This window comes from Vulpes vulpes, chromosome 4 (assembly GCF_048418805.1).
Source record: "Vulpes vulpes isolate BD-2025 chromosome 4, VulVul3, whole genome shotgun sequence".
In the NCBI taxonomy this organism is placed as follows: domain Eukaryota; kingdom Metazoa; phylum Chordata; class Mammalia; order Carnivora; family Canidae; genus Vulpes; species Vulpes vulpes.
In genome coordinates this window covers 68,405,606-68,693,963 of record NC_132783.1, presented here as the reverse complement: position 1 = coordinate 68,693,963, position 288,358 = coordinate 68,405,606, and the positions used below count along the sequence as shown (strand labels likewise).

The 288,358-nt window shown below is 46.4% G+C and overlaps 1 protein-coding gene and 1 long non-coding RNA gene across 3 annotated transcripts; both read left to right on the top strand.

The window, feature by feature from the left end:
* The first annotated feature begins 21,869 nt into the window (after positions 1-21,869).
* Positions 21,870-31,765, top strand: LOC140598450 (uncharacterized). Of its 2 annotated transcripts, XR_012000880.1 has the most exons (3): positions 21,870-22,310; positions 28,255-28,399; positions 29,040-31,765. It is a non-coding gene; the product is annotated as an uncharacterized lncRNA (long non-coding RNA). The 2 variants fall into 2 exon arrangements; XR_012000881.1 differs by lacking the exon at positions 21,870-22,310 and having other exon boundaries at positions 28,188-28,399; positions 29,003-30,016.
* A 52,335-nt stretch (positions 31,766-84,100) lies between these two features.
* On the top strand, positions 84,101-274,143 carry GALNT2 (polypeptide N-acetylgalactosaminyltransferase 2). The gene is made up of 16 exons (XM_072756007.1): positions 84,101-84,392; positions 183,875-183,968; positions 205,402-205,555; positions 238,101-238,199; positions 238,419-238,486; positions 238,725-238,790; positions 242,190-242,311; positions 244,550-244,637; positions 248,064-248,151; positions 249,247-249,350; positions 253,716-253,842; positions 258,598-258,690; positions 259,024-259,107; positions 261,322-261,448; positions 267,280-267,399; positions 271,534-274,143. The coding sequence occupies exons 1-16, from the start codon at positions 84,267-84,269 to the stop codon at positions 271,687-271,689; spliced, it is 1,716 nt and encodes a 571-aa protein (XP_072612108.1). The 5' UTR covers positions 84,101-84,266; the 3' UTR covers positions 271,690-274,143.
* The last annotated feature ends 14,215 nt before the right edge of the window (positions 274,144-288,358 follow it).

Here is a 288,358-nt window from a genome sequence, read left to right as displayed (position 1 = left end):
ATTCAACCTAGGAAGAAAGAAATAAACTCGTATTTTTTTTTACATATTTAATGATTGTCCACGTAGAAAATCCAAAAAAATAAACAACCAAAAAAACGGAACTATAGTAAGTTTCCACATCATCACATTAATTTATAAGTCAATTGTTTTCTTATCCATCAGCAAAGAACAATTAAAACTTAAAACAAAAAAAAAAAAAAAAAACTTAAAACACAGAAGCATTTAATTAACATCACAAAAGAGACATACTTAAGCATAAGTCTATCTTGTTAGACTTTATCTTGTTAACAAGATATTATAGTACATATATGAGGAAAACTACAAAACTCTGACGAATGAAATGAAAGAATTAAAAGGGGAGATAGTCCATGTTCATGGATAATAAGACTCAATATTATCAAGATGTCATTGCTTCCCAAATTAATCTATGGATTCAAAGCAGCCCCAATCAAAACCCAAGCAAATTATTTTGTATCAACAAACTGATTCTGAAGGTTATATACAAAGGGAAAAGACCCAGAATACTCAACACAATATTGAAGAAGAACAAAATTGGAGGGCTGACCCTACTTGACTTTAAGACTTACAGTAAAGGTCCTGTAACCAAGACAGTGTGGTATTGGGGAAAGAGGAGACAAATACATCAGTGGGATAGAATAGAGAGCCTGGAAATAGACCCACATAAATATAGTCAACTGATCTTTGGCAGGAGCAAAGGCATTCCAACAGAGAAATGATAGTCTTTTCTTCAAATGGTGCTGAAATAACTAGACATTTACACAGAAAAAATAAATCTAGACATAGAACTAACACCTTTTACAAAAATTAACTCTAAAATGAATCACAACCTATATGTAAAATGCAAAAGCATAAAACTTCTAGAAGATAAAATAGGAGAAAATCTGGGTCATCTTGGGTTTGGTGATGACTTTTTAGATACCATACTGAAAGCATGACTCATGAAGAAAGACTTGATAAGCTGGACTTCATTAAAATTAAAAATTACTACTCTGCAAATAAAACTGTTCAGAGAATGAACATTCAAACCACAAATTAAGAAAATCTCTGCAAAATGCACATTTGATATTCAAAATATAAACTGGTATTCAAAATATATAAAGAATTCTTCAACTCAGCAATAAGAAAACAACTCCATTTATTTATTTATTTGAAAGGTTTTATTTATTTATTTTATAAAGAGAGAGAGAGCACGCAAGCAGGAGGAGGGGCAGGAGGAGAGGAAGAGAGAGTATCTCAAGCAGGTGCCATGCTAAGCATGGAGCCCAATGAGGAGCTTGATCTCAGAATCCTGAGGTCATGACCTGAGCTGAAATCAAGAGTCAGATGCTTAACCCACTGAACCACCCAGTTACCCCAATGACCCCATTTAAAAATAGGCAAAATACCTAAACAGACACCTCACCGAAGAGATATACAGCTAGCCAATCATCATGTGAGAAGATGTTCAACATCATATGTCACTAGGAAAATGCAAATTAAAATGAGATGCCACTATATACTTATTAGAATGCCTAAAATTCAAAACTCTAAGAACACAGAATACTTCAAGGATGTAAATTCTCGGGGCAGCCCTGATGGCTCAGCAGTTTAACGCTGCCTACAGCCCAGGGCGGGATCCTGAGAAACAGACCCTTGGAACTGTCTCCTGTGTATCTCCCTCACTGGAATGTAAGTTTTGAGTGGGCAAGAATCACCTGACCGGTTCCCCAAGGTATGGCCAGTACTCAGACCGGGGTTAAGTGGTAAGAGGTGTTCACTGTACATTTGCTGAATAAGTCTAAGGAGGAAGAGAGATACGAGAAAGATACCTGGTGTTAGGAAACTTAGCAGGAGGGCATCTGAACTACCAATGGGAGGACAAAGCAAAGATTTATTAAGAAGATGGTATGTAGGGGCAGCCCCGGTGGCTCAGTTTAGCGCTGCCTTCAGTCCGGGGTGTAATCCTGGAGACCCAGGATCGAGTCCTACATCAGGCTCCCGGTACGGAGCCTGCTTCTCCCTCTGCCTGTGTCTCTGATTCCCTCTCTCTGCGCGTGCCTCTCATGAATAAATAAAAAACTTTTTTTAAAAAAAGAACCAACATTATAAAAATTAAAAAATAATAATAATAAAAGATGGTATGTAGGGGATTCCCGGGTGGCTCAGCGGTTTAGCACCTGCCTTGGCCCAGGGCGTGGTCCTGGAGACCCAGAATCGAGTCCCACATCGGGTTCCCTGCATGGAGCCTGCTTCTCCCTCTGCCTGTGTCTCTGCCTCTCTCTCTCTCCTCTCTGTGTATTCTCATGAATAAATAAATAAAATCTTAAGAAAAAAAAGGATATGAATTCTCATTCACTGCTATTGGGTTCAGCCGCCTTGGAACATGGTCTGGAGGTTTCTTACAAAACTAAACATGCTCTTACCATGCAATCAAGCAGTCATGCTCCTTAGTATTTACCCAAAGGAGTTGAAAACTTATGTCCACACAAAAACCTACATGTAGATGTTCATATCAGTTTTATTCATAATTGCCAAAACTTAGAAGCAACCAAGATGTCTTTCAGCAGGTGAATGGATAAACAAATTGTGGTATATGCATACAAGGGATTATTATTCATCAATAAAAAAAAAAAAAAAGAGCTACTCCTTCCAGAAAGGAAGGGAGGGATCTTAAATGCACATTGCTAAGGGAAAGAAGCCAATCTTAAAAGGCTACATATTGTATGACTCCAACTATCAGACATTCTGGAAAAGGCAAAACTCTAGAGATAGTGAAAAGGTCAGTGGCTGCCAGGAGTTTGGAGGAGAAAAAGACCGAGAGGTAGAGCACAGACTGTGTTTAAGGTAATAAAACGGGCAGCCCGGGTGGCGCAGCATTTTAGCGCCACCTTCGACCCAGGGTGTGATCCTGGAGACTTGAGATCGAGTCCTACGTCGGGCTCCCTGCATGGAGCCTGCTTCTCCCTCTGCCTGTGGGTGTGTGTGTGCTTCATGAATAAATAAATAAAATATTTTTTAAAAAAGGTAGTAAAAAGGGGATCCCTGGGCGGCTCAGCGGTTTGGCGCCTGCCTTTGGCCCAGGGCGCGATCCTGGAGTCCGGGGATCGAGTCCCGCGTCGGGCTCCCGACATGGAGCCTGCTTCTCCCTCCTTCTGTGTCTCTGCCTCTCTTTCTCTCTATGTCTATCATAAATAAATAAACAAATCTTTAAAAAAAAAAAAAAGGTAGTAAAAAGGATCCCCGAGTGGCTTAGCGGGTTTAGCGCCTGCCTTCGGCCGGGGGGCATGATCCTGGACTCCCAGGATGGGGTTCCAAGTCAGGCTCCCTGCATGGAGCCTGCTTCTCCCTCTGCCTGTGTCTCTGCCTCTCTCACTCTCTCTCTGTGTCTCTATGAATAAATAAATAAAATCTTTATAAAAAAAAAAAAAAGGTAGTAAAACTATTGTGTCTGACTGTAATGGCAGGTACATAGAAACCCAAAACTGAAACTGCCTTAAAAAATGAAGGCTATTAATTTAAAAAAAACAAAACAAAACAGAATGGCCTATTTAAACAAATGCTCTTAAAAGAGAAACCCCTCCTGGGGTGCTTGGCTGGCTCAGTCGAAGGAGCATGAAACACTCGGTCTAGTCACATGAGTTTGAGCCCCACATTGGGTGTAGATATTGCTTAAATAAATACAAACTTTAAGAGAGAGAGAGAGAGAGAGAGAGAGAAACCACTCCCTGACTGTGTTTAGCCATAAAGATCTCAAGTAGTATCTAATTCAACACCTTTGTTTTATCTATGAAAAACAGGTGTTTTTATGAATAAGTGAATTGTTTTGCCCCAAATTTCACAATTGGTTAGAGGCCAGAATCCAAGTTTTCTGGCTCTTAGCTCAATTATTTTTTTCCTGAAACATTTGAAGTTGCACATTTAATTTTTGCAGGTTTTTTTTTTTTTTTAAGATCTACACCTGCACTTGGGATTCCAAGTTGCAAGAAACAATGACTGAGTCCACAGGTTCAACCTCCTTTGCTTCTTTTCACTCCAAAAGCCACTGAATGCCGCCTGAACAGTGGAAGCCCTGGTCTGGACCACTCAGCCAGAGGCCCTCCCTGTACCAAGGATGCCAACATTTTCTAAATACACTGCTGTCTGTGTCTGGCACTGCAGGCCAAAGGCAGGGTCCCTGCCGACTTGTGAGCCTACATGAAATGGGACTTGTCAAACAAAAAACAGAAATAACTCCTGACATTTTCAAGGAGCTCCCAAAATGAATTCAGAGAAGTCACGGAGAGGGTCCTGGACCAGGGCAGAGAACACTCCATTTCTAATCTTGGCTCAGCCACTGTCTAGCTGCTTTGGGGTTTGACGTCAGGATATAATTGAAGGATTCCATATGTGCTCACCAAAGAGCCATGTTCCTCTCTCCAGGAAGTCATCTTCTTCAACCAATGTACCTGGACATGAAGCAGAGAGGTATCAGTAGGAAAGTGAGACCTGGGCATGTTACCCTCCATTTCAGTTTGAAGATTTGTTCAAATATTCATTCTGTTGTTTTCTAAGTATTTCTAGAGATCGGGGAATATACATTCTGAGTCTATGGGAAGTTCTAAATAGTTCTCAGACATGTATAATCTAGATTAAAGATCCTTGGTAATCACCCACAGTGCTAGTCAAGAAGCAGGTTGTTGAAGGTTGGACTCCTCAGCGAGCAGACGCTGAGTGGGAGTTCAGCATGTGGGATGTGTTTGAAGGAGTGCCCCTGGTATCAGCACTATGGCTGAGAGGGGAGGAAGCAGGGGTGGGCAGAGGGAACATCAGACTGGGATTTGAGCCCAACAACAGACTCAGCCAACCACACAGGGAACCCTAGAGCTAAAGTGACCCCTCAGATCTGTCCCACACTCTATATCCCCAAAACTCATCGGTCACTGTACGTGGGCTGCCCTGGGAAGGAGTAGGATTTGGGGTGAAGGGTCTCTGTAGCTGAGGCTGACAGGTGAAGGTGGCTTCCACCATAACCCCAGCATCTGGAGGACAGATCCATCATGGAAGGGGGCTGGGCACACATCTTACTGCCCACCACTCTGGCACTCAGTCAATATATGCTGAAGGAATGATGATTGCTTTGAAAATCCTATTATTTTAACTAGAACTTCTATTTTCCAAAATAATTTAAAAACTTAGTCTCCGTCTAAAACCGAAGTCCTTCCCAAACCTGAGATTTCTCTAGCCTTCCTTAACAGGGCCTATCAAGGTTCATAAAATCTCCCAACAAGATCCATACTTCGCTCTGTGTGTGCTTTTTGCCTAGAGTCCAGTGAGCCAACCCATTACATCCACTGTGTTACGAAACCTGCTGCTAAAGTTAAACATTCTCTCTGCTTTTGACTTATTTGCCATAAAAACTGTTCCCCAGTGGTCATTTGGCAACATCTCGTTGATCTCTAGGTCTTTTTTTAAAGACTTGTTTGTTTGTTTGTTTGTTTGTTTGTGAATGTATGTGCACAAGCAGGTGGAGGAATAGAAGAAGAGGGAGCAAGGGAGAAGGACAAGCAGACTCCCCACTGAGCTAGAGCCCAACGGGACTGGGGGGCTTGATCCCAGAATCCTGAGAACATGACCTGAGCTGAAGCCACACGCTTACCCAACTGAGCTGAGCCACCCAGGCACACCTGATCTCTAGGTCTTACTTGCTTGGTCTCCAAGCCAAAACCACTGTCAAGTCCATCCCCTGGGTTCCCATGGGGACTCCAAAAGAGGAAGAAGCTCAAACCCAGCATCTGCAGTCAGAAACAGTTGGTCCCCAGGCCCCTATACCTCCATTCCTCTCCTGGCTGGTGATTCAGGACTGTAGGGGATCAGGGGAGCTCTTTGAAAGATTCTGAATGTTTGCACAAATAAAGTGGCTTTTGAATGGGTTTGGGGGCTTATAGACCTAGTAATGGGGCTGGGGCATTCCAAGCAGAGGCAGAGCATGAGCAAAGTTGGGAGAACAGAAAATACAGGACGGGTTAGTCGTGCCTAAGCAGTCCAGCTTAGTCAAGGTATGCGTAGGGTGGGGAATTATAGAGAGAGGATTTCGAGTGCCATACTGAGAACATTTATTCTGGAGGCGATAGCACACATATGCCAGATAGCTGACCAGAGTAAAGAGTGCCCCTTTGTCATGCACCCCACAAATGACTGGTTGCCCAGAGAACTCTTGGCAATGAACCCCAAGGATAGCAAAAGTGAGGCGTCCCTCTGGAAAAATGAGGGCAAAGGATCAACAAGAAGACAAGCAGATGTATTTTCTTTCTTCTTTCTTTCTTTCTTTTTTTTTTTTTTTTGCAGGTGTATTTTCTAAGCAAAATTATCAGTAGCAGAATAGATCAATATAAAGCCACAAAGCCAGCTCTGAAGTCTAGACAAGCCTCTCCTTCTGCTGGCCTCTATTTATATCTCTACCCCAGGAGGACTGTCTACTCTCTAATACCTCTGTGTTGACATGAGCCTCCCGCTTTGGGACTCCATCCAAAAAGCCTGTGGCAGTGTGGATCCGCCCCAGCCAACTAGGGCCGCTGCTACCAAGACCTCTTCCCCAGGGCAAACCCATCACATACGTGCTACGTGGCAGCTTTTCCGGAACGGTCTCTGATCATCTTTTCCGTAGCTGGAAAGCATAGTGCCAAGCTGACCTCTAAACTGCACAGGGAGGGCTGCTTATTCCTGTGAATTTATTCAGAGTCTCACCTTAGGATGCTTTGCTCCCATTTCTATCCATGATTTGGAGAGCTAATGCTTGACAGCTCTTTTCCCCACTCCCCTCTGCGCAGGAGCCAGCCAAGAGCCAAGAGCCAGCCACTGCCCGGGAACCTGCCCTGTGCTTTCTGCCTCCTGCCTTTGCTTGCTCCTCCTGCCTCCGCACTGGCCCATTCTTCATGTCCTCCAGCCTGCTCTCCTCCAACCCAGCGGCACGCTAGCAACTCGGAGCACATGTCTGGCCTTTGCAGAGACCTGCCTGGAGCCTGATCCTTAGCACAGCCCTCTGGACCTGGGGAAGGATCAGGGTGGAAGCCCAGCTCTCTCATATTGGCCCGGAGGAGGGTGGGACCACAGTGGATTCAGAACACCTGGATGCCCCAAGTTGCTAACCATCCATATCCTGCTCACAGGTAGGGAGAGCCAGGTGTTTGGAAGGCCTAAGGCTAATATAATTTGAGAGTCTACATCAGGAAAAAGAATACACAAAGATCACAAACCCATATGACTGCACGCACACACTGCTAGGCTCCCTCCGTGGCCAGTGAGGCACCGGAAGCTCTGGCTGTGCTAGCTTCACAGCCAAGTCACCTCTCCTTGTGGCGCCGGGCTCCGACCAGTGCGGTGGCGGTAGCAGAGGTCCGGGCAAGGGAGGAGCAGAGTCAGTCTCCATCATTGCACCCAGAGCCCATTCACTCGCTTGTTCACTTGCTCCCTTGCACCCCACAAAGCCAGGTGGTGCCTCTCTCCCATACTGTTGCTTCCTGCCAGGCATCCTGCACACACAGTGCCTGCAGTGAAGTAGACCCCAGTGTGTGCCCTCAGTGCAGCTTATACCGCTTGGCACTTGAAGCCTGGCCTGGATTTCTGCCCCAACTCATCCCCAACCAGATGCAAGCTCAGCCATACCTGGTACCCTCCTAATTTACCCAAGCTGTCATCTCCCTGCCTGGAATGCCCCCCGTGCCCACTGGCAAACTCTTTCAAGACTGAGGCCAAACCCTATTCTAGAAGGCTTTCTCTGCCCTGCGAGGGTGGTTCCTACCCTGACTTCTGTGTGTCCTATGCATGCCCATTATCCTGCCTCCTGGGTGCATCCAAAAGCCCCTTGTTGAAGCGCCTGGGTGGGTTGGTCAGTTAAGTGGCTGCCTTGGGCTCAGGTCATGATCCCAGGGTCTTGGGATAGAGCTGGGGCCCATGTCAGGCTTCCTGCTCAGTGGAGAGTCTGCTTCTCTCTCTCCCCTACCCCCCCACTGGAACTCTCTCTCTTTCTTTCTTTCTCTCGCTGCTCTCTCTCTCTTTTTTTTTTTTAAATTTCTATTTATTTATGATAGTCACACAGAGAGAGAGAGAGAGAGAGGCAGAGACATAGGCAGAAGGAGAAGCAGGCTCCATGCACCGGGAGCCCGACGTGGGATTCGATCCTGGGTCTGCAGGATCGTGCCCTGGGCCAAAGGTAGGCGCCAAACCGCTGGGCCACCCAGGGATCCCTGCTCTCTCTCTCTTAAATCAATAAAACCTATTTTTAAAAAGCCCCTTGTTGGGACACCTGTGTGGCTCAGCAGTTGAGCATCTGCCTTCGGTTCAGGGTATGATCCCGGGTTCCCAGGATTGAGTCCCACATTGGGCTCCTTGCGTGGAGTCGGCTTCTCCTCCCTTTTTGCCTGCCTGTGTGTCTCTGCCTCTCTTTCTGTGTCTCTCATGAATAAATAAATAAATAATCTGTAAAAAAATAAAAAGCCCCTTGTTGAGCATGTACTATGTCAGACACTTCTAGGGCTTTGTACAACATCCCACACATACTGGAACTGAATGGGTCTAGGGCTCTTGATACATTTCCTATCAGAATTGGTTTGGCTTTGGGGTGGAACTGAGGGGTGGCAGAGAACTGGGGAGGGCAGAACCAGGACAGTGGGTAGAAACCAACATATTCTTGGCACTTCTCACTGCTTCATATGTTCTGTCCTTCATATGATGGGTTCCTGTGGAGCATGAGCTCCTTACCGGCACTGACCATTTCTCATAACTCATTGTATATATACTCTTTTAATAAACAGCACAGGCCTTGTGCACAACGGTCAGTAAATAAATATCTGCGGCATGTCAGTTGTCATGATTCAAAACTGGGAGGCATCATATTGAGAATTCACCTCGCCCATCGCCTCACCTTCCAGCAGCCACACAAAGATGATTCACAACAGCCTTCAACAAAGACGCCCTGTCATTCATCAGAGCTCCATCTCCCCACACGATATTCACCCACAGACCTTCCTGAATGAATGATCAATGCAGCCCAGCATGCTGCAACCTTCTGTTTCTAAATCAAGCATCCAGCCTCATGTTCTAACTTGCCGATAACTGTGGAACAGGTAACCCTTGAAACATATGCCACTCCAACCATTCAACCCATGAACGGCAAGCACAAAATAAAAGTACCTGGAATTGAATATTAAAGGAAATGTACATGCATTTTATAAAATGTGCTTTCAGAGAGATTATGCTTTTAAATTAAAACAAAATACTGGGGTGAGTTTTAGTATGGGTTTCGTTGTTAATTGTGAACTTCACATCTGGCAGGTTGATGAACTACTGCTCAGTTAACTTGGTAACAAAACACTACATACCATCTTCTTTTTTAAGGTTTTATTTATTTTTTCACGAGAGACACAGACAGGGGGCGGGCAGAGACACAGACAGAGACAGAAGCAGGCTCCATGCAGGGAGCCCGATGTGGGACTCGATCCCGGGTCTCCAGGACCACGTCCTGGGCCAAGGCAGGTGCTAAACCACTGAGCCACCTGGAAATCCCCTATGTACCATCTTCTTCTTCTTCTTTTTTTTATAATGTTGGTTCTTTTTTTTTTTTAAGATTTTTATTTATTCATGAGAGGCACAGAGAGAGAGAGAAAGAGAGAGAAAGAAAGAGGGAGGCAGAGACACAGGCAGGCTCCATGTCAGGAGCCCGATGTGGGACTCCATCCTGGGTCTCCAGGATCACATCCCGGCTGAAGGCAGTGCTAAACCATTGAGCCACCGGGGCTGCCCCTACATACCATCTTCTTAATAAATCTTTGCTTTGTCCTCCCATTGGTAGTTCAGATGCCCTCCTGCTAAGTTTCCTAACACCAGGTATCTTTCTCCTATCTCTCTTCCTCCTTAGATTTATTCAGCAAATGTACAGTGAACACCTGTTACCACTTAACCCCGGTCTGAGTACTGGCCATACCTTGGGGAACCGGTCAGGTGATTCTTGCCCACTCAAAATTTACATTCCAGTGAGGGAGATACACAGGAGACCGTTCCAAGGGTCTGTTTCCTCTGCCCCAAGGGACTACAAGCTCCTTGAGTGTGGGAAACACTTCTGTAGAAGCCAAAAATGACCAAATAATAGAAAAGTCTTTGAAAGTTTGGCTCCTACCATACAGAGAGCTTTCCTGGTGAAATTTGCAAGTTCCAAAGGGTAAGGAGATCTTGTGCCCACGTCACATTACTCATCCCAGGACTCAAACTTCACAGGCACCAGACAGCCGGAGCTGTTCCCAGCACTTGAGCGGCTCTCCTTGCTCTAAGATGGGAACATCAAAGGCTGAGATAAGAGGTCATAGAGCACGGAGTTCTGGAATGTAAGATTAATTTGGTTCCTTGACCTATTCTTATCTAAAATCTTCCTGTGATTTACATCAAGATAATGAAGGCTCGGGGTGAATACCAATGAGCTTAAACCTGCTGAAGGCTGGTTACCTTCTCTCTTAGACACCTAGAATAAGATGGGCCCTCCTTCCACTCCACTCCCATCTTTGTCAATTTCCACTCTTTAAGTTATTCACCAATAATGGACCTGGTCTCAGCTTTGTGCAAGTCTGGCAGAGTGACCCCAAGATGGATGACAACTACAACCCCATGATTAAGATGGGAGGCCAAATGCCACCGTGGGATCAGGCTTTGCATCCTAAATATTTGCCCTTTTATACTTTGTTGGGGGTCCTTTCAGCCCCTAGCCCCTTCTCTCCAGAGAAGGAAAAAGACAGACTTTGGGCAATTTCTGCTGACCAGGGCCCCTCAGGAGCAATGAAAGGCCTGGTGAGTCCCCTCCGAGAGTCTTCTAGCCCTTCTGTCTATGGAAATCATAGAGCACTCACCATCACCACAGACCCTACCAGATTGTCCTTGGCATACGTTGTTCAAAAAACTCTCAGAGGTTTTATCCATGGATTCCCCACCCCCATCCCAGGCAACCGCTGGTGGTGAGGTCATCAGAACCTGAATTCTCTATTCCCCAATTTATGTATTGGGGTGGGGTGGGAATGGAATTTCTTGTTTTGTGACATTTTAATGGAAAGTTTAGCATCCTTGAGCATCATGAAAGTGGTAGGAGTGAGCTGCTAAGTCTGTTTAAGTATTCTATCACAGAAAAGGGTTCCATAAGTGCTTCGCCTTGTGATCACCTAGGGGGATAGTAATTAAGAGTTATTTAACCTTCTGAATTTCTCTGTGCTGTCTTCCATTTCCTATAAACTTTGAGCAACTGTTCCTGAAGACAGGCTCCTCAGTAGCAACTCTAGTTTTTCAAATGTCTTCCTTTTTAGCCAATCAAAACCCTTGAGGCCTCAGGACAGTGTGATGTATGTTTTCATACACGTGAAGTATTTTCTCTTGTCTCAACTGGCATTGAGTTTGGGGGCCTCAGACTTCTTTGGGGGTCTTAGGTTTCCCCTCTTGGACAGCATAAAATGTGAGCCCTCTTCCATTCAGGTCTTCCTCCAGAAACTACCAGAGTGAAATCCCTGCACAGAAGGCAGAATGCCCCCGTCAAGACTTTGCAGTGTCCACCTCCCTAACCTAAGGAAACCCTTAGTTGCCTCAGTTGGCCTATCTATAGAGTAGGGCTACTTAGCTTCCCATACCTCCTCACTTCCGGATCTTGAGGGGATTAACTGAGGTAATGCAAGTGAAGCTCTTAGCCAGTCTGACTTAAGTTTTCAATAAATGTTCACTATTATTGCTGTTGTTGTTATTATTTGCTTATAATTGGTGTTGGCTAGGGACATGCCACCCATTTAGGTTTGTTTCTGTTAAGCAAGGGAAGCTAACAAAGGTTACTAAGGTGCTCAGTATTCCCTGAAGAATATTCTTTTTTTTTAAAGATTTTTTATTTATTTATTCATGAGAGACACAGGCAGAGGGAGAAGCAGGCTCCATGCAGGGAACCTGACGTGGGACTCAATCCCGGGTCCCCAGGATCACGTCCTGGGCCAAAGGCGGTGCTAAACCGCTGAGCCACCCAGGGATTCCCCTGAAGAATATTCTTGACTGCAACTTAGGAAACAGCACTATTTGTACTTTATAAATGGATGGTGTCTACTTTCCTGGCTACTTTTCCATACATCTTTTTTTTTTTTTTTTAGGTTGTTTATTTTATTTCCCCTTTTACATTCTAGAAGAGTTAGATGTACAAAATATATTTTTGAAGCTCACATATTTAAAGAAAATCCATCATAACAAAGCATCCGTTTTCCTATTATTAATACAGATGTTAATAAATAATGAAATAGCGCTTGGCACTTATGTAACTGTGCTTTCCATCTTCAGAAGGATTTGCAAACATTAACTAGCTCTTGCAAGCATTGCTTCTATGAAGTAGGAAAGCATTACCTCTCCTCCATTTGTCAAAATATCACAAACACCCAGTAAGTGAACCCCATGTTTTCTTAGTGTCCTCTTCTGTTGTTATTTATTTTTAACAAGCAAGAGAGAGAATTACATCTTGGCTTTGCATATACTCAATTTTCAAAATTTGATTATTTTTAACCATCGTGTCTCCCTACTCAGGGAAACATGAGCTAACACTGAGTTGGAAAGTCCTGAACTCAAGCAGTTTTGCCCCTTTGCGAGATGAGGGGGGTAGGCATGCTTTGTTCTGTTTGTTTTCACATGGAACCAGTCAAAACTTGAAACCAGAGCTGCCTAATAGAACCTTCCGGACTCTGGAATGGTCTTGAGGCCAACAGATACCAGTCACCTGTGGCTACCTGAGCACTTGAAATGTGGCTAGTGTGATTAAAGTACTGATTTTTTAAACTTAGATTAATATGAATTACTTTGAATTTATTTTTTTAAAGATTTTATTTATTCATGAGAGACAGAGACACAGGCAGAGGGAGAAGTAGGCCCCATGCAGAGAGCCCGACATGGGACTCCATCCCAGGTCCCCAGGATCACACCCCAGGCCGAAGGTGGCACTAAGCTGCTGAGCCAACCAGGCTGCCCTGAATTTAGATTAAAATAGCTGCACATGGCCAGTGGCTACCATACTGGTCAGCACACCTTGACATCTCCGGAAGAAGTCGCCTCTACATGGAAGAGGGACTGTAGCTACAAGGAAAGTATTCGTATATCCCTATTTCAAAACTTGTCTTTTAAAGTGAGTTCTTAGATCTTTAAAATAGACAGATCTGACCACTCTGAATAGTCTCTGGAAAAGCCAGGCTTGGAACTACTGGAACCCTGGCAGGGCAATTCATGCACAATCTTTAATGCTCTGTGCAAAGTAACCTCTGCATCAAGGCTGTGTCCAAGTGAAGGGAGTATATTTATTGACAAGCAGGCTGCCTCAGGTTCATAAGGAAACCCTCCGTGAATGTTGCCTTTCTTCACCAGGCTCTTCTATAACCAAGTTGTTTTTAAAGTATAGAATGTGGCTGTAATTTAATAGCTTTCCTGACAAAAGTGCCTGCCAGTGCCAACTACTGATTTTCTGGTCGCTATCAATTTATTGTTAAGCTATCTGTGTAAATGCAAAATACAGATGATGGCTCAGTGAAAAGGAATCTAGAAAGAGCAGGTCTTGGGCTGGAGAAGTGGGTCAGGTAGAAACAAAACAAAACAAAATCACTGTCCCATTTGAAAAGGAAACAATCCAGCAATTTTGACCACTGCCAGAACACATGTCCAGAAACACCTGTACTAGAAACCTAGTACCATGGAACAGACAATAGGAACCTTCAGGGAAAAAAAAGAAAGGAAAAGAAAGAAAAGAAAAGAAAAGAAAAGAAAAGAAAAGAAAAGAAAAGAAAAGAAAAAGAGTTTTTGAAGGAGTTAATAGTTTTGACCCAAAACACCTGGGAAGCCTTGCTAAGTTGAGCTGGGCTGGGATGGATAGTTCAGGAACCACAAATGAGATGAGGCACCCTGTGTCTCTTTAAATTTTTTTTTAAGAGAACTAGGGAGGAGCAGAAGGAGAAGGAAAGAGAGACTCTTAAGCAGGCTCCACGCTCTGCATAGAGCCTGACACTTGGCTCCATCTCACGACCCTGAGACCATGACCTGAGCTAAAATCAAGATGAGATGCTTAACTGACTGAACCATGCAGGCACCCCTAATATTTTCTCTTTAAAACAGAATATAGGAGCAAGCAGTCATCAATAACAATTAAAGCTGAGATTAAAAAGTACTTGATTTACATTAAGGTATGTGAATTTATAACTCGTTCCATATTGTCATCTTTTAAAACATGCTAAGAGTTAGCAGTTCTTCTCTGCACATTCATTGAATATAGTGGTTATCTATCACCATATAATAAATCACTCTAGAGGCTTAAGACAACAAATACCATTTATTATCTCTCCTGCTTCTGAAAGCAGGGATTCAGGAGTGGCTCAGTTGGATGGTTCTGGCTCAAGACTTTTCCTGAGGTAGCAGTGAATTGCCAGCTGGGGCCACAGTTATCTGGAGGTTTAATCAGGGTTAAAGAATTGCTCTGAAGCTGGCTCACTCACATGGCTGGCAAGCTGGTGCTGGCTAGTAGGTTTTTTGCAGGCTCTTGACAGTGTGCCCTCACTATACTGCAGCTGTCTTCCCCTAGAGCATGCAAGCCAAGAGGCAGGTGAAGGGGCATTTTATGACCTGGCCAGAGAAGTCACACACCTTGCTCCTGCCACATTCTCTGAGGTATATGGGTCAGCCCTGATCTACTGTGGGAAGAGAATGTATAAGGCAGGCTAAGATCACTTGGAGCCATCTTGGAGGCTGGCTACCAGAACAGAAAGTATATTTTTAGAATGAAACTATAATAGATGACTAATGGAAACCACAATGAGACGTCATTTTTTACTCTTCAGATAGTAAAAATTTTAAAGAATAATAATGTTCCACACTGGCCTGTGGGGGCAGTGGAGGGTATCAAGGAGGAATGACCGTCTCCCTCATGGTCTATGCTAAAGTAGTACAATCAACCTGAGGAACAAGTAGTCGCCAGAATTCCAGATGGACACACCTTCAGTCCTGCTGAGCCTCTACTCCGAGCCATTTATCCTAGAGAAGTACCCATGAATTGCACAAAGAGCTGTAAACTAGAATGCTCCTTGTATCTTTTTTTTTTTTTAATAGTAACAGATTAGAAATAACCCAAGTTGTTTCTTCATAGGTGACTGGCTGAAATACTACAGTAGTGTTTAAAGGTTGTACATCTCTGAATATACTAAAAACTGAATTATATACCCTAAATAAATAAAAATTATGGTATGTGACTTTAATCTCAATCAAACTGTTAGAAGGTACTCTGGTAAATCCATACGAAGGACTGCATGAAATGCTGCTATAAAAAATTATGATGGAGCACGTGAGTGGCTCAGTCAGTCTGCTTTGGGCTCATGTCATGATCCCAAGATCCTGGGATTGAGTTCCTCATTGGGCTTCCTGCTCAATGAGAAGTCTGTCACTCTCTTTCCTGTTCCCCTTGCTTATAATCTCTCTCTCTCTCTCTCTCTCTCTCCTTTCTCTCTCTCTCATATTCTCTCTCAAATAAATACAATTTTAAGAAAATTATGATGATTATAAGCTGTCCAGGATTTCCCAAGTGAAAAAACAAAATAAAGTAGCATATTCCATATGCAACCTTTGGGCAAAAAAAAAGGGTAGAAAAATAATCATATGCACTTATATTTGCTGATATCTGCATAAAGAAATACTACAAAAGAAAGTTACATTGGAGTAGGTGGGAGAAGAAGAAGGTAGGGTTGGAATATGCATCTCAGTATATATCATGTTACATCATTTTTATTTTTGAACCACTGATGTGTGTTAACTAATGAAAAATATGATAAAATAATAAAATGCCACATAACTTTTACAAGTTCTATTTCTTTTACAACTAACTGCAGTCTAAGAAATGTCATTTTATTTTTCTGAGTTTCCATTTTGTCTTCTGTTAAGTGGATTTATTGGTCTTTGATCCCTTGGCCGTCACTGGAAGTGTTTCCTCAGCTACATATGCTGTTCCCCACAGCCACACTCCACTTGTCACCTGAATTATAGGTCTGGTGTCTGAGAACACAGAAGCTTCTGGAGAACTTGATCTGTAACCCACATCTCCATGGAACATTCCCACATGTAACTGTGGGGTGGAGAGGGACATCGGTAGCTAAGATCAAAAGCCATGTCTGGTCCTACAGATAAAATGAGTAAAAATAGAAATGAGAGGAAATGCAATTTTGCAATAGCAAAAACTGGCCAGAACAGGGCAGGAAACAAGACAACTGGAATATTCAAAAGACAAGACAGTGACATATAGATGTCTCATTGTCTCATGCCATCATCTCAGATTTAGAGTTTATTGTAGACATAGATGATACAACAGAGATGCTGAGACTCTCCCTGGCCCTGTGCCCCTCCACCTGCAGATTGCTCACATTCCTACACCATAGCAATCACTGGATCAAGCCTTTGTCTACAGGAGATTCCTGTTAATACACATGGAACCAGAGTGACACATTGAGCTTCTGGCACTCTTGAGCACACGAGGATGGTGACAGCAGAACCCCTAGTTAACTCCAGCATAGAAGGAAGCAAGTCCTTTGAATGAAAAGAGCACCGTGCTGTAGAAGGAGACCTCAGTGGGCAGCACTGTGAGGGCAGCGGAAAGATGGAAAGAGGCCCCAGTATCCCAGGAGGAGTCTGGCGAGCAGCAAAGACTAGACTTGCTCACTTGACACTGAACACTTGAAGGCTGTCATGTTGATGAAAGGGTCGAGTTTGACTTTTCTGGAAAGCATGTTGAACTGGTGGCAGTTAGAGGAAGGAGTATGGCTCCGGGAAAGAAGCTTTCTACTCAGGCTGTGTGCCACCAGCAGAGCAGGCTGGCTCTGGTGTAGGGGGGGCCCGTCACTCAGGGAAGCAGTCTGGAGGACTGCCTTCTCTCAAGGATCCCGACAGCAGCGTCCACCCCCAAATACAAATCAGAATCACCCAGAAGAGCTTGACAAACATCAGTGTCCCAAACCTCATACCTTGAGATTCAGTTTAGCAGGTCAAGGAGGGATCCCTGATTTTGTAGTCTCAATCGGCACCCAGGTGACTCTGTGACAATAGTGTGTGAACTGACGTTTGGGAGACACTTAGATAAATAATCTAAAAATGATTCCTTTCAAAGTTTCATTTTCTCTAGCATTCACTCTGTCCAAAGGAGAGGTCAATTATACTAATCCTTTCTATTTCTTCCCAAGAAAGAAAATGACTTGGTTCTGCAACTTTTGTTTGCCATGGTGACATATCCCTTGGAGTTCTGTATTTCATCGCCCAAATCCTAACTCCACAGGGGAACACAGGACTACAGGGGGAGCATCATAACCACCAGCATAGGCTCTGATACTGAACTAATGGGGCCCAGTGGTGTAGTGCTCTCCCTAGAAAGGAGGCCTCCCTGAAAAGGATGCCTCCTCAAAGGGGGCTTATCATTGTTCCTAGGTATTTGGACAAGAGGTAGTCAGGGTGAAAATGCACCATGCTGGGGCTTAGGGGGAGATCAGTGTTCATGTCTTTTGTGGCCTGGCTCTGGGCGTATCATCAGATTTTCCTGAGCCTTGATTTCCCATCTGTAAATAGACTAGGTGATTTTCAGATAACTTTATTATTTTTTACAAGATTTTATTCTTAAGTAATCTCTACACCCAATGTGGGGCTTGAACTCACAACCCTGAGCTCAAGAGTCACATGATCCACCAACTGAGCCAGCCAGGTGCCCCTCAGACACACTTTTATTAATTCTGAAACTATAGTGACTAGCATTTACTGAGTACTTACCATGTACACAACTGCTCACTTTCTGTCATACATGTGTGCGTACATAAGTATGTATGGCACATGCATAGGTACTGTGTGCGTATACATGCCACATAGGTGTATACTCACATATGCATATATGTCTCTGTGTATGTATATAAATATATGTGCGTGTATGTGTATACACACATGCATATAAGTGTATACACACAAATACTCAAATATGTATACATATATTGTGTTTCTATGTATGTTTATTTCTCATCCTTACAACAGCCCCAAAGGTTTCCATTTTCTGGTACAGACAGTGAAGCTCTAGGACTGTGGCATCTTCAGGCAGGTCTCATAGCTGGTGAGTGAGCCAGGATGAAATTCAGTTCCACTGTAATGGATCCTCTGGAAAGACTGACTGGATGGTGTCAAGCTAGTGGACTCCCTCTGATTTTCTCACAGGCTTGTAGCATCGGCCCATAGGGGGCGCTCTATGTGTTAAGGCTGCTTGGCTGGGTTTCCCCACAGCTGTCTCTGCTAGCGAGGCCTTCGGACATTCACCAGCCTTCTCACTCTCCCAGCCTTGCCATCTGCTTCTTGCTCTAGGTGAGGCCAGACAAGAAGGGACTGAGGCTTCTGATGCCCACCTTCAACGGACCCCACAGTGTCTGGGGCTGAGCTCCTGTTTCTAAGTCAGCCAGATTCTCTGCCCTCCCAGTTCCCTTGCAGAGGACACCATCCTTTGACTGCTGAGTCCAAACCCAGCCGGGCCTTTGGGCTCTTCCGAAAGCTCCGTATTTTCCATAACACTGTCCTATGCACTCCATCTTTTGCAACTGGCTTCAGACTGCCTTTGTCCTGCCCTTACTCCCAAGGAGACAACATGTGGACTCCTCCTTTGTGGCCAGCTGCACTTGGGTCACTAACTTTAGTCTTCCTTGGCTTGACACTCCATGGCCAGAAGCTCCACCCAAGCTGGGGCCGATCTCAAGACCTTCCCTAACTGCTTCTCATTGCAGAGGACAGATAATTGAGCTGTATCTTTAAGGCTGTTTGACAGTGGCACGCCCCAAGAGAACCCTAGCATTTTCTATTAGGAATCTATCTGCACCCAAAACAACTCCAAGTGGATGTAGAATCTAAATTGAAGCAGTGTTCTTGCTGTCTAAGTGCAAGTTCAGGACAATCTCCTCTATCTAACCAGCAAAGTTCTGAAAGTTTGATTACATACTAAGTGAGTGAAGACGTGGGGCAACAGCCCCTCCTATATAACTGGTGAAACTGTAAATTGGTCATACTTCCAAGGACAGCAGTTTGACAGTATCTACCAAAATGCTAAATGCATATACTCTTCGACCCAGCTCTTCTACTATTCCACAGGGTGTTTTTCTCTTGCTTCTGTCATAGATTACCACAAATTTAGTGCTCAAAATAACACAGGTTTATTATCTCATGGTTGTGTAGCTTAGAGAGTTAAAAGGCTCATCTAGTTTCTTGCTTCCAGGACCCACAAGGCTGAAACCAAGGAGTTGATGGCCTGACTCTTCTGGAGAGTCTTGGGGAAGAATACATTACCAGGCTCATTCTGATTGTTGGTAGAATTCAGTCCGCTCAGTCATAGCATTGAAGTCCCCCTTCCTTTGTTGGCTGTTGGCCAGGGCTTCTAGAAGCTGCCAGATTCCCTGGCTCTTGGTTCCCTCCGTCTTTAAAGCCAATAATGGTGGACTGAGTCCTTCTCAAGATTCAAATCTTTCTGTCAACCTCTCATCTCTCCTGCCTCTAGGTGGAAATAGTTCTGTGCTTTTAATGGCTCATATGATTAAACGGTATGCCTAGGATAACCTTTCTTTCTTAAGGTTCACAATCATAATCACATCTGCAAAGTCCCTTTCACCAGGGGACGTAGCATTTTCACCAGCTCAAGGAATTAGAGCATGAACAACTTGAGGGAGAGCCAGTCTGCTTGCCACAGCCTCACTTGCACAAAATGATGTAGCTACAAGAAGTTCATTGCAGCATTGTTATAATAGTAAAATAATGGAAACAGCCTAAATGTGAGTCAGTAGGCAGTAGGTTATAAATTATGGCTGATACAATGAACTATGCTCTGCAGTTGTTTAAAAGAATAAACTGATATGGAAAGATCACATTCTTGTCTTTGGTGCAAAAAAGGTGAGTATAAATGTTACTATTTGAAGAAAGAAAAAATATATATCTATGTTCTGTATGTGTATGATATATGTGCATGTGTGTATATAAATGTATAAATGCCCTGCAGTATTTTTTTTAAAGATACATAAGTCTATTGACAGTCGTAGCCTCCAGAGGAGTCTGGAGAGTAGAGCAGGGTGAGGGCACTGGGCTGGGCGGAGGCTGTCTACATTCCCAACCCAGCTCTGTCCCTTGTCGTCTAACTCAGAGAAGATAATCTCTCCTGGCTTTATCTCTTCATCTGTTCATTTTTTTAACCGTAATCTCTCTGTGCCTCACATCCTCCTCTGTAAATGGGAATGGTCATAGTAGCATCTCTCTCTTGAGTTGTAAGGATCAAATGAATTAGTATATGTAATGGTTTAGAGCAGGGTCCAGTACAGAGTAAATGCCATGTCAGTATTTGCTATCATGACCTGGTCAAAAACAAGTAAATTGTAATAATAAATTATATAAAGTATAAGAAATTGTATTGTACATTATAATATAGAAATATGAAATATAATTAAGTTGTATTATAAAAAATAATAAATATATTATATATTATAATAAATGATGATAAATAGAGGATGGGGGGACCCTGCACCACATTACTAACCTGGCAACTCCCATGTGGAACTTCCAGGCCATCCCTGCTAGTGCACCTCTCAGAGCAAGGGTCTGGAGAGGGCAGGGACTTGCCTCAGTCACTCTGGGAGTGGAAGGGGTGGTGGGCGGCTCCAGCTCTGGTGGTCCATCCCATGCCCTGTCGGTGGCAGGTGCAGGCACCCAAGAGGCAGTGAGTCCTACTCTGTCGCTTCCCATCCATGAGGGCTTTCCTGGGGCTTCAGGAGCTGTAATAACAATTTTTTTTTAATTTTTTTATTTATTTATGATAGTCACAGAGAGAGAGAGAGAGAGGCAGAGACACAGGCGGAGGGAGAAGCAGGCTGGGAGCCCGATGTGGGATTCGATCCCGGGTCTCCAGGATCGCGCCCTGAGCCAAAGGCAGGCGCCAAACCGCTGCGCCACCCAGGGATCCCTGTAATAACAATTTTTAGAGGAGGACATGTCAAGCCAGCATCTTTTCTGCTTTTCTTCAAGTGTTCCCCTTGCAGGGCTCCAGATCTCTGGGCGTGCAGGCCAGACCTATCTGAAGTGGGCCTGCAACCTCTCTCTCTGTCTTCTTTTGAGCTGTGAAATGGGTAAATTAAGACAGAGCAGTTTCACTGGAAGAACCTGAGTCACTCGGGCCATGTGCTATTTTCTGAAGCTCTGGGAAGTAGTGTCAGAGAAACACCAGAACGTCTTCAGAAGCAGCTCTCACCGACTGCCAGGGGAAGTCCTGCACCACTGACGAGTTACGGGAAAATCCAGACATTCCCATGATGGACCAAAAGGGAAGGCAGGGGAAAGGAAATAGGGAATTTGTACTAAATGGCCTCACTTGGAGCGGACACTTGAATCCTGGCGATTCTTTCTCAGCCCTCCTCCTGCCAAAGGGAAAAAAGGAAAGAAGCAGTGAAAATCCCCTTCTCCTCTCTCTTTGTCCTGATTTCTTATTTTTCCTTCTAAACATCCAGCATATGGGTCGGGCTGCCCCCAGAAGTCCCCACCTTCCTCTCAGGAGCTGAAACCCTTTTGGGGCAATGAGGCAATGGAGTAAAAGTGGAAGGACCTCAGGCGGCGGGTGGTCCAGGGACCAGCCTGGCGAGGATGCCCGTGCCGCAGAGGCTGTGACTGTCCTCACAAAAGTAGACGTGCCCATCCAGCGTGCAGGATTGCCGCTCCCTGGTTTTCTCTCTCTCTCCTTCTCTCTTGGCTACATCTTCGATTTCGGCCTGTGGTGAATTATTTACTCGGAGCAGAGCTAGGAGAGCGCAAGTTGTAGAGAGCCCAGCGGGAGCAATGAGGAAGCCAGGGCATGAGCCGTGTGGGGTGCTTCGGCAGCTGGCAGGCAGAGCACGAGGGGCTTCAGAGATCGCTCCCAGGTAGCACCTAAGTCAACAGGTATTTGCCCAAATGAGGCTCTTATAACGCAGCCAGCGCGGAGCCCGACATGCCAGGATGTGCCCCGGGCCAAATCCTGGGGAGCCACGTGCCAGTCAGGCCAGCAGGAGCTCTGTCTCCCCATCTGGACGCTCACTCCCGCTTGGTGACACCTGCCCCTGCCGGGAGAGGGAGGAGAGAGCCGCCGGTCCCCTGGTTTCTCAATTGCTCACAAGGCCTTGCTCCGGCTTCTCCGGCTTCTCCGGGGCGAGGTGGGAAACCCTGGAGCCTGTGCTAAGAGCCCAGTGGGTTCCTGAGGACATCGACCTACACCTGTCCCAGCACCTGCACAGGTAACAAGCCTTGGCCCGCGGGCCGCCCCCAGCGCCTTCTGAAAGAGTCAAGGCGACTTCCAAAACCTCTCCTGCCTTATGGGCCACAAGAGAGACTGCTGCTTCCTTTGAGGAATCAGCCACGGCCTATGCTATTTTTGGTCCCATTTTCAGGGTCTGCCTAACATGAGGTAAAGCACTACTGTTTATCCTGGGGTTTTCAGCTGTTTTCCCTGGAAGCCGTGCACTGTGCACGAGCTGGAAGCAGGAAGCGGAGTGAGCCAGGGGAGAGGGCAGGCCCCTGGCCACACAGACCCCGCCGCTCTGGCTCCAGGCAAGTGGGGGGGGGGGGGGGGTCCGGCCTGGGAGCTGACACTCAGAGAGCTGTTTTACTTTTGTGTTTGCATTTCACAACCGGTCACTTTTGATGGACTAGAGAGATACAGTTTATGAAAAAGAACACAGACTTGCCCTGGAGTGACTCTGGTTACAGTTGTCGTGGAACCGGACGAGCTGTGCGCAAATCCCAGCTGGCCCGTTTGCTCTGTGTCTGCTTCACTTAACGCACACAGACTCTTCGGACTTCCCAGCGGCCCTGCAAGGCAGGCGCTGTATGCGTCCTCCTCCTATGGGCTGAACGCCAGGCTTAGGGAGCTGACTTGCTCAGGATCACACGGTTGGGAAGGGCCTGAGCAGGAATTTGATACCAGACAGTCTGATTCCAGAATGAAGTGATCGTAACTGGAACGGGTCCAGTAGAGGTACAGTTATGAACACACCCCTGCCTTCGTCTGCTGGGGCGGCCAGAACAAAGTAGCACAGACTGAGAGGCTTAAACAAACATTTATTTTCTCACAGTTCTGGAGGCTGTTGGTCTAAGATCAAGGTGTTGGTAGGGTTGGTTTCTCCAGAGGCCAATCCGCTCGGCATGCAGACGGCCACTCTCTTGATGTGTCCTCACATGGCCTCTCCTCTGTGTACACACATCCCCAGGGTCTCTCTGCATGTCCTGATTTCCCCTCCTTGTAAGGACACCAGTCAGACTAGATCAGGACCCACTGTAAGGGCCTCCTTTTACCTTAATTACCTCTTTCAAGACCCTATCTCTGAATAGAGTCTCATTCTGAGGCACTGGGGGGTTAGGACTTCAACATAGGAATGTGGGTGGATATGACTCAGCCCATAGCACCCAGACATCTCAAATGAGGAGACTGAGGCACAGAGGGGTTAAATCGTACAGAAAGTAGGACCAGCATTTGGACCTGGGCAGACCAGTTGCAAGGTCCCACTGTCAACCTCTACTCCACTCTATTTGCCAGCCTCTTGTGCTGGGTCACTCCATCCCTCTATGTTTTGAGGCCATGATACTGGATGTTAGAAAATGAAGGTGCTGGACTTCCAAGAACTGGTAGAGGCTAACATCAGACCCCATATCCAAGGCAAGAACAAAAAGGTACATCAGGAGAAATGTCTGATGAAAGGTCTTAGAATAAGTCCGCAGGAAAAAAAGAGGTTTCCAGAAAGCAAACTCTCTGGGTTACACCCTCCAATGGGACCAGTGTATCCAGACCCTGAGACCTGGTCCCATTAAGAGCTCAGGCCTGGAGTCAGACAGTGTGGGTTTATAGGTGGTTCAGACAAGCACCTCGAATACTCTGAGCCTTCATCCCCTCAGTGAGGGAGATGCACAAGGCTGATGGTGAGTATGATGGGAGATAACGCGCATTCCAAGCACTTTGCACAACACTGGGCACAGGGTGAGCTGTCAACAACCCAGCCCAGGCTGTCCTGAGTATGAGGGCACCTCGCAGTGGTGCAGCAGGAGGAGCTGTGAGAGAGCCCAGAGAGCCCTGTCGGCAAGGAAGCGACCTCAGGCAGCAGCCCGGGGGCCCTAATCTGAACCACGTCTCTCCCCCACCCCAGGAGCAAGGAGACTGGAGGGCGATTCTATCCCTGCTTCTCTCCTCCCCCGGTTTGCAGGCAGAGCCAACTATGCTGAGAGGCTTAAAATTCCAGACTGATTTCTTCTCTCCAGCGGTTTGCAAAAGCTGTGAGCCTGAAAAGAAAGTCAAACTTTGACCGGGGAGGGGGCGGGTAAGTAGGCCATGGAAGTGGGGGGGGGGGGGGGGCGTCCATGTAAGTTTCTAGACAAAGCCCCAGGTGGCATAGGCTGTGTCAAGGCTTTACTGCTGCTCTGAGGGGACAACAAGATTGCCTTGGCCTGGAGCCAAACTAATCCTGGTTTCCTGCCTCAGGATCTCAGGGGCAAGAACAAGCCTCTGTTCCATGGGAGAGAAGGAGGCAACCCCAGGAATCCTTTCACCAAGAATTGGGAAGCCTGATGGGAACTCGCTCTCCCCCAGATGGGGCAAGAAGCATCCTGGGCTCTGGGCACAGCCAGGTCTTTACCCAATGATATCTGTGGCCCAGGGTGGGCCCTTTATCTCCTTAAAAGTGCCTTTCCTTGGGGTGCCTGGGTGGCTCAGTCAGTTAAGCATCTGCCTTTGGCTCAGGTCAAGATCCCAGGGTCCTGGGATTGAGCCCCACATCGGGCTCCCTCCTCAGTGGGGATCTGTTTCTCCCTCTGCCCTCCCCTACTCCTACTGGTGCTCTCTCTCTCTTTAATAAATAAATAATTTTTTTTAAAGTGCCTCTCCTCATCTAGAAAGCCAGTCTGCCATGGTCAATATTGCCTACACCTCCAATGTCCAGAGGACTAGATCAAGTATGTGCATAACTATGTGCAAAAGTAACCGAAAGGTACTCCACAGAACCCAAGATGCTCTTGAGCATCCTCCAAGAAAGCAGCCTTGCTGGCTGGACTCCCCCATGGAGCCCAGTGCAGGTTAGAGAGACCCAAATGATTGATGCTGCCTGGAATAATCAGAAAATATATTTGTAGTAAGCTCTGGGCATTTCCCTTCATCCTCCCCATAGGAGGTGGGTAAAAAATCATGACATGAGATAAGATGATTATAATCGTAAGCTCCATGAAATGAACACATTAGCTGTTTGTGGAGAAGCAATGAGATCTAAGACCATGCTGGTTACTGCAGAGGGGTCCAGGTAAAGGCAGCTTTCGCTATACCCACTTGCTCATTCTTGCCTTTATTCAGTTCAACAAGCATCTACTTAGTACCTGTGGCCGAACACTGGTAATCTCAGTCATGGTCTTTCTCAAGATTCATCTCTGCCCTGGTTCTACCATAAGCACAAGGTGAAGAAGAGAATCATTAACCTCAACTGTTACTACTATCCCCTGCCTAGCATCACCCCTGACACGTGGTGGACCTGAGACACGGTGCCCTTTTTGCTGGAGTCTCATTATAGGCTCAGACTGACTTGGCATCAATACTGACCCAGAAACTGAAAGGCACATGGGTGCCCCAGCTCTCTCCTCACCTCTGCCATGGCCTGCCTGGGCCCACTTTGCTTCTCCCTCTGTCCTGTTCCTTCAGGTGTCTCAGAGTGGAACAGGTGCAAGACCATGTATGCTTTCCTTAGAGCATAATTCCAGGGAAGTGTTATCATAATGGACTAGCATTTTCTTTCTTCTCTTTTGCTAACTGTTCCCCTACCAGTTCCCTGACAAGGGGCAAGTAGGGGGAAAGCTCTCTGCTCACCACACACACCATGCTGAATTTCCTGCCCCCTGCGCCCCCCACCCCCGCTCCCCAGGTTGCAGAGCATCTCAAATACAACAGTGAGGAGCCATTGAAAGGATCCGGGCTGGGCAGCTGTATTTTGTGAAGGTGACTCTGCGGTTCAGGACAGATGGATCAGGGTGGGGAAGGTTGGAGGCGGGTGATAGTGACATCTGGAGGCTGCTGCTTTGTCTAAGGGAGACACGGTGAAGACTTGAACTCTGGAAAAACCAAATGGAATGAAAAGACAGGAAGACATGTGGGAGGTAGACTACCAGGGATCGCCAATGGCCTGCACTTGGCAGGTTCAGGTGAGGCAAGATTACAGATGATGCTACGGTTTTGGGGCTGGGTGAGCAAGAGGATGTTCGTGCTATTAGCTGAGTAAGGAAGGAAAGGGGAGGAACATGTGTGCACGCGTGTGTGTGTGTGTGTGTGTGTGTGTGTGTGTGTGTGTGTTGGGGAGGTGGCTGCTGAGGCAGACACGTTCAGCTGGGTACCTTGAGTTAGAACAGTTCCCTGCTACTGCTGTAGCAGATAGACAGGTTGGACAGTCAACCTGGGGCCTCTGGTTCACAACACTCGGCAAGAGGTCAAGCCACAGACTGAGATGGGAAAGATGGGGGAGGCCAACATCACGGAGCCTCAGAAATGGCCATGGAAAGTTCTGCGCCTGGCCTGGCAAGCCCCTCCCTCGGCCGACCACCCATGAGGGAAACTCACGGGGAGGTCCTAGTGTCAGTAAAGGGTGCTCTGATGTGCTGTGTTCTCAGACTAAAATCATTTCTGCTCCCCATGGATATTTGTCCTCCAGATAGTCATGCTCAGTGTTCTGGGGTTTTCCTCCGTACTCCAGTGTGAAACTGTAACTCTAGATCATGAAACCTCTTTCAGGGAGACTCTTTGGAAGAATAATGAATTATCATGAGGGTTTTTCCACATGGCAGGGAACCAAGATCCATCAGCAAATCCTAAAAGGAGGCAGGTAGGAGGCAGATAGAATACTGAGCTTTGCCAGAAGTGGCCAAGGCATGCTGGGAGTTCCTATTTCTTTCCAGTGGCTGGTGATCACCCAGAGCGTTTGTCTACATCCGGCCTCAGATAACAATATGAATCATCTTCTCTTCCTCCTCTGTGGTGTGAGCAGATTGCTGGAGGGAGATTGCAGGGGCTTTGCTTTCTTTTCTGCAGGTGTGCGGAGAAGTGAAGGTCACCCCTCCCTTGGAGAAGCCAGTGCTGGCTCCCAACCCGCCCTCAGGACTGCTCGTTGTCATTGGCTGCCAGCCCCTGGGCTGCCACCCCTTCCTCGGGGTGGCCTGTGTCCTCCCACGCTTCCCCACAGCAGCCCCCATTGTATCCATCTGTGCACACTGCGGGGAGAAGCAGCCCAGCCTGGGTGACTTACAGCACAGGTTCATAGTGTCCCACCTGAGCCGTAGGTGCGGGCAGGGCTGGTTCCACCCCCAGGGCCGAGCAGCAGACCCCCTGCCAGCCTCGGGGACTTGCAGGAGGCTTCAGTGCTCCTTGGCTGTGGAAGCATCATCCCATCCCTGCCTCATTTCACGTGGCGCTCTCCAAGTGTGCCTGTCTGTGTCCCAGTTCCCCTGTTATAAGGACACCAGGCCTGCTGGATTAGGGCCCAGTTTCCTCCAGTGTGACCTCGTCATAATTACATCCTCTCTCACCCTATTTCCAGAAAGGGTCACACTCTGACACTCCAAGGTACTGATGGCTATGCCTTCAGCATATGAATTTGGGGGTGACACAGTTTAACCCAAAGCATCCCTCCTCTCTCTCTATCAAAACCTTTTCAGAAAGCCCTAGTTCCCAGAGGAATAAGTGGCTGCTAAGTCATAATGCCTGGCCCCCACGTCCTGGCCTCACAAAAGAGCATCAGAACCCTCAGCTTCTCGAGGAAGCTCCCAGTGGGAAAGTTAGGCACCCATCAGGGCCTATCTGAGCTCTGGGCTCCCTGGAGCACCAGAGACCTACGGCACCAGATCATTGCCAGCTGACCTCGCTGAGCCAAAGACCACCGGATTCATTCTCCTTCCCTTCTCTGAAGACAGTAGATACAGGACCCCTGAGAATCAATGGTTTTTGTGTCCAGGATGTTTTCCCTGGAGAGAATTCAGTCAATCCTGGGTTCAGGTGTTTACTTCTCTACCCACCTAAAACACTCCTTTGATTAAATATTACTCAAAGAACACTAGGAGCTTTGGTCCGTGTAGAAGAACAAATATTCTGGTTTTGGCACTCTGCTAATAAAATTCTTTTCCTTTGTCTTTCTGAATTGCCTTCTTGCTTGACACCCTTCTCAGACCCCTCATCCATGACATTTTGGAAGGACACCCTGCTGGTTCAGGGCAAGGAGCTGGTGTGTCTCAGACTCCCAGAGGCCTATCTGTGGAGACATGCCACACGTGATGCCCTGTGGAGGCCTCCACCAAGGGGAGTCATGACCAGGTGCGTATGATAACCAATACCATGTTTGGCCCAGGCCCCACAGGGTTTGCCACCTGGGCCTTGTTGGAAATTTCTAAGCAGGGTGAGACCAGTTTCCTGGTGCCCCCTTCCCTCTAGCTCACCTTCTCCAAAGAGAGTTCTGAATTATCACTGGGGAAGGAGGATTTCGGGGTGGGACCAGCCTGGATGGGAAGAGCTGGGGATTCATCTTGAAGCCGCATTTGCATCCAAACACAGTGGTGTTTGTTTAAAGAATATTCTCTTCTGGATGATAGGTGATCAGGAGCCCTTGCCCACAAGAACTTTGGTGGAGTTTCAGACCACTCCTCAAATGAGGGACCCAGTCTCATTCTCCAGCTCTTCCTAGAGGAGTCACACCTGTTTCCCACAGTCAGGCTGGTCACTTGTACCCCCCTCCCCGACATTTGTGTGCCACACCCAGGCTATGCCTAAGGCTATGGACTTGCCGTAGAAGGATAATTCCCCGGATCCTAGCTGAAGGAACTCCTCCCTTCCAAGAGGAAATGCCTTCTACATCTTTACTTCTCAGCTCCCAAAGTGCTTGACTCTTGCATCATAATCTCTTGGTCTGGTTTTGTCCAGTTTAGATTTGTCATTGGCCTCTTACTTCTGCTGCCAGGGACCCTGCAGGATGTGGTCTGTGAGCACCATACTCCACACACAAGAGCCAAAGGAGCACGAGCTGGCCTGTTGAAAGCTGGGGGACTGCTGACCCATCCACCACAGCTCTCTGAGACTCACACTCAGGGACCCCAGGCACCCCCCATCTTCTTGAGTGTCGAAAGGGGATCAGAAAAATTTCCACTTCACATCACTGGGACGATGCGACAGGGCTGTCCACACAGCAGGCAGCCTGCCATGTCACCGAATCTTGGTCATTGCTAATGTGACCACCACAGTTTGTGCAGCTCACACCATAAATGCAACGTGCCACAGCCTCAGAGAATAGTGGCTTCCAAGAACCTGCAATTCTGGTGGGAGTGACTTCATCAGAGTTCCCTGCAAGGCAGATCCTGAGGCAAGTATGTGAGTGAGGTGGCTTATTTGGGTGTTGACCCAAAGAGAGGGAGATGGAAAGGAAGGATGGGCTGACTCTGTGGCTTCAATCTGTCAGACTCTGTCAAAAGAATGCCTCCTGGAGCTTTCGTTCTGAAGGACGTAGGACGGGAACTTTACCCACTAATCCACTTCCCCATCAAAGGTGGCTCCTTGGGGCTTCGAATCCCCTGGACCTCTCAGGTGTCAGACTCAGAGCATTAGTAAAGGTCCTGGGGTAGAAAGCAGAAGGACTTGGCAATGGGCCTGTAGCAATGCTAATTGCTGGAAGTAAGTCTAAACTCATGGCCGCAAAATTCGGGGGTAAGCCGGGAGATGTGGGGGGCCTTCCAGTGGCATCTGCTATGGGGAACAAGACTGGAAAATGGGGCCAGCAGACCCACAGAGGCTATGCAGGTGTATGTGCACATGTTTTCACTTCTTTATTTCGGTTTCTTTCCTTGTGTTGCTTTGCAAAAGTAATATATGCTCATGGTAAGATTCAAATAATTTATAAAGTTGTCAAATGAAAAGTAAATAAAAGCACCTGTCTTACCTAAACCTTGATTCCCACTCTCTAGAAGTAATGTCATGTTAAGTTTTCTCATGTTCCTCTATTAGTATTCTTTTTTTTTTGTCTCTTAGTATTCTATACACATTTAAACACAAATACCCATTTTACCCAATTTCACTTTCCCCAAAATGAATCCCAAGCATGCATACTGCTTTTTCATGAAAGAGATTGTTCCATAATCCACAGTATAGATCTAGCTCATTCTTCTTAATATTTGAACAGGAATCCATTGTGTGGTGGTGCCTTAATGTACATACTGTCTTCTACTAATAGATTTTAGGTTGTTTCCAGAATTTGCTATGATAAACAAGGCTGTAGGGATCATTCTTACGTGTTTTGCTTGCTTCTTCAAACATACCTGTAGAGTAAGATCTTTGAAATTGTTTCATGAAAGTCATATGTATTTAAAACTATAACATTTACTTATAATTTTGGTGGAGATTGCTAACTGGCTCTGCAAACACAGTATATCAATTCACATTCCCACCAACAGGGTGCAAAAATGTGGGTTTCCTCACACCCTGCCATGCTAAGAATTATCCAGTGTTTTCAGTGTTGCCAATTTGTTGTATAAAAACAATCACATCTGGTTGCTTCAATGGTGTAGTAGTAAGGATGAACATCTTTCCATGTGACTATTGATGATCTGTATTTTTTAATCTGTATTTTTTTAAAGTAAAACTGCCTTTGCCTTAATTTCCCCAGTACTGTTCATATTTTTCTTACTGATTTTAGAAGAGTTCTTTGCATGTTAATAGGGTTTCAAGGATTGAATCACCAATGTGAGAATTCTATTTAGATTCTTTATGTCAGATTTTCCCTGACCTGGTTTATAATCTGAGTCACCCAGGAAGTTTGATAAAGTACACACTCCTGGACTCCACCCCAGAATTCTGGATCCAGTGTGTCTGGGTTGCGGTCCAAATATCTGCATGCTTTTTTTTTAAGCTCCCCAGGTGATGCTGATGATCAGATTACTCAGCATCTGGCTTAAAGACAGCTGAATTTATTACCCTCGGGTTTACCTTTTTGTAAGGCAGGTTCCCACCTCCCTGAAACAGAGGTAAGCGACTTCAAGTTTCAGGTCCCTGGATCCATTAACGATGGCCCTTTCCAAGTGTGTTCTCACAAAGGCTCAGAGGATAGGAGAACAGAGACTCGGCACAGCTGACCCTGACTCCCAATTGACCTTAGGAGAGCATTGCCCGAGGCCAGGAGAGGCAGCAGGCACCCCGGCTCCCAACTCATGGCCAGGCAGGTCAGGTGCTGAACTCTGCCAGCGCTAAGCCTCTCCCCAGAGGGTAGTGATCCGATTGCTTGCTTTGGGTGGAATTAGGGTGTGGCACACTTTTTCTGTTTGGTTAGCTGGTTTCCTTAAGGTACCCTTTGCTTGCCCTCCTCCCAAGCAGTGGAAGGCTGACTCATTCTCCTGAGCTTGATTGACATGAGCTTCTTCCCACCCACTATCCAGAGCCAAGGTCAGCTCTCCCTGATTAGACCAAGTATTCTGGGGCTTGAGAGCAAAGCGAGTTCCCTCAATGAAGCAGGGAATCTTTCTTCTTGTTTTTATGTCATTGTTATCAGGCTTTGCATGCCTCCCATGTGAGTGTGAGTTGCAAAAATTGATTAAATTCAGCTGTTTGTAACTCAGAATTCATTTTCCCATGGAGACCCTACTTGGATGAAAGTTAACTGCCAGCATAGTGTTTATTTAATAAAGTCCATTTTGTCAGTGGTGGAAGTCTGTATTATGTGAATGGAGGGCTCAGTCCTTGGAATTCCCCCTGAGATTTAGGTGGGGATCCATGCTCTAATAAAGACAGCCAGAAAGAAAATAGCAAGCACAACACAGTTTATCAGAGCGAAAATACACTCTCAAGGTGGAAGAGTGAGAATGTTCCTCTAGGTGGAACCAGCCCCTATGTTGTTCTGGGATTGGATATTACTGAGTCTCTCTAGGCTGAGAGGAGCTGTGAATGTAGAGTGCGTGATATCTAACGGAGGATGTTTCCAGTCTTTGGGAAACTCCTCCCACAGGTTGGGAGAGGGGGTTTTGACCCTTCAAAGTTTGGTACCCGACTGATTGGGAGGGAGCTGTACCCACAAAGCAAATGCATTATAATGAGTCTAGGGGTTCCCCTGGGGCAGAGGTGGAAGAGGAGAGCTGATGTTCTGCACCTATGACTTTTCATCTATCAGGCCCAAGGGCTTGGAAGCCACAGGGTCAGAATATTGTGCTCCCAGCCACCAGCCCCACTGCAGAGCTATTTTATCACCATCCTTGCCTCTAGCTCCTGTCTGTTATCATTCTCCCCTCAAGGACTTGGGACTCTGCCTCCAGGGCATTCCTTCCCCTGCTCAGGTCTAGCTTCTACCTAACAATTTCACCCACGGAGTAGATGAATGTCCAATTCCAAGGGGCCAGGTGAGCAGGGCAGCAGTATCCTCCCTCATGACCCTGGCTCTTGTATCACTATGGAGCACCAGAGGCGCTCCCCACGTGGCTCAACACAGCAAGACCTGGGCAGGGAGGGCAGTTCCCAGAAGTGGCCAGGTAGAGGAGAGAAACTCCCATCCTAGAAATCGTTCATAAATGTGGTTTATAAATTAGACATATTCAGGTTTCATAAGTTGAGGACCTCTGATATTTCACACTTGTGCTGGCTGCTTCACAATCCAAGTAACATGAGGCTGGCTTAGCCTATTTTATGCAAAGTAACAGAAAATAGATCAAGTTTAAGTTCATAAATAAAGCTGATTTATAGATTGTAAAATCCACTTTTTAAAAACTCTGGCACTGAAACAGATTTACGACTGGCCACAACCCACAAAATCTGTTTCTTACTTTCCCTCAAAAAGGGTTTGATTTAAGCATACTTCTTCCCAAACCCTTTCAAATGCTGAATTCTAATAACACTTCACACTTCCCTCTTAGTCCCATGAGTTCCGGATCAATTAGGTTGTTACTTTTTCTCTAAAGCTGGGACATATAGGATTGGCTACCAACAGTCACCCGCAAATTGCTGAATGGCGAGTCCCCTCACTGCCCATGACTGCACTGATCTTCACAGATTGTCCCTTTAAAAGGTCAGGGATGGCTGTTCACAATGTTCTGTTTTTTCCTTTTCTTTTCTTTTCCGTCCCTTTGGGTAGGTGTGTGGGGCAGGCAGGAGGCAGTCCGGCTCCTAAGATGGTGAAGGCAGAGATAGAACCAAAAGTTCTTACACTTGCTAAAAAAAAAAAAAAAAAAATCAACCAAGTACTTTGGAAGATCTAATTGGCTTTACTAATGATCCAAGAATCGGGTGGCCTCCCCATAGAGGGCTGCTCCAAGGAGTACAAAATAGAAGGCTTTTATAGGGAAAAGGATGGGGCAAGGAGTTACCAGCAAGAGAAAAGAAAGGATTGTTTTCAGGCAAATTCACCTTCCCTGAGGGAGACAGACAGGGGGGCTTGTTTGGAGGATGGCCTCATCTTCCTTTGGCAGAGAGGGCACAGCTCATTGGTCCCGATCAGGAAATTCCTGACTGACCGGTTAAGACTTCCATTTCTGGGGTAGGTTGAAACCGCAGTGGGGCTTGGTGACTTGGCCTAAGTGATACCATTTGGGGCTTGTGGGATTTTTTTCCTTACAGACATGTGTGCACTAGCCTCCGTCGTGAGGATGGAGTTTAATTTATCCTTGCCCTTCTTTCCAACATTCCTCATCCCCTGCCCCTGCTTGATTTTTCTCCTTTACATATATCCTCCTGCAGCATGCTAAATATTTTACTTATTTATTTATAACCTTCATAAGGGCAGGCATTCGGTCTGTTTTATTCACTATTATCTTACCAACCCCTAAAACAATTGCTGGCACATTTTATATGCTCAATAAATATTTGTTGAAGGAATGAATGTTGAAAATGTTGTTCAAGGTCTATCTGTTTTACATCAGATGTGTCTCTAGATTTATTCCTTTGTTTACGAATTTCCTTCTTTGCCTTCTTCCTCCTTTCATCCTACTCCTTCCTTCCGCGTTCAGGTTCCTTACTCCTGAAACACATACTTATTAATTCCTTCAGTGAGGCTCTCTTAGCAGAAAATTATTTTAATCCTTGTTTGTCTGAAAATACCTTTGTTTTCCCCTCTTAAATAATGTTTATATTGACATAGATTTCCAGAATATCCCTTATTTTCTCCTAGTACTTTAAAATGAAATCCAGTGTGGTCTACATTCTGTTGTTGCTATTGAGAATTGTACTGCCAATCTCACAATATTTACTTTTTAAACTGCCTTCTTTTCTGTGATTGTTTTTAAGATCTTTATGTTGGGTATTCTGTAGGTTCACTCTGATGAGTCAACATAAGGATTCACTTTTCTTGATCTTGCTTGGGATTCCTCTGGCCCACTCTGGACCACTATCCCCATGCCCTCATCACCCAACTAGGGTACAAGACAATTACAGGTACCAGAGCTCTCGAAATAGCCAACCCTGAGCCTTTTTTCCCTACCTGTTCTTTCCCATGGGGACTATGGTAAAGGCTCTGCCCACATTTCCCCCTCCTCTGTCTGCCTCCTAACCAACCCAATGCTTCCCCCGCCTCTTGAAAGCTGTGTGTATAACTCTTAGCTTACCTATCTTGAGCCACTGTAACAAAATTCCAGAGACTAAGTGGTTCATAAATAATAAACATTTATCCCTCACAGTTCTGGAGGCTGGAAGCCCAACATCATGGTGCCAGCAGATTCAACATCTGGTGAGGTCCTGCTTCCCGGTTCATAGAAGGCCATCTTCTTACTGTGTCCTCACAGAGCAGAAGAGGCAAGGGAGCTCTTGGTAGAGTAGGTGGTTAGACATGAGCTGGAGGCAAGGGTGGAGATACACAGGTGACACATTCAAAGGGGTCTAACAGACTAAGTGCAGAACATGCTCTCTCTTCTTCTACCTCTGCCCCAGGGTGACCCCTAGACTCATTTTATCTCACTGGCATTGAGGTTTTGCCCCCCTGATGGGACAAGGATGCCATGAGGGTCTGGTACCAACCTTGTAGGCCCAACAACTCCCCCTCCTGACCTGTGGGAGGGGTCCCCCAAATGACTGTGAGCAGCCTCCATCAGAGAACACTCTACAATGCAAGACCCTGCTTACATAACAAGAAAATACCCTGCAGCCTCAGGGCAGTTGCCACCTCTGGGCCTCTGTATTCTCTGTTCTTGTGGGTGTAGTGTCCTTAGTACACTGTGTTATGCTTGCTGCTTTCCTTCTGGATGGCTTCATCTGAGCATGGATCCTCATGTAAATCTTTCATGGGGAATCCAAGAACTGAGACCTTCATTCACACAGCACAGAATCTCCCACCGGTAACTCTCCCTGGGCCTCTTTTACAGGGGCACTGGTCCCATTCAGGAGGGCTCTGAAAAAACCAACACATTGGGCATCAAGTTTCCAATACAGGAATGGAGTTGGGGGAGCACCCAAACATTTATTCCATAGCTGTAACAAACCCTCTTTTCTATGTATCGTCTCCTGATCTGTTGGCCTCACCATACTTAAAGAGTAATAGGATCGGTATTTTAAAATAAAAAGAGAAGGGCACTTCTGATTCCAGGAGCACTAAGATCAAAGAATTTAGTAGGTTCCAGAAACTATCAAGGCCAGTGTGGCTAAAGCAGAAAGAGAAGGTCTTGTGGCCCTTTCCCGGGTAACTAGCAAGGACCCGCATGAGATGAGACCACAGAGGGCCTAGTTCCCTTTTCTTATATTTCCACATCAGCTGTACCACACACCACTACTCCTCAGACACCTTGCGACTTGGCGCTTTCCAAAAGCCCTTCAGTATGGAACCTCACTGGGCCTGTCCCAACATATTCCCTGGAACCATTCTGTTATAGATCTTCCTCCTCTTTCCCTGAAACTACTCCTCTTCATTCCTCCCCATAAATGTTCTATGATCTTTGTCCTACCACTTGACAACTGATTTTTAGGGTAGATTTATCCTGGCCAATTTATTGTCGGGTACGAGTGGGTTACTATAATTTCCTTCATCTAGGAGACATGTTCATCCATTTATTCAGAGCGTATGTAACATACTTATTGGACACATGTTATGGGAGAGCTGGATTACACAGTTAGAGGACAACAGAGGACACTCCAGGGGGGAAAGAAAGCAGTTGAATTCAAAGGAGCAGGGGAGAATGGTAACCACATACTGCCAGAAGCAGTTGGAGCAGACCATCGGGAGGGGGGAGGGAGTGTTCCTAAGTAGCTGAGGGTCTGCCCTGCAGGCCACTGTGTCTTGCTCACTCTGGCATTCCTATTAGCCCAGGTTTGTACTCTGGTTTTTATGAAGCTTCTGTGTCTCTATGAGTCTCCTTTCTTTAAAAAACAAAACCAAGTTCTTTAGACTTGATTTTGCTCTCAGACAGCTTAGAGCAGAGGGTGAATATTTAGTTTATGTATCATTGGGTCTCCTGGCTTTTCATCCTATTCAGATCGAGAACAGCCTCTTGACCTTGACATGAGATTTGGATTTTGTTTTGACATAAGTCAATAGAGAGCCATAGAGAAGTCTAAATCCCAGGAGTGATTTTAAAAAGATTTTCTCGGCAGCACCATGGAGAGTGTCGGGAGGAGTGTGTGTTATTGGGAGAGATGATAAGGCCTCACAGAAGTCAGGCATGGATGAAGAGAAAGTGACCAGACAAATGAGAGGTGACTTTGCGTGACATCAGGAATGACAGTGGCCTTCAAAGAGAAAAAACATGAGACAAATATTTAGAAAAAGGGGCAGCAAGTTCTATCTGGGGCTTGATAGAGCTTGGGGAAGATGGAGCCTGAAGTGCCTGTGGGACATTTGATAGGACATTTAATAGGTATTGAGCTTTGGGGATCTGGAGTTCCGTGGGGAGGTTCTGAGTCACACCCTGAGGTTTGAAAATTGTAAGGACAGAGATAGCAGATGAGAGTCATGAGAACAGACAGAGATATTTGCATCTAAGAGCCAGAGAATTCTGGGAAGGATCAGCTTACAGATGAGAGGGAACAGGAGTCACTATGGCCTGGGCACCGGAAGTGGGGATGTTTCTGGAAGAGTCAAACAAAGAGAAGAATTGAGAACTCTGCCTTGAATCAAACAATTGGAGGGCACTAGGAAACTTAGGGAAGTTTTAGAAGAACATTGAAAGCCCCCAGGTGTTGGGGGCTGACAAGCAGCTGGTGGTGAGCAAGAGGCCACACACAGCCTGCTGATGTGTCCACTTTTTCAAGAGACAGGTGCTTTTGGTGGGAGGAAGGCAAGCGGGCAAGTGGGCTGTGGGCAGCAGAAGATCAGGTTGTGATCCTCCACACACCCAGCAAGGATAATGAAAAGGATAAAGCAGAGAGAAAGATGGTCTAGAGGAACAAAATTCCACCATGAATACTAAAGCAAGAAAGCTTGGTCTTTCTTGTAGTTATTTGGGGGCTGGACCACGATGGGCCATTTTCCTCTGTCCCCTTCTTCCACTCTCAAGATCCAGAGTCCCTGAAACCTCCTTCATCCCAGCAGAAAACCAGATGGCACCCATGAAACCAGCACCCCAGCCCCAGGCCCAGAGGAAGAGCCACACAACCTGAGGTCTGGGCAGGGTGCGAGGCCAGGGAAGGGCATAAAGAGGGAGGGGGCCAGAGGGCCGCATCCCTGGAGCTGAGCTCTATGTGGCCCAAATGACTACAAGGAGGGCAGAAACATAAGGCCATTTGCCCCATCCTCTGGTCAAGGATCACCTGATGGCCAAGAAGGGAGTTTTGATTCTCTTTCTGTTGAGGTACAGCCTTCCCTCTGAATGCTACATATGGATGGGGTGCTTGTGATGTGGGGCAGGAGAGGGCGAGGTAGGTGGTTCCCAGGTGGAGGTGGCTGTGGGAGAGGAGCCAGGGCGCGGCCCCGTTAGGCCACAGGAGGGTGTCTAGGACAGCAGAGGGACAGGAGCTTGATGCTTCCAGATGGGCTCTATTTCCTCTGTGGACTAAGAGGCAAGGTCATTCTATGAAGAAGGCTTGGGGAGGTTTGAAGAAAGTGACAAAGCCTGGAAATAAATACTCACTGACAGGAAGGTGAGCGAAGTGGCTGTGACATGAAGAACCGGGCCCTCAGAACCTGACAGGTGCCCATTTCACCCTGGCATGGGAGCCCCGTGAGGGCCGAAAGGACAGGTGGCCCCATGAGGGACCGCGTGGGGACAGAGGAGGAGGAGGCAGCTGAGGATAGCCCACACATCACTGAGAGGGTGGCAAGAGATCAAAGCCAGAGAGGAGACCAGAGTTGAAAATTCCCCCTCTGACTCATTTCCACTTAAGGCTTGGGCGATGTAACGCCCCAGGGAAATTTTCAGTTCAGTGCCAGGCCAATCGATTTCGTTTTAATTACAGCTTGGTTGCAATGCTCTGAAATTTGGGGATTCATGGTTTGCATTTCTGTGTCCTCGAAGACTGAAGATTCAGCTGTTTCCTGTAAAGTGTCACTCTTTTGTTGATTTCCTCTTTATAGACAGGCAGATCGATTCCGCTTCACAGAGGTGACATGATCCTGGAGTTGAAAAAGTCCACATGGGATCTTGGGTATCAGAGTGAGGGGACAGGTTCCAGGGGAACCCCAATCTCCTCACCTTTGTCTAGCCCACAAGCATCGGCAGTGGCACTTACGTCCAGCCTTGGGTGGGCAGTTAGAAACTGTGCATGGGAGCGTGGCAGGAAGGGTGAAGCCGGTGTTACTAAAATTCCTGCGTGGGTGTCTTAATTTGCATACACCTGCCCCGCCCTCCTCTAAGAAGCTGATTTCCCCATCCCTTTATCAGGCACCTTCCAGGTGAGGACTACAGCTCTAATGCCAATATCTGTTTCAAAGGGAGTAAACAGACACCCAGAAAGACAAGGTGTCTCCCCAAGGTCATAAGACCACCCACCTGTAGGGGAGCAGCAACAGAATCCAGGCCTCCTGACCCCCCAGCCAGTCTCTGGCCAGCTCTACAACTGCACCAATCCAACCGACAGTGGCAACCTTCTTTTGCTTCTATCCAGTGGTTCATGTGGGGGATGAAGCAGTGAGGACTGATTGTACCCATCTTATTTCCAAACTAAGGACACGCTGGAAGTGAGCACGCTTACGCCTCTCTGCCGGCCCCCTGCACTTGCGAGCCAATCTGGGCTCCTGGGGCTACTCACAAGGGCCTTGGGTTTGGTCTGGTGTAGGCTCTCCCCAGATCGGTGCATTTGGTTCCCTGGATTCCTCTCCATCCTAAGAGGCCTTGAAAAGTCAGAGGCTTCGCGGAGAAGAGACCAGGACTTCCACCATGAAAAGGAACCGGGATCACAGAATCACCTTAGGCTCGAGCCGGCTGCCTACTCCAGCTGGGTTCCCTCCAGCAACTCGAAGCGGCGCCTCTGAGCTGGCTGCTGTGTGTTCACGTGCCTCTTAGCTGCTCTCCACGTGCACCTGTTAGTGGGGGGACATCCGCCAACTCAGGGAGACTCTTCCTCACTCCCCTTGGGTGGGCTTCAAGGGCAGCGCCCTGCACCCACCGAATCAAGCCGTGCACTCCTGCAGACTCCTGGATCCCGCTGCTCTTCCATTCTCTCCCCTTCCCCTCCTCTCCCCTCTCTGCTCCTGCGCTCCTCCCAATGCTCGCCTGGAAGCTTCCAGTATGCTCTGCACATTCTCGCCTTGGGGCATGTGCTCCTCTGCCTGATACAGATCAAACACACAATAGACATTTGTTGAGCAAATAATTTTTTGAATGAGCAAATGAATACTGTGATTGTGTCAGCCTAGAAAAGAGCTCCTTCCCTGTCCTCATAGATTTAAAACCCTTATGCTCCGCAGACTTTACCCATTTTTCAGAACGAATCCAAGAGCCCCTGCCCAAACCTATTCGTTGATCTCTTTCCCACACGGGGCGGGGGGGGGGGGGGGGCACACGCTGTGGATCAGCCCCTGGGTGTCCCAATGTCCCCCACGCTCTGCCGTCACAAGGGTTCCCTACGTGCTGTTGATCAGTTTAGTCAACTGCTTCCTGTGCCTGTTTATTATATAACCAGTCTCATTTAATAAACATATGGAATATCTTGGTAGCACTTTACAGCTTTCCACAGGCTTGGACATATGTCACCCCAGGCAGCGGCTATGTCAACAAGGATGGGTAGGGACTCGGTCCCCATTGGCCAGATAAGAAAACTGAGGCTCCTGCCCAGAATTGTGGAGATTGAGACAGACTTTCCAGAGGCAAAACTCACCTCCCCGCCCCCTGGACCAAGGACTGACTCTCAGAACTGAAGCCTGTTAGGAACTGAGGGTCGACCTAGCCCATTCTCAATATCCATGTGTCCTTTGTTTCCTTTATTTTGTCCTTCATGTCCTTGCCCTTTTACTGGCTTTCCTGGTCTGCCTGGACCAGGCGTTCTGCTCAGGTGGATGCTGCATTATTCCCCAACAACCAGGTGTTAAATAGAAAACTATAAGCCCCAAATGGTGGCACTTAAGACAAGTTTTGGCTTCCCCTGGAAATGTAATTTTAACTGGTCAGTCGGAAACTTTCTGCCCAGCATAGGGAGGTAGTCTCACCAGGGCCCTCTCCATCCTCTCCCCTAAAATGTGAGGAACTCACTCTGCATGGTGAGATCCTCTAGTCTTCCCCCTAAGGGAAAGTGACATTGCCTGAAACAATCCTTAGTTTTTTTCTTTTGCTGATAAACAATCCTGTCTTTCCTTTTGCTGATAACTCCTTGGCTCTTCCTCCTTCCTATAAAAACCTTCCATTTTGTACAACTCCACAGACAGAGCTCCTCTCTATTTGCTCGATGGGCTGCTGCCCAATTCATTAATCGATTTATAAAGACAATTAGGTCTTCAAATTTATTCAGTTGATTTTGTTTTTTAAAACAGGTAACCCACAACACATTCTTGATCAGCCCCCTAAATTAATTCTACCTTCCCTCCTCTCCGAGAGTTTGGTCCCAGCAGGTAATAATTATTAGACACTTTGAAACTACTATTTCTTCAGGTAAATATGTTTTTTTCTTATTTGCACATTATGCAAAGGGTAGAAATCCTGGATTTCCATATTGTGTTGATTGCTTCACCTGATTAAGTTTTTAATTAGATTAAATTTTGCACCAGTTAGAAGGAATGCAGAAATAAATTGGCTGTTGCATGAAAGCTTAGGTTGTTCGGGCTTGAGGACAGCTGGGAGGAGGAATAAAAGGACATAAAAGTGGTGTTCACTTATACTGGCTTCGATTGAGCAAAAAGGGCACCCAATCATTTTTATCCAGAATCATCCTGGGTCACAGGAAAGCCAGGTGAAGGCTCCCAGTCTTGGTGCCTCAGAGAGATCTTTCTCTCAGTCAAGTCCTTCAGTTTGATGAGTTTGGTTCATTTAAATGCAAATGTCCTTGGGAATGGCTCACACCTCGGGGTATTATCAGCAATCTTTGTTTTTCTTTGAGAGAACCACAGGTTGGGGGGGTTGAGGGCGAGCCCTAGAGAAAACCTTCATTTTGCCTGTCAGTCCAGTTAGACACCGATTCTCAGTGGTTCCCAGCTTGCACCTAGAAAGATTAAGCACTAGACACCAATTAAGCTGAATATTTTTTCAGGTCAAGCTTCTCCTTCAGTGTGTTCATTTTATGCCTCAGGAGGCGGGGGTTGGAGGGGGACCAATGTCATCTTGTGGTTACTTCTCTTCCAAAAGCAATTTGAAGAAGGGCCTGGCTTTCTCGGTTTGTATTTACACAGTGGCTTCCTAGAGTTGATTTGCAAGTCTCAGCAGGCAGGATCTGTCTCTGGAGAAAGACTGCTTCTCTAGATTTCATGTTGATTTACCCCATTCTACTTAACGATCTTTAGTCTCTGCAGTTTCAAAGTCCCCCCCCCCCCCCCCCCCCACTCCCCAGACTCTGGTTCTTCCGTCCTTGGGTTTCCCAAGGGCTGATTTTCCTAGGAGCAGAGGAACTGAATGGAGGAGGGATTCCCTGGGAACCCCCAGGTGCTCCCTAGCAGGGTTTAGAAACCTGGGATCTCAGGTTTCACAGGCTCCCGTCCAACAGGGGATTTATCTTTTTCTCCATGTTGCTACACAACACACATGACTAACACTGTTATCTCTCCGCTAGCCTAACACCACAGTGATTTAAGGAAATCTGTGACCTATTCACCAGTGGAAGAAACATGAACCAGTCCTCTAAAGGCCACCTCAAGGCTGAGCCCCACTCCCACTCCTGGTGGCTCAAAGAGTGCCCCACATTTTATACATAGAAGGAAGCACCACAGAGGATGAACAGCCTTCTTTCTTGTCCAGAAAGGTATTTTTGGTGACTTTTCTGTTTGTTAACTTCTTGTAGTGCATGTTAATTTCCCCAGTGTGGTGGCAATCATCCTGATTACGTCACTCGCAGGTCTCTATTTACATGTTGACCCCTCTGACAGTGACTGGCCCCTCCCCTAGAGAGCAATGCTTTTACATTGAACCCAGCCACCAGTAATCCAGGAAACTCAAACACAACCCCAGGGGAAGCCTTTGGGCTGCTAAGGTCTTTCATTAGGCAGATCTTTTGCCCCCAGTTTTGTTGAGATGTAATTGACGTGAAACATTGTATGAGTCCCAGGCGTACAACATAGTGATTTGATATACATGTAGATGTTGTGAAATGATCACCACAGTCATCACCGGCTTTAATATCAGTCACCTAGTTATAATTTTTTTCTTGTGATGAGAACTTTTCAGATCTACTCCATTAGCTACTTTCAAATATACCAGACAGTACTGTTAACTGTACTCTCCATGCTGTACATTACACTCCTTGACTTATTTATCTTACACTGGAAGTTCGTACCTTTCATCACCTTCACATATTCCCACTCTGCCTCTTACAACCGTCAATCTGTTCTCTGTATCTATTGATATGAGAAAAAAGGCAGAAGAAAAACTATTAAATTTCCTTATTACTTATAGCCCACTGACATGTCCTTTTTTTTTTTTTTTAAGATTTTATTTATTCATGAGAGACACAGAGAGAGGCAGAGACACAGGCAGAGGGAGAAGCAGGCTCCATGCAGGGAGCTGGATGTAGGACTCGATCCTGAGACTCCAGGATGGCGCCCTGGGCCAAAGGCAGGCGCTAAACCGCTGAGCCACCCAGGGATCCCCATGACCTTAAAACAGGCAAAATCTTGCTTCCAAAAGTCCTTAGAGACTTGCGCTCTCCCTAACCCCCTCCCGACTGGAGAGTACATAATGGGCCTCTTCTTATGACCTCAGTGCAGCTTTTTCTGCCCACAGTTCCCATCCCCATGCTTTATATAATAAAACTACCTTTTTGCACCAAAGATGTCTCAAGAATTCTTTCTTGGTGATTGGCTTCGAACCCTAACATCTTTCTTACATCATCTATGAATTTGTTTTGTTTTTAAGATTCCACGTGTAAGTGGAATATCCTCCACTACTTGTCTTTCTCTGACTTATTTCACTATACACACACACACACACACGTTGTTTCTGTGTTTTGGCTAGTGTAAATAAAGTTTCAATGAATATAGGTGCAGATATCTTTTCAAGATAGTGATTTCATTTCCTTCATTCAAATACCCAGAAGTGGAATTACTAGTGGGTAGTTAGTTCTATTTTCAGTTTTTGGAGGAGCCTCCATACTATCTTCCACAGTGACTACACCAGCTTCCATTCCCACCAACAGTACACAAGGGTTCCCCTCTCTCCACAGTCTGGCCAATGCTAATTGTCCCATCTTTTTGATGGCAGCCATTCTAACAACTGTGAGGGGATATCTCATTGTGGTTTTGATTTGCATGTCCCTAATGATTAGTGATGCAGAGCATCTTTATTGTACCTGTATGTCTGGGAAAATGTCCACTTAGTTTCTCTGCCCATTTTTAAAATCAGATTGCTTTTGCTATTGATTTGTATGAGCTCTTTATACTTGGGGAGTATTAACACCTTATCAGATATATGATTTGTGGAAATATTCTCCCATTCTGTAAATTGTCTTTTCAGTTTGTTTATGATTTCCTTTGCTATACAGTAAGCTGAGACACAGTCTGATTTTGGCTAATAAAAAGAAAAACAAGTGTGGGATTTTGGCTTATAAAATGAATTTATAAGTGTTCCCTCTTCTTTTGGTTTTTGGAAGAGTTTGGGAAGGATTGGAATTAATTTTTCTTTAAATGTTTGGGAGAGGGGATCCCTGGGTGGCTCAGCGGTTTAGCGCCTGCCTTCAGCCCAGGGCGTGATCCTGGAGTCCCAGGATCCAGTCCCAGGAACAAGTCCCATATTGGGCTCCCTGCATGGAGCTGCTTCTCTGCCTTTCTCTCTCTGTGTGTCTCTCATGAATAAATAAATAAAATCTTTAAAAAAAAAAATGTTTGGTAGTATTCACCACTAAAGCCATCTGGCCCTGCACTTTTATTTGTTGGAAATTTTTTGGATTACTGATTCAAACATCAGTTATTAATCCTTATTAATAACTGGTTAGCTCAGACTTTCAATCTTCAATTTTTATGATTCAATCTTAGTAGGTTATATTTTTCTAGCAAGATCTGATTTCTTATTACTCTCTTATCTAATCTCTGATTTCTACTGGGCTCCTCCTAGGCTCCTAAAACTTCAAAGCTTGGTTTCCCCTCTGACCTTGAAGATTGCTTCAGTACTCTGGCTCTTACTAACTGATGTTGGCATGAAAACTGAAACCTAATCTTCTTCCTTGACATAACCCGTTTTAATGGTAGAAGGGCTTGTCACTAGACTAGAGAAATGGACTTAGTGCCATGTGATATAATACAATAATTTTGGCAGAGAGGCAATATGTTATTCAGAAGGAGGGTAAAGGTATAGATTAACATTAGCTTGTGATAAATTAAGAACATATGTTGCAATTCCTAAGGTAACCACTAAAAGTGTAGAAATATACTGCATAACTCTCCAGCCAAGAGAGGGAAGGTGCAAAATTCTGTGACCTGGAGACTGATCTCAAATTGGGCAGTAGATCAAAAGTGAGAAGTCAGAGCACCAGCAGGTAAATGGGACTATGGGATGTGGTGGCCGTGTTGCTCTTTCAGGTGGGAGCAAAAAGTTCTAGGGAAACATAAAATGTACTGGACAACTGCAGCTTCTCCCATACCTACTTATATTTGGTCACCTTTTTGTATGTAGCACTATGAGCCAAACAATGCTATTGCTATGGCCCCAAGATGCCCTCAGCAGGGGAGGTGTTCAAAGTTGGCATCAGAGGGGGCCTGTTCTCTCAGAAAGAGTTTGAATTCTGGAGAAATTTTAAAAATCATCTGCCAAAGATTATTTTCTTCCTTATTTCTCCATGCTTTACCTATACCTTCACCTTTTGACCCAGAGATTAGAGTTCAACAATCACCACTACTATCCTCAATCCCATTAGCACCCCAAAGACAAGACTAATTCTAGGAAATAATTAGAAATAATCAGAGAGAGTGCACAGCTCAGACAAATGTCTAGTGACTAATTATGATTCATGAATGCCTCTATTCATTAAACTAAGACCTACTTAGTGCTTACTATGTAAAATTATATTAAAACTAGCATTTATTGACCACTTACTATGCCCCAGACATTTTCCAAAGCATATTACTTATATTTATGCATTTAATTCTCCCCAAAACTCCACAAGTCCTATTATCATGTTCATTTTACAGATAAAAAACTAAGACATGGAGAAGTAAATAATGTGCAAGATAGTAAAGGGGAGACTTGGAAATTAAACATGGACTGTCTGGCTCTACCTCATGCTCTTCTCCACACCGTGTATATGATGGTTCCCAGAATGATCCTTGCCCTCAGCAAACCTTTTGTATAGTAAGAAAGTAAACAGGTACATGTATATCTCTAAAAGCAGACAAACAGGATGAAAAATAAAAAAGTGTTGTAGGTGGCATAAGAAAAAGGAAGAGAAAAAAAAAGAAAAAGGAAGAGATCATGTAACAATAAGAAAGAGAATGTCTTTGAAAAGATAAGAAGGATTTATTTCTACTAGCCTCATCAATAAATATTAGCTATCAAGTTAGTATTAGGAAGAGATGGGACAAGCATGCCAAGAGCAGAAAACAGTGTGAGCAAAGGCATTAGATCAAGTAACCAAGTTATGTTTAGAAATGGCCAGCAAGGCTGATTTGCCTGGAATGTAATAGTAAGAACACCATTTTTCACAGTGAAAGAAGCCATCAACAAAACAAAAAGGGAACTACCTAAATGGGAGGAGATATTTGCAAATATTATATCCAGTAAGGGGTTAATATCCAAAGTATGTAAAGAACTTATACAATTCTACACCAGAACCCCCCAAAATCCAAGTTAAAAATGGACAGAGGATCTGAATAGATATTTTTCCAAAGAAGACATATTAGATGGCCAACAGATACATGAAAAGATGCTCAGCATCACTAATCATCAGGACAATGCAAATCAAAACCACAAGGAGAGGCACCTGGGTGGCTCATTTGGTTGAGCATCTTGATCTCAGCTCAGGTCTTGATCTCAGGGTTGTGTTGTGAGTTCAAGCCCCACGTTGGGCTCCACTGGGCATGAAGTCTACTTAAACAAAACAAAAACAAAAACAAACAACAACAAAACCACAATGAGATGTCACCTTACATCTGTTAGAATGGCTAAAATCAAAATGACAGGAAATAAAAAGTATTGGTGAGGAGGTGGAGAAAAAGGAACCCTCATGCATTGCCGTTGAAAATGCAAACTGGTGCAGCCACTGTGGAAAACAGTATGGAGGTTACTCAAAAATTAAAAATAGAAATATTGTAGGATCCAATAATTCTGCTATTTACCCAAAGAAATGAAAACACTAATTCAAAAATATATATGCACCTCTATGTTTATTACACCATGATTTACAGCGGCTGAAATATGTAAGCAACACAAGTGCTTCCATAACTGGAAGTGTGTATCTCCCACTCCCTTTCATCCATTTTGCCCAGCCCCCAGCCCTCTTCTCACATGCCAACTCTCAGTCTAACTGAGAAATACAAATACCATATGATTTCACTCATCTATGGAATTAAAAAAAAAGTAAACAAACAAAAAAGCAGAATCAGACCTGTAAACACAGAGAACAAACTGGTGGTTGCCATTAGGGAAGGATGTGGGGGGATGGGCAAAATGGGTGAAGGGGAGTGGGAAATACAGGCTTCTAGTTATGGCATGAATAAGTCATGGGGATAAAAGGCACAGCATAAGGAATACAGTCAATGATATTGTAAGACCCTTGTATAATGACTACACATGTGGTGAGCATAACATAACATATAAACTTGTCAAATCACTATGTTGTACACCTGAGACTAATGTAACATTGTGTGTCAACTACATTCAAATAAAAAAGAATTTTTTAAATAACAATTTAAAATAATCATCTCACATATGTTGAAAACTGCCTTTAAGAACTTTGTGCCAGGGGATCTCTGGGTGGCTCAGCAGTTTGGCACCTGCCTTCGGCCCAGGGTGTGATCCTGGAGTCCCGGGATCGAGTCCCACATCGGACTCCTTGCATGGAGCCTGCTTCTCCCTCTGCCTGTGTCCCTGCCTCTCTCTCTCTCTCTCTCTCTCTCTCTCTCTCTATCTCTCATGAATAAATGAATAAAATCTTTTAAAAAAACAGCTTTGTGCCAATTTACACCTTCAGCAATAGAATAAAATATACCTGTCCTGCTGTCCCCTCATCAGCACTGAGTATTAGAGTGGTTTGAATGATCTGTTGTATTAATTTGTGAAGAAAAAATACTAATATATTGTTTAATTTGCATTTCTCTAGCTTACCTGTGAGATTAGACATTTTTCACGTATTTAAAACAAAACAGTAAGAACAACAATGATGGGACGCTGGGTGGCTCAGTGGTTGAGCATCTGCCTTCAGCTCAGGGTGTGATCCTAGGATCCAGGATCGAGTCCCACATTGCGCTCCTTGCAGGGAGCCTGCTTCTCCCCCTGCCTGTATCGCTGCCTCTCTCTGTGTCTCTCATGAATAAATAAATAAGATCTTAAAAAAAAAGAACAACAATGATGATGGTGATGATAATAAAAGTAATTAATATTCCAATGCACTGGGCACAAGCCTAAGCACTTTATGTATAGTAAATAATTTAATCTTTACCACACACCTATGAGGTGGCTACTATTATTATCCACATCTTAGAGATGAGGAAATAAGAATAGACAAAGAATGTATCTCACATGAGGTCACAAGGCTAGATGTAAACCTGGTGTACAAATTCTGGAAGACTGGCTCCTGCATGTGTAGCAGGTTGCCTCTCTCCTGTAAGGCTGGACTGGAGCATTAGGAAGAGTCACCCAGGGAAAGAACACAGGCTTTACAGACCTGGATTCAAATACCCATTAATTAGTGATGTGACCTTGGGCAAGTTATCAAACTTCTCTTAATATCGATTTCCATGCCATAAAATGAGACAAAACTACCTGCCTCAGGCCACTGTGAGGATTAGAGATAATGTGTGTAAAGTGCCTGGCACATAACTAGAAAAAAGGTCTGGGAATGTCAGGTTAAGGAATAAATATCTAATTCAGTACCAGCTCTTAAAGAACTACAAGTCGCAGGATTGCAGCTGAGTTCTAAGAAGAATCATTTGAAAGAGTTTATTAGAGGCATAGGCTCTTAACTGGAATATTCTAGACCTTGAAGGGAATTTCAGACTCCTAAGTTTACCTCAACAAAAATTATAGGTATATCATCCAGGAATTCATCCTATGGAAATACACGTGTACTAAAGAAAACTAGAAAAGGATGTGATATTTATAAACAAATAGAAATAGCTGAAACATCTTTTATTTAAATATAGGATCCCCGTTATATAAATGATACAAGGTATATGATGGAACGTTATCAAGGGCATTAAAAATATGATTGTGGGGGAGTATGTGAAGACTAAATGCTCATAGTGGATTATTAAAAGAAGCAGGTTATAAAACAGTATATGTATAGTATGACCACACAAACCCTCGTAAATCAGTTGTACATATCCATAAAAAAACTGAAAAGCTATAAAATAATTCTAACAGTAATCTTTCACCACTGGAATTATGAGTCATTTTAGTTTTCTTCTTTGTATATTCTCTATTTTCCAAATTTAGGAAATTGGCCGGATATTTATTTCTTTTTATATTTTTATTTTATTTTTTAAGATTTTATTTATTTATTCATGATAGTCACACAGAGAGAGACCGAGAGGCAGAGACACAGGCAGAGGGAGATGCAGGCTCCATGCAGGGAGCCCAACATGGGATTTGATCCTGGGTCTCCAGGATCGCGCCCTGGGCCAAAGGCAGGTGCCAAACCGCTGCGCCACCCAGGGATCCCTCTTTTTATATTTTTAAAATATTATATATATGTATTTATGTATTCTACATATGTTTATTTTTTTATATATTCTACATACGTTTAAAGCTTTAATTAGGAAATTTTTAATAACTATAATAAACCCATATGAGGGAAAGTGATTCTGAAGCATTTGTCTGGTTAATATGGTGAGTTAGCAAGTGCTTTGTTTTGTTTTTATATTGTTATATGTTAATTGCTTTTGCTTTTAGGGTAAAGATTTAGAATTTGAAATAATTTAAAATAAGCTTGACCAAATGCAAGCCCTGGGAGTTTTTTTCTTTACTAAACATTTTGAGAACTGAGGCTTTCATGCCAATGAGTCAGGGAGGCAACAGCGTCCCAAATCAGTGCATTGGTGTGAAGAGACTTTCCACATAGGCAGGGTGAAAGGTGGCAGAAGAGGCATTAGTTCTGCCGCCATCAAAGTGGGGGAAGATGTAGGCTTGATCTTACTGGTGACTTTCTGTCTCAGAAAAATCTTAGTGTCATGGTAGAAAAAACATTAAATTATTAAAGTCTATGCTTAAGAAGCTGAGGAGAGGTGTTTTATGAACACCACTGTGGCCATTAAATCTATTTTACTGTGGACTCTGATTTTATTTTCTTAAATTCATGGTGACATGCTCCTTTGACTCAATGTGCTCCTTTGGCACATTGCTTTATGAGGTAGTTCCTTGGTATGAAAAGTGCCCTGGAACCAAAAGGAGAATGAACAACAAAGGGAAGTTCGCTTGTCTGGAAAATACTCCCAGTGGGCAGGCCAACTTGCAGTTAGCTGTGCCCATGTGCTGAGGACTCAGCCTAAGAAGGAATAGAATTGACATGATGAATGCGGGGGTGGGGTGAGGGGATGGGGGGATGGGGAGGTGGGAAGGGGGGGCACAAAAGGAGTTGGGGGGAGGGGAGTTCCAGGGGGAGTTAGTGCTATCATATAATGCAGGGTAGACGTCTCATCTGTGTGCTATACATCAAACTCCAATTAGATTGAGGGCGGTGATTATAAACTTTCACTGGAGTTATAACATTAATGTCCATTTGTTCATTTTTTCTACCTATCTTTTCCAGTTGTGGGTATATACTGGGTTTAATTAAAGCAAATGTGGATTCATTTCTTTTTAAGGCTTTCTTTACATCCTTTGACGTGATTTAAGACACTTTGCTTGCCAAGACTGGGTTGGTCTCAGTTGTTATATTTGGAAGTGGTGAGTGAGGTCATGTGGGGATGAGATCAGTCATGCCCAGCATTTTGAGGAGAGCAGAGGACTGAAAACACAAGCATCTTAGTGAAGACCAACCTCTAAGGGCCAGACAGAAAAACTTGAAAAGAAAACCAAAATGAAGCAAGAGGTGAGGGCAACACAGGAGACAGGGAGATTAAGAAAGCCAGCAGAGAAAACACTGAAGGAAAAGGAATGACCAAAACATGAAATGTGGAAGACAGAGTAGCTGGAGACTGAAGTAACTGGCAGCTCATGGACCTAGAGATGAGCTGGGAGGAAGGTGAGGACAGAACAAATGACTGTATGTCCTGAGCTGTGATGAGGGTGGAGGGGGGACATGAAATGAGTGTTACTCACTCTATGTGTTTTTAAATTAGCTTTATTGAGATATAAGTTTACAATCAATAATGCCCATTTTAAGCATATATATTGATGATCTTTGGCAAATGTATATAGTTGTGTAACTGCCGTGCTACGGAACAATTTCATTATACCAAACATTCCCTGTGTTCTTTACAGTCAACCCTGTTTCCAGCCCCCTAGCAAACACTGATCTACTACTACTTCCTGTCACTATAGTTTTGGCTTTTTGTAAGAATTTTATATAAATGGCAGTATACATTATGCAGTGTTCTGTTTCTGGTTTTCTCTGCTTAGTGTATGCTGTTGAGATACATCCATGTTACTGTGTGTCTCAGCAGTTTGCCCATTTATTTGTGCTGAATACTATTCCCTCCTATACCAAATAATATATTATATTTCTAAGATCCAAAAAAGTGCTGATCCATTCACCAGTTGATGGACATTTGGTTATCAGTTTGGAACTATTATGAATAAACCTGCTAGAAACAAATGAGAACATGTGGACATATATCTTCATTTCTCTTCTGCAAACACCTAGGAAAAACAAAAGATTTCTAGGCATAAGGTAAGTTTACACTTAACTTTATAAGAAATTGGTAAACTGCTTATATCAAAGTGGCTATCATTTTGCATTCCGACCAGCAATGGGTGAGAGTTCCACCAAAGTTGCCATGCATCTTTGCCAAAACTTGATACCAACAAGCTCTTTATATTTAGCTATCTTAATGGATGTGTGATAGAATATCACTGGGATAGCAATTTTTGTTTCTCTGATGACAAATAATGTTGAACATCTTTTATAGGCTTATTTATATATATAATTTAGTGAAGTGTCTATTTAAAACATTGCCTATTTTTTAATTGAGTTATCTTCTTGTTATTGAGTTGTAAAAGTTCTTTATATGTTCCAGATTTAAATTCTTTATTAGATATATATATATATTTTTTTAAGATTTTATTTATTCATGAAAGACACAGAGAGAGGCAGAGACACAGGCAGAGGGAGAAACAGGCTCCCTGCTGGGAACCTGATGTGGGATTTGATCCCAGGACAGGGATCACACCCTGGGTGGAAGGGAGGCGCTCAACCACTGAGCCGCCCAGGCGTCCCTAGATACATTTTCTACAAATATTATTTCCCTGGCTGTGGTTTCCCTTTTCATTTTCTTATCAGCATGTTTTGAATAGTAAAATCTTTAATTTTGATGATGTCCAACCTATTGGTTTTTTCATGTTGATGATTTTTGTGTCATACCTAAGAAATTTTTACTCAACACAAGAAAAAATATATTCCTATTTTATCTAGGAGTTTCCTCTATAATTTTATATCTTAATTTAGGTTTACTATCCAATAAGAATTAATATTGAACATGATCTAAGATTCATTTTTATATGGTGCTCTAATATTTGTCAAACAGATAATCTACCCCCCATTGAGTTATTTTTCCCCCCATTGAATTATCCTGATAACTTTGCCCCAAATTAATTCAACATATGCATGTGGGTCTCTTTCTGGTCTCTATTTTTCCCTTTTAATCTAATTATTGATTTCTACAATTGTACTTTAAATCAGTCAAGAGAAAAAAACAGTGAGAAATTAAAAAATACAGGGCCATTTGGATGGCTCAGTTGGTAAAGCATCTGCCTTCATCTCAGGTCATGATCCCAGGTAGAGCCCCACATTGGGCTTCCTACTCAGTGGAGAACCTGCTTCTCCCTTTCCCTCTGCCCCTCCCCCCACTCATTTGCTCTCTCTCTATCTCAAATAAATAAATAAAATCTTTTTTAAGATAAAAAAAATTAAAAATACATTTATACTGTATTTGTATTTTATACTTATATTTACCCATGTAGTTATCTGTACTAGAGCTCTTTATTTTTTCAGGTGGATTTAAACTACTGTTTGTCTTTTCATTTCAGCTGAGAATACTCCCATCAGTATTTCTTGTAGAGCTTGTTGGCTAGAAACCAATTCTCCCAGTTTTGGTTTATGTGGGAATGTCATAATTTCTCCTTCATTTTTGAAAGATTGTCTTGCTGGATATAGAATTCTTGATTAACTTTCTTTTTCTTTCAGCACTTTGAATAAGTTGTCCCACTGCCATCTGGCTTCTATGGTTTCCTTTTTTTTTTTTTTTTTTTTGCTTCTATGGTTTCCGATGAGAAGTCAGTGCACTGTTGATCTTCTTGAGATTCCATTGCATTGTTTGTTTCTTGCTGCTTTCGTGGCTCTCTCTTTGTCTTTGACTTTCAGCAATATGATTATGATGTGTCTAGGTATGGATTTTTTAAAAATTTATCCTACTTGAAGTTCATTGAGCTTCTTGACTATGTAGATTAATGTTTTGCATCAAATTTGGGAAGTTTTCAACCATTATTTCTTCAAATATTCTTTCTGCCTGTTTCTTCTTTCCTGTCTTTCTAGAATTCCTATTATGCATATGTTGATGTGTTTGATAGAATTTCAGAGTTCTCTGAAGCTCTGTTTACATTTCTTCATTTTTCTTTCTCTTCCCCAACTGAATAACCTCAATGGGCTTATTTTCAAGTTTTCTGATTCTTTTACCAGTTCAAATTTGCTGTTGAGCTCCTCTTGCCCCTCATGTCAGGCATTGTACCCTTTGATTCCAGAATTTCTAATTTCCTTTTGTGCATACATGCATATATAATTTATATTAGATACATACATATAGACACATACATAATTTTTGTCTCTATTATTATTTTCTTTGTTGAGACATTGTTTTCAATATTCTTATACTCTCAATTGTTCTCATGCTTTCCTTTAGTTCTTTAGACATGATCTCCTTTAGTTCTTTGAATACATTCAAACTAGCTGACCTAAAGTCTTGTCTAATAAGCCTAATGTCTATAAAGATAGTTTCATTCACTGTTTTTTCCCTGTCCATGGGCCATATGTACTTGTGTCTTTGCATCTCTCGTACTTTTTATTAATAGAATGAGGCAATTCTGAAAGTCAGAATCTACCCCTCTCTAGGGTTTATAGTTATTGTTGTTGTTGCTGTTTGTGTAATGACCCTTCTGAATTAATTCAATTGAGCCTATACTTTTTGTCATGTTTGGCCTCTGAAGTCTCTGCATGAATAGCTTAGTAGTCAGCTCATTGGAAATTCCCTTAAATGCTTGAAACCAATAAGACTCCCAATCTTTATTGTGGAACTCTGTGTATATATTGAGGAATACATTCAACCCTTAGCCAAGCAGTCTACATTTCTGCCCTGGCCTTCACTTATTGCTTGTACGTAGCCTCAAGGTCAGGGTGAGAATATAGACCTTCTCAGATCCTTCCTGAGGATCCTCATAGCTCTGAGCATGCACATAGCCCTACATGAACATGTGAACTTCTAGATTGCCAGGAATATCTCAGAGCTTTCAAAGCTTTCTGTAGACATCTCATTCCTCAGCACTTGCTTTTAAACTTTTGGGTAACTTTTGTTCTCCCAAAATGTTAACCTACTGCTTCAGACAGCTGCAAGGTTAAGCAATTGCCCCTGACTATTTCTAACAAATACTCCTTGAGAAAAGGCTTTTCACATTTGGCAAGCTCCTAGTCAAGTCAAATAAAGAGAAGTCTTGGAAGTGGTCTCTTTTAAAGAACCACCAAATGGATCAAATAATGACAATTCTCTGGGAAAGGGCTTCAAAGAGTTCCAACCTGCTTCTGCCTCCTCTAGTGGCTAACAATAGGCTGCTGGTTCTCATGTGACTGTAAGCTGTTTGTTTTCAAAGCCACTGCAGAGCTGGGAAAAGGGGATGAGAATAGGGCAAGTTAAAACACCACAAAAGGGATGCCTGGGTGGCTCAGTGGTTGGGTGTCTACCTTTGGCGCAGGATGTGATCCTAGAGTTCCAGGATCGAGTCCCACATTGGGCTCCCTGCATGGAGCCTGCTTCTCCCTTTGCCTCTCTCTGTGTGTTTCTCATGAATAAATAAAGAAAACCTTTTTAAAAACCCTACAAAAGTCAACATTCTTACTGAGATTCTGCTGTTTTTCTTGACTAAAGACTCCCAGTTTGCTTCAAGCTTTGAGTAATTTCTAGAGATCAGAAAAAGCTGAACTTGACTGATTTTTTCCAGTGGTCTTATGGCCCTAATGGAAGAGGTGATTTTCAGGGTCTTTACTCTGCCCTTCTTGCTGAAACCCTGTCTCTTGCTCTCCTATCTAAATACAAATGCCACACTATCTCTAATATTGTGTCTTTATAGTAAATCTTAAAATTAGGTAGTCTGAATATTCCAACTTGGATCTTATTTTTCAAAATTATTTTGGCTTTTCTAGGTCATTTGCATTTACATATAAATTTTAGATAATGGCTTACCAATGTTTACCCAATGAACCTGCTGGGATTTTGATTGGAATTCTCTAAATCTATAAATCAATTTAGGTGGAAGTGACACTAAAAATATTAAATCTTCCAATTCATGAACATGATATATCACCCCATTTCTTTAGGTCTTATCTAATTTTTCTCAACACTAGTTTTTCAGTGTACAGGTCTTGTGCATATTTTGTAAAATATATCCCTAAATATTTTTTGATATAAGTATAAATGGTATTAAATTTTAAAATTTAATTGTTCATTGCTAGTATATAGAAATACAGTTGACTTTTGTATGTTGATATTGTTAAACTCACCTAATATGTAGCCACCGTTTTTGTAAATTCATTAATATTTTGTACACGTACATGTCACAATACCTGGGAATATAATCAGTTTTATATTTTTGCTTTTGAATTCTGTGCATTTGGATTCTTTTTCTAGACTTACTGAATCAGTAAACTTCTCCAGTACAAAGTGAAATGGAAAAATCAAGAGCAAACATTCTTGTCTTGCTCTAGATCTAAGGGATAAAATATCTGTCTTTCATCACAAAGCATGATGTATCAGATTAAGAAAATTCCCTTCCATTTCTAGTTTGGTGAGTTTTTTTATTTTAATTTTTAAAAAAGATTTTATTTATTTATTTGAGAAAGAGTGAGAGTGAGAGGGATCATGGAGGGAGAAGAAGAAGCATATTTTCCACTGAGCAGAAACCCCAATGTGGGACTTGATCCCAGGACCCTGGGATCATGCCCTGAGCCAAAGGCAAACACTTAACTGACTGAGCCACCCAGGCACCCCAAGTATTGAGTTTTTTAAAATCATAAATAAGTATTAAATTTTGTCAATTACTATTTTTGCATTTGTTGAGCTCATTATATGGCTTTTCTTTTTAAAACCTATTTACATGGTGAATTTCATTGACTTTTCACATGTTAAACCAAACTTGCATTCCTGATGTAAATTCTATTTGGTAATGATATATTCTAGATTATGTCACTAGATTATATTTACTAAACTTTTTTTTAAGATTTTTTTATTTACTAAACTTATGCTAAGACTTTTTTTTCTCTGTTCTGAAGAATTTTAGTCTACATTTTTCTTTTATTGTATTGTCTTTTTATGTTTTTGTTATCAGGACAACATTGGTTTCACAGAAAAAGTTGGAAAATGTTCTCCCTTCTTATTTTCTTGAAGAGTTGCTATAAAATTGATATTATTCCTTTAATGTTTCGTTGAATTCACCAGTGAACTGGGCCTGGGGTTTTCTTTATAAGCAGTTTTCTGTGTGTGTGGTTTTTTAAATACACTTTCTATTTTAGGAGGGTTCTAGACTTACAGAGAAACTATGAAGATAGTACAGAGAGCTTCCATGTACTCTACTAATATTTTGCATTTATATGGCAACTTTGTCACAACTATTAGCTGATATTGGTGTTTTTTGTTTTCATTCATGTGTTTGTTTTTGGTTCCAGAATCCCATCTAAGGTACCACATTAGCTCTGGTCATCATGTCACTTTAGGATTTTCTGGGTTGTGACAGTTTCAGACTTTCCTTGTTTTGTTGACCTTGATGGTTTTCAGGAATATTGGTCAGTTATTTTGTAGAATACCTCTCAGTTAGGGTTTGTTTGATGCTTTTTCATGATTAGACTGGGGTGATGAGTTTTGGGGAGGAAGACCACAAAGGTAAAGTACCATTCATCACATTATACCAAGTGTACATGCTATTAACACAACTTATCACTGTTTATACTAACTTTGACTACCTAGCTGAGGTAGTCTTTTTTAGGTTTCTCTACCTTAAATTTTATTTTATTTTTTTATCCTTAGGAAGTTTTAAACTATAAATTTAACTTCATTAATAGATACAGGGTTATTAATAACTTATTTCCTGCTAAGTGAAATTTGTTTTTTCAAGGCCTTTGCCCATTTTATTTAATTGATCGAATTTTTTGACATAAATTGTTCAGACTGTTCCCTTATATCCCTTAGTGGATATCCCTTGTATACTTTTAGAATCTGGAATAGTGCTCATCTCTCATTCCTAATATTAGTAATGTGTCTTCTTGTTGACTTCCTCTTTTAGCAGAAACCAAAAAATTGGGATGCCTGGTGACTCAGTGGTTGAGCATCTGCCTTTGGCTCAGGGCCTGATCCCGGGGTCCTGGGATCAAGTTGCACATGGGGCTCCCCATGGGGAGTCTGCTTCTGCCTCTGTGTATGTCTCTGCCTCTTCCTCTGTGTCTCTCATGAATAAATAAACAAAATATTTTTTTTAAAAAAAAAAAAGAAAAGAAAAAAGAAAGAAACCAAAAAATTGTGATATATTTTTTGGTTCAAATATTTTCTAATTTCCCTGTGACTTCTTCTTTGACCCATGGGTTATTGAGAAGTATATTGTCTCATTTCCAAATATTTCCAAATATTTTATGCTGTGTGGCACGTTCTGATGACAGAAGAAATGATTGCTCAGATTCAATATCTTGGAACAAAGAGAGGCCTAAAAGAGCTATACCATCAGGCACTGCCAAGAAGTACAGGTGCCAAGATGAAACCTCAAGTCCTGGCTCTTGGTTTTATTATCATAGAATGTAGAGTATGCAGAAGCAAGGAAGGAAAAACAACTCAAGAAACCAATCACACGAGAGGCAGCAGGGAACTGCATATGTGACTATCTACAAGGGTCTCAGAGAAGCATTAACTAGGGAGCTGTAGGGAATGGGAGAACTGACCTCAGCAGACCTGGCTATCTTATACACCATCATTGCTGTTTTCATTGTGTACTGTTTTCGGTTTGAACCAAGGGCAGGAATAATTGACTTTTGCCACAGGCATAAAGCTATGTGTATTCCTATTCTTATTGTTTCTTTTACCCACTAAAGTCCTGATCTCCCACAAAATTTATTGGAAACTGACCCAAATTTCATTTTCTTCTCTTTGAAGAACTAACTTCCTGTAATATTTCTTATGGTGCAGGTTTGCTGAAGATAAGCAGCTCAGCTTTTATTTATCTGAAAAGTTTTTATTTTTATTTCACTTTTGAAAGCTATTTTTGCTGGGTGTGAAATTTTAGATTGACAGGTTGTTTGGTCAAAACTTTATGTCATCCCGTTGTCATCTGGATTATATAGTTTCTGGCAAGAATTCTTCTGACATTCTTATTTTTGTTTCTCTGTGTTGTTTTCTTCTGGTTGCTTGCAAAATTTCCCCTGTATCTTAGGATAAACAGCATTAGAACTAAAATTTGCAATTCAAAGAAAAAACAATTATTTCTCTATACTCTAACAATATTTCAGATACCAAATATGTGGTGGGGTTTTTTTCCCCCCTACATTAGACAGTTCTTACAATCACTACCTAGAGTTAGCATGGACCCCACAGGTTAAGGGCTCAGTCCCACAAGATTGCCTCTATGTCAGACATTAGAGTCTCAGGCTGTAACCTATACTTCCAACTGACCAGTTGTAAATCACAGTCCTCACTACTCCGTCCTTGGGTTTAATAACTTTCTAGAATGGCTCATAGAACTCAGAGAAATGGTTACTTATATTTTGTTTAAGTTATAACTCAGGAACAGCTAAATGGAAGAAATGCATAGGGCAAGGTCTGTGAGTGGGGGTGCTCAGAGCTTCCATACCACCTCCAGATGCACCACCCTCCTAATATCTCAATGTGGCCATGGACCTGGCAGCTCTCTGAACCCCATTGGTCACGTTTTTTTATGGAGGCTTCATCACATGACATGATTTACTAGATCATTAGCTATTAATGATTAACTTACCCTCCAGGCTCTTTCTCCCTTTCATGGAGGTAGGGAGTGGGGTTGAAAGTTCCAAACTTCTAATCATATGATTGGTTGCCCTAGCAAATGGTCTCCCATCCTTAGAACCTTTTAGAAAGCCACCTCATTAACATAAATGCCTGTGGATGACAGGGACTTGTTATGAACAACAGAAGATACTCGTTTCATCTTTATTACTCCATTCTTGAGCTGAGATAAAAACTAAATATTATCATGAAAGACACTCCCATTGCTCTTATCACTTAGGAAATCACAATGGTTTTAGGAGCTCTGGTCAGAAACCACAGACAAAATATCTATTTCTTATTATATTACAATGACACAGCAACACTGGGTAGAAAGTTTCAAGGAGCTCATCTCTGGGGACATTTATATTCTCTGAAATGTGGGAAGCACAGTAATCCAGTAAAAATGGTGTGAAACTTAGAAAATGGGAAGATTTAAAGAGTAGTTGGTAGGGGCACCCAGGTGGCTCAGTTGGTTAAGTACCTGCCTTTGGCTTAAGTCATGATCCCAGGACCCTGGGATTGAGCCCTGCATTGGGCTCCCTGCTCAACGAGGAGTCTGCTTCTCCCTCTCCCTCTGCCCCTCCCCAGTGCTCATGCACTTGCTCTCTCTCAAATGTATAAATAAAATCTGTAAAGAAAATAAAATAAAGAGTAGCTGGTAGAGGCAAGGAACGTAAAGTAGAGCTAATTAGGGGGAGAAAAGACAGGTGACCAGATTAGAAGATGCATAAATTTATAACAAAACTGACCAAGAAGAAGAAAGGTAACTTGAAGAGCAGCAGTAAACCCTATCTGAAACCCTTCACCATGAGACCACTACTCACCATCAAAGGTTCATGTACATTGTAACTTATTAAACATCGCTCTTCTAGGCTCCCTCAGCCACTGGAAATCCAAGCAAGATTGACAGCCCAGAGCTGAAAGACCATCAGGGTAGCATTTCCAGTCCATTCCTAGGCCTGACTGTAAAGCCTTCCTAAAATCCTTGGCTCTTGTTACTCTATTAAAAATAGAGAAGAGTTCATACATGGTCAGATGCTGAGGTTAGAACTACACCTTTAACTCTTATGAGAGAGTACCACGGGGTGGGCACTTGGAGCTTTCAGAGAGACACTGTTTGAATAGGGCAGTTGGGTTCACCTGGAGTGACCACATATGAGGCCCTTTCTCTGTGTCTTATTTGCTTGTCAATCATTGCCAGCTTTAGATTTTGGATTTGCCTATTGTCTCAGCTTATGACCCAAGTTTTGCCCAAATTTTGTATGTCAAGTGTGCTAAGTGACCCCAGCCAGGTCCCTTTTCTTCTTCCACTTCACAAGTTAAGGTTTCACTTCACACCCATCTGGATATCTTAGACTTTGCATGAATTTATAAAAGATACTCCTTTCTATAAGTACACATAGTTCCATATGAGGGTTCTTAGCTCTGCAAGTGGATGTAGGCTAGATTTCAGCCCCTGCACATCTCCTTGACTAGTCACCCTTGTACAGCATAGAGCTCACACAATTGCACACAGCTGGCATGGTACCCTCACTCTTCTTGCCTTGGTTTCCTTTTTCTTGGCTTTAAAAATTAACAGTGGCTTTGCCTGCTGGGCTGGGTCTTGACCTCTGAATTTACTGAATTTTTATAAAACCACTACGGCTATCCCTCCAGGTTGGCCCCAATCCCACCCAGGTGGATTATACCTGCTGGCTATTTGCTCCATATTGCTAATCCCCAAACCAATGAAGGTCAAGACAGGGAATGTATTCACAGAAACTACCTCTCTACTTGGGTCATGGAATCTAGTGCCATTGTCTGCTAGCCAGGTTGTTTTAGATGAACTGAATTCCTGGAGCCCATTATGGGAATGGAGCTATGATTTTCTACCCACCCCACCAAAGGCTGTCAATCTATAGGACAAGCCAGTCCTTCTATCCTTTCAAGTTCCTGCTAGTCACTCCCATTACCAAAAGAGCATGGGCCATACCCTTCAAACTGTAAGCTGCTAAGCTGGGGCCTTGTTCTGACCCCATACCTGAATGCTACCAGACTTGCTCTGACCCTGGGCCTGAACTGTAGGATCTTTTTAGGAAGCACTTCACTGCAGGTGGGGTCTGAGCTCTTTCTTGACTTCAGTATTTGGGATCTTCTGCTGTTCCTCAGTGTCACTCCTAGAATGTGGGTAGCATGAACACATGAAAGTCCAGTTTCAAACTGTAAAGTGGTTCTTTCACAAAGTTTCGGTAGAAGAATCTGAAGTTGGGCAGCCCAGGTGGCTCAGCGGTTGAGCATCTACCTTCGACCCAGGGGTGATCCTGGAGACCCAGGATCGAGTCCCATATCGGGCTCCCTGCATGGAGCCTGCTTATCCCTCTGCCTGCGTCTCTGCCTCTCTCTCTCTTTCTGTGTCTCTCACGAATAAATAAAATCTTTAAAAAAAAAAAAAAAAGAAGAAGAAGAAGAGTCTGAAGTTGATGGCCAAAATGTGACCTGGAAATGGGCCAAGGCAATATTTCTCAAATTACGCTCTATGAAACACTAGTACTACAGGCATGTTATGGGTAAAAAAAATTTTTTTTGTCTGGCCAAATATACTTGAGAAATCCAGGAGAAGAGACAACTAAACAGACTCCTTTGCTGCAGAACTTCTCAGGGTTTTTAACATGCCAATTCCCTGCAAGGGAATTCAGATTAAAGAGGATTTCTCAAATTTAGGTGATTACAGAGCATCTCACGATACAAACACTGCTCAGAATATTCTTGGGGGAAGTTGTGTGGATTTTTGTTTTCCCTGTTTCCCATTGTTGCTTTCTCTGGAATTTAAAGAGTGATTGGGGGCTCTCTTCAGGTAAAGAGGCAATGCCAAGGCCCCTCTGTAATCATGCCAGCTGCATGTGAAACAGAAATAATTACGGAAAATGCCTGCTGATTATGTCTCTGAATCCAGCCCCTTCAGCACTGAGACCTGATTGATCTCTGTTTAACATTCGGCGTGTGATTTTCCTGCTTTTGCATTCTCAAACCTGCTTTACCAATGCTGTTCTTGAAATATGCTAATAATTTCCTTTGAAACAACTGGCCTGCTCATTTAAAAAATGACAGGTTTTCTCTTTCAGCCCTTCTACTGAGTTCTCTTTGATTAAAGGTGTCTTTAAAAAAAAAAAGTCATCTTCTCAGTTCTCATCCCTACCCAACCAAGGAAAGAATGACAGGGAGAAGTTTTTTCAATTATGAGCCACCATCTCTACTTCAAACTGCTTACTTAGTTGATCCAAGTGGAGAGCTTCTTTCAACATCAAAGCCAGGTCTTGACCACTCTCCTACCCAACTTCATTTAGTTTTCAATGAGCAGGGAAGGGCATATGCTTCCCCGGGATGAAAATGCTCCATGGTGACAAAAGACAGAGCAGAAGTGGTAGCAATGGCACGAAGACTGTTTGGAGAAAGCTAGAGGCCTGACTCCTCAGCACCTTGCAATTAACTAAGTAACTAACAAATACATAAATAAATTAAAAGTTGAGCTATTCATGTTTTCATAGTGCAAGTTCTTATGGAACAGAAATCCTGGTAGACCAGGCTTGAGACTCCTAGGAGGGGATGGAATTAGGGACTTTGAGGGGGCTGTTCATTCAGCAGCCACCCTGTGCTGTCAGGTGCAAGGCAGCATGCAAGGCAGCTGAAACTTCAGTTTTCATAGGCAGCAGAGGCAGGAGCCCTAGGTGATGACGCTTGTTGTAGCCTCCCAGGCCCCGACTTCCCCCAACCTTTCCACTTCCTAGCAGAAGACAGATATTAATTCTGGTATCTGCTTCTTGCCAGCACAACCCATGTCCTTTGGAAAAACATTTAGCTCAATTTTTTTTATTTTTATTATTATTATTTTTTTATGATAGGCACAGAGAAAGAGAGGCAGAGACAGAAGCAGGCAGAGGGAGAAGCAGGCTCCATGCACCGGGGCCCTGACGTGGGATTCGATCCCGGGTCTCCAGGATCGCGCCCTGGGCCAAAGGCAGGCGCCAAACAGCTGCGCCACCCAGGGATCCCCATTTAGCTCAATTGAAGCCAATTGGCACCTTCCGTTCCCTGAGCCACATCATTTTTTTTTTTGGTGTGGAATATGACCTGAGGCAGTCCAATCAGAACTTCTGGAATCTTGCTTGGGAATCTGGGGCAGAAGCACTCTCTCTCTCTCACTGGATACCAATGAGAAAAATCCCTTATTGGCATGTGACAGTTGGATAACAGCCACAAGGGGAGCCACCTAAGCCGGACAACTGATTGGAGAAATAGCAATAGTCTTGGATGCCATCCAGCCTGATCAACTAAACCTGAAATCCCTTCTTTGTCAGTCACAGATCTTCCTCTAGCTAGTTCAGGGGAAGGGATACCACAGAGAATATTTCGAAGCCCAGAGAATGACTGGAAATAGGCTTTAGACTGTGTTTATACACACACACACACACACACACACACACACACACACTCTCTCTCCTTTGCAGAAACAGTATGAAAAGAAACTGCAACCAACATCACCCTATGCCACCTCTGCCCCAGGCCCACAAACAGGATGCCCTAGTCTAGCCTGTTTCCACACATAGGTAGTGTCAGATGGGGTGATCAGTTTGGTGAAATTTGTCAGGGACTTGGCCAATTTTAGCATCAAAAGTGTCATATACCCTCAGTGTCAGGCAAACCAGGATGGCCTACCTACCAATCGAAGCTTTAGGAGGGCACAACCGATTGGTGGAATCCATGTCAAGGCAGCAAGGGTGCTGAGCCTCTACATTGAAAAAGTGGCAGTCACAATGTGGCCAATGATCAAAACACGAGGAGGATGTTTAAAAGATTTTGAGCAGCCAAGATTGACAAACATACAGTAAATCACTATTGCCAGGCTTTCTGGGTCCATGAATAACATTATTCACCACTTCCGTTTTTCTTTCTTTCTTTCTTTCTTTCTTTCTTTCTTTCTTTCTTTCTTTCTTTCTTTCTTTCTTTCTTTTTAAGATTTTATTTATTTATTCCTGAGAGACACACACAGAGAAAGACAGAGAGAGAGGCAGAGACACGCAGAGGGAGAAGCAGGCTCCATGCAGGGAGCCCAACGTGGGACTCCATCCGGGTCTCCAGGATCACACCCTGGGCTGAAGGCAGCGCTAAACTGCTGAGCCACCCGGGCTGCCCTATTCGCCACTTCTAATTGGACTTGTAACCAAAACATCCTGCCTGATCCAGGAGGCCTTCAGCAGCTTCTGCAAGCCCTTGAGCTGAACTGGGAGTGCGCGCCCTCGTGCTGTTCACAAGGATACGGGGCCATGTATGCCTGGGGCTTTTCCTCATGGGATTGCAGATCCAGCACATTTTGCCTTGGGGCCCCAGGAACAAAGGAACGAAAAATCATTGAATAGATAGAAGGGAGAGGAACAAAATTCATCTTATTTGTTAAATGAAACAATGGATTTAATTTGTTAACTTTGATGACAGTGAGCTACACTACCTTGCTGTGAATATGGTATTTTGACTCTGGCACCAGGGTCCAGATTACGGAGCAATAAACCTGGAAGACTCTGAATCTATATCTCCATGAACTACCGAACTAGCGAATGAGGGCGTATGTAGAAGATGGTGGTTGCACTCATCGTTTATAAAACTGTCTACACTGTAGCATTCAGCATGTGGAGTTCTGTCTACGTCACTTACAGTTGCTGCTGAAACGCATGTAACATGGCAAGTCCCCAGTGGGTCTGGGCTGGCAGCCAGTCAGTCTGCACTGCAGCAGTGCCTGGGTAGGAGATGGGGCTTCCCACGCCCTTGTCCACCACCACCACCGCTGACAGCCACAGCTGTAGAGCAAGACACAGGAGAATGTCATGCACCTCCCCACAGGTGCAGGTGAGCCGAAGGACAGATTAGCTCTGCTCTTTGCCAAATCCCTCCACACACGGCAAGTCTCCAGTAGTAGCCTGGAGAGGTTGGAGGACAGGTGTTACGGTATCCATTTTCAAGACAAGCAAACCCATAGTCTTCTGGTAAGACAAGGCCCAGTAAGAAAAGATTTGTCACCTGTGGCTCTTTGCCTTTGAGGGCTTAGAAGGGCCAAGAAGGCAGAACTAGTCTTATTTGTTAAATTCCAATCATCAAAAACAAAGTCAGTGATTTTTTTAAAGGTTTGAATATTTCCCAAATTTCTATCTTTGGGCAGATTAATTTCATTCTAGAGTGGGTTGGTTTCTGCATTTGGGCTGAACTACTTGATAAACACAAACTGCGGGGCATTTTTCCTCTTTATTCTCTACAGAAAAAACTAATTTGCCTGAAGTTACCATTTGTGTTCTAAGTCCATGAATGGCACAAAACCATGGTAAGTTATTTGTAGCAGCAAAAGTGTCTCGAAAGTGTCTGAGACCTCACTCATTTCCCTACTGTTCTGCCTCATTATATGCAATCACACTCCACAGAACATTACCTGGCCTGAATGGTCCTCCTCTGGGGAAATTTCACTTTCTTTCCTGTGTGTTCCTGATTCTCACACTCCCATAGCCAGTCACACCCAGTCCTGGCTTCTCTTGCTCTCGTCTAATCTGCACACAGGCTACTTCTGGCTTTCTGAAAACCCCCAGCTCTGACTCCTTCCTCCCTACCTAGCCCACCCCTTACCTTCTCCAGTAGCTGCCCAGGTTGGCCTGTGCATGCTCTCTCTACCAGCAGCCTGGAAGAGAACCTCAGATGTACTTGTTCTCCATGGACCTTAGCTGTCTGGGGGAAAAGGGGATACATTTTACTCAACCCAGCCAATCAAATTTTCAATTCCTGGGGATCGGGAGTTCAATCTCAGAGAGCATCCCTATAATCTGTTGGTCATAGGACTGGGGAGCCATGTGAGGCCAGGCCCCGGGGAGGGCCATGTCTGGCCTGATCAGCCCAGAGGTGCAGAAAGCAGCTGCTTTGAGAGAAGAATGAAGCAATGAACATAACTGGGGGCTCTGGGAAGGGGCAGGGAAGCCATTTCTCATGGAAATCTCAGTTGTGAAAACCAGTTCCTTTGGGGCCTGGCCATGTTTCCTGGCCTTCCCATTTCTGCTTAAGTGGAGAAGAATCTGTGTATTGTACCCCTCACCATTGCTGCTCCTGACCTCACTCTTAATTTGGTGGGGAGATTTAGCTGACAGCATCTGCCTCTAGCTTAACTGCAGCCTTATTCTGACACTAGCTTTACCATCTCAGGAGGAAATTAGGTCTAATCTACTCTCTATGTGCTATGGGCTGAATTATGTCATCCCAAAATTTGTACATGGAAGCCCTAATTCCCAGTTCCTCAGAATGTGACTGTGTTTGAATGTCTCAAATGGTAATTAAGGTAAAATGAGGTCATTGGGGTGGACCCTAATCCCAGGACTGGTGTCCTTATAAGAGGACATTAGGCTGCAGACACACACAGAAGGAAGATCAGGAAGACATGGAGAGAAACTGGCCACAGGTAAGCCCAGGAGAGAGGCCTCAGAAGGAGCCACACCTGCCAACACCTTGACCTCAGACCTCCAGCCTCCAAACTGTTGTTGAATGACCTGCTGAAGCCCCCAGTCTGTGGTGGTGTGTCATGGCAGCCCCAGTCAACAGAACACCATGGATCTCCATCCTCCTGGCCTATGGCTTGGTCACGCTATTCCTCAGGAGGCCAGTCTCCACCCCTTGAAGGAATCCCTGTCCCTGTGGCTAATGTCTCTTGCTGAGGCTCCCCTGGTCCCATGTCACCCCACTATTTCTTTCTGAAGGCCGGGCATCCCTTCCAGTGTATCTCCATTCATTTTTTTCCTTTTTTTTAATAATAAATTTATTTTTTATTGGTGTTCAATTTGCCAACATACAGAATAACACCCAGTGCTCATCTCGTCAAGTGCCTCCCTCAGTGCCCGTCACCCATTCACCCCCACCCCCCGCCCTCCTCCCCTTCCACCACCCCTAGTTCATTTCCCAGAGTTAGGAGTCTTTATGTTCTGTCTCCCTTCCTGATATTTCCTACCCATTTCTTCTCCCTTCCCTTCTATTCCTTTTCACTATTATTTATACTCCAAATGAATGAGAACATATAATGTTTGTGCTTCTCCGATTGACTTATTTCACTCAGCATAATACCCTCCAGTTCCATCCATGTTGAAGCAAATGGTGGGTATTTGTCATTTCTAATGGCTGAGTAATATTCCATTGTATACATCTTCTTTATCCATTCATCTTTCAATGGACACCGAGGCTCCTTCCACAGTTTGGCTATTGTGGCCATTGCTGCTAGAAACATCGGGGTGCAGGTGTCCCGGCGTTTCATTGCATCTGTATTTTTGGGGTAAATCCCCAACAGTGCAATTGCTGGGTCGTAGGGCAGGTCTATTTTTAACTCTTTGAGGAACCTCCACACAGTTTTCCAGAGTGGCTGCACCAGTTCACATTCCCACCAACAGTGTAAGAGGGTTCCCTTTTCTCTGCATCCTCTCCAACATTTGTGGTTTCCTGCCTTGTTAATTTTCCCCATTCTCACTGGTGTGAGGTGGTATCTTATTGTGGTTTTGATTTGTATTTCCCTGATGGCAAGTGATGCAGAGCATTTTCTCATGTGCATGTTGGCCATGTCCATGTCTTCCTCTGTGAGATTTCAGTTCATGTCTTTTGCCCATTTCATGATTGGATTGTTTGTTTCTTTGGTGTTGAGTTTAATAAGTTCTTTATAGATCTTGGAAACTAGCCCTTTATCTGATACGTCATTGGAAAATATCTTCTCCCATTCTGTAGGTTGTCTTTTAGTTTTGTTGACTGTATCCTTTGCTGTGCAAAAGCTTCTTATCTTGATGAAGTCCCAATAGTTCATTTTTGCTTTTGTTTCTTTTGCCTTCGTGGATGTATCTTGCAAGAAGTTACTGTGGCTGAGTTCAAAAAGGGTGTTGCCTGTGTTCTCCTCTAGGATTTTGATGGAATCTTGTCTCACGTTTAGATATTTCATCCATTTTGAGTTTATCTTTGTGTATGGTGAAAGAGAGTGGTCTAGTTTCATTCTTCTGCATGTGGATGTCCAATTTTCCCAGCACCATTTATTGAAGAGACTGTCTTTCTTCCAATGGATAGTCTTTCCTCCTTTATCAAATATTAGTTGACCATAAAGTTCAGGGTCCACTTCTGGGTTCTCTATTCTGTTCCATTGATCTATGTGTCTGTTTTTGTGCCAGTACCACACTGTCTTGATGACCACAGCTTTGTAATACAACCTGAAATTTGGCATTGTGATGCCCCCGGATATGGTTTTCTTTTTTAAAATTCCCCTGGCTATTCGGGGTCTTTTCTGATTCATTTTTAACTCGCTTCTGCCCCTCTCTGATGTTGGGGTCCCATCTATCACAGACCCTAACTAAGGAAAGGAACAGGTAAGCTCTGGAGCACTGTTGGGACCAAAAGCTCCACCCTAAGAAACCCCAAGGGCTGGACAAATCAGAGGCATAGCTCTTGGTTGGGTTGGCCAACACTGTTGCCCAACAAACATGGACACACTTGTCACAAGAGTAAGCCAATAATTCAAGAGATGAGAGTTTGGACAAGAGAAACAGAGAACTTTAGTTCAGGTGCCAGCAGCCAAGGGAGGTGTCAGGCTCACGCCTCCACCGACCTCTCTGCCTGCAGGATGGACACCTAGAATTTTATAGGAGAGGTTCAAGGGGTATGTATGAGACAGCAGGCTGTGATTGCATGATCATGGCTGGGGGCAGGATGTGTTCAGCCCATGATCACAGACAGAAAAGCAGATGTGTGGGGAGTGGTCTTTCAGGTATTCCACTGCTATCAGGGCTTTTCTGCTCTGGGAGTTGGGAAGTTCTAGTCATTGCAAAACACCATCATCAATGTCTCAACGAAGTGCAACAAGAAATAGTCACAATGGGTTTAGTTAGAGCATGAGTTAAGTAGTCTTGTCTATTTCTGGTTTTAACCATTGGGGTCCACAGACCCGAGCAGGTGCCGGTGGCCTCACTTGTGTGATGCCCTTTCTCAGCGGGCCCTCACAGTGCTGACAGTGACTAGCATTTTCACCAGATGGCCTGCCATCTCCTCAGTCTCAAAGTCATCTCACCATCCAATCTGGTCCCCTTCACAAACTCCTCTTCCTCAAATACAATTTTATTTCTTGATCCCTGTCTCACCGATCACACCCCATTTCTTTGCTCCTCTGTGCAGCAAAACTTAAGAGCACATTCAGTTCTCTCCCTCTGATTCCCCTCGCCCCGTTCTCTTTATTTGCATGCTAGACGTATATCGTGTTTTACTGAGTTTAACTTTTAAGTAACATTAGAGAGAGCTCAGTCCTTGGCCTGCCTCTTGGTGTTCTCCGCCATCTCTCGGCTTTACCGCCACCTCTCCACCCAGACCCTCAGGTGTCTCTTCCCCACGCCCCCTCCCACCCTCCAGGCACATGCATCTAACTGCCTCTTGACTTCCTCACTTGGGCGTCTTGGAGATGGCTCAGATCCCACACATCCTACAGTGAACTCCCAACCATCCCTCAAGAACCAGCCCTGCCTCTCACCTTCCCTTCTCAGCTGAGGCAGCTCCTGACTTGCAGGGGCTCAGGGCCATGTCCCAGGGATCACCTGTTTTTTAACTTCCGGACCCCACCTCCCACCTCGCAGGTAATCTTGCTGATTCTACCTTCAAAACATCCAGAGGCTGAGCCTCTTGCCTCCTCCACTGTCCACACCCTGGTCTGAGCTACCACATCTCAGTGCCTTCCCGAATGATCTTCCTGCTTCTGCCCCCGCCCTCTGTGATCAAATCTCAACAGGGCCCTCAGTGCCACACTATCATCTTCTGCTCCAGGCCCTCTGCAGGCTTTTTGTTGTGTTCAGAATAGAAGCAAAATCCTTATGTTAGCCCTTTGGGATCTTCCATTTTCACCTCCCTGTGGCCTCGGTCAATCTGATCTTCCCCTTTCCCCCTCTCTCGTTGTGTTCCAGCAACACTGGCCTCCTGGGGTTCATCTCTCTGGCCAGGCTAGCTCCCGCCCTGGGGGCCTTTGCACTGGCTGCTCTGGCTCCTGCTTGGGATCCCGTCCCTCCAGCTACCTGCTTGGCTAATTCTCCTCCCTACCCCCTTCCTAGGCTTGGATCTCGCCTGCACCACGTGCCTGAGCACGCGCTGGGCACGCACATCACCCCCTTCCCAGGCTCTGCGGGCGCTCTGTCCAGCACCTTCTACCTCCCAGCACACCGTTCACGTACTGATCATGTGCAATGCTTAGGGCCCGGCCGTGGCTCCCTCGTCTCATGGCTCTGCTAGAACAGAAACTCGAGAGAGAACCTAGGTCTGTTCTGTCCCAGATATAACCCAAGTTCCTAGCACAGTGCCTGGTGCCAAGCATGTGCCTAATAGGTACTGGTTGGAGGAAGAACTAGAACTCTCTGGTAAGCCATCCACCACTGTCCTCGCGCTCCCTGAAGTGGGAGGCTCAGGAGGCAGCTTCTGTCTTTCACACCGGGCCTCCTTCCTTCACCTCCTTCCTTCATAAACATTCTCACTCCCCACCGAGCAGTCGAGCAGTCGGCTCCCCCTAGGCAGGGGATGGTTCTCTTCACCCCAGGGCCTCCTGGAATCATCTATTGAATTCATTTTTTAAAAAAGCTCTGCTCTGGCTCCCTCTGGCTCCTGCCTCACCAAGCTGGATGTAGCGGTCTGAGGGGTGGTCCCACGCTGACGTGGGTGTCCCTTCTCTGACTTCTCATACCTGCGGTCGAGGGCAGCTTCTGATTTAAAGACAGATCATGAGCAGGAGATGAAGCACCGTAAGCCTTTTTTATTTGGAAATCCAAAAGAGACTCGGGTGGAAACCTGGCTTGCTCTCTATCATGTATATTGCATTTTAAATTTTCCGTTGACCCCTTAATTGTCCCTACCCAGCATTTTGTCACTTGATTTATTGCCTTCCTATCTATTCCACGGGTGTGTGCTCTGTCTTTCAAGCAAGGCCGTAAGTTCCTTGAGGGCAAAGGCTGTTTTATACAGCGATACCTTGATTAGAAATTCCTCAGAAACAAGGCTCATTTACTCAAAGTCAACTATGTGCAAAAATAAAAACAAAACATCTTCATAAATCATTCTAAGCAGAGCTGCCTGCTTACAGCTGCGTGTCAGAAATACTTCAACGCAGGTTCTGTTTGTCTCCTCGGATGCTGAAGTCAATGGGGCCCATCACAGGGGGTGTCAGCAGCCTGGAAGGTTTGTGGCTGAACCTGGAGCCTCTTCACTGTGTCTCTGGCTTCAGTAGCACCATCGTCAGGCCCCTCAGGGAACTCTTTAGGACATACCCCCTGCTCCCCCGCTCCCAGCCTCCTCTGGAGCAGATGGGTGCCGGTGCCTGTCCTTCCTGCTCACTGATGAGTGCTTGTATACACCACACTAGACACCTCGAGATTTCTCTGACAGCAGAGACTTCTACGTGCTCTTCCTCAAAGTGCTCCAGTAATCCTGAACAGAGCTTGGCATGAAGCACAAACTTGAAAATACTCTTATGGAACAAGTGACTCTTACCTCCATGGGAGTTCATACTTTGAACCCTTTATCCCCAATTACTCAATGAAATGTTGAGGAATTATCAATGATCTTCATGGGGAGAAATGTGCTCATTCCCTCTACCCTTTTAAGCAAAAATACCCCTGAAATATTACCATTAGGCTTGTGAAAGGGATCCCATAGCTGGCCTGACCTGCCCCCAGGGTAAGGCGATGCCCAGAGACTTCCTCACTGGCTGCCATCCCTGCTCCCTGCTGGTCCCTGGAGGAGGTCGGGCTATGGCTGTGTCTCTCTCTCCTGAACCATCTTCATTGTGTCTACAGGCTCTTTGGGCCTCTCCAGCTCTCTTCTCTCCTGGGCTTCCTGCATCCTTCATCGCTACTGAGGTCCCACCTTGCTTCCACTTGCCCTTAATATTGACCCAGCTCTGCTCTCACCTCCCTTCAGACACAGCAGGTCACATTTCTATAATCTTTGGCCATATTTGGGATTTGGTTCAGGAATTTTCTTTTCTTTTCTTTCTTTCTTTCTTTCTTTCTTTTCTTTTTTTTAGATTTTATTTATTTATTCATGAGAGACACAGAGAGAAAGAGAGGCAGAGACACAGGCAGAGGGAGAAGCAGGCTCCCTGCAGGGAGCCCGACGTGGGACTCGATCCCAGATCCGGGATCATGCCCTGAGCTGAAGGCAGATGCTTAACCGCTGAGCCACCCAGGTGTCCCATGGTTCAGGAATTTTCTTAGTATAATCTTTTTTTTTTTTTTTTTTTTCTGAAAATCTGGAACATCCTGTATTATTTCTCTTCCCGGTAAAGTTTCTGACAAAGACATTCTTCTTGGGGCTGAAAAGTCTTTGCTCACAGAGGTATCACTTAGGTGCTTTTTTAGATTATACCAAGAAATTAGATCCAGAGCAAAAAAGCTTCATGAAATGGGGGCGCCTGGGTGGCTCATTGGTTGAGCGTCTGCCTTTGGCTCAGGGCATGATTCCAGGGTCCTGGAATTGAGTCCTGCATTGGGTTCCCCAAGGGGAGCCTACACCTCTCTCTGCCTCTCACGAATAAATAAATAAAATCTTAAAAAAAAAGTTTCATGAAACGGAATTTAATCATTAGGGCCTCAAGGACAGGAACCCCATGTATACAACTTTGTTTCCCTTTCACTGTTTAGAGAAGTTTTACCCCAGCACAGACCCATAATAAACACCTGTTGAATAATTGATTGACTGACAGCCAGCCAAGCATGCCGGATGTTTCTGTCTGGCTGCGATGTCTGGGATTTTTTTTTTCTCCAGGAAAAATTGTGATTATTTTCACTGCAATTATTCACCAGATCTCCCTCATTTGTTCTTTATTCTTTCTTTCTCTCCCCATTTTTCATTTTGAAAAATTTTAAACATAGACAAAACTGAAAGAATGCAACAATAACCCTATTATGCTCTCCAACTTGGATTCAACAATTAGCATTTTACTACATTTGTTTTTTCTATCTCTCTCCATATATTTCTCTCACTAAATCTACACCCATATTTTTACAACTCTGTATAATAGAAAAACTTTGTTGCTGGGTCATTTGAAAGTCAGTTGCTGACATCATGACACTTCACTTTCTAAATACTTCAGCCTGTGCCTCCTAAGAATGAGGACATTTTCCATATAACCACAACAGCATTATCATAGCTAAAAATTAATAATAATTTCAAAATATAATCCAATACCCCTTTGGGATGCCTGGGTGGCTCAAGTGGTTGAGCATCTGCCTTTGGCTCAGGTAATGATCCTGGGGTCCTGGAATCGAGTCCCAGATCGGGCTCCCAGTAGGAAGTCTGCTTCTCCATCCTGCCTCTCTCTGTGTGCCTCTCATGAATAAATAAATAAATCTTAAAAAAAATAATAATCCAATATCCTTTCATGTTGGAAGACATTCTTAAGTTGGAGACATTTGTTTTTGGACCACAAAATGACTTTGCTTTCCAAAACTGTATTCTTGTTCCTTATAGATTCCTTGGGTTTTATAGGTGTGGTAAAGACCTGTAGTTCACAGGATAGTGTTGCATTCTCTGTTTGTTGGATGATAAAGGGTTGTTTAGGCCCCAAAGAGGGTTGTTTCCAGAATAGACCGTGTCCATCCTTAAGCAGGAGCAGGAAAAGTGTGGTTTTGGGAACACTAAGGCCTGCCATGGGCCCCAGATAGTCATTAGAGCTCTTTAGCCCATATCAGCCATACACTATATGATCTTCTTCTCTTAAATCTGTTGCTAGCCTCCTTTATCTCCTTGTATTTGGAATAAAAACACTATATACAAGTCAGCTCATCTCTTGGCAATTCTGATTCAGTAGGTCTGGGATGGGAATCTCAGGAAATTATATTTTTACAAAGCTCTCCAGGATTAGAAATCTGGCAGGGGGAAGGAGGTATGGAAAATCCCCCATTACATGGTCTGCCTACACAACACTTCTCTGTACATCTTATGGATGTGTGTTTGTGGGTTTTGTAAGATGACTCCAATTATCTTTGGAAGTGAGTGGAGTATAGACTATAAATAAATCAGAGACTTCCTCAGAACATCCACGCGCACCGGAGCCAATCTTGGGACTCTGCAGCTGGCATGGGCAGGCCGTGGGGGAGAAGGCTGGGGATTTGGAGGGAGGTGACCTGTTTCTACCCTTGGTGCTGCTGTCAGCTAGTTCCTGGATGGTTTGGGATAACGTCCCTGAATTCTCTGAGCCTCAGGTCATCCTTCAAGATGAGCAGAGTACTACCTACCTCAGGAGGAATTTGATGGGATAGTGTATATGAAAACGCTGTAAAATACGCAGCAGGAGTCTAGTTGAGTTGGAGATATATTCACCCCAGAACCCAGATCTATCTGGGGGACTGCTGGGACAGGCACACTGGGAGTTCATTTACTCAATGAACTGAGAGACCTCCCAGGAAGAAGCTCACTGGAAAGGAAGGGAGCTCATCCACAGGCTGAAGGGGAGGAAGGGGAAGGGCATCTGAGGTTAGGGAAGCATCTGCCCTTCACCTGGAAGGTTCTACCCGCTGTCCAGGGCATGGGGGGGGAAAGGTTATCATGCCAGAGTGTACAAAAACTAAAGGAACTGGTTCTTTGCCATCTCTGTGGAATGTGGACAGGGCACATTGCCAGGACAGCTGAAGGCTGCCCCCTACTTCCCCGGTCAGCTCTCAAACTCACCGGCACCGCAGGTCTGCATCGGCATTAACAGAGGTTGTACTGCAGGGGGCGCTAGTGGCATAGCCACCCGGTGGACTTGTCTTCTGGGAGTCTTGGGTAAAGGGATTTACAAAAGGGGAAGGTGGAGCAAGAACACTACCTTTCACCTGGCAACATGGTGTTGCCAAAGAGAACAGGAATCACTACAGAGGACTTGGAGGGGCTGGGGGTCACCCTGAAGCCACCAACAAGAATTCCCTTTTAGGGTAGTTGTGCTGATGTTCTTTCCCCAGGCCCATTTGGCAGGGGGTTATGGGGCAAGAGCTATGCGTAATGAGGGACTATGGTGATGACATCCCAGCTCTTCCCTGGAGCTCCTCTCCCCACCTCTGGACCAAGAGAGGCAGAGATGAGGCGCCAGGTAGAAAGATCCATGGGATGCAAAGCAAGAATCAAGTGTGTGAGCAGCCCAGTGGCCTGTTCATCATCATTAATGGCTTGACATTCCCCTAATGTGAGGTGAGGAGCTCCGTGTCCAGACACCCAGGAGGCTGTGTGGAGGTTTCTGGGGATGTTTCCAGCAGCGTGGGTTGCAGGGCAGGCGTGGAAGGGAAGTGGAGACAGGAAGTAGTTGTGCTGCGGTTGGTCCAGACAGAGGCTGATGAGTGAGGGTGAGCTTCACCCTGCATTTACGGAGACTGAAAGGAAATCAGTGATTTTTCACCCTGTTTTTTTTTTTTTTTTTTTTTTTTTTACTGAACTATAATTTCATATAGAGAGTACATACATCACAAGCCATTGACCTTTTTCACATCCAGCACAGCATGGAATCAGCACCCAGACCAAGAGCCAGAAGGTGTCTGGCTCCCCAAAGCCCCTGCTGTGCTATTTTAGTCAAGTCCCAGTCCCAGCCCTCCAGGTTACCCATTTTGCTTGTGGTGTGGCCAAATGTTTCCTTGTCACTCACCTTCCCAGGCTCTGCAGTGCACAGAGCTGCCCTGGGCGAGGAATGCAACAGTGTCACGCCTCAATATAAAGCTGGAATAATGGCATTTACATCATCGGCTGTTGTGAAGATTAATAATAATTGCATAAAATAATACATGAACTGCACTTGGAACAGTGCCTGGAATGTAGTAAGCACATCATTAATGTTTATATTTTTAGGGGAATTGAATTCCTTAACTTAAATCACATTGATGAATTCTTTCTCAGTTATGATGCAAGTCAGATTTCAGGGAAGATTGTGGCAGGTGGTCACCACATGTCTCTATGGGGTATGCAAGTTTTGAGCTTCTGTCACTCAGAGTGGCACTTTTGAGGGACAGTAGTCCTTGACTTACTATGGATAGAAGTGTTATACTCCCAAGTGTCCCTTCCCATTAAAGCCAGCCTGTGGTGGGTCCTGGGACTGTGACAGGACCTGAGCCACACTCTTTAATCTCCTCTTTTGACAAAAGCCTCTGCATAAACACATTTCAAATTTGGGGGCAGCAGGGGAGAAAGAGCTCTGATATTCCAATCTCAGTGTTTAATATTTTGGTCCTAGTTAAGGCGTTGTAATTTTGTTTTTCTGTTCTCTCTTAGTTGGGTATTTTGCCTTCATTCAAATATTTGAGGCAAAGAAAAATTGAGCTACCAGATCATAAAGTTTCCATTTTATAAAGACACAAATATCATTAAATTGTGCAGGGCTCCTGACATCTCTGACAACAGTAACAGTGAACTGGCAGGAGAAATACTGAAGCTACATTTCTGTGTTGCTACAAATAGGTAGCTGTTCATACTGTACTATACAGTCAAGAAAAAAACCCTAAGGGCTTCCAGAATGAGAATATTACATTGATAAATGACAGCCACAGTGCTGTACAGTGCCAGGGGCTGAATAAAGGGCAAGTCAACATTTATAGAGACTTAGCTACTCAGCTCGTTACCTGTAAAAACACAGAAACCATGCACGAGTGGCTGAAAGTGTGTGTTGAGGTGTGGTAGGAAAGTCAGCAAAGGTAAAAGTCGTGGAAAGACAGAGCTGCGTGTGTGCTGGCTGCAGTGGGGTTTAGAGTCCTAAGTTATAATAGCTTTAGCCAAATGATTTCAGGCTTCTACAGCTTTCCTACCCTGCAAGGTGAAACTAACAACCAGGGTGCACACACGGTAAGTTAAATCACTTTTTAAAGAAAATGATTTCAATATCTATAATATCACCCTTACAGAAAAGTTAGGAAGACAATTCCCATATGTTCTTTACCCAGACCCTCTAATATTTTGCCATATTTGTTGCAGCATCCTCTGTGCATATTTCTTCTGAAATTTTGAGAGCAACTTGTGTTCTATCTTGCCCCTTGGACCTTTGAACCTTCAGTTCACATTTCCTGAGAACAAGAATCTCCCGTGTAACAATAGCACAGTTATCAGCATCAGAAAGTACAATGCTGTGTGATACCCTAAGGCATGCTATAGTATGTAACACCATACTGTTGCCTAATCTACGGTCCGTAGTCCAGTTTTGTTAATTGTCCTATTTATGTCCTCTACAGCGTTCTTTGAGTTCCTAACACAAGATCATGTATTGCATTCAGTTAGGTCTCATTAGGTCCACTAGTCTGTAATGCTTCTTTGCCTATTCCCTGTCTTTCACAATAGTGACATTTCTGCAGATACAAACTAGTTGTTTTACAGAATGTTCCTCAATTTTGTTTTTTTTCCAGTATTTATTCATTATGAGATTCAAGTTACAAATTCTCAGCCAGAATACCAAAACAGTGATATGTCCTTCTCAGGGTATCTGAGATATCTATGATATCCATCTGACCCTTGTGAGTGATGTTAATTTTAATCACCTGGCCAAAGTGTTGTCCAGTTTCTCACTATACAGTTACTAAGTTCCTTCTGCAATGAATAAATGTCCTATTGAAAGATATTTGAAGACACTGTAAATATCCTCTTTATCAAACTCCCTTTTCACCAACCAATCTTTACTGTGATGGTGATTTTCAATTTCACCCTTCCATTCACATTTATCAGTTGGCATTCTATGGAAACAAAGATCTCCCCCATCTCCTTTATTTAGTTATCTGTTTACTATCAGTATGTACTCAAGATTCCTAATTTATTCAATATTTATTTTGATACATATATGTCTAGATTTAGCCAGTAGAGGCCCTTCAAGCTGACTCCTGTGATGTTTTGACATTCCTCCACCACTATTTCTTACTCTCCATTACAAAAAGATCTTCTAGGCTCATCTAGTACCTTCTATACTCTGGTCATTGAATCGATCATTTCTCCAAGGAAATCTTACGGTGGAAAATGGTGTTAGAAACCAAGATCTGGTTGCAAATGTGCTCATTGCTATTGAGGTATCATTGCTCTGGGATCTTTTCAGTGGACCGATCTAGGGAATATGTACATGCATGTAGATGTATAAACATATATGTATATATTTACTGTTAATTCTGATTTCAAATCAGAATTTCCTCACCCTTTCCTTGTCTTTCATTATAGATCATTCCACATCACATCTTCTTTCTTCCATAGTAAAAATCTTAGCTCCCCAAAGCAATGCATTTTCTTATGTGTTCAATTGCACAATATGCATAAAACAGTTTAATTGCCACACCATAACACTATGAAAAAAACATAAGGAAGAGCTCAAAAATTTTTTGAAGTTGTTTCCTTCTGTAGGCTGAGGTTATATAGCCCAAGTACTTTGTTTGAAAGGTATGCATATTAGTTCTTTTACCCTCTCACAGTGTGGCATTCATTTGCAATATAGTTGGGTTCAGGTCTTTCTTTTTGGATTACATTTTAAGGAACCTCCCCATCTTTGTTAATTTTATTTTACTTTTTGGAGGACCTTAACATGTTTCCAAAAGTCAAACCTAGGAAAAGGTTGCACCCAGGGAGGTGTCCCTCCTTCTATCCCCTCCATCTTATCCTCTCACCATGTATAGGTAACTAATTTCATTGTTTTCTGGTGTATCATTATTATATGCTTGTGATTGTGTTAATTATCCAGGAGTTTTCTCTTGGATGAAGGAAGTTAATTCTCCAGGAAAGGTATATAATGGTCTCTGAATTTTTGCACTCAGTTCCTATCTGTTGTGTTGCCAAAAAAAAAAAAAAAAAAAAAAGCAGATATTTGTATGGTTTATTTTCCTTTATATCTTATAAAAATAGCACATAATATATACTCTTTGCTTTTTTAACTTAATAACATATCCTGGAAGTTATCTCCATATCTGTTCACAGAAGTGTTCCTTATTCTTTCTTATAGTCCAGTCAACGGTGTTTTATCAAGTTTTTGAATTTTTGCCAGTTTGTGAGGGGGTAGTTTCTCTGTAGTGTTAATTTGTGGCTCCACCATGAGTGAAGTTTAACATTTTTTCATGTTTACAGACTCTTTTTTTTTTTTTTAAAGATTTTATTTATTTATTCATGAGAGAGAGAGAGAGAGGCAGAGACACAGGCAGAGGGAGAAGCAGGCTCCATGCAGGGAACCCGACGTGGGACTCGATCCTGGGACTCCAGGATCACATCCTAGACCAAAGGCAGATGCTCAACTGCTGAGCCACCCAGGTGTCCCTGTATACAGACTCTGAAGATCTTCACTGTGAATTGTCTTTTTATGTGTTTTGCTTATCTCAATGTTTAAGTTCCTTATGTAGTAGGATATTACCCCTTTATGTTGCATATGGAAATAATTCTGTCCCAAATGTCATCTTTTTTACAAATTGAGGTAAAATATACGTAAAATTTACCACTCGGACAATTAAAAAAAAATTTTTTTTTAATTTATGATAGTCACACAGAGAGAGAGAGAGAGAGAGAGAGAGAGAGGCAGAGACACAGGCAGAGGGAGAAGCAGGCTCCATGCACCGGGAGCCTGACATGGGATTCGATTCCGGGTCTCCAGGATTGCGCCCTGGGCCAAAGGCAGGCGCTAAACCGCTGCGCCACCCAGGGATCCCACACTTGCACAATTTTTAAGTATGTAGCTCTGTTGGCATTAAGTATACATTCACACTGTTGTGCAACCATCACCCTCATCCATCTCCAGAACTTTTTCATCTTCGCAAACTGAAATTCTGTACTTAGGAGTTGTACTATTCTAGGTACTTCGTATCAGTGGAGTCATATAGTATTTGTCTTCCTGTGACTGGCTTATTTTCTTGGCCTCACATCCTCAAGGTTCAGTGACTTCAATGACTTCAGACTGTCACTTCTAGCATTTAAAAATTTTTTTTGACTGCCAGGTCTGAAAATTGCAATGACTTCAGACCTGTTGCCACACAAATGGAAACAGACTTCCTACCTGAAGTCTGACTTTTTTCCTACCCTTCAACATTGTAAAAGTTTAAACCCTATCATATGTTCCTTATTCTATAACATTAATAATGGTTTTACTCCTCTGATCAAAGCCTTACTGATATACAATTGATATGTCTTCATTGGGAATTGAAGTTTTGGCTATTAATTGTCCTTTGTTTCATTTGATGTTCTTTGGTTTGTTCTGCTTTGATATTAGGATCACAGCTCCTGCATTTTTTAGATTTGGGCTTTCTTTCTTTTTTTTAAAGACTTGTTTGTTTGTTTATTTAATCAGGAGAGGGGCCAAAGGAGAAGGAGAGAGAATCCTTAAGCAGACTCCTGCTGAGCACAGAGACCCACTGGGGCTGGATCCCAGGACCCTGAGATCAGGACCTCAGCTGATTAATTGAGCCACCCAGGTACCCCTTGGAAATCTTTTATTTGGTAAATTAAGCCCATTTGTAATGATACTGTGATATCAATTCTGTCATATTATTTTCTTTTACAATACCACATGTATTATGCTATACTTATTGTTTTTTTGCCCCCACTATCTGGCATGTATTCTTTGCTGTTTTAAAATTTTTTCTCTTAGGGTTTTAAAATAGGATTTGATATTTGAGAATATTTATATTTTGCTTTGTGGTCAAGTTTATATTATTATATTACCCTTAGTTCCTTCCTTTGTTTCTTTTAACATCTCATCTGTCCATTCTACATGGTCTCCTTTGACTTCCATCCATCTATTGCCTATTTTTTTCATCTATTGCCTATTTAATAGTCAATGATATGATTCTGTTTTTTTCTTTCTCCCTTCTCCTTCAATTGCTTCTAGTTGCTTGTGTTTTACTTTACCAGAAAATATAATGCATACATACTATTCTTTCCACCAATTAAATATATAAATGCTCTCCATCAATCATTTTGCTGGTTTTCCTCAGTTATCTCTCAGATGAGGGAAGTTAATTATCCAGGAGTTTTCTTTTGGATGAAGGAAGTTAATTCTCCAGGAAAGGCATATAATGGTCCCTGAATTTTTGCACTCAGTTCCTATCTGTTGGTTCGTAGCTGGACACAAAAATCCTTGGCTGGTATTTTCTTGCATTGAGTTTCTTATAAATGTTGCTCCATTGTTGTGTTGCTTTGTATGTTGATTTTAAGAAGTCTGATGCAGGGATGCCTGGGTGGCGCCTGCCTTTGGCTCAGATCATGATCCCGGGATCTGGGGTCGAGTCCCACATCAGGCTCCCTGCAAGGAACCCATTTCTCCCTCTGCCTATGTCTCTGTCTGTGTCTCTCATGAGTAAATAAATAAATCTTTTTTTTAAAAAAAGAAGTCTGATGCCAGCCTAAATTTGTGATCCCCATAAGTAATTTGATCTTGTTGCCTTTAAAATCCAATAGTTTAACTCAGATATATTTTGGAGTTGATTATTACAGAATAGTTTTTCAAGGTACATGGAAGGTAATTTTGATATATAATTGAAATTTTCTCCTATTTCTGAATTCATAATTTACATAACTACATAAGCACCATATAATAATAGTTTTTCAAGGTACATGGAAGGTAATTTTGATATATAATTGAAATTTTCTCCTATTTCTTAATTCATAATTTACATAACTACATAAGCACCATATAATTTGTACAGCATAATGAATTGACTAACATATATTATGAAATGATGACCACAATAAAGTTAACATTCATCACCTCATATAGATACAAAAAGAGAAAAGAAAAGTTTCCCTTGCAATGAGAACTCCTAGGACCTACTCTCCTAATAACTTTCAAATATGCCATAGAGCATTACCCATGATGATGTAGTTAACATGTCAAACATTACATCTGGGATTCGTTTTAATACTAATTCTGCTTCACTGGTGTGTCCACATTGAGGACTCCAGTTATATGTATTTTGGTTCTTCTTTCCTTTTACCTCAACCACTTCTCTGAACACTTTTTGCTTCTTTCTTTCTTATTGTTCAATTTCTTGATTATTTTCTTGCCATTCTTCAGTGTCCTTTTACATATATTTGACAATATTCTCCCATGGGGATTTCATAATTATTTTTTGTTTCTCAGATTGTTTTGTCTTCTTTTCCATATTTTTCCTGAATTTGATGAGCTTTAATTGTATTGCTTCTCAATTTTTGTCTAGTCTGTTCTTAGTTTTTGAATTTCTGATTGTAGTTGTCTAGATGTACACATATTGTGTATGTGTGTGTGTGTCCATATACATGATGCTTTGTTCAGTTTGGTAGTTTGATGTGTGTGTGTGGTGTAACAATTTCTTCTGCTTCCTGGTTTTGTGTGTGTGTGTGTGTGTGTGTGTGTGTGTGATCAGCCAAAAATGTCAGGATTCATTTTTTTTTGTCATAGGAAATGTGATTCCTTTTTTGTTTTCTTTTTGTGGTAGTTTTGTATTCATTCAATTTGATGTTATCCCGTTACTAAGAATTTTGACACTGGATTCCCAGTTCTATTTGTAGAGTGAAGTGCAGTTTTTAATAGATAACTGTCTGGGGGAGGGACTGGCCGTCTTTTATTTCTGTAGGATCTTTAATTTGCCCTTTGTACTTCCTTCTTTCCCTTCTCTGCTAGGCCTCCAAAGGGCATTACCCTCTCTTTATTTATTTGACTTCTCCCAGAAGCAAGGCTTCTTCAAGGCTGCCACCTCCTGTCCCATTCTCTTTCAAACCTCTTCCCTGTTAAGTACCTGACCTGTGTTCAGTTTTAGTTTTTGGTGTTGGACTTTCTCTTTGTAGAGGCTTTAAGCTGGGACTTCACTTAAGTCCTTGGCAGCAGTGCAAGGAGCGCTGCTGGAATCGGATGTCTTTTCTTTCTTCTACTTAAGAAGTAATTAGAAGTTCAGTTCCCGGCATTCCCTCTCCTAGTGGTGCTGAAGGCTTGTTTGTGTTTGTATTTTGGTGAGTAGAGCTTCAGATTCAGGCAGCTGCCTTATCCTGCAGACGGGGAAGCTCCTGAAATCGCTTTCGAAACAAGCAGCGCCAAGTAACAGTTCTTTCTGTCTTAGGAGCACGGGGAAACTTTGCGTGTGGCAAGGGCATCGTCAAGGTTACAGAGATCTGTTACAAGACAGATGTATTTTCCCGAGATGTTTACGTGCTAACTCTTCTTTCTTCTCTTAAGAAAGCAACACATTCAAAGGAAAAGATCGAAAAAAAAAATAACGTTGCATCCCTTCTTCCTCTTTCGCGTTTCTTAACAACAAAATAAAACAAAAACAATCCTGCTACTGAGGGCTGCCCATTCTCGGAAAAACGTTCCCTTGACCGCTCGCCTTCTACCCGTGGGCCCCCACCTCTGACTAAATAAATACATACAATTGGCAACCGGGGACCAGGGACGTTCTGCTGCGAGATTAGAAAGAAAACCGCAGCGAGCGGGGCGAAGTCGGGTCCAGCAGGCGGGTCTGCAGCAAGGCGCGCAGGCGGGCCGGCCGGGCAGGGCGAGCGCGGGGCGGTCCCCAGGCCCGGGAGCGGGGCGCCCACGGCCTCCTCGGCGGGCCCCGGCGGCCCCGGGGCGTGTGCACGTGTGTGTGCGCACGTGCGCGCGCTCCGCCGGGCCGGGCCGGGCCGGGCCGCGCCGCCACCTGTCACTCACGGGGGCGGCGGGGCCGCGGCGGGGAGGACGCCGAGGGGCGGGGCGGACGCCGAGGGGCGGGGCGGGGCGGGGCGGGGCGGGGCCGGGCCCGCGGACGCCCTCCCGCCCGAGCCCCGCGTGCTGCCGCCATGGAGACGCGGCAGTCCCCTCCTCCGGCCCGCGTCCCGGCCCCCGCAGCCGCCGCCGATTGGTCGCCCTTTGCTCCCTGACCCGCTCGCCGCCTCCGAGGCCGCAGCTTCCTGCTCGGGCGCCGCGCCGCGCTCCCGGCCCGGGGCGGAGCTCGGGCGCCGGGCGCGCGCCGCCTTCGCCGCCGCCGAGCAGCCGCCCGCGCCGGAGGAGGAGCCGCCGCCGCGCCCTTCCCCTTCCTCCGCTCCTCCCCCGGCCCGCTCCCCGCCCGCGCCGGCCCCAGGCAGCACTCGCGAGCAGCGGCGGCCGCGGCCGGCGGCCGAGAGGGGAGAATGCGGCGGCGCTCGCGGATGCTGCTCTGCTTCGCCTTCCTGTGGGTGCTGGGCATCGCCTACTACATGTACTCGGGGGGCGGCTCCGCGCTGGCCGCGGGCGCGGGCGGCGGCGCCGGCAGGAAGGTGAGTGGGGCGCCCTGCCCGGGCCCGGCCGCCCGCCCGCCCGCCCGAGCCCCGGCTCCCCTTCCCCCGCCAGCCCCGCCAGCCCCGCCCGCGCCGACGCGCCCCCTGCCCCGCTGCGGACCCCGCGCCGGGACGAGGCGCGCCGGGCGCCGACGCGGGCTCGCGCCCCTCCGGCTCCCCTCCCCCGGCCTCCCAGCCGGCCCCCCGGGGCAGGGGCGCAGGGGCGCAGGGGCGCAGGGGCGCAGGGGCGCAGCGGCCCCTCGGCGCTCGGCCGGCCCGGGAGGCGGCGGCCCTGCCGGACCCCGGACGCCTTCCCCGGCGCCCCCCGGCCCGTCCGTGCGCGTCCTCCTGTGTAGACGTGCCCCTCTGTCTGCTCCGCGTAATTGAGTTGAGTCTGGTCCGGCCGCCGGGAGCCCCGTCCCCTGCGGTGGGAAGTTTAGCGGTGGGGGTGTTGGGACACCCAGAAGGGGGTGGGGGGAGGCGGGGAGGCGCTGCCTTTCCGGAGTGTCCTGTGCGAGGGGGGGGGAGTCCAAGTTTCTTTCCAGCCCTTTGGTACAAGCCGCTGCAGATCCTCACCCCTTTCCCGCTTGTCACCGCGCGGCGGGAGTTGGGGGGCAGCTCGGGGTCTCATCGCCCTGGGGCGGCGGCGGGGGGTGCAGCCAGCGGGTGCCGGACGCAAGGGGCTCCCTGGGCGGGGGAGAGCCGGGGGCCCGCGCGCCCCTGCGCCCGGAGTGGGGCCGGCCGCGGACACCCCCGACTTCCCCCTCGGTCGCGGCTCTGGGCTCTGGGCTCTGGGCTCTGGGCTCTGGCCAGCTCGGCCCGACCCTCCTGGCCCCTCCTGGCCCCGCCTGGCCCGGGCGCCCTGCGCGTGCCTCTCCCAGCCCGGCTGCCTGGTTACGCGGGGATGGTCCCTGTCCTATGGGCGTGCTTTGAGCAGGCTCCCAGGGGCCGAGGGGGGGGCCCCGGGACCGCACCAGCCCCCCCGGACAGCCGGGCGTTTTCGGGAGGAAGTGGGGCGGCCAGGGAAGCCCGACGGCGGGGTCCCGCGCCCGCGCCCGCTGCCCGCTGCCCCCGGAGGGCTTCGGCTGCGCACATGCCGCCGGCGGGGTCGTGGCGCTGAGTGGGCAAGAGGCTTTGGAAGCAGCGCTGTCTTTCCCAGAGTCCTGTAACCCTCGTTACTGTGGCGTTCAGTAACCCAGGAAATTCTGAGTTCGTGGAGCTGGACGACGGGTTGGGCTGGAACTAGGCGATGGTGCTCTCAAACAGGCCAGACGGGACCGACTGCACATGAACAGACTTTTTAGCCTTAAAGTCAGACAGGTGAAGTCAACGCTGAGGTTTGGCCGCTTCTGAGGTTTCCCCCCTTGTTTGTGTCATTGATTCACTGATTCATTCATTCTCACCTGAAGGCATTATTAGATGGAGGTAGGTATCTTGTTTGAGTCTTGGGAAATTGCATGGGTTTGCTTTATCCGGAGGGAACAGAAATGGAAAGTCTTTCCATGTGCTGAATTGGCCTAGCTTAGTTCTGCGCCAACAGGGTGCTCTTAGCCCAATTTCTTTTTCTTTTTTTAATGCAGAGAACTGCTGTAGATGTACCTGAAGTCTCTTGTTTATTCCTGAATGGTGAAGAGCAGTGCATCCAGTAGGAGCACTGCAGCCCTTTAAAAACTATGCTCATGTTAAACTGAAATTCTTTTCAAAACTTTGCTTTGCAATAAACTAGGCCTTGGCAGCTCTGCAAGGTCTGGTATGCTGGTGGGACCTGGCAAAGCCTTCTGCCTTTCATGCAAAAGAAAAACAAACAAATAAGCCACACTGCTATTTCTCTTTCCTTGGGTTTAGTACTTTCCTTAGTACCTGTGATTAGAAACAGCAACAGTGTGTCCTTAGCATCCAGAGAGGCTGCTTTCTCCCTGGTGGCCTTCAGCCGCTGGTTTTTGAGGGGTATCCTTAATTGAAAGAAAAAAAACCCAAGAACACTTTGTGATCTAGTGGCAATGGGAAGGTATGGAGATCAGGTAGGAAAAAAATGTGTGGGAAATGAACAATTATACATGGATTGGTGATTTGGGATTCTATTCTTTCTGTCAACGAACCATAAAATTTAATCCTAGCCCTTAGAATGGTTTAGTGATTTGTCAGTTGAGGAAGAGGTGTGTAAATGCAATAGCTTTTGAAATCACAGCAAAAGACTCATTAACTTAGGGTTGTGGATGCTGGTATAAAAGTCGAAGCTGTGAGACCATTCTGGAGGGCCTGAATAGAACCCCGCTGTCCTGAATTTCCTAATCTAGAGTGTAAAACTGGGTAGTCTTCCTTCCTCCTGAATTGTTTCCATGGATTTAAAGACTAAAGAGTCTTCAAATTTAGTTCATCCTTATGATGAAAGGAAATCTGTTGGGTTTGGGGGGGGGTCTTGCAAAGTATGGACCTAAAAAAGATCATGTGGTATGCAAGTGAAGGCAGAATGTAAATAATAGCTATAGTTCTTTAGATGCAAGTGGAATTAATGTTTCTTCTCTTGATTCATACTATGCTATAATAAGGCAAGGCTCTTGTTCTGTATTTAGCACGTTTCGCTCTGCCCTGATGTTTTTCACGGGGTACCAGGCTTCAGTATTAGGCTTTGGGGGATTGTCTGACGGGAGCCTGCCTGGTGTTTCTGCTGCTTCAGCACCCCTGCCCGGGCTTGTCGCTGTGTGCCCTGCCTGTTAAATAACTGATCTCAGGACTGTTATTCTCCATTTGGCAAAACCCACAAAGTCAACTCACCTCAGATTGTAGATCTAATACAGTGAACAGGAACAGGTGCTCAAAAGCAATCTGGGCATCGCAGCACCATTTGGGACTCAATGCTGAGGTTCAGGGTGGGTAGTCAATCAGTTTATGCATAATGTTTAAAATTATACCATTTGCACATGTATAGATCTCTGCACTCCTCCCATAGTGTGCTCCCCCCCCCCCCCAAATTGATGATCTGCACTTCAATGATGCCTTTCCTTCAAACATCTTAAATGCTTTACAATTTTAATCATGTTAAGTCTCCCCAGGCCTTGGCAGATTGGCAGTGGATAGAGCTATAGAAGAGAAGAAGGGATTTCTGTTGCAGTGAGCCTGCCTCTGGGTAAAGTGTGGCCGTTGAGGATGGAAAGGGAATGGTTTCCCAGTTTGTGAAGAATGATCTCTACCAAAAGAGAGCATGTCCAGCCTGAGATCCCTTGTCTGTGCTGCTCACATCCTCGGGAGGTAGGGGAGAGTGTTAGCTGAAGGACATGACCAAGGCCTGGGCATCCTGTTCACTTCCCATCCTTCCTTGATGAGTGGATGAACTGCTGCAGCCCTCGCTTTGGGGGTTCGAGGGTGGAGGGCTGGGGGGGGGTATTCTTGTAGGAGGCATTTGCAGGGAGGAGGAGGGAGTGGTGAGAGACCTCACTTGGTTGGAGTGTGGCACGTGTGTAGGGGAACAGCGAGGTATGAAATTGGAGAAGGAGGTGGGGACTGGGCCGAAGAGGGCTTCACGTGCCAAGCTGACTCATTGATTCTCAGTTTGGTCTATCAGGGAAACAGTCATGTTTTTTGAGCTGGGTTATGGACATTCACAGGAAGAGGAATGGCATGAATCCATTTATTGGCACTGAGTGACTTTAGCTCTCTACCACCTTCTGCTTAGTGACCTTTAGTAATTCACTCTCTGACCCTCAGTTTTTCATCTTTACAGTGGCGATAATCATTTTCACCTTATGGCAGAGAGCTAAATGCCATTAGTAGGTGTTGAGAAATAGTAGATGCTGAATAAATGGTTTTGGGGCTGGGGGTGGTGATAAAGAACAAGTAAAAAGCCACAATACTCCTTGAAAAAGCCGAATATTGAACCAGGAATCTGCAGTGTCTTCTTGCTCTCTGGAAAATCGTTGATGTTTTTATTTTTTCTTTAGCTTTCATCCATTCCTCTGAGATTGATTTGTTTGGTTTATTTGGGCTTGTTCTAAAGAACCTTGAATGACATTAAGGACTGCCTTTGGGGGACGCAGTCCGGACTCGCCAGCTCTCGTGCCTAGCTGCGGTATAGGAGTGGGGTCCCCACCTGTTGGCAGCCAGCAGGCAAGCTGGATGGAGGGCACATCTTTCTCTGGCGATTGTGTGAACAGAGTGTGTGATAAACGTGCCCTTCAGTGGAGACTTCCTGTGGCAAGGAAGCCAGCCTGCTCCATTCCCCACCTACGATCTGGGCTCCCCTCTGTCTCTGCAGCCTTGCTTCTCCTGGCGGGAGGGGAGCTATGACTGCTCTCGGCTGAGTGGTTTGAGGTGGAACATGAAGCTGCCATGTGCTTTGATGGGTGTCAGTAGATATGTGAGTCTGTGGGTGTATGTGCAGGAGGGGACCCATACTACACCTCGCCACCTATAATCAGTTTGGAGTTTAAAGAAATTCCATTTGAAATGAGGGTTTGAAGCTGAGGCAGGGAGGGCAGCAGAGGGGGGAAAAACACTCTCGCCAGAGAATCTGACAAATGGCACTGTAATATAAACTTTTCTCTAAAGAAAATCAAGTTTCCCTGTTCCCAAGTTATGTTGTGGCTGCCTCCGGGTGCTCAAACATAATGGAAACAGATTGTGACTGATAAACAGTGCCAAAGTAATGAGCGCTTCCCTTAACCCTCTAGCAAAAATGGAAAAGAAGTGGCTGTACCCAGTACAGAGTAGGGTCAGCTTGCTCAGGCTGTCAAACCTTGAGGTAGGGTTAAGGAGACCAACTTGTAGAGGTTGTACGTGGCCTTCAGGCCCTCTGTAAATCTCTCCAACATACCTCCTCATGCGTGGTGGGTTTCCTATTTGGATCAGAGGAAGAGGTAATCAAGAGGTGGTCAGGAAAATGACTGGGCATGCACGCATTTATATTTATATCTTTATATGCATATAATATTTTGTTTCTGCCATTCATGTTTTTCAGATCTTTGGGGAGTGGGAAGTAAGTTTGGGAGGATGTCGATTTCAAAGCAGGCAATGCTATGCTGCCTACCTTCTAGCAAATCCGAGGCAGTTGGCTTAGTGGAAGGAGGAGGTGGTGGTAGTGGTGTTGGTGGTGGTGATGGTGATGAGGGTGAGGCTGAGACTGCCTGGGGCAGAGACACAGGCACACACAGGAGTTCACTTTGAGGTTCTGGCTGAGATCCCAGGAAGGACTCAGGGTATTCCTGGGGAAAAAAAAAAATCAATGCAGCCTCCTAGCTGGCCCAGCAGAATTCGAGGGATGAGAAAAGTAGCCAAACCTGGCCAAATCCACTCCCTGCTTTTGTTCTTCTGCATTTCTCCTTGTGAATCCTCTTCTGGAAGGTTTGCATGGATGAGATGATGCTGAGACATATAAGCTGGGTGGATGTCCAAATGGAAACACACCCATACAGTGATGCCACACAGATTAAAATAGGGGGATGCTTCCATACTGGTTGGTAAGTAAATGTCACTCCTAAGACTCTGAATGATTCCCAGCCCCTGGCTATCCTGGTCTCTTCCCTTGGGAATCCCTTCACCATGATCAGCAACCAAAGAATTGAAAGCTGCCACTGCAGGGGCCTTTTGTACCCTACCTCTGCATCCACATCACAGTGATACATAAACATGCTGAGTATCACTCATGTAAGTGTGCCGCTTGGATCCAAGGAAGCGTTGGCCTGGTCTCACTTCTCTGACCTGAAGGGTCATCTTTCCCCTTGAGGGTGTGTTTGAGTCTCTGCTACTGGGGACCCTTGTTCCCCTCTTGTTGTCTTGGATCCTTGCCTCCAGACTGCCTTTTTGGTGAAGTTTTTGAAGGCAGACCTCCTTCTGGTGGTACTTCCACAAGCAAACCCACCTGAGAGGGTTTTGGGAAAGGCTGGGCCTGGTAAGGAATGTCCCCCTTCTTTGAGAGTTTAGATTGAATGTGTTGGAGGGAGTACTCCTGTGGACACTCATGCCTGCGTGTTGGAGGGAGCCCTCCTATGGACACTCATGCCCGCAGAGTGGAACCAGACTTTGTCTCTTAGCTGGTGTGAAGGTTCTCTAGCCTTCAGCCATGTGCTTGACCTTAAGGATTGGTTCCATGGCAGGAGGTACCAGGAGGACCTGTCTGGTTTACCTGTCTACTCAGGAGAGCCTCCTCCACCTTTCTCCTTTCTGATCATGGGACCATTTCTAGGAAATAAAAAACCAGACTCGGGGGCACCTGGGTGGCTTCATGGTCGAGCATCTGCCATTGGCTCAGGTTGTGATCCCGGGATCGAGTCCTGCATCGGGCTCCCTGTAGGGAGCCTACTTTTCCCTCTGCCAATGTCTCTGCTTCTCTCTCTCTCTCTCTCTCTGTCTTTCATAAATAAATAAAATCTTAAAAAAAAAAACCCCAAAAACCAGACTCAAGGAGCCAACAAGGTGCCTTCCCTGGTGGAGCACGTCACCCTCACCCCTGGTCCCTTGGCCTAGGCAGGTAGATCTCTGCTCCTGCCCTCACTCTGCCTCTTGGAGCATAGAGTGAGACACTTGGCATTTTTGCATTTCGTCATGTCCGGGATTACAGGCCTGGGAAACATGTCGTTTTATACACATTGGGTTTCTTAGCAGGCTGGAATGTAGAAGGCAGTGATTCATTGGGGCTGGGTCTGAGAAAACCAAAGACGGTCACATAGAATCTCACTCCCGGGCCTAAATTGAAACAGCTCTGCCAGGCTTTGGGAATTCTGTGCCGTGAGCCCCACGTGTTACAGGAGCTGGCTGTTGTGAAGCAGATGAAGCAGCGGCTGAGGGGTGGCTGTCTGGGGACGTGGAATGGGCCGGTCACTGTGGCCCGCAGTGGGCATCAAAGCTGCCTTGGGCCGCCTGCCTGGGCAAACTCTCCTCTGTCTCCTCGGCCTCTGCCCTCCCCAGGGTCTCTCGGGCCCTGAGTGCTGGTTACCCGATCCTGCCGGGGTAGCTGTTTGTGGCCTGGGGATTCTTTGCGGGGAGGAATGGTCAGTCTGGCTGGGACGGAGTTACTGACTTTCCAGAACCCCAAACTGGACATGTGTTTTGTCAGGGTCCTTGTGGGGCGTGATCACCCCCGATCAGGGTTGCTCAGGCTTGACCTGGTTGACATTTGGAGACAGATAATCTTTGTTGTGCGGGGCTACACTGCGTATCATCTGGTGTTTAGTGGCTTCCGTGGCCTTGACCCCACATGTGACAACCAATAGCGTCTTGAGGCACTGCCAAGTGTCACCTGGAGGACAGAGACGTCCCTCATTGAGAGCCACTGCTGTGTCTATGTTAACTTTCATTTCTTTTCTCTCTGTGACTTTTATGGTTAGATCCTAGCAGAACAGGATGGCTTCTTTGTGTGGTCAGGGGTGGAACCCCTGGGCAAGGGTTTTAATCTAATAAACACTTAGGCTGTTAGCACCCACTGTGTGCCAGGCCACGTCCTAATGCTGCTCTGTCAGTATGAACTCAGTGACTCCTCCTGATAGCCCCTTCGGTTCTGTCATTTTACTGATGGAGCCTGAAGCACAGAGAGGGGGAGTGACTTTCCCAAGGTGGCGGAGCTGGTGGATGGCTGACCCAGAGTCGTCTGCTGGGAGGAATCTCCCGGGGCCTCGGGGGGTGGTGGGCTTTGTGGCAGCTCGGGGCCTGGAAGGTGTCTGGCGGCCAGCAGCGTGGCATGTGGCTTGCTGTCGGGAGCCGGCCTTGCCGTGCTCTTGGCATGCCCTCATCCTGCTGCCCCTTGTCAGAGCATTCCTGGAAGGCATTTTGGAGCACTCATAGTAATGCTTTGATGGTAGTGTCAGTCTGTTTTTGCCTTTTTCATTTTTTAACCTTTTGCGCTGTGAGAGGTTTTGTGTGTTCTCCATCTGCCATCTATCTGCCTGTCCTGAAGACGACCGTCCCCAGCTGCCCCTCTGGCAGGAGCAGAAGTCAAAACAGGCTCTGGTCCCTTTAATTCATCCTTTCAATGAGTATTTCTTTAACACCTAGTGTGTGACAGGCACTATTTGGGTGCTTGGGAACGTGGCAGGACTATAACAGGCAGGATCCCTGTCCTCATGGAACTTTGATTTTAGTGGGGAGCTAGACGAAACCCGGGATAGGTAAGTAACCGCTGCAGTGTGAAGAAAGGTGCCAAGTGCAGAGGGAGGGGATAGGGACCGAGTGGGGGTCCGGCTCACTGGAGAAGTGAGCTTTGAGCCAAAACTGGAAGCAGATGAATGTTTGGGACTCACTTCGCTTCACACGCAGCCAATGGTTTTAGCTGTGTCCTGTCTTCATGATGCCTCCTTTTGCTGACTTTTGCCAAATAAATGAGCTAGTTTTTTACCTCTGTAGATTGATGCCTTTGGTTTGTCACAGGTGGGGTTTCCTGTGTGGCGTGGGAACCTTGGGTCTTCTTGTTCCCATGGAGCCTTCGGCCACGTGTACCCATCCTAGGGAGAATGGTACGCCTGCTCCCATGCCCCTGTGTCCCACTTTGGACCTGGGGCTGCTTTATGTGCCTGCAGGTTAGTTTGCTCATCAACTCAGTAAAATGTGCCTTTGGAACAATCTTGTTGCTTGATTCCTGGGCTGATCTCTATGAGATGCTAAGTTGGACCTGGGAAGCATGCATTGTCCATTGTTGAGTACACTGTTAGATGGCATTGAACATTGATAGAATGCTTTCCACGCATGTTATCACTTAACAAGAAATCCTTGTGGTCCCTGCACACCTGTTCCAGCGCAGGATTTCCACTGTGATGTAATCTCTGGGAGTTGCTATGGGCGATGGGGCTTGTTGATTCCTGCAGGAAAACCAGCCTGTAGGAAACCAGAGGTCAGAAGCCTGCCTGATGCCCGGGCCTTGGAGAGGTTGTGCTTGGCAACATGGCCTACGTTGATGCTCTGCAATCTGTAGTATTTGTGGGAAATAAAATGGACGTGTGACTTCATTACCTACAGCTGTTGTAGGGAGGTGGCATGGTAGGAAACTGCAGATTCTCCTGGTTCTCAAGTGGGAGCATCCAGTTGCTTTTCAGAGAAAATGTTGGCATTTATGAGGGATCTTAGGTCCTTAATGGGGGTTATGCATGATGCCACCAATTGTTTCTGGATGAAACAACTGGAATATTTGCATGGCAGCAAAGGAAAGGTAATTTTAAAGACTTTCAGACTTAAGAGCATTTGGGATGGTTTCTTTGACTCTGCTTCTTCAGAGGCCAGTGAAGGAGTGAACTCCTTCCTGGAAGGGTACTGCTCTAGAAGGATGACACACTTCAATGGAAGGGTCTAAGCTGAATCACCTGGGATTGCTGAGCAGTTGATGGAAATTAGAGGTCTGCATTTGGGAGATGCCCATAAACTAATACTCTGTTATCAGGCTGTGGCAAGTGGCGGTGCCTCTTGTGCATGGGGATGCCCAAGGCTGTCCTTGATGATGGGCCGATTGGCCAGCGTGGGAGGCTTCAAGTGTCATTATCTTGGCGCTTTCCACCTCAGGGGCTCTCCCACTGACCAAGATTTTGAGCTTTTGCTGTGACCTTCACGAGGCTCACCTTCTTTTCCTCTTTTCACTGTCCCTGCCCACTTCTGTTCCTTCCCTCTTCCCTCGTGTGGACAAGCTCACCCACTTGTTTTTCTTGCTCCTCACTTTTGATAATCTCTGATTTTCCCCTTCATATAGAATACCTCTTTTGATCAAATCTAAGATGCCATTATTCATAAAAGCACCACTTTATGTACCAGTAGGCAAGGAAAAAACACAGTTCACTGAACTGTGATACATGGTTTCTTTATCAGTTAACATTTTTATTTGTCTACTTATTTAAAGAGCTCTTTTAGACTTAATTAGACATTGATTTTTCCATATATCACTCTTGTACGCAGATAAAAAGGAAAACACACATGAAGTGTAGGGGTAAGGTGTTCCTAAAACTTTTCCAGTGTCTAGTTTTTGACCCCAAGATATTTGTGCCAGTTTTCCTCAAAGTCATCTGTGCCACCAAGACCTTTGGTGATGCAGCATTAAAAAAAATCAATGAAAGCGCTAAAAGCTCTTGGTTCTGGGCTTTTAATGTAGCTTGGCAGTTATGTAGAGTTAGCCAGTTTTTTACTCATTTGGGAATATTTCCTGATTCCCCAATTCACCATCTACTTCTCCACTTGATTTGGTTTCTAAGGACTGTGAGAGCTTTATTGTTGTTTCTGGGATTTTCTTCCAGGCCACTGACATGCATCGTGTAGACTTTGCTGCTAGTCTGTTGTATGTTTGACCATGTGCTGGTAATGACCTAATTCTCAGGATCCGTATAAACAGAAGTTTACTTCCTTTTATTTATTTATTATTATTTTTTTACTTTTTATTTTTGAGAGGTGAACAGTGATGAGCACGAACCCACTCAAACACTTTGGAGCATTCTCTGTTTACAAATTACCCTGTTGAATTCTGGGATCTGCAGAAGTGAGCAAGATACTCTGTCTTCCTTCATGGAGCTCAGGATCACTGAACAAACCAACTAGAGAAAGACCTAAAAAGAAAAAAAAAATTAGAAGTAAGTCAAATAGGGACTGAATAGTAGATGAAATATAAAGCATCACTATTAATTTTATTAGTGGGGTCTTGGGGTTGTTTTTTGAAAATCCTAATCTTTTGTACCATGTCTGGAGGGAAAATTATGGGAGAATAAGATAGGGCTATGTGTTATTGAACTTGGCTGATGGTTACCTGGGGTCCATCCTACTATTTTATTTTTGTGTACTTTTGAAAATTTCATTAATGTTTTTAAAAAGAAATTTACAGTTGTTCGTAGCTACAACTAGCAAACCGGGTGAAAACTAATATTTTTTAAAAAGCAACTTGAAGGCTTAGTGATAGTCAGTGAAAGGTTTCTGCTCTCAGTTTCCAGCATGTGCATCACAGGGAAGGTTCTACCAAGCAATGCCCCAACACCTGCTGAGTGTCTTACAGTTTGGTCGGATTCAGATACAGTCTGCCCAGAGACAGCACCAGGTCCCGCAGGGTAAAGGCTCAGTCCTATGAGATTCTCCTCCACTTCTGACGCCAGAGTTGCAGGCCCAGGTTGTCCCCTGTGCTTCTGACTGACTGGCTGTAAATCAGAGGTTACCATCACCCTTTTCTTGGGTTTAATTAGTTTGCTAGAGCAGCTCACAGAATTCAAGAAGCCTGTTTACTGACTAGATTACTGGTTTATTACAAAGAACATCAAAGGATATGAAGGAACAGCTAGAGGAAGAGATACGCAGGGCACAGTCCCAAACAAAGAAGCTTCTGTCCTCATGGAATTTGGGGCCTGGCATGGTGGCATAAGGAAGCATTCTGGTTCTCCAACCTGGAAGCTCTCCGTACCCCCTCCTTTAGGGTTTTTGTTACAAAGGCATGACTGATCAAATCGTTGGCCATTGGTAATTTATTCAGTCTTTTCCTCCTCAGCCACCCCCAGAAATCAGGGGATGGAAAGTTCCAGCCCTCTAGTCCTGTGGTTGGTTCCCCTGGTGCTTTTCAAAAGTCACCTCATTAACATAACCCCAGTTGTGGGAGGGGGCTTGTTATAAATTAGGAGACACTTCTTTCACCTTTCTGGCTGTAAGGAGTTTTCAGGAACAGAAGACGAGAGACTAAAGTATTATGAGAAAAGATGCTCCTTTTGCTCCCAGGAAATTCAAGGGTTTGGGGAATCATGAGCCAGGAACTGTGGATGAAATTTGTATTTCTTGTAAATCACAGTATCGTAGTTAGCAAAGACATAATCAGCCTTGTGTATTCTCTGTAATTTAGGAATGTCTAGTGGTGATTCTTCCAAAGGATGCTTCAGGGTTGCCTAAGATCTTGGAATTGTCACCCGTATAACAAGGAAAATATTCTTATGTTTGATACCATTTCTTTTATGAAAATTATTTAGGCCCGCCTGGGTGGTTCAGTCAGTTAAGTGTCTGCGTTCAGCTCAGGCAGGTCCTGATGTCTTGGGATCAAGCCCATGTTGTCTGGCTCCTTGCTCAGTGGGGAGTCTGCTTCTCCCTGTGTCTCTGCCCTTCCCCTATTCATGCTTGCTTGTGTTCTCTCTCTCTCAGATAAATAAAATCTTTAAAAAAAATTATTTAAACTCCCTAGGAGATGGCTAATTTTGGTGATCATTTTGATGATAGAGTGTCAGTTTAGGGTGTTCTTTGAGTTTGCTTACACCTAACCAGCCTGCTCGGTGGCCCAGAGACCCTGTCACCCACCTGAGTTTGGTGGGTTATTATATTATGTTGACTCCATCCTTCTCATTTGACAGGAGTGAGTAGGCAGACAGCACGTTTCTATGTTTAGTCCTTCTGCCAGCTTTTCCACTCATCCTGGGCAGTTTGCTTGTTGCAATAAACAGTCCATTAGTGGGAGCTGTGGATGATTTGGGAAGCCAGGGTGGGAGACCTTTAATAAATACACATTATTCCCTTTTGTTTCTCCAGCAGGATATTATCGCTAACACCTCATATTTTACATCAGATTTGTAAATGAGCGACTTGTGACAAGTGAATGATAATGCATGTTTTCTGGAAGGTATAATTCTATAATTCCTAGTACTTCAAATTTGTATCAGCCTTGTCACAGAGATGCCCGAAACAGTTTTAGAGACAGTGCTCGTTTCTTTCATTTCTCTGTGCCCAGAACAACATCAGGAGCTGGTTTTCTTCCCGCACTCATGCATGTGGTTTTCCGCGGGCCCCAAGGTGGTGAACTTGCCCCCCAGGTCACATGGTAGCAGTGTCGTGGCTGGAATTGTCACGGTCCCCCAGCTAAGATACGGCTTTGGAGAAAGTCAGCTGTGGCTGTCCTGGTCTTAGAGCTGCAGTCAGGGACAAGTCACAAACAGGCTTCTTGTGTATGAACGCAGAACTACAGCTGCAGGCCTGGAAGGTGCTGATTGCTGGGGCTGGGGATCATCTCGGTAACCTTTTTCAGTGAGAGCTGCTGGTGTGTGGGAGCTGGCAGTGAGCTGGGAGGGGGAGCGGCCTGGGTTCTTAGGAGATCGGAGCGCCAGCCTGAGGGTGGGTGTGCAGGCCTCAGAGACGGTGGGGCCTCCTGTGGAGCATCCCCGCGTGAGGGCCGCGGAGGCTCGTCTCCTGGCCACATTGCACTGGCCCCAGAATGGGATTTCTGATGATGCCATCAGTCTAGTTTTTCATGCAAGCGCTAGAAAGCGCTGGTGTCCTAACCACCTGTGTCATAGGTATCTTGAAGCAGAGCTCTCCTCAGGACTGTGAGACTTTATTTTAGGTTTCAGCAGAGGGTAGGAGGCCTCTGTGCAGGGCTAGAGTGGGTTCAGGGTCTGAGCTGCCCATAGAGTGGAGTCTTGGTGACCCAGGTTCTGTGTGTGATGAGGGATGACTTCTGGGCACCGGTAGCTCAGCCTGCTTGGTGTCCGGAGGGGTACTGAGTGTCTGGAGGAGGACTGAGTCTCGCGGGGGTTGCCAGGACAGCTCAGTAAATCCATGTTGGAGCCTCGGGAAATGGTCTTGCAGAGCCCAGAGAGATTGTGCAGAGAAGTTATCTGTGGGCAGTTGGCTCTGGGGCGACACGCCTGAGGGGACATGTGGCACGGCGGCCTTAGGCCTGGGTTGGATGTCTGGCTTTTCCAGTTAGCTGTGGAAACTCAGGCAAGTTACCTAACTCCTCTGTTCCCTCATTTATGTAGCTCATCAGATTGTTCAGTGAAGAGTAAGTCCGAATGGGGCCTGGAACTTACGTGCTAAGTGCCCCCTAGCTGCTGGTGCTGACACAAACTCTTGGGCTGGTAGGGTGGCAGGTGCTGGCACCCCGAGCTGGCTGGGGCTGTCCACCGTGGCTGGCTTTCACCAGCCTGGGGCTTCTGTGCCCACTGGAGCTGGCCTCCCTCTGCCGTGGTTAAGCAGAAGAGCCTCCTTTCCCAGAGAGCCCCTCCACCTCCACGGGCCTGGCCTGGAACTTTCACCGTGGAAGGAGGGTGAGGCCGGGAGGGATTCCCACAGATCTTGCTCCTTCTCCAGCGTGGAGGCTGAGCCCGGGGCGGCGGGGTGAGCGGGGCAAGGGCCCCGGGTGGCCAGTGCGGGCTCTGGGGGCCGCGGCAGGCCCCTTCTCCCGCACGTGGTTACCAAGAGCTTATTTCCCACTTTTACCCCTTAATCTCTCATCTTTGCAAATTACACCAGGATGTGGTTTTTAACTCTGTGACTGTATAATTAATTTTTTAACTCTAATTGGCAATTGGTTCGTTCAATATCTTGAGCTGTTATTATCCGAATGCAACGTGTTATTTGAAAACTTTTCCACAAGGTTTTAATTAGTAAACGTTCTTTTAGTTTCATTAGTTCAGTTTCTGACTTGCTTTTGAAACTGTAGGTGAGTGACAAGTGGAAGACAAATTAATAATTGTGGCAATGAAACAAAGTCCCCCACCCCGGGAGGGCCCAGGACTAGTTCTGTCAATTAGCACGGTGTTCGTGTGGTTTCTCTGATGCCTCTAATTAAGACAATTTATGACTAGATTGTAGATTAATAAATACACTGTGTGATGATTTTAAGAAGTATGATCTATACAAAATTCCGGATGTTTGGTTATGATAACTCAAAGATCCTGGCTCTGGCGGCAGGCCCACATTCAGATGCTGCTGGTATTCTGATTGGCCTCCATTTCCTCATCCATAAAAAGGGTTTTTGGAAATTCCTGAGCTGCTGGTGTGGTGCTGACCAGTTTAGCGAGGGCCTACTTTTATTTTTACTGGCACGTGTGCTCACCCTCCTTTCTTGCAGATGCTCCTTGGTGCCGGCTCTGGGCTTCTCCCATAGACGAGGGGGCTTGCTTGGAGGGAGACACCCTAGTGGGTGGTGATGTCATGGTATGACTCACTGGAGAAATGACATCAGGTGCAGAACCCCCGATGGTGGAAACTTTCCCTCCCTTTGTGGTTTGGCTCCCTTTCTTGGGCCCCACGAAATCGCGTGGATCTAGGGAGGGCCCCATTTATAATGGAAGCTGTGGTGCTGAGCGAAGCTAGAAGTGTCACATTTGGGTTACATTTTTAAGGTTCCGTGATTGGTCAAAGTGCTGTGTGGATCCCAGGGGCGTGAGAACAAAGCAGACTTAATGGATTAATGGCCTGAGGGAGCGAGCTGATGGGATGGCAATTTCATGGGTGTCTGACTTTAAGTCCTGCCTTCACAGTCCACGACGTTCAGGCTGGTCAGCTCGGGCCTCTGGAGCTGGCGCACCCTTGGAGATCCACCTGTGCTCTGTCGGCCCCCGAGGTGGGCTCTCCTCGTCCCTCCTCCTCAGGGCTGAGCTGGGGGAGAGTCTGGCTTAGGGACCTTCCACAGGGTCTGCAGTACTTACTTGTTTCAAGAAGGGAGTGTCGAGCTGTGAGAAGACAAGTCCTGGCTCTGGAGGTCCGCACACAGAGAAATAGGGAACCAGCCCTTGCCCATCGTGACGCTCAGGAAGGCCTGTGCATGGAACATACCCATTTAAGTGCTGATTAGGCAGCTGGGATGATGGAGCCGGGGAGCCAGGCTAAGAGATGACTTTTAAAGGTTGTCTGCAGCCCTCTGATACAGCACATTGAGATGTTTCAAGATATAAAATTCCGGTTCTAAGGCGTTGCTCTTTCCCTTAAAGAGGCTGTCTGGGCTGTTAAATGGTGCCCAGGGAGTTTAGGAGATGGACGACATTCAGCATTTAGTTTCTTGTGGGGGGTAATGGGGGGGAACGGGACACACTGTGTTTGTGCTCCGTGTCTCTGGAATGATTCGGACCAACATTACCTGTGTGTGTATGAAGTGTTGAGGATCCCCCTGGGCATTTCTTAGGCCTTCCCCCAAGAAGGAGCCCCACTGCCCTGTCCTCTGATCTGTGTGCAAGTAGAGGGAAGTGGTGGCCAGGACAAAGGAGGAAAGAGACTGGGTCGGGTGTTGGTCTGAGCTCTTCTCACCAGCCCCGAACGCTGGGCTGTGTGCCCTTGGGGGAGAAGGTCTGCAGCCCCAGACTCCTGCTAGTCCAGCAGATAGCAAGCCTATCTGGGTCCAAGGCTGTCCAGTCTCCCTGGGTCCTTAACTGTGTGCTGGTATTGACACCCAGGACCTCCCCAGCCTGCTGAGCCATGCCATATAATATTTGAATGCCTGCATCCTACAGGCTGTGAGCTGGCTGTGAGGGCTGGCATGTGCTTAGCTACTCCCCTTCTCTGCCCTTCTCCCTCCTAGGGAGATGCATTAACAACCATGGTGTGTTGACACTGAGGGAGGCTTTGGGGAATGAGGGCCCTGTGGGCTTGGGAATCTGCATTCTGGGAGAGGTGCAGGTTGAAGGCCACCAAAACGGTACTGGATAGCCCTACATGGTGCTCCAAGGGGACTCACATAACCAGCAGAGAGGACTGAAGGGGGGACATTTGGGGAAGAACTGATGACTGGAAGGATCCAGCCATGAGGACATGGTGGAAGGGATGGAGAGGAATCATGTGCAAAGGTCCTGAGGCCAGTCAGTTTGGTGTGATTGGGCAATTAAAAGCAAAAAGAAGGCTGGTGAATGGAAGCACAGTGGGCAAGGGAGGCACCAGGTCGGTAAGCACTTAGGAATTTATTTGTGTGTGTCATTGGGTTCCCTGAGTATGCACCCAACACACAGTTGGTGCTCTGTGACCATTGGTCAGTAAGATGAGTCTCAGACTGCTGGGGTCACTGTGATGAGAATGGCTGCAAGCCCAGACTCTGTGGAGGGTCTGCTGCTTGGTAAACATGCCATGCTATTACAGCACATGCTGGCCCCTGCCCCCACCCTCCCCTGGGCTTTTTCCCTGCCGGGTGACCCAGCCCTTCTGTTACAAGTCATTTGCCCCTTTATGCACTGTCTCTGGTCTGTAACAGTTGTGGTCTGGCAGACATGGTCAAGGTGGGGAGTCACCATCCTTTCTGGGTGTGAATCTGGCTTTTCCTCAAGTGCAGTGCATCCTAGAGCGTTTTTTCCTCCAGAAATGCTGCATTGCTCTTGCAGCCAAACAGGCCCCAGCTGTATCTGTGTGCTATTAAATCACTGGGCCTTAATCAGTGGGGGTGCCGCTTTACCTCGTCTGAGGAGCGCACGGAGACCATGCCAGGATGCTGAAGGAGAGGAGAGAGAGATAATGAACAATAAAATTATCAATTGTTTTTAAACCCTCTTAGTTCCTTCTAGCTGTATTTAGCAAAGTTTTTCCATTGTGAACTCTCCTTCCACCAATTCATCAAATCATAAAACTGCTCTGCACATGGATGGTAATCTGGAGGCAGTCACCTAGGTTAAAATAGTCTCTGGGTGGACACGCTGATAGGCTAGGGATTAGGCATCCATTGTTCTCTTATTCATTACATTTCTGAGTTTTGGGAGCTACCTCTGACTTCTTATTGTAATGCTCTGTGCCTTCGATGGCCACTTATAAAATAAAACTGTGTCTAAATAAATAAATAAAACTTGATAATACTACTGACTTCTGGTATAGAGGATGGGAGGTTTAGGGCATCGGACAGATAGGGTGGAGGTGGATGTGTGTTGTGAAATGTGGGGGCCACTGAGTCGGCACACGGCCTGGTCACACCTCAGTCAGTGCCCCTGAGGTCGTCGGACACTGTTTGCCAAAGGGGCAGACCCTTCTGGAGCATTTGTTGGGATTCCTGGAGCAATTTGTGAAGTGTATGGAGCCAACCCACCAAGGTAAGGGAGGAATGCGGGTGCCACGGGAAGTGTGCTGAGCCACAGGGCAGAGTTCTGTCCGCCTTTGTGCAATGTAGAGACCCAACAACAGGATTTTACTCCAGGACTTGGCATGCTTAGAAACCGAGAAAATTCTGTCCTCCATTATTTTCAGTGTTTGGAGGTACGGAATAATGAGACCCCAGGGATGGCATCTGGAGTCATTTGAGCAAGAATTTAGAATGGATAGTGATAGTTAATGATACCTGCGCATCTCTCTGCCCTGTGCCGAGGAGTGGTTAATTCACTTTTAAACAACTGGTGGGTGAATGGGGTGTGGGTGGCTGGAATATTGCCCGTGTCAAGGGAAGAGGGCGAACGGGGGTTGGGGGGGGAGCAAGCCTGGAGGGAGACTGTCCTGCAGCACAGCTGGCTCCCCTTTGGAGGTTGGAGCTTCCTGTCTCTGACCTATTTGGGGGTGTTCTCCTTGCCTGGGGAGGAAAACAGCTGCAAAGTGAGTTCTTTGTGTGCCAAGGGCATTGATTTCCCTCTTTGCTTCTTATTCCTCCTCCTCAATTACAACCCCTTCCGCCCGCCCGCCACCCAGGACATAATTTCTGTAGAAATGAGGATCCAATTGCAGACTGAATCTCCTGCATGGGAGCCCTAGGAGCAGTTAATAACTTATGATTAATAACATGGATTTAGGGCACAACACTTTCTCCCCAGCTGTGTGTTGGCCATGCTGCTTGTGCTTTTGGGGAACCCTGAGAGTGTGTATGGAGAGGTGGTGTGGGCAGCTTTGGGCTTCGGAATCATCATCTGGGTCCAGTCTAAGCCCTTCTTACTGCTGTCTGTCCCTGGGCAGGCACCTTCCTTAAGTCTCTGTCACCTCCCCCTGTAAGATGGAAATAACAAGACCTCTTTTGTTCCAAGGATTAAGTGAGATGTCTGTCAAGCACTTAGTATAAACCTGTGCCCCAGCATGTAGGTAGAAAGTGCTCAATATAGTGTGTGTGTTGTTAACTCAGCTCTCAGTCATTTTCTGTCTGCAGCTACAGACACATGTACTCATACACTTGTGTGTACACACACATGCAGCCACACACTCCCACAACTTTGCTTCTTCCTGGCTGAAAAGGTGTGTATGTCATTTCATTAGAAATGCGAGGTTACTTTGCGTAGGTTGCGTACTTTTTTGTCTACTACAGGGAGAAACGTACTTTACCAGGGAAGGTGGAAATGAAGATCCTGGTTTGAAGCTGGCTTCTGTCCCCTTCTTTCACGTGGCAGGCTCCGAGCAAGCATCTGGCACAGCCCCTTCAAAACCTGTACACAGTGTACCTGGAGAGGAGGGGACGTGGCCTATTAGGACATGCATAGTGTCCGTATTTTAAGAGCTGCCTCATCTGAGGACCAGTACTAACTAGTAATTTCACTAAGGCAATATATGTGGAGTGAAGGAATTTGTCCATTGATTGCACTTGATTTGCTGGCTTGAAATGAAATTTCGAGGACTGCAGTAGACTTGGACTCTGTTATCTTCTTGATTCTCCCCACCCCCCCTTGCTTTTCCCCTGTGTCTTTTAATTGGTTTTCCTCGCAGTTTATTACATCTTTCATACCCGCCCACCCTGCAAACTGTTGTCCAGTGTTTCTCAATCTGGCCACACAGGAGGAACACCTGGGGGGATTTAAAAGTACAGGCACCCAGTCACTACCCCAGACCAATTAAATTGGAATGTTGGGCCATAGGGCTGAAGAATGTTTTAGAAGAAGCTCCCCACTCTTGATTTACATGCAGTCAGGTTTGGAAACAGTGGTCAGGTAGGTTAATTACTGAGAGTTTCCATCTTTGGCCATAATTGCTAAACATCATGGAGTCCTTGTATATATGTTTGGTCAGTTTTGTGGACTTTGAGTTGGTTCTTCTCTGTGGGGTGCTTGATTTAGAGTTGAATATTGATGAGCATATAATGGATTGCCCATTGGATTACTGAATGAGGCTCTTAGTTATATAACTAGTTATTCTGGAATCTCCAAGAAGCTTGCTGTTTACAATAGAAAATAATGATCAAAAGATACCAAAGTGACAGTTTAGAGCTTAAAGAAAATGTAACTTTTCTTATAGGCTCTGGACTGAGTGATACAGGGAGTAGGGTATTCAGTCATTGAGCAATCATGGGTTCTATTTTTGTGTATTTTTTTATTCTGGATTTGGTGGTTTTTGTTGTTGTGTTTATGGGTTTTTGTTTTTGTTTTTGTTTTGAGGAGGGAGGTTTGACCCCATAATGTTGAGTGTCAGTGAACATGTGGTTGTAAATCTCCAGAAAAAATCATTCTAGACAACCTATTATGGATCATGTACCCGCTGATTGGGAGTGTTGGGAACTTTTACATGATTAGAGGACACTGACATTTGTCGTTAGGCTGCCTGTTAGCCATTTATCTTCTGGGGGGGATATAAACAAAGCTGTCTGTCCCAGTCTGACCTGGAATTGGTGAGTGCTACTAAGCACTCTGCACAGCAGCCTGGCTGCTTCCCCTCCACAGTCTCACACATGCCCATTTGAACTGAAGGTAGAGGACCTTCCAGTAGCACTTCTGTCCTTGTCTCCCTATTGTTATCAACTCAGGATGATTTACTTTGTGTTGAGAAGCTGAGTTGGGAGGGAAGGTGAGGAGGTCCCCGTGGTTTTGAGGTTTCTGAAATCTATGAACATCGGCTGATTTCTCTGTTGAAGGATAAACTGGCTAGAATTTAGGAATGCCATGAATGGGTTTATCCATGGGGAGGTTGAAGTTTTGCATCTGTTTTCTTTATTCTGCACAGGTGTGTGTGTGTGTGTGTGTGTGTGTGTAACCAATTTGTAGAAACAGTTGAGACTTCAGTTATTGTCTTTAGAATACCTGATAAATTTCCCAATGTGTAAATCACATGTGGTCAAACACACAGTTAAAATAACAGAAGCCACCAAGCTGTGTCAGAGCTTTGAGAGAGGAATTGACACAGGTCTGGGGTCTCACTCTGGGTTTTACAGGTTTTGAAACTCAATTTGATTAGTTCACCTTGGAATTTATCAATCAAAGATTGGGGTTTCCATTAATCAGGGTTGTAAAATTTTGATAAATAAGATTGACAGTTTATTAACTGATGACGAGAACCATGCTGTTGTAAGAAGGCTCCTAGGGGCTCATGTAATCAGGAAACCACAACACTGCTGGGGGAGCAGCTATGTTTTCTGTAGGCTTATTTCCCTCTGCCTATGAAGCTTGATGAATTGGCCTTCACCATTCTGGGGATATTTCTGTATATAGAATCAATACCCTCTCCCTAAGGTGGCAGTGGAGACTCATTTTTCACAAAAACCCAGTGTACAATTTATGAAAGTATTATCTTAGCCCCAAATCCTTCCAGACTCTGCTCTGTGATACCCAAGCTAGTACTCTGCATGCCAGCTCATTTCTGCTCTTGCCAGCAGCTCCCTGGCAGGCCAGGTGTGGGTAGGGGGCAGTCAAAGGACCAGCAAAGGACTTGGTCCTTCCCCTAGGCTTCCTCTTCCCATGAGCAGTCCTCAGGGACACTTGTCCACTTCACCTGCAGCAGCTGAATCTAGCTTTCAAACTGCCTCATGGCCTCTGCCCTGTCCTTAGTGCTCTGGGCATCAGGGCCTCTTCTCTGAGTTTGTAAGGGTCAGTCCTTCCAACTTCTCCCCTTCATCCCCCCAGTCCTGGGGGCGCTGGCCGGTTCTGCAGTTGCTATAGCCCTGATACCTCAGTTACCTAGTTAACAACTTTACACCTAGTTAACAATTCCTGTTAAAGCTACCCTCTGTTTAAAAAGCTCATGTGGCATCTGAATTCTAATTGAATCCTGACTGATACATCTGACTTTCTTGCCAACATTCTTTAGTATTCAGCCAGCAGAACTATTTCCTGAGACATATTGTACTTAATTAGATTACGGTTTATGTTACGTTCCATAGATTTTTTTGCTCAAGTCATTCTGATGAGATTTTGTTTTTGATTCCTCTATGAGATTTGAGACATACTCTTTTCTCATCAGCTACACTTCTAAGTCATCAGCTAGAGTGAGCTATTTCCTGGAAAGATCACCCCAGATGGCTAATGCCATTCATTCTCTTGGTTCTTTTTGGCTTTATTTTCAGAGGGTGACATTTTCCAACCTTATCACTAAATTCTATGCCCCTTATGTGACAACTCTGAAATTTCTTTCAACTATCTAGATCATGGCTGTTGTGTATTTAAGCCATGTACACTCCAAAAAAGATTTGAGGCAGCACATAAGAAAAAATGCGTATATTGTATATAAACACAGACTCATTAAAACAAGAGCTTAAAAATCTAGGGCCCAATAATTTGCAGGGGTGGGGAGAAAGAGGGGAAGGAAACCGAAGTGGCTAGGAGAATTGAAGAATGAAGGAGAATGAACATGAAGCATCTCTGTGGGGCCAGATACTGGGTAAGTGTTGCCCATCTGTGTTGAGTTTAACCCCCAACATAATCCTGCCTGGTGGGTATTATTATCCCCATATGTAGAGCAGGAGCCTGAGACCCAGAGAGTTAACAGAATAGCTCAGTGCCCACGAGCTTTTTAACAAGTCCGCTGATACTGGACCAAGGGAAGTTCCGTCAGTTGTGCATAAGTTGGATCTTGGTAGCCGAAGGAAACATATTGAGTTACATCGTCCTCGTTGTCTAACAGAATGAAGCACTTCCTCATGAGAGACAAACATCTCTTAGCCTTTACACTTGATGAGAATACTGGACTTTAAAGATCACTGCACATCATAATGGATGGTGTCAGTTGGACAAAAAAAATATCAAAAACTAAATGCAGAGAGGTGCATGTGGCCATTTATTTAAGTCAATGCCCAAAGCTGAAGCAAGGACATGGAGTTCATGTTTGTGAGAGAGAATGATTGCCTCTAAGTCCCGCCTTCTGCAGCCCTGACGGGTCATGGCTGAGACCCAGGGGTCTGTGGGCCATGTGCCTCATCCTGCTCACTTCACCCCTGAGAGGCACATGAGGCAGTTGCCAAGAGGGCAGGCTTTTGATAAGTGGGTTTGAATCCACCCTCTACCATTTATTGGCTGTGTAAACTCGGGCCGTGTAAGCTCCTCAATCTGTCGTAGCCTTAGTTTTGTCACTTAGAAGGTGGGGGGGGGGGGGGTAATTATAATGTTACTGTTCTTTTGATTTAAATCTTCACATTTTCCCAGAACATCTGATGTTAAATGGAATATATGTAGTAGAAGTAAAAACTATCAAATAGGAAATAGAACTAAACAATTTGAGGAAAGGAGCTGAAGAGCCAGGTGCGTGGGAACTAACCTCGAGTACTGTTCTGTGTACAGGTCTGTGGGGGGCTGATACCCTCTTTATAGACGAAACAGCTTCACACGTGGAACCTAGCCTGTGTTAGGTGTGCTCCTAACTCCCATTGGGGTGGCGAGGATTAAAGCGATGTGGAGAAAGCTCTCAGCACAGGGCTTGAGTCACATATGGTTCCGGTTCCTGGTTTCTGGGTTTTTACTGTGATTAAAAACTGGCCCCTCTGCCCGAGGTGTTCTGATTCCCAGATTTTTGTTATCTGTCTCTGATTGAATAGGGTGAGAGAGAAAAAGCGATCAGCGCGAGCTGGGGACCCGGAACCTGGCTCTTCTATGTATCCTGCCTGCAGAGAACTGGTATGGAATGTGGCAGTGGTCAGCAGACCTGTGGGGCTGCGTCTGTGCATTCTGTGGCTTGGACAGACTTTGGTGTGGCCCCGCCAGCGGGGAATAAAAACAGTGATCCCAAGAACTGATTATGTCCCATGGACTCTTTTGAGCACTTGGTAATGTGTTACTTCATCTAATCCTTATAAAAACGGCATGAGGCAGTTTTATCATCCCCTCTGTGGACAGACTGCCAGATAAAGAGGGGTTAAAGGAGTTACCTTAGGTGTTGGAGTTGACACCTGCTCTTGCTGGCCCCTTGGGCTGGGCCTGCCCTTAACCATCACACTCCACTGCTATCTCCACGTGATGGGTTCCAGTGCGCACTTCTCAGAACAAAACCAAGTAGTTCTGGCTTCAGAGGAGATGGTGACTCCGGTGTCCTGTTGTTTGAGGAGGTCTGCAGTGACGTCCTGGCAGGTTCTCCTCCCTGTTTGCTCTGCATGCCCCTGCTCCAACTGCTGAATTCACCTGGCTGGAGTCTGGGCCAGTCTGGTAGCTTACATGACCAGTGGACTGCCAAAGGGGGGACACTGAGCTCTGTAGGCCCAGCCTTCAGAGGCCGGGCAGTCTCTGCCTTTCTCTCCTGGAGCTGGGCTACTGTGCTGTGAGAAGTTCCGGCCCCTCTTGCTGGAGAGAGAAGCCTAGGGGAGTTTCCCCGGGGGATAGAACACTCCATTGTGGTGGTGGCATGGAGAACCACGGGCCTGCGCCTCTGGTAAGAGAGGCCTGCCCCCTTTATGCCCAGTGACACTGGTGGACCATCAGGACTGCCCAGGCAGGGAGATCCCTGGGTAGCTCAGCGGTTTAGTGCCTGCCTTTGGCCCAGGACATGATCCTGGAGTCCGGGGATCGAGTCCCCACATCAGGCTCCCTGCATGGAGCCTGCTTCTCCTTCTGCCTGTGTCTCTGCCTCTCTCTCTCTCTGTGTGTGTGTCTCTCATGAATAAATAAAATCTTAAAAAAAAAAAAAGGGATCCCTGGGTGGCGCAGCGGTTTGGCGCCTGCCTTTGGCCCAGGGCGCGATCCTGGGGACCCGGGATCGAATCCCACGTCGGGCTCCCGGTGCATGGAGCCTGCTTCTCCCTCTGCGTATGTCTCTGCCTCTCTCTCTCTCTCTGTGTGACTATCATAAATAAATTAAAAATTAAAAAAAAAAAGGACTGCCCAGGCAGCCCAAAGTGCCCTGACATCTGATAAATCTTTGTCGTCCAGTCCACTGCTATTGCAGAGGGCTTCTCTGTGGGAGTGTGCCTGGAGTTCCTGAGGCTGGGGAGTGGGAGGGAGTGGGCTCTGCCCTAGGTCTGAAGACAGTTGCCCTCACAATTCTTCTCACTGATTCTGGCTGGCTTCAGTTGGGTTTGCTTTCAGAAAACCTACAAATCAGCTTGCATTTGTGCTGTCTTCTCATTCTAGGACCTGTCAGTGTGGCTTGCACCAGGATAGAAAATATTACCTTTTCAGATTTTAATTAGTGAAACCAAACATATTAAATACGTACTTATCTGTGATAATTATGAAGAAATAATTTCTTACCAATGCAGCTTAGTCATTTGCTGAAGTGATTTGGTGATTAGGGGCAATGCTAGCTGCTGGTCATTGAAGGGGCCGGGAGGCTGACCTGAGGGCCCCATAGCAGCCTCTCCCGCCTCCCCTCCAGGACCACTTTAATGCTTCTGCATTCGACTCTCATCTTACTTGAGAGATTTCTGTTATCCATCAAGCAGAGTCTTTCTTAATTCATAATTCAGTTTTCCAGCCTCTTCTGTATAATCCTTAGCAGCCTGAGGTGCAGGTGGGGAGGTGCTGTCCACGTTGGGTTTCCTTAATGGCCCTTCATGTATTTCTTCTCAAGGGAAGAATCGGTGTGATCCGAGTTATATACAGGCATAGAATCAGTGGGACCTGGAAGCTGCAAGTGTTTAATTCACTCTGAGGTCCTCCAGCTCAGGCTCCTTATTCAGCAAAGACTTCCCCTTCAGCAACAGATGGTAAATAGATTCTGCAGGATGAGTAATTCCTTCATTTCTGTCTGAATGGTTTGTTTAGAAGCAAACAAAATGATCCCCTCTTCCTATTAAATTTGTTGTGATAACATCAGGATCATACTAAGTTACTGTCCAGAGCTACGTCTGTGGGGAGGGGATAGAGATTTCACAGTTCAGACTCAGGGTCATGGGGGACACCGATAACGTTCCTCACCAGACTCTTGAATTTAATGAACTGTTTATCCAGATTGTTAAACTGCTAGGTACTTTGCTCAGGAGATACAATTTTTATCATGTTAAGATTACTATGTTTCAGCAAACCAACTACTTTTTTTTCCCCATCTTAACCATATTTACAGGTGGCTATTCAGTGGCATTAAGTATGTTCACATTGTCTGTGTGTGCATCACCACCATTGAGCTCCAGAACTCTTCCGTCTTCTAAAACGGAAACTCTGTCTCCATTCAACACTAACTGCCAGTTTCCCCTTCCCTCGCCCCTGGCCACCACCATTCTTCTTTTGTCTCTGTCAACTTGACTCCTCTAGGGACCTCTTATGAGCAGAATTGTGGAATATTTGTCCTTTTGTGATTGTTTATTTCACTTACCAATATGTCTGAAGGTCCATCCACACCGTAGCAGGAGACAGAATTCCCTTCCTTTGTGAGGCTAGGTAACATTCCGTTGTACGGACGTAGGCCACGTTTCGTTTATCAGTTCATCTGTCAGTGGACACCTGGGTGGCTTTCACCTCTTGGCTGTTGTAAATAACATCGTCCCTTACATTTTAATTTTAAGAATGAAATAATTATCTATCTTTGATATTAGAAAGTTTGAAATACCTTTTTTTTTTTTTTTTTGAGAGAGAGAGAGAGAGGGAGAGAGAGAGAGAATGCCTGTCTGTGCACACAAGTGGGGAGGGGGCAGAGGAGAGGAGAATCACAGCAGACTTCCCATTGAGTGTGGAGTCCCAGGCAGGCCTTGAAACTCAACAACTCTGAGATCATGATCTGAGCTGAAATCATGAGTTGGACAGACGCTTAACTGACCAAGCCACTCATGCGCCATGAAATCTCTTTTAATAGTAGAGAATTATGGTAACATGTACCAAATAATATGTTGTATCATACTTAACTGGTTGGCAGTTTAGGGTGGACATGTGTAACTGACTCTTTAGGTTGGCCCCTATAAAATAGATAATACTGCTAATTCTGCCTTGGTTTCAGAGATCAAAGATAAGTTAATATGTATGAGTGCCCCTTGTAAAAAAAAGTATATAAATGCTAGTAATTAATAACCAGGATAAATTCTGAATTTCCTTGTTTGCCTTCTGGGTAAGTAGACATTTATAACCATGTTTGTCTAGAAACTTCAAACACTTTACACTCACTCTTTTTAGCACAGACTTGGACTATAAGGTGTTATTTGTGGGATTATGAGGTTTTGAAGGCATATCTAAATATTATGCAGGTTCTCTAGTAGTGTGGCAGGATGTCCTGTACCCCTGTAGAAGAATGCCAGAGTTTTCTCTTCTTTCCTGTTGTTCTGCTTGGCTGTATCTGTTCCTATGAGGTCTGATGGTCATAATGTAGGATAGTACTTTTTAGACTGTATGCACATGATTTTTTTCTTTCCTTCCTTCTCTCTCTCTCTCTTTTTTTTTTGGCTCAGTGTAGATATTTATTGGCAGATGTTGAGTGCAAAATAGTAACAAATCCAGCATGATGAAAAAGGAGGTGAGGCATGGCTCCTCTTAACCTTGAGGACCCTGGAACCAGGCAGGGTGCCAGAGCATTTGACTTGACTGTGGCTACTTTGGGCCCAATGTCCTCCAAAGAATGAGCTCCCAGGCAGGAGGGCTCCTCACAACACAGGTGAAGGGAGCAGCACTCCGGAGGTGGCATGGGCTATGTCCTACCCTAGGCTGCTTGGCTTCTGCCCACCACACACCTTGACAGCTCAGCTTAGGGTAGGGGTGTTAGAGGACTGGACTAAAACTGCCTCCTCCAAACTTGTGTGTCTACCTTATGCCTCAGTTTCTTTCCTCCCAGTGATTAACCAGGTTGGTCCGCTAGGCCGTGTTGGTAGCCCAGTCCACCCCAAAGTGAGAACTTTCCAGATCATATCATATTTTAGCCAATGTGTGGGCTGCAGGCTCTTGGAGGCTGCTAGGATCCCTGAGGGCTGGCCATAGCCAAAAAGACCCTCTCTAGGACACAGAAATTAATCCAGGAGGATAGGCATCAAAGCTACCACCCAGATGTCTTGTGGATTTGCCATGTCCCCTTCCTGGATGTATTTATTGATCATATGCCAGGGACTGCCCAAGATGTGGCAGGAGATATGAGGGACTTCAGTCCTAGATGAATCTGGGAAATTCTAACTGGTAGAAATTCTAACTGGTATGGTGTTACAGACCCAATCATCTGTTGAGTTTTGATGTTCTTGATCACGCAAAATCACATATGTGAAAGGAGAATCTGAGCTTCAGCAGTGCCATTTAACCATAGACTTTTAATTGCCTTCTCAGCAGAGGTGGCCTTCCATATGCTCCTGTATCATACTGGCCATCTTTGATGGTGGCATTTTTACAAGCAACTCACCATGTGCTTTGTTGGGCTTGCTTGTGGACTTGGAGCAGTCTCAGTGGCCCCGGGCCCTGGTTTGTTTTCTTTACTGGCACCAATTTTATCCATTTTGCTAATTGGCAGTCATGTATACAGCCTATTCTACACCCCTATGATAGTGATTCCAGGGTTCCCTGAGCCCCAGGCTGGGGTGCATGGCAGGAGCACATCACATCAGACATCTTGGGAGTCTGGGACAGTAAACAGAGTTAATATGCATTCTTTGTTGCAAGTTTTTTGAAAGCATTAATCTACTAGTGCATTTCCGATTCTGCAGCAAGTCCATATAGCTCTGTAGCTCTGACCAGGATGGCTTGTTTCCCCTTGTCAGAGCTCTTCACATGTCCCATGCTGTGATACCCAGGAGACGCCAGCAGGGAAACCCCGGGGGTGGCATATGTTACACCATTGTGGCCACAGCCATTGCAAGTCTTTTGGCAACTGCCCCTGCCCTCAGAGGGTTCACTGTGGACAGCTTAATGGTATTTTGGCCTTTGTTCCTGGAAGGAGACTTTTTCTTCCCCCATGTTCTGAGGCTGCCAGGCAGGAGTTCCTGGAGCCTCCCTCCATCTGGCTCTGCAGATGGCTTTGCAGACCCAAGCAAGAGGGCTCCATCCTTTCTTTGCGCCTGATGCTTGCAAGGAGGCCAGTTGCTCCCATCACTCTCAGCTTCTTTCCATTCTAGGGTTATGAGACACCTGGCTCTAAGGAATTGCTTCATCCATGGCTTGATGTCCCAGATGCTGCATATGTGAATATTTAGTTAATAGCATTTATTTCCTGTCCACTAGGACCCAGGTGCCTTGAGGGCAGGGCCCATGGTTTATCCCAGCTTCTCATGCGGTCTGTGGTGAAGAATTGAAGTTCAAAATGGTTTTTGCTCAATGAGCGACTGGAAAATGAAGGGTCAGGTTCTGAAAGTAGTTTTAACGTGCTACAATTCCAGGCAATGTGCCCCATTATTCTGCTTCAGTTTTCTAAGTTCTAAGGTGTAGCTAATATTCCTCAAGTGGCTCCAAAGAACATTGGAGAAACTTCCTTGGTTCTCCACCTACTGTGTGCCTGCTACCGTGCAGAACTGGGCCATCCAGGGTTTGTGGTCAACATTAGCAAATCCTGTGAGGTGTAGGCATTACTCCCCTGATTCTGCAATGAGCAACCACAGAGCTGAATAGCTCACTCATGGTCACAATGCTCTTAAGTTAGACCAGTGTAACTAACATGCAGGGCTGCCTCCCTGCAGAATCTCTGTGTGTGTGTGCATGTGTGTGCATATTTGTGTACACAGAAATATATATATGGCCTCTTCTCTGGCTGGAACCATGGAGGGTGCAGAAGAAAAGAAAAAGAAGGTTCCTGCTTTGCCAGAAACCCATAAGAAAAAGCAAAGGAATTTTGCAGAGTTGAAGATCAAGTGTCTGAGAAAAAAGTTTGCCCAAAAGATGCTTCGAAAAGGCAAGGAGGAAGCTTATCTATGAAAAAGCTGAGCATTACCACAACTGAATATAGGCAGATGTACAGAACTGTTATTTTCTGGAAGAGCTTTGAATGGTGGGGCTGGTAAGAAAAGCTGGCAATTTCCATGTGCCTGTAGAACCCAGGTTGGCATTTTTCATCAGGATCAGAGGCTTCAATGGTGTGAGCCCACAGGTTCTAAAAGTGTTACAGCTTCTTTGCTTTCACCAGATCTTTAATGGCACCTTGGTTAAGCTCAGCAAGGCTTCAGTTAACATGCTAAGGATTGTGGAACCATATATAGCATGGGGGGACCCAAACCTGAAGTCGGTGACTGAATTGATCTACGAGCGTGGTTATGGCAAGATTAACAAGAAGTGAATTACCATGGCAGAGAACACATTGGTTGCCCGATCTCTGGTAGATATGGCATCATCAGCATGGAGGGTCTGACTCATGAGATCTGTATGGTTGGAAAATGTTTCAAAGAAGCAAACAACTTTTTATGGCCCTTCAAATGTTCTTCTCCATTGGGGGTATGAAAAAAAACACCACCCATTTTGTAGAAGGTGGAGATGCTGGCAACAGGGAAGACCAGATCAATAGGCTAATGAACTCAAGTATCTACCATGATTATTTTTATAATCTGGTCAGTTAATAAATGGCTACTTTCAAATGGGAAAAAAAAGTATACACACATACTTATGTATGTGTGTACATATTTAGAAAGTGGAGAAATACATATATATGTGCATGATGTATACACGCACACCCCTGGTGTAGGACACATTTAGGAGGTGTACGTGTGGGAAATATGCACACACACACACACACACACACACACACACACACACACAATGTACCATTGACCCTTGAACAACACGGTTTTAGCTGTGCAGGCCCACTTATACACAGATCTTTTCTAATAGGGCACGGTATTGTGAATGTATTTTCTTTATGATTCTCTTAATATTTTCTTTAACTTGTTTCATTGTAAGAGTACAATATAGAATACATATACAGAGTGTATGTTAATCGACTCCTTATGTTCTCTATAAGGCTTCTGGTCAACAGCAGGCTAGTCATAGTTATGTTTTGGGGGAGTCAAAAATTCGACGCAGATTTTTGACTCTGCGGTGCCCTTGACCGTCCTGTGGTTCAAGGGTCAGGTGTATGTGTGTATATGTACGTGTAGGTTCCCCTGACACTCCTGAATGTGCTCTACAACGGGGGCATCTCACTGTAATTCTGGCTTTGGCAGTAAGTGTTATACAAGCATTTCCACCATGCTTTCCTTCTTTGGCTTTTGTGGCCGGCTCCTGTCAGGTGCTCCCTGGGTCCAGGCACTGGTACACCCATCTTCTCAGACAGTTTGTGCCTGCTCTTGAGCGTATCAGGTGCCAGGGCATGTTTGTTGAGCTGAGATTCCCAAGCATGCCAAGTATATTCCCAGTTTGTCAAGACAGATAAAACAATGCCTTTTTAGATGACTTAAAAGATTCTTGACATGATCCTAATGGTGTTTGAACAGGTTTTCAAGTCCTGGTCAGCCAAACTCTGGGCTAGGAATAAGTGTTTAATAAACCATGTAAGGGTGATGGAGAAAAAGCATGTATCATAAGTGGAAGTGTGGGTTTTATGAATATGATGGATTATTGTCTTTGCTTTTTTTGTGTGTAATGATTCCTATTCTTCCTGAGGTTTCCCCTCTTTCCTCAAGAAGCTGTATAATATGGATTCCTTTCCTGGCACTTTGGAGTGAGTTGGCCTGGAATAGAGGTTGATGCGTGGTGAGAAGTTCATAGGGGAGATTTTGGGGATGGTGTATGTATTCCTCTTCTGTCCCTGTGCCAGACAGAAGCACAAGAAGTGGCTGCAGTGAAAAGTTGCCTCCTAAAATTAGCTCTCCTCTTCGTTCCTCGACACTTTTTACTGGTTGACATAGGCACTGTTTGCCCTCCTTGGTGAGCTGTCTGCATTGTGTAAAAGTGCAAAAACAAATTGTCCATCAGAGGAGCTAATTTTAGGTGCTAGTAAATTTTAAGGGCTAATGAGGCTCAAAACTTTCTGTTGTTTCAGAAGAAGCACCCTTCCCACCTGGAAAACAAGCCCAACTGTTTTCAAGGCAGACAAGGGGATACCAGACAAGCCCCTTGAGGGCAGATGTGTCTCGGGGGCAGATGTGTCTGGTTTATTGTCTCCAGAGTGACTGGTGGTGGGCAAATGGGTCTTCTGAGCTGTAAATGCAGGGGCGGAGCATTCTCAGGGGAAGCTTCTGTTGGAGATGGCAACTGCAGCTTCAAAATAAATCAGTAATTTTGGTCTCAAGAGTGAAGTTGTGTCTCTCTGAAATTATAAGCCCAAATGGATGAATTCTTGTTTTAGAATTCCCAGTTTATTTTCTGGAAGAGCTTGTGGCAGATGTGGTTTTGTGGGGAAAGTTGATACCCAATTTGGGGTCTTTGAAGTATTCATATCTGCAAGAGTGAGGTGGAAATTGCTTGTTGATCTGACATAAGGCTGCACAGGCTTCTTAGTTGTAATGACATGCATTTAGTATGAGAACTTGGGACAGCTTGTGGCTTTTTTTTTTTTTTTTTAAGAGCAAACTAAGTCTCACGCAGTTTTTCACGTAGGCATTGATGGAAACAGATTACGTGGGGCAGACTGCAAAGAGACACTCGAGTAATGCAGAAGTTGAAAACATTGCGGTAGCCGTGACAGTGGAAGTGCTAAGGGACTGTTCTGGGGGCAGCCGTGGTGAGCGTGGGCCGTAGGAGAAGAGCGGAGAGTACTCAGAAGTGGCATGGAGAAGGGTGTTACTTGAGGACTCCCTCTGTGGGACCGGAAGTGACATTTTGCTTTTTGTAGGTCACTCTGAGGCTGAGACCCAGGCCTTCCTGGGGTGGCATTGGGAATACTGCACTTCGCACTAGGGCTATCTGAAGACCCTCGTCAAGTCTGGTTTTGGAGAAATTATAACAGCCTCCACTTCCTTCTAGGTGAGGCTGTCTGGAAAGACAGTTGCTAGAAAGAGCTGTTTACAGAGACAGAGGGTTGTGGTCCTTTGTGTTCTAGTCATCATCCCTTAGATCTCTGGGAGCCCCGAATCCCCTGAATGGACGTTGATAATGGTTGTGGGATCTCATTTTGCACATCCTGGGACGTAATGGGGCTCTTACTCTCTTCACCTTGGTTTACTTTGTCCTTGCTCATGGATGTGAGTGACTGTACTGCCTTCATGAGAAGGTGATTATTTTTCATTCGGCAGGAATTGGGTTGAGCATGGAGATGCTCTCCCACGACTGCTGTCTTTCCTCCAGATGAACATCCACAGCCACGAGCAAGCTTCTGTCTTCAGCCTTGGGGCTGAGAAGAAATGCTGGTGGGCTTCCCTCCTGCTTGGTTTGGATCAGATGTGGGCCAGGCTGTCCTTATCCCCAGGGGCTCTCAAGGATCAGTTGCTGCTTCTAGAAAGGAGAATCTTTCAGGATTTTTATGGTGTGGCTGTAAGGAGAGAATGAGGTGGCTAAGGAAGGAAGGAAGAAAAGGAAAAAAAGGAAGAGAAGGAAGGAGGGAAGGAAGGAAGGAAACAAAATGCCAAAACCCCCCAGCCATGTAATTATCATGTAGGCACTTTGCAGTTAACCCTGATTTTGGCCTCAATTCTGGAACAAGTCAGCTGCTTAGACAGACCCCTTATTAGGTAATGGCTTGTTATGTATGCCTTTCCTTCCCTAGTCATTTACTCAGTGAGCGTTGGTCCTGCCTGACCTTCGCTGATTTCCATTCAGCATGTTCTGGAGTGATGCTGTGCATCTCTGGCAGGACTCTCCTCACTCAGGGTGCAGACGCTTGTCCCAGGGAGCCATGTATTGGGTTCAATTAAACAAATCAACTCGACTCTTGCTCTCTGGGCGAGGCTCGCACTGTGTTCCTTTTCAGGATACAGCAACATTTGGGGTACAGCACCCTTGGCTTCTCTGTGTTCTCCTAGGATGTGGGACAGGGATCTTGGACCCCCTGAGGCCTGTAGGCTCTGGGGCCAGGAAGTGCTGCAGGAAGCAGGGCATATGGGCATGGACTTTATTTGGCACAGGGCTCTCTCACCCACTGTCACCCTGGCTCCTTTCCCCAAGGCTTCATGAAACCACTGTCTAAAAAACTGAAATCCTGTCTTCTGGGGAATCCTCCTCCTGCAGTGCAGTGCCTTGTCAGAACCAGCTGGTGGGCCTCGGAGGGCCGGAGCTGACATTTTAGCTTGAGGATCTGGATTCTCAGCCCCCTGGTGCTCTAGCATCAGAAATGGGAAGCTTTAAAACCCCTGCCTAGTTGGATACCTTGAGTCATAAAATAAATGTGATGTGCTAAGCAGGGGTGGGAGGAGGGAACAGGTGGCTGGAGCTGCTTCATGCTCGCCACCCACTTAGGCTCCCCTTTCTTAATAGGGTTTCAGAAATCCTGGAGTGCATAATTTGCAACCGTGGAGTTCCAACCATGTCCCCTGTCGCTTCAAAATGTAAATGAAATTTGCAGAGCTGGGAGGAAGGGGCCCTCATTCCTTCTCTTTCCCTGGGTCCCTGGAGGTGTGGCAAATGCGCCCCTGAGCAGTGATTGGCCTGTTATTACTGGTCTTTGCTGCTCGCTGAGCTAATAAAGGGGCAGAAGGAAGCCTCTATAAAGGCACTTGGGGCTTTGCCAGGCTGAGTCACAGCTGACTTAGGGAAATGCCACACAGGACGCCTTCAATTCCCCCCCTGTTCTAAATGGAGGTTTGCAACTGCATACTCAGAAAATGAATCAGAGTGGGGAGGGGGGAGTGTGCAAGAGAAACTCAGCAGAAATGGAAGTGTGGGAGGGCCACAGAATGGTGCTGTATGTAGAGACCCACAGCTTCAGTCCTGATCATTCTTTAGCGAAGGTGTGTTCTGATGCCTGAAGTTGGGGTAGGGGGAAGGATGGGGGAGCCACCGTGGAGTAGATCCATTCTGTAGTTTAGCTGGGCTTTAACCGTGGCTGGCACAGGGTGCTCAAGGCACGGAACCCTCTCTCCACCTTCTCAGCCCAGGGCATGGTTGTAGGGTGGTGTGGGACCAGCTGGTGGGAGGCAGGGACCCTTTCAGACTGGAGGGCCCTCCTGACCTATCATCTGAGGAGCTTTGTAAAAAGGATCCCCGGACACCATTCCAGATCCACACAGTCAGTCTGCAGGAGAGACAGGGAGTCTGGAATGTATGCAAGTTCCTGGTGGTTATAAAGAGCCTTCTCCGCTAGACCCCTCACTGCCCAGTGTGCTCAAATTGGCCTCGGACCTTGTCCAGTGAGGACTGGAGCCTGACTTCGAGGCCACCCTGGGGTCCTTGTCACACTGTGTCTCATGGATTCTAAAATGCACCTTTTTTCTCTCTCATGTTTTAACATCTCTGAAACCAGGGTGCATCTCACAATGGACAGTGTTCCATGGTTTAATACCATTTTTCTTCCTAAGTGGTATGTAAAACTAATGGCATGCCCTGCAGTCGATGGTATCTCCATTCAATGACCCATGTCACTCTTGCTTATGCTGTTGTGGGAGCAGATTCTTTCTGGCCCACCTCATATATATAACTCATGGTAGTCAGCACGGGCGAAGCGTTGAAGCTTACATGAGCAGCGGCACACGACAGCGAGAGCTTCTGTCCCTGTCATCGCAGTGTGCCTTTTTAGGAGACTCATACTTGTGTTTTACTCTGTGTTGGGGTTTCATGTCCTCTTGGCTCACGAGGATGATCATCCCCCTTTACACATCAGGGTCCTGGCTCCCAGGGAGCGGCCCAGCAGCTTGTTGAGGATGGACAGTTAGTAAGCGGCAGAGTAGCTCTGTCTGATACCAAGTCCAGTACCCTGTGTGCGTGGCAACGTGCACACTGTCTCTCCAGTCCTTCTCGCTTACCTTTCCTGTCCCCGAGAGCAGTCGGGTGAATGCAGTAGATGTGATTCATTCTTTAGTCTTCAAACCTGCCAGTGTTGTGCAGTAGTTGTACATTAACCACATGGAGACTCCATGACCTAGGGCATACAGGCTCTTTTCTGCTTAGGATTGCGTACTGGAGAATTGCCAGGTATTGTCTGCTCTGGGTCCTGGACTTTGAGAGCAGAGTTCTGTGTTTTCTGCATGCATGAGCCATGTTATCTCTGGACGGCTTATTCCTCCGTGGGAGCCTGGCCGTGTGTGTGGGGAGAGTGTCCTATCGCCCGGAGTTTGCAGCATGAGGAGCAGCAGTGGATGGAGATCATTTCCCAGTGCTGGCCTCCAGAAGCCGGGGCATCCTGGTGGCCTGGAGGCAGGGCCCTGGACACTGAAGGCCCCATGTCCCTTCGGTTGCTGACACCTTTGGTGATTTGGCCCGCTGTCCCTCGACCTGGTCGCTAAGGTTGTGACCTTAGCGCTGATGTTTTATGTTGAGCGTTAGTCCCTGTTCCTCTTATTTTACGTTAAAGGCTCCAGGGGTTGAGATGGGAAGCGGATGATGGAACTGTCACGAGTAAGGGTCGACACTTACTGTAGGCCAGGCACTGGTGAGAGAGAATTTGATGATGCCCCTCATCAGCGCTGTTTAAACGGTCCCTCTTCGTTGGTTGGCCCCATGCTGCCATCCCGGGTGGTCGTGGGGCGCCCTGCTGCCCAGTGGCGACCAACACGTTCCCTCTCACTTCTGCAAGCATTCCTGTTTGGATGAAATGAGTGAGTTCATCCTATTTACATGTGTCATCTCATTTACTCCTTGTAATAACGCCATGAGAAAGGCAGTTGTATTCTCCCCATATTTTCAGTGATAATCGGGGCCCCCCGTTTATGAGACTTGCCAGTGGGCAAGTGACAGCAACGTGGGGGTCCCCCTGTGGGTCTGGGCAGGCCAAGCCCCGAATCCAATGCTCTGGTTGAACACAGAAACGCTGGTTCTGGAAGCTGGATCACAGTTCCAGGAAGGCAGGGCTCCTCAGCCACTCTGGAGAGGGTCGAGTCCCGTCAGCAGAAGGGGTGCTCTGGGGACATATGTTTCAGTGCGGGGACTGGCAGAGGTGGCAGTGGCTCAGATGGCAGCTGATACGTGCAGGCCCTCACCTCCTCCTTGAGGTCAGCTGCGTGTACGGACCGAGACGTAGTTGGGAAGAAACGGGTTGTAGTTTCACAGATTCTGCGTGTGTATGAGCACATGTATGCATGTGCGCGTGTGTGCATTCTAAACTATTGATTAAAGAAAAGAGAATTGCGGAAGTCTTCTAACTTGCAAATAGGTTTTCTTTTCTTTTTTTTTTTTTAGAGATCTTGTTTATTTATTCATGAGAGACACAGAGAGAGAGGCAGAGACACAGGCAGGGGGAGAAGCAGGGTCCCTCTGGGGAGCCTGATGAGGGACTCAATCCCGGGACCCCAGGGTCACACCCTGGGCCAAAGGGAAGTGCTAAACTGCTAAGCCATCCAGGCGTCCCACAAATAGGTTTTCTATGAGTAAAAGTAGTTTACGTATCGTGGGTAGAGCATGAATTTCGTAGGGTAGTTTATATGAGCAATTGAAACAAAAAATTTTCTTAGATCTTCATTAGACTTGAAATGTTAAAAATCAGAGACAGAGCTCAGGGAAGGGGGAAGCAGAGCCTGAGCAGTCCCTTGGGCAGCTTTGGTGGGGGATGAGCTTCTGGGCAGTGGTGGTGTGACACCAGATGCCTGGATTCAGCTGCCCCGCTGGCTGTGCGGCCTTGGGCAGTGCATGTACCCCCATTCTTCCTGCGGGTGCAAACAGGTGGATGTCAGTGATGTAAACCGTAAAGCACTGTGGAAGGTGTTGCTGAGGTCTGGACAGGCTCATTCATCAGGCTTACTGGCTTGCATCGCACAGGGTGTGGGGTGGGGCTAAACACGGTGGTAGAAGACGAGCTCAATGCCACCAGGAGCGCTCACTCTGAGCCACATGGATTTGTTCAGCCCACTGAACTGATCTCACACTCCACTGCTGGCCCTGGCCTCCTCTGGCAGTTGAAAAGCATTCCCCTAAGATCTGTGTCTCCTTAGGAGAAGTGGCTCCAGCAATCCTGTAAATGGGATCTAGTTGCTTAAAGAGGCTTTCTCAGATGGGTGAATTTGGGCCAGATGCTTAGGGAGTAGTGGATGGATGAGAATACCCAGGTGTTCTTGCTGTAGGCACGGCGGCGGGGCGGGGTGGGGGGGAGCAGGTGTGTGACCTCGGGGAGCAGGTGGGTGGCCTGCTGCAGCAGTGGGCATGGGACTGTGTAGGCTCCCTGTAGGGTATGGCAGGGACCTGCCAGTGGTCAGCAGGAGGAGGGCCACCAGCCCTGCCACCGGGTTTGCGTGGTCAGTCTCTCTGTGACATGTATCTGTGTCTGGAGCCACCAATGCCTTTGGGCCATTAGGGGTTGCTCCTGAATTATCTGGCCTGGCTGGGGCTGGATCCCATGTATGTATCGTGACTCCATTACCATTTAGGTTACAATATTATAAAATTGCTGCATCTATAAAGTTTAGACCTATTGACATTTAGAGACAGTGGTGAAATGGGGCAGGTGGAAGCTGCTCAGGTTGGACACTACAGGGTTAACAGCAAAACAATAAATGGACCTTGCTTATTAAAAGATAGCTCTTGGGGCACCTGGGTGGCTCAGTCAGTTGAGCATCTGACTTTCAGCTCAGGTCATGATCTCAGGGTCATGGGATTGAGTCCCATGTTGGGCTCTGTGCTCAGCACAGAATCTGCTTGAGATTCTCTCTCCCTCTCCCTCTCTGTCTGTCCCTCCCCTCTCCCTAAAATAAAATTTTAAAAGATCTTTTTAAAAAAGGTAGCTCTTTTCTTTCAGAGCTGTGCATTTGATTGGCAGATCATTCATCAGGATTCACCAGAAACCAACCAGTGTTTATTCAGCAATTGTCCTAGGCTTTGTGGGATGCAAGAGGAGTGTAACATATGCCAAGACCATATTTGCCCATAAGGAACAAGGAGTGACCCTGGCTGCTTGTAAGCCAGAGGCTTGTTCTGATGCCAGGCCAGCCAGCCCTCATTCAGGCTCAGAATCTCTTGGGGCATGGGGACAGGCATCCACAGGCAAGGTTAGGAACCACTGTGCTAAAATAAATCGCCTCTTTGCTGCTGCCAGAGTGTTTTCCTGTATCTCTTGTAACACTTAGTTACTTTTTCCCTGGCATAGTGGTTTACCTTGTTTATTTTCCACACCAGGAATTTGTAAGGCAAGGATAAATAGAGTTACACCCTGGGACTTGAAGAAGAGCGTGTGGAGGGGCAGTTGCCATGTGGGCATGGACAGGGGGGCAGGAGGCCTCAGATGAAGCCTTCTAGGTTCACACCCCTGCGTGGCCCCCTCCTAGTCCCTGCTGCCTTTACGCCAGCCTGGAGGTGGGAGAGCTCCCCTTGAATTCTCTTGCCTAGACATGAGAACACATCTCATGCTTCAGGTTTTTGTAGCACAGCTGGGGCCCATGTGGACATTTTGACAGAGGGCTGCACAGCTAGACTGCTGGGTAACCAGTTTAGATCTGACCACCTTCTTGCAGTTGGGGGCTGGCTTGGGTGCCCTGCCTTCTCCCAGCATTCTTCCGTGGGGCAGCAGCCATCATGCTCACAACTGGACTTGGGGTTTCCCTACTTAGGAAGAGAAGGAGATACAGACATCCATCTGTTATGATGCATGCAAAGGCTTATTAGCTCAGTGCTCGTGCTTACCAAGCACAGTGAATGTGAGTTGCTTTTCTGGACACCACCTGCCTTGCCTTACCTGAGGCCTCCAGACAGACTTCTGAGTCCTCCAGACAGACCCCCCGAGTCCTAGAACAGAGAGAGCCCAAGGAGGTGAGAGGACCCTTCCTAACTACATCCTGTTCACTTCCTGTTTTTCTGTCAGAAGACCTTTCTTCTGATGACCTGTACCCCCTCATCCATAGGATGGGAGGAGCCTGGCAGCAGTGCGAGGCATTTGGGGGACCCTCCCGTCCCCCGCTGAGCCCAGCACAATGCAGCTGCTCAGCAAGTATTTCTCGATTGGCAGAATGCTACAGAATTTGAGTGCTTTCACAGTTACAAAGTTGGGGTCATGGAAAAGTAACCCCATGAGCAAGGTCAAAGAAAGATTGACTCAGAGAGATTTCTTCCCTATGAGTCCCCTGAGGGGGTGTGGAAAGCTCTACCTCGTGCCTCTAGGCTGCTTTACCCATGTCCCTTGATGATCTTTGATCCAAAAGAAAAGGACATTGCCTGAAGGATATAGTGGAGGCTACACTTTGAAACTGCTTCTTGGGCTCCTACAGGCAGTGTGGCCAGAGTAGATGTGACTGCATGACTTATGCCATTTCATGTAATCATGAGCGCCTGGAGCGTGCACGGAAGCCTCTGGGCACAGTGTGGTAGGTGGCCTTCTAGTTGATGAGCCCTGCCATTCACAGGGGCCAGTGTGGTGGAAACAGGTGGGGAGGAAGGACCACAGAGGCTGGGTGGTGTCCGGATGGAACCAGGAGAAGCGCAGGTTTGGGAAAGGAAGGGGGCAGCCGGGTTGGCCGGGGCAGAATGGTCGAGGGTGATTCTTGGGGCAGGACCTTGGGTCACTAGCACTGTGAGGAGTTACAGAAGTCTCAGCAGAGGCTGCAGACTGGAGTAATTTTATGAAGCACACCTGATGCTGGTGCTCAGGCGACCTGGGCAGAAAGACTTGGGGTGTTGGGTCAGCCATAGGACACAGAGTGGTGGGTATGCTTAGGGAGGAGCCTTTAGGCAAGCAGTCAGTGAGCCCCCAAGTCAGAAGGCCAAATGAGTCCATTGCGCCAGTGTACTAATGGTTTACCTCCTTTTGGACGTGGGTTATCTACCGTTCAGGTTTATTTCTGTTTCTGTAGTAGGATCAAAGGTGGGGAACCACCTGCACAGCATGTGCCCCTGTGACTTGTCACCTTGCCCTCCGGCATGCCCTGGGGGTGATGGTCTCCCCTAGCCTGGTGCAGCTCTCCTGCTTAGAATACCAGCATGGAGCAACTGGTGAGAGCCACCAAAGCACCCTGACCACCCACCAAGTGGTCCTTCTGGTTCTTGCAGTCTGGCCCCTAGCTCCTTTTTTTCAATGCTATGGTGGTTTTTAATTTCTGTGCCTCTTTAACCTCTCTTTTATGTTTTTCCTGTGTGGTAGGAACATTTTAAGGGAAGAAGGGATCTCTGGCTTTGCCCTGTGCATGCCCTGTGCATGCTGTTCTTGTCTGAGTCACTGGGCTGTCAGGAGCTGTGGTGGCCAGGGTGTCCCACTAGCATCACACAGGGGCAGGCTATGGAGTGACCCCAGGATAGGTCATTGGGGTCTGTCCCCAGCCCTGTTACCTGGGGGATGCTCAACTTCTGCTCTGTTTCTCCTCTTAAACTGTGGGGATAACTAGAGGCTTGTGGGAGGATTGAATGAGTGAGTGTAACAGGATGTTGGACACAGTAATAATGCAATAAATTGCTCACACTGCCGCTGTTCTTTATTTATTTGGTTTCTAGACATCTATGCCTAAGCCCTGAGGGTCCCTCCTCAGCTGTGCTTTTTCTGTTTCTGTTTTGTTTTGTTTGTCTCCAAGATTTTTCTGGGGACTTTTCCTGGTTTGAGACCAGGAATGCAGATGCATTGAGTATGAGTTCAGAGGGGTTTGGACCTGAGCCTGGGCTTCTCGCAGAAATGGAGAGGTTGTGGTATATGGTTTTCTTTGGGCAGGTTACTAGTACAACTGTAGGACCTTGGGGGAAATTCATGTTCTTCTCTCTAATGCAAGAGACACCCGCTGCAAGGTAGAAGCTGATCACAGGTGAGTTGAAGGTGTCATGGGAATATGGGAAGGGTTGGGTGTATATTTATGTAAGCACCTGGGTGTGTGCACATGTGCATGTGTGTGTGTTTGCATGTTCCACAGTGAGGTTTCCCCATTAAGTTCTGACCAGAGATGCTCTCGGGTCCTCAAGACACTGTCCTGAGAAAGCTCTGTACCCTCATGCAGGGACCCAGGTGGGCTTTCTTTAGCCAGCTCAGATCATCAGGAATTGTTTTAAAGTTTTAACTTCTGATTTTCCCTTTAAACGCCAGAGCCAGCCCTTGAATGGAAACAAGTTTGCTGTTATGCCTGTCACGGTGATTAGCTTGTTGCATTAAATTAATTGTCAGGTTGCCTGGCACCAAAGCTTCTTAAAATGAAAACTGTTTCCCTCTGGAATGTCTTATGGAGGAAAGAGAAAAGTACCCTGAATGCAGAGTCTAGAGCTAAAGACCTGAGATTTGGGTGCAAAATGCTTTTTGCTTTTTTCCTGGGAGGGGCCGCTGGATTCACATTGTAGCCGCCTGCTTTTGTCGTTCTTCGCTTTCTAATGAAGGTCCTATTAACAGGTTCTCTCGGGATGCCTGGGTGTCTCAGCGGTTGAGCATCTGCCTTTGGCTCAGCGTGTGATCCCAGGGTCCTGGGATCAAGTCCCACACCAGGCTCCCTGCATGGAGCCTGCTTCTCCCTCTGCTCGTGTCTCTGCCTCTCTTTCTGTGTCTCTCAAGAATAAATAAAATCTTAAAAAGAAAAAAAAAAGGTCCTCTTGATTACAAGCAAAAGCAGCCTAATGCAGGCTAGCTTAAGTGGAGAAAGGAATTTATTGTGAGGATGAGGGTATGCTACATTGCTGAGAGTAGGAAAGCTGCCTGGCCTCCTGAAGGCCAGGTGTGAGGTGGGACTTGGAAACAGCCTGGAGCATGGCCTAGGTCATGGCCTGGGTCATGACCCAGGCACAGCAGCGTGTGCCCGCCCCTCCCCCCCGCCCCCCCAGGTTGCTGCTCCCTCTTCTCTCTGCAGAGGGCTTCTCTCTGCCTTGGGAATCCTAATCTGCACACCCTGGTTGGGCCTTTCAGCCTAGACTGAGCCAGCACCTCCCCAGAGGAATTGCTTGGCTTAGCATAGCATGGGTGTCTGCTCACTGCTGGCACATCTGGAGGGACTGTGGCATGACCCGTGTGCTGGGGCAGGGGCACTATGGGCTCCCAAGGTGCTAGGAGTACCTGCCTTTGAAGCATGTGTCCAAAGTGCCTAGGTTGCTCCTGGTGAAGGATCTGAAAGCACTTGGTTTCCAGCTCTGCCCACGACGGTCCCCTGCCTGAGCCAACAGCAGGCAGGTGAGGAAGAGGGGAGGAAGTGGCAGCATGGGCCCAGGGATCTCTCCCGAGTGTTCCAGTGTCAGCCTTCCCTGTGTGTGGGCTGTGAGGGTGGCGATGGGGAGAAGAGGGAGGGGTGGCCAGGGAGAGGGGAAGTATGGCTGTTGCCTGCCCTGGGCCTGCGCAGGGAGCAGGGACCACCTGTGATCTGCCTTTGGGTGCCAGCCAGGCCAAAAGCGCATCCTGAGCAAGCATCTTTCCTGGTAAAGCATGGTGTCTTCAGGTACTTACACAATGCATGGCATAATCGCGTCCTGTCCCGCCACCAAGGCGTCCTGGATGACTGCAGGAGTAGGCCAGGGGCATGGGGAGACCATAGAAATGTCCTTGGCACCCTCCCACCTGCACCCTCCCTTCCGAGCACATCCTGGTGGGGCTCTCTTCCCTTGCCGTCTGGCCTGCTGAGGTGCTTTACGCCCACTTTGCTTGGGTGGCAGCTGGACATCAGGACCTGAGAGTCTGGGCTCGTGTGTGCAGGACTTTGAATCTCTGCTTCAGAAAGCTGCCTGCACTGTCCCTGTGCGTGGAGCACAGGGAGTGCTGGAGGGGCAAGCCCCGGGGCTGAGACCGTTGGAATGGTCTGGTCTAGGCCATGCTGGTGGTACCCAGAGCTCTGCTTGGGGCTGCAGCAGCCTAGCACAGAGAGCCAGGGGCCCTTGAGCAAAGGTGAGCCTTCCTTGTACAAGTTTCTTTCTCCTTTCTTCTCTCCTCCTTCACTCATAGCCCCATTTGCCTGGCATTTGTGTCTGTCTGGTCTGTACCTGGAACCAGAGGGTACAGCCGCTCTCAAGGAGGCTGGGGAAGGGACTGTGGGAGATGTGTAAGAACTAGAGGATGTGACCTTCCCTCAAGGGCAATGACCCTGCACAGAACAGTCAAAGACTGTCTTGGGGCAAGAGTTGAGCAAAAATGAGATAAGAGCAGAGTGCCCCGTACAGTGTGCCGAGGGAGTGGATGGCATGGCCCGTTGCTGCGTGAGGGGGCGGGGGGAGTTAAGAGCTGAGAGTTTTAGGGTTGATGGGGCCTGGACGCGGGGACCTCCCCAACACCACCAGCATGTGGGGTTTCACGTACTCCTCGGGTTCCCTTCAGAGCCCAGTGAGTGACAGAGGCCTGTTTGTGCCTGAGTGGTTAAGGGGTCATGGTCTCATGAAGGTGCTTTCAGGGGAAGAGGGTCAGGGGTGCTCCTGGGCTTGCGGTTGGAGTGCCCATTTGGGAGGTGCATGGGGGAGGCTCTCTTCCCTGTGCTTGGTGACGTGTCGCTGTGGCCGAGGGCGAGCCACTGGTTCTTTCTCATGGACTCAACTCAACATGTGCTGATCTCTGACATCCAGGGGGAGGCAGTTGCATGAAGGACTTAAATCTCTGTGCAGCGCTTGATGTGATAGAATGAAAGTCTTTTTGTGACAAGCCTTGAGTGTCAGAATCTCATCTTTTTCTATTTTTTTAATGATTTATTTATTTATTCGTGAGACAGAGAGGCAGAGACACAGGCCGAGGGAGAAGCAGGCTCCTCGCAAGGAGCCCAGTGTGGGACGCGATCCCAGGACCCCAGGATCGTGACCTGAGTGGAAGGCAGACGCTCAGCGGCTAGTCCCCCTGGGCGCCCCAGAATCTCCCCCTCAGGGAAGCCAGTTTTGATGTGTATTTCCTTGAAGTCTGGAGCTGGCTTCAGGTGCGGGGGGAGCTTCCCACCCACTGAGCAGTTGCCGAGTCACCCAGGATTTGAGAACTAGGCCACTGTGATTCCTTTTTGACCGCATTTAATATGAGGTTTTCAGTTTAGCTTCCTGGTGAATTCACACCTCATTCCTGCCTCTTGTCCGCTGTCACCTGGTGCCTACAGACTGTTACTTGTAAAGGAGTTTTCTCAAGTGACTCTTTCTCGGTGAAATTTAGGAAGACACTTGAGCTTAATACATTGACAGACGTTTTCCTTGTTATTATCTCTTTATCTTTGAAAGATTTATTTTTAGGTGGTAGTGAGGTGGGAGGGATTTCTTACAGAGAGGAGGGTGATTGGCTGTAAGTAGGTCCTGTAATGATCAGGACGCCGGAATTAGGGTTGGGCCGACCAGGTGGGTCAGAGCTATACTGACCACGTGAGTCATGATCTGACATAGCGAGCTGGCTTTCTGGGATGGGCATGGCCCACGGAATGTGCCTTCTGCTCACCTTTGCATCTAGAATGTTGGATTGGTCTTTTGAGCTTTGCCATAAACACTTGGTGTCGCATAACAGGATAGATGGCGATGTGTCATTTCACCATTTCCAGTGTGCAGGCCTCACATTGACCAGGGTGGTTAGCCATGCATGGTGACCAGGACTGTCGGTGTGACTTCTGGGGTGGTCCCCCCCCTTTAGTCCCATTTAGTGCTACCATCTGCAGGGGCATCAGGATGATCTGCAGTATTTGAGCTATGAGTGACAGGGCTGGGCTCCCCATCAGAGTCCCCAGCTGACGACTAGGAGGCAAGGCCGTGCATGACCAGGCTTCTCCCCAACTCGCTCAGGTCTCAGCCTTCCTTCTCATCTGCCCTGTAAGGACTGTGTGGGGCTCAGTCCATTTGGGCTGTGACCAGAAACCCCACAGACCGGGTAAATAACGGGCATTAACTTCTCACAGCTCTGGAGGCTGGAAGGCTGAGGTCAGGGTGCCAGCATGGTCAGGCTCTGGGGGAGCCCTTTCTCAGGTTGCTTTCTTGCTGTGTCCTCACCTGGTGACCTGCTTAACCAACTGAGCCACCCCAGTGACCTGATGGAAGGGAGCTGGAAAAGGTGGTCTCTTCTATAAGGGCACTACAGCCATACATGACGGAGTCACCTCCTGAGGCCCCACCTCCTAACATCATCATATTGGGCGTTAGGACATAAACATGAACTTGGGGGTGACACAGATGTTTGGACCATGGCAGACTGGGAGGCAGCTTGCTCTATGTGTGGCTCCACCTCACCTCAGAGCCTTTGTTCACGCCATCTTAGTGGCAACGCCATCCCAGCCAGTCCTTACCCTGCGAGGCTTGATTTGGATCTCACCTCCTCTGAGAGGCCCTTGTTCTCAGTTTAGCCTGATTTAAAAAATTTTGTGAAGAAGTTCAAATATGCATAAGTAGACAGAATATTATTATGAACTCCACATACTGTTCCCCTGCTCCAACTGCCATTAGCTTGGGGACAGTCTTGCCCCATCCATGTGCCTTCTCAAGCAGGCCCCAGAAATCATTATTTTCATCTGTAAATATTTTAGTATGCATCGTTAAAATATAAGGGCTCTTAAAATAACTCCTAGTATCATAAATCATACCTTTAAAAATTAGCACATTTATTTAATCATCAAATATTCAGTAGTTCAGATTTCCTGTTAGTTCATAAATGTCACAAATTTATCTTACGGTTTTTTTGTTAACTCAAGATTTAGATAAAGTCACTCTGATGATTCATTTGCCTTTAAATCTTTTTAAATATCTTTCTTTCTTTTTTATCTCTCTCATTTTTTTCTTGGTTTGTTTTTGCAATTCATTTGTTCGGGGGAACCAGGAGTTTGCCTTACACTTTTCCACAGTCTGTATTTTGCTGATTGCATCCCCATGGTATAGATAAGCAAGCTCCTTTGTGCTCTTTATTTCTTGCAAATTAGAATTTGGACCTAGAAGTTTGATCAGATTCAGGTTTGAGTTTTAATTTTTCATTTTTGGGGAGAGTGAGCAAGATTAATGTTCATCATGTGTTGGGGTTGCATTGTTCAGTGAGTGTCCCATGGTATCTTGTGGTTGTCTCTTTGTGATGTTAGCAGCTGTGAATGTTCCATGCCTGGATCCCTAGTTCATCGGGATTGCAGCATCGTGGCATTTTCATTCTGTACGCCATTTTTTACTGTCCTTGGTAGAATATTTGTAGAAAGGAAAACTCTTCCTCATCCACTGCCTACCTTGTGCTGCCCATATGGGAGAGACAACACACAGCTTGATTCTTTCTCTTTTATTTATTGGTTTTCAGTGAGTTGTGAACAAATAGAGTGTTTTGTTGGTTTGATTTGGCTTTGTATTATTATGAACCATGGATTTATTATTATTTTTTTAAAGATGTTATTTATTTGACAGAGCACAAGTAAAGGAAGCAGCAGAGGGAGAGGGAAAAGCAGATTCTCCGCTGTGCAGGGAGTCCCATGTGGAGCTCAGTCCCAGGACCCCAGAATCATGACCTGAGTTGAAGGCACATGCTTAACCAACTGAGCCAACCAGGTGCTGGGAACTCAGGGATTTAATGATGTATTTCAATTCGTTATAGTTTGTATTCTGTTTAATGTTCAGATTATCTCAGCCTTGGTCAGTGAGCCCTTCTCTAGGTGGCTCCTAGCTCCTTTCAATGTGATCCTGGTCACCTTCGATCACTGTTTTGCTATCTGGTATGAAAAGATTTCTGAGGTCACATTGTGCATTTCTTGCCCCAGACCTGGAATTAGCCATTTTCCCAGAGAGCCTTGCTTCCTTTTATTAGGAAGTGGTGTTTGTAGCCATAGTCTGTTCCCCGGGGCGGCAGGCTTCTCATGCTCCTCCCCTAGACCCTCTCATACCTGGCTGATAGTTTTGCAGATACCACCACCATATGTTGCCAATACTTGTTACCCTTGTGACTCCTCCCATTACCTAGGATATAAGTGTCCCAGGGTCAGTAGCTGGCTCGCACATCTTTGGATGCTTAGCCTCTAGCACTAACCTTGCCACATAGAACATCTTAATGCAGACCCCTGCTGACTAACCCTTCATCAGGCTTGTGAGGGGTTTCTCAAGGCTACCCCTGAGTTTCTCCAGGTCCCAACTCCTAGCCTGGGTTATAAGGAGGTTGTTAGATAGTAAGGGTAACCTCTGTTTCTTCTCAGAGTCTCCATTTGGTTCTAAGTGGTCCAGGGGTTGCTGCCCAGTAACAGCCTGTTGATGTATGATTTGATCTGCCTTGTGGATGTTGCCTGCACCCTAATCAGCCCTGCTAGGACTTTTCCTGAGAGGGATGAGCTCCCTGCCAAGGGTGTATCTCCTGGAGCTGCCAAGCTGCAAACCCTCTTGGTGTTTGAGTCCTACCAGTGCGTCCCTGGAGTCTTTGCTTCATGGAACACTGTGTTCCTTGTTTAAATGGAGCCCCTGCATCTCTTCCCTCCAGTGTCACTATGCCAGCTGGACACTGCTATCTGGACCTTCATGGTTCAGAGCTGGATGTGGAAATGCTCCTTTAGCTTCTTTTCTGCTCTTCCCTCCACAGGAGTCAAAGTTCCTCTCTTCTCTAGGCTGCCTGGGTGAAAAAGCTCTCTTACACACACACATACACAGACACACAAGAGCACACACACATCCTTACTCTTCAATAAATTTATTTCTAGTAGTGCCCGTGGCCGGAGGTCATCACACATGGCCAGACATGGCTGAGTCTCAGGCTAGGTCATGCTGGCATAGCTTCAACCCCTTGGTTAAGATAAAACTTCCAGTGACTTCCTTAATTTTTTGATAGATTGAATGGCTCATAGCAAACTTTGAGGTTTACACCAGGCTAGAAATTGGTTAATTTTGGTTTGGACTTCCCATCTTTCTCCAGCTTTATTGAAAGCATTCCCTAGGATGGGTATATGCCAGATGTTTCTCCATGGTGGTGCATGACGCTGGCCCTATGTTCCCTGAGGAGGGGTGATCTTAGAGCAGTGAGTGAGCTAGAGCCAGTGTCCAGTGGGTTGGAGCTGCCTCCCTTTATTTACACTCCCTGGATCTGGATCTGCTTCCAGATCTGGATGTCTGCTTCCCACTCTTCTCTCTTTTCTGCTGGAGCATCAGTCCTCCCTGTGCCTGCCATATGCTGGCAGAGGCCCGTGAGGATGTGAGGAAGTCTGAGCCACCCCAGCACTGGAGAAGCAGCTTCCAGTATTGGAAGAAGCAGGGACTCCTGGGGGGCTCAGCGGTTAGGCACCTCCCTTTGGCCCAGGGTATGATCCTGGAGTCCCAGGATCAAGTCTCACATTGGGATCCCTGCATGGAACCTGCTTCTCCCTCTGTCTATGTCTCTGCCTCTCTCTCTCTTTGTGTCTCTCATGAATAAATAAATAAAATCTTAAAAAAAAAAAAAAAGGAAGCACCAGCAAGGTGTTCACGCATGAAGAGGCAACTCTGTTCTGCTGACCTGTCCTCACCTGTTCATTTCCTCATCATGCCCCCTCTCATATTCTCTGCTTCTTCCTCAGTCCTTGCTTCAATGCTCAGGATCTCTCTTTCCTTTAGTTCATCCATTTCCTGATGGACTCTGTCATTGGTAAGGAGAGTTCCAGCGTCTGAATACTCCAGGTTTGGGCAAGGAGACATTTTGCAAGGCTTTGTTTCTATTTTAAGGGAACACCAGTGTCTGTTTTTGTTTGGGGAAGATGCCCTCTTTCACTCTGATCTCCTAAAAGATGGATGGTATCACATTCGTTCATTTGTTTGTTTGTTTATTTATATTTTGTTTATTCATGAGAGACACACAGAGAGAGGCTGAGACACAGGTAGAAGGAGAAGCGGGCTCCCTGCGGGGAGCCCGATGTGGGACTCAATCCCAGGACCCGATCACGACCTGACCAAAGGCAGACAGTGAACCACTGAGCCACTCAGGTGCCCCGGTGTCACCTTTACAACCTGCTAATGCTGGTGTGTGTGTGTTCCCCTGGAGGAGGGTTACACTGGGGGAAATTTGTTGACTTCCCCATAAGGAAGAGCAGCTGGATAATGTCCCAGGCACTGCACCAAGCACTTAACATACAGATTCAGTCCTCCCAACAGCCTTGGGAGGACACACGCTATCACAGAACCCATTTTTTATAGCTCCTGGAAAGGGGACAATGGGAAGGTAGCAACTAGCTCAAGGTCACACAGCTAGAAGGAGGGGAGATTGAGACTTCTCACCCAGGTCTCTCTGATTCTAACATCTCCCCTTCCCTCCTGGACGAGTACCGCCTCTTGTAAGCAGCCTAGGTGCTAGGACTTAGCAGAATGAACCTCTGCCCACAAGCGTGGGTTGGCCGTTTGTTGCTTCTCTCAGATAGATTTGGTTAACTAGAGGCTAATCACCAACTCATTCCTAGTTGGGTGGGGAAAATAGTGTAACTCTGCCTTAAAAAGTTCCTTCTGGATTAGGTCAGGGTTTAAAGAATATGAATCCCAAACCTCAAAGCTTCCAAACCAGTCACTGCACACTGATGCTACCTCTACCCCGATCTTGTCTCTCTGTGAAACCTACACTTTTTCAAGTTGTAAGTCAGGAAGCAGGTGTGTTGTGTTCGGGGGAAATCCTGTGTTGATGTTTGCACTTGCACTGTATCTTAGCTTTCTTAGTTGTATTTCTTTTTAATGCCCCTTTTTTCTTGCAAGGCTAGAGAAACCAGAAAACCACAGTCGATCAATTAATGTGAGGGCATATGAATGGTAGCGCTGTGTGTGTTTTCCTCCAGAGGATTTTAAAGGTCTCAGCTATTATTAACATTGAATTTATTATCTAAACTTAGGATAAACCCACTAAAGATGATTCGAGGATGAGCTGTAAATCTGTGCTGTATATATATATACATATGTGTGTGTACCTGCACACACATGTGTATACTTCTGGACACTGATACATACCCACAGGATGTGAATGTCCCTGCAGGGTTGTGGTTCAGGATTTTCTTGATTAGCTGTTGAAGTGCCCAGTGTCCCTCATTAATAATAACTTATTTGGGGTTGTATTGAGTTGGGGAAGGCATCAGGCATTGTAGTGATATATTAAGGGATGGCTATAAAATCATGAGACTGGAATTTTTTTTAGATTTTAATTATTTATGAGAGAGGGAGAGAGCGAGTGCTTATGAGGGGGAGAGGGAGGGAGAGAATTCTTTTTAAAACAAACTTCTTTTTTTTTTTTTTTAAATTTTTATTTACTTATGATAGTCACAGAGAGAGAGAGAGAGGCAGAGACACAGGCAGAGGGAGAAGCAGGCTCCATGCACCGGGAGCCCGATGTGGGATTCGATCCCGGGTCTCCAGGATCGCGCCCTGGGCCAAAGGCAAGCGCCAAACCGCTGCGCCACCCAGGGATCCCAGGGAGAGAATTCTAAGCAGACTCCATACTGAGCATGGAGCCTGACACAGGGCTCAGTGCCACAACTGCAAGAGCCTGACCTGAGCCACGTGATACTTAACCATTTAAGCCACCCAGGTGCCCCAGGAGACTGGGTTTAATAGACTCATCAGGGACGCCTGGGTGGCTCAGTGGTTGAGCGTCTGCCTTTGGCTCAGGGTGTGATCCTGGATCTGGGGATCGAGTCCCACATCGAGCTCCCTGGGAGGAGCCTGCTTCTCCCTCTGCCTGTGTCTCTGCCTCTCTCTCTGTGTCTCTCATAAATAAATCTTTATAAAAATAATAGACTCATCAGTGTGTGTGCATTCAGAGGGAAGGATGATCTTCAAAGATGTTACTTTCAGAGGGGGCTATCCACTTACTTCACTGATGCTGTCCTTGCTCAGAGCAGTGCTGGAGCTCTGCCTTTAACAGCATCATCAACAGCTAGCTTACAGGCTGTGTGAGAAAATTGCACTTGCTGTTTGGGACCCACTGTGAGTGTCTGACCAAGTGAAATTACTGAGCTTGATTACCTGCTCTATTCATCACTCTTGACTCTGAGTGATTAGTAGCTATTTCCAAAAATCAAATATGCCTTAAAGGATGAAAATTATGCTGTTGGCTTTGGGGTGGGGGGAACCAAGCCATGACGGGCTCCAGAAATATTTTGGCTACTGGCACCTTTGTGGGTATACCAAAGGTCTCCCAAGGGGATTGTTTTGAAGGGCGGCCTACACAACAGGTGTGTGAGTTCTAGGATCTGAAAGTAGCCCACCTTACCCAATGATGGCCATATTTACATTGCCTCCACCCTTAAGTGTAGACTCCTAAGCGATTCAGGCTTCTGGGAGTTGGCCCCTCACCACTTTTTACTTTTGTCTTTCACTTTGTACCCACTTGGGATCATCCTCCCTTAGTCTATGTTGTGAAAGACCTTTAGTGCATTTCTGAGGGGCCTTTTTTACTTCCTCGCTTTCTGCTGAGATGAGAAGGGGAAGCGTGTGTGTATGTGTGTAATTTGTATATAGATTATTTATAAGGCAGCAGGTGTACTTAAGCCCTTCTGTCCTGTGGGAACAGAATGTTCTAATTGCTTTCTTTTGTCTACTTTAGCCCCATGATCATAATTTTCGTTTGTTTTCCAGCATCTGCAGTTTTGAAAATGACTTGTACACTTAGCAGATGTGATACAGAAACCAAACCCCAAGCCCACACTGAGCAAGCACTCTGCAAATGCAGGAGTGCCATAAAAATGCTTTTCTTAGGCATTCTCCCTCATTGGTGAACTTTGTAGGGCCCCAAAGTATAGCTCTTGCCATGTAATGAAAGCATGCACAGAGTGATGTGTGCATGAGCTAGAGATTTTGTCCCTATCCTCTGGACTTCTGTTGACACTTCAACTACTCACATGCCCAGCTCAGATTTAAAAAGAAACACAGATGTTCTCAGATCTGTATAATGTCAAAAATATCATCCAGCATAGATTTAGATGGAGTTAAATTAAGTACAGGTTTTGATAGGTACTTTCTTGCAGTAAATTTTGATCATTTCCTTTTAGTGTTGATACAAACATGGAGACTAGGAGAGTGGAACACCAACTCTTACGAATTCAGCATGTTGGTTTGTTGGTAAACATCGCTGGAAGAACTGTTTACCAGAAGAGCCCTTCTAAACCCAAGCTGTGGTTGTACTGGGTTTGTGACAAGCTGCCATGTCACCTGGTCACCAGTGGAATGTTTAATGTTATTAAAAAGCAAAGAAAATATAATTAGGAGTTCTCTAGAAGGCTGTCCATTGCATGAAAAATCTCCCTGGTTGTACTACGTGGGGAAGTGGCTGTGGTGTAGCATAGTGGGAGTAATTCCAGGGCTCCTGGTACTTCAAGGAAGCAGGTGGCTGTTCTCCTTAGAGAGATGGGAAGGTACTTTTCTTGTGTTCCGGAATATACCAAATTTCTTTAGGTCCTTGGAGAAAGCATAGACAGGGATCTTGGGACCTTCTACTGATTTTTGCCCCGAGTCCTTCCCATTAATTCAGCAATGAAAATGGAGGTCTTGAAGGCTTAGGGTCTATTAGGGAATATGGTCTTTCCTTCTGAGAACCCAACTGTGTGGTCATCAAATCCAGGATATTGTGCTCTCATCAATTGTATGAATACTAGAAGATCATCACGTTCCCTTGCATTACTGTTTGTTTTCATGACTATTGTTCTTTACAAAGCAAACCACAACGTGACCTTCAGATTTTGCTTTATTTGTTGACGAAGTTGAAATGACTTGTCATGCCATGTAAGCTGATCTCCCCCAAGCTATTATTCTTTATTCTTGTTAAATATGAAGGCTTCCCAAGCCTGGTTATGCGTTGTCGGCTGAAAAAATGTTTGAAGTCAATAGACTTCCAAAGAAGACAGCCAAAGTCTGAAGTCAGTACCAGTTGTAGCATTTGTAGGTGAAGATGTGCTATACACATCACCGTCACACAATTACAATATGGTGTCTTTCCCCAAAGCAAACTAACTGAAATGGGGGGAAGGAAGTTATATGAGGTGGGGTGGGGCAGTGGAGAAAGGAAGTAGAGCTGGGAAAGGTCTCTCTGTTTTCCGAATTCTGCAGTTTGCTGGGTACCCCTCCCTGAGGATGTCACGCCAGGCTTGGCTGGAATTTGACAGTTTAATTAAAGGCAGATTGAATAACGAAAGATGAAAGGTTTACTTTCTGGGTTTGGATTGTGAGTCTTTCAGCCAAGATTGTGTCTTAAATTTTGTATCTTATAATATCACCAACTATGGAAAGGCCAGTCACATTTAAAAAAGTCCACAGTTGTGTGGAGGGCTAGTGGGAGTGTCTCACCAGAGCTCCTAGATTTTTGTAGGCTGGAGAGTGGGGTTTGTAGCAGCTTCCAGGCAATGAGAAAATTAAATTGGGGTGTGAAGGGTAATAGGCAACTTTGTGTTGGATGACCCGATCCTGAAAGCTCTTCCCGTGATATTCCAGTCTTCGGTTTAAGTGAAAAGTCAAGCTGTTTTTAAACCTCTTGTCTTGCCTCATACCACCATTTCTTCAGAACTACAACATGTGTGCCAATCCTTCTAAAAGGGATTTTTGGCAGAGTTCCTGATGTCCCCCTCCTGTCTGTCTTTCCTTCCCTCAAGTCTGTCTTTCAGTGACCAAAATAGGCCAGACGCAGGGAGAATGGTAGCCTCCTAGGAGCTTGGGGTCTAGGTGGAGGCCACGTGTAAATGGATAGCTGCCCTGTGGTGTGGTGAGGCTGGGGTATGTGTCGGTGGAGGGGGGAAGGAGGGAGGGCCCCTAATGGTGGAGAGGACAGCCGTGGGAAGGCCTATTGGAGCAGGGACCCCTGAGCCGTACCTGAGGATTGGTGAGTTATCCAGACGAGAGTGTATTTGCTGGCAGGGTGGGTGGGGACTGGACAGTCTTAGCTAAGGGGAAGGCTTGAGCAGAGACCCTGAGAACTTAGTGGAGCGGGGTGCCTGGGGGCTGGGTGTGGGGAGGCACTCCAGGAGGCCCCAAAGCCCGGAGTGGGGTCACGGGCAGGGCTAGATCGTGGGGTGGGGCAGAGGGCAGAGAGGCGCCCAATGAGGAGTGTAGTGGTGGGGGGCCTCCTGGGGTGCTGTGAGGAGGTGGGTGTGAATGGGACAAGGAGCCTCCTGACTGGGGAGCCATGTGCCTCTTTAGCTTGTTGGGGGCTATGGCTGAGGCCTAATGCATGCTGATGCTTTGAGAGGGTTAGGGTGAGAAGGAGAGGGCTTCACACCTCCCCACCCCAAGGTGTGTAGAAATACGTCAGCACCTCCAGGCCAAAGAGCAGGAATGAGGACAGCACATCAATGTCCATGCACCCAGCCAGGTCCAAAACCGTTGCATCTCTGAGTCGGACAAGGCCTGGGCTGCCAGCTTGCAGGCTTCTGTGGCCTTGGTGATGGGCTTTCCTGAAGCCAGTGGAGCCCCGTGGGATGACTGGCCCAAGGACCGCACGGTGCGCCGCTCTCCCCTCAGGGCTTACTGGGAGCAGGAGGGATCCACGAGGCTGACTTTTGTTTCCAGACCCAAGCCCTGAGGTTGTAAACATACAACTCCATAGCTCAGTCTGGGGGTTTTACATTCCCAGTGGTTGGTTAACGGATGTTCATATTTTGCCAAGTGCTAGAGCCTGAGAAAGATCCAGAAGACATATGCTCTCTGCTGCCGGGTGCCAGCGGCCCTTGGTTTAAAAAGGGGGACAGGGTCTGAGGCTCCTCCCAAATCCACTGTGAGCCCCGCAACTGGCGCTCTGTGGCGGGTTCCCCTAGTTCACTGTTCCGCCTTCCCTTTCCCACCTGCTTTGGAGGACTCTTCATAGTTTGACTTAAAACCTGTGAGCAGTTGCTTTTAAGAAGAGTCAAATATGCTGGAACACCTCACTGTGCACCTTAATCGCCCTGAGTGATGGGCTGCATTTCCACTTCCTCAGGGCTGCCTGTCTGCTACTCCAGGCCTGGTTACCCAGGCCCAGCGTGGGGTGTATGCTGGGTGCCTGCGGTCTCCCCAGGTGTGAGGTCATCGTGCCACAACTCCCTCCCTTTCACCAGAGCATTGTGTCCAGGGTGCAGGATATAGAGCATCTTTGCAGGTGAAGACAGAGTGTCCTTGTGGTCGTGCCCTGTGTGTGGGTGGCTCTGGCCCTTAATGCCCTCTGGGGTTCATTAACACAGTGGCCTTCCTGGGCTGCAGTAGGGGTGGGTGTGGGAGCAGAGAGCTGGCTTGTATGCCTCAGTTGTCATTTTTCTTTTTCTTCTCTGGAGGTTCTCACCGCAAGCTTGCTGGTTAGGTCCTCTCTAGTCCCCGTGGGGGCGGGGAGCATATGAGCCCTAAAAGGGCACTGTGGGGCTCGGCTGTGACTTCGCGCCCTCCCAGCCCATCCTAGGCCATCTGTCCTGCCTTCCGAACAGGCCTCCTGTTATAACTGCTCTTTCACACCCCACTCACCATATGCAGCTCGTTCTAAATGCAGGTGCACTTGAGGATCACATTCAGGGGGTTATAGAGAAAAGCAGTGTCTGCACCACCTTGTGTTGTCCCAGCCTTGACGGGGTCACGTGAGGGCCCTGGTGCTGCTGACTATGGTAGCTCCGGGCGCTGGCCCCTCAGTCCCTGGGAGGTGGCTCGTGCCCTGCCTTTTCTATGGCGCGCCCCATCATTTGGAGGATGTGGAGCCCAGGTGTCCTCTGTCCGTCCCGTTTATTAAATAAAGCTCCTCAGTTGGTTCTTATACTAGGGTTGGAAACACTGGTTTCTGGGTCTGTCTGCATAGACTCATCGCTTCTTGGGCAGGGAGGTGCATGAGAAAGAAAAGCAGGAATTATCGGAAAGTAGAGAAGGGACTTTGATAAGGATGTTTACGTGAGACTTTTTTTCTGGGTGCGTCTTACCTGAATGGTCAGAGTACCTGAGCTTTGGCTGGGAAGCATTTTCCAGACCCTTTCCTCTGAAATCCCCTCTTGCCTGTGCCAGAGCGCTCTTCCATGTGCCCGGAAGGGCCCAGCGCAGAAGAGCCTTGTCGAACCACCGTCTTCTCGAATCTGGGTCAGTGGCCCTACACGCTGTCCCAGGGCACCCTGCACTTTGCCTGCCCGGGACTTTTAGTGCTTCCACATCCTTCAGAGCGGCTCTACCTGGCATGTTCTGGATCTTTGAGAGTCCGTGGAGAGGATTTTCTGGATGATCGGTAATACTTCCGCAAGCCCTTTCTTCCCAGAGCACCCGTGACACGGTTTTCACTCAGTAGCCACATGCCGCTGTTCGCGGTGCATAAGTAATGCGGTGTATTTTGGGCACTCTCATAGTTTTGTGATGAGTTTGCTGTTCGTTTGTAGTCTGTTTCTAATCTGGCTCATTAGGAATTAGCAAACTTGTCTTATGCTCAAAATAGATTATGTTGCCAGGATTTAAAGCCAAATTCTGACTGCAGATATGCTGTGAATTTTTCTATTTCTTAATACTTTTTTCTTTCCTATCCTCTAGCCTGTGTGCTATTTGGGGGAGAAAAGCCACAAATCTAGAATCTTTTGAGAGGAGACAGTACACCGCGTGTCCTTCAGGAGCGGCCATGTGCCCTGGTACTGAAAAGATTTCTTCGTTCTGTGACTCACTTAGTATCAGAGTCTTAGAACTCAGAGTGACCCCAGCTGGCCCCCGCCCAAGCATTTTGCTGCATCCTTGAGGACAGGCCTCACCTTCCTGCTGGGATTCCTGGAGCCAGCACCACTGCAGCCTCACTCAGGCTCTTGTCTGAGCCATGTAGAAAGGTCTGGGGGATCTCATTTTCTTTATTTGTAAACTACAGCGTTAGGGTAGACAGCCCCTGAAGACCCAGCTTCTGCGTGTCTAAAGCTTCTAGTTGCTGATCTACACCAAATCTGGAACTTACTGGTCCTCTACCTCTGGCACATGAGAATCTCCCAAATATTTGAAAACTACTCTCCCACCACCTTCTTCTGCCACTTGTGAAAGAAACCTGTCCAATTCCTTCACATTTTAGGATTTTTGAGAACTTCCTTCAACCAGCCCCCATCTGCTCCAGTTGCCTGTGTGCTCATTGGAGCTTCTTTACCAGAGCCGTGCTCCCTTTGTGTGTGATCTCACTGTCCATTGTAGTTAATGTCAGCGCAAAGCAGAGGCCACTATTGCTTTCCTTGTTAAATAAATTAAGTGGCTTTGGAAAAGCACTTAACATGGGGTCTGGCAGTTAGAGAACACTCATTAAATGCTCGTTTCTCGATGCTGCTGCGCGTTAACTTATGCAAAGGTTCCATTGTGCTGGGAGCCCAGCTGGAGGGGTCCAGGAGCCCTGTGTTTACCCCCACTATTGGCCGGGCTGCCTAAAGGAACACCAGTTGCACACAGAGGCTGTTAGGGGCTCACCGAGGAGCCAGCCAGCAGAAGCTGCACTGTATCTGGAGCACAGCGGGACCTTGGCTGACCCTGTCTCCTCTCCCAAGTAGGGAACCCCTGCCTGCGGTGCCCCAAGGAGTGTCTGGAATTTCCGCTTAGACAGGTTTGGTAGTCTCAGAGACAGCTCCGAGTGTCCAGGGTCAAACTTGGCTGATGATGGCTAAATCGCTTTAATGAGTTTTTAGGCCACCAGCAAAGCAGCAGACTGGGTCAGGATGGTAGCTGGGGGGATTAGTGTGGACCTAAGGTAGTAGGAGGATGATGAGCTCTGGGTGCATTGGCAAAGCAGCAGCAGAGGCACTGGCCCCTCACTCCTTCCATGCCCAACTGCTCTCTGTTTCTCATGGGAGTGGAAAACTGGAATGTGAGCCCCAAAGAGGTAGGAATGTGGGGCCTTGGCTGGTCCAGGTGTGGGGTCCCTGGAGTAACTGTCTTCTGACCCGGTTTTTATTTATTTATTTATTTATTTATGATTTTTAAACATTTTTTAAAAAGCTTTTTTATTTATCCATGAGAGGTGCAGAGAGAGGCAGAGACACAGGCAAAGAGAGAAGCAGGCTCCATGCAGGGAGCTCCACGTGGGACCTGATCACGGGTCTCTAGGATCATGTACCAGGCTGAAGGCACCAAACTGCTCAGCCACCCTATTTATTTATTTTTAAAGATTTTATTTATTTGAGAGAAAGAAGCAGATTCCCCACTGAGCAGAGAGCCCAATGTGGGGCTTGATCCCAGGACCCTGAGATCATAACCTGAGCCAAAGGCAGACGCTTAACTGACTGAGCCACCCAGAGGCCCCTGAGCTGGTTTTTACAACCTGAGAAGGGACAGAGATGAGGGACATCAGGACCTCTATCCGGAACTGTAGGGGATAGAAACCCTGACTCCTCTCCTAGGAGGGTTTGGTGTCCATCTGTCTGGTGTACCCATTGTGTGGGTCCCTGATTATATGCGGAAGCTCCTTGAATGTTGGAAAAGCCCATGGGAGGACTAGGTCATGGGCCACTCCAGCTTGCCTTGCCCCCTCCTCTGGTTCTGTGTCAGGGCTGGGTCTTGCTAATAAATGTGAAATTAGGCATCTCAAGGAAGGAATCACAGTGAGCCGTGGTGACCTGCAAACTGTCTTGGAGCTTACTTAGGAAAAAGAAATTCAGGGTGGCAATACTCAAATGAAGGAGGGCAGTCTGTGCATTTCTTCAAGCGTGTACAAGCTAGTGTTGAAAGAATTAAACCAGTGATTAAAAACATGTTTTGAGCATTTTGTTGGAGAGTAAAGGCCTGCTATATTAGGTGCTTCTTTTCTTTCTGAATACCTCTAAAAATATCTAGTATCCGTTGTGCTGGCCTCCCTTTGCTTTGGAATTGTGTTTCTTGAGCATGGGGTGAGAGGGTGAGAATCTGTTTACCACCCCCCCACCCATTATAGAGCTGTTGTACATTAATGATAAACTCCAGAAGAGCACAGGAAGCTGAAAGAAGTAATACACAATCCGTATGTGTAAGTGACATTGCCATGGTTCCTTCTAAGCTTCATTCTCTTTGTTTCTTAATATACTTGAGATAATAACGTTAGGGTTTTTTTTTTCCTTACTTGAAAATTTTAACACTACATCATAAGTATTTTTACATGATCTGAAAAGGTTTTTTTTTTTTTTTTTTTTTTTTTTTAAGATTGTATAGCTATGTCCCAGTCTATCTAGCTAATTCCCTGCCAGTCATTTAACTTGAAGTGAACATGTTTTTACACAAACCTTGGCTGAGTTTTTCACCATTTCCTTAGAAGAAATTCCTGGGAGTGGAATTACAGGGTCAGAGAGTTTGAACCTTGCTAAATCTTTTGATAGGTTTCCCGTGTGTACTAACTGGATTATTTTCCCCATCACTTTGTATACGCTGTTTAATAAGGGTTACAAATTATATCCCTTTGTCTATTTCTGGGGCTAATATTTTCTCTGACTTTGTTCTTGTCTTTTTTAAATAGGGAGGACCTCACGTTATACATTTAAATTCTCATTCTTTTCTTCTGTGGTTTCTTACAATGCTTTTAAATTTAGAAATGCCCTTCTCATCTAGAAATCAGATATAAAATAATTACATATTGTTCTGGTGTTTGGTTTGTTTGCTTGATTTCCATGTTTAACTCTTCATCTGAATTTATTTGGCATTTTTGAGAAGTGAAATTCTGAGTCTCTTTCCCTCTCTGCTCTCGGAAGCTAATAAAGCAGTGGTCCAGGCGTGAGAGCCATTCGCTATTTCTTTGTTTCCAGGGGAGCAGTTTCTAACTGTCCCTCCCTCGTGCTCCCCCCTCTCTGGGTTGGGGCCAGGTGGAGGGAGTCCCAGACTGGGTGGGGACTAGCTTCCTTGACTCAGCCTCTTTTGATGGCAGTGATGCTCTGTATTGACAAAGCTCTTCCCCCACTTCGGCTCATGGGACGGTTCATGGGACATCTCGTGATTGGGATCTTCACCCTCCTGACCACGTGAGGGAGAGGCACTGCGGAAGGGGGAGGAGTGAAGTGAGTACACAGCGTGTCCTGGAGCATCCCACTCTGCATGGTCCACACTGTAATTCCATACTCCTCCCCTGGGCCCAGCTCAGGTCTTGGGCCCAGCTCAAGTCTGGTCTTGATGCTGCCACTTGCTTGAACAAATCCGCGAGCAGTCTGCCTTGGTTGCTCCATTTTTATTTAAGTAAGAAGAGTGGGAATTAAAAAACTATCAGGGGGCAGCCCAGGTGGCTCAGTGGTTTAGCACGTGCCTTCAGCCCAGGGCCTGATCCTGGAGACCCGGGATTAAGTCACATGTCGAGCTCCTCCTTCTCTCTCTCTCTCTCTCTCTCTCTCTCTCTCTCTTTCTCTATGTGTCTCTCAGGAATAAATAAAAAAAATCTTAAAAAAAAAACACCAAAAAACAACAAAACCTATTGGGCTTGCCTCTGAAGCTCAAATGAGACAAAGTATTTGAAGCTGTGTTGAATCCTCCAAATGTTAAATAATGAAATGTTATAATGTTGAAGCATTATAGCCTACTAAATTCAACCTTAGGTGCTAAGGATTGTAAGACATACCATCACCTTATTATTCCTAACAAAACAAAACAAAACAGTGACCAAAGTGTTCTGCAATCAATTTTAAGACTCCTCTCTGTTTCAGAGATGTCAAGATGGGAAAAATCATGCATCTTTGAGCAAATGACATTTGGTGTTTGGACCTGCCTCTCCTGAGGCATGCTCTCACCGCAGGCATGGCTTTTGGGTGCTCGTGTAAGGACAGTAGGGGAAGACAGTCATTGTGATACCCAGATTTTATTCTCCAATACAGAATCTTCATTTTGCGCCAGTTCCTGAGGCTCGTTTTTCCTCTTTGTAATTCCACTTGTGATGCTTTTCTTAGAGAGGATGCTATTCTCCAAATTTCTACATCTCATTTCCATTGTGCTGACAGAGAAGCTCTGAATTCAGCCCAGGTGTCTTCCTCTTGTCTTTGAATTGTCAGGCATAAGCCACAGAAGCCATCAGAATCTGCCTTCTGTGTGGAAGTCAGCAGCCCTTCATCCTGTCCCCTTGTGGAGATGTGGGGGTGGGGGGAGAACCCTTTGCAGTCTGGCTTTGAATTTGAATTCTGTCTCTGCCATTTATTGTTTGAGGGATCTGAGACCAGTGCCATCTTTCTGATCCTCAGTTTTTTCTTTTAGCAAATGAGGGTGAAAGGATTTTTTTCTGGAGCCTTGTCAAGAGGATTCAACGAGCCGATGTGTATGAAGCCCTAGCAGTGTATCTTGGGCATATTGTAGATTATCCATAAACATCACCTTCCTTTTTGCCTCTCTTACAAGTTGTAGGTGACAGCAGAGTGCAGGAGATGTGAGTTTTACTCCCTTGGTGGTGTATCAAGTACCTCCAGTTGAACCTGCATGTGTATTTGCATGCGGTATTGGATCGTGCATGATCCGTTTGCTTCTCTTGTCTTGTGTCTAGGGTCCCCTTCAGTAGCTGTGTCTGGCTGTCCTCTATAGATGACCCTGCCACAGAGCTCCCACAAGAGAGTAAGGTCCATACCTGTGGCCTGAGATGGCAAGCTGTACTTTTTACATTTAACCTAGCATTTCAAAATACAGTTAGGTCCATAGGCCTGTTTCTTCCTGTCATGATTTCTAGCACTGTTTGGCTTCCTGACCTCCTCCTGACCAGACTCACCATCTTCCCTGTCTGAATACATTCATCCTTAAGGAGGGAGGTGTGCTCTTCAGATCATCAACTTGTAGGGCTTCACTTCTGGAGTGCTGCTCCTTCTGGAGGACTGGACATGACAGAGTAAGGTCAGAAATCGTGGGGGCAATGTTCTGCTTTGATGCTATTATTAGACTCTTCAAACCACCGTGTGTCTTACCAAGCCTTACCAGACTTGGAGGGGGGCAAGTGGGAGGAGGGTCCTGATAATGTCATTTTGTAAGAATCTACAGTGTCGTATTTGGTCCAAGGTCATTCAGCAGGAACCTATTACAGTAAACCTCAGACCTGAGAGCTCACTGTCCGCATAGCTTGCTTTTCTCAAACCTGAGCCCTGGCTTTCCACTTTGCTTCCTTATCAGGCTTCTCTGATGGTATGCATGGGGTGGGAGACAGGCAGGGGGCTAAGGGGTGAGAGCAACCCTAGGTAGTCAGTGCATTGTCCCTAAGTTAAGAGACCATTTTTTGAGACAAAAGGCTGATCTTTCCCTACCTGGAGCTTCTCTTTTCTACCCCATTTCCTTAGGGGAATGAGGGGGCTTCCCCAGGGTTTACTGGGTGGAGCCAGATGGTATTGCTCATTTTGGCATGAATGGGTGCTAGGAGGCACAAGTGCTTTGTGGAGAGGAATCACATGGTCTGTCTTGCTGCCGTGGGCTCCATCATGGAATGGAGTGTAGGCAGGGTCTGTGCTGCACAGCAGGAAGCCTGCGTGGACGTGGCAGACGCAGCAAGAAGATTTCAACTGGGAGCCAAGTCCATTTCTGACTCATACTGTGTCGGGTGCTGTTGCCCAGAAGTGCATGTGGTCAGGTGCTGCAGTTGGGGAGTGGGTCTCACACCTCCTCACCTGCTGCTGCTTGCAGGGGTGCTTGCTGGTGACCTTGGTCTAGCAGTGAAGAGGGGCAATTCCCTTCTCTTCCAAGGCTGGCAGGTGGACATGAATTACTGACTGATTTGCAGAAGGGTTGTTGCCCTGCACTTGAGTTCTCCTGGCTCCGCTACACGTGCCAGACTCCAGTGCCACGTACCACCGTGGTGTCTGCCAAGCTTTCTGTCCGGATCAAGAGTGGGACCTAGTTAGCGAAACACACTAAAAATGGGAGAATCAAAAACAAACAAACAAAAAAAAACCAGGAGAATCGGGCAGCCCCGGTGGCTCAGCGGTTTAGCGCCGCCTTTGGCCCAGGGTGTGATCCTGGGGACCTGGGATCGAGTACCGCGTCAGGTTTCTGGCATGGAGCCTGCTTCTCCCTCTCCCTGTGTCTCTACCTCTCTCTCTCTGTGTCTTTCATGAATAAATAAATAAAATCTTAAAAAAAAAAAAAAAGCAAACTGCCCTAAAGGTAAAGTAGGATTTAGCTCAGCTTCTATATGGTTAAGCCTTTATTTTCCTTCATTAATGAGAAATGTAATATATTCTCCTTAGATTTCTTTTGATGTGGTGTTAGAAATAAAGATTTCCTTCCAGACTTTAAATATTTTTATTATTCCCTGGCTTTTTAGTTCTGATTTGTTTTACAAGTTGCTGTGCTACATCCTGACGCCTCACTTATCCCTTCTGCCTTTTTCTCCTTGGATTTTGTTCAGTGCCAGTTTGATAGGAAAAAGTGACCTTGTTTGTCACTGCTTGCATCTCTCCTGTGACTTCTGGCTGTGGCCCCGCCCCACTGCCTCATCAGCTGTTGACCAAGCACCTGCTGGAGACCCAGGCAAGAGTGCCTGGCATCTGCTCTCCAGGGAGTTACAGACTGCTGAGTCCAGCGAGAAGCTTCTGGCTCTTCATAGCCACTACTGACATCAACCATTGGCAGTCACCACTTCCTTGAGCTTCCCTTTGCTCGTTCTCAAAGCAGGTAGACTCATCCCCATCTCTGAGTTCTTATGTTAAATGAGGAAATTTAGGTGAACATTTAGCAAATACTATATTTAAATGAGGGAATTAGGTGAAACTTAAGCATGGGTATATCTTTTTTTTTTTTTTTTTTTTTTTATGGGTATATCTTATAGTTAGGAAATTCCAGTAAATGAAGGTCTAACTGGCAAATCTGAAGAGTCATGGTTTTTATGTTGAAATGCATATGCACTCGCTTACTTGCTTGCTTGCTTGCTTTCCTTCTTTCGAGAGAGAGAGAGAGAGAGAGACAGACAGACAGACAGACAGACAGCATGAGCCAAAGAGGGGCACAATGGGGAGGAGAAACAGCATCCCTGCTGAGCAGGGAGCCGGACATAGGACTTGATCCCAAGACCCCAGAATCACCACCTGAGCTGAAGGCAGATGCTCAACTGACTGAGCCACCCAAGTGCTTTTTCTTCCCTGTGTATGTTCCTTCTGATGAGAGGATGCATCTGTGTCCTGGGTTTCCTAGTGCGGCTCACTTCCACGGCGGGAGGCTTTTTTACAAATATATTACAGTTCCATCCTTTCCCCTCCTACGCCTGATTCTGCGTGTGTCAGTGTTTAGATATCATCTTGTTTACAAATCCTCCTCCTCAGCCCCCCTTCCCTTTCTCCTCAGGGAGAGGCCCGTGTATGTCTCAGTGGTAAATGAATTGTCTAAATCATTTAGCATAACGCAAAATAAGGTGACTCTGGTAGCACGTGCCTTTATACAACCCACTTCTACAGTATTTAAATTTATGCAGAGGATCTTCTTTCTGATTACCAAATGATGGTGTTAAGGGGAAGAAAAAAAATAAGATTTGTGCTTTCCTGGGTCCTTCGTGATTTTGGAAGAGCTCTATCCTTATTTCTCTGGTTTTGTGTCATCGTGGGGAAATGTCAGCATTCCCTGCAAATGTGTATATTTTGGAACAAACCAGAAACTAAGAAAGAATGCATGGCTATGAAATAAAGATTCTTAAAAACATGAAAACAGAAGATGTGTTCTTTTCGCATGTGATTTGGGTGACCTTTGGGAGGATCACAGGAGCTGATTTATTTCAAAAACGTTCACAGTATTTCAATCATGGAGTCTTGATATTACCCCTGAAAGAAGGGGGGCCTTACCCATCATTTAAGATAATCATGGACTTCAGGTCCAGATGCTGGCTTCAGATGCTGGCTTCAGACCCTGGCTGTGCCCCTTACTTTGCTTTAAAATTTTTTAAAAAATTGTAGTAGAATATATATAACACAGAATTTTCCATCAACCATTTTTAACTGTACAATTGAGTGACATTAAGAACATTCACACTATTGTACAACCATCACCACCATCCATCTCCAGAACTTTTTCATCATCCCAAACTATAATCCTGCCCCCATTAAACACTGACTCCTCATTCTCCTCCCTCACCTCCAGCCTCTGACCACCACCATTCTACTTTCTGTTTCTAGGAATTTCACTACCATTAGGAACCTCACATAAGCGGAATCATACGGTATTTGTTCTGGTGGGACTGGCATATTTCACTTGTGTGATGTCCTCAGGGTTCATCTATGTACCATTTTTCCCCCTTTTTAAGGGAATTACATTGTATGTATGTATCATGGTGTGTTGATCCATTCATCTGTAGGTGGACACTTGTGTTGCTTCCACCATTCATCTATTACAAATCAACTATGAGCATCTGGTGAGATCTCTGCTTTCCATTCTTTTGGGTCTGTATTCAGAAGTGGGATTGCTAGATCATCTGGTAATTCTACTTTTAATTTTTTTAAGAACCACCATACTATCTTCTTTAACAGTTGCACCATTTAACATTCCCATCAATAGTGCACAGGGTTCTAATTTCTCTACATCCTTGCCAACACTTGTTATTTTCTGAGTTTTGGGTGGGGTTTTTTTTTTTTTTTTTATCTTACTTTGCTTTTTGACCTTGGATTGTTTTTGTTTGTTTGTTTTTTAAAGATTTTATTTCTTCATTTGAGAGAGAGAGAGAGTGTGTGTGTGAGCGAGTGAGTATGCAACTGGGGCGGGGGGCAGACAGAGAGGGAGAAGCAGGCTCTCCACTGAGCAGGAAGCCCAAAGTGGGTCTCAATCCCAGGACCCTGAGATCATGACCTGAGCTGAAGGCAGATGCTTAACCGACTGAGCCACCCAGGTACCCTCGACCTTGGGTTGTTAAGAGAATGAAATAAGTTGATGATTATAAAGGGTACCAAGCCTTGTAAATGCTCTGTAGGCCTGACTAGATGATTTGTTCCAAGTTGAAGTTTGTGGATAAGGAAGCTGAGGGGAGACCCTGATGACAGCAACACACGCCCTTCCTCAGGCTCAGGGTCATCTGCTATAGGTCAGAGGCACACCATGAGTCACCTCCCGGCCGCATCAAGATGGTGGGATGGGATAGGTCCCCATCTTCTTTCTCGTATTTCTCAGTGTCATGGCAGGTCCCCTCCTTGTTTTTGGCAAGTGATTTGAAAGCAGGTATAAAACGTTTTTAGTTTTCTGTGAGTTGATTATTTGGAACTTGGAAAATCATCATACTTTGTGTGTGTGTTGGTGGAAGGGACTAGGCTGTTGCAGGATCAGGAATCCCTGCAGGGGTGTGTGGGACAGATAGAGGAGGCAGGCATATAAAGATAGATATGTGAAGATAGGCCAGGCTTCTGGTGAGTGTGGGAGTCTGGAATATAACTTCTATGAACTGGACATTGCCTGGTCTATTCAATCCCTTAATAAAATACATTTGCTTATTTGCTAAATGCTCTCTGGGTACTTAACTGGTCAGCTACTTCTCATCCCCCTGCCTCACCTGGGTAGGAAGGCTGGTTTTCATGGTTTTTCTCTGAATACTCACTTATAAATTATCCTTTTAATGTTCATTTTAAACCCAAAGTGCGGATCGGCCTGTATGCATACCAGGGGAAGATGGGGAGTCCCCAGCTGAGTCCCAGCAGTGGCTACTTGAAATTCAGAGCCTCAGCCCAGCTGGTTTTAGAAGAGAGGGCTGGAGGGCTGTCTGTGTGTGAGCAGCTGGCAGAGAGAATGGTGCTTGCTCAGTTTAGCTTCTGGTATTCCTGGAGTGTGAATCCAAAGGCAGAACCCTGGAGTCTTTTCCAGCAGTAGACCCTAGGAATCGGCACTGGAGCACTCTCTGGCTCATCACTGTGGGCCCTGTGACCTGGACAGGGTCCCTGCTCTCTGGCTTTCGGTTTCCACATCTGAAAACTTGGGGGGAGGGGCCATATGACTGGTTCTGTGGCAAGTAATTATTTTCTGGTAAGATGCCAAGGGGCCCCCTGTCCATCTGTCCATCTGTTGCAGCAGCAGGAATGAAACACAGAAACTGGATCATGAGGTGAGGTGGAAGCGGCAGCAGTGTGGGTGTGTTCAGGTGGCCACATTAGCATGACGTGCTGGCTTCTACCCTTCAGAGAAGCCTGATGTTCCATCAGGAACCTGCCACGGGGACCAGTTGCCTTTTCTGTGAATGCTGCTGTTCCTCTGTAAAGAGATGTGACAGATGCAGAAGGGATCAAGGAGAAAGAGATGGTCCAGCTGGCCCTGAACACTGTTTTTCCTTGGCTTTATGTAGCATATGGTTTTCATGTGGGAAAGTGTCAGCCCGACAACCCTTACTGAAGCCCCTGGTTTTCCCAGGCCTCTTTTACCATTCTGATGATTCAGAGGATACTAGGCCTGTCTTTATCTGTGACAGTCACGTGGGTGACATCCATAAGATGGCCAGACTTTCCAGCTGCAACAGCTGTTCGTTGACGTTTCTCTCGGGCAGCATTTGACTGTCACCGTGTTCAGTGGTAAATAGCTCATTTTGTTTCTCTCAGATGATGTTCCTCCTGTCATTTGGGCATTTGTCAGATACCAAGAGTTTTGTTTTTAATAGCTTTAATTGCTAACCTTTGAATCTTAATCAGTTTTAAAATAGCACCCTTTCAAACACAACCATGCCTCTGAAATCTGCTGAAACATGCTCAACTTCCAAAAGCCTCACCCATGAATGCTTTGCAGCCTGGTGTCTGTAGCAAGGAGGTGTGCAGAAACAGATCTGGGTCAGTATTTTGACCTAGATCATGATTTAGAGCAGGTCAGGGGAATAAATGTTACTATGCTGCTTTTGGGCTGCGTTTCAAAGAGATAGTTCTGTTATGACAGGCTCATTGTTCCCTATATCCAGAGTGACTGCAATTTAGGATCCAGGGCCCTTTTGGGAGTGAAAGCAAAGGAGAGTCAGTAATTACAGGGGAACAGTAGCTCCAGATCAGGACAATTGGGGTCACTTGTATACCTCAGATGACCACAGATCCAGTGGTCTCTCCATGGTCTCTGTTCCTTGCTGTGAGAATTATGATAGTAATCAATATATAGAATTTTAGTAATTTTTCTTGAAATTTTTTTTAATAATGAAAAACCCACAGAAGTAGATGCAACAAACTATGTACTGACCACCCTCTCAGTAGTCACTGGGATTTTACTGTGCTTGGTTTGTCTCTTTCCATGTGCACTTTATTCTGTCCCTGTAGTTTCACGCAAATCCCAGGCATCGTTTTTCTCCTTGTGATACTTACTTCAAAGGAAGCATCTCTGGCCTGAGTCCCTGTTCTCATGAGGGGCAGGAAGAGCGAAGGGACTAATTAGAGACTGGAGGATGGGGGAGAAGCTGCATTTAGAAGGTGTCAAAACGCCCTGTGAGGAGCTGACTCAGGGCAGAGGTTATGGTGAGCATTTCTGATGTTATGGCTTCCAAACATGGAGGGGAGGATGGCGATTCATTTTCCCTTTGGCAACCTTTGGATATCTCCCTGCAGATCTTCAGGAAAGTTCTCAAGGGAGGTTGGGCTCCCTTTCCTTGATAACCTGCAAAAGCAAGGAGAGAAGGGGCTGAACATCCCAGTGGCTCCCCGGTGGCCCCTCCAGAATTAGGGCATCTGGAGACTTTCTCACTCATCCTTTCTTTCATCATACTACCAAGATGATCCTCACACCACCATTTCTCAGAGTGCCTCTGTGTTGCTTGACAACTGGCCAATTCAGTCCAGACACTCTGAATCAGAATCCCTGGAGGAGCAGGGAAGGGGCTCTGAAATCCATATTTTAAACTCCCACCCTGGGCACCCAAGGCTTGGGAGTCTCTGGGTCAGGCCTACAACTTGAAAGATGGTTTGTCATGGAAGCGTATGTGCATTTGTTCCTTGTGTGTCTAGTGTTTGAAGCCAGTCTCCAGTTTCCTCTGTATTTTGTTTTTAAAACACTTCAATGGTGGGTGAGAAAACACAGCCAAGTCAGTGGCTCTCAGCCCCCTGAAACACCTGCGGATGCTTGGATTGTTCAGCTTGGACTCAGCTGAGGCTGGGGCTTAGGCATTTCCATGTAAAAAACAAAAACAAAAACTCTGCTTCATAGCTAGTGTTGAAGGCCACCCCCCTTGGCATGATGCCTGTGTGGGGCTTGGCCAAGTGGGTGTTGGGTGCTGCCTCTGAGCAGTGGGTGCAGGAGGAAATGGGGTGGTATCTGCAGGCCCAGGTAGGATGCCCCACAGAGAACCAGCTCTTGCCTTGGTGGCAGTGGTTCTCTCTGAACTTGGAAAGATCATATTTGAAACAAGGTCTCTGTAAATAATTACAGAGAAAACAGGCGTTCACACTGCTTGTTTTCTTACCCACTTGCCCAGCTCCTTTGGGAAGTGCGTGTGTTTTCAAGAAGCTTACGGCATGCGTTTCCATTATCCTGAGATTAATTATCCAGAGAAGAAAGAAGACGGTCCACTCCTTGTCCAGGCCGCTTCAGGCAATCAGTGTACACGTTTCTAGTGCTCCCTGGAGGGTTTGGATCCAGTTCTGATCTCTTGTGAGATTTCTTTCTTCTCCTTTGCTCCTTATTGATCTGTAGATGCTTATGTTTTTGGCTTGGCTAAAAATAAGCGCTTTCTCCTTCTTCCTCCTGAGCTGGGAATTAAAAAGACAGTCATTGTACTTCTGCACTTTGGAGTCAGGCATGAGAAACTGATAAAGGCAGACTGGCTCTTTTTGCCCACCCCCTTTCATTATGACTGTGAGGGAGCCCCAGAGGAACAGGGTGGCTGGGGGGTGGTCCTGACTCACGTCTCTAGCCCCAGGCCGAGAATTTGATTACACTGTGTCATGTATGGACATGACCATTCCTCCTTCTCCAGTATTTTTTGTTAATAATTAAATCATGTTTCAGAATCACTCCCCTATGTCTTTACGGTTGGGTCAGCTTTTACTGTGCGTGTACCACACGGTGGGCATCAGAGTAAGAAGCCAACCCTGTGGTCAGGGAGCCTATGTTTTTAGGAGAAAGAAGGCACCAAAATAATTGATAATGATGCAGTGTCATCAGGACTGAGCCGGAAGTGTGGCCCATGCTGGGGGTTGGGTGGGACAGGGAACAGGGGGTCTTGCCTAAGAAGTGGTGATGGTATGTCGGGGAGCTACGTGTAGCTCATTTGTGTGTGTGTGTGTGTGTGTGTGTGTGTGTGTGTGTGTTGGAAACGTACCCATGAGAAGGTAAAGGGGAGAATCATGTAGGGCATGTGGATGGAATGTTCCCCTGGCAGCACTGCATAGGAGAAGTGGGAAACCAGTCTAGAGGCAGGTGGGCCATTGGGAGGGTGTTTCTGAGAGAATCTGGAGGGGGAGAGGCTGGAGCCAGAGAAATGGGAAGTGGACTCAGAAGAACTCGAGGCCTGAGGCAGTGCTGGGGGTGAGAGGGAGGGCGGTGGAGTCAATGAGTCCAGGGAGATGGCCAGCGATGACTCTCCATCCTCAGTTCTGTGCTTTGACACCATCCTCAGTTTGGAGGGATTGCTTTTGTATTCTTCTCAGCATGTTGATCCCTGACTGATACATATGGCAACATTTATTAAGGTGGGACACCTGGGTGGCTCAGTCGCTTGAGTGTCTGACTCTTGATTTCTGCTCAGGTCGTGATCTCGGGGTCGTGGGATCGAGCCATGTGGGACTGCATGGTCAGTGGGGAGTCTGCTTAAGATTCTCTCTCTCTGTCTCCCTCTGCCCTATGCATGTGAGCTCGCTTGCTCTTAAATAAATCTTTTCAAAAACCAAACCAAAAAAACGATTTATTATGGTGAAACTTCTCATAGACTGCAGCCTACTTCCTGGTGAAGTGTGGTTTCACCTAGTGTTCACTTTGCCTGTCCTCAACTTCTGGCAGAAATTGTTGGAGAGCTGGTCAGGCTGGGACTGCTGTGGTGCAGGGTGGGTGAGTGCATCTCCCCTGGGAGAGAAGAAATAGAAACAGAGAGCTGGTTCCCCTTTCCTGGCCCTGAGGTCCCTTGTCTCTCTCTCTCCCTCCCCTCTCTTGAGATCTCAGGCCAGGGCTGCACCTCATGCCTGCTTTCAGCAGAGCTTGTCTTGATTGGGAGCACTTGCTGGCTGATGACCTTGCTGCACCCCTGAGCAGGGGCTGAGGCTTGGGGGTCACTGTTCGCGGAGGCTGCCTCCTGCGGGGAGCGCACCTGCCCCTGGCACTGCCCCGCTTGCATGAGAGGCTTCTGTCTCGGCTTTGCCTGGTGGGTGTCATGGTTTCCAGCCTGGGAGCTTGAGCTGAGCAGTATTCCGAGGGTTGTTTATGTGCTGGAGGCCCTTGTACAAAGTGCCTGGACAGAGGAAGGTACATGTCCCAGATCTTCATAGCAAACGCCACCTTATGCATCATCCAGTTTGCTTCTGAAACTCTTACACCTGCTGACCCTTCAGACAGTTGTTGATAGTAATAAATACAGGTGTAGCCCTTTGGCACCAGCCTAGAGGACCCAGACCCCACTCCTCACCACCTCTGCTTCTAGGCTCTGAGTCTTCAAAGACTGAAGCACTGACCCGGAGGGGAGAAGCAGTGGCCCACAGATGAAGGCTACCCCTGCCCCTCCAACAGCCAGATCACTCAAGAAAGCCCGCATGTGCCCAGTGCTCAGTGAGGGAGAGTGCATGGTGATGAGCTACTTTTCTCCCAAACTGAAATGGGGAAGCCTGATACCTACCGGGGGCCTTCTACCAGGGGAAGATCTAGAACATTTCAATACAGTCTGCATGGTGGTGGGATGGTGGAGTCAGGGGTTCTTCTGGCCCTGCCAGACTGGAAGAGCATCCCGTGGCCCCCTTCCTGCTGCAGAGAGGGCCAGATGCCTTGCTCCTGAATATCTCTCCAGAAGGATGTGCCTCACTCCCTCAAAGTCAGTTCCAGGGTCTGTAGCATCTTGAGGAGCTTTCCTAGTCTGAGTCTTGGTTGTCTGGTTACAAGAGCTGCTGCTGCTGTCACCTGGCTCTAGAGGTCATCCTGTGGCCTAGATCTCGTCTCTCCTGGCAGGGAGTCATTGCAGGGCCGCTTAGGGTTTAGCAGTGGTAGCCATGGGTGCAGCTTGATTGCAGGCTTCTGGGGCCCAGAGCATGTGCAGCTCTGCTGGTTTGGGCGCTCTATGATTATGGCAACTCTTAGGTCTGGTGTTGTGGGGAGGGACGTTTCTCAGCTGAACACATCCCCTCTCCTTTGTAGTGATACTGGGGTGGCCCAGTGTCATGGCAGGGGCACATAGGGCCCCCTCCATGCATTGGAGTACAACAGAAGTTTGAGGATCCTTGCATTTAGAGGATTGAAAACACCACTTGATTGGTGTGTGTGTGCACACGCATGTGCCGCCTCGGCTGGCTTAACGAGGTGGGCGATGGGCTTTGTTTTGGTTTTGTTGTTTTATATGTTGGCCATGTAAATATAAACAGACAGATATTGCATAATTCTGTGTCCAGAGCAGGAAATTGCAGCCAAATGCTCTTCACTTTTAGAATAGTGTGGCTGGACGGAACACCCACAAAACTGCCTTACAGGCTCTCCTGCCTCATTAGGATTTCCTCTCTGGAGATGGGGCAGATTGTTGAATTAGTCTGGCAGGGCTTCTCTGGTAGCCATCAGAGCCATCCATGCTGACGTGTACGCTCTGCGGGCTTCCCACTCTGATCTAATCCTCTCGAATGCTTCACGTCCTGCCTGTGTCTTACCTGATTGTGCCATAATGGAGTGTGACAGCCCCCAGGATGGAGATGGCTGCAGGGGCTTGGGAGCCAGTGAACCAGGGACCTGCCAGCTTGCTCTCCATTCCTGAGCTTCGGAGCCAGGGAGTCATCAGTTCATTTGGTGCCTGGGCAGCTGCCCACCTATGTGTGCTTGTTTCTCAGTACAGAAGACTCACTTCTTTATTTCACCAAAGGAAGCCTGAGATAGAAAACCCAGAAGAGACTTCACAGGCTTGAAATAAAAGGCAATATTTCATACATCTCCCAAGGTGGCATATTTGCTCCCAAAAACTTATGTTTGGATAAAACAAACAAAAATCCTTTCTCTCTCTCTCTTTTTTTTAAACTTTTGAACCTATTTCTGAAACCTGCTTTCAGAAGATGTACTAAAACAGCAACTTCACGTTTCCTCTTTGCTTATGCTTTGTTTTTGTCAACAGCCTCCCCGGAAAAGTGAATGTCTCCACTGGAGTTTGAGTTGGGAATCACGGAGGGGTGTGTGTGTGTCTTACTTTATTCTGAAAGGAAAGTCTAATCTCTTCTGTTGCAAAAACTTTTCTTACAGAGATGTCTTACCCCCTTATACAGCGGTTTCAGAGCCCTTCTTCTTCTTCTTCTTCCTTCTTCCTTCTTCCTTCTTCCTTCCTTCTTCTTTCTTCTTCTCTTCTTTTGAAACTTAAAGCTCTACTTATAAAAATTCTGCCCAGGGCACCTCTGTAGAGCTGCTGCAGTGCTTGGCCTTCCCGTGGAAGATATGCTGGAACACCCAGCCCTCTGCTCAGCCTTTCAAGATGGCAAGAGGCATCCAGACAAGCTGGAGAGTGAGCCTCCCAAGTAGAGGCTCTGCTGCTCGTCTCTGATGAGTTTTCTGGACAGAAGCCTGCTGTCTGTCTTCTGAGCACAGAGGAACCTGTCTTTGCCTTTCCCTTCCCTGAGGAATCTGTCCTTGTGGTCTCCAGGCAACTCACAGAACCTCTACTTAGGGCTGCTGTGTGCAACTCTTCGGACTAGGGTGGATGTAGCAGAAATATACAGGTGTGTCGGGGCTTTTATGTGATGTCATGCAGCTCTTTTCTGTTTACTCTGCGACCCAAGTTGCTTCCTGGCACGTAATATTCCTCCTGTTGGGCAGATGTGTTCAGGTTTTGTGTGGCCTTCTGGATCAGATTTTGTAGCTTTGTCATCATAGTGATTCCAGAGCACCTGATTGTCACTGCTGCCTCGCTGTCCCGCCCTGTCCCTTACGTCCCTGCAAGCTCTGGGAGGCAGGAGCCTGGAGGAGCATTTCCAGCAGAGCCTTCTGCATGTATCTCCCGCCCTGTTTCCATTCAGGTACAATCAGTGCTGCATGTTTAGACCCAGGCAAGGGTGATGATAAAGGTGGGGCTTTCCGTCTAGATGCCTCCAGGAGCCTGGTGATGGCCCAGCCAGAAATGAAAACTACCTCAGAGCACAGGATGCTAAAGAGGTAGTGCAGGGCCCGTGTTTCCTTAATAAGGCAGTGACCCTGAGCAGCCGACCTCCCCAGTGTGGCCCTGGGAGGAGGATTTCCAGTCCTCTGATCCACTCACAGTTGCCTTCGCCCAAGGTACCTTCCCTCCTAGGCCCTGCTCCTGCCACATGGGTGTGAGGAAGGACAACACAGCTGCTGGGCTCCTCAGCTGCAGGTGAATGGAAAGAAGGCCCTCGGAGGGTCCGGGCTCTTTATTCCCTTTTACTTCCTTGACTCAGGCTTGAACTTGTGGCCTGTGAGTAGACCCAACACCCAGTTGGAATCTGGAACATGACTCTTCCAAAGGCTAGGGCAGAGTTTTTCAGATTTTAAGTCACAATTCATAGAGCAGATCATGAAACTCCTTTAGGAAGATGGCATCCATCTTTAAAAGAAAAGTAGAAGAGAAGATACTGGAGCACGTGACATCTACTAGCATAGGTAGTATTGAATGAAACTTGTTACATGTATGTGGATGTGTATACATCTGTGTATGTGTATATATTAATATAATGTATGTATTTATAATTAATAAATATATCAATATAATTAATATATAATACACAATATATGTATCATATATTAGATATGTGTTATATATATTATATATTAATATATGAATTATGTAATACTAGGTCTCTACCTTGAGTTTATTTCTTTCTGTGGGTTTTGGCAAAAAAAAATTTGAAAGCTGCTGGGCCAGAGCATAGACAGGACAGGAGTAAGAGGAGAGGCTAGGGAGAGGAGAGGAGCTAGCCAATCCCATTTAGAACACGTATTCATGTTTCGGGTAAGTGTGACAAGATGGGCATCATTGTCATGTGCGGCCTTGGTCCACTCCTCAGATGGCTCCTCATAAATCATCTTCATGGGGCAGGGTCCCGTTCCACCTGCCTATGCCCCACATCTCCCTGCAGTGCCTGCTGCCTGGCTCCCAGGTGCACTACTCAGAAACTGCACTGCCCACCTTGGGTCACCTTTGCACCCTGTTACCTGTCCCCTGTCCCCTGTGTTCCTGCCTCGTGCCTGGCTCTGGTTTGGGACAGGCAGTCCCTCCCAGCTCCCTGCACTTAGATTTTCTTGTCCACCACTTTGAGTAAAGCTTTTAATACTTGGTGACCTGACTCCAGTGCATTCAGCCCGCCTAGGTACATCTAAAGGAGATAAGATTGAAACAGAGAACGAGGACAGGCAGGCTCAGTGCCATGCCTAGGACACACACACAGTAGAGACCCACTGATCACCAGTTCTGTTTCTCTTAGTAAAAAGAGCGTTTCTGTAGTCAGATTTGACAGACACCCTAAATAGCAATTTATGAGGACCCATCTCTTAACATTTTAAAGATTTTTCTTTTCTTTTTTTTTTTTGTTTAACATCATGATAAGCACATTTTCATGTCTCTGGGAAACAGAAAACATCCCCGTAATTCTTGCTACGTTGAAACCAGCATTACAGTGGCCTTGATGTTCATTTCCCCAGTCCTTTCGAAAAATACTTCTCAGGGAACATTCAGTCTTGTCTGAGGACGGCTTCTCAATTCACCAATCACCAGTCCCCCAGAGTGCCCTCCTGACCCCCCACCCCTGCTGCCTTTTCATAATTGCAACCCAAAGGTCTCAGTGGTGAAAAGTTCCTTTTGTCAGACCCAGTGAGCTGAGCCTGTCTGGCCATGGCCGTGGTCCCCACCCCCGCGGGATGGATTACAGCCATTTGTTGCCATTGTTTTGCTCCCCTGGCCGGCCTGGCCCGCCTGGCACGCCAGCAGCCCGCAGGAGGCCCTGGGCCCCGGGGTGTGGGGTGGGGGGCCCTCCTGCCGGTGGCCCTGAACATTCATGCTCTCTCCTTCACTGGAGTCTAGTGGAATCGATATGTTCATAAAAACTACTGGTGTCCAGGCCTCTTAACAACTTCTGTGCAGATTTATTGTGTGGGCCTGTCTGCCTGGGTGTCTATCTTCTAAAGACTCAGAAATGGTTTCTCTTTTCACCCATTATTTGGAGAGCATAATAAGTCTCTGTCAGATTAGCTTCTTGGAGGCTCGATGCTTTTTGAAAAGCACTTGCATAATCAGAGTGTCTGTTGAGCTGTTACGCCAAGAACTTATCCCCATTGTGCAATGGGAATGTATATTTTGTACGTTTTAAATATTGCACTGTTCAGTCCTTTAGAAATCAAGCTGCCTGTGCCTGGAATCAAGATGTGGTTCCCTTGGTCACGCGGTGGGTGAGTTCTTCTCCACAGGAGATGAACTCTGCATAGAGGGGGGGACCACAGGCCTCTCAGCTCACTGACCTCTGCGCCAGCTTTCCCCCGTGGCACAGAGCCGATGCTTTCTGCCTTTTTAAGAAATAGTCTTGAGTCAGATGGGATGAAAACAAATAGCCTCAGGTCAGTGGGAAAACCCCGCAGCTGAGCCACAAGAAGTGTCTGGGCCCTTCTATTTGTATCCTCTGCCCCCGCTGTGAAATCTCTGGGGGAGAGGTCATCTTTTTTTTTTTTTTTTTTTAAGATTTTTTAATTTATTTATTAGAGAGAGAGAGAGAGAGAGAGAGAGAGGCAGATGGAGAAGCGGGCTCTATGCCTGGAGCCTGATGTGGGACTCGATCCCAGGTCGAAGGCGGCACTAAACCTGGGCCGAAGGCGGCACTAAACCACTAAGCCACTGGGGCTGCCCTGGAGGAGAGGTCATCTTACAGGCATCCCCTCAAAAAAGATATGGTGAATCTTAACCCCCTGTCCCTGAGAATGTGACCTTATCTTTTTTTGTGTGTGTGTGTGACCTTATCTTGAAGCAAGTTCTCTACAGAGGTGATCAAATTAAAATAAGGTTATTAAGATGAGCCCTATTCCAGCAAGGATGGTATCCTTGTCAGATGGGAACATTTGGACTCAGAGACTTGCTGGTTGGGATCTAGGTTTGGGGCTTTGTTTTCTAGACATCAGGGCCTCCCAAGTAGGGCTGGCTCTCCACTCAGTTTTACTTTTAAGTACTTGGGTTTAGGTTTGGAGCCTGTGGCTGGCCTCTAAGCAGTTTCCCAAATTTGTGGGTTCCTTCCGGTCGAAGAGCTTCACTTTCCCCTGCATCTGGGTGAGCGAGTGCCCTCTGATTTTCGCCCAAGGATTCTCGAAGCTGTGCATGCTGAGCTCTGGCTCTGTCAGACTCTCTCTTGTGTTGCATCAGGCTCTCTGTCTAGAATCTTGGTCTGATCTCTGCAGTTGGGCCTGCTGCCTCTGAACTGTGGGAGAGTGGCCCCCTCTCTGCCTTCCCCATCACAGCTCACCTCTCACTCCCAGCCCATACTTTGGCTTGGCTGTCCCTGAACCGGTGATTGGCGTACAACTCAACCCGGAGATTTTTTAGAAACGGCCATTAATTCAGATGTTTAGGAAAAAGAAATTTTAGGGGCACCTAGGTGGCTCAGTCAGTGAAGTGTCTGTGTTCCGCTCAGGTCATGATCTCCAAGTTGTAGAATCAAGCCCCACTTTGGGCTCCATGGTCAGTGGGGAGTCTGTTTCTCTCTGCTGCCCCCCGCCCTGCCCCCAGCTTTTGAGCATTCTCTCTCAAACAAATAAAATCTTAAGAAGAAAAAGAAATTTTATCTTATTCCAGGACCTTCAAAAACAGATCAGAAATGTTCAGGGATAGGTCAGTAAGTTCATCCCACCCCAAGTGTTATGATAGGGGTACAAGTGTATGGTGTATGGCCAAATGGGGTCTCGTCCCCTGGGCTGGTAGCAACGGGGCAGGACTCTCCCAGCATGGCTCCACAGGCAGGGTCAGGCTTTGGGGTCTGCAGCTTTTATAACCTGAAGGCCATTTCCAAGAGAAAGAGTGATTATAAACCCAAACTGGATTCCCAAGTGTGAAGAACACAGAACGGGGAAGTCACAGAAGGTCAAGAATCGCCTAGTGTGACTGGAGGACAAAGTGCTGACTAAGACAGGTTAGCTAAGGGGCCAGGTCAGGAGAGTGCCCTGAGGGTTCTAGGAAGTGAAACACGGCTTGCTCTAGGGCCTGAGCAGAGGATGAAGTGTTGCTGTGAAGGGCAGATTCCCTAGCGGCTCACATGGAGAAAGAGGGAAGCACTGCATCAGGTCAGGAGACACCATGGAATCCATGCCACAGACTGGGGTCCCTGGCTCTGCGGATGGCCAGAGCCATGTGAATGACACTGTGGTAGGACTCCAGGACACAGGCTGGGGTGAGGGAAGGTAACTGGGAGCTTTCTCTGGGTGACGGATAGAAATAGAGGCAAAGGCTTTCACTTTCTAGGATGTGGGTCCTGGATGTGAAATGCTGACCAGACAGCATGTAGGCCTCGCCTTTGGGTGCTGATGTCATGAGACTGGAGCTGGGGTCGGGGAGGAGAGGGAGCAGAGTACAGAGATGTGGACTTACAGCAAGGACCTGGCTCCTGAATCCTGTGGGCAAAGCAACATGATGGGGTTGAGCACGGGAGGAGCTGGTGGGTGTGCTGGTTGGCCTCCAGGTGTGGCTGCTTTCCGGCAGCTTCTGGTGACGTGGCTGAGGCCTGCTGTGTTATTTTAGCATCTATTCTGGCTTCAGCACTACTTTGCATTGTCATCCTAAGAAGTTTCCTTGTCCCTGGTAGAATGTTAATTGGTTAATTAACTCAAGAGGCTCCATTTTGTGTTTCTTTTGCCTTCAGTGTTTGTTTCCTAAAACTGATCCTTCATGATGTCACCAACAATTTTCACCCTATTTTCCAGACACTAAATATTTTATTATCATTTGTCATGGATCCGTTTATGGTAATTTTTGTTGGGTAGGGGAGGAATGTACTTTACCTTGACTCATAACCTATCTTATTTTCTGTAACTTAACTTCCTGGTCCCCCTGGTAGGGCAGATACCACCTGCAGGTTGTGGCTGTGTAAAGCACTACGGAACTCTGAGGCCATGACATGCAAGCACACCTCCCTCCTCAATTTCCAAACACTTTCTACAAGTTCTGATTCATTTCAATCAGTGCCTGAAATGTAGAGGGTGAAAAGTAGTGCTGGGAAGACAGGTGCTCTGGTCTCAAGAGGCTGAACATCCTGTTTGGGAAGCAAGAAACATGAGGTATTTGAAGAATACTTTGGTTTTCTAATTGAAGATAAATAATTAGGGAATTGATCAAGTACAATAGGATGCACACAAGGTCAGACTGGGCTGTGTTACATTATGATTTGGAGAAACTATCATGCAGGAAGTGAAATTTGAGCCAGAACCCAAAAGCAAGGAGAGAATTCAGGAAGGTATAAATAAGGTCATCCTAGGTGAAGTCTTATTTAAGGCCATGAACTTTGTAGTCATATGACCCTGGATCAAGTGCCACCTCAATTTCTGCATTTTTAAAAGATTTTATTTATTAGCACAGAAGGAGAGGGGACGGGCTCCCCACTGAGCAGGGAGCCCGACATGGGACTAGATCCCAGGACCCTGAGATCATGACCTGAACTGAAGGCAGAGGATTAACTGACTGAGCCACCCAGGTGCCCTTCAATTTCTGCATTTAAAAGCAGAGAAAATATAGGAACTTAGTCTGTTGAGTTGGAATAAGCATGAATCGAGATGTATATGAGCCACTTAACATGGTGCCTGGCAGGTAGGAAGTATAATTATAGCAAATAAGAAAGCTATATCGTGTCACCATACATCTGTGTAGAATGACTTAATAAAAAAACCAAAATGATAATACCAAGCACTGGCAGAGATATAGAGCAACTGGAATTCCCATGTTGTTGGTGAGAAAGCAAAATGGTGTGACTATTGTTGGCAGTTTCTTATAAAGTTCAACACATGCTCCCATGCCACCCAGCAATCCCACTTAGGTATTTCTCCAAGGGAAATGAAAATTTTGTGCTCACAACATTTTTGATGACTTAATTCATATTTGCCCAAAACTGGAAACCACTTAACTGCCCCTCAGCTGGAGAATGGGTGAACAAGCTGTGGTACACCCATAAGAAAGAACGTGGTGGTACGCAGTGGGATACCACCCCGTGGCAGAAAGGAAGCAAGTACTGATAAACATACACATGGACGGATCTCCATGCACAACATGAATGAAATAAGCAAAACAGAAGGTCACTTACTGTATGATTTATTTACATGATGTTCCAGAAAGGCAAAACTACAGAGAGAGAAGGCCGATCAGGGGGTGCCAGGGGCTGAGTTAAGGTATGCAGGGGAATTTTTGAGATGACAAAATTGCTGTATATCTTGCGTGTAGTGGTGGTTCATGAATGTGCAATTGTCCAAACTCACAGAGCTGAACACTAGAGTGAATTTCACTGTATGTAAATTGTATCTTAATTTAAAACAAATCATGAGCCAAGTCAGGGAACTTAGAACCATCATGTCATTGTAAAGAGCCTGCTGGAACAGGCCTGGAATTGGGCCGTTGGCAGGATCAGTAAGAAATAAGCCTGGGTGGGTAAGGTGGAGCCTGGCTATAGGGGGATTGAAAGTGTTTGTACCTCAGGGGATAGAAGATGGTGAGCCATCCTCAGGACTATCCAGGCAGTGGGAGGCAGAGTGATGGAGGCATTTTGTGTCATGCAAGGGACAGATAAGGGAGCAGCCAGGGACCAGTGCATTTCTCCAGCATGTGGGTAAAGCCTGCACACAGTGGATCTGTCGAGGGGTTGTAGAGAGGGACTTGAGGCCATCACTAACATATGCTGCATGTTCTAGAGACGGGAATACTAAGGTATGAAGTCAACAACTTTTGTTTTGGAAAAATGCCCAATAGAGGACAAAGCTAAGACCTCCTGTGACACCGCCAGACTTTGCATATGGGACCAGTGGTAGTCTGCAAGATATTTTTAGCCAGATATCCCCCTCTTCCCATGAGAGCAGAAGTGGCCAGCAAGTGAGTAGAGCTTAAACCACCTCATGAGATAGCCCCTAAGTTGTTTGGATGAATGCTGTCTGATGGCTTTGTTTCTATGCAGAGCTGTGAACAAGCAGCCACAAAAAGAACCAGGCTCAGAGGCAGTGTTTCCGCACGGCTCCCAGCCCCTGCTACTTGAATGTCCAGCACCTGGGCAGCAGTGTGTTTCTTCTTGCATCACATGCCTGAAGTGGTGAAGGGGCTGACCCAGTGTGTCTGCCGAGGACACTGACACTGCTTTTTGATGATACAGAAAGCCGGGGTTGAAATAGAGCTTTATCAGAAGCACGCTCTTTCACCCATAGTCTGTAAACATGCGAGCTTACCCAGCCCAGGAAGAGCACCAATCACCCTGCAGTTTTGGCTACTATCAATGTGATATTTTATTTCAGGGAACTGTCTTCTCTTACTGGTTGCTCCTGCCTCCACAGAGATATCTGATGCACATGACTTCTATTTGCACGACACCAAGCCGTTCCATCCGTTTCTCTCAAAATGCTGAGCACTCCCTTGAGTTTATTAGGAGGATCTCCAGAAAGAAGATACTCATTGTGAGACTAGGGGATCAGCAAGAGAAGTTCACCTAATTGCATTTCGGCCAGGTGTGAAGAAAATACTTAAAAACTATAGTTTAGTTTGAGACCACATGGACCATACTTTCTTCAATGGGAAAGGGATGGTCACTTTGCTCTTCCCTTGGCCCTAGGGCTCCACACTGCTATGGCCAGCCTGAAGACCACACACCGAGTCCATAGGGAACTGTGGGGCGTGCTGTGGCCTCCGGGTGCCGAATCACCCTGGTCCATCTTCGTTCTGACAGGGTGGGCTGTACCACTGAACAGAGTGAAGACTGAATTGGATGGCTCATGTGCAGCAAGGCCAGGTGAATATTGGTCAGCTCCAGGATGGAAATGCAGAGTCTTCTTACCACCTGCAGGCAGCTGGCTCTGGCCATACTGCGCCTCCTCGTCCCTTTATCCCTTTTTCACCAGGGATTTGGTGGACCTGGTGGACCTGGTTATGCCTCTAGGGAACCAGAATCCTGGAGGAGTGCCAGCTTTCTGAAGCCATTGGCCAACCCATGTTTGCCAGTTTGTTCCCAGCTCTGGAGGAGTTGGCCAGCATGCCTTCCATTTCTGCCTTTTGAACCAGAATGACTATGGAGAGTTTTGGAGGAGTGGGTGGGGAGGCAGAAGTCACAGCCCTTGTGGGGTGTTCTGTCTCCAGGAGCCACCCACTAGGGGCTTCTTCCCTGACTTCTGGGCCAGTGTCCTAAGCCTCTGCTTATTGGTCAGACCTTCATCTCTTTTCTCCAGGATGACCATTGTCATGTGAAAGTCCCTCCTCCCTTCCTCCCATGACTTCTGCAGCCCGTCTTCCATATCATAGCAAAGGGATATTGTGTTAGTTTTGGGATTATAGTACTGATGTCAGTATTAATAACAGTAATGTTGCTGAATATACAGTGTGCGTCCGGCACTATACCAAGAAATCCTGTGTGGTGACTATCAACTGCTGTTCCCATTCTTTAGACAAGAGCTGAGCCTTAGGGAGGGTGTAGATGTGCCCAAGATCACGGTGTCCACCTAGTACTCAGGAAGAATGCCTTGTGGTGTTCTTGAAGACAGGGCCTGACTGAGCAGTTATCTCTGCAGCTCTACTAGCTGGCAGAGGACCTGGCATATAGTAAGCATTCAAACTTGTTAAAGGAATAAATCGTCTCTGGCAGATGGCTTCAGAAGCTCAGAAACTCTTTCAGCCCTGCTGATGCACAGGTTATCCCAGATCCCTTTTTATATTTACTTAAGGGCGTGTATAATATTTGAACTGGGGGCTGTTGGCTCAGACTGTGTCTGATACTTGGTTTTGCTCCATGTAGCATCCTGTGACTGCCCTTCCATGTCATGCTCCCGCAGTTTTTATGGGCAACAGCCATGGAAAATCACTTCCTGTTTTCTGTCAGCTGTTGTTGAGGATTTCCTGTATTATTTCAGTCCACATCCTTGTCTGTTATCTGTTGCTTTTTGGCAGGTCCCCCTGAGCATAGTGGCCCTAATGGGAATGATTGATGACTCCCCACGACGCTGTGGGACAGTGCCTCTGCAGGTCTCTCCAGATCCGTCCGGGGCTCGCGTGTGTCCCTGCCGTCAAGTGACAGCTCAGTTGGCTGGCTGGTCCAGGACTCCGTGCCCCAGGGCGCAGGTTAAGTGCTAGGACCTCGGCTTCCTTGCGGCCTGTGCAGGCCTGTGCGGGCCTGAGAGGACACGCCCCCTGCACGGCAGGTGCCCCCTGCACGCCCCAGGCCTTGGGGGCAGGCGTCCCATTGGCTGAGCCGTCCCACGCCCACGCCCGGCCACGCCCACACCCCGCGGCCGTGAGGGGCGGGAGGAGGAGCCAAGAAACGTGGCTGACTTGAATCCGCCACGTTTTGTTTCTCCAGTCCGTGACTTTCGTGACAAATTTAGGATTTTGCACCAGAAATTCAGTCTCTCCTAAGGTAATTATGACTTCTCTTGGGGACTGAAAATGCAGTGCGTTGAAGCGGAGCCGTCGGATCTGGGCTGAATGGAGACGGACTCCATCACGCACCGCCTTGCCTTGGGGAGGTGACTTGCACCCATGTCTTCTGGCTCGTGGCTGATGCTCGTTGCAGCCTAGTTCTCGTGCCTCTTACTCCCTATACTCCTGTGCCTGGGAAGCTCAGAGTTAACATTCAAGTTGACCACAGTATTTTGCTTCCCCATTTCCCCAGTCTCTGTGTCCCATCCCCTCCGTGTGTTGCTCTTTAAGTCTTTCGTTTTAAGCTTTTGGAAGATGGGGTGTAAACCTTTGGTAAGACCCACCAGCAAAATTCCTTAAAAAGGTAAAAATTTCCGGCACTGCCAGTTCATTGGTTTTGCTGGTAAACCTCGGGGTTCTTGTACAGCTGCCCAAGCTTGTGTACACACGAATGCAAGTGAGTTTGCATGTCCTGCTTGATTTGACTCAGATAAACTTTGCCATTTTTCACGAGCACATGGGCGAGTCAACTTTGTAGTGTGTTCCTTCTGGCACGTGTTACACCTGGTCCGCCGTGTCCTCGAGGTGTTGGGCGAAGCTTCGGTATCTGAGCTGTATCACAGCTTCTCTATGTTCAGGTACACTTGCTCAAATACTCTTGGAGGCTAGCATTCTGGATAATGCCACCAAGACTTAGAGAGATGGATAATTTATACAGTTCTAGGGATGCCTGGCTGGCTCCGTTGGTTAAACATCTGCTTCGGCTCAGGTCATGATCCTGGGGTCCTGGGGTGAAGCCCCGCCTCAGTCTCCCTGTTCAGCGGGGAGCCTGCTTCTCCCTGTTCCCTCTGCTGCCACTCCCCCTGCTTGTGCACTCTCATGCATGTTCTCTCTCTCAAATAAAATCTTAAAAAAAAAAAAAAAAAGGTTCTAGAACCTGGATTTGCATCTAGTTCTTTCTTGTTTTAAAGCCAATGGGCACATGAATCTTTGGCTTAAAGAGAGTAAATTAGCAGGCAAACAGGCTCTTTGGAATGCAGCATTAAAAAAAAAAAAACACTGTGTCAAATGAGTGTAAACTTCTCAGACCTAGTATGTACTAGAGGAGAGATACAAGCACCGCTTGAAACAAATTCTGTGGAGTTGACTCACCTTGGTGTCCATTTCTGAGTCCCACAGACTCTGTCTGCAGCAGAAAGAAGGCTCATGACTGGTTGTCAGTAACTATGAGGTCTTGGGTAACCCAGGTGATTTTCTGTGCTTAGTTTTCTCTGCTATAAGATAGAGTGCCTCATAACTTAGAAGACTATTGTGTGGGACAAAGGCTCACTTTTTTTTGGGAACCTACTGTGTGTCAGAACCTGCTGGCATCATTATCATCATGCATGTTAACTCATTTAATTCTTGCAACATCACCATGGGTGGAAAACACGATTCCTCTTGCTGTGAGCTCCGGAGCAGGAATCTGAATTTGCCTGCAAAGCCCAAGTTCCTTGCAGCAGATCACCTGCTCCCCAACTTTCCCTTTATGATTAAATGAGATAAAGTTTGTGAATAGGAAAAGCAGTCTTTGAGATGAAATATTAGTGTAAGATTATAATTTTCTGAAATTGAGTAAGATTAGATAAAGAGGAAGGGTGGGGAGCCCCCAGTTACTGTCTTATAAACTGTGGGCCAGAAACTTAGATGAGCTGGATTTGGTTATTCTAACTATGCAGGTAGGCACTGAGTCATCCAGTCCACCCCAGACCTGCCTGGGTATGATGCATGGATTACAGACCCTGGGCCGGTCAGACCTGGGTGTGACCCTGGATGGGCTGCCTGTTTGTCACATGCCCTCAATTCTCTTTTTGGTGTTCAATTCTCTCGTCTTTGAATGGGGGCATTAATACCGCATCTCCAGAATGCTGTGAGGATTGGCAGAAAGAGCATACATACAGCTACCCCACCACTCCTGGCACCTAGGGACTTCTCTGTAAATGTCTGTTCTGTGGAGGCAGTGCCACTGCCACTGTGACTCCCATTGCCTACATGTTCTACACTAGAGGAACAGGGCCAGTCAAGCCAGAGATGGGTGACCTGGTGGAAGAGCATGGTTTGATTTCTGTGTCTATACTTGCCCATGAACTCAGTGTTAGGGCCCAGCGTACCCCTTAGTTCAGGTCAGCACCAGCGGTGGCCCTAAGTATCCAAGATCAGTTTGGTCTTTTGTCGACCATTCTGGAAGGAACATTCAATAGAGGAAGAGATGCACACAGAGGAGATGGGCCTCTCCATGGGTCTGGCAGTGCTGAATCCTGTCCAGAACAGCAGGGACCCTTCCAGGGCCTGAGGGAAGAGAAGACCTCCCCGACTTCTAGAATAGTGTCTTGTCCTCACACCTTGAAAGGAGAGGCTAGACTCACCTCCATTTCCAGAAACAGGTCCTGTGCCACCACAGGTTTCCCTGGCTGCTTTGGGCAGCGTCCAGACCTTCTGGCCAGATACAAGCCTTCTGCCACAATGCCTTTAATGATGTGAAATAGTGCATAAGTTTGAAGTTCCAACCTAAACATGTCTGTGCTTAAATTTATTATTCATGAAGGTAATTTAAAAACATGACAGAAAGTTTAAGAAGTAGAGACAAAACTCATTATTCTTCACTCTAACACACCATTTTTATTTTAGTGCATTTCATTCCAAGCTAACCCATATGGCTACGTAGTTTTATATAGTTGTTTCATTGTGTACATAAAATTTTGTTTCCTGCTTTTTCATTTAACATATTATAAGCGTTTACATATGGCTGTGTGATCCTTATAATTAGAATTTTTAATGGTGGCATAATATTCTTTTGAGGGGCTATAACATAATTTAACCAACCTCTTATTGGTACTTTTTTTTTCCTAAGAAACAATGCTGCAACATTTGTGCATAAGATTTGTTCCTTATTCTGGGTTAGTTCATTAGGATAGATTCACAGTAATGCAATTTCTCAGCTTAAAGGTTATAGGTGTCTTTCTACTTCTTGATGTGTGGTGCCCAGTTGCTTTCCAGTCAGGCTGGACTAATTTACACTCTTTCCTTTTGTTTGGTTTTTTTTTACTAAAAGAAAAAGATTTTGTTCATTTATTTGTCAGAGAGAGAGCACAAGCTGGGAGAGTGGCAGAGGGAGAAGCAGGGGGCTCCGTGTGGGGGCTTGATCCAGGGACCCTGGAATCACGACCTGAGCCCAAAGGCAGCAGTCAATTGGCTGAGCCACCCAGGCGCCCCTCCTTTTGCTTTTTAATAAGATAGTGGGACATTTACAACTCATGTTGTAATACCACATACTGTAATAGTCTGGAAAATGTCCCAGCTGTTGGAGGCACAGAATGGACATGTAAGTAAATGTGCCAGGGGTTGAGGGAGCAAACAGCTTGTCCCTGACCAGGGCTGTCCGTCCTGTCCCATGACAGAACACAAGACGGTGGGAGACTCCTGTGGCAACCAGCACCCTGCAACATGCCAGCAGACTGTACCCAGCTGGGCGGGGCTTTCTGTGTTGTCGAGTGCAGTGTCCTGCTGCATGCCCCTCACACCAGACAAAGGATGCAAACACTCCACTTGGCTTCTGTGATCTGATGTAAATAACCTCCTAAGAGAAGAGCATGGAACTTTGGGAAAAACACTCTTTGGAAACAGGCCGGAGTGGAATCTGGGCTCAGGCGGTGCTAGGTCACCCACTTTCCCCCATGTTTACCCATTTATAAAGTGGGCTGATGATGTACGACAGTGTTCTGTTTGCACAAATCATTTGTGAAAGAAGAGTTTGTAATTCATAAAATGAAAGCCCAGTGAGAAAAACAGATTTAGGACAACCCATTCTAGGGTTTTTCTGTGATGTTCATGTGTTCCTATGGCAGAATGCCTTCCTAGGCATCGACCCCAGATGAAGAGAATGTTAATGAGAATAGATTTTACATTAATAAAGGTCAATGCTGTATAGTTCCCGTTTGCTGTTACTCATTGGTTAGAAACTTCAGAAAACTCCTCCCCACCATCTCACTGAGATGCTCATAGTTTATTTTCCTTCATTGCTCATGACATGCATCTTCCAAGGTGTGGCTCACATGTGGTGTCTCTGGTGCTCTAGCCATACACACTGATTTTCTAAAAAGACCCGAATTATCATTTATTTTCCAAACACACCTTCCTCAGCCTTCAGGTTGCACAGCCTTGGTGTTGGCCACAGAGGTGTGCTGGGCTTTGCTGCCTTCCCCTTCTCTCCTAGGGCAGCTTTGGGGGAGCCACCGCCTCTCCCCTCACTTCTCTGCTTCTTTCCTTTTTCTAACATCCAGATCTCTCTGAATTTAATTGGCCCCAAAGAAAAGAGAGTCGAAATCTCTGTTGTACCTGGACTGAGAGTCTTCCCTTTGAGGCACGCGGGTCAGGTACTGTAAGGGGAACCTCGGGTTTGGGGCAGAATGGCTGTATCAGCCTCACTGGACAGTCAGGAGGAGGAAATGAGACAAGACCAGCTGAGGCTTTAATAAGAGATCGTCCCTCCTGGTCAGCTGCACCTGGGCTGTGCTGCCAGGGATTTCTGACTCTAATGACCTATGATTCCAAAAGGGGGCGGGGGCATAATTCCATGTTTTCTATTTAATTTCTAATCCTGGGTCCCCTTGGAGCCCTTAGCATATCATTCTAGGACTCACTTTCTCCTGCAGATGTTCTTCCAAACAGATCTGTTGTTCCTGGAGGATCATTCCCTTATATCTGACTCAAGTGGTTACAGAGCTGAGCAAGGGGAGGACCCCCCCCCCCCCCCAGCAGGTTGGATTTAATCAGCACATGAGCAAGTTGGTGGCACCTACTGATGGCAGGGGAGCATTGCAGCACAGGTCTATGAGACCTGATATATCCGTGAGCTGAAGCAAAGTGGGGATGCAGCTCTACTGGGGTGTTGACACAGAAGTCAGGGTGCTGCCAGACTTGGAGGAATCCTGGTGGCAGTGGGGGGTGGGGGAAAGTGGGACAGTGTGGGTGTGGCATGTAGAGAGGCTGGTGAGGGTAGGTTGTGGCTCTTGGTCCTCAAGGCTGAGGAGGGTACCACCTGTCTACTCCCCCTGCTGGCTGCTGCACACCATGCCATGCCCACTGCCTGCCTAACCTTTCTCTTCCCACTTTTATCTCCTCTACTGGGAATTATGTTTTTTTAATTTTAATATACAATTGATCTTCGCAAAAGTCATGGGGGAAATGATTTTATTTTTAAGATTTTATTTATTAGAGAGTGAGAACGTGTGTATGAGCAGCCAGAGGGGTAGAGAGAGAGGGAGAGAGAGAGAACTTCAAGCAGATTCCCTACCGAGTGCAGACCCCGATGTGGGGCTTGATCCCATGACCCTGAGATCATGACCTCAGCCAAAATCAAGAGTCAGATGCTTAACCAACTGAGTCACCCAGGCACCCCAGTAATTTTCTAGAATACTTTTTTTTTTTTGGGTAAAAAAGACATTTTCTTGTCAAGGTTGCTGCTGTTCATCATTTCCCTAAAGAGAATCTGCTTCAGCTAATGTTGAAGATTCCAGAACAAGAAGTAGAGTAGCTGTTGGCTTTGTCCAAGAGCCCCCTCCCCCAAATCGGAGAAGCTGTTTCTCTGTTTATAGGAAGAAAGAGGTAGAATCAGATCAAGTGATAGAAAATGAGACCATAAACAGCTCCTTAAAATAGCAGGTGCTTAGCTGACTTGTGGGCTCTCATTCTGCCATCCTGTGCCTCTGTATTAAAAGGCCTGCTGCTCTTGCCTTCAGGAATGTTTATGATCTGGCCCAAGAGTCGTCTTGCTTCATAAACTCTTATTTAGAAGCAGGAATAAGGAAAAGCAGCATGTTAATAGCCTGCCTTGTGCTCCCCCTGCTCTGGGCTTCCTACTGCTTTGGTCATCTACTGTGAACATGGGAGTTGAGGATGGATTGATTGCTCTTGAAAAGAGAATTGTGGTGTGAAATGGATTACTCCTGGGCTCTGTGTCTCATTGCAAAAATTGGCTTTAAAATCAACATTTATCAAGAGATTCACACCTTAGCTCCCTGCAGGGAAAAGGAGTGGAATTAAAATTGCTATTAAAAATTGACAGACACCCTAGAAATACAGTTGACAGATGTTGGACCAGGAGTGTTTAATGTAATTATTTTCCCTTTATGTAAATAAGATTTATGCACACATTTAGTTTAAAAAATTTTAAGCTGTTTTTTAGAGTAGTCTTAGATTTGCAGAAAAAAACAAGAACACAAGTGCAGAGATTCTCATATACTCTGTACCCAGTTTCCCCTATTATGACCATCTCAAATTAGGATGGTACGAATGTTATAATTAAAGAACCAATACTGATACATTTTTATGAACTGAAGTCCCTACTTTATTCAGATTTCTTGAGTTTTCCCCTAATGTTCTTTTTCTTTTCTATGATCTGTCCAGATCCAACATTACATTAAGTTGTCAGATATTTTTGGGCTGGGCTGTGACAGTCTTCAGCCTTCCTTATTTTTGATGACCTTGATAGCTTTTAGGCATCCTGGTCAAGCATTTGGTAAAAATATATCCCACATTTGGGGTTTATCTAATGTTTTCATCATGGTGAGACTGGGGTTTAGGATTTGGGGAGGGAAGACCACAGAGGTAACATATGTATACATGTTAACAAGTCAGTGAATGAGCTAATGATGGGGGCGGGGAGGGATGTTCAGTAACCCTAGTGTGAGGACAAAGAGAGGAAGACCGGTCCCTCAGATTAGAAGAAGGCAAATATGATGTTCTCAGTAATGGGACTTTATGTCTAACGTGTATAATGCCTTACAGTCCATTGGAGCCTTGTCACATTTTATGGGATAGGATAGAGAGGTTTTAAAATTTCTGTGTTGCATATTGGAAACCCAAGGCCCTGAATTGCCCAGGGTGTTAGAGATAGACCAGGATCACCTTGCCATTCCTAAAGCACATCCCAAACCTTTCCTAATTGCATCTTAGGCTCTAGAGTTTCTAGATTTGAGCAGGTGGGGGTCACTGATGACATTTCATCTATATGTGGCCACCAAGTTGTGAACAGGAAGATTTTGACCGAATTAAGGTAGTTGACTGACTGTGCGGGATAATGCACCTGGCCCCCTGCACGTTAGAAAAGTTAAGTAACAGAGGATAAAAAGCGGTGTTCTTCTAACTCATGCCTTCAGTACGATTGATCGTTACAGCTCCCAAATAATGAGCAGCCCCATGGTATTTCTCACCAGCCCACGTTTCTCTGAGACTACACTGTAAGATAAACAAAGCAGTGACCTTTATCATAATATATTTTTTTATTTGAGAGCAAGTGATTATGTATGAAGCAGCCTGTGACTTAAATCCACAGTAGAAATTTGCCCCTTCCATTTTAGCAGCATTGAGTTTCATGAACTCAGCTGGAGAAATGAATGTGAACAACTTTAAGTGCATTAGTGAAGCCAGTGGTTCTCAAGCCTGACTGTGCGTTAGAGCTGCCAGGGGAGCTTCTAGAAAACACCCAAGCTGAGACACGGACCAGGCCTTGGGGCAAGGACCTGGCCTTTCTGTCTTGTTTCTTCCCTCACCACTCTACCCAGCTCCTGATTCTTAAACCCTTCCTATACTTACCTGAATAAAAGTTTTGGAAACTGTTGGGAGGTTGCCGTTGGAAGCTCACCCTGAGCTCTTCCTACTCTTCTAGCTTGTTTGACTCGCTCTCCTAAAGTGATGAAACCTGGCATTAGGGGTTCTCACTGGTACCCACGCACAAAATGCATGTTCAGAAATGGTTGAATAACTGAGCCAGTGTGGTTCTGGTCTCTACAGTATATTATGTCCCCTTTCTATCCTGAGAATCAGGGAGGAGCACACTCTTCCTCTTAAATTACTGCTTCAGTGGGAACTGTTATTTAGAAGCAGAAATCTTTTTTCCCACCAATTATTTTCATGTCTTATTGCTTTGATTTGAAAAAAGATTACTATCTTTGTTGATATACAGTGTCACAGAAACCATCTCTTTTATAAATGCAGAGGTCATTGTTTGCAGGGTACAGGTTTCTGGTCTTAACTGAAATTTGATCATGGTTCAGAGTGACCTGACTCCTAGCCTAGCTAAGGAGGCTTCCCCTGAGTATTCTGACATTCTTTTCTTAGGCTGTTTCCCCAGTGAGTTAAAATTACATTTGCCACTTTATTAATGGGTCATACCTTATTTGGAAACTAAAATTTTGATAGTGATACCTTATATCAGCAGATTTTTTCCATCCTCTCATAAGAAGACCCAGGAATACTCTTTTGCACTGATGTGGTGGGATATCCACCCTGAAGAATTAGAAATAATAAATAGTCCTTCCGTTCCTCTATGGATCACTTTAAAATTTTTTTTTTAATTTTATTTATTTATGATAGTCATACAGAGAGAAAGAGAGAGGCAGAGACACAGGCAGAGGGAGAAGCAGGCTCCATGCGCCGGGAGCCTGATGTGGGATTCGATCCCGGGTCTCCAGGATCGCGCCCTGGGCCAAAGGCAGGCGCCAAACCGCTGCGCCACCCAGGGATCCCTATGGATCACTTTATAGTGAGAATGCTGGAGTATGGGAAGTCTTGGTCTTTAGCAGGAAACTAAGTCTACTCTTTAAAAAATTTGCTTTCAAGTAACTAGTTAGTTTTCAGTATCAGTGGGCTGTAGAAATATAAATGATCATATCTTTTTAACAGGTCTAGCAACCTGGCTTTCTTTTTTACCTCCCAGAACTCAAATGTTGCTGTTAGAGATTGGTTGTGGTAGTGGTGATCACTGAACAGTCATTAAATAACAGTGGAAAGTAGACAGTTGATGAAGAAAAAAATCAAGTAGTCATTCAGATGATATTTTTGGTTACTTAATCTGCCTCTGAGCATATGGTCTAGCCGGCTGAAATAATTTAACAGTGACAAAATATATTTCAGTAACGGGAGATTAAAAACAACCTATTTATTTTCCTTTTTCCTTCCACAGTGATATATTTATCTCTGTTAACAAATACAATGTTAGCCACTTAAAATTTATGAAGACAGCCTTTGCTGAGTCTACAGTATACCCCGACCTTTATCATCTAGTTTTACGTGTGTAAGCATGTTTGCTTCGGTGGTTCATGATTCAAACGTGTTACCATAAGTGGTGTTAGTCTTTATATTGGACTGTGGACAAGAGAATGTGAGATGAAATGACATTTTTACTGTGCAGACTTGACCCTTTCGTGACTCATCTCTTGGACTCCCATCATCTCATGGCTCCCATGTGTGGATAACTGACTGTCTGGGTCACAGCAGTGTTCTGTCTCCCTTTGGAATATTCTGTCCTCAGCTCTGCCATTCTCCGTCTTAGGCATTGACACACAGTGGTTTTAGAGTATGCTCACCAGTTTTTTGGCAGTCCTCTTCTCAAAATGTGGGATCTACTTCCCCTCCCCTTGAGTGTGAGCTGGACATAGTGATGTGCTCCCGGTCAACAGAATGTGCTGATGTGACAGGATATGGTTTCTAAGATTAAGTTGTAAAAGGAGCCCTGGTGTCTGCCCCTCTCCCTGTCTCCCCCAACTTTGCTCTCCTCTCTGATCTCTTACTACGGGGAAGGCCAGCTGCTGTATTGTGAGGGCACACCAGCAGCCCTGTGAGTGACCAATCTTGGGAGCAGCCCAGTCGGACCCTGAGATGGTGGCAGCCCGGGCTGACATCTTAACTGCAGCCTCATGAGGGACCATGAGCCACCCGGATTCCTGACTCGCAGAATCAGAGTGTGAGATAAAAAATGTTTCTTGTTTCAAGCTCCTCAGTTTTGAGGGAACTTGTTTTGCAGTGGTTAATAACGTAAGTCACTTAGCCCTTCTGGATCGCTTTCTCATCTGGGACAAGAAACAGGGATGAAATAGGGCCCTGAATAAGCTGATGATAATCTATTCCTATGTAAAAGGCTGCTCTCAAAAACCAGCTGACCCTCTCTGCACCTCCCCCCCAACCCCCAACTGGCCTTTCTGCCTCCACACCTCATAGCCACTGACGGCTGTTTCTGGCAAAAGTCAAGTCCACTTGTTACTTACTTTTTCTTATTTTGAAATGGAGACAAAGCATATTGGGAATATGGGTAATACTCTTTTAATAAGTAAAGCTATATTTACACTAAATTAATTTTCATAACTACTCAATAAACCAACCTACTGGATTTACTATTTCTGAAAATAATGTCATTTTATTAAAACTCATTGTTCTTTTATCTTCTTGGAAATAGGATGAATTTTGGCTTTTGTACTCTCTAATTACGGTAGATAAATAGATATCACTCAGTCATTTGTTTCCATCTGATTTCACTCCCGGCCTGATTTAATTCCATTTGTGCTTCAGGTAATAGACTGCTTCCGTTGTACACATTTGTAAGAACAATGTGGGCAAAGTGCATATCTCGAGCTTCTAAAGACTCTGTGAAAACTCAACCAATTCAAATACAAATAATAACAGCTGTGAGCTCACGTCAGTTAGTAAGTAGGAGGACAGGAAATTGAGTTTGCATTATCTGACTCAAACGTTTAACAGGGATGAGACCATCTCATGCCGTAGGTGAGGCTCTCCAGGGCTTTCCTGCAGTGTGGTCAAAATGATAAAGTCCAGGGGCGCGGGGAACAGCACACCCCCTGCTCCACTATGGGTGTGAAGGGTGTTGGCAGACCTCTGTTTAAACTTCCCTGACACAATCCAGTGTTGGGCCAGAAGCACTGAGCCCTCCCTGGTCTACATTTGCCAGCAGCATTGGCCCTCAGTGGGTTACTCATTATGCATTTGGTGTCAGCAGCCCTCCTCAGAGGGTGGGAGAGACAATGCAGGGATGCGGCTGCAGCCCAGGAATAAAAGCAGGCTTACCAGATCCCGGGCTTTGAATTCTCTGCAACTTCTGACCCAGCATCAAACCTCATCATGACTCCTCTAATCTCAGCAGTTTATCCTTGTCACTAAAAAGAGGACCTGTCTGTCACCGCATCGTTTTCTCTCAACTGGGAGAAAACAGATCAGTTGGTAGCGCATCCCGGCTGTCAGTGGGTCCTGGGCACCAGAGGCTTCTCCATCTATTTACATTCTGCACGTTTCCGTTTGAAAGGAGCCTCCACGGGCGTAAATAAGCCTTGTAATGTATGTAGATGTATGACAGGGGGTTGTTGTAATGAAAAGCTTCCACTGAAAAGTGGGCGAAGCCAGTCAAATCAATCTGAGTAAGTAGTGTGAGAGCTTTTTTCAACTCTGTTTATTATTATGCATCTGACGTGCGACCAGCAGCATACTTGGTGCCATGGGGATACGACAAAGCCCTTCTGCCCTCAAAGGCCCTGAAGTGCTTTCGGATACCAAGCATATGGAAGATAGGTAGAAAGGATAAAAAAGTGCTGGGTGTATCTGGTCCCCAGGAATGCTTGGGCAAACAGGGACCATGGGACTTTCAGCCCAGGGCCCCCCATGGGGAGAGAGAGGCTGGTGACTTCTTCAGACTCCTGTGCTAGAACCCGAGGCTCCAGCTCCCGGGCCCAGACTCTTCCCAATATGCCCCTCAAGTATTGGTATCTCCCACTGGCCCAGGACCCATTCTCACTCAGCTCCTGCCCTCCCTGGGTGCTCTCACATGCTTATCCTGCCTTTCCAGAACTCCAGCCGCATGTCTCCCATGTTTGCCAGCCACCTCCTCTCTGTATCTCGCAGTAACCCCAACATTTCCCAAACAGAGCTGTCTTTATTTCCCAGCACCATTCATTACCCCACCCACACAGTGTCGTCGTATTCCTTAGTGGTGAATGCCCCGCCTGTCTGAAATGTCCAGGTTGGAAGCCTCCATCTCTGATCCTTTCCTTCCTTCCTTGCTCTTCTCTTCCAGCCATCACCCCACGGCTGTGCCGACCTCCTCTCTGCATCTCCAAGACCCGGACGTGAGCCAGCTCACCACCATCCCTTGCTGCATTGCCCTCATGGCCCCCTGGCCTCTCCTCTGTCTTCTCCCTCTGCTGCCTACACTACAGCCAGAGTGATGTTTCTGGAACACAAGTCTCAAGTCTCCGTATCTTGCCACTTCCACATCTTCTTGTTTCCTGTCTTTCATGGTGTTCTATCCACCACAACCCTCCTCCCCCTCATGCCCATCATTTCTCCTTGCCAGGTTAATTCTTGACCCCCTCAGATCTCTACTAAGCTGTCAATTCTCATACATAGGCTTCTTGGAGCCTTCCTGGCACTCCTGCCAGTGTGCCCTGCCCCCACAGTCTTCAAGGTGTGCCAGTATTCAGTGGCGCAGTACCATCATTGTTGGATGCTTGTCTGCACCCCAGCGGACACACTCAGCTGAAGTGAAGCTGCCAGGTCCCCACCATGTCTCTGGGGACTTTCTTCCACCCAGCGAAGGCCACAGGTCAGGGTTTCAGGAAGAGAGTAGAACATGACAGGTGTCTGGAAGGGTGAGCTGTTGACAGGTGGTGGGTCGTACATGGGCACTGGCTGTCTCAGGCAGCGAATCCAATCAATGATCGTGAACGATCAAGAATTTATGGTGCTCAGACATACTCTGAGATGAATAGTTAATACTTTGTTTTGCTTTACTGTGTCTATCTTGCTGGTAGAGGGGGAAGCTCTCTTATCTAAGGGCAGTGCATAGAATGATGGAGACCGTGGAGTCAATACTAAACCCCCTGGGGTTCGATTGTAGCCTTGTTGTGACCTTTGTGCTACTTTAGCTTTCAGTGCCTCAACTTCCTCATCTGTAAAATGGGGCTAGTTAGAGTACTGAAAGGAAGATCAGTGTGTGCACAGTGTTTAGAGGGGAGCTTGGCATCTCCTGAACGCTCCGTATTAGTAGCTTAGGCAGTTCCTCCTTTTCCTCCTCCTGCTCCTCATTTTCCTCTAGGAGAAGGTAGTTACCATGGTAATTTGCAGTTCTTGACTTGGGAGTCCAGAATAAGAGAGTCCTTCGCAAATGACCTCCTAGAAACGTATCCTTGGATTTTTATGATTTTGTGATAATTGGGCTTTCATAAGTTGGTTTAACCTGAGTCCTGATTTAGGAAAAGCCACCTTTAAGCTTCTTACTTTTTTCTTTGACCTGTGTGGGCAAATTGCATAGGCTTGCTGGTCTTCCACGTCCCCATTGTGAAATAGGAATTATAAACTGCCAGGGTGGCTGTTGCAGGGATGGGAGGTATCTGTGTGCAACACGTGGCACATGGTAGGTGTTCATAAACGGCACTTAGCTTTATTTCACCTGCTTGGGACTTTGTCATTCAGCACACTCTCATCTCCCACTTTAGTTTTGTGGTGGGCTTCGTGGACTGGGGTGGGGAGCAGGGTTAAGGAATATTGCCTGTGGACTATTCAGTCTTGCCTGTGGGAAAAAAGAGGCATTTATTTTCTGAGAAAACATGGATGGTTGGCCTACCTCAATGTTGATTTTGTCAACAGTACAGCGAATGCCGTGGTTCTTACACGTAGAAAGTAAGGCTCCGGCCCCACCAGCAACTTTCACTTTTGATTTTATTCAAGTACAAGGTTAAATGGTTTGATCCGTTAACCAGTATAAGGCCTGTGGAGAAAAAAGTTATTAGCCACAAAATGCTACAAGCAAGCTGCAAAATAAAAATTAATAATGCTTAATTAAAAGCCTGCACAGCATGACTCTGGTTACTTTATTACTTACCGAATTAGTATTCACACGTTTCCATATATTGTAAAGGCAGTAGTAGGTTAGTCTCTCCCTCTCATGGATTTGCCAAACTTGCTGTGAAATCATTGCCAATAGTAAACCGGAAGTTTATTTTTAACCAAATAATCTCAAAAGCCAAATTATAAATACCTTTGAAAAATTTTTTTTTTTGCAGCAAAAAATACTTGAATGGGGATACAGATGCATTTTAATACATTTGTTAAAATGCAGGATAAAAATCTTCAAAAGTCCCAGGATTTGGGGCGCTTGGAGGACTGAGGCCATTATCACAGCTGGGGGGATCAAAGACCTCCAAGGTGCCAGAGGGCTCCTCACCAGCCCACTGTTTCTGCAGTGGGGTCATCCTCCTGGGTGCCTCAACCTGTCATTTCCATGTTGACCCTGCTGGGTTTTTTTTTTGTTTGTTTGTTTGTTTGTTTTTTATGATAGTCACAGAGAGAGAGAGAGAGAGAGAGAGAGAGGCAGAGACACAGGCAGAGGGAGAAGCAGGCTCCATGCCGGGAGCCCGATGTGGGACTCGATCCTGGGTCTCCAGGATCACACCCCGGGCCGAAGGCAGCGCTAAACCACTGAGCCACCGGGGCTGCTCCTACATACCATCTTCTTAATAAATCTTTGCTTTGTCCTCCCATTTGTACTTCAGATGCCCTCCTGCTAAGCGCCAAACCGCTGCGCCACCCAGGGATCCCGACCCTGCTGGTTTAAACCTAGCTGTATCACTGAAGAAGCAGCTGAAGGAAAAGCTGGCCTCAAGAGGGAGGAAGCTTAGGCATGATTGCTCTTTAATTACCATACCATTTGAGTAAAAATGCAGATTATTGGCAAAGCAAGTCACATTTGGGAAAAATGTATGATTTGGCCCAGCCCCCGAGCGTTGCCCTCCTTGCAGATCTCACTTTACATGTTGAAGAGCCAAAATGTCTCCAGTGGACAGCTTTTGCACAGCGCACAGCCCACGCTGGTCTGGAGGAATGCTAGCTGGACAGACCTGCATGGAACTGGTCGGGTCTCCCTGAGGAAGGGCTTAATGCTGCGTGCGGATCATCCCGGCAGCATCTGCTCAGGAGAATGGCCAGTCCGCAATGCTTGGCTCACACAAGTCTGTGTAGGAAAATGACTAGCCATGGGGCATTTCTGATCTGGGTTATATACAGAAGCCTTTCTTATTTGATTCGCAGAAATCAGATTCCAAGTGGTTGAAAAATATATTTAGCTCTGTGGTCATGGAGATGTTTTTTAGTTTGATTTAATGTTGATGGATTAAATTGTTTGTGCAGATGAGCTGAATAAATTCTGCCAGAACTTATATCTTATTCTGGTTTCACATTAAACCCTTAATTTACAGCTCTGTTCCATTGGCAGTCTTATTAGAGTTAGCCCTAGGAAAAGCTTGGCTGGTCCTTCCTCCTCTGTCCACTGTTATTCAGCGGAATTAAATCATTTAGCAACCTCAAGGGAGGGCTCCAAGGGGCCCGGAGGGAGAATGGGGTCCTAGGGTGTCCTTAAACCATCTAAGATGTCTGGAGAGCTACCCTGATTTTAATGGCTTTAATTTAACCACTATTGAGTTATTTAATCTACTTTCCCCCATCTCCCTTCCCTACCTTTGTGGATCCACAGAGACCTGGGATTTGCCCCGAGTATTTCCTTCCCATAGATACACAATGCAAATATAAAATGAAGAGGGACGTGGAAATCCTTCACTGGAAAAAGTCACTCCCATACTTTTCTCCCCTCAAATCTCCACCCTTTGAGAACTTCTAGGATGCAGGTCCTAGAGATGAGAATTCTTTCTCCCTCATCCTTTGCATCCCCGGGGTCCACTGGCATCCTAACACTTACTGTTTATTGAACTGGTGAATGCAGGTGTGCTTGAAAAACTGATCAACTCATTTGGTGTCTTTGTTCCCCGTAGGAGGACTGGAATGAAATTGACCCAATTAAAAAGAAAGACCTTCATCACAGCAACGGGGATGAGAAAGCACAAAGCATGGAGACCCTCCCTCCAGGTACCACAGCAGCCCCTGGGGACCCATCCAGCCTTGGGCTGGTGGCTGGTGGCTAGTGGCTGGGAAGTCCTCTTGCTCAGAAACTGTAGAGCTGAATGTGACCTGTAGAGCCTGTGGAGCCTGCGGGGTAGAATATGGATTTCATAGGGCTGCTGGAGACACTGCTCTATGGCAATGTGTTGTGGTCTTCCTTCAAGCCCATTAGTGGGTGGTGAAATAAGTGTACTAGGAAATGCCCAAAATTTGTTGAAAGAAAAAAAATAGAATAAAATAGAAAATACAGGATAGTATATCAATTCACAATTTTTTTAAAAGGCTGTTTTTTAGAGTGATTCTAGGTTCATAGCAAAATTGTGCGTAAAGTACAGAGATTCCCATATACTTCCTGCCCCTACACATGCATACCACCCCCACTGACAACATATCCCACCAGAGTGATACATTGCTACAATCAGGGTACCAACAGGGACACATCACAATCATCCAAAGTCCATTGCTTTCATTAGTCTTCACTCTTGGTGGTGTACATTTGATAGGTTTTAACAAATCTGTGGGGACATAAATCCACTGTTACAGTATCCTACGGAATCGTTTCACTGCCCTAAGCATCCTCTGTTTTCCAACTCTTCGTTCCCCTCTCCTCCCAATCCCTGAAACCACTCATCTTTTTCCTATTAGAATCATACAGTATGTTGCCCTTTCAGATTAGCTTCTTTCACTTGGTAATGTGTATTGAAGGCTCCTCCATGTCTCTTCATGGCTTAATAGTATATTTGTTCTTATCACTGAATAATATTCTGTTGTCTGAATGGACCACAGCTTATCCATTCACCTACTGCAAGACATGTGGTTGCTTCTCAGCTTTGGTAGTTGTAAATAAAACTGCTATAAACATCTGTGTGCAGGTTTTTTTGTAGATAATACATTTTCAGTTCATTTGGGTAAATCCCAAGGAATAAGACTGTTGGATCATATAGTAAGAGTATGTGTAGTGTTGTGAAAAGCTACCAAACTCTTCCAAAGTAGTTGTACCATTTTGCATTCCCACTAGCAATGAATGACAGTTCCTGTTTCTCCACGTCCTCAGCAGGCATTTGGTGTTGTCAGTGTTTTCAGTTTGGGCTATTATAATAGGTGGGAAGTGGAAATCTCATTGTTCAAGTTTGCATTTCCCTAATAATGTATGATATTGAGTTTCTTTTGATATGTTTATTTACCCTCTGTTTATCTCCTATGGGGAGGTATCTGTTCAGGTCTTCCACCTATTTTTTTAAGTGGGTTGCTCATTTTCTTACTGAATTTTAAGCATTTTTACAGATTTGGATAACAGTCCTCCATCAGATATTCATTTGCAGATATTTTCTCTCCATCTTTGTCTTCTCATTTTCTTGACAGTATCTTTCCCAAAACAGAAATTTTAATTTTAATGAAGTTTATCAGTTCTTTCATGGATCTTGGCTTTGATATTATACCTAAAAAGTAATTGCCCTACCCAAGGTCACCTAAGTTTTTTTTTCCTATATTACGTTTCAAGTGTCTTATAATTTGCTTTTATATTTAGGTTTGTGATCCATTTTGAGTTAATTTTTGAGAAGGGTGTAAGTTTTGTGTCTAGATTGATTGCATGTGGTTTTCCAGTTGTTGCAGCATCATTTGTTGGAAAGACTGTCTTTACCCCATTGTGTTGCTTTTGCACCTTTGTCAAAAATCAGTTGACTGTATTTATGTGGGTCCATTTCTGGACTCTCTTATGTTCCATTGATCTGTTAGCCTAGTCTCTTCCCAATACCACATTACTACATTATCTTGATTACTTTATAGTAATTCTTGAATTCGAATAATGTCGGTCCTCCAACTTTGTTCTTTCTCTTTAATGTTGTGTTCCTTATTCTGTTTGTTTGTTGCCTTTCATATAAACTTTAGAATCTGTTGATACAAAATAATGTGCTGGGATTTTCATTTGGATTGCGTCAAACTTCTAGATCAAGTTGGTAAGGATGGACATCTTGACGATACTGAGTCTTCCTCTTGTGAACGTGGAATCTGTCTCCTTTTACCTAGTTTTTAAAAAATTTTTATAAGTTTTACAGTTTGCTCGTATGAATTTTGTGCCTGTTTTGTTAGATTTATATCAAAGTATTTATATTTGGGGAGGCACTAAAGTATATGGTATTTTGTTTTTAATTTCAAATTCCACTTGTTCATTATTCATGTATAAGAAAACAATTGACTTTTGTATATTAACCCTGTATCCTACAACCTTGCTGTAATTACTTATTAGTTCTAGGAGTTTTTGATTCTTTCAGATTTTTTACATAGTCATATCAACTGCAAACATCTTCCTTCTTAATCTATATTATATTTTTTGTTTCCTTATTGCATTAGCTGAGACTTCTAGTATGATGTTGGAAAGTGGTGACATCCTTGCCATATTTCTGACCTAGCAGGAAAGCTTCTAGTGTCTCATCATTAAGTATAGTTAGCTCTAGGATTTTGCAGATGTTTTTATCGAGTTGAAGAAGTTTCCCTTCCACTCCTAGTTTGCTGAGAATTTTTATCATGAATGAGTTGGATTTTGTCAATTGATTATATTGATTTTCATATGTTGAACTAGCCTTGGATGCCTAAGATAAATCCTACTTGGTCATGGTATATAATTCTTTTTATACTTTGTTGTATTTAATTAGCTAATATTTTGTTGATTTTTGCATCTGTTTTCATAAGATATTGATTTGTTTTCTTGGAATGTCCTCTGGTTTTGTTACTAGGATGATGCTGGCATCATAGAATAAGTTAGAAAGTATTCCCTCAGCTTCTATCTTTTGAAGGAGATTATAGGGAATTAATATGGTTTGTTGCTTAAATGCTTGGTAGAATTCACTAGTGAACCCATCTGGGCTCAGTGCTTTCTGTTTTGGAAGTGGATTTCCTATATAGATAACATACAGTCAGTTGGGTCTTGTTTCTATCTACTCTGACAATCTCTATCTTTTAATTGGTGTATTGAAACCATTGCCATTTAGAGTGGTTATTAATCTAGTTGTATTAATATTTACCATATTTGCTACTCTTTTCTTCTTGTTATTTTTATCTTCCACACTTTTTTCTGCTTTCTTTAGCTTTCATTGAGCATTCTACATGAATCCATTTTTCTCTCCTATTTTTTTTCCTTAGTTTTAGTGGTTGCCTTAGAGTTTGCAATATGTATTTACAACTAATGCAAGTCTAATTTCAAATAGCACTAGCCTGCTTCACACTTAGTGTTTTTTATAACAAAATATTAAGAATTCTTCCCTTCCATTCCTATATCATCACTGTTATTATTTCACATGCATGTGTATATACATATATATAAGCATATATAATCAAATACATTGTTGCTATTATTCTTTTGAATAAACGGTTATCTATCAGATAAATTAAGAATAAGAAAACTAAAGTTGTCCTTTTACCATCACTTTTTCCTTATCTGATGTTCTTACTTTGATTATGGAGTTCTGAATTTCTGCCCTATATAATTTTCCTTCTGTCTGAAAAGTGTCTTCTAATATTTCTTGCAAGGCAGGTCTACTGGCAACATATTGCTTCAATTTTTGTTGTCTGAGAAAGTCTTTATTTTATTTCTCCTTCACTTTTGAAGATTATTTTCACAGGATAAAGAATTCTAGGTTGGCAGTTTTTTTCTTTCAGCACTTTAGATATTTCATTCTACTCTCTTCTTGCTTGCATGGTTTATGAGAAGTTGGATGGAATTCTAATCTTTGTTTCTGTAAAGCTGTTCCCCCCCCCCCAACTCTTCTTTTAAGATTTAAAAAAAAATCACTAATTTTCTACACTTTGAATGTGCTATGTCTAGGTATAGTTTGTGCTTTTTGTTTGTTTGTTAGTCTTTGTTCTTTATCCTGCTTGGTGCCCTCTAAGCTCCCTGGAGCTGTGTTTTGGTGTCTGACTTTAATTTAAGGAAATGATCAGTCATTATCACTTCAAATACTTCTTTTATTCCTGTCTTTCTTTCTTCTCATTCTCGTATTCCCATTACACATGTTTGTACACTGTTGGTAGTTGCCCAACATTTCTTGGATACTCTGTTCTGATTTTTTTCAGTTTTTTTTTAATGTTTGCTTTTCAGTTTGGAAGCTGAAGCTTCTGCTATCTTATTCTCAAGCTCAAAGATTCTTCCATCAGCTTTGCCCAGTTTACTGATGAGTCTATCAGAGCCATTCTTCATTTCTGTGGCAGTGTTTTGATCTCCAATAATTGTTTATGATTTTTTTACAAGAATTTTCATCTCTCTGTTTACAGTATTCATTTGTCCTTCCATGTTGTCTACTTTTTCCATTAGAACTTTTAATATATTAATCATAGTTGTTTTAAATTTCTGGTATAATTCTGGCATCCCTACCATATCTGAGTCTGTTTTGACGCTTGCTTTGTTTCTTCAAACTATGTTTTTTTTGCTTTTTAGTATGCTTTGTATTTCTTCAGCACTAGATATGATGTGCTGGGTAAAAGGAACTCCAGTAAATAGGCCTTTAGTGACATGATGATAAGGTCTAGAGGGGTAGGGGACACATTCTATAGTCATAGGATAGATCTGCACCCCTGGGCTGTCAACTTCACAAATACTCCTCAGTTTCTTTATCAAATAGGTGGGACAGTGTGGCTAGAGGTGATTTGAAATGAGTATTCTCCTTTCTCCAGGTTGATTAGGCTCTGATAAACTCCCAATAGGTTAGCTATGGTAAAACAATTTCTCTTGAGGGCAGGCCTTGTTAAGAACAGAATGCTCTGGCATATTTCAAAATGATTCTTTCTCCTCTCCTGTTCTCCTCTGCTGTTCTGTGGGAAACATGAAGGGATCTGTCTCCCACTATTCACTATGAGAAACCTAGTTAAGCTCCTGGTGGTAAAACTTACAGAGGTGTGGGGGCCCACCTATGGCTGAGGCCCCTGGAGTTTTTATTTCTCAGCCTTGTCTGTGGTGACCTCCAGCTGTTCATCCACTACAGTTTGGTTTTCATTCCCCAGACAGTGTTCCCCTAGAGGTTTCTGCTGTGATTCCCTGTACTCACCTGTTGGTCTCTCCAGTTTTTGGAGTAGCAGCATGTTCTATGATCTCACTTCTCTGAGCAAGCTAAGAAGAGTTGATGTTTTGCCTTGTTCAGTGTTTTGCTTTATTATTAGAATGGAATGATAACTTCCAAGCTCTTTATACACTAGACCAGAAACCAGAAGTTAGTCTGTGACATTTTTACTTTGATGATGATGAAGAGTCTGTATATTCATGTTTCTTACTGAGATTGGATAAGCATCACCCCAGGGAATACAGACCCTCCTTTGTCTCCACCCTTCCCATTGTCCCAGTTACACTAGATGTGAAATGTGTGTGTGTGCACGCGCATTAGATATATCTATTAGGGTGGCCCCCTCTCTTCTTTCCCAACTCCTATATGAGTCAGCAGCGTGAGCCACAGTTCCTTCCTATTTAAAATAGGCATTACCCACGCAGTGGGGAGCATCTGAATGGAATACTTAGCTAATAAGCATTTCTTTATTATAATAATAGGATATGCTTCTACTGTGTGGATTAATGAGAGACTTCCTGTGGGTTGTCTTCTGTTTAAAAAAAAGAGTGTTCTAGTGGATTTTAAGACATATATGGAGAGGGAGGGGGAAGCCATCTTCAGGGAATATACTAGATGTTACTATTAAGAGTCATACTCTAGTTAAAATCCATTCAATGTGATAGTGACCCTGGCTTTCATGTTTCTAGCTGTTACACAGTAATTTCCTTCAGAGATAGGAATGTACTGATTTTCCTCTTTTTTTGAGTTACTACTAATAACTTTTGATGAAGGCACTGTGTCCTTTTATTTTGCCAGAGGATGTCATCTGTTTTTGTTGTGACCTTTTTTTCTCACTAAATCAGCATACACATGAATTTTCCCTTTAGAAGTTATTTTGCCATGGTTAAGAAACATATTTTCCACAAGAATGATGGGCAGTGCCAGAGTTGTGGTCTGTAAGGAACCACTGTTCATAGCACTTTCCACTTTGTAAAGTGGGTTGCTCAGAAGCTCAGTAGCTTCCTGTGTTCTAGGTGTTGGATATCTAGCAGTTGTAGACAGATGGGTGGGAGGAGGCAGCATGAAGCCGAATATAGGAGCCTGGTGTCTTTCAGCATGGCCACGAAACCCACTGACAGATGTAGGAGCCAGATTAGAGATAGCAATGATGCCCCCAGGCAACAACTTCAACTTTTTTGACCAAACACCCTATTAGCAAAAATATTTTGAGTATAGCTCACTCTCCCTCTGTATATCTTAAAATATTCATAGATTAAACACATAATACCTTACGAATCTATTGATGCATTCTAAGGCATATTTTCAATAGGATATTATAATGGATTAGGAAAAATACTTGAAAATATCTACTGTTTCTTTATCCCTGTGGCCCCAGTTCGGATATCACTGCTCTTGGGTCAACCATGGCCACAAAAGCCCAGATTTTTTTTTTTAACTAGATCTCCTGTCCCAGCCCCTTGTACTTTGGGGGAGAATCTGGAATTTCAATAAAGTGGCTGTGGCAGAGGGGAGGCCTGGAGGCTGAGGTCCTGGCCTTCATTTTCTGTTGAAAGCTCAATCATGTATATCCCAGCTGTAGATTCTAGGGGCTTGAGCACAGACCAAGCTGCATGCTACACACTGAGCCAGGGCACAGCCCCAGTGGGCTTTGTGAGCTCTGGGCAGGGGCAGAACCACAGTGTGTGAACAGCAGTGGCTAAATCCTTAAACAATTGAATCTAGTGTTTGCCTTTTAGAGACCTGTGATTTCCTCAGCAAGCTCTCCAGTCTAAACCCCATCCGAGAAGGAGGTCTGGGAATTGGGGTGAGAGACCTGGTCAGCATCATCTTTTACTTCTGTTTAGTCGGATCCCACTGTCATCAGGGTGACTGAGTGCAGTTGTGAAGCGGGCTGGCCCTCACCCAGCTCATGCTGGCCAGGGGTTCTCCCTTGGAAGCTCCCTGGGCTCAAGGGTCACTCAGGGAATCCTCCGTTTCCCTTCATAGATCTGCACTTTTTCTGGGTCACAGACAGCTTAGAAGTCAGATAGTTCTCCTCTGGTTGCCTAAGGAAGGAGGGAGTAGTGTGTTTTCTTTGCACCCGGGGTGGGTTTCCTGGTGCCTTGCAGAGGAGGCTGAGGTCATGCTCATGGGGAGAGTCCTGCTAACTGCCCAGCGCTCGCAGGGAGTCCACTGGCATCAGAGAGGGTACACAGCATTCTCAAGTGGACATGTTCGTCTATCACAATTTTTTTTAGAGGTTGAGGAGTTGCTGTAAGATTCTTAAACTCCTGAACGCGTTGGATAGCAACACCCCATGTCCTCTTTCCAGTGTTTTTGCCATTTCTGAAATAGCAGCCGCACAGCAGCTGGGATGTGAAAGCTGTCCTCGAGAACCACAGGGCTTAAGGACAAGGCCAGCATCCTGAGCCAGGCACCGGCCTCAGGCCTTAGCGCTGCCCCCAGGTATTTGGCCTTAGAAAAATCGTGACTATTTGCAGTTTCATTTCCCTTCTATGTATAACAGAGACACTTTCTCACTCTGAGAGCCCTAGATTCTGTTGTTTCACCTCTGTCTTTCTGCTGCCTTCCAGCCTCTCATCCGAGGTTGGGATCACCAACCGCACTGCCTCAGAAATGGAGTGATTCCCTCCTCACAGAGTTCAGGTCTGGAATGGAAGGAAGGCCTTTGGCCCTGAGATTCCAGGACTGATTCCTTCCATTTCAACTACTGAAGTTTCTTTTTTGGTGCTGATTGTCTATTTTTTTGTTTTCTTAAAATCTATTTGATGGAGATGAATTTTTTTAAAGATTTTATTTATTCATGAGAGACACACAGAGAAAGGCAGAGATACAGGCAGAGGGAGAAGCAGGCTCCCTGTGGGGAGCCCAACACAGGACTTGATCCCAGGACCCCAAAACCAAGACCTGAGCTAAAGGCAGATGCTCAACTGCTGAGCCACCCAGGTGCCCCCTGATGGAGACAAATTTAATCTTTTTCCCCCCCTGGATACAGAAAAAGTCCTCTGCCTTGAAAAATTAGTCTCTCTTAGTAATTGTGCCTCCTGCATCCTCTCATCCTGCATCCTCGGCATCTGCCACTCTGACTGATGAGGCCAGTGGGCAGGATGGCTGATGATCCAGGACAGGGAGAAGCAGAGGTTGGCCAGGGGTGGGAAGGCCGAGGCCTGTCTCTGAGGCACGTTCTTCGTAAGCAGCTCTCATCCTTCAGATGCTGACGTCTCCTTTGAGAGATTTTCTTTCTGCCTCTCTGAAACCGTGGTGTCATTCTGGTGTTCGTTACAACCTCGTGGAAGGGGAAGAGACACGGGTAGGGGGAGAGTCCTGATTACATTCTGGCTTGTCTGGGAGGTGGCCCCATCTGTCCCGGGGTCTCCTCCCGCCGCGGCCCTGCCCGCTGCTGCTTCATTACCCGAGACAGTTGATTTCTCCAAACAGAAATGGCTCGCGTTCACACAAAGATGAATGACACGGGAATGGCGAGGTGTGTAATAGAACCCAAATCCCGGTGTGAATTGCCGCTGATGCTAATGGAAACGTTTTAGCTTTTCTACTTCCCACCTGCCGGAAGAGAGATGAGATGAACCACTTGTGTATTTATTCAGCATTGCTGCAGAGTCGGGAGAAATGCTCCCCTCACCTTTCTCCTTCTCAGGGATTTACTGGGTTCCAGCATGGTATGTGTTTTTTAAAACATCCTGGAAAGATACACATAACATAAGATTCACCATTTTAACCATTTTTAAGCATACAGTCAAGTAGCATTAAGCACATTCACACAGTTGTGCAACCATCACCCCCGTCTATCCCCAGAACTTTTTCATTTTCCAGCCTGAAACTTGTCTCTATTCAACACTGACTCCCATTCCCCCTAGCCTGGTCCCTGGCCACCATTCTCCTTCTGTCTCCATGAACTTGACTCCTCCCAACACCTCACATAGGTGGAATCATACGGTATTTGTCCTTTTGCGACGGGTGTGTTTCACTCTGTGTAGCGTCCTCTGTGTTCACACATGTGGTAGCACACGTCAGGGTTGTTGCTTAGGGTTGAACACTCCTCCCCCGTAATCTCTCTGTGCCAGGCGCCCTGCAGGCCGCATGGTCAGGGAGCACTGTGTGACAGCCATGGGACAGCTCACTCTGCGTGGCTCGCCATGACCCAGACCTGAGGCCCGGGGCTCTGCTCTGCACAGCGTTGTCATTAGGAAAATAAGTGGTTGAGTATCCTTCGGGGAAGCATCTTTTTAAAAACAAGCAATATGTTTTTGTGGAAAAATTAGAAACTCAGATCAGCAAAAATAAGGAAAGTATTCAAGTGTAATTCTACTACCCCAAAGTCACCACCGTTCTCTGCCACTGCCTGTTCCTCTGGATTTGTTCTGGGCATATATCCAGATGCACTTACCCATGTGACTAAGATGACCTGGTGTCTGCTGCCAGATGTGCCAAGCGCAGGTACGGGAGGCCTGGGGCCTAGGCACAATTTCTGAATCAGCTCCTGGGCTTTTCATGTTTTCATGAATCTTTACAAAAAATATGCAAGTAGTCCACCACGTAACACTGCTAAGGATTTGGGGGGTTAGCTGAGAAGTCTACCCCCATAGGCCCCCTCTCCCGGGCATAGCACCTCAGGGCTCTCTCCGAGCCTGTCATGGACAACACCTCAAGCCTCCATCCTCCCTCCTCCTCCTGGGATGGCTCAGGACAGGCCACAAGCAGCCTCTACCAGCTGGTTACATTGACATTTTTATACATGAGGCGCCACACTGGACTTCGCCCGTTTCTTCCTGGAGTATTCTATCATAAACACCTTCTCGTGTCCATGAATACTTCCTATACAGCATTTTTTTATTTTTTATTTTTTATTTTTTTATACAGCATTTTTTTTTAAGATTTTATTTATTTATTCATGAGAGATGGAAAGAGAGGCAGAGACACAGGCAGAGAGAGAAGCAAGCTCCATGCAGGGAGCCCGATGTGGGACTCGATCCCGGGATTCTGGGATCACATCCTGAGCCAAAGGCAGATGCTCAACCGCTGAGCCACCCAGGCGTTCCCCCTATACAGCATTTTTAATGACATCAATGTACTGTTACCTAAGCTCCCTGAACTTATCCTGTGCAGTAGGACATATAGAAGGTTTCTAGTAAAGAGATAAATCTTTATATGCCCTTAATTACTTCCTTGAAATAAATCCCTAAAAGTGAAACTGCGGGGTCAGGGGGAAGGCACGTATTAAAGAATTTTTTATATCGGTCACCAGATTGTCTCCCAAGGTGGCCTGTTTCCTTGCACCCTAGCCAGCATTAAAAAAAAACAAACCTTCTAATGTCCTTCCCCCCACCTTCCAACAAGTAAGAAAAAAAGCTGCAGACAGAGATCAGGTCAGTAGCCAGAAGTAGAATTGTCTTGCGCTCTATTAGTAGAAATAGAGCATTGCAAATAATTCAGATGGCATTTAGTGCCCTTCATGCTGACACACCACACCTGAACTCCTCTGTTCTGCTCTGGGCACAGGGTTTTCACAGATGCTCATAAGCTAGAGTAGGTCCAGATGATGTGACTCAGACGGTGAGGGGGCCGGAAACAGCATCTGATGAGGAGCACTTAAAATAACAGCATGTTTTTACAGAACGGCTTAGAAGGGGAAAATGGAATCGTGATGTCCAAATATTTGGAAGGCTGCCATACAAAAGAGGCTAAAGTCTCATTTTTTTTCTTTTTATTTGAGACTCCAGAGAGTGGAAGTTACAGGCAGGCAGTTTTTGTTATTGTATAAGGAAGCCTATGCCAACAATTCCAGCTGTCTGGTGAAACAGACTCCCTTTGAAACAATGATTCCTCCATCACTGGAAACTCATAAGCAGTGGCTGGATGCTAGGAGTTTTAATGAAAAGATTTTCCCATACTTACAGAGAAATAGCCTCCCTGGTTCCTTCTGACTCCAGCCACATAGGATGTCAGCATTCAAGAGAGTAGTACATGGCTTCAACTCAGAGGCTCCATCACACCTGGGGAAGGCCGTGCCATGACTTGTGCCACGTGAGAGGGTGCTTGTCAGGGGGAGTGCGACCTGCACAGACCTGTGGAGTTACCTTTGGTGCTTGCTTCAATTCCTTTAAAGTGCTTTGTAGGCCACAGTAGAAGGAACATGGCGTTGGGAAGTGAGAGACCTGGGTTTGAGTTGTGGTACCATCATTTTACACTTTCCCAATCTGTAAAATGGAGCAGTAATAATACATATTTTACAGGGTGATTGCATGGTATGGGATTGGGTCTGGGTGAAGTGGCTGTCCTGTGGTCACTGGTTAATAGGCTACTACCTCTTTCTCTACCTGTACTTCCAATGCAACAGCTTCAGTTCTGTTCACTTTGATACTTCTAATATTGGGGATGAAATAGGGGATCAGTGGAGACCAAGTACAACAAACTAGATCAATTATCATTAGACACTGTCACTTAGAGGAAAAATGAAGAGTTTCCATTTAAAATTTGGAAAAGAAATATATGAAGATTGCATGATTTCAAGCCAGGTATGGACCTCATAATGCAAATCATAACTGCTTCAGGGTGGTTATTTTTGTAGTTATTTTGATGGCACAAGTAATTTTAAATAAATCAAGGGTATTTACCCTATAACATCTGAGTTTTTCTTTTATTATGTGACTAAAGAACTTTTAATCTCTTCTTTGAATTCCCTCTTTTTTCATTCTTAAAAATGAATTGTGTATGATTTCTTATTCCAGGAGACAGTTTCTCATTGGTGAGCAAAATTTCTTTTCCTACCAGCTATTCAGTGACAAATAATAATAAAATATTATTTACATGTCATTGTCATTAAATGGATATATTTGTTTGTAGCTCGAGCCTTGCCCCAGTCTCCTCTTTCATGTTATAGCATTATGACCTTCTAGAGAAAAAATATTAGGGATTTTTTTTTCTCTTAAGTATAGTAAAATTACATTCCATTTGAGATCAACCAGGAGGTTAAAATAAATCTGAGAGCTTTGTCCTTTGATTTAAAATACATTCTATTTCCCTTCTTGGCTGCTTTCCCGGAAGAGGCTGCTCTGTTTTACACAGACTGGCTTTCAATTTGTTTAAGCCATCCTTCCCGGGGAGGATTTGAGTGAAGCACTACAGTACAGCACAGCCGTGGTAGTAGCACAGAATCCAGAAGTCTCCTGCCCCCGTCCCCCCCCCCCCCCCCCCCCCAATCTGCTGGCCCGGCGGGACCCACACCAGCCAAGGCACTTTGCTTCCCTTGTACACTTGTGACACAGCCCTGATCTGCCAAAGGACCATCACACCTGACAGGTCTCTAATGTGAAGACCACATGTGTATGTCCCCAAGCACTTGGGTTTTCATAGGTTTCGTGGTATTAACCCTTTAGAAGGTTCATCTTCATAGATTGACATCATTGTTGCTTTAAATATGAGGCCTAGCAAAAACAAATTTTGAGAAAGAAATGATGTTGTTTGGAAACGTGGTGTTCTTTTAAATTTAATGGAAAGAGTCATCCAAATGCAAGCAGTTCCTGGTTATGAAAGTGTCTTTTCCAAAAGATCAGTTTTAGGGTTGGTTATTAGGAGCCTGGAACAAGCTTTTCTGCAGAAATGCTGTCCTGGGCGGCACTTAGGACCCCCACGGTAGCTGGAACAGGTCCTGACCTTAGACCACAGAGCCAGGCCTCCCATGGATCTCAGCACCTGTGCGGCCTCTGTCTGGGCCCCATGGATCGTGTGCAGTTATGATCACCAGCTGGTCTCTCTGCCTGAGGGGTGCTGTGCTGCTCTGCAGTGTGGATGAGATTGGGGTATGTGGTGGGGGTGGGTGGGAATGGGGGGACTACTGGTACTCAGCTAGGAAGAAAAAGATTCTGAAAAGTCAGGAGTAGCTCAAGAGCCTGCTGGGGCAGATTACGGGGTGGGAGAGAAGAAACTCTGGCTTCAGAAAGCTATGTGAGGGATCCCTGGGTGGCGCAGCGGTTTGGCGCCTGCCTTTGGCCCATGGCGTGATCCTGGAGACCCTGGATCGAGTCCCACGTCGGGCTCCCGGTGCATGGAGCCTGCTTCTCCCTCTGCCTGTGTCTCTGCCTCTCTCTCTCTTTGTGTGACTATCATAAATAAATTTTTAAAAAATTAAAAAAAAGAAAGAAAGCAGCGTGAAAGAGGAAGCACGTGAGCGGGCAGGCTTGCCGGGGAAAGTCAAAGATGGGAAAAGAAACTGGGAAGAAATTGTCGGGCCCGAGCTGAGGTCCATGTGGCCAGGAGGCAGTGTGGTAATGGCTGCACAGAGTGGGCAGGTGCGCGTCTGCGGCATGGACCAGTAGGTACAAGTGGCAGGAAGTTGTCTTCTCACTACTGACCTGAGGACCCTAGCCCGCGGGGGCCGCAGGCTGAGACGCATGAGGCCTGTGTGAGCGTCTGGTCTGAACCTTCTCTCCCAAGATGGTGGCCCCGGGCTTCATCCTCTCCTGCCTCTGGACATTGTTTCTTGCGGCTTGGAAGGCTAGAAAGGGACTGTGTCCTTGACCGGCCCACACCGGGAGACCTCGGGGTGTTGATCCAAGGCTGTGAGGGGGGAGTGCTCTGGCTTCCCCTGCCGTAGCCAGCCCCCCCGGCCCTGGCCTGGCCTCCTCTCCCAGCAGGTAGCAGCTGTGGCAGGCGGGCCGCCAGGAACCCAGCGTGGAACCCAGAGGAGGGCCAGGGTTCCTGCACTGCCTGGATCCGTGGAGTGGCCGCAGACGAGAGCTGAGGCTGCCGGCCACGCCCTGGTTGTAGAAGGCTCCTTTTGTGGGACACTCTTTTGCATTATTAAACATGTGCTGCGGGGCAGGTTTGAGGCTCGGCCCCTGCCTAGGAGCAAAAAGAGTGAACAAGCAAGCAAAGGGACCAGGCAGCAAAGAGAGCTGCAGGCAGGCGATGCAAGTGCATGTGTGGGGTGCACCGGAAGAGTGCTCGGGCCTATGAGGGTGGAGGTGCAGACGGAGGCCAGCCTCCACCCTGGCTCGGAACTAGGGCGCCGGGCGGAGGGCGCAGAGCTCATCAGTTTCTATTTGGTTTCTGTCGCCTCTATCTAGACACCGATGTCCAAACCAAAAAGGCTGAGCAGGATGAAGAGGTGAGTACTGGTGTCAGACGGCTTTAATGAAAGCGTCTCCAAGTGCAGATAAGCAGAGAGATGGGCCCTGCGAGGACCCACGAGTGTCTGCAGAACCTGCTCCGTAATTCCTGGGGAAGGGCAGAGCACACGCAGTCATCTCTGTTTTCGAGGGTGGACTTGAGCTCTGTCCTCGGCAGAATTTTGAGTTAAATTATTAGAGGATAGGAGGCTTGTGCCAAAGCTGTGGTTGGAATGGAGCTGTGTGTGTGAGGAAGAGGGAAGAGGAATGCTGTAGCCGGGGACACCCGAGAGGGCCTCTTGGAGGAGGTGACCATGTTGAGAAGCAGCCCCGCCTCACGGTGTCGTGATGTCTCATAGTACACACAGCATGAGCTCTGCATGGATGGGTTTAGTAAAGGTTTACAGGTAGTCTAGAGGGTAGAGAGATGAGGTTGACGATAACAGGAATGAGCTCTCACACATAAGTGAGAGGTGCCATCCTGGGGCCCTGGCTTTTGCTGCGGTTCCTCATTGAGGAGATGGGAGATGCCGAGAGGACAGAGCAGGGCAGCTCACACCAGAGAATAGATGTCCTCGCAGGTTCAGGTCCACGGCGCTGGGCTTAGAGAAGAAAAGATGTGCTTCTGGGGACCTGGGACGCATCCCTGGGGGCAGACGGGGTCTTCCTCAGCAGGGAGTCAAGGGGGCAGGTGTTTGGGGGGTCAACCACGCCCTTACTTTGGGGGTTCCCCCTCTGAGCATCCGTCCTTCTCCCCGCAGCCAGAATCACTTCCTGGAGTACAAATTTGGTCAGCACTCACCTGCTCAGAGCTTCTGTGCTCCTCAGAATGTGGAGAATATAGTTTGAGCAGTGGAGCTAGGGCTGAGACTTGGGGCTGGGCACAGACTGGCCTTCTCTCCTGTCATCCCATCTTCACACCCCCTTCCTTCCATCCTATTGTGTCTTCCAACATAGCCCTTCCAGGGCGTGGCAGGCTCCTACTCATGTCTGAAGACCCAGCCCAAATGCCCCTCTTCTGGGGCTTTTTCTACCTCTGGATTCCAGACTCCTCTCATCTTGTTCATATCACTTGGCACACCTTTTCCCACAAGGTATGTATAGCTCCAGGGCAGAGGCTGCACGCCTTCTCGTATGCTTGCTCAGGGTTGGCATCTTCTCCATCCTGGCCTGTTCCACCCAACTTGGGGGAAACAGAAGGCAGTGAATGTTTCCTCCAAAATTAAGAACTTCTTTACAGTAAGTTTGCCCAGAATAGAACGGCTGTCTTATGCAGTGAGTAGTTCCCCAGGACTGCAAATGTGAGCAGGAACAGAATGTGAGCTGCCCTACAAAAGAGGCTTCCAGATGTCAAAGGTGACAGGGTGGGTTCTGGGACTCACCAGGAAATGAGAAGGTAGAAATGGGACCAGAAATCCATTCCTACCCTGTTTCCTGTCCTCTGCGAGCGCCCGCGCGCGCACACACACACACACACACACACACACACACACACACACGGCTTCACAGGCTTGGGGCCCTTCCCCTCCCTCCCCCTCCCTACTGAGCCAAAGCATGGCATCTGTGTCTGCAGTTGGCCCCTGCTGGCCCATGGCACACAGGGTAGGCTGCTGGGCGCTCTGCTTCCTGCCTGCACTCCTGGGGTATCTATCTCTAAGAAGAAACAATGGAAGTGAGAAGCTGAGGGGCCTCACTGATCATGATATGACTGACAGCAAAGCTAATATTATCTGAGAATAGGCCACTAGAATTCCCATGTTCTAGCCTGGTCTCCAGCCTGACTCTCCTCTTCCAGGCAGTAATTCCCCTGCTTCCAAGCAGGCCTTCCCTCCCCTCTCCCCGTGGCCCATGATTGAAATGTGACGGTATCACACTGTCCCCCTGCCTGAAGCAAGCAGACACTGACGTTGTGTTTATTATTTTTTCTAAGTGCTTCCTGGGCATAGCAGATGGAGATGGAGGAATAGAGGTGCAGATATAGGTTAACTTACCCACGGTCCCCCTTCTCTCTTCTCGTGGGCACTGTAGGTCAAAGGCAGAAGGTGCTCCTGGGCAGCACTGAGGTATGAACTGCATTCTCCTATGTGTTTTAGCCCATGCTCACCTAGCCAGGTGCCATGTTCACCTGGACAGGTGCTCACAGGAACCTTGGAAGGAAGGTGAGGCTCTCTTCTCATTTCCCAGGTTCAGCTGCAGAGGTGAGACCCCCAGGAGAAGCCATGGAGGGCCTGGGTGGGCTCAGCATCTCCCAGCGACCCTCCCAAGCAAGGAGCCTAGGTAGGGGTTACATCAGCAAAGTGGAGGTAATTGAGTTTGCTTGGCCAGTTCCGCCTATGAAGTCAGTTAATGTTGTACAGTAGTTAGTGGCTTAGGAATTACTGTTGCTGTCATTACTTCGTTTATTTTTCACAACTTCAGAGGTGGAATGTTCTGATTACATGCAGACTAGGGGTGAGGAGGGGTGGGTGGACTGAGCTCATGCCCAGGTCTTGGGCCTGGGACCCCTGCTCTTCACGGCTGCTTCTCTGCTCACGTTCTGTGAACACTGGCTGTGGCCCTCCAAGCCCCCACTGTGACCTGAGCATTGGCACAGGACTGCTGTTCAACCCAAGTCCTCAATTGCTTGCATGGTGAGCGATGATCTGACTGATGGGCTCACGAGGGCAGCAGTGTCAGCAAACGAGTGGAAGCCACTGCCCAGCACAGGTAGAGAAAGCTTCTCAGAGGTGGATATCAGAAGCAATTGGTCATGTGTGCGTAGGGTGCTGGGCTCTGTGGGTGAGAAATAGCAACAAAACAGGAGATTCCGCTCTCAGGCGAGGAGTTCCTTCCCAGTCCAGCTGGGAGGAGTATGTCTGGGGTGATGGGAGGCAGGTGGGGCAGCATCAGAAGCCTCCTGCTTCTCCAAGAAGTTTATTAGCCTTGAAGGACAAACTTGACCTTGAAAGGCAGGGTGGCCTTGGGCTGGTTGTGTGTGTTCACAGAGGGGTCGGGGACCCTAGGAGGCTGCCTGGGGGTTTGGCTGGAATGGGGTGGGGATTCTTACCCAGCCCCATCGGTCAATATGAGGGCGCGGACAAGTGGCTCTTCCTGCCCGCACATGACCACCAGGAAGCATCTCAGTTTTACAGAATCATAGGTTTCCACGCTCTCAAGGCCACACAGTCCCTCCTTCTCAGAGAAGTTTACCTCCTGGAAATCCATTTCCTCGTCAGCATTTTCAGAACCTCATTTAATAAAAAGCAGTTTTCCTGGGCCTTCGTAGGGTAATGTTGGCTCTCTGCTCTAGTGTTCTCTAATTGCAGGCTCTTTTCCCATTTTCCTTGGGGTTGAAGCTGCTTTCTGGCTTCTCCTGTATAGTTTTCTATCTCCAGGGTATTTCCTGTGCACTGCTTTTGCGTAGCCAAGTGCACGGTCACTAGATTTGCCTGTATTTCTTTGTTTTCTAAAGTTCATTTGCAAGGCTCTTTCTAATAATTTTAAGAAGGTGATAGAAGTACAAGATGATGTATGAATGGCATTTTTAAAAGTCAAGTTATTCAAACGCTGTATCTATTGTTTGGACTGTTTCTCTCTAACCTGCCCCTCCTATTCTGTTATCTTTGCATCTGGGGGCTTCCCTGGCTACCTGGGATCAGACTGGGGTATGCATGCCCTCTGGGAGCCCTGCTCTCTCTTTTTCCTGCCTCTGCCTCTTCGGGTGGCTCCAACCCTAGGAATTCTGTATAATACAGAAATATCTCATTCCTATAATGGTACTTTAGCCCTGCGTTTTTCAAATTATGGGTTGTGACTATTAGAGGGTGTGTCAGACCCACGTAAGAAAAATAGGATAGACTAGATCTGTTCACACATAGGAAGGGTGAAACCTTCATTTCAGTTGTGTGCATTTGTGCACATCATGACATCTGGGACAGGATAGAAAATGTGTGTCCTAGTCAAACATGCTAGAAAGTCCCTGCCAATTTCTAACATATTGCTAAATTTTTATGAAAGAGAAACCGGTTATAATCTGTCTCCAGTAAAATGGCTGTATGCCTTGGGAAAATTGTCACAAGGCAAGGCAGAGCCACCAAGAGTCCTAAGAATGTTCCCAAGGTGGCAGAGTCACTGTGGACTGCCTCTGAGTGGGTTCCTATAGTCTTTGGAGGATAGTTTCTCTTCTGTTACTGCTACTTGTTGTTCTGATCTCAGCTCAGATAGTCTTTCCCTGGGGAAACCTTCCCTGTTCCCTCTTCTATCAGCTTCCTCTGCTAGATGCCTCCACAGAACTACATTCCTTACCATCAGAACACCTAGCTCAGTTTTTAATGACACATTATGGTCATTTTATTGTCGATCTCCCTCCGTCTCCTAGAACATGACCTCCCCAGGACAGGTCTGTTTTTGCTTATTGCACCTGCAGGAGCCAATGTGATGCCTAGTGTGTAGTCCACACCTAATACACACCAGTGTCTTGAGGCCAAGTACCTGCAGTCGACTGACACCAGGCATCCCATAAAACCCTCTGCAATACTCAGGTCTTTTTCCAGAACAGGGACGGGGTTTTGATAGCACAAGATGTACGGGTGGGTTGAAAGCCCCAAGAGGTCAACAGTGGCTAAGGTTGGCCCTAAGGCTAAGGGCCAATAGCCACTGCTCTTTCCGCACATAGACCCACACCAACCGGGAGTGAGGTGACCTTACTGTTCCCAGGGCTCCAGGCGAGGATCATGTAAAGCATAAGCAAAATTATAGATGGACCATCTCTTGGGTGACAGTCTCTTCTTTGGCTATGGATGGAGCTCCACAATTCCCAGTTCATAGTTACAAGCTTCACGTTGCAGTAAAGAATATTCAGGCCATTAAACATTAGTGGGAACCAGCTCATTTAGATTCCGTAGTAAGTGTTGCAGGTATAGATTTAGGCTGAGGCTCTGACTTGTGTTAATTTGAGCACAGGTGGGTGGTTTTTTTCTTCTCCATCCCTAGGAGTCTGTAAGGGTGAAGGCAGAAAGGTGGGGTGAGAGGAGGATCAAGTTATTTCTAGGGTCACCTTAGCATGAAAAACATGTTTCCAAAAAAATGTTTTGGAAACATTTTATTTTAGGTGGGAGAGAATGCTGACACTCTGGCTGGCTCCCATAAGCACTTATTGAGGGCATGGCATCGTCATAGCCAGGGAGCTCATGAGTTTTGAAACTGCTTTTCCATTTGAGAGACTGGACCTCTGTGACCCCAAGCATCATTTCCACGGCAACCAGCTGTGATGAGATGAGGGTTTTGACCTCGCAGGACAATCGCAACAAGAAGCAGATGAGCTTTTAGATGGAAAATTTACTCTATGGCCTTGAACAAATCTCCTGTAAGTGAATCTCAGTTTCCTCATCTCTGAAATAGAGAAAGGAACAGGACATTCTTTTGATTGTATGCGGAAAGATCCATGTTGGAAAAGCTTGTATGTAGGTATTGGTCTTAACTAAACAACCTGACGTTTGACATGGGGCAGAACTATTGCCTGCACATACTTGCCTGTTCCAAGTAGCTGTCAGCAGGCCTGCTTTCAGCTCTCTGACTAGCACCTTTCTTTGTTAAACTGGCTTCCTGGCTGGTCCTGGACAGGTGAGCTCACTGCCACCCTAGAGCCTTTGCACTGTGGTTTCCTGAGCATTTTCCTATGTTCTTCTCAGAAGGCTACATGGCCCTCTCCCTCCCTTTGTCTGCATGTCTGCTCAAAGTCTCCCTATTAGAGAGCTCCTATCAGACACTCCATAAAACAGCAACCCCAGGATGATCTGTCCCTTTATGCCTTTTCGTCACAGCACTAGGACTACCTGGAATTTGATGAGTATCATGCATGGGGGCAGGGTTGTGGTCATTGTTTCCCTTTCCTTTTTTTCCTTTTTTTTTTCTGAGTTTGGTTTGAGTTAGCTACACCTACCAAACTGGCACATAGTAGGCCATTATATCCCTCATGAAGAACCCTTTTTTTTTTATTACTTTTATTTATCTTTAGGAAACTATTTCAAAGAATAAAAAAATTGACCATGACCCTGAAGGTAGCAAGTAGCAAGCAGTGGTCTTTTAAAGCCAGATAGACATCAAGTCCTGAATTTTCTCTTTTGCCTTGAGTCTGTCTTCCCTTCCACCTCTTGGCCTCAGCCCTGACTCCTTCGCATGCTTCTTCATTATGCCCAGGCTTGTCCAGGCTCTTCCACCACATTGTGCTCTTTCTTCTAGATCCCAAGGTACTGCCAACACTGCCCCTATGCCAGATCCTGGTAAAAACTACCCACTCTACTATTGTGTTCCTGGAGAACTCTGTGCTTGGCCTTCTAGAGCAGCAGCCACTTATCTGATCATGAGTCAGGGCTGCCTTATGCATGGACAGGACAGGCTACCTTGGCTCTGTTCCCTCTTGAAGTGTGTGCTAAGAGGCATGTATGGTAGGAATGGCTTCGCTCACCTCCATGTGGGGTCAGACATGGCAACAGCTTTGAGAAGAATCCCTGAGGGAGTTTCACTGAGGGGTGTTTAGACAGCCTCTTCTTTGGGGGGTGTTATTCTTTGTTTAAACATTTATTTTCATGGGGCACCTGGGTGGTCCAGTAGGTTAAGCATCTGACTCTTGGTTTCCACTCAGGTCATGATCTCTGGTTTGTGAGAGGCTCCACACTGAGCACAGAGTCTGCTTGAGATTCTCTCTCTCCTTCTCCCTCTGCCCCTCCCACCCATATGCTCTCTCTCTCTCTCTCTCTCTCTCTCTCTCTCTCTCAAAATAAATAAGTCTTTTTTAAAAAAAAATATTTTTGAGTTACCTGATGTAACACAATGGGATGCCTTATGTTTAATTTGGACATTATCTTTTTCACCATATCTGAGATGCTTTTCGGCATTACCATAACCCCTGGAAAGGTGAGACAAGCAGATAATAATCTCCTTTCTTACAAAATGTGGTACCATGCTTACGCACACTTTGGCTGGCAGAAAATGTTGTTCATTAGACAACACCTGAGGTCCAAGTCTTTAACTTCCCTGTTGCGAACTGTAAACATTCAGCTTTCCAATTTATGGGCATGATGATGCTTGCTCAGGCTGTTTCTAACTAGTTTGTTGATTACAACTGCCATCAGAGGAAGCCCTGGGCACTAATTCTTAAGGTAGCACCGTTACTGAGGTGCGTGCTGGCCACCCTGGCCTCATTTCCCCCTTGTCCCACACCGTCTGCTCTGCTGCTTTCAGGAAAAGTGCGGTGGCGAGACTTTAATCAGGAAGCCTACGTCGGAGGGACGATGGTCCGCTCTGGGCAGGACCCCTATGCCCGCAACAAATTCAACCAAGTGGAAAGTGATAAGCTGCGGATGGACAGAGCCATACCCGACACCAGACATGACCAGTAAGTACAAAGCCGTGTGCTGGCCTGGGGCTTCACTTGCTTTCCCACAGTCCAGCAAGCAGCTTTTACTGTAACACTAACATTTTTCTGATACTCTGGGAAACTGAACGCATACGGGGCCTTTAACGGGGTGATAAAACTCGGAAAACTTCTGAGGCACATAGCAATGGAACTTCACCCACTGGAAGTGACAGGCCCATTTGACATCGGATTCTAGTCTTTCAGCTGCCCTAAGGCCAGATCCAGAGGCTGTGGGTTGCTGGCCAGAGTGTGGGAGTCAGCAAGAGAAACCTGTGGTACTGGCCTCATGTTCACTAATCACTTATCGTTTCTAAAATCCATTCACAAACAAGCATAATTTTTCCACTGTTCACAACCTTGTTGGAAGGAAGAAAATCTGAATTCTTTCTTATTAGGACAGCTTAAGTCAGAAATGATGTAGAGACCAGAAAGGGGAAAGAAACAACCTAGCAGAGTAGGTGTAAAATGGAGACAGAGGCAGGGTGACATCTTACCTTACCAGGTGCTCTCGTCTACATCCTTCTCTTGATTCTTCAGGGATCTGGGACCTGAGGGTGGAGGGTACCCTGGGGCTTATCAGGCTTGGCTGATGAGGTCTCCAGACATTCTAACATGTGTTTGTTTGTCACCACATACCACAAAAGTGATATCCACAGCCCTCACTGCAACTATACCCTAAGCCTTGCTGCTAAGAATCTCTGTTGGGGAGGCTGTCACATGGGCATCACTAGGGGTTAGTCTTGTTTGAGATTGTAAAAAAAAAAAAATAGGGAGCTGCATTTGGAGGAGAGCTGTTTTCCTGGGTGCTTGATAGGCACTGCTGCTCACTGAGTAACTTAGAGAGTCACGTTCTTCTGTCATGGATTACACATCTGCTGCTACTCAGATACTGTGTTTGGGTCTCAGGATTCCAGTCAGAAAAGTCTTGGGGTGCCTGGGTGGCTCAGTCATTGAAGCATCTGCCTTCAGCTTAGGTCATGATTCCGGTGTCCTGGGATCAAGCCTCTAGTCAGACTCCCTGCTTAGCAGGGAGTTTGCTTCTCCCTCTGCCTCTGCCCCTCCTCCTGCTCGTGCTTGCTCTATCTCAAATAGATAAGTAAAATCTAAATAAATGAGTGAATGAATGTTTTATCCTTTTCTGGCTGGTCAGGGGATGACAGTACACCAGGAAGCAAGGGGATGCAGTACCTGAGGCTTGGACAGTCTGTTCCAAATCAATGCAAATGGGGCCCCAAATGGAAGTGGGAAGGTCAGGAAAGGCTCCAAGGACGGGTAGGTCCTGAGCTAGAAGCCTCCAGAAAGAAAGAGGGACAAGGCTGTGACAGGCAGCCCTGGGCTTCCAGAGAGCCAGCCAGGGATCAGATTGCTGTGGGTTTGTGTTCCAGGGATTGAGAGGAGGATAAGTGACAAGAGACAAAATTCAACGAAATTCCACACGAACACATCTTAAAGTTTGGCTTTATTTATTTCGTAAGTTAGTAATATATATGGAAAAGTTTTTTTTTTCCCCCTCTTCCACTCTCAGGGGAGCTTGACTTAACTATGTAGGTACCAGTTAACTGCCAGGTGCTCACTTCCTAACAGTTGTCTTTGCCTTCTAGATAGCTCTATTTGCCCATAACAGTGCATAAAGATATAGGTTTATAGGTCTTTTGGAGCAGGGAAGGAAGTGTGCAGTGTGTGTGTGTGTGTGTGTGTGTGTGTGTGATACGTATTCAATATATGAAACATGCAATTGATGTATAAATGGATGTGATACATAACATTAATTCTTACCATTTTTCTAAGTCCAGTCCAGGAGGTTGTCTTTGTCTGATATTTCCTATGATCCATTAATTCTTTTTCAAAGGCAGCTTTATTCAGTCCTAATGCTGTGCTCCTGGTTAAAGTCAGCATGGTTAAGTGTTTAACACCCTATCTAAACTAGGATTTGCTGACCTAGGGTCCATAGACACCGGGGAGCCCACATGGAAGCTTTGGGACCCTGAAAGCCCTAAAGCTGTGTGTACAGTCCCAAGGTATATCTGGGGAGAGGTCCCAGGTGCCTGTGTCCCCCCAACATCTTCCTCCCCCCCAAGCTAATTGGACTCTGCACTGCCCCTGTGCTCCTGGGGGTTGCACTTACACAGTCCTCCAGACTCATGGCACCAGACACAAAGGATGTCCTCCTTGCACAGAGAGGAAACCGAGGCTCCTGCTGTAAACACTTGTCCTTAAAAACTTAAGGCCAGGAAGGGGCAGTGTGGCTTTTAAGACAGTCTTGGCCTAAGCCCAAGAGAGTAGTTAAAGTTCTAGCAGGATCTAGCTCAGAAACCTAACCTGGTGACTTGAACTGACTGTTTGGAATCCCATCTCTGTAAGTTGATGTGAGTGTCTCTGCACCATTTGGGTTTGAGTGGTTTTTCTGCTGTGGCTTTTCCTCCATAGACTTTTCCTTAGAGCTGAGGGAAACTCGTGTCTTTTGTGATGGCTCATCAGTGTGTGGGCTGTGGTTCTGCCTCCACTGCAAGCCCTTTCAAAGTCCCCCAAACTGTGTATGTATGTGTGTGTGTGTGTGTGTGTGTGTGTGTGTGTGTGTGGTGTGTATGTGTATATATGTAGTTTTTTTTTTCAGTTTTTGAAAAATGAGTTTGTCCAAACAGATGTTTATTCATCCCTTGATGGTATGTGTTATAGGTGGGTTTAATTCTAGTTGCAGCTACTGTGTCATGTTCATTTGCATGTGTTAAAGGAACAGCTGGGATGCCTTCCATGTTGTTTGACTTTGGCTAAATTAAAGTCCACCCAAGTCTGTGCGATGCCTGGAACTGAGCCAGTGTGCTCTCCTCCAAGCATAAGCTCTGGGATAACCTGCTCATATGAATGTCAGGTTAAGGAGGTCTAGTTACCTCTATGAATCTCCCCCCACCATTTCTCTGATAGAGAACAATTAAGGCATTTGACCTTCCATATAAATGTCACTTGTTTTTGTTTGTCTCTGCAGAATCCCCATTGGTCTAGGATTATGGAAACATTTGGATTCAGTCTTCACTTGAGATAAATCTGAAAGCAGTGCACGTGGTTAATTAAGAACAAGGTTTTTAGAGTCACACAGATCTTGGTTGCAATCCCAAACTCTCCAATTCTTAATTCTGTGACTTTTATCATTTGCTAGATGATGTCACACGATCACTCTGGTTACCCTGAGGATTAAATGGAATGTTCACAAGAGCTGGTTCCTCCTCCCACAAGATTTTGTTTGGGAGCCACATCAGCGAGGCAGCCCTTGACCTTGACCGCCTGCCCTAGGAGTGCAGCCTCTGGCCCCTACACCAGCATTCCTAATCTCCCCACACACACACTTGATCTCCTATAATCCATATCACCACCTACACACCATGCATTTGACTTATTTACATGTTCATCTGTCTTTTCTTATTAGAATAGTGAGACACCGTGGCCAGGGTTATTATTGGACAATTAACAGCACTCAGTAAACTCAGTAAATATTTGTTGAGTGAGTGTATTGTTTAGCACACAGCCTGACATATGGTGAGTAACTACTAAGTCGTTAGTAATATTAACAGTCATAAAAGAATAAAGGAGAGTAAAAGGGAGGTTTTTAGGCAGTGGAGATCAGGTGAACCCCATGATGAACCCCAAATAACTATACTGTGTTTGTGTCTACTCCTTATTTTCGGTCCTTTGAGATAGATAAAAGAAGTCAGAGGATCAGAGCCTTGCAAAAACAAAGACAAAACAAAAACTCTTGGGCTGTGTTATTTTATTAATTTATTTTTATTTATTTATTCACGAGAGACACAGAGAGAGAGGGGCAGAGACACAGGCAGAGAGAGAAGCAGGCTCCGTTCAGGGAGCCTGACATGGGACTTGATCATGGGTCTCCAGGATCACGCCCTGGACTGAAGGCGGTGCTAAACTGCTAAACCAGCCAGGCTGCCCTGGGCTGTGTTTTATTTACTTTTTTAAGTATACAAAAAACACTGTGCCAAAAAAATACGAATATAGAAGCAGGAAGCCTAGGAAAGCTTGCTGGGAGTGAAATCCTAGATCTGACATACAGGAAATATTGGACACTTAGAAATTACAGTGGAAGCCCATCCTATTCTTGAAAGTACAGTTTCTTCACTCAAAAAAAGAAAAAAAAAAAAGCTTCTCTACCTCATTTATTGTTACTTGATATCAAGTAAGTTATCAAGAGTAAAAGCAAATAACTTAATCAAATAAGTTATCAAGAGTAAAAGCAAATTAAAAACCAATGAGAATTTGAAAGTGCTTTTTCAGACGATTTGTTTCTTACCCCTCCCACCTCTGGGAAGCTGTTATGGCCGTGGCAAAAGGTCATGCAAAGCACATTGGACAAATCCAGATACGTATGTACTGCAGGCGGAGCCAACAGGACACACTAATAGAGTGGTCAAAGGGTCTGCCTGGGTCCAGAGGTGTGGGGGACACATCTGGAATTAACATTCAGGCATGTTAAGTTCCAGATGCATTGTATGTGACTGGATTTGTGTATGGTGTTCTCGAGAAAGGTCTTAATGGTAATGTAAATTTGGGGATGGTCAGGATGCTGATGGTTCTTAAAGCCATGCCATTGATGTCAACTCCAAGGCAGTGAATGTAGACAGAAATAAGGAGAGGCCCAAAGACCAAGCTCTAGATGACTCCACCATTGAAATGTTCACCTATAAATTTGAAGCCAAGGCTAACACTTGGAGTACAGTCCAGTGTGGTAGACCACTTTCAATTTCCTGTGAGTGCCAAGGCCCCAGTGGGGGAGTACTCTTGTACTTCTTAGAGTGGGGGTATGTTAAGGCCTTTCCAGCATCCAATTCACAAGGGTTTTGTGTAGTTTGTTTTTCGTTTGCATGCATGTGTGTGTTGTTTTGCTTTGTTTGCCTGGAAATGCATCTGACGGGAAAGTCAAGTCCAGAAATCAAGTGCAACCCAAGAAGTTTATCAAATATCATTCTGCCTACTGGGGAAAGCTGGAGCTGATTTGCTTTAAAATTGTTTATATAAGTAAAATCAAATAAACCTTTAGGGAGAGAAATCTTATTATCTTGTTTTCTTCTTTTCCCTGTCAACTAAACACCATTCCTTTTCATTTATTTATTCAAGTCCCTTAAAAATGAGAACTGCTTGATAGAACAGGTTTTGTTCAGGTTGCAAAAGTTAAATGATTTGAAAGTTTCTCTCTGCTACCACCCTTTCGCTTTGATCACTAAATTTAAAATGAAAGGTTGTGAAACATTTTTGAGTCTAAGGCTAAAATACTGCTCCTGAGAGCAGGGCTGTCTCAGCTACATCCCACAAAGGATCCTCTCTTAGAGAGAAGTGTGTCCAAACTACCCACCTAATGGATTCATCTGGCAGGCTTTAAATCAAGAAAACACTGCTTTTACTTAGTCTATAAATTAGAGTTGTAAAGGTTTGGTTTGGTTTGGTTCGGTTCAGGATCATCACTGAGGGGCTGTGTTTTAAGGCAGAGCTTTAAATGTCTGGCTGTAATGCTGCCCAAACACAGAAATCAGAACTCTTGAGGGGGCCATTCTTCCGTTCTTTCTTTGATTTTTTTAGAGAATTTCAACAAAAAGGCAAGCATTTAAGTAATGGGCTGTGCTGTTTATTCTGGCTGGAATGTCAGCATTGATGTCAGTTGTTTGAAAAGAGTGGCTGATCAGGTTTAAGGGTTGTGGGGAAAGATACAATCTAAACTTCTCATTGTTACTCAGTAAGAATAAACACTTTGGAAGCCAAGAAAAAGTTTGCTACATAAACTCAGCTGCTTGGAGGGATGCTCTGGTGCAGGCAATTATTATAGGACCCAGAGTCCGATTTTTAGGAGAGCAGAGGATCCAGGGAAACAAAATGAGAAGCACAGCTCTGAAGGGAATCTGGCTCCTTGTGAGTAGGTGCATGAAAGGGGGCCTTTTCAGAGAGCCCAGGGCTTTGCTTTCATTTCACATTTTTCTTATAAAAGTGGTCTCATAAACACACAACTGACCTCCCAGTGTGGCAGCTGCTCCGGGGCCGAACTGGCCAGAGCACCTGCTCCCTCTGCATCTCAGTGGGCTCAGCCCCATGAATCCCTGGCACCTGCTTTGCAAACTGAACTCTACTTCCTCTGTCCCGCGGGCAGGGTCCTGGTGGAGGAGGAGGCAGGTGCCACACAAGGCATGGCACGTGAGACACATGCTTCTCTAAGCAAGGGCCACGGCTTGCTGTAAGTTCAAGTGGCCTTGGGCATTTGTGGGTGGTGGGGCAGAGGGAGTTTGGCTGTGGTATAACAGGCTTTAGAGTCTGTTCAGTAATAACAATAACAGTATTTATTGGACATTTTATCAGTGTCATGGCCTGTGCTCAGCCTTTTATGTGCATTGATTTTGTTTAATCTGCCAGCACACCTGCGAAGTAGGTAGAGAGATTATTCTTCTGATGACATCATCTGCCAGTCTCCAGAAGCCAGTGAATTGAGACCCCAGCCTCCAGAAGGCGCAGGAGCCTCCCCAGGAGGCAGAGTCCCTGACAGTGTGCTGGGCAGAGGGGGCCATCCCCCTTGGTCACATTCTCAGCAGGAGCACATTTAGGGCTTAGCAGGCACGTGGGATGCCCCCAGCCCTCCCTGAGGCACCACCTGTATCTAGAGCCCTGAGCCCCTGGGAAGTCCTGGCAAGTTGCAGTTCTGAAGCCGTAACATTGATGGCATGTCTGCGCAACAGATGGGGAGCTGAGGCTCGGAAGCCGAGCTCCTTGCCTGCGGTCAAGCACGGCAGTTAGTGGAGGAGCAGGAGTGCCAAGCACCTGACCTCCCCGTCGGAGTTCCATCTCCAGCACAACTGCCTTGCCATGGCTCAGCACAGACATCTTTCCCACTCCTAGTTTTCAGGCGTGAGGCCTAAATGCACTGAAAAAGCCCCAAGAATTAGTGACTTAGAGCCAAATGCCTGAGACACATTGGTTCCCCACTGGCTACATGCTGATGGGATCCTGAGAAGAAGCAAGATTTTGGTTTCTCTCCTTCCAGTCTCAGGCTCTCCACGGGAATGTAATGGAAGGGTGTACTCCGTCTTCATTCCCCTGGGAGAGCTGTGGGCAGGCTCAGGACATGCATGCCACCTGGACAGAGGCAGCCAGCTGTAAGGCTCCCTGCTTTCACAGGTCCCTTGCCACCTTGTCCTAGGGCCTGACTTACACCTTTCATGCAAAATTCAGACCACAGCCATGCCTCTGTTCACCAGCTTCTTTTGTTTTGTGTTTGCTTGTTTTTATTTTTAGTGTTTTTATAAAACCAACTCCAGCAACAGGCCACTCCTCTCTTCCCCTTTATACAGTCCCCTTTTTGACTATTTGAGGCCTTATCTGCATCTAAAATTAAAAATGCCCTGAACTGGGAGACAGTCTGAGGCATAGACAGTGGAGATTGTGCCTGTGTTAGCAACTCCAAAGGGCCTGGTGGAGGTCCCCTCTTAAAAGATCAGTAGCGAACATTTTGAAAGCTGAATCCCTGAGTGGCTGTGCACACACATGGCTCCGTTTCCCTGGCTGCGACTCTTAAGTTGTAGTTTGGGCAGAGATGGGATTGTCCAAAATGAGTAATATAATTTTGTTGTTTTATTCTTTGGTCCCCTTTCTACCAACATCCTCGGGATACAGTGATGAACACAAAGGTCTTTTTGGTCCTTGAGGAACTTACAGTGCAGTGAAAGAGGCCAATGGCTAAATGGAAAGTTGCATGGTCTAGGAAGTGCAACAGGCCAGCTTGAGGCTGTTCTTCACCACACTCTGTCCTTTGTGTTTTAGACCCAATGTGAGTTGCTGTTATCTTCTGGGTGGCCTGTACCACTGGTAATGCTTTTGTCATGCTCAGTATTGGTAAAGCTGTCCCATCTTTTCTTTGGTTTAGTGTTCTCTGTTGTCCATCTTTTCCCATTCTTTCTTCACTTACAACCTTTTTGTTCTTACATTTAAACTATATCCCATGTAAGTGGCAGCTAATAGGATTTTGGATTTTTATCCTCTCTGACAATCTTTTCTTTTAATTATTTAGTCCTTTTACATTTAGTGGAAGTTCTTAGGTATTTGGGATTGACACTAGCATCTCCCTGTTGGTGTCCTTTTTATGCCACCTGCTTTGTGTTCTTTTACTTTGTGTTCTTTTCCTCCTCTTTTCTGCTTCTTTTGCATTAAATATTTCCCCCTCTACTAGTTTATTGCATTCTTTACTTATAAGACTTTAACATTAATGAATAATTTTATTATTTCCTGAACCCACAGACCTTAATAGCACTTCACCCCATTAACTTTCCTGTCGGTTTGACATTCTTTGTTGTCATATGGCTTTAATTCCCTCTTTATGTGGAAACTCCATGGTGCATTTTCTGTTGTTTTATGCAGTATAAATTTATTACATATTTCAATTTATTCATATATTTATGTTTCCATTTTTCCTCATTTCTTATATTTTTCACTTTTCTACTTGGGACCATTTTTCATCTGTCTGAGAACTTCTGTTAGTATTTCTCTTGGTGCTACTTTTCTAGCAATGAATGCTATCCTTTTATTTGAAAATACCTTTATTTCACTTTTAGTTTTGAAAAGTATTTTCATTGAATTTGGAATTCTAGATTGATAGTACTTTGAGCACTTTTATATAGTCATTCTCTTGCCTTCAGGCTTCCCTAGTTTCTGGTAAAATATCAACTGTGAACCTTACCTTCTCACCTGTAGTGGGGTTTTTTTTGCAGACATCTTAAATTTTTTCCTCTAGCTGCCTTAAAAATATTTCTCTTTGTCTTTGATTTAAGTAATTTCACTGAAATGTGTTAAAGTGTGGTGTGGTGTTTTGTTTTGTTTTGTTTTGTATTTAACCTGTTTGGGTTTGTAGTTTCCTGAATCCACAGCTTCAAACTTTGGTAAGTTTTGCTTGTGCCCCATTTTCTCCTCCCTCTCCCTTTTGGACCTTAATCACATCTTTGTTAGATATTTCTAAATGTCCTGTGCCCCTCTGTGCTCTTTTCCATATTATTTATTCTTTTTTTATTTCCTGTGTTCTAATCTAGATATCATTCTATTGGCCTTCCTTCTGGTTAATGGATTCTTTCTTCTGCTGTATCTGTTTTGATTTTAAAGTCCATCTACTGAATTCTTAATTTTACTTATTGTATTTTGGTGCGTGCGGAAAAATGTAGAGATATTTAAAGGCCCTAGCTGGTGTTTTCATCCTCCAAAGAGGATTTAGTTTTGCTGCCTGGCAGATAGTTAAAATAGGGCAGATCAACTGGGTCAAGTCTGGAATTGAGCTGCCTTAAAGCTGGGTTTTGGTCTTTTGTAGAGCACTGGTGAGTTTCCAGTTCTCTTTTGCTACTAGGAAGTAGCCCTTTGGGATTCCACCTGGAAGTCTGGGAAGTTTATTAGAGCTCCCTCTCATTGGCAAGTCCTGAACTCCAGTTCTGGCCTCCACAGCACCATGACACCTGCAGAAACTTGGCTTGCCTTCCCACCTGCAAAGCCCTCACTTCTGCTTGGCTTATCCAGTCTCTTGGCTTCATACTATTTGAGGAGAAGAGGATTAGAGAATGCTGGCCTTACTCTGAGGTCCTCTCTTCTTTCTGGGAACCTGGTCCTCTAACACTCAGCTGCCTTATCAACTCTCCAATGCCTTCAAATAGATTTTTTGGTATGTTTCACCCAAACTTTGTAGTTGCTTTTAGTGAGTAGATTGGTCTATACCAAGGAACTTTATACTATCACTGAAAATAGGAAAAAAATCTGCGTATTCTATTTGTGATCCAAATTCAACCTGAATCTTGACCATTCTTAAATTTTGCCCTGAACAGCATTGTCTATCCCAAGTGATAATAAGTAGAAATAGCTGTGGACTTGAGTGGCTCTGTCACTTAACTCCCAGACTAAAGTTGAAATAATCTCTGTAAACTCTGGATTTCTTATCTGCAAAACCACAATAGTGCATGCCCTATCCAACTTACATATTGCTATTAGGCTCAGATATCTGTGAAAGAACTTCATAAGCAGCAAACAAATTCACAAATACAGGATAGTTTGTATTATTATTTTATGTGACTAGCAGCTTGTGTATGAGAAATCAGCTTTGAGCAAAGACTGAATTGTTATTCTGTTAAGCTTTGCTCTCGATATGTGCGTGCCATTGAGCGCAGACGTTCAGCCTTCTCTGTATGAATGCCTCTGTTGTGCTGAAGGGTAAGTGGGTCTTCTCGTGCAGCACAACACTGGAGAGTGTTGTTATTGATCAAAAACAGTTGAGGAACTAATTTTGAAATGGTAATCCTGCCTATTTCAGAAAGAATTTAGAGAAAAAAAAAGATGGAGGTCATTGGCATGTTGTTGGTAAATGAGATGAATCTTTGGGTCTGAACAAACCCTCCTATGTCAGCCACATGCTTAAACACATTGCTTCACTGTCATCACGTAACTGTAAAAGTTTTTCTTTTCTTTTTTAACTGAAGGGTTTTGTATATTTTAGGAAATAGTATAAACTGTGTTTCAGCTCTCTCAGTCCCTTAAACTGTATATTTTACTTTTTCTGAAACAATATGATTTCAGACATTTCTTGTGACTTTTCTGATAAGCTGGAAAGAGGTGGCCTTGTCAATTTATGATACCTGCGTTCTTATACCTGCCTGCCCTCTGGTGTAACTGACCTGTTCACAGGGCCCTGGAGTGCTAAGTGTTAGTGGTGGAGTCTGTGAGAACCCAGCTCTCCATTTCAATCTGTAAAATTAGAAGTACAGACTTTTAAAATAACACCCATCTTAACTATACTGAATCAACTGTGATTTCCTCCATCTGACAATGATGAAAGAAAAAGAAAAATCCACATTTTTGGAAATTCGAGCCTATTAAAAGAAGGAAATATCCCAATAGGAAAATTGAACTTGGATTTGAAGTTTTATACTCCGTGTTGATTTCTTTTGACTCTTGCATTCATGCTTTCATTTAGGAAGCATTTAAGGGCTTACTGTGTGTGACAGGTATTTTTCTGGTCACTAGGGAAAGCTCAATAAACAAAACTGATTAAAAAAATTTCTGCCTTCATAGAGCTTACATGGAGGGGGTAGGAGTAGGAGACAATAAAATAAGTGATTAAAAATTATATAGTGTAAGACGATGTTAAATATTATATAGGGAAATAAAAAAGGGTGGGGTCAGAGAGTGTGATAGTCAAGGTTGAAGGTCCAATATTAAACAAGTGGTTAGGCACAGTGAAAGAAACAATAAAGTGAATAGGCACCAACAGAATGAGAGAAAATATTTGCAAATCATATATCTGATAAGGGATTAACATCAAAAATATATAAAAAGCTCATACAACTCAATAGCAAAAATTTAATAATTAATATATAATTTAATTAAAAGGGGCAAAGGACTTGAATAAACATTTTTCCAGGGAAGATATGTGAATGGCCAACAGGTACATGCTTAGCATTACGAATCATCAGGGAAATGCAAATCAAAACGACAAGGAGATACCATCTCACACCTTGTTAGAATGGCTATCATCAAAAGACAAGAAATAAGAAATGGTGAGGATGTGGAAAAAAGAGACCCTGTGTACTGTTGGTGGAGTGTAAATTGATGCAGCCACCATAGAAAGCAGTTTGCCGATTCCTCAAAAATTAAAAGTAGAGCAACCCTCCACTCTGATAATTCTACTTCTGGGGATTTATCCAAAGAACAAAATCACCATCTCAGAGGTAGCTACACCTCCATGTTCACAGCAGCAAAATTTATAATAGCCAGTACATAAAACAACCTAAGTGTATGTTGATGGATGACTAGATAAAGAAAATGTCACACACACACACACACACACACACACACAGTGGAAACTTAACCATAAAAAAAGAAGGAAATCTTGTCATTTGTGACAACATGGATAGACTTTGAGGGCATTATGTTAAGTGACATAAGTCACACAGGGAAAGGCAGATATTTTCTGATCTCACGTACATGTGGAATCAAAAAAAAAGGAAAGGAAAAAGAAAAACTCCTAGAAAAAGAGATCAGATTTGTGATTACTGATGGAAGGGGTGGCGGGGGCGGGCGGGAGCCTTGAGGAAGGGTGACCCTAAGGTACAACATCCGGTTAGAAGTAAGTACTCAGGATGTCAGTGCAGCTTAGTGACTTTAGTCAGCACTGCAGTATGGTGTGCTAAGAGACAGCGTCCTGAGAGTTGTCATCACAAGGAATACTACGTTCCTTCCTGCCTTCCTTCGTATTTGTATGAGATGATGGATGTTAACTAAACTTACTATGGTAATTACCTCACAGTATGTGTTAAGGTGAGTCATCATGCTCTGCGCCGTATTCGGTGCTGTATGCCAATTTATCTCAATAAAACTGGGGGAAGTTAAACAGGTCATGTGGGAAGGGTCTTCCTGACAGGAGGACATTTAGGCAAAGTTCTGAGGGAGGGACAGGGGAGTGCCATCTGGATAGTGGGGAAGGGGTCCCTTACTGGGACATGGTGGAGGAAAGTTCCTGAAGAGGGAGTATGCAGGTGTATCAGGGCATCAAGGAAGGGGGAGCAGGAGATGTGACGGGTCAGGGCGTTGGGGAAGCCTGGAGGCTTATTATAAGGACACTGGATTTTCCTCTGAGAGAGATGGGAGCCACTGCAGGTTTTAGAGCAGAGAAACATCACCTGAATTAGGCATCTAGAGGATCATTCCCTTAAAGGTGGGTGTGCTGAGACCAGGCTAATGGGGGGTTAGGGGAGTGGGAGGTGCAAAGACAATCCAAGAAACCCAGTGGTTCGCAGCAAGGGGTTAGCAGAGGAGCTGGTGAGAAGTGGTTGGATTCTGGATGCATTTTGATGGTAGAGACAAGAAGGAAGCTGAACAATAGCATGTGGAGTGTGAAGGAAGAGGCCAGGGTTCTGGTCCGAGCAGCCTGAAGGAGGCCCTATCCTGAGAAGAGGAGCAGGAGTGCTGGGGGTGGTGCCCAGATTCGAATCCTGGTGTCCCCTCACCAGCTGCCCAACCTTGGTGCAGCCCTGAGCCCCTTGCCACTTCCATCAGGTATAAGTTGAGGTGATGAAGGGCAGTGGCCCTTCCATGGGGCTTTGGGGAGGTGTGAAGGAGTTAACTCCATCCAGCTCCTCGGCACGTGGTAGGCGCTGCATGAACATCAGCTGTGGCTAGGGAAGCCTTGCTGTAGGGACTAGGATGGAACTTTTCCATCCGAGTGGAAGGAAGGGTCAAGTGGGCAGTAGATCTGAAATTCAGAGCACAGGCCTGGGTAGAAGTTACACATTTTGGACTTTAAAAAAGATTTTATGTATTCATGAGGGACACACAGAGGCAGAGGCACAGATAGAGGGAGAAGGAGGCTCCCCACTGAACAGGGAGCCTGATGTGGGACTCGATCCCAGGACCCCGGGATCACGACCTGAGCCAAAGGCAGACGCTAAACCACTGAGCCACCCAGGGGCCCCCCACATTTGGGATTTCAAAGCAGTTCTCTGTGATACTGATGACCATTCTGTTCCCCATCTCTGAATGTGTGTTAGTAAGCATGGAGATATTTCTGATCACCAGAATGGCTTCAGTGTTAATAGGTTTGTTCTTCATGGACTTTCTCTCCTTTATGGTGACTGCTGAATTTCCTCTGGTACCTACACTGTGACCCTGAAACCAGCACCTTTTTGCGGTTGATAAATGCTTTTTATATGCTCTTGCATTAAGTGCAAAGGCCAAGGTAGTTCATGTTTTTGATACTCACATCCAGGGGCTGCGTATTGGCGCTGGAGAAGCCCTGTGTGTGTTCTGAGCTAGAAGAAAAGCAGGGCCCTGCCTTCTGGTCCAGGTTGCCTGGTATGTGTGGGCCTGTGGGACTAGGGACAGCCTGTGGGGCTTAGAGTGCCTTTCTCTTCTGGCATTCCTTTCAAAGCAGCTCTTTCCTCTCCACGCCACTCTCACTCCAGTCCCTGGCTCCCCGCCACCCCCCAAATTGCTGCAGGTGCCCCCCTCAGGGGCCTCGGCCCATCACTCAGACCCACCTCCCCAAACACCCCTCCTCCCTGCTCCTTCCCATGCAAGAAACAACAGAAGACCTCAGCGAGCCAAATCCACCCTCCTGGCCTTGCCTCAGCATCCCACAGCAGCTGGCCCTGCCTCCTCCCCCTGCTCATCCTTCAAGACACAGCTCACCTTGCTTCTTCCAAAGGGCCACCTCCAACTGGCCCCATGCCCAGGGATCAGTGCCCTCACATGACCTACACCCACAGCCCTTCCCCATCCCCACTGAGTGCTGGAGGGGCTCCCTTGTTTCGGAGCTCACATATTCTTTCTTCGGACATTTAGTAAGCTTCTTGGGGATAGAGACCATCTGTGATCATACAGCTCCCTAGTCCCTCACTTAAACTCCTGAAGAACTCAGATTTTTTTTCACTTTAGATAGATATTACATAGATTTATTACATAATATCCTTAATTCCAGGGCAATATCTTGTAATTAAATGCTAATATTTTTTGCAGGAAAACTTAATGAACATTCACACAAAGTGAGATGGATGAAGCTGATAGACCTCAGTTGGGGTCAAATGAATTCAGATGGGCTCAGGTTTTGCCACGAAATATGATCTGAGGTGGTTTTTTTTTTCTTTTTCTTTTTTCTTTTTTCTTTTTTCTTTTTTTTTTTTTTTTTTGAGAGTTTCAAACCTTGGAAATGTAGATTAGGAATTATGGACTCCTGGTAGGTAAATAAAGAAGAGTAGCAAAGTAAATGTCATCCTGCTGTCACACATGATGAATTGCAGCTAGCCCTAGAGGGACCAGAGCCTACTTCTCCTGCATTAACATAGCTCGAGATTAAGACAACCCAAGTTATCAGATGTATTCACTCTCAGGTATATTAGATGGTGGAAGAGAGGTCATAGAGAAGAATAGAGACCCTAGGAATAGTCTCTAACCAGCTCAGTCTCCTGGAATGCTTCTGGAGTTACCTGGAGATTTCCCCTGCAGATTAGCACCTAATGCAGCTCCTGGTATTCTCTGTAACTCACCGTCCACCACTTGCCCAGTGGGCAGAACCGGATCTCACTTGGTGGCTCCCTTTATGCAATGACTCAGTTGGCACTGTCATCTCTAGAATCCCATTTGTAAAGAGGTGCCCACCAGTGCATGGTGGTGTCGTTATCTGAACACGCTTTTATCATGGCCTCCAAGGGGAAGAGGGTCCTAGGATTTGTCCATTCTGTGATGTAAAAGCACCAAACCTGAGGAGCTCAGGGCAAGACACAGATGACAGTGCTGATAGTGATGGTGACGACGATGCCCCCTCCTGTCATTGGCAAACTGTATCTTAAGCAAATGATAGCTGAAAAATCTCTAAAATCTGTCCATTTCTAAATGGACAGTGATCCACCCAGAAGAATTTGTTCTACCTTGCATAGGACAGCTTGTATCAGACCTCCTCAAAAAATACCTAATTTCTTAAACAGTTTTTCTTTTTTTTAAATCCTCTTAAGATTTTTTTTAAAAAACATTTTATTCACCTATTCGTTGGAGACACAGAGAGAGGCAGAGGGAGAAGCAGGCTCCCCACGGGGAGCCCAGTTGGGACTCCATCCCAGACCCACTGAGCCACCCAGGAGTCTCCAGTTTCTTTTTCTTTTGACAGTATCTTTTAAAAAGTAGATACACATTTGCTATATATCACTCCCCCCAAAAGGAAATTATCTAAAGAATTAAAAGGAATTTAACCCCATCTGAAAATCTCAGTAGGCAGGGACAAGCATTAGCATTCTTGTCGATGCCCTTCCTGATCCGTCTCTTATATTATCCTCCGATAGATGCATGTAATTATATAAAAATATATTTCTATATTTGCTGTTTGGCATTCTACTTTTTTTCACTCATTGATCCATAGGAAACATTTTAAATATAGCTTTCATTTTTAATGGCTTTATGTATTCCATTTTATGTTTATTTAGCTAGTCCTCTGGTGACGGAAGGAGAGATTGTTTCTTTTCAGTTTTAATGCAAACAGTGTTGGGTGAATATTTTTGAATAACTTTTTTTTGCCCACTCATTTGAAAGGAAGTCCTGTTTTAAATGTCACTGTATTACTTGGTTCTGAGAATCTACCAGAATGTATTCCATATATTGCTGAGTTTGGCTACTATTTTATTTTGGGTTTTGGATTAAGATTCATTGAAATTATCTGTGCTTTCTCTCTCTCCCTCCCTCCCTCCCCTCCCTTCATCTGGCTTTGGTTTCATGTTTATGCTAGCTTTGTAAAATGAATGTTAGAACAATCGTCTTTAAGAAAAAAAAAAAAGGATGCTTTAGAAAAACTTCTTTACAAAGAAATTGTTTCCTGAAATTCACTATAAAAGTCATCTAAACCCAGAGCTGTTTTTGTTTTACTCACAGTGGTCCTTTAATGACTTTTAAAAATTCTCTCGTGGATGTGGACATATGGTAGGTTTGTCTGTGTTGTATTTGAATTAATTTTGATAATTTATATCTTCCCAGAAGATCATAAGTTTCATTCGATTTTCAAATGTATTGGCGTGAGTTTTGTGCATATGCACTTAAATCTCTTCACTGCTTAGAAATGCCAGGGGTTTGTCTCTCTGGGTTTTTTTCACTTTTTCCTCTTTGTCCTTTACTCTTTCTTCCTTTCATCCTTGGGAACCAAGTGCTAGGATTATAGGTGAATTCTAAGATTTATCTGTTTTCTAGCATATTCATGTCAGCCTATGTTATCTTATATTATCTTCCCTCTTCTCCCCCCCCATCAGAACTGAATGTTTACTTTTTGTCTGTTAACATTTGTTTCGCTTTGACTGAATTTCCCCTATTATGGAACGTAGCATTGTAATTTCAAACCTCCTCTTAAATGACCAGAATACTGTTATTCCTCACTCTGTCTGGAATTCTACTTTTTGATTCTTTTCTAATACCTTGCTTATTTCAGAGAGTATCAAAATTATAAGAAATTTATTTTTTTTCTTTTTTTACTCATTTAAACTTAAGTCCTTTTCTTTTGGATCTTTTTTTTCTCTTTTTTTTTTTCACTTTATTGTGTTGTAGTCAGACATTACAACGTAATAGTTTGACCTGGAGGACACAAAGGGCTTTATTTGTGATGTGAGATGTGTGACAGCCGGGATAGTTGCCTGCAGTGGAGTGTCTTGTTCCCTGATGCTCTGGTAAGCACCTCACAGGCCTTTCTGGCAAGAACTCTGAAATACGTGGCCCTTTTGGTATTGTGGTTTTATATAGGATGTAACAGAATACCCAGGTTGCATAACTCATGAATAGTAGAGTCAAACTACTGCAGCCTGACTCCAGAGGCTGCAGTCTTTCCTTCTCATTTCTATAAATATATGATTTTTTTTTAAGGCTAATAGTATCATTGTTTCAAAGTTCAAAATTTACCTGTTAAACGGGTTAATTGCATTCAGAACCTCTTGATCCAAGTTTTTGCTTCTTTTTTATTTTATTTAATTAATTAATCTTAAAGATTTATTTATGAGAGACACAGGCAGAGGGAGAAGCAGGCTCCATGCAGGGAGCCTGACGTGGGACTTGATCCCGGGTCTCCAGGATCATGCCCTGGGCTGGAGGTGGCGCTAAACCACTAAGCCACCCAGGCTGCCCTTTTTTTAAATTTTATTTATTTATTCATGAGAGAGACACAGAGAGAGAGAGGCAGAGACATAGGCAGAGGGAAAAACAGGCTTCCTACTGGGAGCCCAATGCGGGACTCGATTCCAGGACCCCAGGATCATGACCTGAGCCAAAGGCAGATGCTCAATCACTGAGCCATCCAGGTGCCCCAATTTCTGCTTATTTCTAAGAGTATTTGCTTGATATGTGAGACTACTCTGATTTGGTACCTAGAAATTATGTATTCATGATGGATTATACCTTTATTAACAAAAAATTACCCTCTGGTATTGCATCCAGTGTCTTCCTGTTTGACCATACATCTTACTTTTTATAGTGTTAATTTTCTACTTTATTCTACACATTCTTGATATATTTTCATCTCTCTTTTTTAAGATTTTATTTATTTATTCATGAGAGAGAGAGAGAGAGAGAGGCAGAGACATAGGCAGATAGAGAAGCAGGCTATATGCAGGAAGCCTGATGTGGGACTCGATCCTAGAACCTGGGATCATGCCCTGAGCCAAAGGCAGACGCTCAGCCACTGAGCCACCCATGCATCCCTATTTTAGTCTTCTGTTAGTTTTCTTTTTGTGTTAGTGTCATTTTTATTAAGATTTGTCTTTTGTAAGCAACTAGTACTGTATTTTTATGTTTAGGCCAACCTGATGGTCTGAAATGTAAGAGAATGCCCTGCAGTTTTCATGGTGGATCTGTTCTCTGGTTTTTTCATGTCATTCTGTTTTTCTCATGCCTGCTTTTTGCACCGCTTTCTTTCCTCTGTCACGTGGAAAATATGTCATGTTTTACTTGTTGGTCTTCTGTTTTGTCCATTATTTTTCTCTCCCGTGGCTAAGAGAGCTTGTTTCCCACATAGGAGTCAACTAGTTGCACCTTTTTGTTTTTATAAAACTTCAGCAAAAACACTGAAATTAAAGGAGTACTGGTTTAATGCCAAGAATAAAATCATACATATTTCCAGGTGATGAATTAATAAGCTTTTACTTTCTCCTCACTTTCTGGTTTTGTTGATTTACCCAGAATTTGACACATTATTGTTCTTTTATATCATCATTTAATTATATTTCATATCATGATTTTTTAAGCAGTTTTTTGTTTGTGCCACCATATTTACACAAGCCGTTAAGATCCTACTACTGAAGTATTTTTCACAAGTCCTACCATATTTTCCCAGAAGTTGAATCTTGGTTTTATTTATTTTTCTAAGTTTATTTGTTTTAGAGTAGATCTTCAGACATATTTTCAGGCAGTCAGATAACTGAAGTGCTCCGTGAGCTTGCTCATCCTAAGAATTACTTTCCACTCCCTTTGTACACGAATGGTAAATTTACAATGCACAGAATTCTTGTGGCATGTCTTTTTTTAAGACTCTTATATGCTGTTTCATAGTTTTCTGTTTAGTATTCTGATTGTGTTCATTTCTTGTGCTGTGTCAGGATACTTTAAGCAAAAAAGACATTTTATTGGGGCACCTGGGTGGCTCAGTGGTTGAGCGTCTGCCTTTGGCTCAGGTCATGATCTCAGGATCCTGGGATCGAGCCCTACATCAGGCTCCCCACAGAGAGCCTACTTTTCCCTCTGCCTATGTCTTTGCCTCTTTCTCTGTCTCTCATGAATAAATAAAATCTTTTTTTTTAAAGAAAGACATTTTATTGAATTATTTAACAAGGAGGTAACTCCTCTAAGAGTTGCTTCTGCTGAACCGAGAACTGTCCTCACCGCCATAGTCAGCATTTTTTTCAGCCTCATTCTCTTTGCCTTCTGGTTGTAAAAAGGCTGCTGTAGCTCCATGCATCACAATCACTTTGAAGACAGGAAGTCAAGGGGTCAAAAATGCTCTTTTCTTTAGTGGCTTATTACTTTTCTGGAAGTCTGCCCAGCAGACTGCTGTAATCCCTGGACTAGAACTAAGTCATGGCTATTTGTGACCATGACTGAGGTTGGGAAAATGAGTTTGTCTTGAGGCATTCAGGATTTACCTCAGGGGAAGACACAAAAATATTCCATGCTCATGGATTGGCAGAATTAATATTGTGAAAATGTCAATGTTACCCAGGGCAATTTACACATTTAATGCAATCCCTATCAAAATACCATGGACTTTCTTCAGAGAGTTAGAACAAATTATTTTAAGATTTGTGTGGAATCAGAAAAGACCCCGAATAGCCAGGGGAATTTTAAAAAAGAAAACCATAGCTGGCGGCATAACAATGCCAGATTTCAGGTTGTACTACAAAGCTGTGGTCATCAAGACAGTGTGGTACTGGCACAAAAACAGACACATAGATCAATGGAACAGAATAGAGAACCCAGAAGTGGACCCTGAACTTTATGGTCAACTAATATTCGACAAAGGAGGAAAGACTCTCCATTGGAAGAAAGACAGTCTCTTCAATAAATGGTGCTGGGAAAATTGGACATCCACATGCAGAAGAATGAAACTGGACCACTCTCTTACACCATACACAAAGATAAACTCAAAATGGATGAGAGATCTAAATGTGAGACAAGATTCCATCAAAATCCTAGAGGAGAACACAGGCAACACCCTTTTTGAACTTGGCCACAGTAACTTCTTGCAGGATACATCCACGAAGGCAAGAGAAATAAAGGCAAAAATGAACTATTGGGACTTCATCAAGATAAGAAGCTTTTGCACAGCAAAGGATACAGTCAACAAAACTAAAAGACAACCTACAGAATGGGAGAAGATATTTGCAAATGACATATCAGATAAAGGGCTAGTTTCCAAAATCTATAAAGAACTTCTTAAACTCAACACCAAAGAAACAAACAATCCAATCATGAAATGGGCAAATGACATGAAGAGAAATCTCACAGAGGAAGACATAGACATGGCCAACACGCACATGAGAAAATGCTCTGCATCACTTGCCATCAGGGAAATACAAAGCAAACCACAATGAGATACCACCTCATACCAGTGAGAATGGGGAAAATTAAGGCAGGAAGCAACAAATGTTGGAGAGGATGCGGAGAAAAGGGAACCCTCTTACACTGTTGGTGGGAATGTGAACTGGTGCAGCCACTCTGGAAAACTGTGTGGAGGTTCCTCAAAGAGTTAAAAATAGACCTGCCCTATGACCCAGCAATTGCACTGTTGGGGATTTACCCCAGAGATTCAGATGCAATGAAACACAGGGACACCTGCACCCCGATGTTTCTAGCAGCAATGGCCACAATAGCCAAACTGTGGAAGGAGCCTCAGTGTCCATCAAAAGATGAATGGATAAAGAAGACGTGGTTTATGTATACAATGGAATATTCCTCAGCCATTAGAAATGACAAATACCCACCATTTGCTTCCTCGTGGATGGAACTGGAGGGTATTATGCTGAGTGAAGTAAGTCAATCAGAGAAGGACAAACAGTGTATGTTCTCATTCATTTGGGAAATATAAATAATAGTGAAAGGGCATATAAAGGAAGGGAGAAGAAATGTGTGGGAAATATCAGGAAGGGAGACAGAACATAAAGACTCCTAACTCTGGGAAATGAACTAGGGGTGGTGGAAGGGGAGGAGGGCAGGGGGTGGGGGTGAATGGGTGACGGGCACTGAGGGGGACACTTGACGGGATGAGCACTGGGTGTTATTCTGTATGTTGGTAAATTGAACACCAATAAAAATTATTTAAAAAAAAAAAAGGATTTACCTCAGGGGCTTGGCAGTTCACCCAAAGCAAAATCCGGCAGAAAGGAACAAGACAAGAGAGGGTGGTTTTTGCATTAATGAGAAGGATGTATCTTTCTTCAGGTGTGCCTAGAGGCAGCCCACAGAATCGTAGAGTCAGAAGGACTGAACGTAAAATGTAGTAACTGTCGGTGTCTGGATATGTTAAAAAACCTTATCATTCTTTACCATAATATGCCATTCTGTCATCATCTAGAAGTTGATGATTTTTCCCGAGATTCCAGAATTGCTGTTACATTTAACATGAACCAAGGATTAGGGAACCAAGCAAATTATCCTGACATTGGTTGGAAAAAATATGCATAGGACATGTCAAGACCAACACTGGGTGTTTTGTTCTCTATGGAACACTGATAGACTAGGGCCAGAGGAGCAATTAAAATAGTGAATCTTCTCTTTCAAGGTTACATTCTTTTTTTTTTTAAGATTTTATTTATTTATTCATGAGAGACACACAGAGAGAGAGGCAGAGACATAGGTAGAGGGAGAGAGGCAGGCTCCTCACAGGGAGCCTGATGTGGGTCTTGATCCCGGGATTCCAGGATGACACCCTGAGCCAAAGGCAGATGCTCAACCTCTGAGCCACCCAGGCATCCCTCAAGGTTACATTCTTACACTTTTTTTTTTTAAAGATTGTATTTATTTATGTGAGAGTATAAAAGACAGAGCATAAGTGGCAGAGAGGGGGAAAAAGGGAGAAGAAGCAGACCCCCTACTGAGCAAGGAGCCCAATTGGGGCTCAGTCCCAGGACTCTTGAGATCATGACCTGAGCCAAAGGCAGATGCTGAACCAACCGAGCCACCCAGGCTCCCCTTTTACACTTGTCCAGTGACAGAATCAGCTGTCTGCCTTCATCCTTATAAGCGAAGGGATCTGGTGCAGTGTTCAGTTGCTAGTCATAGGATCGTTATGTGAAACGTTATCTGTGTATGACAGTCAACAACATAGAGCAATTAACTATATCTTTGAAAGAAGTGGCCCCTTCAAACATCATCCTTGATGGCACATCGCTTTCTCCTACCAAGTTTGAAAAGTCAGAACTGCTGCTCTGTGGCCACCCAGACTCCATTATTTTGAGGCCACAGCTGAAAAAGAAAGATCCAGGGCAGAAAAGAAAGCCCACTGCCTGGATAATCCCCAAAAGGGATACTCTTAAGGATTGGCCACTTCAAGACAGTAGGGAACAGATAAAAGCACATCTCTTCACGGAGCACTGAAAATAAAAACTTAATCTTTGGCAACTTGGAAACAGAGGTGGTGTCGTTGAGCAGGACAGTTGGTGCCTCGTGGCCCAGGTGAATAGGCGAGGGGCAAGAAATGGAGCATATGGTTCTTATTGTCTGATAAGCAGCATGGGCTTCCCTCCAGAGGGGACAACCTTTTCCCTGGCATCAGGAGGAAGGACAGTTTGAAGTCCTGCACTTTCCATCTCTGCACTGACTCCACCAGAATGGTGACCTGAGTAGATGGCTGAAGTGTCCTTGGATGCTTTATGAAGCTCAGATGGCTTCATCCAGGGCTGTCATTTCTGCAACTTTCAATAACTCTTGACTCCTGAAAAAGTTTTCAGTTAAAATTTAGTGCCTGTAAAACTGGAGGCAGTGAAGGGTAGATGATGCCCTTTGAATGAAAGAAGGCAGCAGGCAGCAGGTAGAAACCTACTGTTTTCCTTTCCCGGGAGGAGAACGCCTGTGGATCCCAGGTGCCCTTTGCTGTGGCTGGTGCTGAGCGTGAAGTGTGTGTTGGTGCGTCATCTGCCCTCCTGCCCCAGGGGTGTGTGTGCTTTTGTTTCTGGAATCCCTGGCTTTCCAGGGGTGTCAGAGGACTTCACAGGGAGTGTGGCCAATAAGACTGGCTGAGTTTCCCATGCCACAGTGAGGATAAATATTTTGTTTGAGGACATGGCTCCTATTTCATATGAAGTGCAGGATACAAGAACCTGCAGAATTCAAGAGAGCTGTTTTAGACTAATAATTTCAAAGCAAGACAAACCCATGGTGATTAATGGGGCTTATTCAAATCTCCTGCCAACTAGATTTTTAAGAAGCTTAATTTCAGATGGGTTCTTAAATGTCTCAGGATTTGGTTCTCTTCAGCTTTAAGAGACCTCCGTAGAATAAGCTCTCTAGCTATTAGGACTGATCAGAAATTAGTTGATTAGGTGGAATATTGTGCCATGATCGCTGGAGGATTATTCAGAGTGTGTTTTAATTAAATGAACACCATACAACAGCTAGTTAGCTTTCTTCTTCTTTTTCTTCTTCCCTTTGAATTTTTCCTTCTGTTCCATTTCCAACACCCCTTCCATGCCATGGTCTGTGCAGCCTTCCTCGAACTCCGCAACGAAACACACCATGAACTTGGCCACGGGAGGCTGATCGTCTGTGGGCGGCCAGAGAGGAAGCGCCTGGGGGTGAGGGAGGCATCCCACCCAGTCTGGCCTATAAATGCTCTTCATGCTCTAAAGGTCGAGGGACAGCCTGTTTCAAGTACATCCCACCTCTTATAGTGTATCCAGACTTCACATATGGGCTGGGGCTTGTTCCCGGGGCCCTGGATGTGTCAGGGCCTTAGTCCAAAGGCAGACTTGACGCTAAGTGTTAGGCTTCACAGCCGTGGTAGAGCGTGAGGAACGCAGCACTGGCGGGGTCCTTACATGGTGGACACTGGGACTCAGGTTGAGGTGAAGGGGGAATGAGAAACCAAGATTTTTCAGAGAAGTGGTTTTTAACCTTTGTGCTATGTGGTCCATACCAGAATTGGGTGTATAATTCCAGAGCTCCTCACAGCTCTGTGTCAGAGGCCTGTTGTCCTGCAGTCTTCTGCAAAGCTTCTGAAAATGAGGCCCAAGAACAACCTGCATCATCTTCACCTGGGGAAAAGGGGATCTTCTAAAATCAGAATCTCAGGCATCACTCAGACCTACTCAGGTGGGCAGGGCCAAGGTATTTGCATTTTAGTACTCCCTTCTGAGAGTCTGACACGAACTGTCTGGACCTTGTGATCAGGAGTCCATGCCAGGGCAGCTGCCCTGCCCCCCAGATCCTTTGGCATCTTGAGTGAAGAGCATGTGTCCAGCAGGTGCCTGCACCCTGGTTGGCCCCAGCCTGGCAGGTGCCCCGGCTGTACAGCTTATATGGGAAATGCCAGGTCACGTGGGGACAGCTGTGTCCCTCAGCCTGCCAGAATGCAGGCAAGCAACAGACCCACCCTTTCTTCCCTTTGAAATGGAAATCACGCACATGGTCTCTGTGGGTGAGCAAAGTGGACAAATGTGCATTGGGGCCTCTTGGGGTCACCTGCTGTTCAGAGCCTTCCTTCCAGCGTCCTGGGTGTTAACATCCCTACACACACACACACACACACACACACACACACACACGTCTCCAACCCAAGCAGCAAGCAAAGGGGCTGGAAAGCAACAGAATCTGCTTCGAGGGTTTTGAAACGTCCTGGCCTTGCTGTCTGAGCTTGAGCCTCACACATTCTCCTGGTTTGTCTCACCCGGCCGGCAGGGGTGCGTGGAGGCTGACACTTTCAGGCGCTGGGTCTATGGGGACAGTGTGCTCAGAGCAACCCCAGGGCTCCCTTTGTGGCCCTGTCCCCCAGGGCTTGGCCCTCAGTGTGTACTTTGGCATAGGATGGTGATATGTGCCACTTCGTTCTTTCCTGGAGTTAAAAAGCTAATCATTATACCTCAGGCCACATCTCCCCATTTCACCCTACCCTCCTCTTGGTTGAGGACAGAGCTGTCTTTGTTTCTCGTCTGTAGAATTTGATTGGATTTGAAGGCACCTGTTTTTTCCATAGGGTAACCCAGGCCCACTCTGTGACTCAAGAAGGTGGGAGTAAACTTACTACGTTGAGGGTAAAACCTCAATAGCAGAAGGAAGGACAATGCAGGATAAAGAAAAATTTAATGAACTAGTAAATCACAAAATAGGCAGGATTATTTAAAGCTTGATCTTCAAAAAATAGGAATCTCCAAGAATACTGATGAATCAAATAAAGAAAAACCATCATTAAATAATATTAGGAAAAACGCACAGACGTTATTATAGATACAGTAAAGCTTGTAAAGACCATAAGAAAATAGTAAGTACACTTTTATGCAAATAGAGGTGACAAACTTACATGGAATGGATAGTTTTTTAGGAACATGGAAATTAACAGAATCACTCAAGAAATAAAAAATATTAATAAATACAAGCCATGGGGGCAATCCCTGGATGGCTCAGCGGTTTAGCACCTGCCTTCTGCCCAGGGCATGATCCTGCAGTCCTGGGATCGAGTCCCACATCGGGCTCCCTGCATGGAGCCTGCTTCTCCCTCTGCCTGTGTCTGCGTGTCTCTCTCTCTCTCTCTCTCTCTCTCTCTATCTCTCTCTCTCTCTCTGTCTCTCATGAATAAATAAATAAAATCTTTAAAAATAAATAAATACATACATACAAGCCATCAGCAATAAAAAGTTTGCCTTTCCCAAACTGACAAGGCTCAAGTGGGTTTACACAGGTTTATTCAAGTGTTCTATACACAAGCCAGTTTAAAGAATAGAAATGAAGGAAAGCTACCCAGCGTGCTTCACGAAGGCAGGAATACCTTGCTATGAAATTGGAAAAGGAAGGTATAAGAGCAGAAACTTGTAGACCAATCACAGTTATGGTTATATATTCAAAAGATCTTAACAAAATACTCAAAAATCTAATATTTAAAAAAAATCATAGCCAGTTAGAGTTTATTTTGGGACTACAAGAATGACTGAGCAACAGAAACTGTATGAATACAGTTGACCTTCTCAGTGGATTAAAGAAGCAAAGCTAGGGGCGTCTGGGTGACTCGGTTGAGCATCTGACTCTTGGTTTTAGCTCAGGTCATGATTTCAGGCTCATGAGATCAAGCCCTGCCTGCATCTTGGGCTCCATACTCAGCATTGGAGGCTGTTTAGGATTCTCTCTCTCCCTCTGCCCCTCCCCCCGCTAGCACACATGCAGGTGTTCTCTCTCTCTCTCTCTCTCTCTCTCTCTCTAAAATAAATAAATACAATCTTTTTTGAAAAATAAAGAAAAGCTATATGACCAATTTAATAGATGGAGGAGGGGAAAAATCAGTAAAATGTAGCACTTAACAAGGGAATTTCCCTAACCAGGTGAAAGGCATCTATAAAACATCCACAGCAAACATTATGCTTAATGATGAAAATTGTGATTAGATTAAAGATGGGTTGGAGGCAGGGATGTTCTCTACCTCGTTTTTTAAAATCGCATGTTATGTTGCAGCCCATAATCACTGCCTTACCAAGAAAAGAAGCATAATATATACAAGAAATGGAAAGAAAAGGACAAAATGTGGGTGAATTGATTAGTGGAAAATCCAAGAGAACGTACATACTGTCAGAACCAAGAAGAGAGCCCAGTGAGGTTGCCAAGCACAACATCCACCTCCGAAATCAAGCACCACACCAGCCTGTTAGCAGACCCCACTCTTTATAGGAAGCAGAATGTAAGAATGTTAGGAATAAATGTGACAAAAGATGTGCACAACTTTTTTTTAAAGATTTTATTTATTCATTCATGAGAGGCACACAGAGAGAGAGAGGAGCAGAGACACAGGCACGGAGACCTGACATGGGACTCGATCCTGGACCTCCAGGACCACGCCCTGGGCTATAAACCGCTGAGCCACCTGGGCTGCCCGTGCACCTTTCTGGAGAAAATTAGAAAAGTACAAAATGTAATTGACTGGGGCTCTCGGCTGGCTCCCTCAATGGAGCATGCAACTGTTAATCTTAGGATCCTGAGTTTGAGCCCCACGTCAGGTGTAGCCATTACTTAAAAGCAAAACAAGGGATCCCTAGGTGGCGCAGCGGTTTGGCGCCTGCCTTTGGCCCAGGGCGCGATCCGGGAGACCCTGGATCGAATCCCACGTCGGGCTCCCGGTGCATGGAGCCTGCTTCTCCCTCTGCCTGTGTCTCTGCCTCTCTCTCTCTCTCTCTCTCTGTGACTATCATAAATTTAAAAAAAAAAAAAATTAAAAAAAACAAAAGCAAAAACAGTAAAACATAATGGAAGGACAAAAAAAAAAAACACCCCACTCAGTATTACAAGGATACAAATTCTGTTCGAATTAATGTAGGAATTCAGTACAGTGTCAAATGGTGCTTTTTCTCATGGAATTTCAAGAACTGATCTTTAAATTCAAAAGGAAAGGCAGGTGGCCCCAAATAGCCAATAAAAAGTCTTGAAAAATCATGGGCAGCCTGCCTCGTCCAATGGTAGGACTTCCAGTTGAGGCAGTGTGGTGTGAATGCAGGGTTACATGAATAGATGAACAGAGCAGAAGTGGAACCAGAAATAGATGTCTGCATATAAAAAATGCAGTGTGACAGCAGTGACATTACAAATCAGGGAGGAAGTAATGAGCTATTAAGTGGTGCTAAGACAACGGATCATCCACGTAAGAAAAATGAGATGACTTAGTCCTACCATTCATAAAAATATAAATGGGTAGGTGGAGAACATAAATGTGGAAAGTATTTGTAAAAGTTAAAACATCTGGAAGAAAATCTATGTGAATGTATCAGTGACCTGAGGTCATGAGGACAATTACCCCAGGGCCACAGTTTGAAAAGCAAACTTAAAACATATGTTGGACAGAAGACATCACAAAATTAAAGGATCTGCCACAGGCTTGGACAAGACTTTTACAACGCATCTGGCTGGCAAAGGATAATGTCCAGAATATACAAATTCCTGTCATCGGGTTATAGTGCAGTAAAAATCTCATCAAAAAGTAGACAAAAAATATGAGCAGGCAGTTAACAGAAGACTCCAGTGAACTTACAAATGTATGGACAGATGTGTGACTCTAGGAACTGGAGAAATAAAAATCGGAATCCTAAGTAGCCGTTTCATACCAATCTGCCTGACAGAATGAAAACATTCTGACAGTACCAGGGGGTGGTGAGACCATAAAGCAAGATGAACTTGTCCTTGTGGGTAGGGGTAAAACTTACAACAGCCATTTTCCAGCGCCCTTGGCTGTCTCAAGTTCAGTTGAAGAGGTACATAATCTCTAACTACCAGTCCCACATGCGAGTAGATAATGCCGAGAAGCCTTCTCAAGCGTGCAAAAGACAGTGTCCGCTACTCCATTATTCCTAATAGAAGTTGGCAATCCACGGAAAAGGTAAAATGTATTGTGTGCCTACTGTGGGAAGCTAGTCAGCAGTGAACTTGAAATTAATAGAACAATGTGTATCAAAGCAGGCATATTCCCACAAGGTGCAAAAAGCAAGTCATGGTGCAACGTCACCCATATAAATTTCAGATATATGCAGAGCAATACTACATACTATTTATGAATATGGACATATATAGTTTATTAAAGACCTACTTGGGGTAATGAAGTACCAAATTCAGGTTACTCCCGTGAGGATGGGGTTTGAAGTGAAAAACACAAATTGAATTCCAGGTTGCTACAGAAAACTGTGCTGGGCAGCCCGGGTGGCTCAGTGGTTTAGCGCCACCTTCAGCCCAGGGCGTGATCCTGGAGACCCAGGATCCTGTCCCATGTCGGGCTCCCTGCGTGGAGCCTGCTTCTCCCTCTGCCTGTGTCTCTGCCTCTCTGTCTTTCTGTGTCTCTCATGTATAAATAAATAAAATATTTTAAAAAATATAAAACTCTGCTAACCTCCACGTTCCTGTGACAGGCACCAATGATGCACAACTGCCAAATGCGTATTCCATTGCATTACATTATACTGACCTTTCCCATTTTCATTGTTTTCTTTCATATATTTTTATTTGATTTTCCCAGTAACCATGCAAGATTGTGAGGACCATCTTCATAGATGACACAGGCAGTAACCAAGGCTACCACAGGCTCTTAGCAGAAATACTAGACCAGCCAGGGTGATGGTGAGCCATGGCACTGGGGTAAAGGAGAAACTACACATTATTAAACTTTTCCATTATTAAACGGAGCCCCTGGCTTCCCCGTGCATCTGGGGATACATCTGAAGAAGTGCACTGGGTTCTTGGATCAACTTTATGATGAACCCCAAATACAACACCCGCATCAGAGAAAAGTCAGGCCCAGAGACAAATTCACTCTTCACAAGGTCTCGGAAGCACATGGTGCTTGAGATCGACTATTTCTTCCATTTCCAGGCCCTTAAAAGTTCGAATATTGATAGCTGTGTGGTCCCAGAGAAATTTAAAACTAAATTGAAGATTAAAAAAAAAAAGTCATGTTTGTGTTTTAAGTGTGTTATAGAAAGTTACCAGAGTGATCACTCTAGTAGCAGACCTGTGGAGACTCATGCAAACTTGAGTCCCAGGCATGTGACCAGAGCCCAGGTTCGCTCCCCAGGCATCACATCGCTTCCAGCTAGCTTCAGCTGGGAGAACAAAACTAACTGCAGACTTGTCCTGCCACTGACTTGAAATAAGCTGCGGTTGGTACTCCATTCCCCAAGAAAGCTCAAGTATGAAAGTGCCCTCGGCAGCCAAGTCCCCCGATGAGTGGCTATATCGAGCCTCCTTTCACTCGCTCTGGAGTAGTGAAGACTGGTTGGCACAGATAGGACTCTTTAAATGCAAGATTTATTCTGTTTCTTTTTAAAGAAATTCTTCACTCTCCCCCCACCCCCACCCCCACCCCCTACTTCTCTTGGCTCAGTGTGAGGAGTTCGGATCTGAATCCATACACATCCACACACACATACACTCCTAACTCATGCGGTGTAAGCTGTTTCTCAGTTTTTGCTCGTTATCCCTCTTTGCCTTAAAAATGGGATACCTCTTAAAAAGGAGCTGCTTCCCAACTGCCAAGTCCTAGCAAAACTGGGTGCCTTATGAATATGTAGAGGAGTTTTAATAAAACGATGTGGATGCAGCAGCCCTCTGTGTTCAGGAAGATGTTTCCAGGGCCCCCTGAGACTCCTGGTGCTCACGGAGAACGAGGCTTCCCACAGAGGAAAGGAAGCCGAGGGAATAGGACATGATTGGATGGGTTGACTACGATTCGAGGAGAAAAAGTGTTTCCCTGTTTGAATCCTCTCATGGCTGGGGTGACTGGCACTCGGTGAGCAGGTGAGCCCAGATGGGGTGTGTGCAGCCCACTCCGCTCCGCACTTCCCACCTGGCTGGGTGGCGCTCACTCACTGCAGAGGGTATTGCCCTCCTGATGCTCCTCGTTAGCTTTATGGATGGAGCTCCGGGGAATGACAGTCCTCAGGAATTTGTTTATAGTTGAACCTTCCTTAATCTAACAATTGGTCAGTTCTTGAAATTGAAAGACGAGGAACTTGCCCATCCATCTACGTGTCATGAAAGACGTGGCTGTTGGAAGCCGGAATGAGGTGTACCATGTTAATGGCCAGCATGCATTTTGTCCCCCGGGCAACAATGACTAGTATATTATGCAGTTTTCTCATGATTAATGAAAAGCAAGCTATCCAGATAACCAGAATAAACAAAAGAAGTCCACTTTGTGATTGTGACCTAATTGCTTCTTAATTGCAGTGCTTTTCTTGCTCCTTTTCAAAATGTGCTCCTCTGAAGTTGTTTGCCCAGTCAGGAGGGAAAATTAGTGTCTGTGGACCATTTGCCTTTCAGATGTACCCATTTGTGTGGAGTTGCTGGCCATTGTGAGTTGCTTGCACGGCCACATCAGGCCTTAACTGCTTAAGTGCTGAGCTCCAAAGATGAGTTGGTTTTTTTGTTTTAAATCTGTCTCCTTTTCCCAATGATTCACCATTGAAGAGAGGTACCTTTAATTCTGGAAGCGGATCGCTCACAGTTGCGGTAAACTGCGTTAAGAGCTAATGGGTAAAACGAGGTTTTTAAAGTGTTTTGGCCCCGTGGAAGGTTCTCAGCTTCTTCCATGCTGGTGGCAGTGTGCTTCATGGCGTGAATTACAGGGACAGTCTACAGATCACAGAGACCAGCCTGGAGGGGCCTCGCTGTGGGGCCAATGACAGGTCCCCACCCTACTGCAGGCTCACAGCAAAAATTTTTCACTCTTTGGACCTTGGGTATAAAAAAAGACGATTCGAGAACTGTTTCCCTGCAGGCCAAAGCTTCTTTACTGTCTCCCCAGCCTTTTTTCAAGCCGGCATCCATGATACCATCATTTTAATAACTCTCTGAATGCACTTAATCCCCAAGCTGACGGCTGCCTGGTGGTCCTGAGAGGCTGTAAGCCCACCCCGGACGTATTTCTCTGTCTCTGGAACCATCACCTCTATGCTGGCATGTTCTCCGTCCATGGGGCCTGCTCTGAAAGGTCCCTTGTGATGGATTCTGCTGAGCTGCATCTATACCTTGATGGGTCACTTCTTTCTCTAGCGTGGGGCCCTTTAGCGTCCTCAACCTAGAGCAGCAGTCCTGTTTTTTAAAAGAACCATTCCATGCCGTTGCAGTCTTGTGTCTGTTTGTGGAGACCAGACCTGAGAAGTACCTTGTTTTGACCTGCCCCTAGTTTATCCCTGGCTGCTCCGATCGACTTCGTTCAGAGGCCGTCCCTGGGGTCTTTCAGTACTCCTCAGAGTGAGAGGCGAGAGCAGGCATGCTCAGGTTCCCATGGGCCTGGCCCTCACCCTGCCCCAACCTGGCAGGGTGACAGACGTGCATCCCTGTTGCCCTGGGTTGGGGAGGGCAGTCAGCGGGACCAAGTCAGGTTCCACATGCAGTGCTGCCAAGAATCGCAGACGCCTTACGTGCTTGCTGCCGAAATGAGAAAAGAACATCGACACGAATTTGGTTCCACCCCTCAGAAATAACCACTGTGAATTGTGAAAAGCACATCTCTAGAGGTGTATCTGCATGTGAGAATAAATGGGACTTCACTGTTTTAAAACACGCTTTTTTTTTTTCAGCGTTAGAAAGATGTTCTCAATATGTTACTTTTCGCCGAAATCATCTTTTAAAATGTAACTCCGGTTGTGTTTTTCTGTTTCCTTATGTCCCGCCATCACTCTCTCTCAGAATAGACCAGTCCCTTCTGCAGATAACCAGTTTATCCCAGAGTGTCCACCTTTGCAGGTTGGGCTGCTTGTGCTCTCCAGAGCCTTCCCGAGGCTGGTCAGGGTCCTTCATTCAGAGAACCATCTTTCTCTCCCCTTAGGTGTCAGCGGAAGCAGTGGCGGGTGGACCTACCAGCCACCAGCGTGGTGATCACGTTCCACAATGAAGCCAGGTCGGCCCTGCTGAGGACAGTGGTCAGGTGAGGGCAGGAGATGCCACCCATTAGACCTACAGGAGGTTCTCCCTGGCAGGGATGCTAGCCACAGCCCTGTGACCCCATCACACCTGGGCTAGGACTGTCTGTGGGGGGACAGGCAGGTCACTAGCACAAGGAGTGGCCAGTGGCTTCTCAACCAAGGATTGGGACCACCCCAAATGATGCCCCTAAAAGGCCTCCATTCTTTATCTGTTTCCTCAGTGTGCTTAAGAAAAGCCCACCCCATCTCATAAAAGAGATCATCTTGGTGGATGACTACAGCAATGACCGTAAGTACTGAGTCTGACTCGGCCCCCCTCCCCAGCCCTTCTCCTGGATGCTAGCTCTCCTTACTGTGGGTGCTAATGACAAGTTTCCTGAAAAAGCCAGAAGTCAGGGCCACAGAAAGAAGAGATGCCTCTTCGATGCCCCAGGAGCTCCTCCACCCACAGATGACCGTGAATCACAATCCTTGAATACGAACCTTGTAAACGAGATTCCAAATGCCCTGCTTCTTTCTCTCCCCAGCTGAGGATGGGGCTCTCTTGGGAAAAATTGAGAAGGTGCGGGTTCTCAGAAATGATCGGCGAGAAGGTAAGACTCTTTTTTCTTAATTCAATACCAAGACAGTTGAATTCTGACTTTCCCAAGCCCAGAGATAACTTAAAGAAATGTTTCAGCTGAAAGCACAATTAACTTCCTAGTCTTTTTGTCTGTCTCTCTCTACCAGAGCCTCCTGGGAGCCTCGCCCAGCAAAGCCTAGGGAGGACATTCAAAGCTTAATTGAAATTGTTTGTATACTAGGGCAGGAGTTCAAATTACATTTTTATTTATGTATTTAGAAAATTGGCTCCTCTTTTCCTTTTAGAACCTAGGAAGTCTTATCAGTCCCTGGAGTACGAGAGTTTAGAAGAAAAACAAAGATTTAGCAATGAGAAGTTTAATGACTCTATGCTCCAGGCATCTGATAAAATAAGGGATTCAAGTTTGACAGCTCGCTGAAGGTGAGGCATCCCAAGAAGGAAGATAACACTGCAATTACATGCTTATTGGATCTTGCAAATGCCAGCTTCAAAACCTGCTGTCACTCTTATCTGCTGGAGCTGGGCTCATCGAGTTGACTTTATTGGCAGTTATAAGAGAGACTCCAAAGGGGGAAAGTATTACTTTGAAGTGTCTAGAAAGGAAGCTAAAATCACAATGTAATTAACATCCAGTGCATCAGTGCTGTTGGAGGGCACAGTGTCTGGATTCTAGGCTCTAGCATCATCCAGAGAAATCTGTCAGTATAGGAAGATGCACAGATTTTACACGTGCCCTTTGGATTATATGAGAATGACTGTTGGCCCTGAACTGGTGCTTGCATTCCCTGACCAGTGTATACTCTTTCTTCTGATTCACTGTACAGTCCAACCGGAGTCAAGCAATGCAGTCTTTCTTAGCATGAATTTTCAGCCACGATAAAGTGATTGAGCCTGTTAGGACAGTGCCCGCAGCACCATATTTTAACCAACTAAGGTTGTCATTCCAGATGTTCAAGATACATAGACAATGGGATCAGCCTTGCTCCTAAGCAAGCTCTATTCACGGGACTCACATCTGTCTCCCAAGCTTAGAATAAACCAAAACCTTGAGATCAGACGGAAAATCTTGAATTCTATTTGCTCCCAAACTGCATAATGACTTTTTGAATTTAAACCCAAAGTGTCTGCTAGCACAGGCAAAAAAAAAAAAAAAAAAAAAAAGAAGAAGAGGAGGAAAGAAAGAAATTATTTTTCATGTCGGCGTTTTATAACTGACAGATCACTTGCTAGCCTTGTCAGAGAGTGCCTTTAGCCTCAGAAATCAGTGCGTCTAAGTACTTCAGGTTAGGATGTTCATTTGGGTAAGAGCCCATATTGATGCTTTGTTTTGAAACAGGATGAAGAGGGGCGGCTGGGGGAAGGCAGAGGATGGGAAGCCTGTATGGAATAAATGAAGTATGCGAGAGTTGAGTGAGAAAATGCACGCATACAACTGCATGTGTGCTCGGGTGTACCTGTGTGTGTTTGTGTATGTATCTCATATATTTAAGCATATATACAGGTGCCTATAGTATTACTACTTGATGACAGAAAATCAGTTGCCTAATGTATTATGGCAGTGAAGGAATGGCTGTAACCCCATTTAGTGCTGGGGATTTTATATGCCAGTGAGTCTTCATCTGGCTCTTTATTAGAATCAGCTGGGGAAATTCAAAGATGACCAAGCCCTTCTAAGTTGGCAGGACTTGTGTGCCAAATTCTGTGTCTCAGGGCTGGGCTGGTTACCAGCCAAACTCTCTGTTCTTTCTGCCTTCTGGATTGTTCTTTCCTTGGACTCCTTGGGATCCTCCACACTGTGCCTGACGTTCAGGAGTCAGCCAAGAACTTCTGGGGAGGTTATCACCAGACTGGGGGCTAACCTTCTTTCCCAGATCTCCCCCTCTAGAGTCCAGCCACTGTAAAGACCCTGGACTCTGTCCTCTGACACCACAAGCCAAAAACGTGATGTTGTGGTGGATCATAGAGTAACCTCAGGAGAAACAGCACATACACAGGGACTTCACTCCATGTGATTTTCTTCTTTGATGGACTGAACCCTCTCTAGTTTCTGCATGCTCCTGACTGCTCTCTGGCCCTTCCCGATACTTGCTTCCTGTGTTTTGATCAGGGTTTATAACTGTGCTCTAAGGAAGGGTCTGCCCAGTACAAATGGATTCTCTTGCCTTTGCAACACCAGGCCTGGAACCTTTGTCTCTTCCTTCCTGTGGTGTGCAGCTCTGTAAGAACCATTGAACACCCATTTTGATGACTGTGTATAAAAGAACTTAAAACACTTGTCCTTACTGGTTGTGAATAGTCATGTTATCTTCATAAACAGTCATCCCCCGTTATCCACAGAATACGTTCCAAGACCCCAGTGGAAGCCTGAAACCATGAGTAGCATGGGACCCATGTATACTGTGTTCTTTCCTATGCATGCATACCTCCAACAAGGTTTGAGTTATCAATTAGGCACAGTAAGAGATCAACAACAACAATAATAAAGTAGAACAGTATACTGTATAAAAGTTATGTGCATGTGGCCTCTCTCAAAATACCTTGTTCTACTGTACTTATCCTTCTTGTGATGACATGAGATGATAAAATGCCCACGTAACGAGATGAAGTGACACAAGTGACAAAGTGACGTAGTGTCAGGCCATTACTGACCTTCTGACGATACATCAATCAGCAGGAGGATCGTCTGCTTCCAGTTGACCGTGGCTAACTGAAATTGTGAAAAGCTAAACCACAGACGAAGCAGGGGGTACTGCAGAGAGCCCAGCATGAAGAACGCCATTTACAACCACCTTGTTTAGTGACACATATACTACTTGTGATAGGACTTGGTGTGGTAGTAAACACTGTTTATTAGGAACAGATCACAAATACGTGATAAATGGTATGGTTGGACCGATAATGGGACTAATTCTGTGTAAAAGCCAAATCACCTGAGGTTTGTCATGTATGTTTACTGGGCAGTGGTAAGTCTTAGAAAGACAGAGATATTTGCAGCATTGTTCTCATTACATTATCACCATTCACATCGGCTCCATCAGTCCTTTGAAGCATCTGAGTAACACCTTCTGTGGCCCAGCTAATTAGAAAACTCTGTTGCTGTGTCGCAGGAAAGTAGTTGTGAAAGTTCCACACTTTCACTTGCTTGATAAAGGAGACTTCAGTTATGTAAAGGCCTTTCTCAGAGGGCAGTAGTTCTAAGAAAATTGTCTTCATGGTCATCCAATTAATTTGGAAACAGAAGTCCTGACAGAACTGTGTCTTTGTAACCACAGGGTGGTATTGATCCTACCACCCAAATTTGCACGAGGGCTGCAGAGCCGCATGGTGGGGAGGCGATGCAGTGCTGAATGGGTTGTTCTGTGGCCTTTTGCTCAGCTACCCTGATGCGCTTTTGAAATTCCTTCCGCAGGCCTGATGCGCTCGCGGGTCCGGGGGGCTGATGCGGCCCAGGCCAAGGTCCTGACATTCCTGGACAGCCACTGTGAGTGCAACGAGCACTGGCTGGAGCCCCTCCTGGAGAGGGTGGCTGAGGTGAGGCCCAGGGTTCACACTGTGGTTTTCCCTGATTCCAGAAACCGGGGGAGGGGGTGCCTCTTGGACATCTATTCGAAGAGTATTTTATTCACCATAGGGATCTACGTCTGGAGGGGAAAGCACTTGACAGGTAGGAGGCAAGGATCAGCAGAGGCTGGTGAAAGCCGGATTTGTCGAATACAACCCTTTGCTTTTTCTCACAAGGACCTTCTTTCCTTGCCCTGCAGCTTTGCAGCCAACTCTCTGAGCTCAAAAGGGGCAGAGCGCTTAGAACAAGGCCTGGCATCCAAGTGCGATCTGAGCATTGGCTGCCTGAGTGCTGGGGGGCAGGTTGGCCTTCTCCAGCCATGCTGCCCCCTGAGAAACCTGCCCCGCAGGCCTGTGGCAGCACGGGGCGCCCGTAACCACACAACCGACACTTTGAGGCTGTCAGGGTGACCCGTGGCACACTCTGTGTGCCTTTGTCTCTCGAAACATCATCAGTGGTATTACTTTTGGCCTTTTGCCATTTCTCTTGCTTTTTACTTGTTTTATTGACTTTCTTTCCTCCCTACTGAGAAAGTGTTTCTTTGGGGTGATACAGCCAACTTAACAAAATTACTAGAGAAATGGAAAATGAACAAGTCATGCCTTTTACAAGTCAGGTGTAACAAGGGTATAGCTGGCGGACGGTAAGTCATGAAATACTAACTATAAGCTACTAGTAATTATGATATAATATGTTGATATTGTCCACTTGTAATTTGTAATATTACGATAATCAGTACTCCTTACTTAGTACTAACTACACGTTAGACATGTTACATATTACCTTTAATTTAGGTATTACCCCCATTTGACACACGAAGAACTTGATATCACGTCCAGAATTCATACAGGAGGTGGAGCCAGGATGGCAAAGCATGTTCTACTACATCCCTAACTGAGTCCTCTTACACATAAACACACATCTAGTTGAAAGAAGCCCCCCTGGAATCCCCACCCCTGCCCCCCAACCCGTATCCACCATCCCACCCCACTGCCAGTTCTCACAGCACCGTACTGTCCCCCAGGGAAGCAGAGGACACAGGAAAGCCACAACCAAGATACTACCGGTGAAGACCACACACTTCTACGGTGGAGCTGTCAGGATTATTTCAAATACCCTCTCCTCAAGTAAGGATAGTAGAAGGAGTGGAAAATTGTAATTCCCACTAATTCCAGTCCTACCAAAAGAAATCAAAAGTAGTGGATATTATGGTCTTTGACTCCCACCCCCAGGTCCAGACTGAGCCAGGCAAGGAAGATTGACTTCTGTTTGCAGTGCCCCCCCGTAAACTTGCAGCTGGGTGGTGCTAGAACTTCATACTGTTCTTTTATGTGTTCGTCTGATGTATTCTGTTGTTAGCTCTGCAGATTCTGTTACTAATTTGTTTTTCTAAGTCTTTTTTCTGGTTAACACGGGTTCTGTAAATGGCTCAAGGAAAGCACTTACCCTTTTATTAACTCGCCGCATGGGGCAGTGCCTCTCACCAGCATCAAGCGTCTGATTTTAAAGAGGGCAGGAAAGGTAAAAGACCTATGTTCACAAACGACCAGAATAATAACTGTGGCTGTGAAAGAAATGCCTCCATCTAAGGGGGAAAAAATGTTTTGTTGGGTAGAGTCACAGGTAAGACAAAGTTCGAATCTGGGATTCTTGAGCTGATTTGGGTTACCCTCGGCCATAATAATAGCTACACTCTCCTCATCACACACCCCTCAGGCCCACAGAAATAGATTCCTAGCATCATCGTGTGAGGATCTCAGCCATGAGTCTATTCCCGAGGTTGGCCGCAGCTTGCACATTAGGACATTTAAAGACAGCTGAGCTTAGATTCTATCAGAATGAAAGCCCCCCGTGGTTGGAAGTTTTGACATTTGGGAAAACAGAAAAGAATACTGGGGACACCCAGGTGCGGTCCTTGCCTTCAGCCAAGAAAGCAAACGCCGGAGGTGTCCCATGGCCACAGCTGTCTAGCTGCTCCCCTCCCTGCCCCGCTCGGCACAGACGAGGGCCCATCAGTGTGATGGCAGAGGGTGGGGCGTGTGGGATGGGGAGTCCCGGGGCCCCCATAGGCCCAGTGGGACAGGTGGTGAGAGGGGGTGGCTGTTACTGAGACTGCCTGACACTGACATCTGCCTCTGGTGGGGGGTACAGGAGGCTTTGTTTTGTTGGTGATACCTATTCCCATCTTTTGTTGATTTGTTTTTTAGGACAGGACTCGGGTCGTGTCCCCTATCATCGATGTCATTAATATGGACAACTTTCAGTACGTGGGGGCATCCGCTGACTTGAAAGGCGGTAGGTGCCGCTCCTGCTCCCCCCTGCCTTGCTCAGGCCGTCCGCCTGGAGGCTGATCCCTGCTCCCCCTCAGGGTCGTGAGCAACAGTGACAGCAGCTTTCACACCACTGGCGCACATGCTGCGAGCAGAGGGCGCCTCCGTGCTGGACAAGTAGCATCTCATAAAGAGAGAAAAATAGTCTCATTTCCCTTAAAGAACTTCCTGTGTTTCCTGTTCTCCTCTTATCTCTTTGACCTTCTGTGGCTGTTATGACATGTGGGGCTTAGTGCACAGTTTTGGTGTCATTTTTAATCAGTGAAGATTAAGCCTTCCCAAGTCAGAGCCTGGGATGAGGAGTCGCCAGAGCTGACAGGCTGTGTGGTGAGCATCACGGAGCTCAGGATTCATAGAGTAGCAGGGCTGGGCTCGGCTCTGCCTCCTTCCTGATACCAGCTCCTCTGACAGCCTGCATCTCCCTGGGGGCAAAGCCATCTACCCCACCACCTGGGTCACCCCAACTCTCGCTGACCACCCAAACCCCCTAGTCACCCCTGCACCTGGCTTGGTGGTGGGCTCCTGCTCCCTACCCTGCTGACCACCCACATCCTTGCCTCCAAGGGCCACACCAGCTTCCTGTTGGTCCTCACAGCCTCAGGATGTGCTCTTCACACCCACCACCCCTTGGGCCCCACGAGTGACTTGTCTCATGCTCTTACCTTCTCAGAAACTATCACAGGCCCCAAAGAACTTATGTGTATGTATGAGCATTTGCTATATTAGAAGTTAAAGGCAAGAAATTGTTAAAACACAAGAGGACGCAGGTACACATCCTGTTGTCCATCAGAGTACCGATGCTGTATGTCCTGCGGCTTCTGAAAAGCTCTATCATATGCTTTTGAAAGAGTGAGAGTAGTGAAAGAGGCATGTAAATATAAAAGTAGTTTTGGTGTGATAGACCCCCCGAAAGGGTGTATGGACCCCCATGGGCCCCTGGACCATGCCTGGAGAACCATTGGTCTCATGCAGTGCCTCATGGTGCTGAGAGGTGCACAGGGATCACGGCAGCCATTTGAAGGAACTGGTCACATGACATCTGGTTCTCCCTGGTTGTCCTCATGTCCCTGGGACTGGCAGGGTTGGTTGGGGGCTGGTGACCTGTGCTCCAGGGTCAGAGCAGTGAATGCCCTGAGCTCTGAAACTCATCTGGTTGGCAGCCACACCTCTCAGAACTTGGCTGAGGGCCAAGAGGTCAGCGAAGACTCCCCAGGACTGCTAAAAGAGATGTCAAAGCCTTTGCCTTCTGTTTGTGCAATCTATTCACTATTGATTCTTTACTCCTAAGATCCATGATTTCTTTTCTAGTTGTCCAACACCCCTCTTGCTTGGTGGGAAACAAGGGCCTTCTTTTCCCACCTTCTAACACTTTGAGCTGAGTAGAGAGGTTGGACCATTCCAGACAGACACACACAGGATTAACTGATAGTCTAACATCAAAAAAAAGAAGAAGAAGACGGTGAAACTGTAAATTTGGGCACAGCCTCTGAAGACAGAATGCCAAGAGTCCGTGAGACTCGGGCTCTTGACCTACCTGCCCTGTCACTGCAGGCCGGCCAGTTCACCTCTGCACCTCAGCATGCCCATCTGAGAAGTGGGGGTATAGCAGCACCAGCCACGGGGGTAGTAAAGGGGTGAGAGTGGCCAGCACCAGGTCAAAGATGTGAGTGAGCAGCTCCCCCATCCCAGGGCATCAGCAACAGGGCAGCCATGGTGGGAGGACTCTCCTTACATCAGGAAACGTAAAATTCAGAGAAGATGCTTAGGAAATGGTAAGAAGGTTTGAAGTTTTAAAGAGGACAGATCCTTAGTTATCAAGAGAACATTAGTGTTCATAATGTGTTCTTCCCCTGAGGATTTGCAAGAGCTGAGGTTTGATGGGCTGCTTATGTGAGAGTCAGTGCAGGGACACAGATGCTCTGGGGTGGGGGCGGGGGGCAAGAGTGCTGGCCTCCTGCTGGGTCGGAGGAAGAGTAGGCACCTAGTTTACTCAAATTCCTTTAAGAAAAAAATCAAGGATGACATTTTTAGCAGATTCTCAAAACCTAATTTAGTTTCTTTGGACCAAATTAATAAAATATTAACAGTTATACCAAAAATGCAGGTAATGTTACATCACCTGGCCCATTGAGGACTTTGCATTGTCTGTAATAACATAGGACGTTTGTTTTTTTCCTGGTTGAGGCAGGCCTTCTCCCTCGGGCAGAGCTGGGCTCTTCAGGAAAGCCCAGCGGGGCCTGCCTCAGTTTCCTCTCTGTGCCACTGTCTCTGCTGCCTGGCTCCCCGGCCGCTCACTCCTTTTTGGCCAGCCTGCCACACTTTGCAGTGACAGCTGGGAGACCATTTAGGTCCCATGCCCCTGGCTGGGCCAGAAACTACATCCTGTGCTGGCCCAAGAGACCACCAACCTCGTATCCTGGCCTGTTCAGGATACAGACCCATTGACCTCAGAGCACCCTGAGGAGAAACCCAAACATAGGTATTGCACAGGGCCTGCTGACAAAAAGCCTGATGGCATAGAGCTGAGGGATAGATGACCCTGGAGTAATTAGGTTTGGCTGCCAGGTCCTCGGAAATGCAGTAAGTGAACCACCTGTCACCACGAAATGGTCTCCTCGTGCGTCTTGAGAGCATCAACAGATGGGGTGTACTGGTGCCCACTGGCTCAACGTGGGGACCTTCTGAGTAAGGGTGAGACCCAGCAGCTTGTCAAATGTCATAAACTACATGCAGGCACCAGGCCTGGGCTGAGCCGTCCTGACTGGCCTGTAGATTCTACAAATAAATGAATTGGGACAGCCGCCGTATTTCTCAGAAGTTGCAGCCTGCTGCCAGCTTTGCCACTTCCTTGGGCTCATTTTCATCTAAAAGCCTTCCCTCTGCCACCTTGCCCCGTATGGTTTGGTTGCAGTCAAGGGATACGGAAGCCAAGTGTGCCAGCTGGGAGACCTGTGCTCTCATCCCCTCCTTGGGCTCTTTCGGCCTGGGACAGGATGGGAGGCACAGTGGCAGATTGGACTTTGTCCTCCTTACAGCCCTGTGTTCCCTGTCAGAGTTATTTGCAGGCATTTTATGTAGGAAAGCCCGCCCCACGTTTTCTGTTGGGGGTGAGCTCCTCAGGGAAGGAGTCGCTGGTATGCGCCCTTTTCACTGGCTCCCTGGCCCTGGGTCCACCCTAGGCGCCCTCCCCTCTGCTGCTTCTCTAGTGGTGGTTTTATTATTTTGGGGTTTTTGTTGTTGTTGTTGTTGTTGTTGTCGTTGTTGTTGTTGTGTGTGGCTCTCAGTCCAGTCCAAATACCAAATCCGTCTGAGCTGTGATGGACGGGGTGCCAGGAGCACCCTCCGTTCTCATCAGCACCCTAATGTTTGGTTTCTTTCCTATGGCCTGTAGGTTTTGACTGGAACTTGGTCTTCAAATGGGATTATATGACCCCTGAGCAGAGAAGATCCCGGCAGGGGAACCCAGTTGCCCCCATAAAGTAAGTGTTAGCATCCTGCAGGGGGCACCCCCCTCAGTGACCCCGCTCGGGGCATTTGTTTCCTAGACACTAAGTTAGGCTCTTTGTCCTCCTGCCCACCACCCACCCCGTTTCCCCTGTCAGAGCTCAAGGGAGAGTTAGCTTCTTCCATCGGATCACAGAATAAAGTACTTTGAGATTTCCTCAGATGAAGCCTGACGTACATATATATGAGACAAATCTCCGAGTTTAGGGACTTCCTTCACATTTGTGCCATAGAGCGGTTTCCAGCAGGGCCGGCTCTTCAGGTTGAGCTTGGAGACTAAAGCGAACAGGGAGGGTTGGGGGGGCGTGAGTCCCCTCAGCTGCTCCCCTTCCTGCTCAGCCTCCCTCCCTGAGCTACCCCTGCGTTCCCATTTGCCCACAGAGGAGAGAACTCAAGCCTGTGCCCTGCTGAGAAACTTGCGGTTGGGAGTCAGGAGTCCACCACCTGTGGGAGGTGTGAGTGTGGGCTGCCCCTCCATGCTAGACACACACTTAGGTGGCAGCCCTGCCACAGCCTGCCAGCACTTGACACTGAGTTCTCAGGGCATCTACTGGGAAAGAGGTGGGGGCTCAGTTAGCCCCACCACCACCCTGCCCAGGCTGAGGAAACACAGAAGTGATGAGTCCCGGCTAACAGGAACCAGCTTCAGGATGAGAATGAGGATAGCTGATGTTATCAAGCATCTCCTGAGTATGCTAAGGGCTTATATGTATTATTTACATATTATTTTTTCTAATCCTATGAGGAAACTGAGGCACAGAAAAACCAAGTCCCTGCCTAGGGCCCCTTGTCAGTGAGTGCCCCCAGCTCCAACAGTCACCATCTTACAGGGAAGGCTGGGTCCAGGCCCTGGCACTGTGGGAGTGTCTAAGCAGGGCAGGTGGGAGGCATTTGAAGTCAGCAGTGGAAAAACAGTGAGGATGTCCTGAGCTCTGAATGGGGAGCCATGGCTATGCCATTGCTTTTAAGATCAGCTTGTAGACATGACGTTGGCGTGAGAATGCAGAAGATCTGATCTTGGCCTCTGGCCCATCCCTCTCTTCCCTCCCACCCTCTCTCTGCCTCTCCAGAACCCCTATGATTGCTGGTGGACTATTTGTGATGGACAAGCTCTACTTTGAAGAACTGGGGAAGTATGACATGATGATGGACGTGTGGGGAGGAGAAAACCTGGGTATGTATGAGCCTGAGTCTCTTCTTTCCAGTCTGATGAAACCGTGGCCTTTTCCTACCCACCAGCGATGTCCAAATGAAAAGTGGAAGCTTTGAAGAGGCTGTTAGGCAGGAGCTGGCAGTGTGCAGGGAGCCAGTTGGAAAAAACTCTAAAGGCCTTGGTCACCATCACTTGCCATCGGCCCCCATACAAGTATCAATAGCATCCCTTTCACTAGTGTCTGGGGTCAGGTGTTAACTCTGTCACCTGAAGAGCTTACAGACATGGGGAAACATGGCAGACTGTGGGATCTGTGCTCAGCCATGTGAATTGGAAAACGAGCCTTGGCCAAACTGGGATGGTAGAAATCAGACGGAGCAGAGAGGCCTTGGCATTTAAGCCCTCCTTTACAACTTTGTGAATGATTCCAATTTGGTTTGATTTTGTTTTTGTTTTTAATAACCCGTGCAAATCAGTTTTCCTCAGGTTTAGGGACAATGAAATTTTATAGACTTTGGTCTACATTTAGTAGCCAAATCATATTTATTGCATTAAGAGAAAAAAGACTCAGTTCTTTTCTTTTTTTTTTTTTTTTTTTTTTTTTTTTGATTGTTTGTTTAGGATTTTCTGTTGGGGGTTCTGAACTGATTCCTCTCAGCTACGGATGCTGTCGAGTTAATTCCATCGTTGGATGGGTGCACCCTGGGAGGAAGCAGGGCAAGGATAGGGAGGAAAATGCGACATCACTGTCATTTTTAGTGGTTTTTCCTGTAACAGAAATTTGGGTATTTTTCATTTAAAAGAAAAAACTAGACTAGCCTCTTATTTTTCTCTCATTTTATGATGCTAAAGTTAGTGGCAACATCTCCTCTGTGGAGCGTTTGTCTGTGGTGTTTTGATGTTGAAAGCCTCTCTAGGCTCAGTAACTACACTGGGGCAAAGGACCAGGAGTCAAACTCCTTTTGGTTTTTTTAACAATACGTTGACAGATAGGAGGGACTTGTATTAAAGTGGTTTGAGCACGAAAGGCGTCAGAAGATTTATTAACCTTCTGAAGAGAATTCTGAGTCCCCCTCACTACACAGACATCCCCTGATGGCTTTGTGGAGACCCTGCCAGCCAGGAGCCTCCCCCACCCCCACCCAATAGGACAGTGCATCACTTAGGCAACCATCTCCTGAAGCCAGGACGTGCTTTGCAATGTGTGCCATTAGCTGAAAGCACGGATTAGACAGATGAGATGGTGGCCAGCCTTTGTGTCACAGAGGAGAAAGAGCATTGATTGAAGCATCAGAGGGGTATTTCGCCCAGAGAACAGAAAAGGGAGAGAATTTTTTTAAATGACCTGGTTTGTTTGTTGCTGCTGTTGGTTTGGTTTCTATATTCATGTAGCTGTGACACAGGTGAGGTTCCCTGGAAGGGCTTGAGGGGACTGGGATCAGGGTGGAGTGGGACAGGGAGGAAGGGGCTGGAGCAGCCCCTGCCTGGGCGCCGTCTGGTACCTTCCCTCCTCTTGCCTGGCTCTGTAAAGCTAAAGAGTCCCAGGAGTCTTCCACTGCTTCAGAGCTCCAGCAACAGAAGTCCCCAGTCTGAGTCCATCTTTCTGACACCACTCTGACTTCCTTTTCTGAGCACTGGGTGCATACCAGCAGGTGTCCAGCCAGCGTGGTATATGTGGATATGTGTCGGGGGAGGCAGGGTGCAGGGATGCCTTTACTCAAAATCCAAAACCGCCTCCTCCAAGTACACCCTCCTCTCCTCACCCCCCCACCCCCAGCCAAAAAGAACCACTACAGCTTCCATGTTTCCTACCTGCTAATGTAAGCCTAATGTAAGCAATTAAAAAGACAAAGAACTTGATCCCTAGCCCCCATGAGACATAGGGTCAGGCTCCTTGGATACCTGTATCCTTTGTGTCATGTCCCCACAGTATTCAGATAGAGGCTGCTTCTGGTACATCAGCTCATTATATGCTTTTTTTCTTTTTGAGATTTTATTTATTTGAGGGAGAGCAAGAGAGATCACAGAAGGAGATGAAGAGGAAGAGGGCAGATGAATATCTCAATGGCAGATATTGCCATTGAGTGGAGAACCCAATGCAGGGTTCGATCCCAGGACCCCAAGATCATGACCTGAGCCAAAGGCAGATGCTTAACTGACTGAGCCACCCAGGCGCCCCCCCCCCACCCCATTTTTAAAAAATTTAAGTAGTTAACACACACTATTAGTTTCAGGTATATAACATAGAAATTTTCCACAACTCCATACACTTCATTTCCTGCTTTCTTGAAGGACCAAGTTCTTGCCTCAGATCTCAGAGCTGGTCGTTAGCAGAGCTAAGATGCAAACACAAGCTCCCTAATTCAGAATCCACCCAGTTATCTTGAGGAATCATTCCCAAGTTGTAGTATCCCCAAATTCAAGCAAAACCAGAGCTGAATATATTTGTAATTGTATGTGGCCTTCAAAATCTCACTAGATCTCTGAAGGGATCCCTTCCTGTTTAACAGCTTCTTCCTATAGAAGCCATCGGGCCTTCCTAGCCCCCAATTTTGGAAGTTCCAGTTAGGCAACCACATATCTAAATTTTATTTCCTGAAATACAGAGAACTTCTTACTCAAGGTTTTTTTGGACTCTGAGAAAGAAAATCAGAAGTCTTTGACTGCAGGGGGTGTGGGTAGTCATGACCCTCCATTTTTCAAGGGTTTAAGGGTATTGGTTACAAAAGGCCCATGACAGCTGCCAGGATCACTCATTTCCAGCCGATGGGGTACTTCTACTACTTCAGCTTGCCACATCCAGTACGAGGAGCTCTTGTGATTCTGTCCCTAAGTGGGAGTAACACACCTTCAACTGAGCAGTCGGGGCACCTGTGGCTACCACAGATGAGGCTTTATCTAGAGGATTTACCCAGCACCTCACTCATGGTCTACGGTAATCCCCCCTTACTTCTGATCCTTCTCTACTTGTAGCAGTGACTGCTAATTCTGTGGATTGTCTTACCTCCTCCTTGTGTTCTTGATGTCAAGAAAGTGCCCTTTTATACCAAACACGAAGTCTCCTGCAGTCACTTGGATGCTTAGTGATTAGGACAGGTGCCTGGTCAGAGGGTGGCAGCCACGTGCTGAGCTTTCCCCAAATACGGTTATTCAGAACAGCGTTTGTGTTGACGTTGGCCTGAGCAGTGCTGGCCAACGTAACTAAGCATTACTCCTGAAGGTTGATTCTGTGTCAAAGTAGGCGAGCTATTGTTTACTGGCTAGTAAACTGGCTAGTGGCCAGCTTTGAAGGATCTGTGAATTACTCAGGCATCTTTGGTCACTACCATAGTCCAAGAGACACCTGTGAGCTTCCCAGGTGACTTGAAGCCTGCTAATAATGCACAGTTATGGATGAGTATCAATTTTGAAATTTAAGGAATAGTTTTTTCACCTGGATGGGGAAAGCCCAGGTGCATAGTAATGCTCAGTGCCCTGAAAGTAAGTTTTAGAGGAAGATGGCATATATGGTGGCCTGTTGTTTCTAAAATCAAAGCTACATTGTGGGCATTTCATGGCTATCAATGTTTATACACCTTCAGCGACACCTTTTCTAACAGTGTTGATCCTAAGCAAGTGCAAATGTACTACCCCATGGTCATGAGCCGCTAGTGAAGAAGTCAGTGTGAGCATTTCATTGGTAGATACTGTGATGCTACGTGGACATGCATGATCTTATGCTCAGTGTCCTTTATATTCAGAATAGACCAAAGATTCACACTTATCTCAGGGTGTCTCATCCGAATCTGGAAAGTGTTTCCACATGCTCTTTCTTTTGAATTTGGAATAGAATTGTTTAATGAAAACACCGGATTTGGTGACACAGATCTCATTGGCTTTTCCCTAATTCAGATCTGTGCTAAAATCTAAGATTGTAAATGTTCCAGGGTAGGTAGTTTATTTGACATTATTCTTCATTTTGTCTGTATCACTTTACATTTCTGTAAAACAACACCACTGGGGAAACACCCTCTTAGTGAACCCAAGGATGAACTTTCATTCGATCTTTTTTTCCCTCTTCAACTTTATTGAGGTCCAATTGACAATTTAAAATTGTAGACATTTAAGGTACACAGCTTGATTTGAGTTATCCGCCTGCACATACCTTCTGGATTGTGCCATGGAGCCAGGAGATCCAGGGTGTGTCGGATGTCTCCACTGTAGAAAGTTTAGGACCATGTTCTGGAAGGAGGCCAGTTCCTTATTCACATCTCTTTCAGCAGTTGAGGGCACAAGTGCCCTTTGATGGGATGGTGATTGGCAGGTGTCTGTACCCTGTCTGGGGTGGCTGCTGCTCAGAGCAGTCTGGAGCTCTGTCAGTCATCCTGTCTTCATTCCTCATCGCAGAGATCTCATTCCGAGTGTGGCAGTGCGGTGGCAGCCTGGAGATTGTCCCCTGCAGCCGTGTGGGACATGTGTTCCGGAAGCAGCACCCCTACACTTTCCCTGGGGGCAGCGGCACTGTCTTTGCCCGGTAAGTGGTTGTGGGAGGCTGAGCAGGGACGAGGACCTTGGTGACCACCACCCAGACACCCAGACAGGACTTAGCCCTGGGCCGTATGGAAATAGGTCTCCTTCATTGGAATACCACACAGCATTGATAGGGATCAGCTGTACACACTGCAATGTGCGTGCCTCTCCAGGGCGTTACGCTGAGTGAAAAGTTGCATACTGCACAATCCCACTTTTAACACAGTTTCAGACACAGCTACAGTGATGGAGAGCAGACGGGCGGGGCGGGACAGCGATGTGACCACAGAGGGGCAGCCTGAGGGGTGTCCAGGGTGACGGTGCTGTCCTGAATCCTCATGTGATGGTCATCGCACAAGACTGTACGTGTGTGAAAGCTCATACAACTGTACACACCTCCAAAAATGTATGAGAAAGCATTATTGTAAAGAAGAGGGACTTATTTTTTTGTATGCATTACCATCCAAGGAACAATATGTAAGTCAAGCCATACTAAATTCAAGCCAAAAAGACGGGGCATGGGGATGTGATTTATGATAGATAATAGATATATTTTAGTAAACATGAGGATGCCAAATGAGGAGCTTTCTGAAGAAAATAGGCAAATTACCAGTCTCAGGCCCACGGTTTTTTTCTAGGGAATTCTTTTAGATGCTAAAGATAAAACTGCACACAAGCCAGCCAGCCTGGCCTCCAGGAGGTGGGAGTAGTCAATCCAATATATGAATAGCTAAATAAGATGATTGCAACTACTGATAAATGCTGTGAAAAAAGATAAAATGTGGTCATGTGGTTGAGCATGAAAGAGACAGGAGGAGAGGTTTGTGGGGTGGCATGCAGCCAGAGGGACCCTCTGAGGAGGTGGCACTTGTTTCAGACCCAAAAGGTGGGAGGGAGGGGCTGTGGACTCTTGGGGAGCAGTGCTTCCTGCAGGATGAGCAGGTTCTCGGTGCTGAGAGCAGCATGACTTCTTCAGAGCAGAAGAACACCAGGTGGGACTGGAGCTGAGACAATGAGGGGACGGTAGACAGGATGAGGGAGCTAGACCGGCCCTAGCCAAGCACCTGTGTAGGTCATGGGAAACTGGATGTTGTTTTGATGCCAGGGAAAGCTGCTATACATTCCTGACTTGCTCTGGTTTAAGCTACAGTGAGGTCCATCTGGCCACTGGGCAGAGGGTGGTGAGGAGGTGACACCAGGAGGAAATGATGGTGCAAACATCCCTCCCCTCCACTGCAGGAGCAGGGGTGAGGGCACTTCTTAGAGCCATTGCCGTGGCCCAGGCCGAGAGGAAGTGCCTTGGCCAGGGGGTGCCAGGCTTGGCCACCTTCTGGAAGGCAGCATTTACAGTGGCCTGGCAGTGACAGGAGACCAAGAGCCAGGAATTAAGAGTGAATCCTTGGCCGTTGGTCCTACAACTTGGCTGACCTGGTGCCCCCACCAAACTAGGGGCACTTGAGAGGGTGGAAATGAGCTGGAGAGAATGACTAACATATCTCCTGTATAGTGTTTTAAAACTTGGATTCAAAGTACAGATTGCACTATACACACATATTACACAGAAGTTAGTTTCAGCAAAGAATCTGGGTTCTGGGAAACTTTCATGAAGCCAGATAGCAAAACTTCTGACCAAATGATCTTCTTTCAAAGGCCTGTCCTTTCTCGAATGTTGTCTGACTTCATTTCTGTTCTTTATTAGAAACAAAAATGTGTTCTTATCCAGTGAGCTCTACAAGAGCAAATAGTGATAGGTATGTTTTTTTTCCCCAGGGACAATGTGAGCTTCCTCCCCAAAACCTCCTGTGTAGACATATCAAATACCCAAATGAAAGCTATTGGTTGCTACCAGCACGACAGGCTTTTAGAAAAGAGTCTGTTAGCATACACAGAACATTGCTTTATACGCTTTTTTAAAAGCACTCTTCTTTATATATTTTTTAAAGATTTTATTTCTTTATTCATGAGAGACAACAGGCAAAGAGACAGAGACATAGGTAGAGGGAGAAGCAAGCTCCCTATGGGGAGGCTGATGAGGGACTCAATCCCAGAACCCTGGGATCACAACCTGAGCCACCCAGGTATCTCTAGATAGAGATTCTAAAATGGGCAGTAGAACAGCATGTGGAGGATGATCTCATTTGTGTAGGTTAGTTTGTCAGTGAATGAGTGAGTGAATGGAGCAAGTAGCCTAGTGGGGTCCTTTGTTGTTTTACCACTCCCAGGTGTGCATGTGGGTGCTAGAAAGGGTAAGGTGATGAGACCCACCCGCAAAAACTTTCTTCCTGTCTCTGGTTGTGGCAACCACATCCCGTAAGACCAGTTGAAAGTGATCCAGTTGGACAGGTCTCTGTGTTTCCAGTTAGCTTCCTACAAGCCCCTAAGAGAGTGGAGGGCTCTGTGTCTGCTTGAGTGGATGTGTTCCCCAGGGGCCAGAGAAGGTCCCAATCAGAATAACAGTGTAGAGGTGGGGTAGATCCTTAGGTGGATACTTGGTTTTAGGTTTAGAGTTAACGGTGAGACAGTGAGACTTTACTAATATGATTTAAATTAAATACGGGAAACCAATGGTTTAAAGTTACTTTCTTAACCACCAAGCAGTAGAGCTGGCCCATGGGAATCACACCTTCTTTCTGCTGCCTGCCTCCTGATAGTGCTACTTTGTCTACACTGAGTATAGGGTTGGGCAGAGGGGAAGCAGAAAGCAAAGGGAGCCTGGATGAATGAAAGTGGACCCTTCTAGAGGACACCACCAAGAAGATGGTTTGGCACATAGTAGGTACCAAATAAACGTTTGAATGAATGGATTGAAATGAGCACTGAGTAGCCCAAGAAGCTGATTTGTTGAAGTTATCTAGTATCTTTTCTCTAGCAAGTAGACAGAAGGATATTGCTTTGCATTTAGGAATTAAGAAATGACTTAATTACTTAATGACTTAGCTGATTCAAAACCACTGTGTCATTGGAATTCACAAAACCCTGAAGCCATTAGGACTAAAAGGGACCTAGGAGATGCTTGAATCCAATTCTTTCACCTTATTGATGAGCAATCCAAGTCTAAGAGCCCTGAAGTCACACAGCTGGGCAGAAGTTGAGGCATGGGCCACTTCGGAAGGCCCCCAAATCCTAGTAAGAGTATTTAATGGCTCATCTAAGAAATAATGCTTATGATCCAGCATCCCAGGCACTTCAAATCTTTATTTTTTTTTTACTTCAAATCTTTAAATGCTCATTGCTGTACATCTACATTTCTTACAGAACAAGAGTAAAAAGTATCCTCAATCTCATTACCAAAGACAGCCTTATAATGTGGCGGATCCATCTCTCACCCCGTCCTCCCCTGCTGTCTTTTCCCTTCTCCCTGCACACACAGGTCTACCCTGCACTGGTCTCTCACCCAGCAACCAGTCAGGGACATCATTCCACAGCAGCAGGTAAAATGCCCACCAGTATTTTCAATGACTGTAGAGTCACCCATTTATTCAATCACTTCCCTGTCGATCATCATATGGTTTCTAATTTTTTTTTTTGCCATTAATAACAATGCTGAACTGAGCTTATATTCACATATATATATTCTCCTTGAGGTAAATTTTTAGAAGTGGGAACTGCTGAATCCGAAGTGAGGGCCCACTCATTCATCTTGTCTTGCCCGTCTCATAAATGGCCTTCTCAACAGTTCATCGTCTACTGCACGAAGAGGAAGAAAAGGGCTATACATCACTTTATGTGAAAGATATGTGCCCTGAATAGAAATTATTTTAGTAATTGTAGCTCAGATAATTTGAAAGGCTCACCATTGAAAAGAGATCTTCCTGGTAGAGAAAAGGAATTCTTTTCAAAGGTGATCCTTGCCTCCCTGATGTATTTATTTTGGAAGAACATAATGTCTCCTATATGGGTTCTAAGGAGGAGTGAGTCTGCCTTGGAACCGAGTCCAGGATATGGGAGCAGAGAGGCTCACGGTATGAATGTTGATGCCCACGCATGCAGGAGCCTTTCATACAGGCCGTAACGCAAAAGTAGCTTGTTCCAATGACTTTGACTGATCATACATCATGGTTTTGAGATTTAAGTAGGTATGATTTTGAGATTTAAGCATGTGGTTTTCTCGCTTGTCAGAAAAAACCCATTCTATCTGTGTCCCTGCAGCACGTTGTCATTAGTGGGAGCCCCCGATGTGGGCCATAAAGCTTCTCTCCCCTTCGCACTGTTATTCCTTGTCCAAACAGGACACTCTCTCAGCTCAAGTCTGCAGGGGGAAAAAAGTCTTTTGAATAGTAATTCTTATGTATTTTTAACTTTTCCACAGAATTATCTAGTAGCGTTACAGCTGCGATGAGACAGGGCACAGAGGCCAAGGGTTTCTGGGCTATACTCCCTGGTGCCAGCCATCTGTGCATACGTCATGCAGGCTATTGCAGTGACGCTCTGTGTCCTTCTTGCTGGCCCAGCCCCTGTCTCTTCCAGTACCTGCCTGTGCTTCAGTTCTAACTCTGACTTTTGTTCTTTGGCAATTTGTTTCTGTGAAAGACAAGAAAGCGAGTTCTGTTGGTTCAGGAAGCACCCACTGAATGCCAGCTACATGCAGACATGGGTATGGGTGCTGAGGGGGACAGCCCGCTCTCTGCATCACTGCCATAGCTGCCAGCCCTCCTCAGAGGACCTTCCTTAGTAGCCCTCCATGCAGACAAGTACAAACGAAGTGATGCTGATGGCCAGGAAGCAAATCACAGCTCAAGGAGATTTATTTTGTTTCTAGTAACACCCGCCGGGCAGCAGAGGTCTGGATGGATGAATACAAAAATTTCTATTACGCAGCGGTGCCTTCTGCCAGAAATGTTCCTTATGGAAAGTAAGTGTCACTTGAGCCCTCTCATGCTGCTTTGCTCAGGATCATTGGAGGTGGGTGGAGCCTGTGGTCAGCCCACACCCCATGAACCATTCTGCCTCCCGGAGTCCAGGACGGTTGCCCGGGTATCAAAGCAGGGGCCTCTGCTCAAGGCTGGCCGAGGGCCCGAGGCAGGAGGTGTATGGGAGGTGGGACGAGGGTGTGGGGCAGGAGTGTGGACGGGCCCCACTCCACTACCCAGCTCAACCCTTTCTCATCAGTAGTTTTTCAGATTTGATGTAAGGAACTTGTCCGTTCTTAAAGCTGGTAAAGGAATCTTGTTTCCCTCTCCTCCAGTATTCAGAGCCGATTGGAGCTTAGGAAGAAACTTAGCTGCAAGCCTTTCAAGTGGTACCTGGAAAATGTCTACCCAGAACTAAGGTAAGCCACCGGGGATCAAAGGCCTCGCTTTGTAAGGGCTCAACGGATGTCAGAGAGGCAGTGAGGTCCCAAGAGGTAAAGAAGTGAAGGAAGGTTGCACCTCAGGCAAGAAGCCAGGAGCTGGGGTCCCGGTTTCCTCACCCTGCAGTTGTCCCAAGGCACCCCTGAGAATGCAAACACGCACCCTGAACAGCGGCCTCCTGCCAAGTGACCTTCCCATTCTCCACAGAGGTGGAAACAGTCCCGGGTGTCCCCTCATTTACCTCCTTCCCTATTGGGAGAGGACAGGGGCTAAGTGACCAAGGTCTGTTGTGTCACCAGCTCTGTAAGTTGGCTCCCCCAGGTGTGCACTTTGGGCACCCTCTGCCCAGCAGGTACCTCTCCCCAGCCTCCCTGTTCTGGCTCCTAGAGCTTCACCCACGTTGCTCATCTTGCCCTAGTGAGCAAGTGTCCAGAGCCAAGGTTAGTGCAGGTCCTGGCAGAGGCCAAAGAATAAATCCACTCTGCCACTCCCCACCTTGCTTCTGCTGCGAGGATGCCGCTGCCCCTCCTGTGGGCTGGTGAACAGATGGCAGCGCCCAGCAGAGGTCCAGAGCCCGGGACCCTGCCTACAGCAGCGCCTCCCCCTCCAGGCTTGTTCTTCCACGTGTGACATGGAAGTAATAACACCGGTACCCTGCTTCCCACCTGGAGACTCACTGATGGCAGAAATACTCTTCTGAGTCTTCTCTCTACACCCAGCATTTCATCTTAAATTAATGAGAGCTCCACATCCTAAGGGAGCACTGAGACCCTAATCAGAGGGCTTGCAGGTCTGCGGGTTTCAGGATCCATCTGAACTTCATCTTCATAATGGGATTGCCAGACAGGTTTTGCTTTAATGTGGCACATTCCTTATTGTGAATATTCCCAGAGCATCGCACAGCGAGTCCCCTATCTCCAGCGCAGGGACAGTGAATGCAAGAGTCACGCCCATTATCTTTTGTGCTAACGGCTCCTTCAGAGCCCTTGTCACAGAGATTTGTTTGAGAGTTAGATAATGTGGCTTTGCCTCATCGCTGCTATTCACTTACATCGCCCTCTGGAACTGTTTCCTGTGCTTGGGGAAGTAATGCATAACATCATGCCACATACCCCCACCCCACCCCAGAGAGCAGGGACCTCAGAATGTTCTCCTCCCTCTGGCCGCCTCCATGAAGGATGGCTTTTGCTGAGGGCTGAGAAAGCCATGGGGGCTTCACCCATGGGAAGCCTCCGGTCATTATCCCCCTCCTAGCCAGTGAGGGGCTTCACACCAATGCATTGTTGCCCTGAAATGATACGTACTTTGCTTTTGCTGTCACAGTTGTCTGTGACTTGGTGGGTGATGATGCCAGGCCGAGTGACATTAAATGGAGTTTCACCCTGAGGACACCCATGATTTGGAGTGACATCGGGCCTGTGCCACTTAAGACCATATGTAAAGCTTTGAGCACCACACCAGCAGGTGAATCTGCTTCCCCACATCCATGCCAGATAAGGAAGAGAAACACCAACTTAATATTCGTATTGTGTCTGTAATAAGCACTACTGTTTACTGGGTGCTTGCTATATGCCAGGCACTGGGCTGTACGTGCTTACAGTGAAATGTTTTCTGTGATACTTACAACAGACCTGTTCTCAGGTGCTGTGCAGAAGAGGGGTTTGAGGTTTAGAGAGAGTGGGAGTCTGAGAGGTGACACAGCTGGTGCAGGGCCCAGGCCAGGCACAGTTTTGGGTCAAACCCTAAGGCATGTTGCCCCCAGCCACCGTGCCCTGTTTCTGTTTGTCTCAGCTGCCTGACAAAGCCACTCGAGCTCTCCCTTCCACTAGGTAAAGGTCAGATCTTAAGTCTCCTGGGAAGTTCAAGGCAACAAGACCTGACCTTATGAATTGCTCTTCTAAAGAATTTCCAGCAGCCTAAGATTGAAGAATAGAGGAGCTTTTCCTTTCCAGAAACATTTCCCTGGTAATGGAATAGAAAGAATCCTTCTCCAACTTGAAGTCTTCACTTAGGGTTAGCAATCCAGGGCTTGTGAGAAAAGCTGCCTGGCTGACACAGCCCGCCTGTGGGAGGAAGGTTACGAGCCAGGGGAGTAGGCCTCCTCCCGTGGTTCCTGCTGCCCGAGACAATCACTGAGCATGGGGGTGTGCAGCCTGCAGAATCAAGCAGATGTTTCTCCCCTTGCTTTCCAGGGTCCCTGACCACCAGGATATAGCTTTTGGGGCCTTGCAGCAGGGAACCAACTGCCTGGACACTTTGGGACATTTTGCTGATGGTGTCGTTGGAGTCTATGAGTGTCACAATGCAGGGGGCAACCAGGTATGTGTGTGAGGGTCTCAAGCACCTGGAGGCCCAGAGAGAACAGAAAAGGGCTCTGAGCTTACAAGTCTCAGCTGCTGCCTTTGTCCTGTGACCCAAGATGTCTGAAGTAGCCCCTGGCCCCTGCTGGTTACCCACCTGCGGCTGCAGGATCAGGTGGGATACCCCAGACTTTGTCATCAGCCTCAGGCCAGGCCCTGCTGCAGCAATGAGGGGGATAGTACTTCACGTTGACATCCAACATCCGTTGTCAAGGCAGGGCCATAGCACTTGTGACCTTTATCTGCTCCTCTTCTTCCTCTTCCTTGTCTTCCTGTCACCTCTCTCATCCCTGTGGTGTATGCTCACCCCAAAGCACCTGTCCTGTGTCTGCATCTGTGTCTGGTCTCCGAGCATGCTTGTAAGCACCAGCCCCCTGGCTGGTTTAATTGGTGCTTAACCACAGCCCCTATGGCTGCTGCCAAAGTCATATCGGTCCCTACCTATAAGATAACAGTGGATTAGATAGAAAATATTAGTCGTCACTTGTCCTGGACAGTGACAAGCTGACACACACAACTTGTCCTGGAAGCCTAAACCCCCATCACCTTCTGTCCTTACTGAAAACAAGACAGAGAAGTGACAGCCTGTAGGCCTACATGTTCCAGAGGACAATGTTCTAGAAAGCAGTTTTCCCGGAAGAAAATAATAAGCATTTGGTAAAATGTGGGCTGTGTACACAAAAAAGTTTGGGTAATGCTAGGTACTCTCATCTCTTTGAAAAAAATGCCAAGCTCTAAGAGGACCTGCAGTTTAAATGGTGGGGGTGCTGGGAGGGGGTTAACTCAGTGTATCTCAGATTTATTGATCCCAGAACCTTCTTTAAATAGAAGTATTTTTAAAAGAGTTGGTTGTTCCAAGTCCCCCCAAGGAGTACCTGGGCAGACTGCAATCCCCAAATGCTTTACCTCCTCTCTTTGCTTGGTAATATCATTTTAGCAGTTGCTTGGATCGATCCAGATGTCCTAAACTAGACAAGGGAGGGAGAGCCAGCTTCAGGTGGCAGCCAGGGCCGGTCCAGCACACACATGCCACACTCGGGCTCCTGGGGTCTCACCTTTGTCCTGCAGGCACAGCCCCTGGCTCCTGCAGATGCCCCAAGGACAGACTGGGAGCTTTGGGTGAGCACAGATCCAGCCCTGGGTGCAGCCAGATTTGTGGATTTCGAGTATTTCAACCTATGATATGTGGGTCCCCATTCGTACTCTTTCCCAGACCCCATAGATGTTAGGAGTCAGGTGGAAGAGCTGTAAGGAGAGAAGGAAGGAGAGTAGGGGGGGAAGATGAGGCAGGCAGAGATGGGGACAGCAGGGAGGGAGGACTCCATAGCCAGAATGGAAATAACTAAAATGTTGCCTTCCAAAAAGTTAAGCTTGGGGAAGACAAGCTTCTTGTATCTAACGATTCTCCAGAAGCTCAGTTGAATCTTTGTCAGAAAGGTGCTTCAGAAAGGTCGTGCCTCTGGTAAGCATGAGGGTGCTTCTGGTCTTCACAGCAGAAATTCAGAAATTTGGCTCATGCATATGCAGCTGGGTGAAGTGCACCTTCCCCCTGCATGGTACACAGCAGAGGACATGTGGCCCACGTTATCCACCATCTATATCGCTGGACTTGTAATACCAAGTTGGACTCACGCGTCTCCCCATTGAATCACTGGGGTTTCCCTCTGTCACGTTTGCAATGTTCTGGTGATTTGGTGATAGTTAAAGGGGTCAGTCCCTTATATTGTAGCAGCTCTACTGGGCCATGAGAAGCCTTACTCTGTAGAGCATTTGAAAAGTAAGTACCATGGCTGCGAGTGAAGGACTTTCCGTTGCTCCACACCCCGCCTTCTCCGTGTCTCAGGCACCTGCTTCTGTCTTGGGCCCTGTGCTTGGCTCTCACCCACTCAGCATGTTCTTAGGAGGGAAGGGCACCTTTTACCCCACAGCCGATTAACAAAAGCTGGTGGCTGCTGGGCAGCAGGCTGCCATGGCCTGTGTAGCCACCACCACTTATGATGGCTGGTGGCTTTGGCTCTGGATCCCCCAGATCCTGCCTGCAAGTTGGTCTGAGCCGACCAGCACTCCTCTGCAAGCCCACAGGGAGGCTGACTGTCCTGGCCTGCCTGGCACATTGCTGGTTTACACCTGTTTCCTGTGCAATTACACCTGTGCAATTTTTAATAGCCTCCCCCACTCCCGGTCTCAAAGTAGCCTGGTTCAGTCACCCTAGTTATAGGCACTGGAGCTCACTGATGACGAGCTGCTCTCAGGATGCCATTTGGGAGGGAGAAAGTAGATTGGGACGGTGAAGGAGGCCAGCGAGACACTTTCGGGGAGCTTCTGGGTTTGCACCTCCCAGTGTGGGGAGGGAGGGGCACCCCGAGTCCACAGGGAAGTAAGCTCTCATGCTCTGGGCCTCCCAGACCTCTCCCACATCCCTGTCCACTTGGCTGCTCATGAGTGTCCTGCATCACGTTCTTCATTGTGTAAGAAACTGGTAAGCGCCCCCTAGCTGGGTGCATGGGTGACACTGCTGTGCCATGGCCCAGCCCAGATGTCGGCCTGTCCCAGTGCTGTGCGGGGCTGTCATGAAGAACAGACATGACAGCAGGTGCACTATTTTCCCTTCTGTTATGAGACTGTTGCTGTTCTCACAATGATGTGGGGCAGAGCGGGGCTTTCCTTCCTTCCAGCAGGTATCTGCTGAGTGCCCACTGGGCTAGGTGCGGTGCCCTCAGAGATCCTAGACAGGAGGACATAGCCCTGCCTGTCCAGGGAGCAGGTTTCTACTTGATCTGAGCATTCCTCCCATGATTTTGTGCTGGAATCACCCCGAGAGCTTATTAGGAAATTCTGGGGATGGGTCTCCTGCCCAGAAAGCCTGATTTCACAGGCCTGGGGTAGCAGAGCATGGGGGTTTGTGATGGCTCCCGAGGTGGGTGACCCTAAACAAGCAGCTGCACAATAAGAGTTTTCTAGAAGGAGAGACCACATGAGTGGGTGACAGGCAGCATGACAACGTAGTGTACGGTCATCTACAACCTGGGAACACCCTCCTCCTGGACCAGCCTGTGGCCCAGAGAGCTGCCTTCTAGAGCAGCACCAACCAGTTGTGCTTTGTATGATGAGAATGTTCTAGATGTACACCATCCTATATAGTTCCCACCAACCACATGTGGCTACAGAGCCCTCAGGGTGTGGCTGAGGATGTCAGGTGTTCATTCTGTTTGACTTAATCAAGGTCGATAGTGGCCACCATATGGGGAAGTGTGGTTCTGGAGGCAGCAGGAAGCCAGAGCTCACGCTTGCCACTTGCAGATGTCCCGACTCATAACCCTACCATGAGTAAGTCCCATCTGAACTGATGGAAAGCAGTGCTTTTTTGAGTGGTGTGCCACACGGGTGAGGAATGAGAGGATAAATAACATATCCTAACTGAAAACAGGATCCCATGCTCTGGACGAGTAAGGTTTGTTATCTGGTTTCTGGCTGAGCCTCAGCAGACACACAGGAAATGGGAAAATTAATGGCCATGCTTTTTTAAGAGTGGCAGCTCAAAAAAGCAATTCTTAAATATTTATGAACTTTATTTTACAAATTCAGATCATTGAAATGCAACAGAAGAACAAAGTGGCAGCCAGCTCTGTTGTTTGCACAGCTGAATTAGGTTTTCTGGAATTCAGTGTAAAGTCTGCTTTAAAATAATTAAGCACACAATAGCAAGAAGGTGGTAGAAACATCCGTACGTGAGCTTTCACTGGGTATCTGCAACCCTTCCAACATCGTTCAACACTTGCTTCCAAAGAAGTATCTAGAATCTTACCCACAAGTGGGGGCATGATGAATGAATGGAAGGCGGGGTGCAGGCGCTCCTTCCTAGGACCTTTTGGCCCTGAATGCTGCCCTGAAGCACAGGTGATGCTGAGGACCTGTTGGCCCTTTGGAAGCCCTGGCTGAGAAGCGACAGCATGCAAGGTTGGAATCAGCCCTCGGGGGAGGCGTGTGGCCCTTCCCGGAGAATGCTCTCCAGTGCTCACTGCCAAGAGCTGCTGATGGGGACAGGTGGGAACAGGGCTCTGTGCTCTGAAGTTTGAAAGACACTAAGGAAAATAGCCTAAGCAGGTTCTTCTATTCTCAGGCTTCCAGAGCCTTTAAGAGCTTCTTTGTGACTTTGCAAAAAGAAACATGAAAGAAACATGGCCCAAACTGTTTCCCAAACTTATTTGACCTGAAACTAGCTTTTCATAGAATCCCTCCTGGAGCACACTTTGAGAAACACTCAATAAAAGTGAAAACATTGAAGCCAAGGAAGGTGAGGGGACTGGCTCCAGTCTGCCTCCCTGTAGGAGAGGAGGAAGCTGGGAACAGGCTTCCATTTCCTAGGTGGGCTGCCTGTCTCGGTCAGACCGTTTTTTCCTAGGTGACCGAAGTACCGAATAGGGAAGCCTCTTTAAAAGATCATTTATAAATAAATGAATGAGTGAATGAATGAATGAATGAAAAGATCATTTTTCCCTCCCTTATCTCCATCCCCTGAAAACAGAAAAAAAGAAAAGTAATCTCTCTATAGCACTTAATAGCACCTAAAGTTATATATAAATGTATTCATGAGTTAGTCATTCTTCCGCTGGAGAGCCAGCCTGGTGTGAGGTCCTTCGCTGCCCCAGACCCAGGCCTGGGAGTGCCCGAGGCCTGCAGGGAGCAGTGTACTGTTACTGGAAGAATGGCTCAGTCGTAGCAGTTTTCCTGCACAGATAGCAGAGGGGGATGCGGTGATAGGGAGTGAGTGTGTCCCAGTGCTATTCTGGGTTGGAAGATGCCTGGCTGCTTCTGGATCCCGAGGTCTCGCTTGGGTATCGCCTCCTTGGAGAGGTCAGATCCTACAGTGAAGGTCGGAAATCCTTCCTCTTGTCACACTCGTGGCCCTGCCCAGAACCTTCTGCTTGGGGCCACGCTCACCCATCCTCTCCATTCTCTGGCCTCTTGCCCTTTTAGACAGTCTTAATTAGCACTCAGAATAAATGGTTGTACTCTCAGCCCTTAAGGGGTGTGTGTGTGTGTGTGTGTGTGTTTGTGTTTCTATTTGTAAAAATCATGAGCAAGTTATTTTAGCATCCTCTGGCTTGGTGTTCCAATCTGTAAAGTGGGGGTAATAGAAGCCCCTCTCCTGGAGCTCACAGTGGTACCCAACACATAGGTGCGCGGTGTTAGCTGTGAGAGGTGTGTGTGTAAATATGCAGATCCATACCTGGGCATCTCAGACCTTCGTGAGCATCAGCAATTCAACTCACGGCTCAGTGGTGAGGCTGCACACCATGTATTTTGCTTAAATAGGCCATGTATAATTTATCATGTTCATATGTTACAATACACGTTCACAAAGGTGGTTTCCAAACCACACCTGCTGGGGGACAGGGTCTTTGCAAAATAGTGTGGATGGAAAAGTTGGCCCTGAACTGTCCATCCCATGGGAACCATGCACAAGCCATCCTGTTTCCAGCTCACCTTCCATGGTAGAAAGCTGAATGTGGCACTTCGCTTTGTGTCTGGGGCTAAAATCATGGATACTGTTTGTCTTAGTTACTCATGTTCTCAAAGTCCTTTTGCCACATCAGCCAGTCAACCCAGTGATACGCTGGGAGGCGCCAGTTGTGGCTTTGCGCTTTGGCAGAAGGTCATGTGTCAGGGGCACCATTGGCTCAGGGGCTCCAGATCTGCACTCCGCAGCATGGCCGGTTCCCTCTCAGGGCCCCATCACTTCCAAGTCCTGCACGTGGCATGTCCCTGACCTCCTGTTTTATGTTCCAGGAATGGGCCTTGACAAAGGAGAAGTCAGTGAAGCACATGGACTTGTGCCTGACGGTGGTGGACCGGGCACCCGGCTCGGTCATAAAGCTGCAGGGCTGCCGAGAGAATGACACCAGACAGGTAGGGCGCCTGCACGCCTGGGCCCGGCCTTCCTCTGCACCCTCCGTGGCCTCGGCAGCAGCACGCACCCCAAGTAGATTGCCTGCCCTGGTTAGCGATGTCCAGCCGCCCTGTCAGAGCTCGCCCCTGCTCTCCACCGTCTCCCACCCTGCTGGGGAGCTCCTGGCATTAGCAAGCACTCCCTGAATCCCATGCTGGGTGAACGTGGGGTGTTCGTGTGCAAGGTGTGGGGTGCGAGGGCTCAGGAGGCTTCCCTGTCTCCCAGGTACACAGGCTCTGGGCAGCATGCCTTCTGCCCTCTACCTCCTCTGAGCTGCTCCACCTTGAGTTCACCCATCCCAGGTTATATCTTTCCATAACTTTTTTTTTTAACATTTATTTTAAAGGGAGAGAGAGAGTGCAAAGAGCAACAGGAGGGGCAGAGAGAGAGAGGGAGAGAGAGAAACCCTAAGCAGACACCCTGCTGAGCATAGAGCCCAACATGGGGCTTGGTCCCAGGACCGCAGGATCGTGACTCAAGCCAAAATCAAGAGTCAAGAGACCCCACTGATCGAGCCGCTCAGGCACCCCTTTCCATAACTTCTTGCTTAATCCCTTTATATTTATGCCTCACCCTCTAACCAGACTGAAAAGGAAGGGGCTGTATCTGTATGTCCAGCTCCTGGGAAGGTCTATAAACACCTTCCCTAGGCTGGAACTGCAGTAGGGGCTCCCGACCTACAGGTCATTTCCTGTTCCCTGTGCCGTGCCAGGTGAGCAGTGCTGCTGGTCCCTTTTTCAGAAGCATCTTTGTCACAGCCACTTGTATGTGGGCCTCCTGAGAAATTTGTCTGGTGATGTCAGTGAGCCCGGGAGAGAGGTGGGTGCTGGTGGCTGTGTGTGTGTATGTCAGTGCTGGCTGTGATGACTGGAACCCCATCACTTTCTGGCTCCTCAGACCCCTACATGTGGAGGCACGGACCCCAGGCCAGGGAGTGGAGAGGGACAGCTGGAAGGACTGGGCAGGGTGTGCAGCAGTGGCCAGCCACGCCATGTGGAGAACACAGTCCAGGCTCAGAGCCCACTGAGAAGTTAGTGAAACACTGACCTGCAGATAAGTACTAGGAAACAAAGTGAGGTTTGTAACAACGTCACCAAAGGGGGGGTGCTTTCATTCTGTTTCATTTTGGTGTGCTAGTAAACCCACAGCCCTGAAGAAAAGGCCTATAAACACACCTTTAAACACACACATACCTTTATTTCTCAAGTCAGCTGTCTGATGTTGCTTATTTCTGATGACGTTCTCATTCTTCCCACGCCACCAGATATTTTACAGAACAGTTGCATGTTCTTATTTATCCATTAAATATTTTTACTTTTTAAGTTTCTAAAAATGCTAAACAAGTAAGGTCGAATTGATAAGACCTTCTACACACACACATACTCTTCTAAGTGTCTATCTGAATATATTACTTTTTCCAAACAGTTCAGATTGTTCTTAACCTTTGAAGCTGATTTTCTCTGACATGCACCCTGGTGGTAGCTTGAAGACATGCCTTTTCTTGAGCCATGGGGTAACGACTAGTGTCAGAAATAGAGATGCAGCCAACAAAAGGAACTTCCAATGTGCCAACACATGGAGCCCTGTCTTGTCTTCGTACAATCCCTTTTTATATGAGATAGGTGGGTGTAGGGAAACTGAGACATGGAGCCTTCCAGAGCCAGGAGCCTCAGTGGGCTTCTAGTCCAACACAGATTTCACAAAAGAGGAGGCTGAGACCCATAGAGTCAGCGCATCTCTCCGATGTCACCTGCCAGGACCAGGTCCCTTGCCTAGATCCCAGTTGCCAGGGAAATGCTTGCATCTGTCCATCCCTGGCCTGCTTGCGGGGTGCCCCTCATTCCCCATGCTGCAGAACCCCAGCCTGGCTTCTGATGGACGCCTAACATCTGGAGGAGTTCAGTAGGACCTCACCTAATTTCAGAGCTAACAGCTGTTCCTGGTGCGACTCCAAGTCTTGGGAAGCATAATGATGCCCCCAAGGCTCGTACCATGGGCTGGAAATGTCCTGCAAACAGCTTGTATGACCCTGAGATTTCGCCCAGTGGAGAGCCGTGTGGGGGCTGTTTCGCTAGAGCCTCGATGTCCTAGAAATCTGACCCATGATTCTGGGCTGACGACACTGCCTTCCAGAGACAGAGCTGGAGTTTGGTTATTTTTTTAAAGACCTCTCATTTAGCTGACGCTTTGACACATGACAGGCACAGCCCCTCCAGAGAAGGGAATCAGATTCCATTCATTCCACATTCTTTGTCAAGCCTGATTTCTGGCCGCTCAGAGTGACACTGGGATGTTGGCAGCACATACACACTTTACATGACAATGGAGGGATGATTGACAGCCAGGGAGCCAGAAAGGAGGCCTTGATGGGCAGGTAGCTGTGACCTCCCCACTGCTCATCTGATTGCACTGAATTTCACTGTTGGCAGAAACTCCAGGTTAGAGATGGCGTGACTAAGTATCATAGGGGCCTTGATACATCCTAGCATCCTCTTCTTGTGCACAAGCCAGTCCTGGAGGTGCTGGGTTCATATCTGCCTCGCTCTACCTCTTTCCCCACCTCATCCATTTGCCCTCTGAGAGGAGGCTTCTCCGCTAATTTTATCTTGAAACTACACCGTCTTGCCAGTTGGGCTATTTGGTTTCCAGGCACGTCTGTGTGTTCGTGTTGTGTGTGCATTTGCAGAGTCAGAGGGGAAGGGGAGGCAGGAGGAAGAGAATTCAATTCCACGGTGTCAAAAGGATTTGCAAAAATACTTACGGAAAGGAGCTTTAGTGCACACAGTGTAAAAAATTAATTAGAATCACAGACTATATTAATGAAAGGAGAGCTTTTGGGGAAAAAAAGTGTGATCGTTTTTTCTTTTAAAGAACAAACATTAGAAATTTTTACATAGGGGTAAACAACAAGGTGAGGGGACCTCAGATTTCTTTTAGGCTAGCCTGTGGGCTGTTTTCTTTCTTGTTTGGTTGGTTGATTAGTTGATTGGTGAGTTGGCTGGTTGGTTGACTGGTTGAGTTTGGTTAGCTGGTTGTTTGAGGTTAGTGGGTTGGTCTTGGTGGAGGGAGGATGTACACACTCAAATAAGAAGATGCTACACCCTGTGCTTTACAAGTATCACATTTGAGGGGCACGTGGGTGGCTCAGTGGTTGAGCGTCTGCCTTCAGCTCAGGTTGTGATCCTGGGGTCCTGAGATAGTGTCCCGCGTTGGGCTCCCCACAGGGAGTCTGCTTCTCCCTCTGCCTGTGTTTCTGCCTCTCTCTTTGTGTCTCTCATGAATAAATAAATAAAATATTTAAAAAGAAAGAAAAAAAAACACGCAAGTGTCACATTTGGAACTCAGCAAGTATTGCTTGGTCCCTGCCATGCAGAGCACTGGGGGCCCTTGGCGTGGCTGAGACAGGTTTGTCACACCCCCCATTGAAGAGCTCACAGACTAGTAGAGAAAACAGACAGTATTAGAAAGGGGTTCTTCAGCATGACATCCTGTCCACTCAAGCATCTCGTACCATTCCCCTGCTTTAATTGTGCATAAGGCCCTCAGTGGGAGCACGGAGGTGCCCAGGCCACGGCCTCTGGGCAGGGCTACCTTCCGTAGCCAGGGGTGGGATTGGGGTCCTCTTTCTGGCTCAGCTTCTTGGGGCTCCTTCTTTATGGTGAAATATTCTCATATGGCCTTCTTGTGGATGAATGCAAATTCCCTACTGGAAGCTCCCTACCTCAAGTCCTTGCATTAATCACTCAGAATGGCCAGGTGTCCTTGGCTGCGGGGACAGCCAGGGAAGGGGGGTGGTGGGGTGGGAGAAGCCATCCTTAGCAGGCCCAGCACAGAGGTTTTGAGTTGCAGACCAAGGCAGAGAGCGTGGGTTTCCTTCCTGGATGCTGAGCCACCCCTGGGCTGCTTTCTCTTGGGACAGCTGGTAATTCCTCCATTATGATCAGAGATTCCACCCCCACCTCACCCCCAAAAAAATACTTGGATTTTTTTGTTTGTTTGTCTGTAACGTAGCTAGAAGACCCTGCAAATGATGTGTTTCGTACTGTTTGGTGTGGGCTCTGATCGTAAGGCACTGACTGTCCTGTCTCCTGCAGAAATGGGAGCAGATCGAGGGCAACTCCAAGCTGCGGCACGTGGGCAGCAACCTGTGCCTGGACAGCCGCGCGGCCAAGAACGGGGGCCTGAGCGTGGAGGTGTGCGGCCCCGCCCTGTCCCAGCAGTGGAAGTTCACGCTCAACCTGCAGCCCTAGGAGCGCCCCGAGGCCCAGCCGGCCCAGCGCCCACAGCAGCAGGCCAAGTGGGGTGATCACCTTATTGATTATGTTTCTTGAACTTTCTGCGAAACTATATACCTCAGTATTCCATCATGGTCTGAAAGTCGGAGAACTTGCACGAGGCCCAGGGCCCGGGTGGACACCGCGCTCCTCGTCCCGTGGGAGGCGGCGAGGGCCGCCGCCACCGCCACCACCACCAAAGCCCCAGCGATCCCTGGGAGGGCCCGAGGAGCCGCCCGAACACGTACCGGCGGGGGGCAGGGGGGCAGGGGCGGGAGGGTGCAGGGAGTGTAGTTGCGACATCACCGCGAGGAGAACTCTTTTGAAATCTCCATTTTCGATCCCATCGAAGTCCCATCTGGTTTCCACGACGCCGAACCGTGTCATTTTGCAGATTTCTGTTCTTCCCCTGTCCCGCTCCTCCATCCCCGCTGTCTTCCCAGCACAGCCCCCTCTTCCACGTGATGTACTTGCTCTGTTTGAATATGAACTTGTCTATGGTGGGACACTAAGTATAAATATATATAAGGAAAGAATGTACGGTCAGTTCCTTATGGTTTCTGTAGGTTGTCCTCATCGTGTCAGTTCCCCACAAAGCAGTTCACAGCCGGAAGGACGGGGACCGGGCCCTCCCCCAGGGAGGAGGTGGCCTCGTGGCCCCTGGGAGCCCCATCAGTGAGCAGGTGCTGCAGGAGCCCCTGGGGGCTTCAGCTTGGAAGTCGCTGCTAAGTGTCGGAATCCATTTGTTGTGCCCTTGGTATCTGTAAACCTGGATGGGTTACTTATTTTGACAAACATTACTTTGGGTCTTTTAAAATTAGATTTTTTTTCTCTTAGGGAAAAAGCAAAAAAACAAGAACCCAGCCCCACAGCTTCCAATAGGTGAGGGTAGGAAGCTGTCCTAGACAGGCATCGGGCTAATCGTGAGTGTCCCATGAGCTGGCAAGACGGCCCGAATCTGGCCTGCCCACACTGTCCCTCCCAGGCCTGTGTGCCTGCTTTTGGTCATGGGGCCCCGGATCAAGAGTTAGGAGAGGGGGATGCCAGACGATGCCTAATCAGTTGACGTGGAGGATTCCAGGCACAAAACAGGAGGCTTGTGCTTTAGGAAGCAGGGGTCCGTATAAACCACAAGACAGCTAGGAACTAAAAGCTGTAGCAGGAAGGGATGCCCAGGAAGGTGCCTGCAGAGCCCCCTTGGCCCCCTACAGAATGGCTCCCTCCTGCCTTCTCCCCTCACTGCCTTCACCCACCCCTCCCACACGTATGCCCAGCATCAGAGAGGCCACCCCGGGACCACCCACAGCTGCTGCATGGTGGGGCATGCGTCAGACATGCACATCCTCAGGCCCCTTTGGGGAGGGCCTGGAGGTCACAGAGTGAGAAGTGGCCCTAGAAGATTCTGCTAGGTTGACACTCTGCAAAGTGCCACTCTCTTCCCTGTCCCTTTCTTCTAGGAAAGGGGACACTATTGGTCTTTCTTCCTCCACTGCAAAAGCCCCATGTGTTTGCCCTGGGACACTGGGCTTAGGTACAGAGGCGTGGCTGGGCCACCATCCTGCGTCTTCCTGCCCTCTGTCAAGCAACTAGATGTGCTCACAGTGCACAGGGAAGCCACAGCTGGCTGACCTCTGCACTGTCTTCAGAGGCTGTCGGGGCTGCAGGTAGGCCCCTGGGGACAGTGTCAGCTCCCTGTGCGAGGCTGCTGAGGGCAGGTGGGGTGGGAACCAGTCTCGGTACTGGTGATTCTGCCTCAGCACCTGCGTTCCATCATCGGACCCTGTCATCTGTGAGCTCCTGCAGGCATTAGCAAAAAATACCCGTTGCTAGCAAAGAAATCTGGCTTTGATGTAAAACCAGTTCGAGTCAGGTTGTTGATGAATCCTTCCCCCACACGCCCCCACCCCACCCAGAACTCTCACCGAGCTTGTACCATCAGGATCCCTGCACCCCCCTGTTCTGGGGCTGTTCCCCGTCCCTGAGTGGGTGGGGGTGGCAGGGGTGGCCGGCCGTGCGGGCCTCGTGAGTAGAGGTGGGCCGGGAGGGCTCCCTGGAGGTGGGCTATGTTTACAAGACAACAGTGTGCCAAAGTGACTTACTGTGGTTGCATTATTTCTTAGTCATCGGGACGATCCCACCCTCTCACTCCTGTTTTTACAAATACAGATTCTTTCCCAAGAGCCCTTTGAGCAAAGCGTGGCGAAGTTAGTCGTCTTCTCTCTGATGGTCTTTCTTATGTCTTCATAAAAGCTAAAATGATGGTATCTGTGAGTATGTTTTGCAAATTCAAAATATAGTTTGGTAATTTTTTTTCCAGTTGATTTTTAAAAAAGAACTGCTGTACAGAGCTTGTACTTTGTCCATTTTATAGATGGAAACCATCCTTGAAAATTGTTTAACTTAAATAAAGAGAAGATACTTTATAGATAACGCTCTCTGGCGGTGGCTGCGGTCATTCTTGAGCTTTACTGGAGGGGGTGACTCATGTCTGAGAAACGGCCTGTCTTCTTTGGGGACCCTGCTCAATGACCATTTCCTAGCACACTTTTAAAAGCATTTGCTTAGTACTGCTGCGCCCTTGTGGTGTTTATTCTTATTTGTAGTAATAACCATTATCGTCGGTGGAGTGTTTATGATGTGCCAGGCACTGAGCCAAGCCCTGGGATTCGTTCTCTTGTCCTGCTCGCGGTAACCTAAGAGAAGATGTGATGGGGTGCCTTTCACAGCTGGCCTGAGAGGCTGTGGCTTGACGCCCTTAACCTCAAGAGCAGGGGCTAACCTGCTCAAGGTCACGCCACTCCCGAGTGCTCACCTGGAGTCAGTCTTGGGCACTCAGAGCCTTGCACACCGAATTGGGGTGGGGCGAGGGGGCAAACATTTTCACAGTTTTTATAGTATTTAAAACCCACAGGCGGGCAGCCCAGGTGGCTCAGCAGTTTAGCGCTGCCTTCAGCCCAGGGCGTGATCCTGGAGACCCGGGATCGAGTCCCACATCGGGCTCCCTGCATGGAGCCTGCTTCTCCCTCTGCCTGTGTTTCTGCCTCTCTCTCTCTCTCTGTCTTTCAAGAATAAATAAATAAAATCTTTAAAAAATAAAAAATAAATAAAACCCACAGGCTTGTTTACCAGTTCTCTGGGGCTCTCTGGGGCCATCTGAGACTGTCTGAGACCCTTCCCCCTTATTCTCAGCCTTTGAAAATACCTACCTTTGAAGTACCCCGCAGGTACATCACAAAAACACTACAATGGCCTGTTCTTGGATGGGGACTGGGTGCTGAGAGGGGCACACTGGAAAGGCTGGCCCAGATGAGTTTTTCTTAATGTTCCAGAGACCACATTTCTGCGTCTTCTTTCCCCATTATCTGAGACAATCAAAAACTCAGTTTTCCTACCATCTGAGAAACAAAGATCTTAGCATAATTGTGCAGTGTCCCTCAGAGTCCTAGGAGTGTGTGTGTGTGTGTGTGTGTGTGTGTGTGGGAGGTTCCTGCTTTGGCATCAGGGAAAAGTTTATTCATTCAGTATTTGTTGAGAAACTCTGTGTTGCCCTGACAGTCCTGAAGACTTAGGAGGGGAGGGAATGTTCCATGCCAAGCAAGAAGACAGGGTGCTCTGCGGGCTCCGAGTGGGGGCTTTGCAGAGACGAGCCTGGGTAGTCGAGTCAGGTGTGGGCTCTGGAATGCTCTGGAAGGAGTTTCAGCTGATACAGGGGGAAGGGAGCTCTGTGAGCCCTGGACTGGAGCTGGAGAGGATCAGATGTGCAACATTGATTATAACAAAATATGTAACCTGACTCAGCTGCTTGATTCTACAGTACATTCCACACTCTTAAAAAATATTCCGCCAGAAAAATAAAATCTCTTCTCATCATCTCTTCTGTTCATGGACCTCCCTAAAAGCAAAAAAGCAAAATCCCTTCTTAAGACCAACTTACTAATATTCCTGATCAATTTACCGGTAGTACAAGGGTTGGTAGTTGATTTTCTGTATCGTGTGTGCTGCAAATGATACACATTGTTTCCAAGACACTGTAGGACCAGAGGGTCCCAAAACAGTAATGAGAGATGGCTCTGCAGCCCCTGCCTGAGCCCCTGGGGACCTGGGGTCAGTGGGACAGGGCTGCAAAATAGACCATTGTGGTGCTCACCCTATGTCACACCTGCGGCCTGGGGGGGGAGGGGGTCAGACGACCTTGAACGCAGTTATGAGAATAAAGAGGACCTCCAAAAGGCGCTGGCCTCCTCGGTCCCGTTGGAGCCCAGGCTGGGGGAGGGCGTGTTCCTCCGGGGACCGCCACGTGAGACCTCTGAGTGGCCCCTGTGGGCTCGCTGATGAACTTGCAGGATGAGCCGTCACGTCGCTCTCAAATTGCAGGAGACTCTTGGAGCGCTCGGAGTCGAGGGTAAGAAATCTCAGTTACATGCAGCCTGAATGAAAAGAGACATTTACTATCCTGTATAACGAGGAGTCTAAAGGTGACAGGGTTCCGGGTCAGTCCTGGGGCTGGACACTGTCGGAACGAAAAGAACGGCTTTCTGCCTGACTGCCCCCCTCCACCCCCGGGTCCCTGTCCAGGTTGGCTCCCCTTCCCCCTTCCCTCCTTGCTTTCCCTCCTTCCTTCTCTCCCTCTCCCTGCCTCCCTCCTGCCTGCCTGCCTTTCTCCTTCCCTCTCCCTTCTTTCCTTCCTCTCCTTTCCACTGAGCACCCCCACCGCCCGCAGGCTTCTCGGGCCCCGCAGCCCAGAACCGGGCGCTCAGGTGCTTAGACGGCCAGCAGTCGTCCTCTCCGGGGCCACTGTCCTTGGTCACAGACGTGGGTTCTGCTGGCGAGGAGGACCGGGAGGGCCAGGCACCCACTGGGCCACCACGGCAGCCACCACATTTGCTACCCCCGGTAGAATTCTGGAAGCAGGTGGACAGGCGGGGGCATCCTCCGTGGTGGCGGCTTCCGGGTCTCCTGATGTCTGACATCTGCTGGCAACGTGGGGTTTCTTCTGAGCTTCTCAAATGAGTGAAACACATGGCCTGGGATTACAGACACGACTAATTAGACTAGGACACAATTAGCAAAATATTTTTATAATAAGTGCTTCTCAGTGCATTAAATAACAAGGCCTCACATTTCATAGCTACTGTAATTTCAAAGTCGTGATGAGCATGAGCAGTATTTTGAAAAATCTGTGATAATTAATGTTCTATGAAAATATCTGTGATCTTTTTTTTTTTTTAATGGTGACAAGAGTTCCCAGTTTTATATTCAATTGGAGGTTCGTGAAAATAAAGATGTTGGGCAGCTCGGGTGGCTCAGGGGTTTAGCACTGCCTTCAGCCCAGGGCCTGATCCTGGAGACCCCGGATCGAGTCCCATGTCGGGCTCCCTGCACAGAGCCTACTTCTTCTCCCTCTGCCTGTGTCTCTGCCTCTCTCTCTGTGTCTCTCATGAATGAATAAATAAAATCTTAAAATAATAATAAAATCATTTTTTAAAAAAAGATTTTTTTCCCATCAAAGTTTCTGGAACCCCTGAATCCTAAGAACCTCAGTGTAGATGACATCCATGACCTGTCTGTGCCTGAACCATCCCCCAGCTTCAATGGGTCTGTCCCCTTGCTGTAGCATCACCTGAAAATGGGGTGTGAGGCAGAGGGGAGTCTGACATGGACACTGGACCTGGGCTCACACCCCGATTCCGAAGACCAAGTGGGAAGAGGTGCCCCTGAGGATGGACTTATGTGAGCCATGCACCCAGAGACTCATTGTCATGGAATTTTCATTTATATTGAGAACAGCATTTAATGAATGCCTTGGCCAGGTGGGCAAGGGAGCCCAGGAGCAGCTGCAGGGGAGCCACCAGGCCCCCAGAACAACCACCGGCTAAACCTATAACAGGTGAGCTGGAAGGGGCCTGGGACTTTCTGACCAACTTCTCTCCATATTGGAGCCACATGGGACTACAGCGAGCAGAAGGTTGCCCAGTGAGCAGGGACCCGGAAGAAGGACTTTGTAAAAGTGCCTTGATAAGAGAGATGGAGGCGTTTCTTGACCAACCCGGGCTTGGCCTCATGCAGGAAACCGTCATGTCCAAGCCCACCTGGCGTGGACCGCAGCTCCGGACTCCCTGCTTCCATGGAGCTCCTCGCCACAGGCTGCGGGGAGAGTGGGATGGGAAGGGACAGACACCTGTCGGACACCACCGTTGGGTGCCATTGGGGACAGAAGTTTAAGGGCAAGGAGTAAGGCCTGGGGGCATGCAAGAAAGGCAAGTGGAAGGAGGTACTGGGGTGACCCCAAGAAGCCTGGCTGTGACTTGCCTGACCCTGGGATAAATGCACCGCCCTCCAGATAACTCTGGCCTGCCTGCCGCGCTGTCATTAACCCCATTTCACCATCCGGGAAGCTGAGACTCCCCTGATCCATGCTCCTCCCAGCCCCACAGGGGATGGGGGACCACCAGGAGACAACCGCACTGAGACAGGACGGGGTCAGAGTGCTGTTAAGGGGGAGCGTGGGGCCCGTGCAGAGCTGCAGTGTGTCGGGCTGGGGAGGGGGGGCGCTTTGATGAGCAGAGGGCAGGTGACGGGCTGGTGAGAAAGGCTGTTGATGGCCTGCCAAGGCCTGGAGGAGAGACTTCCAGAAGCCTCGGGAGTCTTCTTGTGAGTGAAAGGTGAGGTCTCAGAAGTGGAGAGATGGGGCAGCCCAGCTGGCTCAGCAGTTTAGAGCTGCCTGCAGCCCAGGGCGTGATCCTGGAGTCCCGGGATCGAGTCCCACGTTGGGCTCCCTGCATGGAGCCTGTTTCTCCCTCTGCCTGTGTCTCTGCCTCTCTCTCTCTCTCTCTCTCTCTCTCTCTCTCTCTGTCTCTCATGAATAAATAAAAATAAAATCTTAAAAAAAAAAAGTGGAAAGATGGCGCTTCCACTCACCACCTGTGTCACCTGAGGAATGTCATTTAACCCAGTCTGTGACATGGGGACAGTTAGCTCGCCCCACAGGATGATGGCTGGGCGCCTGCCTCCCAGGCCAGGGCTGCAGCTGCCACGAGCCACCGTGGTTTCCCCCCGAGGCATGTGGGCACAGGAACAGGGGGGCCGAGGCGGTCGGTGTTAGAGACTGAGTTCTCAGTGAAAGGTCACTGTGGGCAAGAAAGTGACCGGTGTCAGGCCTGCCATCACACACCCCAGAAGCGGCACCAGAGGCCTCAGAGGGACAGCTAAGCACCTCTCCATTCTTTTTTAAAGATTTTACTTTTTTTCTGATAGAGTGTGCCCCTGCATGGGGAGGGGACAGAGGGAGGGGCAGAAGGAGTGGCAGAGAGAATCTCAAGTAGACGCCCCACTGAGTATGGAGCCCAATGTGGGGTTCGATCCCATGACCCCGAGATCATGACCTGAGCCAAAATCAAGAGTCAGATCCTTAACTGACAGAGCCACCCAGGCACCCCACATCTCTCACTTTTAAGTGTTCCCCTCCCCACAGCCACATGCCGGGAGTGAGCCACGGTGAGAGCATGGCCCATGTCTCTCCAGTCCGGGCAACAGCAGCTCACAGGGCTGGAGTGGGGCGGGCAGGACACAGCCACAGAGTGACATCACTAAGCCATGTGAGTCAGCTCTTAGCAAGTGGTGAGTGTTTAAGGCTTATTATGGAGCCTCAGTTATATCCCCCTCACCCCTCAAAAATTCGTGCTGAGGTCCTAAACCCCAATAACTCAGGATGCGACTATATTTGGAGATAAGGTCCTTAAACAGATGAATAAGTTAAAGTGGAGTCTTTGGAGGGGGTGCTCTAATCCAGCATGACTAGTGTTCTTATAAGAAGAGGACATTAGGGGAACCCCGGCGGGGCGGGGGGGCTGCTCAGTCAGTGAAGCATCTGCCTTGGGCTCAGTCCATGAGCCTGGGGTCCTGGGCTTGAGCCCCATGTCAGGCTCCCTGATCAGCAGGGGGCCTGCTTTTCTCTCTCCTCTCTGCTCATTCTCTATCTCTGTCACTGTCTCTCTCTCTCTCTCAAATAATAAAATCTTTAAAAAAGGAGAGAGAGAAGAGAACTTTAGGACACAGAAGCCTATAAGGAAGACTGGACAAAGACACAGGGAAGACGGCCGTCTGTATACCAAGGAGGGAGGCCTCTAAAGGAGCCAACCCTGCCAACACCCTAATCTCGGACTCTGAGCCTGCAGAATTTTGAAGAAATAAATTTCTGTTAATAAGCCACCCAGTCTATGATACTTTTCTTGGCTGACCTAGAAAAATAATGCAGATTTTGGTACCGGGAGATGGGTTGCTATGTAATAAACACCTAAAAAGTATGGAAGTAGCTTCACAACTAGAAATGTGTAGCAGCTGGAAGAGTTTTGAGGAGAATGTTAGAAAAAGCATAGATCGCCTTGAAGAAACTGTTGGTAGAAACATAGATACGAAAGACAATTCCGTCAAGGGCTCCTTGAGAAAAGAGGAGAGACCCATGAATCATCACAAACAGGCCGCTGTTGGAATATAGTCTCTGAAGGTGCTAATACGAGTTCAGATGGACATGAAGAACTGGCGATAGGAAACTGGAGGAAGGCCGTCCTTGTCAAAAAGCGCAGTGAACTTGACTGCGGGGTGTTCTACTGCTAGAACTCGTGCATGATCAGCTTGGAACAGAGCTGGGGAGTTTCCAAGCAAATGGTTGGAAGTACAGCTTGGTTTCTCCTTGCCATTTGTAGTAAAATGCAAGAGAAAAGAGACAAATTGAAAAAGAACTCAGAACTTGAAGATTTGGAAAATTCTCAACCTGTCTACACTTTGAAAAATGAGAAAGAGATTATGGGTGTCACTTAAGGATCTGATCAGCCATCTCCATGGAAGCCAGAAATAGAAACAGGCTTATCCAGGAAAGATCCATGAAGAGCCTCGCATCTGATGGCTTGGACCCGTCAGACCCATCTCAAGTGTTCTCAGAATTTTATAGCAGCAGGAATGCCAGCTTAGACCTAGGGGACCAGAGACAGGACAAAATGAAGGAAGGCTGTTGGGCTTCTGGGATTCAGCAGGATAGCACAACAGAGCCATCCCTCTGGGAATGCCTTATCCTTCAGGCAAAGACAAGAATGACCTTGAAGGCAGTCTAGAGGTCACAGGGCTGCCACTGATACACAGTCCCCAGGGCTGAGAGTCACAACCACCATCCTGGCTGGCCCAAAAAGCAGAGCATGGAGCCAAAGAGGATTATTCTTGAGCCTTAAACTCTAATGGAATTTGCCCTGGGATACTGGTAGGGATTTGCTTGGGACTGTCACTCTTTTCTTGTTTCCAGTTTCTCCCTTTGGGATTGGGGATGTCTGTCTTAGGCCTGATCTGCTGTATTTTAGAAGGAGATAATTAAACATACCCGGGGCTCTGGAGTCCAAGAGCACCTGCCTTGCGGGTCCCGAACAGACCAGGTCCAGCCACTCACCACTAACCAAATCCAAAAGAGGTGAAACAAGAAAGAGATTTAGTCCAGTGAGGCCAACACCAGGAAGACTGTGCACTAGCACCTCAAAGACAGTCTCCGAAGTGCTGAAAAGACTCCTGGGTTTATGAAAGGAGAAGGCAGGACAGAGGTGGGTGGGTCCGTGCAGCTGGGTGGAACGTCACGTGGGTCACAGTCTTGCAGGCAGTCACAAGGGGTCCTGCCGGCTGGGGGGAGCCCCTCCTGCTCCTGGGGTCTGGGATGCTTGCCCGCTGGGTCTCCTGCCTACATTAAGAGATAAGTGGGAAAGGGAACCCTGGGTGGCGCAGCGGTTTGGCGCCTGCCTTTGGCCCAGGGCGCGATCCTGGAGAACCGGGATCGAATCCCACGTCGGGCTCCCGGTGCATGGAGCCTGCTTCTCCCTCTGCCTGTGTCTCTGCCTCTCTCTCTCTCTCTCTCTCTCTCTCTCTCTCTGTGTGACTATCATAAATAAAAATTAAAAAAAAAAAGAGATAAGCAGGAAAGAATTTAATTAGTCTAGACTGAGGTCAAAATGGAGCGGTTGAAATCCCCTTTCACCTGTTGTCTGGTTTGAGGCAACAGTTTGAGATGGTACGAGAACAATCGTACCTCTGGTCTCACCCATAACTGCTTTCGGTGATGTTTACGTGAGATTTGGATCTTATAGCTAATGCTGGAATGGGTCCCGGCCTGCGGGGCTATTGGGATGGGGTGAGTATTTTGCATATAAGAAGGATGTGATTGGGGGGGGTCATAGCACAGGGTGTCGTATCCCTCCCCAAAGAGAATTGTGCCCTCCTCGCAATTGATCTGTTGCAGTGCTAACCCCCAGTACATCCGAATGTGACTGTGTTTGGGGATAGGGTCTTGAGAGAGGCCACTGAGGTTAAGTGAGGTCATTGGGGAGGTCCCTGATCCAATAGGACCGGTGTCCTTATAGGAAGAGATCAGGACACGCACAAAGGGAAGATGATGGCCATCTATAAGCCTCAGAAGGAGCTAACGCCTTGATCCCTGGCGACCCCTTGATCTCAGACCTTTAGCTTCCAGAATTGCGAGAAAATAAATGTCCAATGTTGAAGTACTCGGTGAATGATCCTTCCCTACAGCTGCCGCCCTCAGAACTCCTACAAAGGCTGGTGCCCTCAGGAATCCCCAGATCCAGGAGCACAGCTCGGCTCAGCCTTCTGCCAGCTCCAAACCAGATGTCCACAGGCCTTGCCTGGGAGCGCACCCCCCGGGGCAGGGGTTCAGGACAGGACCGGCCCCAAGGTCACTCCCGGCGTCCCGGACCCCACTCCTGCTGCGGGCTCGGGCACCAGCTGGGGCGCATGAGCGGGCTGCCCACCTGCAAGGTGAGAGCGCCCATATCTCGAGTGCCCACAGTTGGCCAGACACTGCCAGCTGCATTACGAAGGACCTTGTTTAGTCATCGCTTCCCCCTTTGCACCCCATGAACAAAGTGGGGCTTCATTAAGCCGGAGACACGGCTGGTGGCCAGGAGAACCATCACTGGTACCCAGTTCCCGGACTTCAAACTCCAGCTCTCTGTGTGACACTGGCAAGTCTCAAACCTTGCTGCATATTGCAAATCCTTTGGGAGCTGAAAAACAAGCCTGTCTACACTACTGGCTACAAACAGAAAACGAAAAGCACGGACGCACACCAGCCCGAGACCGATGCGGCTAAACCTCAGCTGTGTCCGTGGAGCTCCCCGGGGGATGCTAACGTGCAGCCAGGCTGTGACCAGACCAGGGCTTCTCCAGCTGCGTGCTGTGGGGTGACCTGGAGCGCTCGTGGCGACAGATTCCTGCGTCCCACACCCAGAGTTTCTGATTTGAGAGATCTGGGGTGGGGCCTGAGAATTCATGTTTCTAGAGAGCTCCCAAGTGATGCAGTGCTTCTGTCCAGCCACACTTGAAGGAACAGGCACTTGGTTCAGGCTGTGACTGGCTCAACAGCCTCTGTTAGGCAACAGGAAATCCCCACACTTTTTTTTTAACCTTTTTTTTTTAAAAGATTTTATTTATTTATTCATGAGAGACACAGAGAGAGAGAGAGGCAGAGACACAGACAGAGGGAGAAGCAGGCTCCATGCAGGGAGCCCAACGCGGGACTCGATCCTGGGGCCTCCAGGATCAGGCCCTGGGCTGAAGGCGGCCCTAAACCACTGAGCCACCGGGGCTGCCCCCACACTTTTTAATTTAAAAGTCTGCTGCGAGTCCCACGGCAGTGTGGAGAGGCCGGCGGGTGGTGTTCAGGCTGTGGGTTCCGAGCTGGGCCGCTGTGTGCCCGGCTTCCGTGGGCTCGAACTTGGACCCTGGCTGTATGGCTCTGGGTTAAGTGTCCTAACCCCTCGGAGCTCTGTTTCCTCCTGGGTAAGAGGGGCATAGGCTCCGCAGGAAGCCGCAGCAGCCACGTGGGGGCTTCTCCTCCGCCTCCACTCTGACCTGCTTCATCAGAAAACCTTTCTCCCCGCGTCTGCAGCTCAAAGGGATTTAATATCACGGACCTTTCACTTCGTGGTTTCCATCTGGAATCCTTGGGTGCAGAAGCCTGTGAGTGACAGAACTGATCTTGAAAATCAGAGGATAAAAAGGATCAGAGGGGCGTGAAGCACTCACATGTGGCCGGGACAACCTCCCGAGAGTGGAGCCGGTCCTGAGCGCTGCGCCTCCCGGAAAATCGAGTCCGAGAGGCCGGTGAGCTGGGCCCGTGCGGGAAGGGCTGGGAAGTAGCCCACCCTCCGCCCCTGGCTCTGTTCTTTGGCTCTGGATCAGGGATTTGGAGACCAATGAAACCATACCACTGGCCCGACCTCCTCCACCTCCCTAGACGGGGGAGGAAATCGAACCCAGAAATGTGTTCCAGAAAGCATTTTAGTACAAATTCTTCCTTTTGGTCTATGTTAGGAGCTTAATCGGTTTGTTCGCATCAACTCCTTAAGGAAGTGGGTGGGCTCTGAGCCAGTTCTCTAGAAGCCGTAAGGAGCCCAACTGGACACCCGGTCCAGGTGGCTGCTCTCCGCCTTACTCCCCAGGCAAGCTTTCGGGCACCCCCACCCCCCACACACACACACCCCACACACCCAAATACCACCCCCCACACACACACACCCACACACACTCTCCCCAAGCCTCCCTTGTTATAATCAAGCCCCAGCCTTCCTGCCTGGGCTCTGGGCTGCCAGGAGCAGACGGGGCAGGGGAGGTGGTGGGGTTCCAGCACGTTCCAAGAGCAGACTGCTCCCTCCTGGGAACACCCGCCGTGTCCTCCCTCTGCCACCGCTGGGGACAGCAGGGCTCCTGAGAGCAGAGCTGCCAGCGCGATAAACCCTGTTGTCTGTCAAAAGTCTCTTCCCATAATGATAGTTTAGGGGAAAGAGCTGCTCAGGCTGGCAGCTCCGGACCCACACACCTGACCCGAGTTACATCAGCCGCACCAGTCTCCTTCCCTCCCTCCCTCCCTCCCTCCCTCTGTGTCTCTCTCTCTCTCTCTCTCTCTCTCAATCTCCCCCCCCCCCCTTGGTGATAACTCAGTTTTTTACCTTTCTCTTTCCCTCCTTTCCTTCCTTTTCTTTTAGCCACGTTAGGCCCAGAGGCAGAAAATCCAAATCGGGGGAGACTTCACATTCAGAAACGCATCCAGGCAGGTGGAGGTCTGCACGGCCAGGTGGCACCGCAGGTGCCAGGTGCCAGGTGCCAGTGCTGATGCCGAGAGGTTGCTGGGAGATGGGATCGAGGGATTTCAAGCAGCCCCCTGCTCCAGACTAGGGCCACCTGTCACTGTCACCCCCCCCCCCCCCGCGGTGTTATTACATCCTGTGTCCTGCAGGCAGAAGTGTCTTCCAGGAGAGAGAGGAGAGCCTCACAGGCGGGGGGGGGGGGGCGGGGGGGGGGCACCTGCAAGAAAGCCAGCCCCCCCCCCACATGAAGACGGGCTGATGGGGCCGTGAGGGTCCCTACAGACGAGCCTGTGCTCCTCAAGCTTGGCCCAGGGCTTGCTCTTTCTTTTCTTCCCTTTTCCTTTTTTTTTTAGAGATGGGGGAGGGGGGGCAGGGTGGGGGGAGAGCATCTCAGGCAGGCTCCGCGCCCAGCACAGGGCCCCGTGTGGAGCTCTGTCTCACACCCCCTTCACAGAAGCTGCTTCCCAGACAGGAGCCCCCCCCCCAGGCCAGCCACCCCCCTGTACACAGCCTGCTTTACTCACTCCTCACAAGGAAAGCCAACCTGGCAGGAGAGAGGTCCATACTTTGAATACTCTTTCCTCGCAACTTAAATTGCAATTTCAGGAGGTGACAACTACCACAAACAACTTTGTGTTGCCTTGTGTACATTCTAAATGGTCTCACATGGTAGGGTCAGATATTCCCAGATTGGCTACAATGGTCCTGGAGCCACATCTTAGTGATGAGGGTAAAAACTGAGAGTACGGGCTGTGGGCTCAGGCTGTCTGAATTCACGCCCTACCTGTGTCACCTACTACCCGTGTGATTTGACCAAGTTTCTTAACCTGTCTGTGCTTCCATTTCTTCATCTGTGTATTAGCGATAACAAAAGTACCTATGTCATTAGGTTGTTATTAGGATTAACAAAAGCTAATATATGTAAGGTGCTTAGTATAATTACTTAATAAGTGGCAGTAAAACAATGTCAGCTCTGGTTTCATTAATCTTTAGTATAAGCCCGAGAGCACCCAGAGATATACTAGGCACCCACTGTCTCCAGTCAGTTTTTAATGAACCCAGAAAGAGCACCTGTGTGAAAGCTCCTGCGTGCCTTTGCACATTTTCTGGCTTCAATGCTCAGTCTACAAAAGGTGAAGCTGGAGTCTAAAAGCGTCCAGAGCTTGGGGTCATAGTGGACCTCACTCTTCATCAAGTGCACCCTCATTTTCTTTGAGGGCAGCCAAATGATTTATTGTTATTTCTTTTTCTTTTCAAAAATTGTTAAAGATTTTATTTCATGAAAGACAGGGGAGAGAGAGAGAGAGATTGAGAGAGAGAGAGAGGCAGAGACACAGGCACAGGGAGAAGCAGGCTCCATGCAGGGAGCCTGTCGTGGGAATCGATCCCAGGTCTCCAGGATCAGGCCCTGGGCTGAAGGTGGCGCTAAACCTCTGAACCACCACCTCTTTTCAATTTTTTATTTAAATTTTAGTTAACATACAGTGCAAAAGTGGCATCAGGAGAACAATACAGTGATCTGTCACTCACATGCAACACCCAGTGCTCATCACAAGTGCCGTCCTCAATGCCCATCGCCCATCAAGCCCACCCCCGACCTAGCTCCCTCCAGCAACCCTCAGTTTGTTCTCTATCTTTAAGCATTTCTTATGGCTTGTCTCCCTCTCTCTTTTTTCCCCCTTCTTTCAATATGTTCATCTGTTTTGTTTCTTAAATTCCACATATGAGTGAGATCATATGGTATTTGTCTTTCTATATTTTGATTAGAATACCCTCTAGTTCCACCCACATTGTTGCAAATGGCAGGATTCCATTCTTTTTGATGGCTGAGTAATATTCCATTATGTGTATGCACCACAACTTTATCCATGTCATCAGTTGGTGGACATTTGGGCTCTTTCCATGGTTTGGCTATTATTGATGATGCTACTACATTGGGGTGCATGTACTCCTTCGAATCCATATTTTTAAAGAATTTATAACCTTTGGGTGAGTATCTAGTAGTGCTGAACTGTAGGGTAGCTCTACCTTTAACTTTCTGAGGAACCTCCATACTGCTTTCCACAGAGGCTACACAAGTCTGCATTCTCACCAACAGTGTAAGAGGGTTCCCCTTTCTCCACATCCTCTCCAACATCTGCTGTTTCCTGTGTTGTTCATTTTAGCCATTCTGACTGGTGTGAGGTGATATCTCATTGTAGGTTTGATTCACATTTCCCTGAGGATGAGTGATATTAAACATCTTTCCATGTGTCTGTTGGCCATCTGGATGTCTTCTTTGGAAAAATGTCTATATATGGCTTCTGCCCATTTCTAACTGGGTTGTTTTTCAGGTGTTGAGTTTGATAAGTTCTTTATAGATTTTGGATGCTAACCCTTTATTGGATATGTCATTTGCAAATATATTCTCCATTCCATAGGCTGAGGGCAGCTAATCTAAAACACACCAGCAGTGGGATACATGGGTGGATCAGTCAGTTAAGCATCTGCCTTCGGCTCAGGTCATGATCCCAGGGTCCTGGTATCAAGCCCCATGTTGGCTCTTCACTCAGCCGAGAGTCTGTGTCTCCCTCTCCCTCTGTGCACACACTCTCTCTCTTTCTTGCTTTCCCTCAAGAACAAATTAAAAATCTCAAAAAACAAATGCAACCCGCCAGCAGCTTGCCATTCAATGAGCAGATCCCAGCTGCCAGGGTGGCACAACCCATGCAGGTTGTTCAGATTATTAGGAAAAGCTCTTTTAGATGGAGCCCACCTCTGGCCCTAATTCTAAGCGGTTTCAAATAAGTCCATTTGTTCTATCTGACAGCACTTCAAATATTCAACAGCTGGGAACTCCTCCAAGGGCCCGCAGTGGTGCTCCAAGTTATGAGTCGAGAATGAGTGATTTGACTAAAAGTTAAGTGATGTACTCAAGACCCCACAGCCAGAAAAAAAAAAAAAAAAGACCCCACAGCCAGGCTCACGTAACCCAGAAAACAGAGACTGGGCTTCTGACTGGCAGTCCACACTTGCTCCCCGAGACCTGAGAGGTGCCCTTCATTACTCTCCTTTCCAAAACGTACCCCAGGTCCGGGGCTGCTCTCATGCTCCTCAGCTGCTCCAGGACAAGCCCCTGCCTTCTCGTGCCTCGTGGCACCCCCAGGTTAGCCTCTTCGTGCCACGGTTGCTTTTCTTCAATGCTGTCTCTCCCTAAGTGCTAAAATGACTTTCAAAAAAAGAGATCCGATGGGGCATCTGGGTGGCTGAGCGGCTGAGCGGCTGCATTTAGCTCAGGGTGTGGTCCCAGGCTCCGGGGATCGGGATCGAGTCCCACATTGGGATCCCCGCAAGGAGCCTGCTTCTCTGTGTCTCATGAATAAATAATCATGGCTCTACTTGTAGGCGCCTACCCAAGGGAGATGAAAATAGCTGTCCACACACAAACTTGTGAAGGATAAATGGGAAATACCTCTACTAGTTTTGCCACTTCTTGTGACTCCTGAGCTATTTCAAAATAAAAAATTATT

Excerpts from the sequence above, each read along its gene's own strand:
- GALNT2 (XM_072756007.1), top strand. The coding sequence starts at position 84,267 with ATGCGGCGGCGCTCGCGGATGCTGCTCTGCTTCGCCTTCCTGTGGGTG. Across the intron at positions 205,556-238,100 it reads CCCGACACCAGACATGACCA|GTGTCAGCGGAAGCAGTGGC; the intron begins GTAAGTACAAAG and ends CTCTCCCCTTAG. Across the intron at positions 259,108-261,321 it reads AATGTCTACCCAGAACTAAG|GGTCCCTGACCACCAGGATA; the intron begins GTAAGCCACCGG and ends CTTGCTTTCCAG.